Below are 243,793 nucleotides of genomic sequence, written 5' to 3' on the forward strand. Positions count from 1 at the left end.
AGACTAATCTAAGTTGAAGGCTTCCTGGCTGATCAGGAAGGGGAAATCTCAGGTCTGGGATAGGAGCCATTTTTTATCCTTAGGCCCTCCATCTACAATCCTGGAGGACGGACACCTGGAGACAAATAGAGAGTATTGCATAGGAGAGAGAGAGCGAGAGAGAGAGAGAGAGAGAGAGAGAGAGAGAGAGAGAGAGAGAGAGATAGGCCATCAATTCAGCAACTATCTTTAATGAATACCATGAATTTGTTATATTGTACTGAAATATGTAATTTATGTGTTTATACACTAGCCTCCACTTGTGAGTGCCCACGGGACGAGTTATGCATTAATAAATCTGCTTTCAATCATAGTATCATGTTTTATTAGCTATTTATTCTTTTTATTAAATGTTTATATACTGCTTAAATTATAAATATGGGGACGTAAAGTAAAGCTTTGTGGTGTTTTAATATATTCATTTAATTTTGCTGAAGGACGTTCATCTATAACTGATCAATCCCCTTTGCCCTTCTGCTCATCTTTTGCTCCAACCCCATGCACATTACACCTTATCCCATTCATCTCTTTTTTATCCAAGAAGTCCAACTACAGTGAAGTTGATTCATATACTTGATATTATAGATAAGGGCTCCCTGACCCATGAATGCAACTTAGCGAGTATTTATGCTCACAATCATAACCCTGTTTACCTCCATCCTCACCCAATGAGGAGAGAGGGAGAATAAATAGGGATGTTAAATTAAAAAAAGAAAAAGACAGTGCTCTGAAGTGGATGGCAATTTTATTGGGCTATTTAATATGGGTAATTGGGTAATTGGGTACAAATGCCTGTGCTATCTGTGTATATTTTATGCCATTTATGTGAATGTGCTATTAAGATAACAAAAAAGGAAAGAAAAACACTTTTACTCCTCATCAGCCTGCTTTGTATTGATCATATTTTGCAGCAGTGGATTTGTCCTTTTTCCGCTGTTCCATCGTGTCCTCAAAGGCTCCATGTGATTGAATAGTATCTATGACTCCTCGGTCATCTTATGTTTTCCTCCTTTATCCAAAGAAACTTGGCATGGGATTAAGAGTGGAGGAGTCACTCCTCTGCAATCGGTGAGTAATAAACTCAGCTATGACATATCAATACCAACCTACAATTTACTAAGGCATATTTTCACTTGAAATGAATACCTATGACTTACTAACTCCAAACTAAAGTATCTTTCTTCGGCCCTCACGCTGACTGAAGTCAGACTAAGTTCAGCTAAGGGCACATGGTCATCCAGCTGTTTCATCAAACATCCATCCATTTTCCGTAACCTGCTTATCCAGTTAAGGGTCGCAGGGGTGCTGGAGCCGATCTCAGCTGTCAATGGGCGAAGGCAGGGTACACCCTGGACAGGTCGCCAGCCTGTCACAGGGCAGACATATATAGACAGACAACCACTCACACTCACATCCACACCTACGGGCAATTTAGAGTCTTCAATGCACCTAAGCTGCATGTCTTTGGACTGTGGGAGGAAGCCGGAGAACCCGGAGAGAACCCACGCTGACACGGGGAGAACATGCAAACTCCACACAGAAGGTTGTCCAGCCTGGGAATTGAACCCCAGCCCCTCTTGCTGTGAGGCGACAGTGCTAACCACTACACCACCGTGCAGCCCTCATCAAACATCGCTCAGAATTAATTCATTTTGATATAAAATACTCACAAAATGTCTGCCTCCCACTCTTTTTGGGTTGATGTATTGCTCTATAATCCCCCTTAGTGGTTAGACTTTTGGTCACAGTCCATTAGTTTTCACTTGTACGGCCCAACAATATTTCACTATTAAGCCACCTGGTGGCTGTTTTTCAAATCTCTCACTCCTTTTTTTTTTTTTTGTATCCTTCACTTGAAACAGTTGTCATTATTTTGACAGTGTTTGTGCTTGAGCTATGAAGCAAGAAAGGAATTTGACAGTTTTTTTGCAAGAATTTTTTTAGTAAAAGCTTAAAGTTGCAACTGATGTATTGGTATCTGTATAGATAACATCCTTCTACACTGAACTGGATCCCTTGACCTACTGAATAAATTTAACTATGGACAGCTTTCGAAACAATTGGTGTTCAATGCCTCTGAGCAACATATTAAAAGCGAGAGCTACACAAGAAAAGCTTAGTAGCAAACTGTAAAGTACTCTGGTTGGGCTAGGCAGCTAACAGTAATACATGTTTGGAACTATAATTATTATGCAGTATGACAAAGCTTGTTACTTTACAAGAAAAAACTACATTAGCAGAAAATACACTCTATATGCACTGTAAATCCACACTGAGTTCTGTTTTCTTCAATTAACATACATGGATGATGATCCTTCCAGATGGAGTCTCCCAGAATGATGTGTAAATGTATTCATAATCATAAAGCATCAATTGATTTAATGTTTAAACATTGGATTTTTTCAGTTGATTAAAATCGCTGGACTGCTAATAATTAATATCCCCCTTGAGCTGCTTCAGGTGTGTAAACATCCAGGCCTCATCTGACAGTTTCTTTCAGTATTTAAGAAACAAGCAAGCAAATGGAGCGAGGCCTACGAACCAGTTCAGGAATCACGTCAAATGTGTCTACCTACTGTCAAGCTCTGCTCACTCTTTTTCTCTGCTATGCTGCTGCCTGCTACCACAATGCTCACAACAAGCCCTACTGCACCATAACAGCTGCTGCTTGCATATAGTACTTCATTCAATCAACCCAGGCTGCACCCCCAGCATGAAGGCATCACTTGAAAACTTCGTAACTCAATGATTTAATCTTGAATTCTCATATATTCTAAGTTTGAAGGGTGGTGAATGCATTACCGGTCTCTAAGCTCTTTGTCAAGTACAGTATGCCCCAGCTCACTTTTCTTTCTGACCAACACACACACAACACACACACACACACACACACACAGTCAATCAAATTCATTCTACTTTTGCCCTTAGATGTTAACACAGTGCCATGCACACTTTCTGTATTACACACACACACACTGAACATGCCGCCAATTATACTTTGCGATTAGGATTCGGCGACAGGCTCCGCTGCCACTTTCAATTGGCACTAACATGGCAGTGGTGTAATTAGGCAGGTCTGCCAGGTCAGCGGTGGGACATGGGGTCACATCAGCCATCTGATGTGATGTCAGAAATTTGGCCTAAAGGTTCAGCAGGTTTCACCAAAGTAACAGTCAAACTGGGCAGTATTGGAGGGTTTGATGGGGACTAGTATGACAAATGTGGGAAAGCAGTGCATGTGTAAAAGTGAATGGATATCTTTTTACATGATTTGCAGCTGATGGCAAGATACAGTAACGTATTTGAAAACTTAGATATTCCTCTGAGCAATACTCAAAGACCTCCACGGTCAGACCAACCCTCTGATTCTATGCCATATTAGCAATCTGGCTCGTAATTCACACGTGGAGAGAGGTTCCAATTACATTAGGTAGAAGTCCATAGCTGCAAAAAAAATGAGTTTTGTGCTCATTTGGTGTAAACTTTCACAACTTTGCATTATTTGGAAAAATAACTTCGTAAAAACAAATTATAGAGTGTCAAAACAACCAATAAAGAGAATACAAGGACTTCAACAGGTGGAACAATTCTCCAATGGTTGGTGTTTACCCATAACATTTTATCCGTTTTACACTTGCTAGGAGCAACAATTGTTCATACAATATAAAAAAAATAATTTGGAAAACAACAGCTCAGTATGAAACGTACGGTCTATATCACTTATGGATCATGTTTCTTGTAGATTCACGCTCATGAAGATTGCATCAATATTTCACTTTACCAACATTTGCAATAGAGATCAGGTTGTTACGTAAAGTAGCTTTAATGTTAAGAACATGCTTCTTGACAAGCCATGAAGTGCATTACAGGAATAGAAAAATAGAATGAATAAAACATAAGAAAACATTAAAAGATCAACACAACTTTAAGGGTTGCTTTACAGAAGTATGTTATCAAGAGGGATTAAAATGAAAATGCAATATAGGTAAGGTTATCCAAAGGAAAATAATAGAATAAACTGCAAACACCACAAATGAAGAAAAAAACATAAGAAGGTAAACAAGGGAAAGTATATAAAATAAACATGCCATTAAAAAGTGAGGTATCACGAGAGGATTAACAGCCAACGGAGCAAACATAACACAGAAATGGTAAACGAAAACATAGTCGAGAATTTAAAAAAGGCTTTTGTGAATGTATGTCTCAGAAATAAAGAAATACATGAAAAATAATGTGAAAACAGCCTCAGGGAGGGATCACCATTTCAATCCAATTGGGATCTTGGGATATCCACAGGGCACTACACACGGGCTGATAAATTCCCACAGGAACACTTACATGTGGGGCAACAACATGATGTTGAAATGTATGAACAGAATTTAAAATCAAAATGTAGGACAGCATTTTACAAGTGTTGGCCAATATTGAAAAGCCTTCGTGTGCAACAAAATTATCCTGTGATTATGTAAACATTAAATATGTATTTACTCAGAAATGTTTGCTCAACAGGCATCATATTCAGGTGTGAGCCAACTCTAAGTCTGAGCCAACAACTAACAAATAGTTTTTGCCCGAACCTGTTCCAAAACAATATAATATTGTCAAAACACTCTCTCTGCCTTTCTTTTTTTTTGGTGTCTCTCTTAATCAGATACAGCTCCTCACAGACAACGACTCACTGTTCAGAGTCTTGGTCTAATCTGCTGGAGAAAGTTTAGCCAATTTTTCATAAAGAAGTTACTAGTGAACCAACTGTAAAGAATAAAGACATAAACATAAGTTAAATGGTTCTTACCCTAACCCTGGCCAACCATCAAAGGCACACAGCCAAAACACACTCTAAAACAATCATTATAATAAACCACGAGGTCAATGGCCAAACAAATCAAAATCTACCAACCACCTAGCTGTGATTTGAGAGAAATTATCCAAAAGGTGAAGAAGCTGTTGAGACTGTAAACTTGGAAACAGTAATAGATTTACTATTTATTTTGACTCTTTTTATTTTGGATGAGTAGCTTTTGATACAGAGTGAAAACAGTCACACTACACTAACTGGCAAGACTTGTTGGAAGTGGGAGAGTGTACAGAACAAATCTGCTGCAGTGGATTGAAGTGGTTGACGTGTATTGGGGGCGGCTGTGGCATAGTGGAGAGCAAGGTAGTTCTCCAATCAGAGGGTCGGTGGTTCGATACCCGGCTTCGGCAGTCGATGTGTCCTTGGGCAAGACACTTAACCCCAAGTTGCTCCCGAAGGCTTGCCATCGGTGTGGACTGGATGTTGCATGAATGTTAGTTAGAGTCTGATGGTGGCACCTTGCATGGTAGCCTGTCATCAGTGTGTGAATGGGTGAATGATATGTAATATACTACTGATTGTAAGTCGCTTTGGATAAAAGCGTCTGCTAAATGACTGTAATGTAATGTATTGTTAAACGGACACTTCTGATCTTTTGTCGTTATGTTTGTTGTGGTTAATCGGTGGTCTCATTGCCAATTTGCATCCATGCTCCGTGAGTGCTCATCTAAACTTCAGTAAACAAAATGATCCGTAATCAGTTTCTTGCTGTGCTCAGGTGTCCAACTCCTCTATCTCAACTATAGGCCTACAGTGTATGTGGCTCTGCTCCATTGGTTACATTAAAGTTGTTTGTCACAATAAAGCTGTTCTCACACCACAAGTGTGTTTTCATCTTCATGTGTGCAATTGCTAACCAGCCACTGTCGCCTAGCAACAACAACCATTTGCTGTTATGTGACGTCTTGAGGTTTTTGCATTATTTATGTAGCCTCTTGATTTCATTTGCAATGAAAGAGGGATGCCCTAATACTTGTACTTGTATCTGAGGAGACAAAATAAACTGTGTTGATTTTAATTGATTATTTTATGCAACTTGAGATGCTCACACTCTATAGATGTAAACCTATAGAAAAATATGAGAATCATCTTTAGTGGCCAAGTACGTGTACACATCTGAAGATTTTGACTTCTGTTGCTTTCAGGGTACTTACACTGAAATAGAAATACAGCTAAAATCAAGACAAAAAGGCTGGACAATAAAAACATAAACATTTACTACACACATTTTTATGTAAATAAAAAACAACAATGATATGGTTGCGGGAAAGGAATAAAATATATAACTACCAAAATCATGTATATATATATATGTATATATATATATATATATATATATACTGTATATTCTATATATTCTAAGTTCTGCATATGTGTCTTACACCTTTAGTGTGTTAGACATGTCAGTTTTTTGAAGGGAAACATAGAAATTAAAAGACCATACATGTTGCTGAACATCATTGAAATACCTGTGTAGATATCAAACATTTCTTTGCTGATAACACTTTGAGTTGAACTATAGATATTCTCAAGCGCAGTGCGCTAAAGGGAAAACCATGGTTACCTTGCAAATGCAGTGTGTCTTAATCACATGGTCACAAATGTATGTGTGTGTGCCTGTGTCTGTGTGTGTGTTTGGAATTCTCTTTAAAAATGTCAATGTGAACGGTCAGCTAGTGCTCAAACGTTTACATGTTTACATGTGGTGTGCTGTGGTATGTTTTGCAGTAACTAGTGCACACTTATGTGTCTGTTAACACATATGTATGCCATCGTGTGCTTGTCAAAGCTGTACCTAACTGAAAGTGTCCCTGAGCATTTGTGTAGTGGCTACAGATGATTAATGATTGTTGACTCAAACACAAGCAGTGGGAAGCACAGACAGAGTGAGACAGATGAAGACAGATAGAGGCAGCGGGAGAAGCTGAAGTTAAATACCCCTATATCAACATTGCAGACGCTGTGGCTAATAGGCCTCTAAAGGCACTTCTTTTTCACCACAACCACCTCCCTAAAGGGCTGCTGGAGTACAATTTGTATAAAAGAGACAGAAAGGGGGGGACACTGGTGAAGAGATAGAGCAGATGTCAGTACTGCTTTTTACTCCACATTCTAACACCTACAATGCATGTTAACTTAAAAATCCCTTTCATGATATAACTTTTATTGAACCAGGCAAGTCATTAAGAAAAATTCTTATTTGCAATGGCGGCCTGGCAATCACGCAGCTTTCACACTTTCTATTTTATATGTCCATCCATGCAAAATACTGGTAAGGTGTTAGCTATCGCATTGGTTCATGAGGTCTTACTTGTACTTTGTGCTTAAATCTGTGCTTAAATCATGTTTTTGATACCTTGTTAGGTGTGGATCCAGAGAACTGGGTTTCATTTTTTTCCTTTTAATGTTTTTTGACCAGCAAGCAAGCTTCACAATTAGAATAAATAATCCTAATAAGTCCACATCTATATTATTTAGTCATAATTTGTGTTTTCTTGTCAAAAACTGGAATGACCAGTGTGTGTCAGACGTATGAGGGTTGACAGCTGCATGCAGCTTAAGAGAGTTCAGAGCAGTGGCAATAGCAGTGGGGACAGTGGAGGAATCAGGCTGTTTAAGGGGCAGGTGCAAAAAATATAAAAAGGTCATTGCATGACCTTTTTATATTTATATGGGGCACCATAATGCAGAAGGTACACTAGGGCACTTCATCACATTTTCTCCACTGGATGGGCCTTCTAGATGGCACTTTTTCATATTTTCTCCACTGGAGGGCACTTCATCAGATTTTCTCCACTGTAAAGATCTTCTACAGGGCACTTCGTTACATTTTCCCCACTGGATGGGCCTTCCAGAGGGCACTTCATCACATTGTCCCTACTGGATGGGCCTTCCAGAGGGCACTTCATCATATTTTCTCCTCTGGATGGGACACCTAGAGGGCACTTCATCATATTGTCTCCAATGTTAGGATCTCCTAGAGGGAACCTCATCACATTTCCTCATCACAAAGCTATTCTAAATTGACAATTATCACCGCCATTTTTTAAGTGTAATGTGCAAATTATGAATCTATTACATTCCCCTTTACTCCTCATCCTGTTTACACACATTGCTCTGTCTCCTTTATCATAAGTGAAAGCTATTTCTATCCTCAGATGTTATCAGCAGCCTGGCTGCTTTATCTTGTGCTATCACAGTTAAGCATACAGAGGCGTCCATTCCCATTCTTTTAAAAGAACACATATCTCTTCGTCAGTAGCCATCTTAACCTAAATCACAAACTCTAAGAGCAAAGTAAGTGGCCATGGGCGAAATATTGGTAACTGACTTATTTGGAGACACAGATCACAGGTAGCTGCTGAGAAATGTGCACTACAGTCGGTTTATTATTTTCAACCTTGTGTATTTTGTGAGTGAAGTATAAAAAATTGCTATAGTTAAGCATACCTGGCACCTGCACGCTTTTAATGTTGGGTAGAGAGCGATGGTTTATCACTGGGTTATCAAGTGGGTACCTCCCATGTTAGATGTTTCACTGATTCAAACCCCAAACATCTCCAGAAGGCTGTATTGTGACCTCTGGCGTTCCAAAGTGAATTAGTATGTGTTGTAATGTATTCTATCTGGCAATGTTGCTGTATCTGTACTTTCACAATTTTTCCATTAACTTTTAATTACCTTGCATGCTAAAGGGTATCCATTTAATTTTCAATTTCTCAGGGTTTCAGCCATTGTTAAAGCCTTGAATAATAGCCCACTCCCCTTCATCATTCCTTGTCAGAGCCAAGTATGTACTGGGAATTGTTAGTGAGAGTTAAAGAGGTGAGAGTTCTTCCAAAAAAGAATAAGAGTCCACATTTATGACAAATAATGTATAATTATGATGAAACATATATTGAGTAACTTGAAATTTAGTTCACCACTCTGAACTCTACTTATTGATTTACCTTACTAATTTAGCACACAGAAATGTTGCTTTTACGACCCTCAATGTTGAAACTTAGTAAATACTAATATATGTATAAGTGATAGAGTTTTAAACTTGTAAATGATGTAAATACCACAAGATGTAAAATGATACCACAGTAAAAGAGAAGGAGGTTTAGCTGCACGGGAGGCATTCAAGGTCAGTCAATTTTAATTAAAGGTTTAGTCAGCGAAAGGACTTGCATCTACCAGGAGATACATGACAAGTGATTAGATAGTAAAGAAAAAAATCAATTTTTTTGCTTAATTTGTTGGAGTGGTATATTAGCTAATTAGGGTGTTACTGGCAGCTAAGAACACCAAGCAGATGCTTATTAACATGTCTAAGAGTTTACAGTCTTGCTTGTGGCTCTGTAAGACTGGACTTCGAGCTAAATACTAACATCAGCATGCCAACATATTGAAATTACCGATGCATGCTAAAATTTGTTAATCAGCACAAAATACAAAGTACAGCTGAGGCTGATGGGATTGTCATTAGATTTGTAGGTATTTGGATACAAACAAAAAATTGATTAAATTAGAATATAATTAAGGATTTGAATTGAAGATGGCACTATTATTGCAGGGGGTCACTAATTCAAGGGAACCAATCATCAAGTTGTCATTTGACTAAAAAATAAAAATGTCTACCTTGTGATGGTGCTAGAGAAAACCAGAGTCATATGTTTCCATCATCTGTGAACCATGAATGTCTGTGTCACTTATGTTTACCATGTTTACTTAGGTATATAAATCAAGTTGTGGTGTCTTTTTCTCATAGACTTCCTCACAATTAGACTTATTTTTACAACCACAGGAGCCGCTCCCTCCTGGTCAATGGAGAGAATGCAAGTTTAAGACATTTCCAAGTTGGTTTCACTTGTGAGAACCTGAGGTTGCCGCCTTGTCTGGACTAAAGAGGTAATTAGACCAACATTTCAAACCCCAGGGTTTGACTAAAGATGCTAAGGTTATTTGAGTTGTCCAACTGTGAATTTTATCACTTTGTTTATTCTTTTATATGTGTGACTGAATCAATAATCCAAATGATGCTAAAATAAACACTGCATGCAACATGCAAGCCCAAAACTGAAATCTGCCCTTATCTGTTAAGCTTATTTCATCTCGTAATGGTAGCATTTTCACCTGAAGGTGATGTTCTGTGGTAGTGACAAGGTAGTGCAAGGTGTGCACCTCACCAAGGTTAAGTCAGATCGGATCACCGTGCTGGTGCGGGAGGGATGCTGTTTTGCAGGCAGTTGAAGTGGAGCGAGGAGGGTAGGCAAAGGTTGGGTGATAATGCAATGCTGAGTTGCAGCCCAACATCTGACTCACTGCCTGCTTTTTTCTTCATTTGGTGGTCTTGTAAATATATTTACTGTCCATGTATTATGTTGAACTAGCTCAGGGTGTCTCCTGTTTTTTGCGCAATGGAGCATGGAACTTCAACTGTCAGGGTTAAAGGTTTCATTCACTGTGTTTGCGGCCACGGAACTGAGGAAATTAGGATACAATCACCCATTGAATTACATTTTCTAAAATATCTTTTGTACAGTGATATTATCATTAAATGCTGATATTACCACACACCAGAACTTCCCTAAAACAAGCCTTTTTGAAAAGTTCATTGATGAAAACAACACAGTTTAATTGTGTAAGCATCTGAACAACAATACAAAATGTAATTAGTGTTCTTTGTGTATTGTAAATACCCCAAAGGTGTTTCATCCATTTGTTTGTGATCTGTTTTACTCTGATATTGAAAGCCCATCCAGGGGACCGCAATATGACTTCTGTTAAAGAAGTGCTCTATATACAACAGTGTTTAAAGAGATTCATTTTTTTTCCTATTTAACATTTTTCTTCTATGTTGATCCATTAGTAATGTTGTGTGAATTTCAAGGGTTAGTTTTCTGATGCTGAAAACTGTAGCCAACATGTAAGTGCCTAAAACTGCAGATCCTCAAATGGCCAAGGTGAAAGAAGCAAAAGTCAAATATAATGTAATTTTTTATTCACCAAAACTAAGTCGTGAAAAATTACTGCATGTGTGTATGTGGCTGTGTGTGTGAGTGTTTGACTATGAAAGAAAAACTGTTACATGAAGATGAAAATATAACCAGTAGTTCATGACATCAAAATCATGCCTAACTGGTAGACGGGACACGCCACTGTGGGTGCAGATTGCTCATTCACACTATGAGTACATCATGAATCCAAACAAGCCCACCAATAACTATTTTTACCAGGCTATACTGTAAATACACACTACATTTCTATGACAACAAGCCAACCTTGTTAAGATCCTGTATTTTCGCAGATATCATATATCATGTGGTTGTTGGGTTTTTTTCTGAGGGATGTTCACACCTTCGCCCACCTGCATGTCTTGTCAGGCTGTTGCTATAGATATCCACACATAGCACAGCAAAGAGCAGAAGGCAAGACTGACGAAAAAGTGAGAAGAATAAGCAAATGAGGAGAAGACGCAGCAGAAACGAGACAGTCAAGAAATAGAGAGAGCTTAGGGAGAGTGAAACAGTGAAGACAACACCGAATGGGGAACAATAATCCAGCTGGTAGTGAGGTTATCAAGAGAAAAAGAATGTGTGAAAAGAGGGAATGATGACAGGGGAAGCGCAGGAGAATGAGCTCTCTACCTGCCAGCGCATCAAAGCCTTGTCGTGTCATATACTCACCAGCTCATACACCCACTCATCACCTCAATGCCTCAACCTAATGAGCCAAGTGCCTCTATATGGCTCCTCTACCAGCATCCTCACACAGACATTATAAGTCTGTGTTTCAGACAATTTATCACCCCATACAGCGGTATATCTATTTCCATTCACACTTGTCACAACCTGCACCCTTTACACTGTCATGTTACCTATTCACTGACTTTCTCCATAGGCACATCTTCATGCCACGGCATATGCCTTTTAATAGGTTGGCTTCTATCCATTCCACCTTACGATAACATGAATAACTACACTTGTGTTGGTGGGAAGTTTAAATGTGAGCCGATATCTTTGAAGACCATCTCTAGGTCACATGTGTGTGGCAGGCATTGAATTACTGTTGAATCATCTTCTTACGCTCTTGGGGTATTTTTGTTGCCTTGCTGCTCCGATTCCAACCCTGATGCTTTCTGATGCATTTACTCCTGCACGAAAATGCATTTTCCTTATCGAGATGACAGCCCTATACAAATTTAGTTTTATTGCCAGGTGTAATTTGGCTAACGTACTTTTTTTTTATTGCAACAATGTTTTCATCTCTTTTAAATCTTTGTTACTATATAAATACATTTGCCTTGCATAACTGTCTATAAATTGTGAACTTGCCCACATTGTTTGAAGACCAAAGCACAGAACAGATCAATTGTTTTGTTTGTATTTCCACAGAAACATTAGTCAACTTGGTAAAGACTCAACTCAGTTGGTGCTGAAAGGATATTAATGTCAACTGATTAAAACGCTCAAGGAATCTGAGGATTGCAGGAATGCGGTGAATCTTTGTGGTCGGTGTCTGCTAGTCTGTGCAGATAGCTAACCAAGATGTTGAGTTTGCAACTGTAACTGGCCTAAGACAACCTAGTATGATGCCACCACACTGCCTTGATTGTTGGATTAATACAGATTGATTAGGATGGTTTAGTTTTGATTACATTAAAAAAAACAAAAAACGTATTGAAGAAGTTAAAGAAAAAGTTCTCCAGGCCTCCTCATTTTATTACTATGTGTCACAGATGTGGTGTGGACCCAAAAGCAGTACGACCAGGAGACAGATAAAGTTCTGGAGCTTTATTTAAAGCTGAGCACACAGCAGACAGACAGGCAGGGTCAGGCTCACAGTGGGAAACAGGCAGGGGATCAGGCAGACGGAAACCAGAGGAAGCGGAGGCTAAACTCGTGGTCGGGGACAGAAGGCTAAGTCGTTAACCGAGGCAAAGGCAAGGCAGGGGAATCCGGTGGTAGGGGACAGAAGGCTGAGTCGTTAACCGGGGCACAGGCAAGGCAAGGCAGGGAAGGGAAGTCCAGACAGGGTCGGCCACGGGAAATTGCTGGAAGGTCTAGCATGAATACAACGAACGATCTGGCAGTGAGTGTGTGACTGACTGGGGTTTAAATACTGCAGGGTGTAGGTGCAGCAGAGTCAGCAGGTGAGAGGGATTGTGTTAACGAGGTGGGCGTGGCAGACAGGTGCACTGCATGAGGCTGATTAGGTGAGTGAGGGAGAGTGTGGTGAGAGAGAGAGGGGGCTGGGCTGTGAGCTGGAAGTGGAACTGGGAGTGGCCGGAGTGAACTGAGAGAGAGTGACAGGGAGTATGGAAGACGAACTGTGACACTATGAGGTTGATTATTGGAGATGAGAACTTTTCATTTAACTTTGTTTCAAAAAAGGGGTCGCAAATTAATATTTTCATGTAAATAAAAAAAAAAAATGATTACCAGTCAAATTGGCAAGCATTCTTCTACTTTCAGAAACTTTTTATTGGGAAAAATTCATAATTGTTGAAATTCACGTTATCCTTTTCATTATTCCTTTTCATTGCTAAATGATACTGGTAGTTAGTGTGTTGGATAACAAAGCTTGGTATAAATGGATAAGGAGCTACTGATGATGTTAACAAATGTCTTTTTTAATGTTTTAACTAGAACGGGAAGGTTCTCTTTGCTTTGTGTCAGTGAGAATACTCAGCTACAGGAACCCATTGTCTCTTTCTGCTCTAGGTGTCATAATGTCCTTTATGTTTAAATGAAGTGGTAAACACAAATTGTAAAAACAATATGAATGGAAATCCAATATGGCCCAGGGTAATTGAAAGGCTGCAACTCAAATATTGTTTTTAATCCAGTCCAGCCATATTTTCAGCATTCCAGCTAACTCTCATTGCTGCAATCTCATCGCTCTCCAAAACACTCTTGTTTACATCTGATTTAGAATCAAAGTGTCAAAGCATTACGATGCAAAGCAAGACCAAAGCAATGATGGATTTCTTGTGAAAATGGTATGAACAATATGCTCAGTCTCATTATGTGAACTGTCACTCATGTCTATTATGTAATACTCAAGCTTCTCTTAAAAAATTCAACAGTGTTATCTTTGACTAATGGGTGCAAAGTTCTCCAAAGTTCTAATGATCTCACTGGCTGCAAGCCTGTGTGTCATTTAACGTGTTTGATAGAGAAGGTCTTATTTTCTTTTGAATATTAGATGTTAGAAATGAATGCAAACCATGAAACTGTCTTAAAATGTTAAAGCAGAAGAGAAAAGCTGTGGTAAAATATAGATGCTCAAGTTTTATTAACTGTAGAGAGATAAGGAGACGTTGCAAATGCCTGCATAGAATACATTCATTCATTTAAAGTGCTAGTCAATGATGCTTTACATATTATTGAGATGGTTCACCCTTAGTTAATGTAAGGCGCTAATCAAGGGCCATCTAGACAGTTAGAAAAGTGCATGTGCCATTTGGCAGCCACTTAATCCAAAGCACTGCACAGTAAGAGGAATGAATGTGTTGACCTGTGGGGAATTGAGATACTTCATCTTTGTATATAATCACAAAGCTGCACAGAAGACTGGTTGCTTACATAAAAAACCAAGCATATCTGAGCCACAGCTGTAAATACCTGGTCTGCTCACATTTTCATTGAAAACTAATATTTAGAAAGTTGTGAAACTCTTCCAATTTTTTGTATCGTTTATTATAATTAAGGACATGGAAGTTTCAAGATTTGCTTTGCAGTGAATATGTATTGTCAATCTGTGAATGTCATATTCCTTCTGCTGATCTACATATTGATAAGACAGTTCAGATGTTTAATGATGTGTAAGAGGAAACTATGTACTGACAACAAAAAGAGCACAAGAAAGGAAAGAAGAAACTGATCACAGTTGAAACATTCTTCATGTTGTTAGTATTTTTATTTAACAATATACCATTTATGTTTTATTTTTACAACTGCAAATAAAACAGTCTTCATTTCATCAACACTGAAGGCTTTGACGATCAAAAAAGAGAACTGTCTATTCTTTTATTCATATTTTCATTGTAAAGCTAACAACAGAATAATACTATATTAGACAATTACAACAGCCTTCACTGTTAAGCATATTGAGCGCACATGAGCACATACACTAGCAGATACAGTGTATATAAAAGTGGACTGGAAATGCAACTTGGTTCTCTTTTGGTACAATTAATTCCACTGAAGTGCATTATCTTTATTCCTGATCTGAGTCAAAGCTCTTTTAGTGCATCTTGTAGGCTAAGTAAGACCTCTACAATCACCAATCAATGGATGGCCTTGTCCGACTTTTCTCCAAGCCAGTGGCTCTTGATTGCCAATGCTCAGCGCGAGGTGACGACCACTACTCCTCCTCTAATTAAATCACTCATCCAGCCACTCTGAGTGGCATGTATTTGCCCACACACATGTTAAAATGTTACAGTGACGACGATAGAAAGCGTTAGGCAGGTGATAGGTCAGCTGAGCAGGGCAAGGTTGGCAAAGAAGAGAAAAGGTGAAAGATGGAAAGGAAGGAGGTGATAGGAAAAAGAGGGAAAGAAGTAGGAGGAACAGAGAGATGTTGTGAGATAATCAAAGACAAGGTGCAGTCTCTTGTTTTTAGAGGAGATTGGGTGGACCGCTTACCTTATCTTTATTTACACAGAAGGGGCATCTGTGAGGGACCCAGACTCGAGAAAACAACAGAGGAAATGTTCAGGGCGTAAGGTTCAAGGTGTCATTTTATCAGGAAACAGGGAGACACATCAGCCCCAATAATCTCGTACTTTTCAACTGTCCCCCGCATTACACTATATCAAGTGTCCTCAACAATCTCAGCTCTCCTCAAAGGTATGACTAACTCTGAATTCACTCAGCTTTATAGACATCTGACTTGCTTGAGTTGGCTAAACTACACTTACACTTCCCTTCAGTTCAGGTCAGCTGTTAACCATCATGCACTGCAACTTAGGTGGGTAATAGAAACAATAACCTGCTGACATTTAGCCGTACAGCAAATGCCAATAACATGCTGCTAATTTTAATGTATCATAGTTTTACTTTGACTTTTTTTACTTTTTGTTTCCTGCTTTGATAACATTAGATTTATTAAATAAAATGCACAGCAGAATGTGATTGGACAACTGTAGGAACACATGCACTTGGTGTACAGCTGGAGAGTATGTGATAACCCTCTACCAAGCTTTTGAGATTGACAATTTAATTGACTCAAGGCAGGATACAAATTAAATAATTCTGCTCCTCTCACTCTGACATTAACTGAGTAAGATTTGTATTAAAATCCAGTGGATTTCATTGCTATAGCCCTTTTCATTGTTAATGCTAAACCCTGAAAATGGCTCACACACTGGCTTCTATTAATACTTTGTAGTAGCTGGCTTTTTTCATTACTGATGTTCTTTCTGATTTATCCACCTTGAAGGCATGGCAAGGTTGCAACCGACATTTTACCCATAGAATATTACGTTAACTGTTTTATTGATCGGTCTTAATGATGTATATTGAATTTATGGTAATGTAGCCATTCACATTACAGTAATGTCACCTCTTTAAATGCCACCAGTGATGGGAAATTGAAACAAAACCCCCAAAAACCTGCATTTGCAAAATATGCAACTTCATTTCTCATTTTGCGGGACACGTTCCATTAACTGAAAAAAAACATATTTTATATTACATATACTACATGCGACTTAGAAAACAACTTCGATAACCTAGTTTTAGAGGAATAAGGCATAACCACAAATGTACACAAATCATCTAGACATAAATATTAAAATACATACTGCATGTTAGAACCTACACCACTGTGACAACAAGCTCAGCAAATTCTAAATTAAACCCTTTAGACTTTTTGCTCACAATGCCTGATGAGAATACACATTATCAAACGAGTATCCTATTATCTGAAGTAAAGACAAAGACAGGCAAAGGACAATCAAATTATTAGTCCAGGGGACTTGCTTTAGTTGAGCTTAAAGGTCACACATGGGCCTTTCTAGCTCACTGGGTAGGGAATGGCTTCAACACTTCCAATGTTAGAAGTCTGATCCCCTCTTTGGCAACAAATTATGAAATTGATGGGGTGCTTTCCAGTTCTTAATTTATACAGCCTCATCTCTTTGTTGTACAAGCCTGTGACGCGGGAATCGATTGAGGTCTGTCGTCTTAAAATGGCCGTACGCAAAAAAAATTCATATCTTGTTAATCTCTTTGAACATTGTGTTTTGTTCTTCATTCTTTTTAAATGTTTTGAAAAGACAGAAATAATGGAAACAAGTGGCTGCTGATGTACATTGGGATTTGTATTTGAATCTGGCACAACGAGCAATGTGTGTATAATATCATGTTGTGATTAAGGTAAACATAATAACACTATTAAACCAACATTCCTATAAGAGTACATTTGAGCAAGTCAAATATGCCTTTAAATTCAATAATTGTTTGTTTAATCTTAATTAATACTGCTTGTATTATTATAATATTATATTATTACTACACATCAGAATAATCTGAAGGATGACATATACCTCACATCCTATTTACACCTATCAATGAATAGGAATTGGTGTCACAAGACGGCTTGGTCGTCAGCTGCTGCATGGGTATTCCTCCTGGTCCTCTGGGTGCTGCAATCAAAAACATGCTGATCTACTGACTTGAAGACTCACTGGTGTGAATGTGTTTGCCTTATGATGTATTGGCAAGTCAATGACCTGTCCTGTATATCTGTCTTCTGTTTATATCCCCCCATCCCATAACATGAATAGTGAGAATTTGAGGATTATCACATGCAAGTCCATGCAGTAAGGGAAAGCATGAAAGGCCAAGCTCCAGCAATGGCCACATTCTAGCTGAAAGCATCCGTGCACAAATATATGGTGTAGAAGAAAGCAGTCCTGCCACGTTAAAGATTTGATTAAGTAAAACCTGCAGCTGAAGTTGATTGATTAAACATGCTTGCAGTCTTTTTCTTTCAGCAATCAGCCAGCAGTAAAGTCTGGATGCAGAAAATACCTTATAGTTTGTTCATCCAGTGAGAGGAATTTCAATGCATTTGAAGAAACTTTAAATATGCCAGTTTAAAAAACAGTTATATTCTGAACTAGTTCATTCTAATGTTTATAAGTATATAACATAATCTTCAAACAAGAGCAATATTTTAAAGATATTTGGATAATTTGTGGTACTTACGAATGTGTGCTTTAATCTCCACACAAATACCAAGTATTTGAACATAAGAACAGTTTTCCAAATGCATCACAGTCTGAATAAAGGTTAATATTTCACGTACAGATTTTGAACATCATATTCACAGATCTAATCTGTTCCACTTTGAAACGTTTCGCATGTGTCAACTGTCTGAAATATTTCGTGATATGTAAATATATGGCTAAAATAATCAGACTTTTTCTTCTGCTGGGAAAACCCACAGTCCAGGCTGGTTGAACCGGTAAAGACTAGTGCATCAGCCTAGCTATGATGCTAACCGGCAATATTAACTAGACAGGCCCGGGAGGAGAGCTTATGTTCCCATCCATGTTCCAGGCATTGAAGGGATATTTCTTTTTTTTAGACAAAATCTACTTTGCAAATTTCATATATTTGAAGTTTTATCAAAAAAGAATATATCTGGAGTCAGGAGCTAGAAAGGCAGCATACCCCACAGAGCATGTTGGAGGCTCCACATCCAGGGGTGAGTTGACACTGGAGGACAGCAGATGGTGGGAACCCGGCAGCGGGTACGAGACTCGAAGACCTCCCACCCTCCCTCTAGCTCTACAACATGCTCTGCGGGCACTGGCTTGACTCTCCGCTGCCTGGCTTTATTCCACAGCCATTAAACAGCCTCCAGCATCTTCTACTGTGCTCTGCTCCTCCAACAGAGAACCAGAGGGAGGGCCGGAGGTTGGCGGGGTCTGCCATCCTCGGTCTTGTGAGGCTATTGTTAACGTTAGCTTACTCAACTCTAAAAACTGTGGAGCCAATCTTTGAAATCAACACAGTTGATTCCTCACCTTAAAAAAAATATCAGAAGTGAAAATAATGGTGAAATAAAAAGCATACCTTTGTTCAGACGCGGTAACGTTCCCCAGCATGTCTAGTTTGTTGTGCCCGTTTGCATCATAGCTAGGCTAAATCTCTCCTGGTTCAAACAGCCTGGACTGGCTATTTTCCAAGCCGAAGCAAGTCCACCACGTAGCATTAGCTAGGTAGATTTATGTATTTTAATCAAGGGATGACAAGCTATTCTTTCTATATAGAAAAAAACATCTCTCCCAATTTTTGAAATTATACACAATATCATCGAAAGCCCAGATGTCCCAGTTTTCCAACAAGATGCAAACGCAGAGCTGGAGACCATGAAAATAGTTTAAAAACTCCACACACAAAGGTAACCTGTTCATTTTACAATCTGTAAATAAATACAAAATAATGTCACAAATAGTTGATGATGAGATCTGTGAAGTTAAAGTTAAAGGTATGTACTTGATATATCAATATTTATTCAGATTGTGGTGTGTTTATTTGTAAAACTGTTTTACTTATGTTCAAATACTTTTTATTTGGGTGTGGATTGGAAATGGCATTCTTGGGTACCCAAAATGAAGCGCAAATTGTTGTACACATTTGTACATTTTATTTTTCATTTGTAGATCATGTAATACACATTTGTGGCCATTTTGAGACTAATTTCACTCCATAATGACTGCTAATAAGATTTTTTTTCAAAACTTTAAACAATTTGTGCAGTGGAACTAAATATATTCATCCATAGTCTTGAAACAAAACCCAATCAGTTATCAAAGCACTCTGTTATTTGCGGTGTAGTGTGTGATACACACAATGAACCTCACCTATAACTCTGATAAGAAGATATGGTGCTTTATCTTTAAGATGTGCCGGCGGCACCAGGGCGGGGGAGGCTGTCGTGTATCAATGCGCGGCGTGCATTGGTCCGTTTCATGCTGCCTTACCTCCCATCTTATCCCGGGTAAAGCCAGGCTGACGATGCTACTGGACGATACCTTCAGTAAGGCGTGGGGGGAACGGCATGACTTCATCACGTCATGAAGAGCACTGCAAAAACATATCCTCAAAATCAAGTTTTAACAGCTTCAAACCTAATATGAACGCATGGGGGGGGGGGAGTGTTCCCACTGCTCAACAAACAAATTACAGATTTTTCTGATTATTTATCACATGGTAACATTTTTTTTTGATCTGGAAACATCCAATAAGATGTTTGCATCCCAGTGGGATAATGTATAATTTCCCAAATCAAGATTTTAAAATATTCAGAGCTAAATGAATGTTTAGTCTTTGTTCAAGGCAGATGTTGAAACAACGTGCCATAACGAAAGAGGGGGGGCTATGATAAGAGGGGGGGAGATGGAGAGAGCCGTGAGTTGAGGGGAGGCTGGAGAGGGAGGGCCGGACGCATGACATCATTCCTCAGCTTCCCTGCGCGGACAGAGCTCTGGTTTCTCCAAGTGCGCACGGCGGCTGCTGCTGAGGGAGCGACTCCTCCTGCCGGACCCAGACGCGTCCCGAGCAACCTGCGCTCTCTGGGTGGATATTAAAAAAAAAAAAAAAAAAAAAAGACATAATTTAACCCGACAGAGGAACCTGTGAACTGCTCCTCACTGGACCTGCCGCAGGGGACGCACACATTCAACAAAAGGAGGATTATTGCTTGTTTTAATGATGAAGATGTGAGGGTTTATAAGCTGAGAAGAAAGAAAGAAGAACTCAGAGGCTGACAAAAAACGGTAGGTTCACTTCCCTGTTTTTTTGTTTTTTTCCCCCCCGACTCAGTCCAGCTACTTTTGTCTGTTTTGGTTTTTTTTCTATATACAAGAGCTGTGAATTTGAATCTAAACGCTTGAACAATAAAAAAAAAAAAAAAAAAATCTGTGTGCGAGCTGTGCGTTCCCAACACCCGCACACAGACTGAGGCAAGTGCCAAAAAGAGGAGCATCCTTTCAGAATACTGCAAAGAGGCTCGTTCAGTGATGCTCGGTAGTCCCGGACTCAGCGGGAGACCCGGCTCTGCTGCTGGAGGAGAGCAGATCTGCTGCTGGAGTATAATATCCATCATTCTGAACATCGTCCCCTTTCATTCCCCACTGAGAGTTCATTATCATTCCAATCTCCCAAATGAAAGAAAACACGGATGGTTCAGCAGAGAAAGAGAACGAAGATTCTTAAGAATGTATCCTACACTTGTATATGCGCTGTATGGCTCTGGAGCATAACGCATATTTGTGAATCATCTTCTTTTTTTTTTTTTTTTTTTTTTTTTTTCGGGCGGTGTGTGTGTGTGTGTGTGTGTGTGTGTGTGTGTGTGTGTGTGTGTGTGTGTGGGGGGGGGGGCTCCATCTAACAAGTGCATCTCCACGGGGGGGTGCTTCATTAGCCAAGTGGACCGCTAGAAGCTTTGCATTAGAATCCACTGATATGAACATGCCAGTAGATCATGAGACATTCCGGTCTGACAGGCATCAATCGGAAATGCAATTTTCGATATTTCATGTCTCTCCATCTCTCTCCCTCTCACTCCCTCCGTGTGTCCATTTTTATTGATCCGATGTCAAACCCCCCCCAGGTATAGCCTACATGGTGGACTTTTCAGAGTACCGTAGTGTTGGTCTCCACCGCTGGAACGTGTTTTGCGCATCACGTTGTCGATGGCGTGGAAAGGAGTTGCGCTTAATTCGATGTGCGCAACTCGGGCTTTTGCACAGCCGAGGTGGAGTCAGCACGGCTATGACACTGACTTTCTCCAAGTGCTGGTGATGCCCTTGTTGAATGCTGGTCACTCCGACCTGAATGAGGAACATGTTGTATGCGTACATATTTGTAAAATATGTTATTTATGGTAAATAAGGATTTTACAAACTAGTCTTGAATATCTCAGTTTCAAACTTTCAAATTGGTCAGTTCTGCTTTTGTTGTCTTTATTTTTTTCGATCCCCGTTTTATGATGGGTTCCACGAAATTACGCACACGATCTGCTGCCACACAATAAGGCTGCATTAGAATAAAAATGATACAACATCATGAAAAAGATTTAGAAGATGTAGAAGAGATCTATGTATTTCTATTATTTCTGTAAAACCAGTGCACACCTCTCTCTCTTTTTTTTTTTTGCATTTTATATCATTAGCCTACATTAAAAGCATCAGAGAAGATACCGAATATCAGCTCATTTTCATTTGAAAGTAGGTGTTGAAACGTTTGCCAAGAAACAATCTTGTCTATTTTTTCCCCTGAAGTTGTGTATTTTCGATCGCAACGAGCGCATCCTGCGTCTGCAAAGCTCATAAAAGCCAAAGGAGAGAACAATATCTCGCCGGCGCCCGGGTTGTTAAAAAGAAAATGGCTTTATTCATTTTTCTTTGTACCCGTGGTAACTTAGTTATAGCTTTTTTATGGTGCCTGGAAATGGCTTACAGGCTTGCACTGCAATGTAATGTAATCAAATTTATGATGTTGCTGTGTATTACAATTCCCTGTTATTCTCCGTCACATGACAAATTTGGAGTGACTCCCCCACCCACCCACACATATACACAAACACACACACACACACACACACACACACACACACACACACACACACACACACACACACACACACACACACACACAAACAAACACACACACACCAAAATGCCCAGGAGCATCAGAGCAAGGCAGGTAACATCCACCATTGGATTTGTATGAGAGGGAGCACACTCACCGCTCGCTTGCACCCAATCTCTCTGGAAGAAGTCCACAGACCTTTCTAAATCATATTCAGACATATGCCTCCACAGACTTATTCTGCTAGCCAATCATATGCTTCTTGAGTTTTGCCTTTTGCATATTTCATGCACATTTTTTTTTTTAAATATCAGTTAAGTTTCTCCTCATACAAGGAAGACATTAAAATATGTGGAGCTGAACCACAGTGATGAAAGAAATGATGTAATGCATGAGTTGGTGTAACACACAAAGACACACACATTTGCATTCACTTTCTGCTTGTCTTTGGGATGTTGAGTATGTTTAAGCACGACAGCCTCCGACAGTGATATTTCAGGCTACTATTTGTAAAATGTTATTATTTCAGTTTGGATTATAATTATTATTAATTCAGGACAGATGTGTCCGTATGCTACATTCCTCTTCTTGATATCAAGATGTGGAACCACCCAATGATCACTACGACAGGAGGAAGTCACGCAGCTATTATTGGATTCCTTCCCACAGACTTTATGGGCTGGACACATTTTATGAAGCGTCTCCTCACCCAGCGTTTGCTTATGGAGCAATGACAATACACATGTTGGACATGCATAGAGGCCACAAATTTAAAAAAGTAGAGGTTCATTGTATTTTCTTCTAAGATCCTATTTGAGCCAGGGAGGAATTTAAGGTGCTCTACTGGTTAAAAATAAAGTTTTTCCTGAAGAACAACCATGAAATAGAATTGTATGATGTACAGAATGGGTTAAGTTATCGCTTTGATCAAAGGGCTCATCAAAGAAACCCGACTCATACCTTGAAGATACCCTTTAGAGAAGCTTAGTACCAGACAGCTAAAATACAAAGTGAAATCATAGGTAATGGTCCAGCAAAGTATTTTTTCCTCTCTCTCCTTTTTCCCTTCATTGACTTTCATACATATGACACTGTACTAGGTCTCAGAAAAATTACGAAAGATTTAAATTACAAAACTTTCATTATGAAGTCTATTCAATTTTTAGAGTGCAGAGCGTCACCTTTCAGTGAGGTGGCTCTTGACAGAGGCGGCAGGTTAGTTTTTCACTGTGTCCACCTCTTAACTTGACATCAATCAACCAGTCTCTCTGTATGTATGAGATGGGTGATTGGATGGCATGCCCAAGCATCCGTTGTTTTCTCCTGCAGAAATGCAATTCAATCATACTCACCTGTCACCAACCGGGCAGCAAAGATTCAGGCATGTGAGAAAGGGTCGACACACATTGAAAATACACATAGTGACAGACATGAAGCTGCTCACACACTCACGTGCACACACACATGCACATACACTTTTTTTACATTTAAAAGATGAGCTATAAGTCACATTCCGCAGTCTCATTACAGGCCACCAAGCCTAAGTGTGTGGCCGCGTCATTAATGCAGTCGAAGTGGAAGCAGATGAGGATGGCAGTCAGAGCTGTTTAAGGGAACCCAAACATGTAAAGCAAGAGGCAGAAAAGAGAGCGAGAGAGAGAGAGAAGAACATCTTTAATCATAAGCTAACTTTATGGTGAGCTTTGCCCATGTGCACTGCGGCAGTCTAATTACCCGGATGGTGCTTGTTAGTTGTCACCTCCAGACAAACAGCGGGCTATTTTTTTTCTCTCATGTTTTTTCCCCCGCCTTTGGCAAAATCTGAAATTCAAAGTAACAAAATGTTAATTTCAGAGTATGCCATTTCATCCCATCATCACCTCCACTACTTGCACACAAACGCGCCAAAATCATTTGTTATTCAAGCATATCAACGGTCCGGGTAAAATGAAACCAATGTAAGTTATAGATCAATCTAGAACCAGAAATCCAGTGGTTGCCGCTATGGAGGTAATTTAGATTAATTTAATGATTAAAAAGAAAAAGGAAAGTATGGGTTATATAATGTGACAGAGCCTTTTTGTACTCAGCCTTTTGTCCAACAGTGCCATATTGTACAGTCAATCTTGTCAGGAAGCATATGGATCTCAAATCCATATGCAAATGAGTGCTGGAATATTCTAACAGCAGAGAAAGAAACGGCCCTTGCGTCTTTTAAACACTGGTTTGTCATTTCAAATGGCTAAGATATAAGCTCTTTAGGGGAAGTCTTGACTGCCAGAATGAGGGCAAAAATGCACTATTCACAAGTTTTCCATGAACATTCTGACCTGGTTAAAGCCCACCGTAGAACTTGACACTTTAATGGCTTTGATGTGTAAAAATGTTCCTGGTACACGCCCAACATGTCAGAAAGGGAGAAGAGGGGCGTTCTCTGAGTTAAGCAAGATTTCTCCTCCATTCCCTGGAAGGAGAGGGAGACCACTCACTTGTGAGGGATCAGGGTAAAAGCCTCCAGGCCACTCTCTCCCTGTCAAATATGTTAAGCTTCATTTCAAAACAACATTCCATAAAGCAATGTCTATTCATGTCTGCCAGCCACAATTCCAATCAAAACAATTCGAAAGAATTAAAATGGCAGCAGAAAGTACATCGTTATTTCCTGTGTGGAAGGCTTGAGTGTGTTGTTTTCACAGTTATCACAAAAGCGTATGTATTGGATGGAAAATGTAACCTTGTCAGAGTTCAGTTTAACTGGTGCAAGGCTCACATCCTAATCACTGAGAAAGTCTTAGTTCAGGTTAAAGCAGCATGTTAAGCGTTCAAAGGCCCTTTGCTCAAGGAGAATTGCAATTGTAATGTGTGTGTCCAGTTGTAGTCTATAATACATAGTCAAAGGGGACGTATCAGTGAAGGGGGCCAACAATGGGGCAAACTGCCATTTGTGCAATATGCAAGTGGATTTTTGGACGTTTATTCACCCGAGTTGTGACTCAGGAGTATGAATTTTGACGCTAATTGCACAATTTGGGCGTTAAGGGCTACTTTAGCAGCTAAGGTAACGTTACTGCACAAGGTATTGCATGAAGTGAAATGTTAGCTAAGCCTCTGTACCTCATACGACTAATACCCCGAACATGCTACTCACAGTTTGAAAACCTCTGGTCTACAAAATATAATTTACAAATGTTCAGTGACTGAAGATAGTTTTCAGAGTGTAACGTTAACGTCGGACGCCTTGAACTGTTGCTGTGCGTCCAAAAGATTGTGTCTCGGCTACTGCAGCTGTATGCATTGCTGCTGGACAAATAAATATTAAAGAAAATATTCCAATTCACAAATAGTCCCATTCTCAGTAACTACAGTGAATGGCTTGGTAAATAAGTGGTCTTGTGACTCTGTGTGTTACTGCACGCTTTGGAGCCAACATTAATGTATATGTTGTTGCTGTAGCATTGCAAATGATGACATATTATGGGGATACAGGTTATGCATGAGGTAAAATTTGAGTTGAAAGGCCTTAAGTTTGGGAATAGTATCACATTCTTGTCTTTCTTAACCACTTGGACCTTATAGGTCTGAATAACTAACAAGCTGTCGGTGTTTGCCAGCTTGGCAGGATGTTTTCTGGTAAGCAGACAATTAGGAAAACCTCTCACTGGATGAGACAGATGTAAATCTCCACAGGGAGAGAAGCTTACAGAGGGTTATTCACCACTTCAGCCACCACACGCCCCCGAGGGTCGTTACTCTGGAAGGTCACCGTAGCATTTCACCTCCCCCACATCTTTTTTATGCCTATGACAACTCCAGTGGGTATTGCCGGATGCTTCCCGCCATTCCCCATTCTGGTGAGTGGCTGCTGATGGTGGGGGTCCGTGAGGATGATGCCTCTGGACAATGGCAGGAACAACAAAATGCTGTCTGGCCCGTTTACTACTAGACTGCATCATAGTCAAAGGCATCATAAAGAATGAATGATTCATACACTCCCCTGGATAGTCATTTATGTTTAATTCAGACCTGCACTGTAACCGTACAACCAGCCGTGGTCCTCTCGTGGCATGACTGGGTCGTCACCGGGAGTGGGTGGATGGTGCAGGCGGCGAGAAGGAAGAGGTGTGTAGACTGTCACGCTAGAGCAGGACAGAATTAAGACAGAGGGAGAAGAGCATTGACGGTGGCCTTGGAAGTTTCATCTGCAGGCCCTAATAAAACCCTCACAGGCCAGCATTGATCTCTCCCAGAATAATCCATTTAGACTGAGCGCGCCTGGCCATGTGGGGCCTCTTCAATTATTTATGGCAGAATGCTGTGCAAGCTTCCGTTGGGATGCAACAATGTGCCCTGAGAAACCTGTGAACTGCGGATTGCAGGAGAGTAAGGGAGACACAGAGGGTGAGAAAGGAGAAATGGCAGCTGGAAGGAGAGGACTGGTTGGAGAGACGAAAGGAAGGAGAGGTTGGGTAAGGAGGAAGTGGAGGCAGGTAAATTACACTCAGGGATGCAGGGAGAGTAGTTGAGAAGAAAGTGGTAGAGGTGACCGGGAAAAAGGAACCAAAGGGTGAGATGGAGAGAGGAAGTGAGGAGAGGGAGTGATGAGAAACATGGGATGTACTATATGCAGTGCTGTGGAGATGGATGCAAGAATTGGAATAGAGAGTTATGGTAAAACGGTATAACTAACAAGTTTAGGAAGAGAGAGCTGAAACAGACCAGATCAGAGGGAGGAATAAATGAAAGAATGCAAAGACTGAAAAGAAGGTGATGATGCGAGAGGAGGAAAAAGGGCCCAAGGAAACGAGATGTAGGGTCAAGAAGAGTTATCAGAATGGAGAAAAAACAACAGGATAGGGATGAGTGAGAGAAGGAGAGGAATGAGTTAATAAAAATTGAGAAGGAAAGTTGGAGGGAATTAGAAATGAAAGAAAAAAAGAGATACTATAAGAGAGATCTAAGGAAAAGAGGTGTGAACAAGTAGGCGAAGGAGGAAAGGGAGGAAGGGAAGGAGAGATCAGCTAGAAGATGTCAGGAAGCATGACAGGAAATGAGGTGGAATTATAGATGAGACAAAGAGGAAAAGACGGCTTTAAATGAGGCAGGAATAGATGTATAGGAAGAGGGTGGAGAATGGGACCTTTTTAAAAGCAAGTCATGGACAGCTATCGATCACGGCGGAGTTCTGGTTGCTATTGTTCTAAGTCGAGACATAGTCGATCATTATTTCTGCTACACCCACCTTTAATGCTACACTTAAAACACACACACACACACACAAATAAACTTTTTCTTGTGTGCGTTGTTATGTTTTGATGGACAAAATCAAAGAAAAAATCTTCCATTATGGTCAGAGAGTTTTCTTTTCTGGAGAATGAGCAACAGTGCCTATAAAGCATGTCACACCTGTTTCAAGAAGACACAATACACAAGATGATTCATCCCTTTGGAATATTTATTTCATAGTTTGAAGGCCACATTTTTTTTGTTGCAGCATAAACCTCCCTCTGTTTGCCTGGTCTATAATCTGCTATTAGCAGATTCCCCCAGCATTCACCATTAAAGCTCTCTTCCCATTGCTGTATTTCCCAGCACCCTATTAGCTTTCCACCCATCACCTGCTGCTGAAGAGGATTTTGAACAACTGGAATTGAAATGTCCTTTTGTATGGTTAAGTAATTACGTCTGACACATTTTGAGAGGGTACGCCCTTATTCACAAGGGCTCTAACCCTTGTGACCTCTCTAAAGCTTTTGCTGAAACACAACAGGACATTTAAGTCAAATTTCCAGAATTTGGACATGAGCTTTACTTTACCTCATGCAGTAATAGCCATTGTACAAGTACCTCTTTTATTAATTTAGTATAATTTGCAGTACTGTAGTGGTAGTCATTTTTCTACGTTTAGATAAGACTGCAGACTTTTGATCTTAAATATATTTAGATTCATAATTATATGTTTCAATACAAACTCTATGGCGGACCCCCCACATTGATTTCTCACAAATAGCAAAAGGGAAAGCAGCCTCAAAGGAAAGGGGCCAAACCAACAGCACTTCAGCAAGCATGCAGTTAAAAGAAAAGGACTTTGTAAAGGATATAACATTGGCTGAGTCAAACAGCCTAATCAGATGGGCTAAACACTGGAGCGACACAGCTAATAACTTACGATAGCATACCAGCAGGTTTCGGTTTAATTGGTAGGACCCCATTTCACCACCACTTGTCTTTCTCTGGAGCAGCCGCCATGGATTTATTGTTTGTCCACAGCCATTGATTATCGGATTCTAGTAATTGTTTTGCCTTCGCTTGATTAACAAACCTGTGTTTCCTCCAGAGGCTAGCTCAATAGCTGCCTCTAATGGCAGCACCCCGGCCAAACTCCCAACACTTACAGGGTTGATTGCGACGGAGAATGGGAGAGGGGGCTACAAGAGAGGAAGAAAAACCTTCCTCGTTTTCCTCGTTCTCTTATTTTTTGTGGTCGGGGGGGGAGTGTTGTTTCACACCATCAAGACCGTTCATTAAGTAAGACGCCAGTGTTTGGTAAATGGTGCCACACACAAACCAGTGCCTGGGGGGCCCCTGCTGCTGATGCATCCAGGTGCACTGTGTTTTGGGATTCCTGTCCAGCATTGTGTAGGGTGATTGATGACAGACGTGTGGATGTTGCTTTTTCAAACTGTGGCATTAATGGCATGTCAGGAATTTGACTAGCCTGCCTGTTTTCTTTTCTTTCTCCTTTTTATTTTTTGAGGGAAGTTCAAGGGATATGGGGCGAAAAGTGGAGTGTATCACAGCTGTGGAGGAGTAGATACATAATGATGATGGGGAGGAGCAGAAGGGATGATGGAGTTTCTGGATCAACTTGAGGGCATGTTTAGGAGCTCAGGCATTTGGAGAAAGTGAGAGGATAGGGGGTTGGGAGGTAAGCAGCCATATCTCCTTTGGTAAGCCCACCCTGACTCGTGTCAGACCCTTACCTTTCATTAGGAGCCTTTCACAGATGCATTGCTGGGAACGTGGCATTCCTTCCCCTCTCCCACGACACCCGGTCTGAACTCTAATCCCAAGAGAAAGTGTTTGGAAAAATCATCTTGTTCTCTTTAGCTGTCATTACAATGAACTCTCTAGTTCCTGGTAGGGTGAGAACAAATTGTTGCTGATTCCGTTAAGTTGTTGCGTTCAATTCGCAGAAACATCCCTCCCCGACTTTAGTTTTTTAGTTTTAACACAGCACAGGTCCATTATCATTGTTCCGTTGACCTCCCAGTAATTCATGTTGCTTCACTCCAGCTGACTTCTCCTTCCCAGTTTTCCAGATGTTCAAATCTGATTTTGGTTGTAGCTTGACACATTTTTGCCAAGAAGTACAACACATTGCCAAAGTATTCTCTTTATATGCCTTACTCCATGTGTTTTTCCATTGTAGCTCTCTTTTTTGCTCTCAAATGTCTTTTTGTCTTTTTGTCGTTTTTTTGTTACAGCACTGCTTGTTTGTTTTGTTGATGTAGGAAATCAAACTAATCCAACTGCTGTAGTCTTTGAACGTCTCCCAATAAGGGCTGAATGCCTAAATACCTCTATCTAAATAGAGCAATGTTGCACGATAGGCTAGATGTAGGAAGGAGGACTTTTAAGCTTGTGACAGCTGACTTAAGGCTGCAACCTGACTTTTCCCTTTTTTCGCCGTCCATCAATTTGTGCCGTGAGCTACAGGATGCTGAGGTAGAGGAGGAGGAATGAGGTCTACTTAAAGGTAATTTATTTCTGCTGTCGCTTTGTTGGGTGAAGAAGAAGTGACAAACGCGAGCTGGTTGTTTATGAGGCCCGGCTAAGTGCTGGCTGGGCTGCTTTTCCTCCGAGGAAGTTGGCTCACTGTTTAATTCATGTCCTTGGGAGGTGCATTTCTTTGTGGCATAGTGTTTGGCAGGGGAGCTAATGAGAGGTGAACCTATCTGCTTCTTATTCTCCATCTGTTCCCTGCTTTCTCCCACTTTTTGGCCCTGACCCTGTCACTTTTCTTCCCCCCCTCTCTCTTCTGACCTCCCCCCCTGTGCTTTTCTTTCCCCATCCCTTTCTTATTTAACTCTGAGCCCTGGAGTCAGAAAAGCACAAAATGCATACAGAATCTCCTCCCAGTTGCCCCCGTGGCTTGCCCTGCTTCTCTGCAATGGAAACACGGAGAACCCCTCCCTTCCATCACTTTGCGCCAAAATAAATCAGTCAGATCTTTGACAAAGCCCAAATGGGACTGTCGATTTCTCAAAGCTGTCCCGTTCATCAGTTTGATTCATCTTCCAACAGATGCATGTATTCTTCTCGTCATCTTTTTTTTTTTTTTTTTTTTTCTCCTCATACTGTTTACGGTCAGTGAGTTAGTGGGGGAGGCTGGGTCACCGCTCTCAGTCCTCATCCTTTGAAAAGAAAAGCAGTTCAGTGCAGTACCGGTGGGCATGCTTTGAGCTCTAAAACACTCCGAGAGATGGACAGGAGAAGGACAGGGTGAGCTGAAACGCCGACCTCTCCGCCACCTCAGCTCAACTACATCCTCTGCCATTTCCTCCTCCTCCTGTATACCTTTGTAAAAGTGCTGTTTTAATTGACACAGAGAATAAAAGCACTCTGGTTATCTGGCGGTCTGCTCTTGTTTGATGTCAATTGAGTTCATCCCCCCCCCTCCTGTTCCCTGTCCATCATTCCTCTGCTCTGTGTTTTTGCCTCTTGAGCGCTCCGTTATTGTCTCCCTGCTACTGTTTTCTCTCTGCCTCTTTCTTTCTGTTTCCTCCAGCTCTCTCTCTCTCTCTCTCTCTCTCTCTCTCTCTCTCTTTCTCTCTGCTGCTCAAAATCATTCCATTCCCCACTGATTGTCTGTGTTGTTTCTCCCTTCCTCTTTCCTCCATGTCGAGTTATTTACATCTCCCTGTTGTATGGCATGTCTCCCCTGCACTGCTCTCTCCTCGGCTCTGACTTCAAAAGTTTTATACGTTTGCTTCATAAATTATGAAATGAAGATCTCAACTGAACAATATAGATTCGGTTTGGAAAACAAAACAGGGGAAGTTGTTCAAAAGACTGGCACATTTCTCCACTAAAATGAAGTTATTTGCAAACTGATTAATTTACATTTTGTACAATGACTATTATATTTGTAATGAGTGTTTATGAATTGTTAGCTGAACATGATCATAGTGATCAGTTTTTTTGTAAATTTTTATCATGAAGAATACAATCATTGTGAACACGAGGTAAGAATAATGATGATAATGTGTCATAATAGATCATTTCTTAGGGTTTAAATGCAAAATAAGTAGAATTTACTCTTGAAAATGCAGCAATGTGTTGTAAAATGATTCCACTTGAGTGCGTTATATAGCCTATTGAAAGTATCTGTCTATCTGTGTCTGACATCTTTAAATAATTTGCACATTGTATTTTACATAACTGATTATCATACAATTATCCTTTACAAAGATGTGTAATGATATATAATGGTTTAGAAAAGACATAAACTTTAATGAAGGATCAACAAAATATTTTCAATTATGCACAAGTCTATATACAAAGGGTTTAATAATTAAATACGTAATGTTTAATAGATAACTCACAGTTGATTCCCACATCACACTGCCTCAGCAATATCAGTGCTGTCTGGCTTTGTGAATGCCTCCAAACCAGCAAATCAACATGTACCTGTACCTTTCATTACTGAGCTATCCGAACATCCATCTGACATCACAGAGGCAAAGACTGTGGAAAGCTCTCTCCCCTCTTCCTCTGCTCTATTGTGCATGGAGAGCTTTCTTTGACTGACACTTCGGTATGTGCTTCCTATGTTCAGGCCCATCAGCCCCTGAGAATGAAAGTAATCCATTTTCACATAGATCTGTTAAGATACCTCTCCACCTCAATCCTGAGTGTTTTCATGCTTTCCACTGCGATCATGAGCAGGTGAATCTCACACATGACTGTAGGCACACGTCCCCCTGTGATAGGAGGCAGGACTGACAGGAGGCAGATAAATGGAAAATGTACTTTGGTTTTTAATGGATCTGTTAACAACCAGGTCTGTAGATTACTTTGGCCAAGAGTGCCACATACCAAATGTCATACAGTTTAGGCTGTTTTGTGTACAAATGATACCAGACATATGTATGGCAATCAACCCCCAACACAGATTAATTACAACCTAATTTGATGGATAGATACCACTGTGGAAAATAGCAAATCTGGTTTTCTGCATTGAACTGACTTTATGTTAGTACACGATATCTGCTGATGGTGATGTTAATACAAAAATAAGAAAAGTAATGGCTAACAATTGACTTTATATGAGTCCTTGTCTTCCTATTTTGCAAAAAAAAAAAAAAGACATGTCAAAAGATTTTATGAATCACTAACTTTGCCTCATTACACTGCAGTTCAGTCTGTAGGTATGTTTCTTTCTGTATGTCACCTTCCAAAAATAGATCTTAAGTGCACAGCCTGTCATGGGACCCTTCATACAAAGGCAGTCCCACTTAACATTGATAGTCATCAATCGTGTAGGCTATTTTTTGAGTGCTTCTACCTTTTCTCATCCTCCCCTTCCTTCCTCCCCCTCGCCTCCCCTTCCATCCCTCTAACCAGCCTGTTCTGTCACTCTGAGATGTGGCTTTAACCTCTGTGCAGTATTTCACTGGCGCCCTTTGTTTTCATCTATTGTTCTTAAAAGCAATTATGACCATCAGACAGGCCCATTAAATATTTAGCTGCTGCTTTCACCGGCTTCACAGGAGCCCACACCACAGATGTTCAAAGTGTCTTTCTCTGCATCAGGGACGTGCACAGACATTCCAGGGGCCAGTTACTCAATTACATAAAAGCCACTGTTTGACACAGGGCTGAGCATGTATTTTTGAAGGGCAATGCTGGTGCAAGTGTGTTTCTTCGTCCTTTAGATTGTGACATACAGAACAGATTTCTGTGTTTGTGTGCGAGCATGTGCATGTGTTGTATTTATGTTTGTGTATGCAAGGTCTGTGTACCATATTTACTGCTATAATAATTTCCGCTGTGTGTGTGGATTTTTCAGTGGCTGCCCCTTAGATTACCTCACTGGTCAATATTAGAAAATTAATTTGCAAGACAAACAAAGAATAGGAATGGTCAGTTGCTTGAGAAAACAATAAATAAGCTCCACCGCAAAATAAGCTCCACTGCAATGATTTATCTAAAGACACTGTGGGACAATAGCTTCACAAATTATCTTTCTTTTCATTGCAACATTTTACACACTTTGTCCACCACACATGCCACTTCTACGATGGCAGCACAGCAGCACGTCTCGCTACCTGTCAGCGCAAACCATTGATCCCCTCCCTCCAAGTAACCTCCACTTCTCCTTCCAGTCAGTACAGGATATTTAGGTGCTCAGGGAGCTGCTCAAACTGGATCCATATATATCAGCTGGATTGGATACTCTACACCCTTTCCTCTAGAAGTTAGCAGCTCATATTATCGCAGCCCCCATCACTTGTCTGTTCAACCTCTACTTGCAGACCTGTGTATTCCCCACAGGACTGGAAATTGGCTGCTGTCACCCCTCTCTTCAAGACGGGCGATATCTTAGACCTAAACTGTAACAAACCTATTTCCATATTGTCTTGCCTGTCCATAGTCTTTGAGAAACTTGTCAAAAACAGCTGACCCACCACCTGGAGTGCCACCGTATTCTCCCCTCCATGCATTTTGGCTTTAGGACCGGCCATGGGTGTATCTTTGCAATACTTAAAGTGCTTAATTACACCAAATGTTCCATCATTAGGAAGGAATACTGTTTGGCTGTGTTTGTTGACTTGGCAAAGGCCATTGATTCTGTTGACCATAGCATTCTGCTTGACAGGGTCTTGCGTGGTTTAACAATCTGAGAGAGCTGCGGGTTACCTATCTGACCCACTGTCGCTGTCCAAGGGTGTTCCTCAGGGGTCCATTCTAGGTCCAACCCCTAGTCAAAATCTACATACAAACAACGTTGCTCAAGTTGCAGGCGGCTCTCATATCCAATAGTATGCTGACGACACCATCTTGTACACATCTAGCTCCTCCTTCAACACCGTCCTGACTTCCCTGCAGCACAGCTTCATTAATATCCAACATGCCTTTTCCAACCTTCACCTTATCGTAATCACAAACAAAACAAAATGTTTGGGTTTTCAACCAAAAAATCTGGCTAGACAGTGCGCTTACCTTTATTTAACAGTCTCAGAGATTGCACACTTGTGTGATGCTTTTACCGATTCAAAAGAAGACAAATTTGAAGTGTTATTTTATTATTCTTTGAAAATCAGTTCGTGCTGATTTTCACTCCCTTCTGGTCCTGTTTATTTTTTATATTTACTTACAATTAATGTAAACCAAAAAATCATACCCCACAGATGTGATGTATTTCTAATATAATTATTGTATCATTATTTAAACTTAGTGTTCAAGATAATAATCAAATATTACACCTAAAAAGCTACAACATGTCCTTGCAGCATAGCAGAGTTTTGTTGTCTTAGCTGTTAGACGCTTACTTAAAGTTGACTGCCAGAGATGCAAGAAATGTTTAGCCCATAGAAATAGAATGAGAGTAGAATGGTATTTTGTATTATATATGGTAATTTGTATGTTTACCTTTGCCATTGTAAATAACTGTGACCGTTGTAGCTTGCTAATTTCTGTATAACTTTGTAGCAAGTCACAAACTCACTGAAGTGAACTTTTGCAGAAAAAAACAAGTAAAAATACTAATAATGATAATAATAACAGCAATCTAATCAAAATGATGTTGCATGCTAGGTTCCATTTTCACATACTTTAAATAAAAAAACAACATTATAATTATAATAATATATAACAACAAAGGCCTGCACAATGAAATGCAATGTAGCCCATTTGCTTCACAGAAAAACAAAACAAAAACAATTGCATAAACAGTGTATTCCTGTAGTGCATTTTTTGAATTTGTAAATGTAAACAGCAGCAACAAAACAATTTTCTTGCTGTATAATATGGCCAGCATCTTAACAAAAACAAAATCGACATCAGGGAAATATTGTCCATCAACTTTGACCATGTTTGAGCATCAAGCATCATTGAGTCCGCCTCCTCTCGCCCCGTCGGAGTCCTCGAACTCTGTCCTGCGGTCCGCCTGTCAAATGTAGCTTGATCCGGGCTGCCACGATGGAGCCAGGTCTCTTTAAAGATGGGGGCACAACAGTCTCCAACCTCCCGTTGCTGGGTTAGCCTGAAGTCTTATTTCATTCATCTTATTTTCCTGCGACTGGACATCAGACAGCTCGGTGCAGACCGGTCGGTGGAATAGCCTGAGGCCCTAGCTGGGTTAGCTCAGCTTATATCTCAGCTCTCCTCCTGAGGGGCTCGACTCCGTTTTTTAGGTGGTGTTTATTTTGGCTGGCTGGGTGGTCGGAAGATGACGTCATAACCAGTTAAAACATTTCTGTATTACACTGTAGGAATACTTAGGGGTTGGGTTGGGGCTATAACTTCTGATTCCGATTCTACTCATCAGTTCTGGCTCAATGATTCTTCATTCCAATTCAGAGTATCTTGTTAGAAAAAAAAGTCCCATGCTTTTTTAACAGAGATTCATATTTATTTCATATTTATTAATATATTCCCAATTCACTTCATACAGTTTAGGGAACCTTTAAATTAACTAATAAAGAGTAAGAGTTTAAGTTTGTTTGTTGTTATTGAAAAATATGATACAATAATATGTTCATTCATTACATTTTCCAGATTTTGCTTAACCAGGGACGTTACTACGTCTGCTCTACTCTCTTCGTCTTCACTCTTCTCGGCCAAATAGACTGCATAGAATAGGGTCGAGATTCTGTGACTAGCTCTCACGCACAACTCTCTCTCTAAAGCTGTTGTAGCTGACTGGGAACCCAAATTGTTCCCAAACAACAGGGGGGGGGGTCCTTCCAGCTCAGGCATTTAATTTGCTTTTGCCCTTGTGTGATTGGCTGTTACGACAAATAGCTTGTTGCGCTAAATGTTGCTAACAGTGCAGGGCTAAAAGTTTCCAGGCAGAACCCGCGCTTTTGAGGTTCGGTTCCACATAACACGCATCGATCTACAAACCATGCATTTACGGACCATTACTTACCTACCTGGAGCTGGATAATATAGCACAAAACACATCTACTGCAGAGTTAAGGCTCAAGATTACATCACTGGTTAGGGCCGACATTCGTTACAGCTAAGAGACATATTTCACAGACTGTGAAGAATATATTCATACTAATGCGCAAGTGAGGTATGTTAATTGATGAAAGTCCTTGATTTTAATGACTATCTAGTAGTGGGTATAGAGTAAAAAGTGACAAGCTGTGATATGTGCTTGTATGGGCCAGCCAGCTAACCCTCCCTGAGTCTTTGCCTAATGGCTGATAATGAAGAGGGCATCTTTGCAGAGATGACATGTGCATGTCCTTTACTGGGCACACACACATGCACACACACACACACACTCGCACACATACACACAGAGAGGCTGGGCTGACTGCCCTTCAGAATACCAGGCCTGACATTAATCTTTAAATGACTGTTGCCTCTTCCCCAAGACTTTCAATCCATTAGTGGCCACATCTTGAGATGGAGAGAGATTGCCATAAAGAAGGAGGCAGAGAGGATGCAGTGAGCGTCTGTGTGTATGTGTATGTATGTGATGAGGGTGGGGTGGGATGGTGGAGAGAGCGCAACGGAAAGGATGATGTCAATGATAATGGAGGATGAGGACAGAGGAGAGAGAAGAGAGAGATAGAGGACCCAGGTTTCAGACGCTAGGATGAATATAGCCACTTCTACCACTGGTGGTTTGTTGGAAGATAGAATATCTTGTAGGTAAGTAGTCACTCTCTCCAAGTTTGTCTTTTGTGTCCCACCCTCCCGTGGAGACGGTGGACAGTGACAGACAGTTTTTGACACTGAATGTCAGTGAATAAAAAATAAAAAAAGTTCCGGAAAAGTATTACTCCATGGACTTTGAGTTAAGAGTATTCTGTCTAAATTTTGTTATCAAGGTCAAGAGAGACCTTACACTGTAGATGTTCTCCTCTTTTTTCTCCATCTCTGCTAATCCAAATCTGAATCCCCTCCCCACTCCTTCTCACCCATCTTTTCTCACCTCTTTTTCTCACTCTCCTTTTTTCATTCTCTTCCCCACATCCGCCTATCACCTCCTCTCCCTTCCTCTGCTGCTCCAGCGGTGAGCTATAGTGACTCTGACATCATTACCCTTGTTGTGACAGGTTTCATTTGTACCCTGTGGACCTATACATCAGCCTGACTGATAGTCCGGGGCCCGGGGCCAGCGGAGCCCCGCCCAGACCGGGACAGAGTAACAGACAAAACAGTCCTAAAATCCACTCCAGCTTGGGTACCACTGGATATTTTTCCATTACCCTTTCTGATATGTCAAACTCAATGCCCATTCAAAACATGCCCAATCTTTGGCCTGGTTGAAGTAACAATCTGCGACAGTTTCTTATAAATAAATATCCACTGTTACTGACAAAGGGAAGAAGAGAAAAATCAAGAGGAAAATATGTCAAAGAAGCACTCATACTGTTTGATTGACAGGTGATCCCTGGAAAGTGATTTACATAAAAAAGGAGAGCGTAACAAATAGGAAATCATCAAATCTGGCATTTAGTCTTAAACTAGTCTTTTTACTTACGCAAGAAAAAATGTCTGCTGCATAGGTTTTGTAATGTGATAAATATTTTTTTCTTTCTATTGAATCAATCGCAGAAAGAAATCCTGTTTGAACAGGTTTTTTAATCATATGACTCTTGAAATGTCGTTGATTTGTATTGATTCTGATCAAGTTTCAAGGTTGTTTTAACACTATTTCTGAGCCAACCTAGCATATTTCAACCACAGCTCATTTTTACAACTAACACATGCATAGCTCTCCTGTATAAATCTCCTAGATCTACATTTTATGTTCACGGTTTACTTCTTACTTTTATGTATGATTTTAATTGTGAATGTAGTTTTTTATTGTCATGTTATTACAAATAATGTATTCTATTTATTCTCACACCAATATAAGTAATTTAATTATTTAAAACATAGTTCACTTTGTATTTTGTAGGTAATGATTGTTCTTAAATACTTAATGTAGCACTTCTAAAAGGATGTTTTATAGCATGCTAAGTTTCAACAGTACCTTGAGTCTTTTAACCACGCATGTTTTTCATTCAGTTCAGTTTAGATCTCCCAACCTCACAAAGAAAATTGCCTTGAACAGAAACTAAATAATAAATGTAATTTGCTGTACACACTATATTATATATAGTGTGTACAGCACACTATATTATATATAGTGTGTATTATTATATAGTGATGTCTGTAGAGTAGCTTCTTAACATAAGATCTATGAAGAATTGTATAACCCCTGGGTTTCATTTTCATACAAATCTAGATTTAGTTGCGTAGATAATACAATTCATTAAAGCATGAGTCAAAAAAACAATGCTCACGTAATGTATTCAAGTGAATCACTCTCTAAAATTAGAACCTTTAATTTAAAAGATGTCTTTCTATTTTCCATAAATTAAATGTCTTCCAGTCAACCCTAACCCATTTCCATCTCTGCAGCCCTGCAAATCCAGCCAATACATCAACAATACCTTCAGACTGCTCAGAGCCCCATTGATCTGTGGTCATATTAATGTGCGGCTTATAAGCTCGCCGGCATCCTTTGTGGCCAGACAAAAATGAATCCACTTGAGTGTGGAGCTTTTAATGGTCAAACTACGCTGTTATTTCACAATGGAACAGATCCCAATTGTATTAATTCACTTGTACAGACTAGAAAGCTTGGAAAAGGACCATTAGGGAAGAATCAGAGGAGCTTTCATTTTACAGGCGCCTGGACCCCCATCAAATGTAAAATGGAGGTATTTAAGGAGAGGCATTGTGGGAGAGGTTTGAACGTTAAACTAAGTGGTGCACAGTAGCGGAAATCCTGCCTCACAATATTTTTGTCATGATATAACAGGATTGGATTTTTCGGATTTCTTATTTCTTTCTTTTTTTAAATTTCGCTCCCTTATAAATTTCCTTGGGATATTATTTGTTTTTGTCCGTGGAGAACACAATTATCATGGTGCAGCCTCTCAATAGAAAATCCTATTTCCAAAATACTTACTCTTGAATTTCACGTAGTAATTATGTTCCAAATAACCATATTTTTTTCAAATAAGCCCTTCATAATATGTTCCTTTAAGCTCAGTAACTGGGACAATCAAATGAGCTCAACACCTTGTAATGAGTTATGGTTAGCTCTGGTGATGGAAGATGCAGTTTTTTCAGACGTCTGTGTGTGCTTAGCGTGCTGTGAGGCTTTCTGTTGGCTCAGCAGGGCTGTTTATTAATACAAGCTAGCTGTCTCGCTCTTTAGTCAATACCCCTCCATTAGCCACATCTACAATTGTATCTACTATCCACTCTCCCCTTGCGGTGATAATATGTGTGTCTGTGCATATTTTCAATCGTGCAAACATCTGCATGGTTATTTGTAAATGTCTGTATTTGTGTGAGTACATACACATCTGAGCCTCTGCTTGTGTGTATACGTCTGCTGGAGAAGGTGACTGGCCACACGGACGGCACATTAATCACCCTGGATTTTTTTATTCCCTCTGCCTCATGTAGTGTGAGTTGAGGCCTGATGGATGGCTCGTCTCTCAGCCTTTCTGTAGCCTTTCTATTGGACAGGCCAGAGACCCCTTGGGGAATCCCCAGCTTACCTTAAAGCCCATACAATTTTGGACACTGAGTGTGGCTCCTAATGTTTTTATTCCACAGATGGTGGATGCACTGTTGCTTTCTTAAAGCTGCAGTGCACAGTCCAAAAAGGTAGCACTTTAGTCACATGATCTCCAGGTGCCAGGCTGTGAATCCTTTTTTTTTAAGTACACAAAAGCGATTAATTGTAATGAAAGCCCTAATACTGGTGAGACCAGATTTCTCTGGACAGAGATCACTGCTGGGATGAATTGCTCATAATTTATTATCCGTTATGCAATCATTTGCTATGTACCAATGACCATTCTCGACACCAGAAGTTCAAGGGACAAACGATTTAGCAATGTAACTGGAAGATGCATGTAGTGCTTTGAAAGTAATTGGTAGAATCCTAAAGTAATTCTAAAATGTAGTCTCAAAAGGGTTGTCTTGTCTTCTAGTATTTGTTAAAAGCCGAGCAGCTATGTTTTACCAGCTGAAGGCGTGAGATGATATTTAGGCAATCAGTTTGAATTAATGAATACCTTAGTCACATTCTTATGCCAATGATCTATATCTTTGTTTTGCTCTTGATTGCCAGGTATCTTAAATATTGCTGCAGCAATTTTGGAAGATGCCTGTGATTGGCTTTTGATGCTTGATGTCAGCAGTTAACATTTGCACATTCAGTCCACGGCAAAGTAGTGATCAATGTTGGATATGCCAACATTTCTCTAGTTGTACAAAAGTCAGACAACATTTGGCGTGATTGATTTATCGAGTTGTTTACGGTGCACAGTATTTTGCATACACTTTGCATTCTCTTTTCTCTGTGTGTCTCTTTCAAATTCAAGAGGAAAATAGAGTGCAGCTGGGTTGGGTTTCTGGGATGGCCAATACTCCTGTTTGACCTTCATTTGGATTGTTTGCAGCACCAGTTGCTCCTTGTTGTGAAATGATTAATAATGCAGAGACAGCATTAGCTTCCCTTTTTGTTTCTGAGGTGAGAGAAAGAGATGAGGACAAGGAAGTAAGGTAGAGAAAATTGTGAGTTTGGAGAGGAGTATTGTTTTTGTATACTGTTATAATGTTTTGAGAGTTGCAATAAGAAAATATAAACAGACAGAGAAAGGAAAACCCTAAGAGAGAAATTCTGGGGCAGAAAACGTGGCTAGGAATGCCAGAAAAAGATGTAAGTGAAAAGAGTCAGGAAAAAGAAACAGGATTTTCAAATGGACGTGACTGTAGCCTACCTCTCCTGTTTTTATACCCTCTATGGCTTTCTCCTCCTTTTGCTTGTGTCTCAGTAACTCAGCATTGTCATTCACCTAACCTTGGTGGCAGACTAGAAGGTTTCTTTGCGCCTGCCAGTTGTTCTTGGCACAGCAACGCAAGGGGATAAACCTCGACACTTTCATGATGAGGCGCTTAGCAGATGTCTGATGAACAGCTAGACGAAACTTCGATCTCCCAAGGACACTGTACCTTTGGGATCTTTGGGGGGGTGGGTATGTTTATGTGTATGTGAAAAATCATATTTTGAAATATCAAATCAGTTTTCAGGTGTTTACAGATACCTGGCTTGGTGGCCCCAGTGCAGAGTGAGAAAAATAAACAGAACAAAAAAAAAAAGCAATGTTATCTGATACATAGCAGGACATGTGACATGCTAACATTCCAATACAGAAGCCAGGATAAACGCCCCTTAGCCTCATTTTATATTAGTGTTTACAAAGTTATGGCCTTAGTCATATAAACCTTACCACATACAGAAGTCTATTATTTACAGTAGAATTGTTCACTGCCTTTATTGTATAGGTAAATGGTTCGTGACAGACACCAATTGATTGTGACGGTCTGGTTGGACGTGTCCTGAGAGCAAAGGAATCACCGTCTAGATTTCCTGGAGGAGATGAAGAATTTTACCCCCGGGATGTCTGAGCCTTGAGCATAATCGAGCCCATCCACTGCCAAGGTGGATGGACTGCTCCAAAGAGTGCTGAACAAGGTTAGATGGTGGATCGCATACCAAATGCTAAATGTTTAAAAGAGGGACAAAAGTTTGAGCTTTCCTTTTCAGCTAAATATTTCTAAATATAGCATTTTGTTATGTAAGTGCTCTTCTTAATTGCAACTTTAAAACACAAGAATCCATTAAAAAAAAAGAAAAGCCTTACAGTTATACAAGCAAATCATTTCCTAAAAATGTTATTAATCATTTTGAAAAGCTTTGGAACTGATTCAAATGCTAAATAGACTACTTTGAGTTTCTAATCATCACCACATCATTGTGTTCCTTTTAATTACTTGTTAGTTAAAGGCACAACACTATTATTTCATTGTTGTTGAGTTCATTTTGACTTAAATAATGTGCAAAGCAATTTATGAAATGTATTGCTGATGACAGGAGGTATTATGAGTGTAGGCTTTCCAATTCAGATTACAATGTTGTTTGCTGCAGCTTCCATATCACAAAAACGAGGCTTGTTAGGGGAAAAGATTTCCCAGGATTCCAAGATTATCAAGATAAGCGGATACCGTTAGCTTCCTCATATTCACAAAGTAATTCATGCGATCCAAAATGTTGAAATCACATTCTTTTCTAGAGCATTTTAACGTACATGTATCACAATACATACCATAACTGCATGATTAAATGACATTGTGATTCAATAGCCTCCACTCTGGATAATCCCTGAAACAATCATTCAGGCGGAAGTCTTTCAAGTGGCTCTGTGTGAATTTTTGGAGTATTTGGCAAGCCTCTTTCCTGGGTTAAATACCTTGTTCCTCCATTGATCTTTTTGCCTGTTACACTGGCATTGGTGGAGCCGGCGCATTAACTTGATTGAAATGTGGTGGCTGGTACAAGAGGTCAAAAGCAGGGGTTAACAGCTATCGGGATTAAGTCTCATTGTCACCCGGCATGCCACTCCATAAGAACCACACCAGCGTTTCCTACCAGGTATGAGGTGGCAAGCATGCAAAATTCTTAAACAGCCTCTTGTACAGGCATTCCCACTGTGACTCAGAATGCAAATTGGTAAGGCTCTCCAATCCAACTGTATCAGCGGAATGAGAGAGGTAGGGGGGGGCATGCATTGACACATATACAAGTGTACAAAAGCAGACACAAAGAGCGTTTATACACCACACACTCACACAAACACACACCTATCTCGCTCTCAAGGTCAGGCAGTATTGGCAAATGGTAAGATAAAAGAAGCCCTGGCAGCCACGGAGTAGTCTGAGATAACATCACTTTCAGCCCGACATGAAACACGAATGCAGCTATGTATGTAGGCTATGTATTTATTTATATGGGTGCTTTTTTTTTTTTTTTTTTTTTTTTTTTTTTTTTTTTTTTTTTTATGAGAGCCGGTCTCCCTTTCATGATATTGAGACAAATTGCAACGTGGCCATGAAAGCTACTCTGCTGATTAACTCTTCGCGGATGGCTTTTTATCTGTTGGCATTTGATGTACGACATCTTTGTAAAGGCTTCGGTCGAATGCAATCACGGGCCCTTTCATTCCAGGGGCCCCCCTCAGATTGCCTGCTGGTTCTCGAGGGAGGCCATCCTTCAGAAAATATTGACTGTTGGACAGTGAGTGCCTGCGTGTGTATTAGGAGGGCTTCTTTAGAGAGAGATTGCAAATGCCTTTGTGTGTGTGTGTGTGTGTGTGTGTTGTGCCTGTCTGTCTCTGTGTACTAATGGAGAAATAGGAGGAGAGAGCCAGCTAGAGGGCAAAGGTCAGTTGTCTTGTAAAAGGGAGAGAGGAAATTCCATTTTTCCTCGATGCATTGCTCCCAAATGCACCCGCTCTCCTGACTCCGTGTTTTCCCTCTCTATTGATAGTCTACATTTACACATACACGAGAGCTCCACAGCGTTCAAAGAGTTAGCGCTCACCTGCTGCATTCTTATCTGTCAGCAAGGCTCTCTTGTACCAACATGGCAGGCTTTAGCTCTCCTTTTACCGTGCACCAGTCATGAGTAACTAGCCTACATTTCCTTTTTTCATGAGAGGGTTGTAACTTAACCACTTTTGCTAAGTTTGTGAGGAGAAGTGGCAAGGCTGCTTGAGAGAGAAACTTCAACGAAATGTCCCTCTGTTGTTCCACATCTTTATTCTTACACTGAAAAAGCCGATTTACCTGCACTTCTCTTTCATATACTGTATTGACTCACTTCTGAGATGGATAAGCTCCTGTGGGTCTTACCTTTTAATTTTTATCACCTCATTACTTATAGCATCATCAGGGTGCATGTTTATGAATGCCTACTGTTTATGTTTTAAAACAAAAATGTGTTAGAAAAAACGTACTGAGTAGTGTGAGTTATCCTGCTTGTATTCATAGGACTCAGGAGTCAGGACCATCAATGAGGCCCGTTAGTCCATGCTGAAAAGAAAACAAAATATCTCTCTAAAATAAATTTCCAACATGTTGAAAGGTTATGCTCTGTCACCCAAAAAGCCATCCGGCTTCCTGAAGGATGCCTGGTGGGATTTGGAGCTTTGTGGCTACCATTATAGGTCACACTTGTCATGCATAGTCCCACACTGATATAACACTGAATATCAAGTGACAGTAATGTGAGGAGGGTCAAGCGTTAATCTATTGTGTGGCTTAAGGTTAGAAAAGGGTGAGGTTGTGGTTATGCAGAAAAAAATTGGATTCAGCGTTTGGCCAGCGAACGGCTTTCTTGGTTTGCAACAATGCAGCAACATGGTATGATTCACGTTTGTACATTAATATCTTTATCACCCACTCTCTAGAGCCAACATCGGACTTTTAAAATGAATTGCGACTTATTTCTAGCTTAAATTTTAGCTATTGCATTTGGCGATTGTCCTTACAAGGAAAACTGATATATGGGTAAAAAAACCAACTGAATAACTTGGAAACGGAACCCGCTGTTCATCTTGTTATTTTTATTAGGCATTCATCATGGAGTCAAAGGCCCCTTGTGTTGCAAAGAAATCTCATATGTGGGAACAAAGTGTCCTTATCGGTTGAATTTTGTAATTCAAAGCCAATAAAGCCCATGCAGCCGCTAATGTATGAAACACCCGCACAGCAGCTAAATGCTTGTAAATCCATTGGTTGGATGTTAATTAATAGTTCAGTGGTTAGTGAGCCTACACACCTGTTAATGTTCTCCATCCACAATATATCAGTGAGACTCTACCTTCTCTGTCAGTGTAAATTCTTGAAAACATTGTCAAATATTGAAATTCCAAGGAGCTGGAAGGATAAAGACGATGCTCAGGTCTGGGCCGTGAAAGTGGCAAAGGTGCAAATACGGTTGTACTGGAGTATAAACACAGTTGCATTTTCTGAAATGAAGCCTCAGACAGCTGGTGCCAGTTTATCTTACAAAGACAGTCACTAGCTAACACACATTAATCCCCGCCAGTGCTATGAGCTTTCTGCTTGAATGACAGTAATTATCACTTCAGTCTTGACGTGGAGACACCAACACTCTTGATGTCTTTGTTTAAACTAAAGAGAGAGCCCTGCCTCAATTGCCCACACAAACGTTACACTGCCAAACACACTTGTTTGGCCAGATGTGCATTTAGTGTGTGTCTGTGTTTGTGTGTGCGTGTGTCTCTGTGCTCTTAAGATCAATTACAACAGGTAATAGTCACATTTGCATTTGTTCTGGATTTTTGTGAAATACCTTTACCGAGAACAATTAGGAGAAAATGTCAGAGTTATACAGATGTGCATGTGTGTTTGCATGTATTGGTTTAGTCTAAACATTTGACTCAAAATTAGGGCCTTGTCATATTAATATATACAAAATAGCAACCAAAGTCATTCATCCTTATTGGGGAAATAAAAGAAAAACTGAGAATTTCTTTGGCAAAAACATCCTAAATCCATTTTAGTTTATCAAAAAATAAAGCCTTTCCCTCACACAAAATTGAGACTGGCTTTTCCTAATATCTAATATTTCTGTATACTGAGTATACCTCTTTTTCATTGACATCATTCTGTCATACAACAACTTTAAAAAATGTAGCAGATTATTTTTAAAACCTCCCTTTTTTGAACCGCACTCAACCTTAAACTCCAAAACGAGATGCCATGTCCATCCATCTGGTGTCTCTGGAGGAAGGTTAGAGGAAGGCTGGACAGGAGAGGAAGGTCAAACCTCACGATGCTTCTTCTGAGCTCGGGCTAAAAACATGTCTTTGCCCTGTGCAGACTGGGATAGTATGTCATGTAGAGACTCTGCCTTGCTCAGGCGATGTGAGCATGTCGGGGAAAAAATCAAGGTCTTGCCCTTTTTAACCGTGTTCCTCTGCTCTGGGGTAACAGCCCCTGGGGCAGATAATAATGGAGTAATCCTCTTATCTGTTGCTGCTTCCCTCACCCTCACAGATCGTTTTTCTTCTGCTCTAGTGTATCATTCCATACTGAGCTGGCACAGTACTGAATGTTTTCCCATTTGAGTTTTGTGCACAGTTTGGCTCAGTTCAGATTACACTGGTGAAATGCCAAGAAAATGAGAATTTATGCAACCATTTTGAGAGAAAGTCAGTTGATATTAATACTGTAGCAATATGACTGCACCCTCCAAGTAAATCAATTAATAATTTAATTGCTGTGTCAAATTAGTGAGATGAGAAACAGTCTTTTCAATGTGAACACTTAAAAATAATCTTTATAATTTCAAAAAACACGACTGTTTCTCCATGTTTCTCCTTGAAAATATGATCTTTTGGTGAATATGTCAGTGATAACATAATAATAATGCAGCATTCTTTATTAAAAGCATTAAAAAAACAAAGCTCACTGGCACACATGCACTCCGTAGCTTACAATCTGCCCTGCAAAGCTACACACATTGGCACACATATTAGCGCCTCGGTCCAGGCATGTTGGACGTGATGCGTGAAAGGTGCCCTGCTGTGTGGTTGGTGACAAAGACTATTTCTGGACTCGCTTTTAGACAGAGAGACAAGCAGGATGTGAAGGAGATGAACTCTCATCACACTGTGCTAAATAGCACCAAGGGGCACAAACCACACCTAACATTAGCATGCTCCCTTCTGTCATGCCTTTGGGCCACCGGGCTCCAGCTACTGAAAGGTCATATGAGAACCACGAGTACAAGTCCCTAAGAGCTGATGCATAGGATTTTTGTTTCATCGCTGTTTTTCAGGGGAAGGTCAATTTAGCATGAATGTTCTTTTTCAGTAATACTTGTTAAATGAAAGTTGTACCTTTACATTATTGCACTATGCTGAAAAGAGTTCTGTGCAATTACAATGATTCTTTGTATTGTGTCCATAACATAAAGAAATCATGCTCTATATTAAATATACTATAACTGTTAATTTAAGCTGCTACTATTACCACTTATCACTCTCCTGTCCAACCAAAAGGTGTAGAACGGCTCTCATAGTTAGCCAGCTGACTGTGAGATAAATACGGCCTAAGCTTATTCCCTCTCTATGCAAACATGTTTATATTACCCCACTGTGATGATGGGTTGTAAAGAAAAGTACCCCGGTGTGATGATAGCTTTTGACTGAATGGCAACACCAGCTCGGCATTTGTGCGTGAGTGTGTGTGAAAAGTCCCTGAAAAGGCCTCTCTCTTGGGGCTTCATCAGTGGGAATCCAATCCAGCAGCCTCTGGCAGGTGCTGACTAATTCTGTTCAGATGAACACATGTCAATATAGGGAATTGCAGTCCCGCAGTTGTATTATGAACTGGATTGGTACTGGAGCAATATTTCAGAGCCACAGGCAGGACAAAAAATGTAAAAATAGCAGTGGAAAGTAAAATGTATTTTTGCTGTAGAACTTTACCCGTATGGAAGATTCTCTTCCTGTGTACTTAAAGGTTAGACAAGTGGTGTTGTGACAGCAAGGTCCTTTAAGACACGAAGATACTTGAAGGGAAAGTGAGTGAAAAGCAGTCTGTCCTTGCTCAGACACTGACAACCAGGTAGTCGTGTTTTTTTTTCATATATGAACCGCTTACAATAACATTTTAAGAAATTTGCTCAGCACGGCTATGCAATAGAGTCCCCTTTTAGCATTTGTTTAAAAAAAGTTTTAAAATGTAATCTAAACCAACTAACGGCAAATGCAAATAAAGCTTAACATTTGAGATTTGTATGGGAACATCATTTTAAAGGAGACAGGGTCGGTGTGTAGGATGTGTTTTGTCACCATAACAACCAACAACCACTGACATTTCTCTGGACCTAAAATGACCACAGCAAAAAGTTTCAATATCCGTTCTACATCTATTCTATTTCTATGGTCTCAGCAAAATAACTTCATACTAAGTGACAGCGATGACGTCCAAACCCTTTACATTTGCCCTGGAGACTTTTGATCTCCATATGCTCCGTTCCAAAGCACAGGACTTTCACATCGTACCCACAATGCCTTTCTGTACTCAGCACTTCCTGGTCGTACTCAGCCAGGGTGCGATATTGTATCACATAATATAATCTAATAGAGGTGGGCCTACAGGGGACATAGGGAGATGTATTGTTTGTTGGATGAGGAAGAGTGGGGCCCATTTGTCAAGCCCTTATCAGTAGCATCCCAGAATTTGTCAGAGTCAATAACAAGACGGCTGTGCATTGACAGACAAGCCTTTAACGTACAGTGAATCTGTAATTCTTCAGCAGACATCGATGTCTACGCATCAGCTCTATATATTATGGCTTGTTTTGGCAGGGATTGAGGAGACACGGAGGGGACACCAGCAACAGGAGTGGAATATTAAGTGTGGCCTGGATGCGTAAATAGCAGGAGAGTTTAGACACAACAGCCCTTTCTTTTTTTTTTTTTTTTTCAGAGTGTTTGAAGAACCAATATTGAATTTGGAGATAATGTGGCGAAGATGAAACACTGGCTGATCAGACGGCTATTAGCTGCATCCTGCCGCTACTCGTTTCAAGTGCTTTTTTCGCTTTCCTCTCCTCTCACATATGCTCTTTTAAGTGTATTCATATTGGATGTTGGGAGATACAAATCTTTAAATAGAAGAGTGGGTGTAAGAAGGGCACTTGTGGAGGAGGGGTGCAAAGAAAAAACAAGTTGATCTTTGATGTCTATGTTTTCCTTAACCCTGCAAAAGAAGCCTTGATGAGATTCCAGGATCGATAAATCTTCAGGGAGTACAAAAAAATCAAATATGGGCCCTTCGTTCACTTCCACTTTTTTACTTCTTATTCCCGATCCCGTCGATGACTTTCCTATATGTGTGCGCCTGTGCACCCCAAGGAGTGTATGCCTCTGCTCGTTGGCTCCAGTTGCATTTTCAACCCCTGCTTGGCAGCCGCTTCCATAACATAATGATTACACTTTGAAAAAAAGAGGCTCCTGGGGATTGGGGAAGCAACGCTGTGGTTGAAAAATGATGTTCCCACACAATTATGTGAGGATGGTGTAAGATTCCTCCCCTTCTTCTCTGCATCTTTTGGTCAGCTGACAAAAGGAAGGAGAAGCATACTCGCTGTTAGCAGCAGGTTCAAAGCTGTGGTTGGAGTCAGCAAGGTGTGCCAGGTATCACAGCTGTATACTGCAATCGTTGACCTGGCTACCAGAGAGCTGGGATCAATGATGCCCTTCCTGTTCACGCTGCAGGCTTCTCTTGTTTTTTTTCTCACGAGCATGTGCTACAGTCTTGGTTTTTTTCCTCCGCTCAGCCTAGGTGGTGTGATTGGTTGCAGCATATTTCAAGACAGACAGATGGAGACGGATCAGAGCTTAGTTTCATTTATTTAACTGCAAATACCTTTTTTTTTTCAATCATATTCTAAAGAGCTGCTCAAGAGCATGTGGTTACGGTCTTAAAAAATAAATATATGAAGCGTCTGGCCTTCTAACATATTTGATCCTTTATTACAGGGTCGGACAAACATGGCACAGCGAGAGCTAATTTCTGCCAGTTTCGAGGGCAATTGGCTGATCGTGTCTTTAAATCCCTGCAAGGAAGGAGGATTGCACTTAAATAGTGGTTGATACTGTGAGGCCTGTTGTGTTTTGGCAAAAGAGGACTGCCTAGAGTTAGCATGCAAGTTAAGCATTATGGGAAGGTTAATTTGAAGATTCTAAATGGGTGCAAGTTCTTGGTATTTGATTGTGTTTAACATGGAAGCTATGTGAATGTAATGTAGATTGTTATTAGGTTGCCACTAGGGCTATTTGCTTTTAAGTGATTTGCGTGTTTGTTCATAAATTAATTGTAACAAAAAAAAAATTGAATTTGTGCACTGAGGATAAAACTGGCTCAAAATATGTAAAACAAAATTAGGAAACATTTGAAAACATCTCCACAGAATCTTTGGCTGGATAAACTGGGTTATTGCTTGGGTCTTTTATTGATGAACTTGATTATTCCAACCCAACCTACACTTAGTCATAGCCTTGTTTGGCATGATACAACCACCAGTCAAGCTCAAAATTCTAAACTCATAGGCTCTTATCTGAATGAGAATTGAGACGTTTGCAAGAGGGACCCAGTTCCAAAAAAGGGAGCTGGGGTAAGCTTGGGGCTTATAATTCCCCCTCTGCCTCTTGGGTCTTTTGGCGAGCTGAGAACTCTAGAGAGAGAGAGGTTGTGGGAAATCCATCCCCCAGCCCTCTTTCCTTATTCTGTGGTACCCTGGCTCGACTCAGTCAGATAAAGGGGCCACCGGCACAGCCTCCTGTTTCAAGTCTGATTAATCCTCTGATTAGGATAATCCAGCAATGCTTCAATGGAGGGAAGACACTCCTGCTCCAAAAGAGAACTATGTACGTTTCCCTTTTTTTTTCCTCCCTCTTCGTGATTATCTTTATTCTGAGGTTAGGGAGGTTGATCTTTATCACATACCTCGCCTTTCTTGAAAGAGTTTAAAGTAGACTTCCCATCAGGTTTGTGCTTCCTCTATGGATCACCGCCGGGTCGCCTCCTGATTTGATTTCAGTCTAATTTCTGTTAAGTTGACAAATACGTTCTACATCCTGTGTTCGATCGAGGCTCTGCTCATTGTTTAAAGAGACAAAAGCTAATACAAGTTAGGTACAGGTACCTCACACACTGTAAGATACAATAGGAGCCATTTCTTGATTTATCACCAGAGTACGAGCAATGAATAGAAGATGTTAATGAAGGTCAAACGACAAAACGCTTTCTCTGGGTTCAAAGCGAGGTTGGGTCTATTAAGTTCCCCCCTACACCACGTACACACGCCCGTACGTGCACCAACTAATTTATTTAGCCCTCTGCTGCTTAGTGATTGGGGGACATTTACTTCACACAGTGTCTCCTGTTCTACTGTTATTGTAAAGGGTTTCCACCTAATTAGCCTTTTTGGTCCTAAACCATCTTTCAAACACTAGATTAATAGCATATGCTTTGCTGATGTGCAATTCCCCAATTCTCTGGTGTATTTAATAATGAATTTATTTTTAATAATCGCGCTTTAGAGTTTAGCGATAATCCTGTTCCTCTATGCCTGCTGCCTTTTTATTCTCTGGAAGGACAAATACATTTGTTTGGTTTATTAATTTATATGACTGAATTGAATTGCTGACTTGACTTATTTCTACTGATTTCTTTACAGCAATTCACTGACAAACACGAACATTGGAGCTGTGGATTTGAATCTGCCAATGACCTAGTCCAACCTTTAGTACAAAAGTCAGTTCACGTGATGTTAATTGTGTTCATTAAAAAAAAGACCAGCTCCTCCTGGTAGAAGCCAGGTTTAGCAACCGAAGCCTAAATTTCTCCAAGACACTCATTTTCATGTGACTAAGCTGACTGTTTGAACTTCATGAGTGTGTGTGTGTGTGTGTGTGTGTGTGTGTGTGTGTGTGTGTGTGTGTGTGTGTGTGTGTGTGTGTGTGTGTGTGTGTGTGTGTGTGTGTGTGTGTGTGTGTGTGTGTGTGTGTGTGAATTTGACAAGTAGGAGGAAATGGATAAAGAAAAATGAAAAATAAAGCTGGCACATAGCTCAATCATTTTCAAAGTAGAGTCTTTGAAGTTCTGTTTACATTTTGGGCTTTCGGTTCTAGGTGTCACACAGAGTGATTCACACAGAGGGAGGCAAAGCCAGAGTTCGGTGTCTTGGCACACTGACATGACACGTAGCTGCAGGTAGGAGTTTTGCTGTGAGATCAAGCCGCTGACCTTTTTAGTTACACGATATATTCTTTCTAACATCAAGGCCACCCTGCTTCCTCTCCGGATGCAGGGCCCCAGAGCAACAAGCATCACTACGAGCCTAAGTACTGCTGTGACACAACTCCGGTTGGATATCGCCCCTCTGCAACCACACTGCTTCGAGTTACACTGGGCACCAGCCTAAATGGGCTTAAATTTTTAATTTGCGCAGGAGAACAGAGATCACATCTTGGGAGGATAGCATATCTGTAATTTATTTAAGACCCCCACAGAGGGAGAGTTATTTTGGAGGCAGAGAGCTGGAAGGGGAAGTATCCATGTGGCATTTTTTTGTTCAGCCCAAGGGGCTTGTAGGTAGACTCCACTCAGCAGTGACCTTCTCCGTGATGTGGAGGAGCGCTGAGGATGAACATTCTATTTATGTTCCAAAAAAAAACTGTTGAGTGCAGAAAGTATTTCCCCCTCTCGTCCTGTGGAACAATGAAAGCGTTTGAATAATTGATTTGAAGTTTTGCTTAAACTCTGAAACCTTTTAAATTTTACCAGAGAAAAGTGATTCACCAGCTCTGTCACCTTGCAGCCTGCTTCATCTTGTATTCCTCCCCCGTCTGAAGACACACTCCTCTGAAGAGTGTGGCGAAGAGTGCTCATCTTCCCTCGGACAAACACGCCGCCTTCACCGGCGTGAAATAAAAGCTTTGTCGCTATTAATTAAACCGGGCCTGATTAGCGCTGACGGGTGTGGCAGGTGTTCCGTTTACTCAAGCAGCGGCAACAAACCTGCATGCAACGATCTGCGGCAGTTCTGAATCACCGTCAAAGCTGCCACTTATCCACGGTGGGGTGGGGGTGAGCGTGTACACGGGTGAAAGTGGGGTAAAGGGGGGGCCGTGCGTGGAGGCTGCTGGTGGTGGCACGCTATCATGCAGTTCATCCTTAATGAGTGTGGATTAGCGGGGATGATCCGGGCTTTGCAAAACCCCTGGTCCAGGGCTGGTGGAGGTTGTGTGTGTGTTTGTGTGTGTGGGCGTCAAGTGTGTGTTGTGATGGGAGGTGACATCATGACTGAATCCACCACAGTCAGTCTGGAAATCTTTCCCAGAATTATCCACAATGGCAGATAACTGTAATAATACATTGGATGATTTAGTGAGTGTTTGTGTTTGTGTGTGTGTGTGTGTGTGTGTGTGTGTGTGTGTGTGTGTGTGTGTGTGTGTGTGTGTGTGTGTGTGTGTGTGTGTGTGTGTGTGTGTGGGTGTGTGTGCGGCACTCATCTTCTCCTCTCCCCACCAATCACCATGCAGTGCATCAGCCACCTCCTCCCTCACAGATGAGCATAAGAGCTGATTAATATTTCTCCGCAGTGATTTATTCAGATTTAATTTGTTTGCGAGCTGTTGCCTGTGAGCGGATAACAAAACATGTTTGTTACTCTCTTTTTCTTTCTTTTTAATTTCTCCACATTGTATAAAGAAGGAGCATTTAGACATGGGGAAAATGGGAATTAAAATGTTATGATTATTTCATGATTGGACTGCACAGTGTTTTGTGGATGCTTTGTTGATAATGCTAACCCCTCCAGGCATGAATTTGTGAGTGTGCTGCTACTCGGGGCACAAATTATGCCACGACTAAGAGACGTGGTTCGCGGGGAAACTTGTGACCGTAACATCATCAGTTTGAATTTGCATGCTGGAAGTTCAGCCAACGTCTGTGTGGTGAAGCATGAGAATGAGTCAAACTGCTCTCTCTGTTAGCAACTACTGATGAGCTTCTCTCCAACTTTGCAATCGAAACCAGTGAGGCTGCTCAAAGGCCAGCAGGTAGAGGAGTGTGTGTACTGAGAAAGTAGTTGTAAGACATGTGTGTAACTATGTGGGCATGCAGTAGTTCAGGCAAAAGTGTACACTCTTTCATCCCTGCATGAGTGACACATATTGCAAAAGGTGGAGATTGAAGAGACAGGACGTTGCCATTTCACGTTGGTCCTGAAGCTTTGGCCTCTCTAAATTAAATGACTGATGCGCTCCAGTTTTTTTGACCCAATGGTCAAGTTAACAAGCTGACTTTTCACACCAACACCCCATTGTCTCAGTTTGATGACAGCCATCTCTTCCCAGTCGGTTGCTAATCCGGAGATTTGCAGCCGCCGCACAAAGACTTTACAATGATATGGTTGCTGTCAGAATGAAATATGGGGCCATTGTCACAAAACAGCAAAGCCGTTCTTCTACTGGACCCTAGACCTCTACTGTCGCAAACACACGGCCCACACCATGCAGTGTTCGAGATGGAAATCGCAACCGGGCAACAGTTTTGAGTAGCAGCCATGAACATGTGGCCTGGGAGATGATTTATAATAATTAATCTGCTGTGTCGAGTCCCAACAGCCCTCCACTCAAACCGCCCCCACCAATCCGCTACACACACGCACACACAGACTCACAACCTCCCCACCCCCTAGTCGGTCAGGCTTCACAGCTGTGACCAGCTCGGCGCCTTTCCAGACCAATGTCACCAACGTCCCTATCGAAGGGCATCAAAGGGGATTTAGTCTGTCTGTCTCTCTCTCTCTCTCTTTCTCTCTCTCTCTCTCTGCTAAACCCCTGCACCTTCACAATAGAACGCGCAATGTACTTTATCACGGCCATCATATCATGAGCCATTAACATGAGGGCCTACAATAACATTATTTATGGAGGCGTTAATATTAATATCGACCTGTGTGCTGTCAGGCGAGCTGATTTACTGAGCGCTGGAACGCCGGGCCATGTAGGGGTGGCAGGTGGACTAATTGAATATCAGTCAGCGCATACAGCAAGCCGATAGAAGACACTCAGTCACCATTGAACAAGAGCACGCACAAATGTCCGATCCATACCTGCAAAAATAATTTACACGCATGACCTCACTCCAAACCGAGCACTGAAAACTACCTTGTGTGTGCAGGTGTACTTCACGCCGGTCACCTCATAGACTTTTTTTAAACCGATGCCACAAGGCAGTAATTATGACTGGGGCTCTGCCGAGAGCATGTTAGTATAATGGACGCTTTCGCACTTATCTGCACAAAACAGGTCCCGCTAATGAAACTTCAGTCTGAGTGGCTCATTGCTGGAGTGTTTCATCTGAGAACGGTGGTGTTTGAGTGTGCCGAGGTTCTCTGACAGCGCACAGAGGTGCAGGATTAGTTAGCAGCCGGGGAGAGTAATGAGGTTGCAGGACAAAGTCACTCCGAGTGTGGGGGTTTGTTTTGAAGGCAACGCTCGACAATTGAATTGTGAAATATTTTTTTTGTCACTTTGACAAAATAGGATTTTCACAATGTATTTTAGTTGAAACGGGGCTCTCCGCACATCTTCAAGCAGTGCTACAGCTGAATTTGGTGCTTTTCAGTTCAAGGACAGAGCAGACTTCCGATGGGAAAACAAATGGAGAGGAAACAACAATCGACTTGTAATTTAATTTAATTGGGCGAAAGCTTTCCTGTTTGTTCAGATGCTGTATGGAAATACATTTTACTGGATTTTCATGAATTCATCCACACAGCGGAAATGACTGAACAAATAAAAATAGAAGGACAGACTGTCAGGTAAGAGGATTTTTTAATCCTCTTTTGCCCTTGTAATCGTTTTTACTCGTGTGATATGATAATGGTTCTCCTCAAAGCCTTGGAACTGGCTCGTTCACATTGTTTCCTAGTTTATTAAACTAATTTTGTGCAGAAGAGATGATGAATTAGATAATAGATTTATGACAGGGATCTGATATGGTGCATTCAAACTCCCCCGTTCTTTCACTCTGCATATTTAAGCTTGTACTGCTGCAGCCTTTACATTCATTTGACTGCAATCAAAAAAGTTACCAGGGTGCCCATTCTGACATGAATCAAACATGTAAAATCCATCAGATTAACGTTAAGGGGTGCATATCTGACTCATCACTTACACCATTAGATAGTCTAGCCCTTATAAACTATTGTAGAGCTAGCTGGCTGGAGATGTAATGGTACAAAACCAAGGAATGCAAGCAAGACATGTGGACATTTGGTCATTTGCAGTCTTTGTGTTTTGTGGGTCAGAATGTTGCCTGGAGTATATTGGAATGCATTAGAATGACTAAAGGAGGTTATTATCCAATGAATGTCTCATTATGTCTTTGTCAAAGCCCAAAGGGGCCTTGACTGGTGCCTCAGTGCCTTTGCTAAATGGCTTTGATATGAAACAGTAATTTCCATGAAGTCGATTCTCCTTTTTTTATTACATTTGCATTTTTTGGCATTTAGCCAATGCTCTAAACCAGAGCAGCTTACAGAGCACGATCAGGTAGAGACTGGTTCATGGACACTACATAAGAGTGCACACCGCCTTTGACAGCTGCTCATTGTGACCACTGAAAGAATCTCCCTGATGACATTTGTGTTACATTTCTTTTGATTAGGAATCTTACTGAAAAACCAGGCAGCCTATTTTTTTCTCTGTAAAACACAAAAACAGAGTGCTTCGAATAAAAAAGCTATTTAATGAAATACAGCTAAACGTTGTGCGGTGTATAAGTACTGTTCCGAGCAGTTCTCCCTCTGCATTAAGCATAAATTATACCTTGAGCTTTTGTGAGTACTCTCGGGTCAGTGTGAAGTAAATTTCTTTATCAAAGGGTGTATGCGTGGGCTCTGTGCATACGTCAACGTACTGGAAATTTGTTGTGAACGTGCAGACCTGCCCAGACTTGTCCTTTCAGTTGTGCAGTTGAATGTGACTGTGTGACATTGGCATTTCTGCCATGGTGTCAACGAGAATGCAAGGAGAAGAAGTTTGTAATTGTATCACCTCTTCCTCCACCATGTTTTGATGAACCTGTCATTTTTCAGGAAGAAAGAGATTGATTATGTTTCATGTCTATATCAGTTTCACAGAAATTCACTCCAGGATCCAGTATGTTAAAGTCTTATATTGTCTACCAAGGTGTCCATCTTTTTGGGAAATACCATAAAATGCTTCAATTTTGTGTCATATTTTAAAACGCTTTCATCGCATATGAATTCAGTCAGTGTGAACGGTAGACATCTGCCAAGAGCTCAAATTCTCTCTCAGTCACATTTATAGAAGCAGCACCTAAGCTCTATTGTTTCCTCATTTCCCCTTGACTTCCTTCCTCTCTTCCTTTCCTGATCTTATTTCTCGAATTGTCATTTCCTTTACTCTTCTACTTTCTCTTCCTCCTGGCTCGTTCTTTTGTCTCCGCCCCCATTATCTCCTCTCTTGTCATTTACTCTCTGCTCATACTTAATTCAAGTCTCCTCTCTCTTCCTGCCTGCCTCCTCTACTGTCTTTTCCCTCGGCTTGTGTCCACCTGTCGTTTCCACGCTGCTTTCCTCTCGTTCAACTTGTCCCTCCTTGACTCCTCCTCTCTCCTCTTGACTTATCTTCTCCTCCCCTGTCACTGTCTGCTCTCCTCTTTCTGGACTCGCCCTCCTCCCACCTCTTGCTTCTCCTCTCATTTTTTCTACCCCTCGACACATCCCTTCTGATTACCTCAACTTCACATTTCCCGCCCTCCTTTCCGCTCACACCTTCTCTGAGCTTCACATCCGTTTCCTCTTCTTCCCTTTCTTCTCACCTTCCTCTCTGTTCTTCTCTCTTCTCCTTACTCTGGTGAAGATTTAGCTTTTTTAATTGCCTCAGGGTGATATCAGTCCTTTTATACCCGGAGAACAATGGGGTGTAAGGAGGTGAGTGCGTGAGGGTGAGATGAGGACAGGACAGGAAGACCTCAGGTGCTACCATGGCAACGTTTTTTTCATTTAAAGAGAAAAAATAGATTCTCTTGACTTTTTGTCACGTCAAGGCTAAAACTGTGCTGACATTTCTTCATCTGAGGTGGAAATGTGCATTTTTTTATTTTTTTTTACATCTCTGGTAGCAGGCCTGTTGACATTTGCACAGAGTAGGTCAGCCTTGTGTTTTTCTTACTCTGGGCTTTTATTTTTCACAGAAAATGTCCTGTTTCTTCCATTCTGAATGTGCCCTATGTGGTCACGTTGCTGGAGAGAAAGTACATGGACCCATTTCTGAGAATGCATGTTTTCATTTCCCAATTTGCCATGCACCATGATGCTCGGCCATCTGTCTCAGCACAGTGACTGGACTCAATGCCAATATGTTGCAGGGTCATGAGAAAACAAACCGGAGCTGATTTCCACATGAGTGGACAAAGCATAACTTAACCCCTCGATCCGCAGCAAAAAAAAAAAACACTGAGCATCACACTCTCACCTGCATGCTATTGTGAGGAGATTTCCATAATCTTAGATTGAGATTAAGGGTGAGTTTTGCGCTTCCGTGCTGTCCGGCAAACGCTTCATTCTGGCTTATTAATGGCGACTCGCCCAGCCAAGGGAGTGTCTCATGCGACGGAGGAAGCGGTAGTGCAACAGCGTGTGTGCAGTGAATAAATGCTGTACATTAAACAAATTCCCCCGCGCTCGTCTTGGCAGCTGAGCGTGTGGGAGGAGGAAGTATTGCAGAATCTGCCTCACTTTTTTTCCTCGCTCTGACATGAGGATGCATGCTCATGTGTATCCAGTCACATTTGCATTTGTTTCTAAACAATTTTTATTTTTTTTCACAAACTCAGCAAACCAGTGCTGCTGGCGAAATGATTTATACACTCTAGTGTCCTCACATTCATACCCTCACAAACAAACACACTTTCATTGAGCTTCATAAAACTGCATTTGCCCCCATATGCACTCTGTAACATGTTCACAAAGCCATGCTGTAACACACACACACACACACACACACACACACACACACACACACACACACACACACACACACACACACACACACACACACACACACACACACGTACATATCCATCTCTAGTCTCCGCTGCAGTCAGTGTATCAGGGGGATTCTTCTGCAGCCAGCCTGTTAGTTGACACTGATTGGCTGGCTAGGGCTGACCTGGTGGCCTGTCAGAATAAAGGATCATGTTGACCGTCGGCCGTTGAGGTAATAATGCCCAGAGAGGATGTTGGGAGACTGTCTACAAGCAGACATTGGAGTCCTTTCTGCTAACCAAAATTTTCTATTTCATCCTACAACACAGCCTAAAGTTTTTTGAGAAAGTAACCAATTTAATTTCGGTAAATTGTTTATTCAATCTGCAAGTTAAGGTTCAATTTCAGCGTCACACAGTAAACGTCCCGATTTTACTTGCTTAAAGAAGCAGAGCATTCGCCAGCAGCAGCTGTCAGCAGAGTTCAGAAGTTATGCCTTGTGGATAATGATATCATAGCACAGGCACTGCATTTGCGCTTGGTATGAATTATGTGCTCTCATTACTTGCACACTATCTGCATAGTGATCTGATCTCTGCGTATGCAGAACTTGCATGCATATTGTATTTTCAACTCCCTTTTTTTCCCAACACAAACTTGAATTCAAAACTGTTATTTTGAAAACTCTACCTCAACAAGCAATGTAGTCCATTTGGGAAAGCTCTCCGACATGAACCTCAGTGTCCATATTAATTGATCATACCCCTGACGTCCATTCCGGCAATGATATTGATATCGTTATCTAGAAGGACACTCTGGGCGCACGGTAATGATGAGCTCCTCTGACCTTTCACTGGAGATAACCTTCCTCAGCTGCTCAGTAGAAGCTCCTTAGGGTGGACTCATGGCCACCCACAACTGCAGACCTGATCGAGAGTATTGGCTGAATATCGAGTAAGGCTACGGTGCAGTAGACGAGGCCTCCAGATGCATAGAAACTCACACAAGCACGGGTACCATGACATGTACAAACACAAAAAAACTCAAGTCGATATGCAGTAAATAACAGAAAGAACACCTACAAAAATAAATGCACGCTCAAACATGGACACTCTCCTCCACATATTGCTATAGAAACCATAAATGTATGGTTCTGTTCGTGGGTGAATATCCACACACACACATCGAGCATGCTCAGGCACACACCCACACGCATACACTCCCACAGATTTGGACCAGGCTCATTAGAGATGTGAAGGAGAAAATTATGAAAAAAAAAAAGAGTCAGGAGGGATTTCATGCAGATTCACACTCCACCGCTCTCAGGCAATCAGCGGCAAGCCTCCTCTTCGCCCGAGAACTGTCGTCCTACGGTCACAAAGGGCAAAGAGGAGAGAGAGAGAGAGAGAGAGAGGGGAGAGAGAGAGAGACTCTGAATTTGTCGAATTCCCCCAGTTCATTTCGTAGTCCCTTTCATTAATGTTTCTCTTTCATTTTCCCTCTTTCTCTTTTACTCCCTCTCCCCCATTTTCTATCTACTTTAAAGGTGCAAGTGAGCGAGTAACAAGAAGAAGAAGAAGAAGAAGAAGAAGAAGTCGCTGGAGCAGCTGAAGATATGAAGCTAAAGAAGTTTTGAAAACAACCCAGTTGTAAGTGGGCCCCATAATTATTTTTTTTTGCACAGTGCACCGCCATATCAGGAGAGTCATTTTGTTCTCATGGTAACTGATCCTACAATGTGGGGCACACATATAGACCGTTTCAACGATATAGCGTTGCTGGGCGATAAGCTTGGGTCCATGTTTACTTCCTCTCAGTTTATGTCACATAAATTGCAACAGTAAATAAACTAGGACACATTTGGAATGTTTATATTTATAACTGTGAAATAGTCTATAAGCTTTTTTATAATCCTCAGACCTGCCTGATCTGTATTGCTCTCTCCTTCCTTCCGTCCTTCCTCCACCTTCCCCTTTCTTTGCCTCCTTTCCTTCTTTTTATCTTGCCTTTGGTTGCTGATTTTTGATGTGGCATAATCCCATGTGAATAAGATTTCTATCCTTGTCCTTCTCGGATGTCACACCACCGCAGATGGCATTTAATTATTGTCTGAAGCAACGGAAAGCTTCATTATCGTCGAATCTATTTCAGTTTTTTGTTTTTTTATGTTCAAATACCTGTTTGTAATTCAAAGTGGGGCTTTGACAGGGAATCTTTTTCCCCCCTAATTGAGAAATTTCAGACAATTCATTTTCTCACGAGTAATGTTTTGCTGTCACTAATGGACACTAGTGCACGGGAAGCAATTAATCAAAACAATAGAGAAAGCTGGCTATATCAATAGATTCCTCTGCTTAGGCACCAACGTCAGTGTATTGTATTCTTACTGTGCATTTTTGTGCTAACTCATGTAAACAACTCTGGGCAAAGACGACCACAAAACAGTGTAGAATTGTATCGAAGCTTGGTAGAAAAGTGACACAGCAGGACCAGTGTCCTTGTTTTCCCTTCCGGATGATGACCATTACATGACACATCGGAAACTGTCATCTTTCTCCACGTGTTTCTGTTCTCCGTGTGCTAAACCCATCCGCCCGTATTGACAGCTGAGCTGATGCAGAGAGAGAGCTATCATCTACCTGTCACAGCAAGCCGGCACTGAGGAGCTCCTCCTGTACCTCTGCAAGTCTTTTATTCAGCTAACAGCATTGGTGGTTTTCAGCCCTGGAAGCTATCATGCATCGGTTTAGAAGTGCACACCTCTAGGTGCAGAATTAATTTGAAAAGGTTGCCAGACATACTTTTTTAGATTATTTAACTAATCATTTTGCTCGTTATGCAGCGTTTGTCATCCTCTTGAGATCATAAGCCTTGTAAAAAATACTTCCTTGGCCGTCCTTAATTGAAATCAACTCCTGCTTTTATTCTGCTCCTCTCATATCAATTGGATATTTATTTCACTTTTACGTTACCGGAATAGTCTCTTGAGATTAAAATCTCCTATTCAGGGAATTCCTGGACATGACAGCACAGTGAGTTTACACAAGCCAGAAAAGTAAAAAGAAAATGCATTATAGCAAGAATATTTCCAAAGTTGTTTAATAAAATACATTAGTCTATAATATATAATAACCATCTGTTGTTGATTTTTTAATGTAGTTATCAATTGAGGAATAAAACCCCATCATTTAATTTAACATGTGTGCCCTGTATGTAGATTAATCTTCCTCATCCAGATATTACACCATCAGGTCAAAATGTAATCTCTCGTTTGTCTGGCAAAATGTCCTCATCTCCGCAGCTCCAGTCCAGTGGATAGTTTAATTTACATCTGAAATATCTACTGTAGCTGAGTGCACGGCCATTACATACACTGCACACCCCATCCTCATTTCCATATCATAACTTGATTATTAGTGCTGCTGGCAGAGCGGCAGACATGCAGAAACTGCGGATGAGAGTGAACTAATGGGTGTCAGAGCGGATGCAGGCAAAGACACTCCCTCCCCGTGTGGGGGGGGGTTAGGGTTCTTGTAACCTCTCCGCCGGTGGCCACCAGCTTGATAAAATAACAGCTGTATTTGGCATATTGGGCTGCCATGATAGTGAGTCCTCGGTGACCTGCTTCATTTGAATGCAGAAATGGCGGGGAGGCGAGACAGCACATCTGGACCCCCCACCGCGGGCTCAACAAGCTGGAAACTGAAATAGCACAGTGGTGGGTTATCCTGGCTTACTCAAGCTTTTTTTGTGCCATTTATACTCCAGCAAAGGAATTTCAGAGGATTTTTAAGACCGTCATTTTAAAAGCTGCTATTTTTTGAACAAGTTTGATTGACATATTCATAATCATATATATCCCTGTTTCCTAAAACAAAGAAAGCACCACAGATGCTATTCCTGAGAAATTCTAAAAATGTTGATCGACTTGTCATGACTTGCTTTGTGGAGGTCAGGTGACATCTATCCCAGGTCCAATTGCTAAAAATCTTGGTTCAATATTTGGTTTGTTTTGTGACATATGCATTACAAAGTACATAGGTGCGTTCCAATGCAAAAAAATGCTTGTGATCTGGCCTCACTTTTCTGGATACCCATGTACCAAGAATGAGACCTTACCACCACGGCCACAGGTACGAATCCAGCCCATGATCCTTTGCTGCATGTCATTCCTACTCCGTCCTATACATTAAAGGGTAAGCATCAAAATATTATATAAAAAAGGGAAAGCATTTTAAGTATATTCTGCAATAACAGATTGCCTAGAAATAAACATTGTTCATTAAAAAAGAAAAATGAAACATAACCATGAAAGAAAAAGGAAATTGCACATTAAAACATCAGTTATACCAGCAATGACATTACACCCACACTGCACATTAGAATAAGATTGGAGCCTTGCATTGTTACATGCCTTACATATTGATGAGCCTAATGGCCTGCAGATAAAACACGTGTCCACATGTCTCTGAGAAATGTGAGCCTGGCTATATTATTCTAGAAACCAGTAGAACAATGTTGTTATGCTCCTTCTGGTTTTTTACAGACCACCATTAAGCCTCTAGTGAGGATACCTTCGGCGGTGCACTGATAAAAGGTCATCAGTGTTAGATTCCCCAGAAGGTGTAAGTTTTATTTTGCCTAATATTGAGATATCCACCTCCAAAGGGGGACATCTAATTGGACAAATTGTCATTGACTATGGAGGGCTGCCTGAATTACTTTTTTGTAGGATTTAGATTTTTAGATTAATAAAAGTGAGATATTTGCTGACATATTTTATATCACAGAACAAAACTTTAAATCTCCGTATCTTGTCTAAACCACAGACCTTTTTAGATATTATCTTACCAAAAACAAATCCAAAAAACCATTAACTTCAAGATGAGGGCACTGGAAGTACAAAAATCTCACTCATTGCTGGGTTTTAGGACTCATTCCTGCACAACTCTATAGGGTTTGATGTTGTTTATCTCAACTTGTGAGAAAGTCATTGTTTTTTGATCCAAGGATGTCAATATATATTAGTTTGGTCGATTTTTTTCACTGGCTCAGTTCATTCAGTCTGATTGAGTTAATGTGGAAACATGGCCTCTTGAGGGTCTTGTGGTTGCTTTCTTGGTTTAAAATTGCTCAATCAACATCTTTCATTTGGATACACAACATTTAGAAAAGAAACCCTTTATTCCTCAGCCCATCATGATTTGTCGTTGGTCTGTATGTGTTGAAACCTTTTGAGATTTATCTCACTTTGATGCTTACCTTGTGCAGTGCCACGGTTGTTGCTGATTCAGGACAGGGTGGGGTTGGGTTCTCTGAGCGTACCTGACGTGGCAAAAATCTCTTAGGCCTTTGCACCTGAATGCACAGGCAGCAGCAACTGTTGGCTGAGCTTTAAAGACAGTTTTTAAGGAAGAGAGAGCAGCAGCTTTTAAGTGGCTCCTAGGATGTTAGCAGCACAATTAAACAAAGCTCTGCTAATCTTTACAGCTGGCGTCAAGAGGCACTGTGTTCTCACAGAGCAGTGGTATCCATAGCATGGCACTGGGAGTCTGACGGGTTGGATAATGTGCCCTTCGAGCTGCCGCCACTTTCGTCACAGCAGGGCCTTCACTGCACATATACTGTACTAGCAACAACCCCAATATACATCATAAAGAGAGACAAAAAACAGCGGTGAATTAGCATTATTTCATTATATACGCCCCACTTATTTGTAGCGGCATATAAAGAATGTAAATTGTCCTGAAGTCTGGAGGTAATGAATTTGATTATACCAGTGCATGTTACTTTATGGCATTTGGGAATGTAAGATTATGCTTATTACACTTTCCTCAAAGTGATGGTGGAAAGCTACGCAGCGTGACACATTTTTCTCCGTGCCCTTTTCTGATGTATGTCTTGTATCATAATGACAGAATTTTCCACTGTTTCATTGTAGCTCGGAACACATCCAAGCTTAATTTATGTCATTACTTCTTCAGTGCAGCTCAACCATCAATTCTGACAACCTGTTGCTGGTTGGAGTTTGAACTATTTACTTTATACCAGCTGGAGGGTTTTGGCAGACACTCAAAACTTAACACTTAGCCCTCAAGTAGTTTGAAAACTATGCTGCTTAACTCCGGGGATGCTGATGGATGAAAATAAACAACCTGCTGATGTGTCCTAATATGAAAGACTTGGATGGATATTTTTAGGGTGGGGTGGAGAGATGTTATCTTAGGACTATTAATGCAGTCATTGCAGTGTTGCCCCAGGCCGTAGGGCCTAATCCAGAGGAGTGAGAGTGAATGGGACCGTGGCTCGGGCTTGCCAGACCTACTTAGGTTCTGGTTGAGAGCACAGTGCTGTGTGGGCGAATCTATTCTGTCCTGGGCAGGGCACAGCATAAACATTGCCCAGGGAACGCAGGCATGCAAGCAGGCAGGCAGGCATGCAGGCAGTCAAGCGGACAAGAGAAAAACTATAAGGATGGTTGCCTTTAATTTCCTGTCCACTGACTCCCCTCCACTGTCCAGGGCCTGAGAGAAAGAGAGGGTAAAGACACAAGTGAGTGTGTATGTGTGTTGAAATTACCTGTAGAAGCTATCTTTTTTTCACCCAAGATCGTAATGCTATCCACCCTCTCTCTCTCTCTCTCTCTCTCTCAGACACACATAAACACACACACTCTCCATCACACTCTTTCACGGCAAATCTGCCCCGATCCATCCGGCTGACGGCCGCGAAGCAATGACTCGTTCGCTCTCTTACTGTCTTTAAGTGATCTGTGTTTGCTCCATGGCACTCTGGCGCTCCGACCTTCTGACCTCGCGTGTAAACAGAGCACCGCTACTCCCCCACCTTCCACTACTCCGCCGCCACCGTCCCCCACCCTCCACTACCAAATAAGGAAGACGGAGCCACTGAGAGCCAGCAAGTCGGTCAGCCAACCCACTGAGGAGGCCATTAGTGAGCCAGCAAGCCAGCGGAGGGGTTGGTAGAAAACCACCTCTGGCATCACTCATCACTCCTGGCCTCTCTGGCCTCACCCGCCTCTCCGCAGTGTAGAAATGCACAGGCACACGCACACACGCCATGTGCACAAACACTCGCCGCAAGCCACACTTACATCTGCACACAGCACCGAGTGCAAAGTGACCTGAAAGCGTTAAAGGCACTGAAATGTATATACACACACACACACACACACACACACACACACACACACACACACACACACAGTACACACACACACACAGTACTAAGTACGCATGTTGAACATACACGAAGGGCACATTTGCACACACAGCACATTAAATTCACTCAGAAGCACCCGTATTTTACAAAAGGCATATTCATGGGATGCTAAGCGTACACAACGTGTAATGACATGTTACTGCATAAATACACCCCCAAAGAGCATAAATGATATAATGGGTGGTTTCAGCAGAACAATCAAATATGTTGCTGAAAGACAGGTAAAAGTGCTCATAAATAGACAGCACAGAAAACATGAGCATGAAAAGGCAATACGACTTTTATATGTTTATTTGTAGAAATGATTATTTTACGTCAGCAAAGCTTCTTTCTGATCTTAAATTTACATTTGGTCAATTTTATCCCAAACATGATAGGCTTGCCGTTTACACCAATAGTCCTCATACAGCATCTGGACATAAAACACAGACCAATGAAAATATCTTTAATTATGTTTGCAACTTAAAGTGAAACATACCTCTAAATTGTGGGATACATCAATTTTCTCTACAGGAAAATAAAATAATACATTATTTTCTCAAAATCAAATGTGCGTGCAAATCGTACAAACTCTTCTTCTACATATATTAGCTGTAGTCCTGGTGGAACATGACTGTGGAATATACAGTGTGTGATAAAAGGCAAAGACTGGTCTAACTCTACACAACAGTGGAGGACATTTGAAACCTTCACTAGTTTACAACATTCACAGTTCTGCCCACTCAGTCCAGTGATGCCAACTTGGGAATTGAAATGTACTGCAACATTGGGCAGTTTGTCAGTTTAACAGTATTCACAGGACACACAGTTAAACACAGTAAAACAAAACATTCCCTCTCTGTCTGGGTTTTTGCCTCTTTTTCCCTCTGTCCTCGCTCTTTCTTCTGAAATTATTTGGTTTATTTAGCTGCACTCTTTTCACCTGTCTCCAAATGTCAGCTGAGTTCAACAGAGCTGGAGGGAAAACACTCTCCGAAAGAAAGCCATATTGAGAGTGAGCTGGTTAAAAGAAATGCAGGAGAATTGAAGAATAAATAGGGGCAGGAGGAAGTAAGTGACTGGTAATAGAAAGTCCCCAAAGAGGGTTATACAGACTCTAATGCTATAAATTAGCAAATAACACCCTATAATTTAGGTATTTATCTGATGTCTTCACCACAAAGACCATTGTTAGACTTTCTAAGTGGGAGTCTTATTATGTAATCATTCTAGGATGCATTTAATGACCGACTGCATGCACAACAATGAGACTTTGCTCACATTTCTGTGGAGAGTGAACCATTCAAAACACGGATCAGTGAGAAGCAGAACCAAAATGTCACCAAAATAAACAAACCAACATTGGTCACAGATGCTGCACTGTTTATTTTTAATCAGTGGGGGAAAAAAAGATTTGAAAGCCGAATAAAAAGAACTCTAAGCTGCAATGAAAAATGTTCAGTTATTGTTTCAATTGCTGTTAATTCAAAATTAAAGACAGAGTGTGAGAGTGGCCTGTTGTTAGAAGGTATGATTTGAAACTTGAACTGCCCACATGTCCTTTTATATTGAAGTGATGCTCAGTACGACAGTGAAACCCCTGATTCCTGACCTCTAAGGAAACACATCCATTCCAAAATGCACTACAGTGTTATGCCATGTCTGAAGAGCTCAAAATTTCCTGAAGTGCAGAGAGATCTATCAGATTTATTCTTTACCCAGCAGCATGTAATTCACTGCGTCCCCATCCCTGCCCCTCTCAGTTCGCCCACCGAGCTCCCATCTCCATTCTCAAACTCCCGTCTATCGCTGTGCTCACTTGTGTATCAAGGTAATGAATTCATAATCGCTCTCGAGCTCTTTGTAGATCTCTATCACGGTGGGAGATAAGAGGGACCATCATTGCACTCTAATAGCCGTCAGTCTGCCTGTGTTCCTGCTTGCTGTTTGTGTGTGTGTGTGTGTGTGTGTGTGTGTGTGTGTGTGTGTGTGTGTGTGTGTGTGTGTGTGTGTGTGTTTGTATGTACAGTATGTGTGTGTGTTAAGCACATTACCCATCAACACAAACACCAGCATGCTATCCTCCATTTTGGCTTCCAGGGAGAAAAAGGATTCTAGCCAAGAGCACAGTCACTTATCAGTGTACTGTTGAGACTACATGCCCACCAAAGGCGGACGTGCTTACCGTTCTCCTCTCTCTCTCTGAGATGGATAAGCACTCAGCGCTGGTCCACTTTCTCTCTTTCTCCCAGTGTCTTGTTCACACTGAAACACCACATAGTACTTTCTTCAACTTGGCTGACAAACAGTTAACCACAAGAAGAGTAAATATCTGAGCGGGTGAGGCAGGCTCAGAGTAACTAAAGTTGAGACTTGGGGGTGGCTCCCGAGGGCCGTCGCCTGCCGGGTGCGCGTGTTTTTAATTGTGTTTTTTCGGTGGGGTGATGAAATGTCCTCCATTTGAGCGCGAGTTGGCAGTAAGTGGGCTGTCGCCTCCAGGGACAGAGTGAGCGATGGCCCGCTGCTATCGGAGGTGATTGTGCCTCAACCCCTTGGGGTGACAGATGAACGGAGGAGAGCACGGAGACAATAAGGAGAAGAAGCGACAATCCTTCTTTTTTTTTTTTTTTTTTTTTTTTTTTACAGTCTCACATGGAGTTAAAAACAAGACGGGGCAAGAAAGAATGCAGGTTAATTTGGACAAGCTACATTTTGGAGCGTTACGAGTGTTACGAACACTCGTAACGCTCCAAAATGTAGCTCTTTTGTTGGCTTTTGAGTTGAGCACTTCTGTAACTAGAAGCAGTGATATATTGAAGGACACTCCTAACAAAATGCAGTTGCTGACCTTGTTATGGTGGCAGAAATCTTTTTTATTTCCTATATACATTGCATATGAAAAGCAAATGATATTTGTGCTATGCCTGTTTAAAGGGATGAAGCAAAACTAATGCTTTTCTAATCTCAACTCTTAAAAGTGTAGCTAATGTATTTTTTATAGAAATTATGACCACCAATTAGGCAATTCTTTCTTGTTTACTTACTTTTTTATAGGAGGAAGATCCACCCACAATAGTGGATCTACATTCTGAATTATTATTTATTTCCCAAGAACTATAAATGCTTTAACCATAATATATTTTTCTTTTCTGTGTCTATTGACATCCAAATCATGTTTATGTTGAGTTTCATGACCCCAAGTCCTTTAAAATATTGCATCCATAATGAAGAGGTCCTTCTGTATAATTCTAGAAGCATTCTTCTCCCCTGAACTGCTTTTTTTCCCTGGCATGCTCAGTGTTTTCTGTTTGAGAACAGTGATAAGCAGACACAGTGGTGTGGATCACCTTCACTTGTAGACATAACAGCTGACAGAAGGAGGCCAGTAGTTCCAACAAGGTTCACTGGTCGTTTGGAGAATCTTCACATCGTACATGTTGTAACACAATTCGGTAACAAGACGCAAACGATTAAGCGCTTTCCCCTCGAGCACTCGCCACATCTTCCGCTCGCTGAATTTACATGGCATTTATGAACACTCGCAAGGAAAACAAAAAGTGGAGAGGGAGAGCAGGGGAAGAGAGCTCCTAGTGTGGAGGAGTCTCATTATTCCGTTATGGATTGCACATGTCAGGCGGTAAGTGCTCTTTTTATCCTTCCAAAGCACTAGCCTCGGCCACTGAGCGCATTTCCCTACCCGAGTGAAATTTACCATGTTAAGGCTCATGCCACCAGGGGAATGACGGTGAGAGCTCTGGGTTGCCGCTAAGATTTACCGGCCTGATTAAATAAGGGGCCATAGTGTGAATAAGAGACCAAGGGAAAGATCCACGTAACGTAAACGCATGATTTTTATTCACCAGTTAAATTGATTAGACCCCCCTCCCTTCACACCCCTCTACACCTCTTTATGGTGTGTTACATGTCACGCTGGGTTTTAAACAAAGAGCAGAGAGAGGGCAGTGGAGGATTGCTTGTGGCTCAGGATGGCTTTCTGCCAACACACAGCTAAGATGGGTCTTTTTTAAAAGGGCCTGTTCCCATCCATCAATGCCTGCATACCTTGAAAAGTTCACACAAAATGTATTGCTACTCTCCTTCCAATCAGGCAGGAGAGGCCTTTCATTTGATGCACTGTAACTTGTAGCCCCTTCCCTAATTCAATGAAATTTCTTCAATTTCCCATCATGCACCCTGGTCTTTGATGTAGCCAGCAACCGGCATTTTTTAGCTGAGCAGTTGTGGCTGGGCTAGGGGATGACTTTATTATATTTTGTACATCCCAGAATCAAGCAGTCATTTTCTCTACCTTGTGAGCAAGAAGGGATTTGGGCTGTAAAAATAATCATCCAAAAATTGTCAAATTACAAGCAAAAATATGTAAAATATCCTAATTCAAATAAATGTAAAAAAAATAAAATAACATAATTAACCCATTTTCTTATATTATTCAAAGATTTACAGAGAACTTCTATTATTTAACAGGTAAAAAACTGAAATTACAGGCAGCAGGGGCTTCCAAACAAAAACTGAAAAAAATTAAGGATGACATCCTTATTCAAATAAATGTCAAAACTAAATTTAGAGAATTGATAGAGTGGAAGATTGTCTCATAATACTCAGAATATATACGCTTTAAGATTACTGTGAAGTATCCTCAACTGAAAACGTACATATACAACATAAATTGTCTGAGATTTTCAGTCTTTCAATTAAAGTGGGTCTGAAAACCTAATCACACACAAAGTACACACCACTATTGCATCTAAAACCTTTTTATCTAATGTCTTCAGATGTAATTTTACAATATTGACCAATTGTTTGAAAAGCAGTTCTTCAGAGCCCCTATGGGTCAGTGGACGGATGTGTCTCTGGTGCTTTGCCTCCCTACTGGACAGAGGGACACCATCAAATTCAAATTCTACCAGCCAATCAGAGCTGCTGCTTCAGCTCGGAGCCAATGTGATTGTGTGAAATCAGGTCCAAATCCCTCCTCACTTCTAGGAGTAGGATGAAGAGTTGTTGAAAGTCAATGTTATATTTTTTGCTTTAATTTGGCATGTTTGCAGATGATTGTTGTTTTGTAGCACATAACTTAAAAATATAAAAAAAATAAAAAATATAAAAAAGAATAAGAATGTATTATCACTGAAATGAAAAGAAGTGAATGCTAATTTGATTTGCTTTGAAATAACAAGGACAAACGGGACATGTCATGGTAGAGTGGCTACTGAAAGCAATACATACTCATTTAAAAATCATGTCCCAATATAACTTTGTATTTTAGCTGCCGTGTAGCTAATAGGCTGTATATTGTGTGTATGCTACTATGTGACATGTTTATTTATGATGCAGCTGGATGGATAATGGCCACTTGCTCAATATGCACTAAACATCAGTGTGGTTTATCTGGACATGTAAAGAAATGGATTATTACATCCATATTGGTTCAATGAATAACCACATTTTTTGCATTTTTGCACCACTGATTTCTTGCATCTCTCTCAGTGCTCAAGGTCATTCATGCAAGTTCATGGAAATATGCTTTTTAACGTATCCTGTATCATATCGGTGCACATGGCCTACATTTAACTCCGTTGCACTGAATGCATCAGATTATTACCAAAAGTGAACATTTTGCTAGGAAGTGGCTTTTTAAAAGTACTCCGTTTCCTGCAATTTCATTAGCATTTATAGAATATCACAAATGTTAATTTGATCGAATTTAATTTTTTATTGCGAACCAATTTAAATCTTTAGCCTCCAATTTGCAGGCAAATCTTAGACAATTAACATTAAAAAAAAAGAATTGAGAAATGTCTTTCTCTTTTCAGTGCTTTATTCATGACAACATAGCTCTGTATACTTGTCTTCTGTTCAGTCTGCCATCGCAGTCCAGATTTATGAAAATAAAAGATCAGCCGCAGTAACTCGTTCCCACTAGGCCCCGTTGTGTTATGATTTCCGACTAAACGTGCTTGAACGCACCAAGCGGTAGGATTTACGATTCAGGGGGAAGTCAAGAGACGAAGTTTATGAGGCGGCATTGAACGCAGCACAAGGCTTCGTATTTCTTTTTTTTTTTTTTTCTCTCTCTCTCTCTCTCTCTCTCTCCCTGCAATAGAGGGGAGGTAGAAAGGAGGGGGGGTATTTGACTCCTGTCTCCCCACCCCCAGTCCGTGCGAGGTGGATTTGGGAAGAAAGGGACCAAAAACCCTGGGCCGCGGAGATAACGACAGACTCCAATAAAGGGATATATACATTGGGAGATCCTTGCGCGGCGGTGTCGCGCACGGATTATTATAGGCTGTTTAATGTTTCTCTCTCCCTGAGAAGACTCTGGCGCGGAGCTCCTGCGTCTGTTGCGGGGAGAAAAGGAATACAAACGCACGGGGAATAAAAGAAGTGTTTTATACTCCCCCGTTAACAAGTGACTGCTCTGCGGCTCCAGTAACTGGGATATAGCGGTGTTGCTTTTTTTTTTTCTTCTACCCGTCGTGGATGCGAAGTAACTGTTTTTTTTTTTCTCTAAGGGAAATACGACCGATCACCGAAAAAGAACCAGTACGGATTTAAAAAGCTGTCCCCCGTTAACCAAGCAGGGGGTAGTCTCTCAAACACTTCTCTCTCGCCGTGGAAGTAAGTGCTTGAAACTTTTTTTTTTTTTTTACCGACTTCTTAACTCAACTCAACTAAAATGCTTGATATGAGTTTAGAGAGCAGGTTGTATTTATTTCTAAAGGTAAATAAATACACAACGCTTCAACTCTTTTTCTACTCTGCCAGAATGTACCGGGTTTCTTTTATTCTACTCTGCTCTTATGAAAGTACATCCCAGTCTGCGGGGGGAAAGAAAAAAGGTTTTTTACTGCTCTGCTCTTATGCTGGATGTGTTTTAGAGGGAACTTATTTGCCCTTACTATGTGTCAACGTGGTTTCTTTGCGTTTTATATATATATAAGAGTGAAAGTCAGTGATTTAGTCCTGAGTCTGCGCCTTAATGCAAAGGTTCATCCTAACTTTCTCACATCCAACACTGAGCCTCAGTTCCGGGGATATTTTGCATTTTGAAAACAGCTTTCAGCCACTTAATGTGCATATTCTGCTGCTGTGATGCAGGTTACTGTCCATCACTAATTTCAGTGCTAAGCAACAGTCCAGAATGCAGATAATGTTACTTTTTAAAAAACAAAAACGGGTGGAGGAACTCACTGAATCAAGTCACTATAAGATCCCCATTAGTGATGTCTGGGAGAGTTTTATATCCTGTGTTACAACAATGCTGTAGATTTTTTTAATTTATTTTTTTAAATCCTAACAATGTGTCTGAAGTTAGTGTTGTGTGGAGTTAATTCTAATTGATTGGATTTGTTCTGTTATCCCCTTTATACATAAAGCTTATGTCTCTGATGTTTGCACAATAAACATCCTTTCATTTTTTTTTTCACCATTACTTCTTTAGTCTTAAGTGTAATCGTCTGCCATTTGAAGTAACTTTTGTCTGATTGAGTCGGAAAGTTTCGACACAGCTCCAGGCTATGGCTTTTATCTTCCTTTTTTTTGTGTGTAACGGCAGGTTACAGTAATTCAAGTGAGTCCAATTTGAATTGCAATGGATCTTAATTTTATCAGAACATTTAAGGCTAAACCTTCCCTGGGCCCCCCCCCCCCCCTTCACCCAACTGCAAGCCAAAAACAGATTAGTATTTCGTTTACTGCGGCTTGCTGAACAGACGAGCCCAAACAGCATTGGTTTTGTTACCGATGTTACTTGGAAATACCAGAGAAGTATCTTGAAATTCATAGAGTTCAGAGTTCAGAGGTCAGGGTCAGCGGCATCATTTTTTTATTTTTTTATTTTTGAACCTTTTCCACATCTTGGTGACCTTAAGAAGATTCCCCAATGCAGACTACATTGGGAAATCTAAACCATTTGTAATGGAAATTCATGTTTTAGCCTTTGTTGTGACTCCAAATCATCAGTCTTGCACTACAGTATTCAATCAGCCTGCTCGGTTGTATAAATAAACCCATTTGTCTTATGATGAGAGTTTCATGTTGATTGTCAGCAGCAAAAAGGAGTCTTGTCCTTCAGAGTAATTGGACAACACGTATACCAAGAGGCTGCGCGTCAAGTGTGTTCTGGATTCTTAATGTGGCTTTAATTGAACAATTTATCAAGCCTGATCACTGTCAAATAACTGGGCGAGAAAGACAAAAGGCAATGAAAATGCCAAGGATAAGCTGCCAGGCACAGTCGGCTGAGCGTGACCGGCGTGCCTGTCACAGCTGCGCCTGCAAGGTGCTATTTTATTTAATTTTACCCATTCGTTTATTTTTATGTCTGTAGGAAATTGCAGATCGATGCATTTGTGAGTGGCAGGCTTGTAAGCGGTGGTAATGAATAGTGGAGAAGGATGGGGGAGTGAGAACATTACATCCCAAAACTTATTTCAAACTTTTGATTTCTCCCCGGAGCTCCTTTCCCTACACTTGGAAGACGAGCTAATTGAATTGTGCCCCGGATATGATGCCTATTTTTCACCCCTTAAGTACAGAGGTCTTGACGAAGTGTCCTCCTCAGGGTTTCGAAATTCATTTATTTTGCAAGTATTACTTTCTGGGCTGTTTTCTTTTATTTCCCTTAACTCGACAGGGTGTGTTCTTTCTCTCATTTGAAAGGGAATCTAAGGGTAGAAGAGAGGGCGATTCTAGACGGCGGCAGGCCTCACAGGCTGACTTGAAGACATTCAAAGTCATTTATTTTACTTAAGGAGAGTTCAGAAGTTGTATCTTTCTTACTGTTTTATGTTGTTTTTGTTCTTTTGGGGTTCTTAACATCAAGTGCATGTTTTACTAACAACTCAAGCTATTGGATTTTTATAGAGGCAAAGCAAACCGAGTTCCTGATATGTTAAGAGCCTTTTATCATCGGATGTTTTCCAGCTGCTGCACTGAAACAGAAACCTACAGCCAGTAAAACATTTTCAAGTGTCGAAATTAGATTACTGCCATTTGCAAGAGTCAAACATACACAAATACACATACACAAACAATGGATGATGATGTAACAATGAATGATGAATGATAACATATAGCTCTTCAATTCCTGTGTCTGTTTTCCACTTGAATTCACAACCATGGTTTAGTTATAAAATATTACCAGTCACAATGAAAAGCAGAACATTAATCAGCAAACGGTACATTTCCGCCTTGTTCTTTATTTGTTTTTTAGGATTACAATTGCACAGTCACCTCATTTTTTTTTTGTTTTACCACCTAGTGCCCCGTTCATTTTATTCAAATTCAAATTAGGAGCATTTTTTTGTAGCATCAAGTGCTTTGCAATTAGTCACATCGCACTCGACGCAAAAACACAGTTAATAACAGCTGCTCTGAAGTGACTGTCGTAGCAGAGAGAAATGTGCGCTGTGCAGAGGCGCTGTCGCACTCACAGCTAATTGTGTTTATTCATTTTAATATGCTCTGAGTGCTAAATCAGTGCTCTTCCCGCGACACAAGGTGCAATTAGTCTGGCTGTGAAAACAGGAGGCAGTGTGTCTTGTAAAGTGTCCCCTCCTCTCCCCTTTTGATTTGTGGATTAGCCATCCCTGGTCATGCACATTTCCTTTATTGCAACAAAGCCAGGATGGGTAAGACTCAATGAAAGAAATAACGTAGCAGCTTTATAGCATAATAGCCAATGAGCACAAAGGTTCAATGTACAACATTGTTGCACATTGATAAAAACGTAGAGTAGGAAGTTAACTCTGTGTCTCCCGGTACAGCAGGTATGTATTCAATATGAGGCTAAGCTAACTATTGTTAGCAACATCAAAACTGCCAATGCTTTATGATGATATTATGCAATAGTCTTATGAACTCATAGACTTTTAAGCCACATGAGAACTCTGCCTGGTGTCAGCTAGAATACTGCAACTCACTGGTTTTAACAAAACAATGGGACCAATTTATGGCTTCATTTATTCGTAATCTTTGATGACTTTCTTTGCATTTACTTTAAACATTAGGCAGCTGCTGATGTGTACTACTCTTACATCGGTGACCATTTATAATATTCTTTGCGTTAAAGTAGTGAACTGAGGTGGAATCTTGTTGGGTTTCTAAATTCATCATGAACAACTTTTGACAACAATAAGAACAAGAGTGACCTTTTGGGAATTGAACTGTCGCTGATATGAGCAGTGGAGTTTCTTCTATCATGAAATGTAATAATTGCAGCCCTCAAGCCTGAAACATTTTGTGTCTAGAGGTCTGTAAACACATACTGTGTTGCTTTAACCAAACCAGAATGTGGGGCAACAAAATAAGAAACTTAAATATGTAAACCAAATTTAATGAGCGTTACGACAAACCATCGGCTCGGTTTGCCCGTTTTGTTCCATGTACTAAAATACTTGTAAAATAAGAAAAAAAACTCAGCTATGCCTTTGCAAGCTAGAGTTACAAGAAAAAGCCTCTCTTTCTACTTCAAAGCACAACATGTCTTGTGCTGCGCCTGATTACTCTAAATTGTACAAAGCAAGTAAATAATAGCTGACGGGAAAAGTATGCTATTAACCATGCCAAGCATTAGATGATCCCTGAAAGATACTGGAGCCTCCCATTTTGAATATGCGCTCTCAGCACTGTAAGGCTCTTTGGATGAAAATGTCAGAACATTTACACCTGGGGTATTATTTTTTGTCAAGACAGAAATAGCCAAGCAGTGAAGGAGGGAAATCAGAAGATTGGAGCCATGACAGTTTAACACAGCATCACTGTTAAGCTTCTGGAGGCTGGTGTGTCATTTTTGCTCCATAGACCTACATTTTCACCCTTGCTGTAGGGGTTGAAACATGAGCCGGATGGCTGGCAGAGGAATTATTGACCAATTGTTCAGACGCCCCAGTTGGTGGCCGTGGGTCTGAAACTGGTAGCTTTGTCCTTGACAGACCTTGTTGGAGGTGAGAAATGGCCATGACCCTCCCGGCAGCACCCAAAAGTCAGAGTAACACACAAACTCAGTCAGACTCCACCAGTGTTGGTTCACTCTTGGATTTTCTTCTTCCATATATCTCCCTCACTCAGTTTTTCTTTACCTTTTTCCCTTATGTCCTCTGTGTACTTAACTTTAAACCCCTTTACATGTAAAATGCTCCCATCCCCCATTTCTAACTATCACTCTTGCATATGAATCCAGTCTTCAATCCATATGCAAATATTTTTTACATCTTAGTTGCTTATTCTTTACTGGAATGGACTGTGTATATCGCATATCTGCTGTTGTGAGTGTTTGTTCCAATCTTAAATGTGTCCGAAGTGCATTTTTACACATGGGTTTTATACGTTTCATGCTTCTTTAGTGCTACAATTAACTCCAAGCAAAGCTCACTACAAACACATGACAAGGAAATATAAAACTTTTACAGCATTGTGGTAACGGAGGATGGAAAAAAACCCTTAAACATTATTAATGGGAATCTTATAGTGATTTGATTCAGACTGGAAAAGGAGTCTGAAGAAGTTAAGGTAGCCCCTCATACACAAAGACTCTACTAATCCCTCCCAGACTATCTGGAAAAGTCCAGGGGAATACATCGACACGCTGTCAACTCCCCAGCTTCCTGCCCGTTCTCTTGGTACCTTCATGTTTTACAGAAATGATTCGCTCCAGCTCCCTCTGATGAAGTGACAGTAATCTGCTTTTGACAACGAGCAGTAAGCAGACCTTCTGTTGATGCCTGCTACTCCCTCATTCACTCTAGTCTGCCTCCTTCTTCAACAAACATATAGTGCGTAGTTTGTTAAAGCCTGAGGGGAAACTATACCAAACACTGCTCTATTACAAACAGCCATTCACGCTCCGTTCCCTCTGGCCCTGATCCCATCGTCTTTATGGTTATGGAGTTAATGTGAACTGGTGTTTCATGGTGAGAAGTAATTAACACCCGGTCTGGGACAGGCATCAGATGGACGTGTCTGATCCCCGTCTCTCTGTCTGCATCTCCTCTGGTCGTCTCCTGGTGCTTAGTGTTGGGCTGTTCCTATGTTAAGTGGGATTACCAGCTGGCCTCCCCCAGATTGATGCACAGAGGTTCCCCTTGGGGTGTCTGTCTCCTCCTCCTCTTCGCAAACTAGGTCTGGCAGGAAGGGCAGGCCTGCGCCCTGGTAGTTTGACCCCTCTGAGGTTTTAGACACGCGGTTAAGGGGAGGGGTCAGGGCCCTGAAGGGTTAAAACAGGTGGAATTTTGCTCATTTAAATTCTGCTCATACGGGCCGGTAGATGGTTCACGCCCGCCTGTTGAGCCGTCTGTAGGCAGCGTGTATTTGTGAAGCAGCATGCATTAGAGTGAAATATTTTTCCTAAAACTTTACTGTTTGTGCAATACACTATAATGTGAGCATGTTCCAGTCTTATGAGGGTGATACACTTTTGAACACTTTGCCAAAATTTGGTGAACGACAGCTGACTGGTAAGGAAGGCCACACACCTCATCATTCTCAACCACTGTACTACATGTCAAAATTCATAAAAGCACACATAATCAACAATGGGATTGGCTACTAGGTAATTGGACAGGTTGATTTTAAAATGGTGGCGAAAGAAAATTGACCCTTTTAGACCATTTACTGTGATTGGTCTGCTATGTCAATTATGAAATGTATTTTTGCTTCTGCTGCTTTCTTCCTCCATCGTTCTTTGCACCATGACTGCAAAAGACCCTCCGACTGCAAAAGCCATCGAACAGCAAACAAGTGGTGCTTAGGATCCTGTTTGCTTGGATTGTTGTCTTTAAGAGCAGCTGGGCAGCTTTTCTCAATGTGCCGAATACCACTTTATTTACAGTTACCATATGACAATTTGCAGTGCAGCCATCTATCGTAAGTAGAAGCACATGCTAATATTTTCATGAATTAGCAGAGCAGTGTGTGACCTTCATAACACCCTGGGTATGATAAGACTCACAGACACCGGTCCAATAGCCAGCTTTGGGTAATTCATGGCCATCATGAGCTTTTCCCAAGTTGCTGTTTCAGTGTGAAATGTTTCCAAGAGACGTGCGTGTGTGTGTGTGTGTGTGTGTGTGTGTGTGTGTGTGTGCGTGTGTGTGTGTGTGTGTGTGTTCTAAAAGCGTTTAATCTGATGGTGCACACAAAGAAAGCCAAGGGCAAGATGGCTCGGCCCATTCAGAGGATCCCCCACACCCACCCATCCGTTTGCCCCCCAGTCCACCACCCTGTCCTTTTGTTACTGCCTTCTCCACACATGCACAACCTCACCCAAACTTTAGGGACATCTGGTATGAGGAGGGGCTTACAGGAGGGGTGAGCTTTTGGGGGAAGAGAAAGGAGTAGAAGGGGGTAGGAGGACAAGCGTGTGGGGAGGTACACTCAGCTGCCCAGAGGGGTAGGAGGTGAGAGATGGGGGTCGCAAAGAAACATGTGCGTGCAGTATAGTGGGGGTTGTTGTCACGGAGCAGAGAAGGGAAGTGGGCTAACTAAAGAGGAGTAGGCAGATAATTGATGGATGGAAGTAATTGTGTGTAATGCAAGCAAGGAAACATGGGCCTCTGGGAGGGAGAGAGATAGAGAGGGAGAAAGAGAGGGAGCCGCTGAATAGAGTAGAGGAAGGAGGGGGGATAAAGAGAGGAAAGAGAATAATGAACAGAGGGAGTGTGCAAGAAATAGGAGGCTAGGGAGAAAGAGAGACATGAGAGAGCAAGGAAGGGTATGGAGAGGAGACTGGGAGGGAGAGAGGGAGGAGGGAGGAGGAGGAGGAAAGGGAGGGGGCCTGCTGTTCTGTTGCATCAGTCGGCACTAGCCAGGGTTAAAAAGGAGTAACTACCTGCCTGTCAGGCTGATTGTTCATCCCAATGCATCAGGGGATACACGTCCTGGTTTATGAGAGATGGCGCCGAATCACTATGTGGGCCACTTAACCACAGAAAATGGCTCCCTGTGCATCTCTGGGAACATAAGCAGCGCTGGCTTTCTGAGCCGAAGGTGATTGCTTTGTATGCAGATGACGGCATCGTCTCCCTTACTACAAGATCCTCATTGTCGCATCGCTTTTAAGGAGTCGTTCCTATTTTGCGCTCTCCGTTTGCAGTCTGACTCAATGCAATCATTCATTTTGTATTAATAATTCCCCCAACACGACAAAACCCCACCATCGAAAAATCCCAATCATAAGGCCTCCTCAGTAATTACAACTCCAGCATCTGGGGCGCCTTTTCAAACAGCATGGTGCCTCATCTTTCAGTGAAATGGAAACAAAGCCCATGTACTCCAGTCTGGATACACAAATTACAGAGTACCAGTGGCGCGTAAAAGAGAAGGAAGACAGAGAGAAAGGCACCAGAGGCAAAACGCATTGAGCTTCTTCTCACTTTCTGACTGTGCATCACAAGCTTGTCTCCCGGACGGGGAAGAAAGGTTTGTCAAGCGCATCACGGTGGAGAGAGTAAAACCTTCCCCAGCCCCTGGGAAGATAGAAGGTGACATTTGTATGTAAATTGAGACAGGCCCTCTCCACTGTATTCCAGCTGACAGTACACACAGTGGGCAACCTGGTGTTTTATTTGCCGTTTTGAAAAGTTGAAGATTTAGTTGTTTCCCTGACAATTGTTTTTGGGGTGGAAGTTAAATTCAAAAATGTCGCTTTCCACTATTTGGTTATGAGGAAAAATTCCACACACATACTCATGACATTGACTCCAAAGTACCTTGACAGTGCAGCATTTAACAAAGACCCCAATCAACACACACTAGTAGTTTTTTTTTATTTAGAGTGTGTTGTTCTAATGGATTGCTGGCATAAGGTTAGTAGATATGGTTTTTGTTTACAGTCTGTCCTGCCGTAAGCTTTGCGGACTCTGAGATCAAAATAATTTAGAGAAGAGTCAAAATAATCCGAGCAATTCCAATAGGGCTCCAGCACCTGCAGTGTCTGGACCCCTAAGTAACTCTTGAGTCTCAGTGTCAGAGAAAATAATCCTGATTAAAAAGTGAGGGGGGCTGGGGGAAGAATGACAACATAGCAATCAGAGATACCAGCCACGGTTTGGAAGATTAGCACCACCAGGGGGGGGGGGGCTCTCTCCCTTACTGCTGTCACCCTTTTGTTTAGGGATCAAATCCATGCGAGAACAATGGGTTTTGGAGATTTGATTTTTGATCCGTATGGTTTTTGTACTAAGGGACAGATTGCACCAAACTGTTTCATATTTTTGATGTTTTTGTTAGATGTTTGTAACAGAAGAGAGCATAGAAGCTGATTACGAACTGTAAGAGCTCTCATTTTTAGTGTTTACATCAAGAAATTGGTTTCTGCCAAGTCTTGTAATTTAAAAGATACCATACTCATTGCAGTACTGTTATTTGATTTGGCTGTAGAGATGTTTGGCCAGGTGGTCACTAGACAATGGGACAGCTACATTTGGCGTCACAGACAAGTTGACAGGTCATTATGGACACTCATCAACCCCCTGCTGTGAGAGGGTCACTGTTACCCAGTTCAATCAGCATTACATGTTCCCAATCTCGCCTTGAATGTCCCAGTTGGTATAACGCATGTTTGATAGCAGTGTAACAATACACAGAACTCACAGTTTGTTTCATATCCCAGATTAGTACTCATGATTAGTAGTGCAGAAAAAAACAAAAAACCAATGCGTAAGGCTAGTTTATTTCCATTTATTTTGAACAGGCAGAAGTGAAAGTATGAATGAGAGACAAAATCCTTTTGTTAACATTTGGCCCACAGGCACTTTGGTAAACTATTTCCAGAATAAAAGTCAATTACAATTCAAACACGACTGTATTCGACCATACAAAGATTTGCCAAACACTTTCCAAAAAGCCAACAAATCACAATGGGCTATAAATGTTTAAAGCATCCCGTATGCAATGAAATTGCCAAAACCAAATACATAGAATAATATTTAGCCATATATAAACATTTATAGCACCCAAACATGTATTATCTCGATGATGACGATGCTGAATCACTACCTGCACATTCCAAGAGGGTTGTTTAAATCCCTCTATTATAAAGTGTAAGATGTTAGCAGTCACCTGTGAGCAGGTTATCCAGTTAAAGAGGGAATTGGGCTCGCAGAGCAGGAGTAGCTGTAGCTGGATTTTTTATTCAAAGGGAAATAAATAAGGCTGATATCAGAGTCTGTCTATTTGCCTCTGATACAGGAAGATAGTGTTGACAAAAAGGGAAGCGGGAGCCAACGCTGCTCTGAGTAAGCCGGCAGCCTGATGCCACCAAGTAGCAACTAGAAGTGCACTTGAAATGCACTTCAGAGATAGGAAGACATCATATATACCTAGATGCAGACGGTGTCAGGAACCCGAGAGAGAATCTTAGTTGACAAAACCAAACACAGCTGCAAAACGCACTACATAATTGAATTAGAACTCATGATCCTAATCCTAAAACACTTTCTCAGAAACACGAGGTATCTGGTAGTTAGAGCTAAAAAAAAACCCATTTTAATGTTTGATCCCCGCGTTGCCCACTGACTGTCCTTGAGCAAAAAGCACCATCTCCGGTATTTGCGTGCCCATTATAAGTTATTTTAAGTAAAAATGTCAGCTACGAAGCTAAACTGTGAGCCCAAAAGCCTTGAAGCCAGGCAAGGATGCTCCCTGTCTACAGCTGTGACTCTTCTTGCCAAAGGGATGGGTAGGGGGGATCTGGAGATAAATCCATCCCCTGCCCCCCCCCCCCAAGGCAGCCCCTTCTACATTTGTCCTCTTACGGCCCCCAATCTGTAGTCACAACAGGGTGGAGGTAGGGCTAAAAACACGGGGACAGAAGGGACGACAATAGCAGGTCTGGCATGGAAATGGGGGTTGCTTTTCACAGCTCCACCACACTTGCCCTTGGGTAAGTGTAGTGGAAAACGAGGGAGAGGCAGACACAATGAAAGCAGTAAGAAGAGAGAGAGAGAGGGAGAGAATGGGGCAGGGGTCGGGGGGGGGGGGGAAATAGAGACTGCAGCTTAGAAACAGGAGGTAGATGGAAAGCAGAGGGTCTCCCATTTTCATGGAGATAAAGGAGCACTAATGAATTTGAACCAGTGCCCTCCAGGGATATACCATAAGGGCAAAAATAGGAAAGGAGCAGATTGGGGTTTAGTGGCTTTTTAAACTGCAGCCAAACTGTCTTTCAGACACACAGGGGTGCTCCCGATTCTGCAATCACTAAGATGGCCGTGGCCCCGCTTGCCAACTGCTGCGGGGGAGGCCTTTGCCAGGGCTCGGAGAGGATGTGATGCCAGAGGAGATACAACTGGCCAGGCTAGTAGCACGGCTCCAGCCAGCGAGGTCATTTATCTTCCCATCTAACTCAGATCTAGTTACCTCGTTTGCACATCACTGGGTGTGCTGACGTGCTGATTACAATTAAGCGGCATGAGGTACATTGCACTAAAGTGGAGTCTGGACCTGTGTGACTCAATGTTTCAACACAGCACCAACATCGTGGGTTAAGGGATTGTTTTTCTTTTTTCTATGGCATACTGAGTAGACTGTGGCACATAGACTCCCGAGGGTCTGATTCTAAAAAGAATTGATGCATTCACGGTAGAATGCTTTGAATGAAAGCTGAATGAAATGATCAGTTTTGCTTTATGCAAAGATTGAGGCGTTGGTCACCCTCAGTGCTTAGCATTTACGTTTAGCATTGCTTTTGGAACACCAAGGACTTTGAGTTAGCCCAAAGCCTGCACTTACAGACCTTATCTATCATTTTTACAACGTGTTGTTTTACAACACAGAGAGACCAACCGCTGCCTGTGCCATCTACCCCCATGTGGAGGTAATGGTCTGGCCCCTAGGCTATGAGCCTGTGAGTTAATAATGAAGTGGGCCCCTCCATTGTAAATCACAGAGGGGTCTTGTTTGGCTGACGCCTTCGGGAGCATTGCATGGGAATGGCATGTTTCACGAAGGACAGCCTGGCTTCAGTGCGAGAAAGAAAGAAGGCAGCTTTGTACATGATGGATGGTGGCCTTTGCCTCTGTTTGTATCATATGGGATCTGAATATTAAAAAGGAACTGGGGAGATGAGGCATGAGCTGGGGTGTCATATTTATGGTCAGTCAAAGGCAGTTAGTCATTTTTTATTCTTCTTGGGTATTGACATTTTCATCCAAAGTGGGGCTTGGGTGGAAAACTTTGTGACATCTTGCAGCTTTTGCTCCCAAGGCTTTACAACTTATGTACAAGTCTAATAAGTAGCCGAGATATTGGATGTAGCTACGTTTTAAATTAAAAAATGTAGGTATAAAGCTGAAACAGTTATGTGTGTGACTCCCATTGAAGTTCTTCAGAAAAAAATACTAGTTTTAGGTTCCCACTAGAGAGTTTAGCAAGGTTTAATCAACTAGTCGACTAATTGCACACATAACTAGTTGTTATGTATAATAGTGCTGTGGGAGAGAAGGACAGAAGTGCTGTGGAGAGAGGTAGGAAGGTTTTTTTTTTTTTACTTTACCATATTCGGAGGAAATTTCAAGTGTAACAATTTTTTCAAAAAATGCTTCTCGCACACTGATAGCCGGCATTAAGCCTCTCAGGCAGAGTGGAGTTGAACATAGTATGTTTAAAAAAAAAAAAAAAAAAAAAAGCCAGGAGGAACCTGGGCTGTTCTTTGAAGTCAGCTATTTTCTTTCTCTTCAAGTGCGTCACTCACTTCAAAGCGGGAATTTCACACAAAATGTACAGATTTTTTATTTTTTCCCCCTCCTATCCTTTGTGTAGAATTTACAGCATAAAACGGGTCTGGGAATACTTTGTCAGAAGGTATCTGTAACCTAAGATGACTCCGTCTATGTGTGCGAGTCTGTTTTTGTGCCTCTGACAGCTTGCATAGCTGTGTGTGTGTGTGTGTGTGTGTGTGTGTGTGTGTGTGTGTGTGTGTGTGTGTGTGTGTGTGTGTGTGTGTGTGTGTGTGTGTGTGTGATCGTGTGCATATCCACATAAAGAGGCCTGCAGATGATGCTCGATGGTGGTCCGAGGCTTTGCTTTTGTTAACGAGATGGAATCCAGAGAGCGTCAGCTGCGTGTGGAGTCCTGGTTAGATAGGTTTGACCCCTGTGGTTTATGGGTAAAGAGGGGGATTTGAATGTGGTTGATGAGTAAGATTCGTCACTATTTGAAGTCGGCAGCCTTGATTTAAATCTGCTTCAAATTCACATTCCAAGTCTGTGGAAACCAATATGCACCAATAACAACTTCCTGTGTTCTAATGACTTTGATGTCAATGAGTTTAAAGGCATGCATAGCGAAAAAATGGCTGGCATACCATAACATTTTTTATTTTTCTTCTGTGCTCGGAGTTCAGTTGTGTTTGTACTGAGGGGTTTTAGTGGCTATTAGCCTGTTCAAGCACCTTTTTAAATTTTTCTGCCATGATTGTAATTGGAACATCTACCAGCAATGGCACAGCAACTTGTAAATAGATGAGAGGGTCGGCTCTGTTAACCGCAGCAGAGTTGAGTGTGTGTGTGTGTGTGTGTGTGTGTGTGTGTGTGTGTGTGTGTGTGTGTGTGTGTGTGTGTGTGTGTGTGTGTGTGTGTGTGTGTGTGTGTGTGTGTGTGTGTGTGCCAGCTCACACATATTATGCATACTTGACTGTCTGCTTGTGTCTGTATGAGTTTGTGATCGTCACATAGTTTGTAACAGAAACTGTCTGTGCATCTGAAATTGTGTGTACAATTTACAGCCCCAACCGTGTGTGTTTGAGTGTTTGGCCGGGTATTGAGGTGCTTTCCCTTTCCAAACATGAGTGGTGAACAATGGCGGTTTGTGTTCCATTCATCTGCAGAGTTCAGATGGTGGAGGACCAGTTTGGGGCAAGCTATCTAACAGCTTCCCTTCCACACAGCCCTTCACGTTCTCCCATATTCTCCTACACCCACCAAACACACCCGGCCTCACTCCCCCACACAAGCCTTGTTCCGAAGGTGACTTTGGCCCCCTAGTTCTCTTGGCTTCAATTTATCTGCCGGGCGAACGGCACTGTAATTGACTCTCGAATAACAAACAGGAGGACACTTTGCCCTTCGACAACCACGCAAGATACAACACAATTTAAAAATCTTCTGTTGTTCATTTTTGACAATGCAGATTGGATGTGATGCGCTTAAGATGTTTTCAAGAGTTCAAATCCTTGCCCACCGGCATCCAATGTGCTCCCCCCCTACACACACACACACACACACACACACACACACACACACACACACACACACACACACACACACACACACAGACAAAGCCAATTTGCACTTTGGCTTTGAATAGCAGCCAAATGCGTAAGATATTTTTACCCAGAGCCCATGATCTCACTTGATCTGAGTCAGCACAGGTTGTTAGCTGAGGCGATTGCATGCACTTGACCTGTTGGTGCGGGCGGCGTGGGCATACAACACTGGTTGCTGAGACAGGAGGGAGGGAGGAAGAGGAATGTGCAGATATGTGTGTGTTTGTGTGTGTGCGTGCAAGCTTTACGAGCAAGCTCTTTTTCTACAAGAAACGAGAGAGAGAGAGAGAGAGAGAGAGAGAGAGCAAGCGATGGAGGCAGGGAGTAGGAGGAAGAGGCGGAGACGGAGGAGGGGTAGATGCAAGGATTCCTCTGAGACCAAGGCTGGCAGCTCTGTCAAGAGAAGACTGGAGAGGGAGGACCAGAGTGCATGAAAACAAGAGGGGAGGAAGCATGCGAGTGAGCAGAGAGAGAAAGCAAATTAGAGCGTATGAAAGACAAAAGAAGGAACTGACAAGGAAACTGCATTACAGTGATAGTGAGCAGTTGGCTAAAAAGAAAAAGAAAAACAAAGGTTTGACTGACCGAATATTTTTGCCTCATCGTTTCATGTGGGCCTCATCAGGTTTTAAGGATGTTCCACTTTGCCAGCGGGCAATTGTGTACCCCTCTCAGATTAGCATGTCGGCAAATTGCAGGGCAGGAGAGAGGAGGCATTGGAAGGACATGGACCGATACCCCACCAGAGAAGGCGGTCCCGCTCTCAAAACTCCCTTTTCCTTCTCACCATTGAGGGATGGCCACAGTGTGAGCGAAAAGCTCTACAGCTGTAATCTTCCCTTAAAGCCTATTCAATGACAAAGTCCTTCCCCCCCCTCATTTCAGAACCTAATGTATAACATCATCCACCCGTCTTTACCTTAGCGTCCCCCTTACCGCTGACGGTGTCTACATTATAGTTGCTGCCTTTAGATGAGCTCTGTGATCGGTGAAAATGGGCAAAAGGGCCACAGATGGAAACAGGATCAGCTGATAAAGGCGAGCGGTGATCTGCAGGGCTGGATGCAGTTGAGGCAAGATTCAATTTCTCCCTGCCTTCAGCCGATCTGGAGGTAGTCTTTGGACTATTACGGGCCTGTTTTATTCAGTTTGATATCCTCTATCAAGTAAACATGGCAACATGGTGCTGTATCATTCGCCTTGTCAAGACCTGTTTTTATCATTTGCCCGGGTGTTGTCATGTCAGGATGTAGTGTTGTTGACACCAGGTGAGTTATCAACCCCTAAGCTCTCATCTTTAAGCAGCACTCGACTCATCACCTGACACTCCACAGAAAACAAATCAGATGAAGCCGCTTCATGTTTCGTTTGGTTTCTTCATTCCTGGCAGCAAATGTCAGCCCAGGTTTCATTCCAATTGATGCGATGCCTACGAGCTCCTTCACCCTCTTCTTTCGTTCTTTCTTTCTTTCTTTCTCTCTCTCAAAGTGGCCTGTGCTGGTTACCGGCGAGTTAAACACGATGGGTATTGTAGTTTTCAGATCGTCACTGGGCATATCACTCCCAGCACTGACGATCCATAACCGCACACTGGCAGTGACTGTCACCTGACGCTGTCATCTTGTCCTTCACACATCGGCTCAGATTTCACGGCAGACCGCAGTTTTGACAAACAGGGACTTTACACTGTGGAACAAGTCGGTCCCTCAGAGAAGGCCGTTGATTGGTTTAGGAACGTGACATTGCTGTTTCTGTCTTTTGGAAAAGAGGATGGAACCCCTTTTGAAGGCGCCCTGTGCAAAACAGCTGTTGACAATTTTAGGGTTGCTTGTGAAAGGAATGTTGTTGTACTATGGTGTGGCAGCATTTTCTCAAGCTAACCTTGCTATATTCACACCCGCGCCCCTTTGAACGTACCACATCTCAAAAGCCTTGTGGCGCTCCGCAGCGTTGTAGCATAGCATCCGAGACGAATCGTCCACTTTGCCACTAAAACCCTTCATGTGGCCATGTTGTTATTTGGTTTTTTCTTTGGTACCCCAGCTGTCATGTTGAGGCTCCAACCACCCTCACATGGTCTTCAGATATAGATCTTGAGGCTCACAGACTTTTTTGGGGCTGTAAACCAGTGTTAGTCGAGACTGGATAATGGTAGTGGCAAGACTGAAGAAAGTTTTATGAAGGTTTTTCCATTCAGAGCTGTGGGTGTTTAAACTTGGGCACATTGAAATCCAACAGAATACAAAGCATTCTGCAGTTGCTTCACAGTTTAATATATTCTGACAGATAATGCTGTACCCAGTCCTACGCTTGCCATGGCAGTTGGTGATACAGTGTTACACCCTGTTTTGGCATACGGCGATTTCATTTCCATCGGAATTTTTTTCTTTTCATCAAATAATGATAATTAAAAAAGGGAAAAAACACAGCCATCCAATGTTAAAGATCAAAGTAATAGCTCTCCAGATACGGACGTCATCAATTAATATCCTTTTTCTGTGAAATGTCCGCTATAATCAGTAACAAAAAGGGTGTTGTTACGAGTGTATTAACCGCTGGTAAATGTCCCTCATAGTAGCATCCCTACTCAGTCCCCATGGGGTGTGGTGTTTTTCCATCGTCAAAGCCTTCTGTCTCCATTTCTTTTATTGAGCTAGAAAGATTTGCAGAGGATACACAGTCTTTTTAAGCACTGTGACTTCACATTTATCTAGCTCCACACATTGCCTCCAGGGAGCTGCCTGATAGATAAACAGACTTCTTTCCCAAAAAAGAAAATGTATTTTCATAGCCTTCACATGGAGGAACCAAAGAACAGTCACATCATAACATGGCCAACCAAAAAGAAGGGTAACTCTGGACATTAACAGTTCACAGCAGGCCGACATGGATGGAGCACCTAGCTCTCTGCTGGAGCAGTTTGGGGATGATTCTCTTGCTCAAAAGCATGCGAGCTGTAGCGTTGGTAGGGTCACATTTACGGGCTGATTGCAGGTAAACAAACAAGAAAGTGCTTACTTCACCTTTCTATATATTCATTTGCATCCAAACTTGCACATGAAGATATGAAATATAGCGTATATGTCCACATTGTTTGAGACATCAAGGCAGGCCAATTACAGTTTTTAAGGGTCAGAGAGAGGGACGGACAAAGAGAGAGAGAATAACAAGCTTTAATGTTGAGGCCTTTTTCTGGCCATTTTATGTCATCTTGCGTTCCTATAAAAAATGCCAAAAAATGTGCGGCGGGATGGTGAATTCTGGATAAATTTGTTTTGAGTTTTTATACCCTGGAGTCATAATGTTTTAATTTGGCGCCGGCCCCCCCGGTTGTGAAATGTCCGTGGCCTGCTGCCGCGTAAACAAAACACATTTAGCATAATTGCACCTTTGGTGTAGGCCTCTCCTCAAGGCAAGGTATTGATTTTCTCTCTCCCTCTGTCTCTCCCGCTCTGCTCTTTGTTTTTCTTCTCCTCAGCTTTATTTTCCCTTTTTTGCATTCCTCGACCGGAGTTTTCTCTCTATCTCTCCCTCTCTCCCTCTCTCTCTCTCTCCGTGCCCCTGCCCTCCCCCATCACTTGCTCTGTCTCTCACGGTCGGTGCTCGAGAGGAAAAATAGCAACAAGAATGCAGTTCGATTACAGTAGCCAGAATAATGTTCACCTTAATGACACCGAGAGCCCGACCGACAAAACCAGTCGATCTCTCAGTTTCATGTTGAAGTAGCAGCTGCCTGATCCAGTGCCGTTTCAGGAAGCCAAGTGAAGATCATTCTAAATACAACAACAACAAAAAAACACTTGTAGCTGTGATTTATCGTGTTGATTGTTAAAGCGCACAATAGCAGCTCTGCAGCATGTGGGAGGAATCCTGCTTCCTCTCTGAAATTGGAGACGAGTGCAGTTGAGCTGTTTGGAGTCCTACTGTGCATGACACACACACACACACACACACACACACACACACACACACACACACACACACACACACACACACACACACACAGTTCATAGACGTTCTTGAAAATGTATGGAAGGAATTTTGCATCGGGGCCACAGATGGTGTTGCAATAACTTTTGGCCATAGAAATTTCATCATATTTTTACATGCAGCTTTAACTATAATCGGGAACCGGTATTGCAGACAGTCTTGTATGAGGACCACAGGGTAGCTTTAGCTCTTCCCTTCTGATGATCAGGTTTTGAAGGAGACTTATTCCAATACATATTTCTGGGCTGGAGGCAAAAGGTTACCTGTAGTGCACCTATCATTCACTCACTCTTGGATGTAAAGTGGTCGTTGAGTGGTGCCAGTGGAGGTCAAATGTCGGTTGTAGTCTTTCTTTGTGTAAATCGTCGGCTTCTCATACATTTTTTATTCACAGAGTGTGGTAGATTGAGGGCAAACAGAGAGGGTGTTGGTGGATATGAAATGACTGTGTGCATGGCCTGTGCTCGTGTTGATCTTCCATGGTGCCTCTGTGTCAATTTTCATCTTACTCTCTCTGTTCCACTGTGAGTTTGGTGTTGGAATTCAATCTGCGTTATTGAGCAAACATGCCAATAAAGATTTCCAAATATGCCATAAGATCTGTAACAGTAGCCTCCTTTTTCCTCTTTCAGTCTTGTACCAACTCAGCTGCTTTATTAACATCAGTATAAAATGTATCGACCGATTGTCAAAAGATTTTTCAACTATTTTAATTGAATAAGAATTTAGCGTTTGTAAAACACAGTAAGCCTTTTTCAGACAAAATAACCCCACCAGAAACACATTAATCTCTTTTGTCTTCTCTTATCATCCTGCATGTGTGTTCTGTGCTGCCCTCTTGGCTTCTAGTCTGGCTTCTATTATTCTCCTGCCTGGATTAACCTCCAAACAATGTAACCCCACACCCCACACACACACACACACACACACACACACACACACACACACACACACACATTCATATGGCCAATTATCCCCCAGTCTGTTACAACAAATCATATCCCTCCTGTCTGTGTCTAATACCCCCTTTTTATACGTGCTGCAGCTCTGCTCAATGTGTGTCAAACCCATATTTGACCTATTCTCATTAGACCTCTCTCACAGGTTACATTCTGGCCACACTGCTAACAAACATTTTGTTTGAAAATGTACTCTATAATCATAGAAATACACAACATCGCTTTGAAAATGAACCGCATAGCGTTCAAACGGTAGACCTGCGATGAACCGTTCCTAATTGCCGTCAACATTTTGACAGATTGATTCAAACACACTTTGTGACAGGCATACACAAACACACGTCTCATGTGATGACTTGAGTGATATTAACCCAGGTTTTTGTGTAGATGCTCCCACTCGGGTTAGCCCAACGCTTCAAAAACATGAGTAGAACACCGTTTCTCCATGTTGACCCAAAACTGTTGTACACGTTTTCGTGTAAACCGCCTCTCTAGATGGTTGACCTAAAAGTCAGCGGAGAACACGTGTACAAGTATGTACATGCCCTGTGCTATCTCTTCTTCGTTCGACTGGACACACTCTCGCACCTCTGAATGTCAGCGCCCATGTAATGTGATGTCGCCAAGTGGATTAACATACATAAGGCATGCTCACAAGAACACGCATGGATACACACTACGCACACACGGCCTAATGAGCCAATGGGCGTAGACAAACTCCACTGTCGGCGTTCGACCTTTTTATGAATACACTTTTCAATTTCCACACATCAGCTTGACGTGTGTGTATATAATATCTTTGTGTGTGTGTGTAAGTGAGAGAGAGAGAGATCGGGTGAGCGAGAGGCAGTCAGGAAGTCATCGAGGGCCCCTCAAGTCTGGTGGAATGCAGAATGAGGGGGATGGGTGAGCGAGGTTTGGTTTGACAGAGAGGGAGAGAGACTTGGAGAGTGGGGTGCGGTTCTCTGGATTTGAGGATACACACACACACACACACACACACACACACACACACACACACACACACACACACATAGACACACACACTGCCTCTCTCGCTCTACGGCAGCCTACTATATTTTTACAGTATCAATTGGTGCTCACAGATGTTCACTGTTTATACGGCCTTCATCAGCTCCGATTCAACCTTCCTTCTGAGCAGCTGCAACCAAGCACACACACACACTTTGCACACACACACACAAGCACACATATACCAACAGGCTGGAACTTGCTATTTTTAGTCACTGCCTCTGGTGATGAGGAAGCTGAGAGTGCAGCAACAGGCAGAATGAAGTCTTCTCTTGAGAAAGACAAACTCATTTGCGGTTTTCTCTGTTCATCAAACACCTTTCCTCTTCGTCCTTCATCACGCCTGACTGGATACAACATCCATCCCGTAAGCTGATCGGGGTAGGGGTTACAAAATAAGACCCAAGCCCTTTTTCTCACCTGGTTTGGATAAAACAAGCGACAGAAAAAACAACACATAAATATTTAAATCTGCATTTTTTACATCACATGCTTCTGGAAAATGTCTGACACCCACTTTTTAAGGCCAACTGTCTAATTCATTGGTCATCCTTTGTGTTTTTTTTCTTCACTTGAAAGCAGTTGGTGCAGGATCCAATCTGTATATATTGCCGAAGGCTGATACAAATCACTGCCTTTGATGGAGGATTTAGCCGATGTGTTGTTGCCCCTATAGAACAGCTTCATGGTTTTTAATGCCAAACAGACATTGTGTAACGCTAAAACTCTGTGGGGCTACTCAGAATTATCAATAATTTTGTCAGAGGACTGAAATGTTGATATTCAAACAAACTGCAGCTTTATAGTGGGCTTCCAAAATGCTGAGTGCCGTAACCAGTTGACGGTCATACTGTAATATCAGCTGTAGTGTAGCATCATCTTCAGCTCCATGAGCTAGATAGAGTGATAGATGTGCTACTTGTCATCAGACATTAAATTCAACAGCATCCAAAATCATTAAATCTAGTCACAAATTCAAGGTCTTGGAAAAGTCCAGAATACCAACTTTGATGAAGGAGGAAAAAGGAAACTCCTCTAGGAGAATTATGCTGCACAGAGTGATCAAGGCTTGAAACGTATCTAAAGATATAAAGGACACGATGCGACATATTAGATGTTTCTGAATGGACATTAGTAGTTTCGTCCACCTGTGTCCAGTTATTCTGGATGTTAACTGAAAGTCCAGAGCTGGGAAGCACTAAACTAATAAAGAAATGTGTTTTCAGCGTTTTGAATTTCAATGAGGCTCAGATGGGTACCGATCGGAGGGGCTGGGAGGAGAGGGGGCTAGGTAAAATTGATTTTCGGCTGAGTAAAAGCAGATGCTTGAGAAGGAATGAGCGGGTACAGGCACACACTCACACACACACGCACACACACACACACACACAGACGTCAGCAAGAATATGCCAGCATGTATGCACAATCACACACACACACTCAGACCACTCACACACTACTATATTCAGGAGGAAGGTTAATTGAAGGTTATAACTAGGGAGCTGAAGAAGAGAGGCTTTCAGCGGTGACGTATGTGTGTGTGTGTGTCTGTCTGTGTGTGTGTTTCAACCCCTTTGCTTGCCCTGAACTCCCCATCTCTCTCTCTCTCTCTCTCTCTCTCTCTCTCTCTCTCCTCACCCAAAGCCCAGTTAAAATGTGCAGCCATGCAGATACCTACAATCTCATTAATTCAACCCATTGGCTATACTGCAGTGCTAGCTCTCCCAAACACCCCCCCCCATTTCCTTCTACCATATGCAAATGCTTTCTCTAAAAGGTTAATATAATCTGCAGCTGCTGAGGTTAACTATCTGCGGATACACTGTAAGAAAAGATGTGTTGACACATCTCCCCGCTTCGTATCTGTCCATGAATCTATTAACTATATATGCATTTTGTTAAAATGGTATAAAGTATGCTACATAGTGTTCTTGCTTGATATTGGAACATTAATGTCATTATTATTGGCATTATTTCACTAACAAAAGGTTCCAATTAATAAATAGAAAAATTGTGTGAATTGCTTTGAAAAAGGTAAATAGGAAACAGAATAAATTAAATATCAATTTTATCAGTTATATTATGCCATTTAAAGCAACTAATTAATAGCCTTAATGTGTGATATATCTTTTTATAAAATGGACAAAAATGGAAATATTTCCGCATAAACTTGTAAATGATCAGAACCGGAATGGCTGTGGACTAATTTAGTCTCAAAAACTTGGAAAAGAAGGTTAAACGAACCAAATGCCAATAATGAATCTGTAGAAAATTCCATTCTGTCAAAAGATGTCTTGTATTTCCACATTCTTGGAACCTCATATTTCGCTATTTCAGTGAAACAGTTGTCCAACTTCCTCTCTGCCAAAGTGATTTTTAGCAATATGAATACAATCCCAATAAACCCCTGTGGGGCTGCTCTGTGGCTGACCTAGACCTTTGAGCTCCCTGTAGAGGGGAGAAAGAATACGTTCCTGTAAGCATATATACAAGGTCACCATCCCATTAGTTAATCTTCTGTATATACACGTTGACACATGGCAGGAGTGGAAATCTTTCCGGGGAGACGGCAACTTCCTTAGCTGTCAAAACATGGCAGTCATTCTTTCCAGCTCTGGCCTAGAGTAGAGTTAGCTGATGTTGGCGGCTGAGTGTAGACATTCTGGATTCAGCCTGTACGAGTTGTTTGCAGTCATTATTAAATGATCGGTATGTGGTGGAGAGAATAAAACCCTTTCGTCAGTGTTGAGGATTGGCTTTATACGTGATGGGAGGCTTTGATGACCGTGTCTGTGTTTGCTAATGTGCATGTGTGCATAATAGCACTTTGTATTCATGTGTGTGTACATCCATATATATATGTGTGTGTTTGTGCATGTGAGTGACACTTGTGCACACTAGCCCTTTGTATCAGTGTGTATTAGTCTTTGTGTGCATCTATGTGCCTTTGCGAGTGTGTGCGCCCCTCTATCGTCGCCCTCTCGGAGCCTCTCTCCCACACACACTCATTAAAATGTCATCCTAAGCAGGGCCATCTATTCTATCTGTGGAATGCAGTAGGCTACGAGGGAGTGAGGCAGCAGCCATATTGAATTTCTGGAAAAATGGAGATGCTGTGAGGGGACAAGGCATAATGTATCTTTTTGTCAATGTGTGTGCATGTGTGTGTGATCCCATTAATCAAGTATCCTTAGGGGTATAACGGTACATATATTATTTTCGAACCATTAGGTATGCATCCTCTGTGTGCCCTCTGACCCCAAATGTTGAAAAACAGTCTGCTACTCACAGAAAAAGACATTTGGGAGGGCTTGTTTCACTCGTGACGTTTTGGGGGTTATGCAAACACACTTGACTGTAGACAATACCAAAGCATATAAGTACTACAGTGTGCCTTCACATGTGCGAAACTGTGGCTGATTGGCCATCATGAAAAAAAAACGGAACCAACGCTAGGTATTTTCTAAAACGTCTGTGGTATGTTTCAATATACGTGCATTCCAACAAAGTCCTAAAGCGACTCTATAGGAATATATAATTCAAGTCATAAAACGTTTAAAAAAGTTTTGATAATTGATATATATTTTAAGTCTAAATAAAAAGCCTTAAGTTATACCAACTTTTCCTGTGGGAAACTTTGCATACAAAATAAAAGCATTTGAAGATGCTATCTAAATTTCCCCCGCTGTGGGACTAATAAAGGATTATCTTAAATTGTGTACACTAAAGAAATAATTGAATTTGGATTGGATAATTTGTTGTGGCATTAATGTTCCCATAACAACAACATGTGATAAGCCTGGTCCGTCCGTGACACATGATTATCTAAAAGGGTTTTTTATGAACACTGGATGAAGACACATTTTATATCCGTATAGGGGAATTGTAAAGATATCCTAGGATATACCCTTGGAGATACAATCTGCAAACTAGAAGAAGACTGTTACAAATTAAATATTGAATACCAATGAAACAAACTTGTAGGATTATTAAAGGAATGCTATTGAGAAACCTGAGCAAATAAGACAAACCTAAAGGTAGAGACAGCTGCTGCAAACTCTACTCAATACAGCAGATCGTTATTGTACGTTAACATGGTGCTTCACATCAGAGCTGTTTTCAAACTCCCACGTTCTCCATCTTTTCTCCCTCTCTCACACATTTCCCCCCAAACCCCTCCATTTTCATGGTAAACAGAAAGATGAATGATTGAATCATGATCGATTCGTTTGTTTCAGGCTCAAATGTCAGGGTGTCATTTGATACCTCCCCACCCCACCACCCACCACTCTAGCTGCCCGCCCGCCTCCTCATTACTGCGTGGGGCCAAACAACAGGCTTTTCCACCTTTTAATGATGATGAGGAGGAGGATGCCTCCCTGCCACCGAAACATGTTTAATTAAAGGATTGCTGTTTGGTTTTAGCACTGATCTGTGGCTTTCACGATTGCTTGCTATCTCTCTCTCTCTCTCTGTGTGTGTGTGTGTGTGTGTGTGTGTGTGTGTGTGTGTGTGTGTGTGTGTGTGTGTGTGTGTGTGTGTGTGTGTGTGTGTGTGTGTGTGTGTGTGTGTTTTCCTGCAGTGTGTGCTTTGCTCAAACAAAAATTTGAAGTGTGTGTTTTTACAGAGCCTAAAAGATATGACTGTGTGTGTGTGTGTCTATTCTGACCCTAACGCTGTTGGCATAACTGTGTGAAGACCAGTCACTATGTTGTTATTTTTTTCTCTTCCTCTGCTCACAGAGAGCAAAGGAAGCCCTGCAGACAGGGGGTGGATGGGGGGAAGAAGTAGAACAAACAAGAAAAAAGAGCAGGCGGATGAGTGATATTTAGATGAGAAAGAGGGGAGAGAAGGATGGGGATGGAAAGCAGCAAGGGAAGTTTGGGAAAACTAAGGAAAAACAAGTGATTGTCAGAGGAATTAACGAAGGGCATGCAGAGCAGTAGGGGACGTTGAATTGAAACATTTATAGAAAAATAAGGAAAACAACAGAGGAGTGTAAAACATGAAACAGAAAAGCCTGAGGTGTGCTTGCTGTTTTACTGCATCAAACATGTTTGTGTAGAAAAATCAAGCACATTACCGCCAGAGCTTGATTAAACTATGAATAAAATATTATTCATTTTAATATATCACATGATTGCTTGCTTTCTCGGTTGCTTCGTGGGAACAGGTCTCTGCTGTTTGAATCCAAAGCTGCAGCTAGTATTGATGAAGTTTCAGGTTTGATTTTGAGGTAAATAATATTGTTTTTGAAGGCGACGTTAGGGTTCAAGATTAGAACAACAATGAACAGAAGTACAGAAAGCTGACGACTCCTCAGCCTACATTAATAGGGTGGAGTATATTTCGCTTTATTTGGGGCGAATAGTTGTAAATCATTAAATTGCCTGCTAGTTTCTTCCTGTTATTGCTACCAATGCTGCAGCAATTATTCACATAGTTACATGCAGTAATTAGTTTGCTTTGACTTTTTGTTTGTCATTTTGTAGGTGTAAGTTACTTATCTGGTTAGCCAAGATGAGAAGTTATCAGTTTGACCACTGCTAAAACAAACCAAAGACATGCCATGTATCATTTCCTTTTCATTGGAAGATTTTTCGACAGATAATATATATATATATATATATATATATATATATAGGTAAATCTGTGTCAGTTTGTGAATGTAGCTAACCAGATTAATTCCCAGATGTGGCTAAATGCTATAAAATGCCACATTTGTCAGCCATGCAGACGTCTCAGAAAGAGAAAGTCTAAGTGGAGCCAAAGAGATGGTGCTGACAACAAATGACAGTGAGTGATGGAAATAAGATAATAAGGTAATGAAAAACAGGAGCGAGAGAAAGTTGTGATTTGTGTGTGAGTGTGTGTGTGTGTGTGTGTGTGTGTGTGTGTGTGTGTTGGGGGGCACAATAGCCCCAGTGTTATCTGCTGAGGATGATGAGGGAAGAGGGGGCAGCTGGTTCACATTTCCTTGGTGCAGGGGGATGGCAGCCAGCTGCACTACAGCTCTGAAGTAGCCTTCCCTCACGCACACACATGCACACACACACACACACACACACACACACACACACACACACACACACACACACACACACACACACACACACACACACACACACACACACACACACTGTCACTCTGGGGGAAAATGCTGGGTATTGCTGTTGTTGCTCTGGGTTCATTCATGAGCCGACCTGGCTATGAGCTCTGCTGCAATGCCCAGGTGACTGAGGCGGCCTCATGGGACCTTGTTAGTGACAAACACACTCACTAGACATACACTCAATTCAGCCCATATCCGATATTTGGGGCACGAAGCATTTAACAAAGGAGACATTTTGCTGCAAAACTTTAACAATCTTTCATTTGTGTGAAATAACTTTGTGAACTTTCTTGTTCAGTATTTTTAAATCGCCAGGGATTCTGTCTGATGCATCAATGACGTTATGTAAGGTGCTTTAAAAAGTCTTAATTGGCTTTAGGTGCATGAAACCAAGACAATCATTTTGATATATTGTGTCATTTTGGCACCCTCTAGAGAGTGAGATAATAATGTAATAACAGCGACAAATGCCATCATCATAGTCTTGGAAGAAGGCATGATGTTTTTTTGTTTTTTTTGGTTCCCCTTGCTTTTCTTCCTCCTTAGCTTTTTTTCCTTTCTCTTCTCTCATTTCCTTTTCCTTGAGCCTTCATCATACCTTTAGGGTGGATTGTCTGAGCAGTCACGAATATATATATATATATATATATATATATATATATATATATATATAAATATCGCTACATCTCAATTCTTCTGCACACAAACTCAGCTTTATTTAGCTGGGACTGAGCCACAATGTTAAACATAGTGTGCCGGGATCTGGCCGGGTTTTGGGTTTTGTATTTTGTCTTGTGTACTCTTTAGTCGCTCATTTTGTGTCATTGTCTCTAATTTACTTCGGAGGCTTCCCCGCTATCATGCCAGCAAACACAGGGCTGAAATGAGAGAACGGGTAATGGAATACTGATTAATTTTATAGTACCTGTTAAGCTGGTGTGTGTTTGTGCGTGTGTTTGTGCGTGTGTTTATGTGTACAAGGGATAAGTGGATAGGTAGAAAGTACCCAGGCCCATTACATAACCCAGGGAACGAACACACATTTGTGCCGGTGTGGGTATTCACATTAGTGCACGTGATAGTAAAGGCCGTGCTCATGCACACTTACACGCACTCACATACACACAGAGTCTCTAGAGAAGACAGACAAGGGGTGGGTTGACCAGATGGAGCAGCCTGCTTCTCGCTGAGCGAGCTTGACGACAGCTGAACAGCTTGAGGTGTGCTGGAGTGGCAGGCCACAAACACACACAGACACACACACTCACACATCGTGCACACATATACTGTACGGACATGTACAATGACACACTGCCTCATACACTCATGTAGAACACACATGGATGATCATGCTCACACACACACACTTGCATTTATTTAGAGATGCTCAGAGAGAACAAGCAATAAAACTCGTAAAGGACGCACAATAAACGCTCCATATTGCATTCCATCATACAAGGCCTTCAGATTGGTGGTAAAGGCTTTTTGGCTCACTCTGTCTAGCCTAGTGCCTAAAAATGTGTTGTTTCTCAGGATAGCCTCGCCCAATCTCTTCATGTTCACCTCCTCGCTCCCTCTTTCCCCCCCCTCCTTCTCCGTTCCTCCCTCCCTACGAATCGTGACTCTCCAGTCAGCCTATTCCCTTAGCTGTGATTATGGGGCTTTGGATTCCAGCCTGCATGCATTTCAAGGCCTGGAGGCTTTGGAAATACCAGCCGTCTTTTTCAGTCCAATAAAGAACGGCGAGTGAGGGTGATCCAAAAATGCGAGGCGAGCGAGCGAACAAGTTGTACACAACTCTTGCGGTGAATAAGCAAAACAAAAAAAGAAACATAAAAAGCGTGGAGAAAAAAGAAAAAACGGGCCCTTTGGTTGATAAAAAGCCAGCACTCTGCCCGCGCCAAGAAGATGAGCAGCTTGGTGGTACGGCAGCCTGGCATGGATGTCATCCTTTTATGATCCTTTTCAATTTTGTTCACTCATTTCCCACGATTCATTGCGCTGATGTTCGTGTGGATGGAAATCCTAAATAATTAACCGCTGTTGTCTTTACATTTGCCTCCCTGATGTTTTGATTTTGTGCTGTTGACAAGCCTTTAGAGGCAAGTTGGCACATTTCGCTGCGAAGCGTCCATGATGTATATCAGAAGATTTTTTTCCTTCCACCTCTTGCACAACAATGCATTAACTCACTCCACCGTGTTCCTGACTTTGACTGGAAGGAGTGCAAAACAAGTTCAAGCTCATTTATCTATGTAGCAAATCATCACAAGCATGTTGTGAAAGATTGAACAGATGCAGGGGGGAAAAAAACCTGTCTTGGTCTAACTCATCAGGAGCCAGGAGGAGTAATGTTATTTATGATAAAAGTCAAACCTTTCCCCACTTTCTGCATAAAATATCCTTAAAGGAGAACACATGGTTTGTGATGATGATTCCTTGGCAAAGACACACCATGGTATATGGCCACTTGGTGTTCTCATACATGAGGACACAATGGAAGAAAATCATTTTTAGTCTACACTTGGGAACCCACAGGCTGTGTCTTGGCGCCTGCCACAGTTTTGTGTTTACCTCCTGATATCTCCTCAAGGGAGAATCACAAGATGACAATGCAGGCCGTGGAGATCTAGCCCCCAAAAAATCAGCTAAGAACATAATGAGTGACCCCAGTGAGAAGAAGTCCAAGTCATAACCCTATCACACAAGAGCAAAGCAAGAGGAAATCTGTCTCGAGACTTGACATTAAACTGAGACCAAGCTTGAGCCTGGTTATGGATTACATAGTAAAACAACATGGTAATCCATAACTGGATTACAATGGTAAAACATCAATGATGTAGCTCAGGGGCTTCTTCCATGAAGAGTTTTGAGCCAAAACTCTCTGTCGTCTCTGGCCGGCGTGGTGTAAATCACTGAAACTGAAAGGTTTTTCGGTTTTAATCCTGAGAGAGGGAAGGTCTGTGCCGCGAGCTTGCTGATTCAAGGACGGAAGGAATCCGGTACCCACCATCACTGCCAAAGTGCTCTTGAGCTAAGTGCTCAATAAACTGTTACATGACTCTCTCACAGCCTGTCTGATTATACATTGTTCTTCAGATCACTGTCGCTGGCAGTGGCTCCACTGCCTTGTCTGGGGCCAATATGATACATTCATCCGTCTCCATTAAGTCTGTAACCCCCCCACCCCCACCCCCACCCCCACACACCTCAGACTTGATCATCAGGACGTCAGACTCATCCGTCGTTCAGACTCATCTGCCCTGGATGTGGTTTTGCCTGTGTGTGTGTGTGTGTGTGTGTGTGTGTGTGTGTGTGTGTGTGTGTGTGTGTGTGTGTGTGTTTCCTCTCTTACATTCTGAGCATGCATGTAACTGACCTATCTTTCTTTTTGTCTGCCTTCCTCTCTTTTTCCTTCCTCTTCACCCACTGCCACTCTCCATATGTACGGTTGCATGTGCACATATGTGAGTGTGTGTGTGTGTGTGGCTGGCTGGCTTGGTAAGAGAGGCAACATTTTTTTTCTTAGTAGTTATATCAGGAGAGAAGAGCCCCCCCCCCACCCCACTCTCTCTCTCTCTCTTTCTGTCTCTCCCCACTCTACCCTTCACTCCGTGCACACTGGCACACAGCACAATAATACACAGCATGGATGTGGAAAGTGGTGAAATGACAAACACACAGAGGACATAAAAGACAGTGAGTCTGAGAGAAAGGGGTCTTGTTTATGCATTAGTTGCAGGACTTAAAAGCCCCCCCCCCATCTACTCTAACACCGCTTAAAATCTGCATGGGAGCTGCAGGCAGAAAAATCAACAAACCCGGTACCCCCCCATCCACCCATTCTCAACTGGGGTGTTGCTGTTTTGAATACCACAGAATAAATTTGCTTTTTGCATTTTGCAGTCTCCTAAAAATATGACATTTTATATAGTGTGAGTGAGACTCACATAGGAAAAGTAAAGAATCTCCTCTTACACATGTTCAGAGCTGAATCAGGTGGAGATCGATGGCTGTCGGGAGTGGTACCCTGCTGTGAAGGAATCTGTGATGTAAAAAAGAAAAGAGGATTTAAAGAGGTTTACCAGCTGTGTGACCTCTCACCTTTAACCTCGACAACCCCCTCAACTCCCATCCCTCCCTTGGCCCTCTGAAATTCATTCTCAAGTCAACGACACACAAAGTGAACGGGTGTAGTGGGGGTCTAAGAGGGCGGCGGTGGCGGAGGGTCTTTGTTCGGAGTGAAAAGGTCAGAGGAAGGGGTACTCAGATGAGTGATTGCTGACTTTGTAGACACACTGAAGTGAATGTGAGAGAGTGAAGCATTGGACACACATCGGAGAGGCCATACATGTGTGGTCACTTAAAGTGCCTTTTCCTTATGTGTGTGAGCAGGTTTGGTGGAAGCTCCATCATGTTCATCATCCCCGCCATTCTTCTCCTGGCTCTTGCCCATGCGCCTGACCGTCAGCCCCAATAACCTTCTGTCTGCCACACAAACCAACTCTTTATTCCAGTGGGGTGGGAGGAAAATAAGGCCAGTTCACAACACTGGCTCTGTGTTTCGACCGTTTACTGTGGAGGAATACATTAATATGGATCATGCCACACATGATTACCTCCCACTGAATCCCCCCCACCCGTACAGCATCTGCCAACCACTAGCTAAATGCTCAACAGGTCACATGAGGCGGCTTGAGCCTCCATGGGCGTCCAACAGACACAGGACTTCTCAGACTTTGCCGTCTGATGGTTATCTAGAAACAAGGGCTTGTGGGAAATTCTACAGTCCTGAGCCTTCCCCAAATACATTTAGGCATTGTAGTTTGAGTTCCCCTTATGAGGAGTTACTCATATCCTTTTGCTTGTAAGGATGTATTTTAGTGATCTCTAATTTATTTGTCTTTGGAATTTTGTCTAAAGTAAGTGTTTGTTTGTTCAGTCGGTCTTTTTTTGGCATTCATTGTCTGGTTCGCTGTACCACACCATTGGGACACTGGGTTTTGTTTTTAAGTAGAAAGTCATGAGTCACATTTGCCGCTGTCTGTTCTGTGGTTCTTTCGTAAAGTGGTTGTAAAAAACAGTTGTCCTTCCCAAGGCTTTCAGTGGTAGTGCTGGTGGTGGGACCATGATGGGTGAACTGACAGGCAGAAAGACAGAGTGTGGGTCAACCTTGCCATCTGTCTCTGCTCTTCACAATGCTGTGTGATTGACAAGGGTGCAGACACACCCCTAACCTCCAGCCCAAACAGGTTCCAACCACAGCCTGCTGCACTCAAGAGTTGTGCAACGTTAATTGCTATGGTAGCATGTTTATCTTCGTTCTTGTACGCTCAACTATATAATTTAATATCATTTGGAAAATTAGTGTAGAGACATACGGATTTAAATGTGTACGCAACAATCCCAAGTGGTGTCTCTCATGTCTATTGCAGCACCTGCTGGCTCGATGCCGTTGGGAGTGTTCATTTGTAAATCAATAATTTTTCGTGTTCCCTGCTTCGTATAGTCAATAGTCAGATTATAGCACAAAGTAGTGCAAATTAAAATGCATCTTTCCCAATCACACATAGAAAAGGCTTAATCTTAGACACTCTGGCCGCCACAGCGAGGTTACTATTTAGCTAGCTGATGGGCTTTGGCCCAGTTTCAGAGGCAAATTACCCAGATTAACTCCATTTTCAATTAATTCCCTGTAAAAAAGGAGCCTGAATAAGACGACCACCCTTGATGAAGGGAGGGGTTGTTATCAACAGAGCCAATATAGTTCCCCCTGTGTATTCAAGTGTGTGTGTGTGTGTGTGTGTGTGTGTGTGTGTGTGTGTGTGTGTGTGTGTGTGTGTGTGTGTGTTTGTGTGTGTGTGTTGCTATCTTTTGTTTGTGAATGTGCAAGTTCGTGTGTGTCTTTCTCTTTCCCAGTCTTATGACATACAGGATTAATCAAAAAGCTGCCAGGACAAAAGGAGCCTTAGATATGAGCCGTGAAAAAGCAGCCCTGCTTCAGCCGAGGGTTGGAGGCTCATATTATATGTAACTGAATGATCCGTGCCAAAGCAGAGGCAGATATCCAGTATAAAATATATCTCAAGAGCAAAGGTCTATCAGGCCCACAGATACTGCATGACCAAACAGCTGCACAGGTGAGTCAGCGGATGAATTTTCAAAACATCCATATATGGCATTTGCAACAGTGTTTTTTCAAGAAAAATAAAGACTTGTTCGCTGCCACATGTCCTTGATGGCTCTGTGGTAGAATATCCTTATCTTATCATCTGCAATGTTGAATTTGTAACACATATGCTAGAATTTTTGAACATGACAAGCACCTAGTTATTACACTGAGCTCCCTTGTTACCCGTCACATTTGTTTCTTAAAAAGATCCCAATCCAGTTTTAATTAAGTTAATTTAGATTTTTAAAACTTTTTAAAGTAAAGGGGCCAAAGATAGGTCCAGTTTCAGTCGGTTGTGATTTCTCTCAAAATGCCAGCAGTCATTTTGTTGTGTAGGTGTCACCGTTTTTCAAATTGGTATATATCTCTTCTTGGAAATGAAACTTCTCAAACCACACAGCAAATGTTTCACGGTGAGCCCTGCCAATTACACAGAGGAGTTTTTGGAGACATTTTCCAAACACCCTGGACTGCCAGCCTTTACCTCCTCCGCCTCCTCCTCAATCACTTAGAATAATCTCATTCCCCCACCATCCGCATCCCAATTTCAGAATGAAAATGAAGCGTTCTTCCCCGAGTGTCCCAGCCGCCCTTAAAAAATGTCTTTCCCCACTTCTATGGCAATTTTATTTTTTAAAGGGACCTTCAAGCCCCGGGCCAGTCGATGCTTGTCAGACTCTATTGGCGGAGGGCCAGAACTTGATGTCACCCCTCCTTTACCCAGTTCTTCTTACCGCCACAATCTCTCTTGTACACAGACACAACACATCCCCAGCCAACTGCCCCTTTATTGTCAAGGACTGTCTCACTCACCCTGTCTCACCTCCCTTCCAAGTGTGACCTATACTCTGTCCTATAATTTAATGCCTCACCCTATATGTGATATGTAGCAGCCCTTCCCAGACTCTTCTAAACCAAAGTGAAGGCCATTTCAGACAGCGCCACCTATAACCTGTTACGAAGCCTGGCAGCCAGTGCGACAGACCAGGAGAGACAGAAGGAAAAAAAAAAGTGTGTGTGTGTGGACTACGTCTGCCAACTTGTGGCGTCACAGTATGGCAAGGTTACACAGGAGACAGATACTGTGTCACCGCTCTGTGGTAAACAAAATGGCTATGCAATAAAGTCCGCATTTAGGAGGTCAGTTTGCCGCCCAAGCCTCCCAGCTGCCAATCCTTTCGCTCCCGCTGCACGACCCTGGTGCTTGCTGCTGTGCACTCAACCTCGACCGAGGTGGATTTCAGCTAAAAGCCTCACAGCCCCAGGTGTTTATTGGAAGGACAGTGCAGCCTCATAATGCTCAGAGTAAACCCATTTCCCCGCCGATCGAACTCCGGCCAACACCTGGAGAAAAACAAAAGGTTGGTGATTCCGTGGGCTTCTGGTAATTTGATCTCAAATCTTTTTGTAAACCTCCAGTTCCTTTAGAAGGTGGGCTGACACAACACTCATTTTTCCCAAAAGCTACGACGGCTGCCTGAACATTGAACAGACAACATCACATAACACCAATTGTACTTTAAGAAACTTTAAGAATGACCCTTAGAATGCTATGTTTTCGTTTCAACAATCATTGAACAAGAAAAGTTGACAAATAAGTAAAAAAATCAGCAGTTCTTTGCAGCAAAATCTCCCTAAAGAAGGCAAACTGGAGCTAAAAAAGTGCTCATAAATTCCCTGAGATCCCAGGGGGACAACAGATGGCCAACACAAGGTGTCTCTGAGGTGTCAAGCACCATTTCTGGGTGTGAGAGGTTGGGAACAGTTGAGGGCAAAGGCTCATGGGAAAGCTACTCCAAGGAGAGGTTGCTAGGGCAGGGCGTTCTGCAATCTCTTAATGAGGTCACAGCAGCGCAGCTCTCTCTACCTATGCAAACAACCTTCACTTAAGGCCAAAGGAATATGCTCAAGCGTTGCCATACCGCACAAATATACATAATATATATATATATATATAATATGCTCTGGAGTTTATTCTGTTGGGAACAGAGTTACATGTACTTCAGACTCTGAATTGCATATCATTGGGAATATTAGTGTCTCTGCAAAAGTGTGCTTCATAATGTTACAGAACATTCTGTATTTGAATTAATATAATAATGGCATAATCCCACCCTTTCCCCTGGCTTTGATTTCTCCACTTATATATCAGACATGCTTTGTCATAGAAATAGTCGTCACTTTGGCTCTAGTCTCTGCAAACCTTGCTGTTGCATGAGTGCAGTGTTTTCTACTGGTATATTTCATGTAAAACAAAGTAGGATGTTTAAAAATGAATGTTGCAGCTGATATCTTGCAACACGTATGGGTGTGTTTTTCTCCCGTAAGCTCTTTCCAATGGGGCTTCCCTATACGCGGTGGCAAAGGACAGGTGGGCCTTATTTGGAATTCTTATGACACAGAACTCTCAGGAAGGAGACACTGGCAACAAAAGAGTGAAGCTGGGAGGTAGTTACACACTGGGGCATTTACATAATAGTCCTGCAGTTCCATGCAAATTCATGTGATTCCCCACCAAACATCTGCAATGCAAGCATAGTTTAGTATGCATGAGTTCGAGAGGGAAAGGGAAGGAGAGAGAGGAAATGAGGGAGATTAGGGGAGGGGGGTTGGATGGAGAATAATGAAACCAGAGATGGTGGATTTGAAGGATGACTAGTTTGATCAGGGGGATACATTTAGAAACTAAACACACCTTCCTTAACACACACATACACCTCACACCCTCTCTGGTTATGTCTCGCACCATATACATAGCTTTAAGGTTTTAAAGGATAGTGTGCACCAGGTATGTTTTTTTTCTCCTAATGGTTGATTTTGCCTTAAGCTGAAGCCAATATTCTGATGTTTTAAGCTCAAATGGTAGAGAGAGATAGAGAGAGACCGTACCTATGACACTTGGAATCAATACTGTTAGGATTTCAGCATGGGGGAAAACAGATGGTTGCTATAGACTTAATTTATAGCTGAGATAGGGGCGTGTGTATGTGTGTGTCTGGGTATATATATCTGCTTCTTCCAGAGACACACGTAAATAAATGTACAGGCACATAAATAAGTTCCCTCTAAATCATTACATACTTATATGCCAAATGCACTCATACAAATGCAAAAAAACAAATATGAAATAAACTGTTCCCATATGCAAATGTAAAGAACTAGTCTATATGTACATATTTAAGCACTGTGCAAGTTCCATACATGTATAAATACATACTAATACATGTACCCACAATGACAAAATAGTTGTCAGAGGCACAAATGCACAAGCACAAACACTGACCTATACAACACATAGAATGAGCCACATCATAACACACTGACACACTAAATGGACCTGCATCTTACATGGGTGTGTTGAAGTCCTTCTGTAGGGTATGAATCAATGAAAGGCAATAAACTGGTTGATGTAAAAGCCTGTAACTCTGAGTTGATGCGTAAAAACTTATGCCAAGGTAAAAGCCTGCAGAGGGAGAAGGCTGAACATAAACAGCAGAAAGCAGAGTTTAGAGAGGGCAATGAAAAAGGCAGTATTTGCTTGAAAATGAGTCTTTTTCCATCTTCCTACGGCAGAAAACAGCACAATTGACTGGCTTATTTTTTATGTCAATGGTCTACTGCATCAGCCTCGTTCTCTTTTAAATCAAAAATCAATGATGAAGAGAGTTTATATGGCATGCCTGTGATATATGTTACCAAAACATTTTCAAATCCACACATTATTATTATTTTATTTGTATTATTATCTTGTTGGTGCTAACTGTTTCAAGTCCCCCATGTAAAGTTTCAGGTTCTCCCTCTTCACGCAACTAACCTAGTTGATCAAAGTGGCATAATGTAGCATTAGCTGCTTAAATGTAACATTATAGCCACTTACTGTAGATGGATGTGCATTTTTCTGTTTGTCTGGACCTTAGTGCTGTGGAATCAGCCCATTCATATGAGATATGTGAGCTATGTGACTAGACAGTCAGTACATTCGTATTCTGGTTCTGGAGACATCTTTGCCCTTCTATTTGACACAAACACTCACATACTTAAAAATAATTACTACCTTATTTGATTTAAAATGGGTAAAGAACTGTGGCCCTCAAAAAACTGGCATTAGTGGTATTTTAGAGTGACTTAGAGACCTTGACCGGTCCTTTGATGAAGGTGGGTGGTATTGAAGAAGAACACTGATGCCATGTTATTACTGGCCTTTGTTGTAAATAGTGTTCCCATTGAAGAAATTGACCTATGTCATTCTCAGCTCATTTTACATGACCTGTGTGCCCTTTATAGAAATAATAGTTATTAATACTTCTCCTTGGCTGGATACTTTGCTCACATTGGCTTCTTGGAATAGAAGGTTTAAGACTTACTGTAAGCAGGGCCTCTCAGAGTCCTGGAGCCAAAAACTTTTTGTTGACTCACACACACTCTAGAAACCAAACAATGCATGAAAAACATACTCCAGCAGAAAGACCAACACAGAAATATTATTCTTTTTGAAGTTCTAGACATCAAACACGCTGTTTTGATGATCAAGCCCAACCGAACTGAGGGCTTTTTAACTGTGTGTGTGAAGTGAGCTTACTGTTCACCTCATAAAAGGGATTATTAATGTGGTCCCTCAGGTCATAGTTGTTTTTCTACTTGTAAATACAACTTCACATCTTTGCAGTGTGTGTGTGGGTAGATCCATTTTAACAGTACAGTGTATATGATGGTAATGGCTCAGTGTCCTAAAACAACAACTGTCATGGTCACTTCTCGACAAATGTACGTATTACGTGTACCTTCTTTCACTCTGTAGAGTTGTGGGTAGGTAAGAAGGGGCATGTGTGTGTGTGTGGTCGTTCTTGGTGTTCCCATCTCCCCTTTCCCTTCGCTGCCATTCTCAATCTCAGTAATCAAGTGCATTAGTATCAATATTTCATGGGGAAAGGAGCTGAATTTAAAGCTTGAGCATGTCAAAGTGAGAGTCCCTGACAGCCAGTGACTGCCACTACTCAGTGGAAATTGTGCTGCCATATTGGCTGTAATTACTGAAGCCTGCCGATTGGTTAATATCTTGAGTCATGACCAGATGAAATCTGAAAAAGAAATTCACGCTTCGAAAATGTATTCATTGCCCATCAGTGGGAATAACCTAGATTCTAATGGATAGCCGTTCACAGTAAGGCTGTCAGAAACAAACTTATTGCATTGCAATTGTTCACATGAATATGCTCAAAGCTGTTTTGAGTGTTAAATGCTGAATATTTGAATTCCACCTGACAGTCAAAAGCCTCGTGGTAATTTTGTCTTATAAATGCTTATGATTTACATATTAACAAATACTAAAAAAATGGCTTCCTATTGGAGTTGCTCTTGATGAACATAATTCCATTATCCACTCACCTTTTAAATATGGTTTTGTGGACCAACTTCTGGGACAAATATGGTCATCTTGCTGTGAAACAACTGGTCTTATATGGTGGCGTTAACCTCTGTACAGTGGCAGTCGAAACTTTGTAGTTGTAGGTTAGTTACTTCACTATATGGCAACTCGATAATACACTTGTGATGTTAATTTTGCCAGTGAGAATTTGATAATACAGCTCTGTAGTTACAACATTGCTGCTAATAATTGCCATTACAAAGGCCAACAGATCACCAAAAGTTTTCTTGTCAGGTTAGCATACAGTATTAACTGTCTGTTGCCAGCGGTGGCAAATTAGTTTGTATTGCTTTTACTTTTCCAATGCTCATCTTGTGCAAGCAAAAACTATGACTAACTATTCCTAATTGATTTCTTGATTTCCCCAAGAAATTAATAAATTGTTGCGGTCGTCCTCCTTACGTTGAAATCCGCAAAAACATGACCATTAGCAGTTTCCTCTTGATCACAGCCCATAATGTGGTAGCAGTTGAGGTAATGGTTTATCAATTGATGGGCCTCTCTGCTCGCATTACCAGAATGCTCAATACTGCTAATTTCAGAAGGCAAAGTGATAAATGCTTTAAGTAAGAGTTGACAGGTTTTCCCCATGGAGGTGCTAATAGCAAGGTTTGATGCTTTGATGATATCTTACCTTCCCCAATCCCTCAGCGATTTATAAAGAATACATGTCGGCATGTATGTATCTTTCAGTCCAAACAGCTTCATCTAGTCCGATTTATTTTTATTTACAGCTCAGAAAAGGCGGCGTTGAGCTGTGTAGACAGAGTCTGTGGTTGAACTGGAGACCTCACTTGTCCTTGGGTCATGTTGGGCAAGGCCGCTCAACAACAATAGCGGTTGTAATTGTGTTGTGAAGTTTGTATAGCAACCAGAGGAGGAGATAGAAAACCGTGCCCTAAAGGGAAGGCCATAAATCATAACCTAGGCACTCTGTCAGCATAGATAGAGTTATTCCCTACAGGCATGGTGAGATTCTACCTCCACCAATGTTTACAGTCAGAACAATAGGGGCATCATTCAGAGGTCTAAAGATAATTTGATACACCAGCACTCTCTGTATTCATGTTTCTGTATTCCTCTTCTACCCCCTAGGCTAAGAAAATGGGTAAAAAAAAACCCAGCAAGGACACATATGTTGGTCGTGTGCGTATAGTATTGTGCTGAAAGATGAGCTTCTGAGAGACACCCACTTTTTTTCCGGCATGGCGCCGCCACAAAAGCCCTTTTGTTGATCTATCCCTTTGTGTTTTTGTATGTGTGCGTGTGTCATGCGTTCTTACATTTCTGTGTGAATTTCGTACGTCAAAACAATGAGTGTTTTTAGTGGCCAGGGGCTTTTCCACTCTGTGTATACTATTACTGTACGTGTGCGTTTGTGTCATAGATGTTTTCTTGCCGCACGCGCTTGTGGTTTTATTTTAAGCTTGCCTGCTGCTGCCTGTGTCTGTCTGTTTCATCTCGTCGGTTGAGGAGCCTGGTCCAGTAGCTGTGAAGGGTGGGGCTTGGATATATGCCTGCTGTCTGAGGTGCTCGGTTACGCTGCAATTAGCTGTGGTTGTCTGTCTCTCTCACAAGGCACGGTCACAAATGGAGCCCTTTAGAGCGGCATGACCTTTCAACTCCTCTGACAATGTGGCAATGTGGCACCTTGAAATGGCTGACATAATCCTTCATTTTTTGAGTAATGTGATTTTTTTGACTAACACAGTATCATGGTCGACAACAGTGATAGCAGGCAAATCTACAAAAAAATAATAATAATGTTGCCTTCCCTTCCACTCAAAATAACATGATACTATTTTAATTAGAATGTTTTTGTTATACGAAGATAATTGGGTTGTTTAGGTAGTTTATGTAATTACTATTTATTTCTCCATTCCATTGGAATCATTTGCCTGTAAAGTTGTCTGTCTTAGCCTATGTACTTCTGATCCTGGTTGCATCTGAATGGTGATGTAATTGTAACTGTCCGTCAGGTATGCTATTTTTAAAGTAATCAGTTCACATTTAAACCATTGTCTCTCTTGTCAAAAACAACTTGCTGGTAAGCAGGTAAGGATATTATGAAGTATTTAGGTATAGTTTTCTTGGATAAAAAACATAAACCAGTGTTGACAGAATATTACCCTAACTTTTAGGTTACCCTGCTTTATGGCATCAACAATGAACTGCACACTGTCTGCACAGTTTGTACTAAATAGTACCCTGTTAACCACCCAGTGTGCAGGTAATTAATCTCACTTCCAGAGAGTCGCCCTCACCCTTCCTATGGGCTCAGCTGAGCAGTAGCATCCCTGTGGCTGAGGAGAGTTTAGTGTCTTGCACAAGGACACTAAAACAGATCAGATGCTGATACGGGGGCTTGAACCTGGCTCCTGACATCTGGGTCCCCTGAGAAAAGGAACGGTTATGTGTTTACAGCTTGAATGCTGACATCCACATTGCTTTTGTCAAGAAATTGACAAACTCATTACATTTTTGTCATGGATCGCTCACTTCTTTCTTTCTTTGTCTCTTTATTCACGTCTTTTTAATTAAAGAGTATGTATAACCGCTTGGTGGTGGCTCTATGCTGCGCCAGACATATCAATGAGAGAAAAAAAATTGTGTAGGTGTATGTGTGTGTGGGGGTGGGAGGCGTCCCCATTTCTTCTGTGCAGCTTGAAGGATTAATGGCAATTTGACTAAAACAAAGAGACGGCTCCTGGAATATCATCGGGTGTCTGTGTAATTACAAGGCAATGAGATAAGCAAATAACTTCAAGATCCTGCGATTAGGGAAACGAAAAAAAAGATAGAAAACAGTGACTCCCCTGCTAATTAAGGGATGCTGGTTGAGAGATGGGGAGGTCACATGGTTACTTCTATTTATGTGTCACAGGCATTGATGTTGGGAAAAGTTCATTGCCCTAGACTGTGTTTTTTTATTTTTATTGAAAGTCACATGCTCTGACGATGTTGGCTGAACTTTCAACTTTTTTTCTCTGCAAGTGGCTCGGGCTAAGAGCATCCTGTCACAGCTCGAACGTAATGCATATGTTTTGGCTCAGTTTAATTTAGGCTTTTTTCTCCCATCTAGAAGCAGTGTTTAAAAACAGCTTGAATGTCAACAAACCCCTCCTTTAAATAGAGCTAGAAAAAAATGTCTAATTTTCTTCCTGTCTGTTTTTTTGCAGAGTGCCAAGCCGTCCTGCGTGAAGACCCCCCCGACCTTCCCTGCGCAGTAGGGGCCTCGGCTCTCCGGCCGGGTCAAAGATCAGTCCCGCCCCGCCCCTCCCTGCCCCCCGCCCCCCTCCCTCCTGGAGCCAAGATGGCCAACAGCGGTGCTCCTCGCCTCTCCTTGCCATTCCTGCTGCCCGTCACCGCTCTGCTGCTATCACTGCTGCTCACCAGCTCCTACGCCTTATGTAAGTACCAAGGCTCTGACTAGCCACAACACTGCTGATAACTTCTCAGCCTTTCCCATGTAGTGCCCTTTAGAGGCGCATCGTTCATATCTGATACACGGGTTAGAAACAGGGGAATATTATTATATATATAGAGAGGTGGAAGATGGCACGTAAACAAATCGTCGGCATACATTCGAACCTTTCCCAGAGATTCTTCAGCTGCTTTTTGATACTGTCCTTTTGAGTTTGCCTTTGTTGGGCATGTAAAGACATGTAATGCATGTATCTGAAATTGTTGATGTCTCATCTTGGGAAGGCTGTGTTCATCCGCAAAAGGTATGTTGTTAATAGGATGTCTCTGGCTCAGCTAAATTAAAATAATAATTTCACTACAATATCATGAGGTTTGACTTCTAGGAGTAAGTGCCATTCTTATGTGTGCATTAGTGTTTGTATGGTTACTGTAGCCGTTGATAGACATTCCGCTGTTGAAAACCCTGAACGTTAGATTTCTCAGATATCAGATTTTTGGGTGATACAGATCAGAACCACCCGGGCATCTTAAAATCATGGATGTCTCAAAATGTGAACACTTTAAGACATGACGCGTGTCCGTATAAATTGTCCTACATAACTTCCCATGTGAGCAGCAGAGGAACGTAGTAGTCTCTTATCCCACCCTGTCAACTCCTGCTTAGGATTTGTTCTGCACCATTTCCCCGTTAAGATGGGCTTAGAGCAGCATTAAGGAAACAAAACAAGAGGGGGCTCTGCAGAGAAATAGAAGAAGAGTGATGGCGAGGTGGGGAGGCTCCCCCTTGGGTTTCATTGTTTGTAAATCCTCTGCGTGTGTGAGTGTGAGCGAGTGTGTAGGTGTGTTAATGAGAAGTATGCATGTGTGACGTGGTGAAAGTGTGTATCTCTGAAGATCATTGAGAGCACGTGTGTTGACAAGTTTATGCAAGGTGTGTATATAATGTGTGTGCAGTTTACCTCAGTGTTTGTGTTTGTGTCTAAGGAAAGACTGAGCTGTGACCTTGTCTCATTTTGATTGGATCTAATCTCCCCCCCCTCTCTGTCTTTGCATTTCTCAAAAAGTCATGGGTGGAGGGGCGGCTGGATTAAAGAGTTCTAGTTCAAGTTTCTATCATATAGCACTTAAATAACAAAACAAAATGTGCTTTTCACAAGTGGACCACTTCATATGCGCGCAATTTAGCAAAACGCAAGAAGCTTTAATCAGGTATAAACAAACAAGCAAAACTAGATTGAGTCTGCAAAGTCATAATGAAATGAGGACATTCTAAGCAATGAGACAGAATCCATAAAAAAAATGTGAGCAGGAGAATATAAATCTGTCTTAAAATGGCACTTAAAAAATGTCATCACACTCAGCAGACGTGACAGTTTGGGGCATAATGCTCCACAGCCTATGAGCTGCAACTAACATTTAGAAGAAGTTGAGTCATGCTTGCTTTTTCTGTCTTTGGTCATTGGCAAGGTAAATTCATTTTTCTTCTTCTTTTCGTCTGTCTGTCTTTTCTTTTTGTCTGAGTTCCTGACATTCGGTGAGTGTGTTCTTGGTAGTTCAAGATATCACGAGGAGGACTTGATTTTTTTTCTCATGTTGCAACCGAGTCGTCTGCTCTTGATTGCTTGGCGGTTTGAGTGTCTGGTAGCATAATTTATGTATCTTTCAACTCAACCGGCTGAAAACATCTGAAATTGCACTCAGACAGATGTCAAACAGATGTCTTTTGTTCCCTTCCTTTTAGCCTTTTCTGTCTCACCGACTACAAGGCCACACACTCATTTTCAGAGTAAATAGGAAAGCAAAAGGTGCAAAAGCTCCCTCTCTTAACATGTTGCATATGAAGGCAGTTTGTTGCATGTTCTCGTCTTTCTTTCTTTTTCTTTTTCCTTTTTTTCCTCCACTTGAACAGATTCAAAGACTCTGTTTGCTCACTCTGGTTTAAATGGCATTCAGTGCAGTCTGCTTCATCTTTGATGGAGATTAGCTCCCACCCCCCTCTCTCTCTTGCGTACACACACACACACACACAAACATCAACACACACACACACACACTTACAAATACACTAACAGCAGGGCACTCTCCCCATCTGTCAGTATCTGCCAGTCTTTGTCTGCTCTGCCTGTGAATATGATCGCTGTTTTTGTCGAGCTCTCTCACTCTCTCTCTTTCTCTCTCTCTCTCTCTCTCTCTCTCCCCTACTGTCTCATTGTCTCTTGCTCATGTTCACACTTTTGTTTTCATTTTTTTTCTTGTCCTCCCCCCTCCTGGCCACACACACACACACACACACACACACACACTCTCGCTCTCTCTCTCTCTCGCTCTTCTTTCTCTTTCTCTTTTTTGGGGCCCCACAGCGTTGCCCCACAATTATGCCTGGAAATGTATGCAAACACTCACAGACTTCCTTCTTTCGCCCTCTCTGTCTTTCACACCCACATGCACGACCACACACACACACACACACACGCACAGCCCAGTAGTGCAGTTGTCCAATTATATTCATTCCCACCAGGTGGACTGAGAGGATTGGGGGAGGAGGGGACAGAGACACTGACCCCCACTTCGTATCAACACTTTCTTCTTCTCACACACATGCACACACCCACACACAGTGGATGCCAACCGTTTGCAGAGAACGCCAGCTGAAAGCATGATGTCATCCCTTCCTCTCTCTCTCTCTCTCTCTGCCCTCCATCCCTCCTTCCATTTAAACTCATAAATCACAGTGAGAAGGAGACATTTTTAATCAATAGAGAAAGAACGATGCCACAATAAATCCTGCCACCCCAAACCTTGATAATTCTTGGCTCCCTGTTTTTGCGTGTATGTCTACATTCGTCTGCATGTTTGCTTGAAATATGTGTGTGTGTGTGTGAAGGTAGAAGATCTATATTTCTACATGTGGTACTATATGGCAGTGTTGTGTATTCATTTAATTAGAAAACCCCCAAATATTTGTGTTAACATGTAATATTCATATCTTTTTTTATTGACAGAGTTGCCAGAGGCATGCACAGTTTCCTGCTTTTTTTTCAAATTACTTTGGACATTGGACAAAACCAGAAAGAGAACACTAGGTTTCTTTTTCATCCCTTCATGCCTTCCTCCAAAGCCAGTCCCCAAAAATTATTATACTTAACGTAAACAACAAACATGACTGTTGTTAGTTCTAACAGCTGTCAAGCAAGCCGTTTGTGGAAGAGTCTGAAGAGGCACAATGGGTGAACACGCAGAGTGCGCACAGGCAGGTAGACAGGCAGGTAGACAGGCAGGTAGACAGGCAGGTAGACAGGCAGGTAGCCGTCCAATCATTACATTTGGGTCACATTAAATGATTGGACGGGCTTATAACAGTCCTGCGACAGCCAAAGAAACAATTTTTGTTTCCTTTTTTGTCAGAGCATTTGATTGATGGATTGATATCGGGATGAATTATGACAACAACAAATCAAAAATACATTGCCCACCCTAGCTTTAAATGTCTATCTTATAATATTTGTTTGTATATGGATTTTGGTTATTTGAAAATAAGACGACGTTAGTTGTCAGCATTTTTTTCTGCCTTTTCACCCCAGTGTCACTTCTTTCTTCTTTCCTTTGGCGTAAAAGAAGAAGGCCAAGGCCTCAACAGTAGCATTCTTGCCAAAGTACTCCTAATAGTAATTGGCCAGAACCCACATTGATGGGGTGAGGGTGTTCAATTATTTATATTCCTTTGAAGCTGCCAATTGAAAAAAAAATGAAGCCCGTTAGTGGAGCCGTTATTTTCTTGTTCTTGTTCCCTGCGTCTCTCTGTTTCTCTCTCCTTGTTACTCTCCATTCCTCTCTGTCTTTCCCTCTCCCTTCCTTACTCCCCATACTTCCCAGTCATATACAGTTTGAGCCAATACTGTCAAGTTAATTCCGTCAAATTCAATGTTGTGTGCCCCCTGCTGTTGCATGCTTGGCCCAAAGACTGTACTCTATACACTGTTCTTCTCACAAATGAGAAGAAAACAAGTTCATTTTTAATTGAGTTACAGGCATGAATCCCTGCCTCATATAGCCTGTTGGCACAGACTACACACTAAGAGTTTTGGTTGGTTGAATTCTCAGAGCTGTACACTTACAAATGCTAGAACAAAACAATTTGATTCACTGGTGCAAGAAACAATCTTTCGTTCTTGGTGACTGTCCTTTGGAAAGATCTTAAACTCGGATTTTACATTTACCTTTAGGTGCAAGTGAGGTCAAATTGCTTGCTTGCTGTACATGCGAAAATGTTTACTGTACAATACAACAGAACGTCGTTGACAAGAAACGTAATGTAATTTACATTTTTGAAATATACCTCCAAAAGCACAGTTTTTGTCAGCACAATGGATCAAAAAGCTGTCCTCCAAATTTGAAGCCACATCATGGGTGATACTTATATCTCTTCTTTTTTGCCATCATCTCTCTTCCTCAGTCTCTTTTCAGTAACATGCCCCAGTAGTTTGAGCAATGTTATATGAACTCAGTTTGACAGAACAATACGAGTGATTGACATGTGTGAAAGGCGCTAGTGCTCGTTTTTTTTCCCTCCAGCAGCGAGGAATTCAAAACACCACCAAGGTGTCTTTTAAATTGTAATGCCTTCAATGCTTTGATGAACAAGTTTAGATCTTCAAAGGTTTTTGAAACCCCTCTCAAAGAAAGATATTCCTCGATGCCTGACTGTTTGGCCAGTGATTTTTTTATTCCTTCTTTCTCAGACTGCACAGGTGGAGACTTTTCCTTGTATATAGCTTTACTTGGATTTTAATATGAATATAGTGTGCTTTTTTATTTGTGCTATATTTTCATCGGAGAAATAGATGATGTTGTTGATGTAGTTGATGTTTGGTTTCTCTATTTTCTTTATTCCTGTCCTTTGTTTCGATCTGACCTACAACACAATTGGCAATTGGAGGTTTCCTCTTCATTTAATGTGCCAACAAGTGTCAATTGTCTCAAGTGAGTCTCTAAATGACACAAAAGTGTTCCCATTCCACCTCCTCTGTGTGTGCTCTGTAGCCCTTTTGAAATCAGACACACACTTAAGCTTAATTTCCCTTCCCTCTCCCAGAGGAATTGAGCCTATTTATTTCCAATGGGTGGAAGGATACTTTTTTCTTAAGCTTTCAACAATGGTTTCAATGGGACCAATTTGTGCATATTACGAGTTTGCCACTCTTTTTAGAAATGCTGCTTCGCTGTGAGAGCAGTGTGGTCGGGCAAAGTTTTTCACCTCTGGGTACTAATACTCCAGAACTTATTTTATACTGGGTTCCCAAACCTGCCACAAGTCCCTCATGGGTTGCAAAGCCTGAGCCCTGCGAATTTGCTCTGAGTGCAGTCAACATAGATGGCACACTGTATGACGCAATGGGGGAGGGGTTGCACAAAAACATCACGACTTTACCCACTGCATGTACCACTTAGCACTGGAATCTCTGTTTTCTCAAGTGAATACATTTACTAATGAAGTCAGAATCATTTAATTTCTTGGCGGTGGAAATCAATTGCTTTGAGAGTTTTCTTGAAAGATGTGATAATGCTTTCAAGTTAGGCGTTTCCACTCGTAGCAAGACGATATTTGTTAGATGAATTTGTTCAAAAAAAATGTATTCTATTCAATCAGGCAAAAATACACCTTCCTCTTTATTCAATTAAAAATATATTTTTTAGACACTATTTGACGCAAGATGGAGAATTTTCCTGTACAGTCAAGGCGGCACAAACTCGCTTTGTGAATCATTCTATCCACAACTGCTTGGCACCCCAGCTGCCCCAACAGCGGATCCCAATTAGCCTTTCTTCCTTATATTTTAATTGGAAAAGCAACTGTTTTATTAACCAAGCCTACACAGCAAAAGTAAGGGTTACACAGGAATGTAACCTGACCCAAACATGCCCTGTGGAATATGGCTACAGCTAAGATTAGTTTAAACAGTCATGTTTTTGCTTCCGCAACAGTCGAGGCAGGAGGCATTATGTTTTTGGATTGTCCGGTTCGGAGAATGAATCGGATGGATGGTCCACTTGACTCAAGGATGAGCTGATTATATTTTGGTGGTCAAATGTCAAGGTCATTGTGACCTCCTGTCTGACCCACTCTTGTGAAAGCGATAACTCTTTGTGCCAAGTTTGGTACTCAAATTTGGCACAAACGTCCACTTGGACTCAATGTTGAACTGATTTGGTGGTCAAAGGTCATTTTGGACAGACGTGGATTTAAAATGCAACATGACTGATGAGGTGGGAATTCTAGTTTTATCTGGCAGAGCGTGCATGCTTATCAAGCAAACATTCAAACAGTTTCAGAAATTCACACCTCACCATCAGAAATCTTCCCATCAGAAAACTGGCGACAGACTGACCAACTTCTTTTCTTGCCTGGTTCAAGTTTTTGCAGGAGTCTGCTGGTCTATGTTGGCAGTGATTGCGCGTGAAAAGCTCCAGACAAGACAAAGCACGACGGCTTTAGAGTAAAGGCTTGGTTTCCATGGCGATGGCGCTTGCTAAGGCAGCCTGCGAGAATTGGTCCTGATTTATGGGGCTTGTAGGGTGTGTGTGATCCAAAGAGGGAAGGGGCGCAAATCTGTTTGTATGTATGTTTGTGTGTGTGCTGTTTAACGCATCGACGTGTAGGCACATTGGGTTGAATCAATCTTTCTCCCTCTCTATCTGTCTGTCATCCCTCTGTCCCTGTATCCCTCCGTCCCTGTATCCCTCCATGTGTGTGTGTGTGTGTGTGTGTGTGTGTGTGTGTGTGTGTGTGTGTGTGTGTGTGTGTGTGTGTGTGTGTGTGTGTGTGTGTGTGTGTGTGTGTGTGTGTGTGGATAAAGGCTGCTAGGGTTTTAAGCCAGGTCCAGGACTGACGGACAGGCAGCTCTAGCAGCTTGGCGGCCTGCTGAGTCTTTTGGATAGCTCTTAGGCGAATCCTGCAAGGTGGTTAAATCTCTACACCTCAGAGGTCCACATTGCTGTAGTTCAATGTCAGCAACATCTCTCTGCACTGCTAGGCCATTTGACTTGGTATTTTACTGCTGAACAATGACCTTAGAATGTTTTTGAAATTACTCAAAGTAAATCATATTAAATCAGTAGAGAATGTCAAAAATTCCAATTAGACTTAACGGATAATGAAAAAGAAAGTTTTAACCATGTTGGGATGCCATTGCTCCCCTCTCCAGTCATTGGTTGTTGTTATTTTCCCCCAAACAGGCAGTCTTGACAGTGCCTTTGTGTGTGTGTGTGTGTGTGTGTGTGTGTGTGTGTGTGTGTGTGTGTGTGTGTGTGTGTGTGTGTGTGTGTGTGTGTGTGTGTGTGTGTGTGGGGGGGGTGTCATGTGTCTGCTGTTTGGCTAATATGAAAATTAAATTTAATCTCAGCCAGGATTAATGAGTAAATCAACTTTAAATCAGTAACACACGGTAATTAATGTTGCTCTTATCCACTTTGTAAACATTCTAAGAAAGACAGAAGATTGTATCTGTGAGTACATATAGGCAGGAGATTGCCTGTTGATATAAAGTGGCAAACTGTGGGATGGAAATATGTGGAATAGGTTATATGCTTTTAAGTTGTTGCTTGTGTTCAGGGAAACTACTATTACAACAGTAAAAAAAAAAAAGATATAATTTTCATCTGCATCATCAATCTTACGACACCCTCTTCCCAGACTGCCACATGAGTGGCAGGAGAAGGTGTACAGTTTGCCTGTAGTGACGCCACTAATAGTACCGAATGTTCTTTTACAGACATTGCTGGAGAAAAAGGTGTCTATGTGCTGTGAAAGATACCCATTTGTAGCAAGATGGATAGTGCCTTTTTCACCAATTCTCTGCCTTTCCCTGCAAATCACTAAATGGCTGTACATCATTTTGTCTCCCACTTTGCTAATTCAGCGGATAATGGCTCCTATTTATGACCCAAGAAGCTTTTCTCCGTCAATTACTGTATTAGTCATAAAACCAGTTCCATCCCTCCTCTTACACCCCCTCTACCAAACGACAACAAAAAGGAAGTGTAAATGGAGCCGTCTCGTATTCACATACCCACCTCCCACTCTCCGCCACTCTATAATCACAGTGCTGGTGTATTCTGTGTTATCAGGTCCAACAGAGGTAGCGGCCAGTAGCAGGTGGTAGCTGTATTAGCTAAACAAGCGCCTGTGTGCACAGTGTGAGTTTTTATTTTTTCCCCCTCCCGCTCGCCGGCTGTGTTTGCCTGGATCTCTTCTATTCTCGGGGCCTTGTGAAGATAGCCGGGCCCCCATTGCTGGTTATTTTAGCTCGGGCCATGTTCTCCTGCCAAGCAGATAAAGATGGGTCTCGTGTGCTTATCTGGGCATTGCCGGCACAATGTCATCAATGGTAACATAACGCACACTGTGAGATGGAGACTTTCATACAAGGTACCTTACAGCAAAAGAATCGTGTACATTTTAAAAATAGGCGGCACATGTGGGAATCAAACCTCTGTGCCCTGGGTGTATGCGCATAATAAAGCAGTAGGGATTCTAAAGTATGTTATATAGTCATGGAAAATGGAAATATATTTAATGGTTTTACACATTAAATTGTATAAATTTGACTTATTGTCTACTTATACCCAGTAGACTTAAATATGCCTGATGATTAAAGCGGCTAAATGTAGCATTGTTACAACAAAGATTCAGGTAATGATATCACTGTAAATAAAGAAGGCTGCCAATTTTTGCCAGCTTCAAAATTTGATTTTATATAATACTAATACTGTACTTATTTCACATGAAGTCAACTAGATATTCCATCAAAAAAATTGCTTTTTCACATCACATGTGTATAGAGGAGAGCAGTTCTTCGATAAATGTCTCAAAAAGAAAGCAGGTTTTATGGAAAACATTTTTTTGGCACACTAGCACTATAGACCACTGGCCTGAAATAAAGGGATTAACATCATAGTTGGTCAAGTTAGTTTTAGGTGATTGTTGCAGTGATTGACATATAATATGAATATGTTATATTGATGCTGCACATAGCACCATTACAGAGACAGTCCTTAAACAGGAAAGCCAAATGTTTGATTCCTCACGACAGCCAGTGTGTGTCATCTTCTTTTGTCCACGGTGTAGAGATTGAATCTACACAATGCATGAAACATTGGGAATATGCCTGTTAATAATATGGCCATCACCCATTATTTTGCCTTTTTTAAGCAGTTCAACCCCGACGCTACTCAACCTTTTCTACCCTGCAAATTAATAACTACATACCAAGGTTCAAATTCCCCAAAATAGAAAGTCAATGGTAACTGGCAGCAGAAGCCCAGCGGCACATAGTCGAGGAAAGTTGAAAAAAAAAGAGGTTAATTACGCTCATCAGAGTTCACACAATCACACTCTGCATGCCTGTAGTAATTGCGCTATAGTAGATATTCACGGGCCGTTTACCCAAGATTGGAAGTGAAATAATGTTGATGACATTGAAAAAAATATCAAACAGACTACCTGACTAGGGTAAAAAAAAAGAATAAAAGGAACAAATTAGAAAGTGCACATAAGTGGGCAAGTGTGAGAGAGAGAGAGATACAGCAGACCTGGAACTGTACTTATGTTATCTAATTATGTGTAATTTTATGGTTTCCAGGAGAGTCTACGCCACTTTTTACAGTCTGTGTGAAAAGTGAATAAAGACTATTTCTCTCATGGTTATTAGATGTTGCTTCAGACAAGATTTCCAGTATATATTTGGTTCTTATGAATCAGACACTGAACATATTTGACAGGGATAACAGGACGTAAAGGGACAGTAAAGGTAAACAGTTTACAGCCATCATTTTCAAAATGCATTCAGGAAAAAAGAAGAAAAGTTTTTCAAAGTTTCTGATATATGATATATTCTACACTTTCTGTCCTGCCCTCCCTCTTCACATCATCTATTCTGGTCCCTGGACCTCCTGTCATCTCCTCTCCTCTTCCAGCTTTCTCTTTCCAACTGACCTCCCACCTCCTCCTGCACTCCTCCTCTTCGTCATCAACTATATTTCAGACACATTTTTTTTCTGGTAGCTCCCTAGCTTTCTTTAAACTTTCCTGAGTTAATGTTGAAAACTATATTCAGTACATTATGAGAAAATCCTGAATCAGAAAATTCAGACTGACATGCGGGCGGGTGCATTCATTGTTCTGTACATCTTTCTCATCCTGTGAAGCAAGAGGAAGAGGAGAGAGAGAAGGCGACTGGGTGGAAATGTCGAACGGTCCAAGGGAAAACTAATCAAAGAGCGCTGGCCTTCAGCACAACCACTGCCACAGGCCTGCTCTGTGTAAATCCGTTTTCTGTCTTGACAGAGGGCACATTGTAAGAGGAGGTCAACTGCAGAGGAGCTGTGTTGTGTAAAGCTGCGTTGTGCAGTTTCAGAATGGAAATTGAGATTGTAAAATGCCAAAAGGGATCATTGTATGCACCAGGCAAATAAAGGAGGCCTACTCCTTTATATGAGCAGTTCTCATATTATCCCCGTACACACAGTCACAATATAAACCCCTGTAAAATATAGAGTAGATGATTTATTTAAGACTTTAATTTGGTGGTTAATCTTTGACATGTATAATCTTATCAGAACGTCGGTTTTGTAAATGATTCACGCCCTGATGATGCATTCAAACAATATGAACGCTCATATGTTGGACATTCTTATATTCAATTTTTACAACTGTATTATGACTGGCATTACATATCATTATCTAAACTAGGCTCTTTTAGATATTTGCTTATATTGTTGTTACACAGTAATTAAAAGGACGCGGCCATCTAAACAGATCATAATGAGGAAATCGTCCTCAAACTTCATACATTCTGTTATGAGACCTCTCCAGTGAGTCAGGTTTATTTTCTTATTTTTTACAGATGAAGAGTAAGATTTGACAGGGCTAAGACATTTACACTTCTATTTGAACATCAGAAGGCCAGGAATCAATATTTTCAACATCAAAATGATTGCCAGCATTTCTTTTTTTTTAAGTTGAAGAGTTTCATCCTTGCCCTTTGGCTAATTTATCTAGCTCAGCATGCTGTCTGTCAATGTCCAACACACACAGCCTACCAAAATGATGTTTTATCATATGTCAATTTATTTCACATATGCAATGAATTTAGCACTTTAATTAAAATGCTGTGTGCACAGTGGGAGTAATACCTTTAATCCTGGCAGTGTAGTTAGTGTCACGCTCTACCCCTAGAGCTGCATATGCCCCAAATTACCAAAGAGAAAGGTAATAAATATAAGGTAGGTAGATAGGTAAAAAGGTAACACAAATCTAAGCGAGACAAGAGTAGCTCTGCTCATCTGCAGGTGAGTAACTCTGGCTGCTGACAATAGTCTGAGAAAAGGAATACAAAAAAATTGTTTTACTTAATTTGACCATGGACAGCACAAATTCTTGTTTTCAGTGATAATCATGCATCATCACAGTCATCTAAGCTTGTAAAATCAAGGTTAAGTGTGTCTCACACGGGCGCACACTTGTAAGCAGGGCATACACACATTTTGCTGTTTGTTATGCCATGCTTAGCCACTCATCCTTTAAAAAAATCATCTTCTACTTGAAGTAATCCAGCTGGTAGAGGAAATTGTAAAAAACTGCATTCGTGATTAACTAGCCACCAACCTTTAGTTAAAGCAGTTTGTGTATTCTGGTATTTGCGTCAGGGATATTTGGCTTGTTAGTTGGGGGCGGTGAGATGAACTTTGCATGCGGTGCCTCCGCTTTCCTGAAGCAGTACACTCACCCATCTTCTTTTCATTTCCCGTGTCCTACACTATTTCTCTTTGCCTCGTTCTCTTTAAATATCCACTCTCTATCTCTCCTTGCTCCATAATAAATGCAGGAACTCTCCTTCATGTGTGTTTAGCAATGCCTGGAGACTGGTGTCGGCCTATGGTCCCTTAATTATTAATTTGACGATATGCGCTAGCCGTTTGATCATCCTCACATATCTGTATGATTCCGATTTAACGAGTTCCCCAGGAGAATCCGTCTCTTTTTTTTTTCTCTTTTTCTCTCTCTTTTTCTATTTCTATCAGGCTTGTTGTTTTGAATCCTCTGCAACCAAAACATGAGCATACAAATCTTCACCAAAGGCACCAAAATGACCCTTTTTTCGATGGACAGTTTAATCAAAGTGTCTCAGTTCTATGACTGCAAACATTTGTTCGTGGTCCAAAGTGAGAATTGAACCAATGATTGATTGTCAGTGAAAACTAGTCTCAAACTGTTTAAATAATGTCAAATAAAAAACAAAACCCCACATTTATTCCATCATCTTCCTAAAGCCATTTTCTTAGGTTTTGCTTCTGTGCTAATAATATTCAGACTCCATTTTCCCTGTGGAGAGATCCTTGAGCTAATAATCATCAGTACCTTGGCACAGTAGCAACATATAAATTCAAAGCATCACGATTTACGCACAGAATTTCACAGCACTGAAATTGGGATACTAGATGAGGAAAGGCACTCTTCTTTAATTCAAACCAAGTGTGTGCTGATGGGGGTGATGCAGGATGACGTGGTGGTCCAGTGGTTTAAGAAGCTGCCCTGTCTCAAAAAAAAAGCAACAGGCGGGACACTTAGCTTGATGTCGCTAGATCTCTATGGATAGATGGTTAGCTATCCGTCTGTTCGCTTGTCTGTTCTGAATGTCTGTCTATCTATTTATTTTGTATCTCTTCAAAGCTGAAACTGGCCGTCTCCCAATACTTATCCAAGACTTCGCTCTTCTTAAGAAACGTGTGTGTGTGGGTGCGTGGTGCAGAGTGAGAATAAGATGCAGAGGGAGTTGGAGAGAGGAAAGTGTGGGATTGTGTGACATTACGAAGCCGTGCACGTGTATCTGTGTGTGGAAACAGGCATTCCGGAAGTGGAATCGCACTAATCTAGCGCTGCCTTGAAAGGAACTGAGGTAGCGGCCAGCGGCGTAACATTGGTCTCATGGCTTGTGCTAACGTCTTTTTCTCTCTGTCTGTCCTCCCATGTCTTCCCTAGCATCACCGCGGTTCACTAAAGTTCCCGTTGACCAGATTGGCGTCTCAGGGGGCGTGGTCTCCTTCGTGTGCCAGGCGACAGGCGACCCCAAGCCGAGGGTCAGCTGGAACAAGAAAGGCAAGAAGGTCAACTCCCAGCGTATAGAGGTGAGTCAATGCTGCTCACTGCTGTACACCAGGGGTGAGGAGGGCAACTTCATTGTTGCTGTCCTGTACCGAGTCACTGACATGTCATGCAACACTACACTAAGATGAAAAACTAATACGTCACTCTTATTAATCTTTATTTGCCTACACATTATTCAATGCTGCCCTGCACTACTTTCACATTACAAGCACAGCCTCTTTTTTGCGTTATAAAACACAAAAAAATGTTTTGTTCGCTTTCTTCACCCACAGTTTTCACAAATAGTTCTGGACAGCAGTCCGGTCTTTTTATGGACTGGCTTCTCTAATCTCTGAGCAATGTGCAGGTCCACTAGTCCCTTACAGTTGCCCAGTAACGCAATGCAGAGCCCTCCCGTTTCTCCCTCTCCGTCCTCTTTGCACTTGACTGACTTTGCCTTCCGTTATCCCTTTCTTGTTTCCAGCGCTGGTTCCTTTTTCTGCATACGGCCCTGTCTGTGTGAATGCGTGTGTGTTTGCGTTATTCATGATGTTTGTTGTTCAGTTCTCGGCAGGCGTCCCAGATGGCATCTCTAAAAGTCTTGATTGATGCTCAGTGTCTCTTAATTAAAAAGTTGCTTTCGTTAATGTCGGCGGCGCACAGAGATAGACATGCACACACTGCAGCATGAAGACAACCACAGGGGAGGGGGCTAAAAAAGCAAAAAAAAAATGACAACATCAACAGGGGGAGAGGCAGCATCTCAACAGAGGACAAAATAAAAAGACATGTCGTGTTTGTACGTTCCCTTCTTCTGCATGCTAAGTGGGAAACAAAGCCAAGGGCGTGAAGGAGCCCACCAGATCGGACGCTTCTCTTCCCCCGTTTAGCAGAAAAAAATAATTTGCAAAGGGGTTTTGAAGTAGTTATGATTTTTTTCCCTTCTCTTCCCTCTCGACAGCTGCTTTGATATCGATCACGATGCCATGCTCTGCAGTGTTTTTAGCCTAATTAGTAGCTCAGCCCTGAGATGTGCAGCAGTGGAGCAGCAGGGCGGCTCGAGACTCGTACTTGTATCTCAAAGTCATGCTTTGCTCAGAGATCTCAGCACTGAACCCTTTGTTGAGATGGTGTAAGCTCCTCTCAGGAATGGTAGATGTTAAAAGAGTATGTTTGCCTTGAGATTGGCAGGAAGGCTGACCATCTTCTCTAACATTTCATCCAACGAAATTCGAAAAAAGATAAATCTTACTGGTTATATTAAAAGGAAGGGGTAATTGGTTCACAAAATTTCAGGATTAACCCTATGACTCCTCAGATGTTGGCCGGTATCCACTTTATAGACCTTTTATGTCAAACTGCCATTCTCTCAGCCACTGCCATCAACTTTTGAAATATAGACACATTTAAAAGGTCCCTATTAAAGTCTGTTACTGTTTGTAATGAGGACATTGTTAAATTTGTCAAAAGTGAAAAACTTTAATGGCAGCTTCAGACTATTTCAGATGTACTTTAATGATCTTGACTTTTAATACGTCACGATGCCATTGTCCAGTTAGTTACAAAAAAAAAAAACTATGTCGATTTATATTTTCTTAGTCATGCTATACTTGAATATTTAGTGATTTTTTTATATATATTTTTTTTTGAAGAAGCACTTTCAACGATGGGACTTCACAGAGAACAAAGGGCATAATTACAGATAAAAGGAGATGAAAACACGAAAAGAAAGCACATCACTCACAAAACTATGGGGCTGGGTTGGATTGTCAAATCAAATCAAGTTTTTATTGTCACTCTTTGTACAAAGCACAGCCCACAGTGAAATGGAGCCTCTATATTTTACCCGTCCTAATATTAGGAGCAGTGGGCAGCCATTTAACCCGTGCTATTTTGCTCTTTAGCATGCCAGGGAGCAGTCAGGGGGTTCAGTGCCTTGCTCAAAGGCACCTCGTCAGTGAATGCCCTACCAAGGATATCTGTTTGTAACTCACTTCCACATGTCTTTGGTTTTAGGTTGAGTTTCTGATCAATTTAGAGAAGCTGACTTCTTAGTTAACATAGTTACATTTGGAGAATAATAAAACTCTCATCCTCCAAGATAATTGTTTGCTCTAGCCCTCTATGCTAATACCCAGTTAAGTTCAAAACTGTCTAACCTATCCTTGTTATTGACTCTGCCCAACAGACCATTGAGTTTGACGAGGGTGCCGGTGCCGTACTGAGAATCCAGCCTCTCCGAGCACCTCGTGACGAGAACATCTACGAATGCGTTGCTGAGAACAGCGAGGCCGAGATCACTGTCAATGCCAAGCTGTCCATCATCCGAGGTGAGTCCTGCATTATGAAACAGAGTGCAGAAGGGGTAACTACAAAATAAATCATTAAAGTGGATGTCCGTGAGCTCCTCAAGTTTTTTTATGATGACATCTTGCCTTGGAGTTTTTGTACACCACTTGCCAGTGAGTGTGGGCTGTACTCTGAGTTTCTGTACTCGTCTGTTAAGCCATTTTGGCTTCAGCTGTAAAAGCTGTTCAGCTGGGTCATAAGATGCAGATAAGACTTTACTACTTATGTGATTTATTTCGATTTTGGCATATTAAACATACCACGATTATCTTCTTGTGTGCTGTGACATCCATACAAGCTTTAATTTACTCATACTACTATATAAGCTAAATCATTTGCATGAATCACCACTAGAGAAGCCAAATGAATACAGGTGGAAAAGTGGAGAATTATCTCTTAAAGCTCTTGTGCAGACGCGTGTCACAGCTGCAAATAGACTCATATTCACTTACAGCACATGGTCAGTATGAAGGCTATTCATCAAGGATCCATCAATTTGATGAAACTAATCAACTGGCCATTCATGAAAAAGCTGAACCTCTATTTGCCAATGATGAAAACCCATAAGATCCCTGAATGGAAAAATAGATTGATTGGTCACCCGCACACAGTCGGGGCACAGTGGTGAACAGATATGTTTCGAGGCGCACACAGACACACTTACCCAGATAAACAGGTGTAAAAAAACAAACAGCTTAACTTCACCGACCTATTATTGATCTGCTCCTAAAGGTGCTATTTTAGATTCAGCAAAGATATTATACCACGTGTGTAGCTCTAGCTTAGAGGACATAGAGGACGGTATCATAGGCAAGCAAGCATGTGGTCGCACACTCCCGCTTTCTTCTCCATCGTTCTACCTGTCCCTGTCTGTCTCACATAGATGCACACACACACACACACACACACACACACACACACACACACACACACACACACACACACACACACACACACACACACACACACAGCCAATGTCTTCTCTTCTGTTCTCTCCTGCCGCCATCTGCCATGTTTCCAGGGCTGGATGAAGCTGAGCTATTGCTGGCTGGCTGGCAGCGCACGAGCAAGGCCTTCTTGGCTGTCAAATCCACAGGCAGGGTGGTGGGGTGGGGTGTTGGACCAGGGATTGGAAGCCTGGCCCAGCATCCTGGGTTAGTTATTGTTAGCAACAAACCCCCCTATCCTGGAAGCATGCTGTTGGGCGCTAGGGGGTATGAGGGCCTCAGGTGCCCTTCAAAACTTGTTTTACAATTTGGAATGTGGTAGTTAGACTTTAAAATTACATGTGCGTTCCCATTTGTCACAATTCTATTCGTGCAACTATGAACATCGATCTACATTGAGTGAGCAGGTAGCATTTTGGTGCTGTACTTAAGGACTTCTGATGCTGATGAGCACACACACTATCTGCCATTTCTTGTATCCTTGAATCTAAAATTTATATTTTATATCTGTCTGTAGCTTTGATATGGCAGTACAGGACCTAATAGGAATCACGCTTTCAGCCTGCTCAAAATCGATGACATTAAATCATATTAATTAAACATATGCTATTCGACAGTCAAAACCCAATTTATATTCCGTTAGACTGAGAAAGAAAGAAGAAAGAGCGAACACATACAGACTGGGAACAAGAAATTGAAAACAAGGAACAAGCAGACGAAACTTTAAACTACAAGCCCAGGTATGTGCACATCAGTGTGTGTAGTTGTGTGAAAGAGCACAGGGCAAACCCAGGGCGGTCCACGGGAGCAGAGGGAAAATGAAAAGTTATTGGAATCAGCTCGACAAGGTTTTTCTCTAGAGCCCAGAGGAAGACAGCATCTCTCAAGCCCAGACACTGAAGGAGGGATGAGAGAGTGATGACGGGGGGTTGAAGGTGGGAGACGAGCAGCAGAGGTGGAGACCAGCAGGTTCTCTCTGTTTTCCATTTTTAATGAGGTCGGGTCCCCCTGCATTAACCCATTAGGAACGAGATAGGAAAAGATATATAGAGAAAAATTAAAAATAGAAAATGTGGGAGAAGAGAGATAGAGTTTAATTCATAGAAAACAAATAAATGTGTGGATGGAGAAAGTTGTTTCGGGTGAGGTGAAAATGGAAAGAAAGTGAGTAAATGATCGAGGATGAATGAAGGGAGAGAATGCAAATAGAGATGAAAGTGGAACAAACCAGAGGGAAAAATAGGGGGGAGAAAATGAGAAATGTTGGCCAAAGATGAAGGGAGACAACAGGGGGTGTTGTGGATGATTGGCAATGTAGAACAGGTGAGGAGGACAATAGCTGAACCTGGGTTCTTGGAACGGGGGCAAAGGATTATGGGATATGGAACATGCCACAAGGGACACATCCACAGTAAACAGAGGAGTTGTGGTGTGGGATCTGGAGAGGCAGAAAATGGGTCGCCGCGATGGCTGACTTGGCCAGAAAGCCGTGGCACGCAGTTGTGAGAAAATAGAGCCGCATGCACACACGCTCCCAGTAACAAATAGAATTACATAGATTTACCCCAACAAGCATGTCGTATACGTCCATGATTGTGTTTACATGGACATGAAAAATCTGTTTGAGGCTTATCCCAGGTATGATCATATTCTGGATTAAATGTTTACATGAGCACAGAGTCATTTGGTGGTTCATAACCCCGTATAGATGATACATATTAGTAACCTGGTTCCTAATTATTGCCTTTTATTTGCACAGGCGCTGTGATATTTACAAAAACAGGGTTTCTTAGAGCTGGATATGGTTTTGAGATGTGCATAAACACATAAACAGGATTATTAAAAAAGAAAAATCATAAATGGGTTAATGTAGAGACATTCATTGTAATGCTTTCACACATTTACCATCAAACGGTCATGAAACTCCTTGAACCCATAAATGATCATTAATATTTCCAATTTAAATAAGAACAAGAATCACTCTTCACTCAAAACGATGTAGTCCATATGTATATATGTACAGTCACTGTTCAGTAGCACACATATACAAACACAGAAGCATCCAGTCCACCAAATTTTTTTTTTTGTCCTAGCGCAAAATAATAAAAAATAAATGTAAAAGGAAAATGGAAACACTTGCATACTTCAATGTCTGGCAGCACTGATAGAGATATACGCACATAGAGCAAAGATACACACACATACTGCCAATGTGCATGCACATCACCACCTTCAGCCCTTAATGTGCTCACGCTAACTTACATCTACAGAAACATGTACACAAAGCAGGATACAGACATTCTGAAATATGCAACTACTTGGAAAATCCACAGACATTTATTCATACAAAAGACATTACAGACAGGCTAAACGTCAACCCCATCTCGACGTGACACAACCCAACACTGTCTTCTGCTGTCTGTGTTTGTGTGTCCCCCCGCATGGATGCTTTTGTTGGTGGCAATGGCAGGGTGTATTTAGGATCGACTGTGACACCTCCTTACTCCACCGCCTCAGCTGAATACCTAAGATGGGGGCCATCTGGCTCCACTAAGACTTGCACACAGTCCTCTGGGAGTCCTTGGAGAGGGACTGACAAGTGTATGAAGCACATGGGTTCTCCCTGCGGCATCCCAACAAGCAAAAACTGATTGATTAGATTTAGCTGATATTCTTTTTTTTTTTGTTTGGTTTTTTTGATCACATTAAAACATTAATAATCATTTGTTGAAGCCAGCCTCTGTGGGGCTGGAAGAGCTCTTGAGATCTGACTCAACTTGCAGCTTGCTCTGTGTTTTTTATTTTTGTCACAGGAACATTGTTTCTGTTTTTTGGATTTTCTAAAAGAAAGGGAAAGTTGCCACTGGGATACTGTCAGCTCATGCTGTTGTGGGGAGATCACGGGGAGTTATCTAGCTTTGTGTGCCTGTCTTTTAGACTGCTGCAGTCTTTAGCCCTGTGATTACTGTTGCAAATGGGTTTTCCCCTGCGGCATCCCAACAAGCAAAAACTGATTGATTAGATTTAGTCTGATATTCTTTATTATTATTATTATTATTTTTTTTTTTTGTTTGTTGAAGAAGTCGGAAAACCCATCGTTCAGATCACATTAAAACATTAATAATCATGTTAGATCCGTGATGAAGCCGTGGATCTGCAGTTTTTCAAGTGAAGTGACCAGCAGGCACCAGAGACTCACCTCTGACACACACACACACACACACACACACACACACACACACACACACACACACACACACACACACACACACACACACACACACACACACACACTGATCAGTTATTTGGCCTGTCTTTAAATGAGTGCTAGATACCAAACCTAGCCATGACCTTACATTTTAGTCATGCACACACCCACACAGTCTCACATCTTGCTTATTTTCGTTTGCCACTCTCAACCAGGTGGAACCAATCAAACGTAGCGTTCTGTGTTTCTCATTCCTCATTAGCTCTCTCCCAAAACTTTCCATTCGTATTGCTTTCTCTCTGTGTATGCCAAGTTGCAGGTCTGGTTGTCATCCACAGTTCTGATTTAGTAAATATATATATTTTGAGGGTTCTTCAGTTTCGCCTCCAACCCTTCCTCCTCTTCTTTCTCAGGTGAAAGCTTCTTCTTGAGGTTATTTGTTTTAAGGTAGAGTAGACACGGGTAAATGTCAGATGGGCAACATATACATATAAAACTAACACCTGCCAGGTTTACAACTTTTAGCAAAGAGATTACGGTAGTGTTTCAAATTGGATTCAGCCATGTCGAGCCATGTTCACAGGAAATGTATTATTATGTTGTTTGTACAAGTGGAGTTTCATTTTCTAGCTACACGTGGATTCAGGTCAACACAAGCTGCGTGTGCCGTTTCATTTGCTGCTTTTAAATTGACTGATAGCTCCGCCCATGCCACTCTGTGCCGGTCATGTTCGGGTATTAAAGAGGGAGTTTGGGGCGTAGAGTGTCTACTGTTTGATCAGGCTGCCTGCTAATTGGCTGCTCTCTTGTGAAGGAGCAGGTAATGATGAATTTTAATGGGCTTCTGGATCCTGATACTTCCAATAGTCTGCCGCACAGATCAAGCCCAGTGAATTCTAGACACCCTTTATTTATGGGAGAAGGGGTTGGAAAGAGAGGGGGGATGGGGGATGGGTGGCAGAAAGAGGTGCAACGATGAGATGGGACAAAAGTGTGTGGCAGCAAGAGGGAAGAGGAACTAGAGTGAAAGTTAAAAGGACGGAGACCAATCAACCTTTCAACCAGTAGTGGCTCCGGGCCAAGCCTTAAGACATTCTATTTCCTGTCTTCACCTTGGCTTTCTGTTCTCCATCTACCTTTTTTCTCTGTCTGTCCCACAGTATCTGTTCCATTATGTCCTCGGCTCTCCCCTTTATCTCTCTTTGGCGCAGTTGTTCACTCTTTTCTGTCTCGACCAATCTTCTTTCTTTGTATTTCACAGGGTGTGTGTGTGTGTGTGTGTGTGTGAGAGAGAGAACGTACAGCCTGTTGGAGTGGACAGCAGGCTGGAGGGTGATGTATGTAATCACCAGTGTGCATGTGTGTGATACAGCCATTCCTCAAGTGGATTTAAAAAAAAAAAAAAGAAACTGCAGGAAAGAAAAATTCAGATGTATTTCTTCAGGTTGGGCTGAAACACATAAAGTAAATGTTCTTAATACATCCACACTATGTCATAAAACTGCAGAACATCCTACATACTGGCAGAGGGGTTTAAGTCCCTCTGGTCCTTTTGTAGACAAAAAAACATATTTTACCTGAAATGCTTTTGCCGTACTGACAAAAATGAATCAGACTTTGCTTTGAAATGGATGCTACCTCAGCAAAATTAGCAATACTATGTAGAAGATGGAGAGGAGGAGGAAAATAAAGGGAGAGACGAAGGTTGGAAAGGGCAAGCCTCTCATAACATTTGGTTATGTTAAGAACTGTTCTGATCTTTACAGCTTTTAGTGTGCTGTGTTTGCAACCAGAGTGAAGACAGAGTGTGATTTCTCCTTGTTTGTGTGTGTGATGCAATCCCGTTTCAGAATTGTTTCAGATTTTAAAAGTCTGAGCCAAGGCTAAGACAGATAGGAAGAGACGATTTGAGAAAAGAGATGACAAGAAGAGAGAAAAATAGAGAAAACTTCTTGCTATTTATTTCATCAGTATCCCCTTCGTGTTTCTAACAAGTACCAGCCTAGACACACATTTAGGTTTGTGAAATATTCCCCTTGAGTCCATTCATGACCCCTTGGGTTTCTTGTAACCTCTTTTTACATTTTCTCACAAATATATGGGTTGTTAAAGAGAAAACTCCTCCCTCCTAAAACTTACTTTTTGCAGATGCATGGTTTTTTTCCCTGTTTTTTACATTTGCATTTTTCTTTTGCATTGATTTGTTTGTGGTCAGTTTTTCTTCTGGCTTTTCTCTTTGTAGTGCTAATGCTGTGCTGATTTGGTGTTGAGGGGTTGAATGCTTGTTCTTTTTTGTGTTCAACTCAGAGGAGGAGGTGAAGGCAGGGCATCAGACAGGCTGGATGAAAAATTAATAAGACACATAGTGAAACATGAGCAGGAGTGTGCATGTGTATAAGAGACAGAGTTAGTTGTGTGTAAGAGTGTTTGTGGTGTGTTTAAGTCTATTTTTCTGTGTGTGTGTGTGTGTGTGTGTGTGTGTGTGTGTGTTGTGTGTGTGTGTGTGTGTGTGTGTGTGTGTGTGTGTGTGTGTGCGTGGGGGAAAAGGGAGACAAGGTAAGAGAGAGAGATAAGGCAGGCAATGGCTACCCTGTAATGAGACAGTGAAGAATAAGCTTGGCAGTATCAGCAACAGATCTGGCTGTTCTTCCTCTTCCTTACCGCCTGCCTCTGAGGTGACCTTTGCCCCCCTTCCACTGGTCTCACACACCTATAGCAAGAGCAAGACAGATAGGGGAGGAAAATGCAGAAAAGAGCGGCAGGGAGTAAAGTAGAAATGCAAAGAGGTAGAAAAACACTAGCAATGCTTGAATAAAGATAGATGGAGAAATGAGTAGCATTCCTATTATCTTATTCCACTTTGGTTGTACTAATTGAGTTCAAGACAATGAGTCCGGAGTCACTAGACACGTAAGCAAAATTTAAAAAAGAGTAAAAAGGAATATGGCATGTGTGACTGTCTTAAAGCGGTCTGAGAGCCAAACCAACCTCACCTGACTGAGTCCACGCTGACCAAATCAATGTTCTCAGTTGTTTTTGCCAACTGCTTATCTCTAGCTTGTCCCTGACAAACAAGTAAATTCTCATTCCCAGGCAGCACTCACCGCCTCCACCAGTAAATAATACATCTGAGTAGTACCCATGAGTGCAGGTTACCTGCTCACAGTAAACCCATTCTTGCATGAGGCAGCTTTTTTCACATGTTAACCGTCTGCTCTCCCTTTGCATAAATCACAAGAACATCACAACTGTTTTTGTTCTTGTTTTTTTGTGGTTCTTGTTCTCTTACATTTGACTAGGAACATGTCTGCAGCAAATGTCTTGACATGATCGTGATGTAATGGTGCTTATGTGGTTCTGCTACGTGCTTTGTTGGGATTATCTAGCTGTTATTGGTGCTATTATGTATTTTATATATATCTATAGTAGAGGGAAGGATTGAAACAAACATAAAAAAAATTGGTGGATGTTGACCACATAAGAGATCATGCCCCTGATCTCTCATTGGAGGCTTACAGAGTTTTTTGTTTCTTCCTCAGAAGTATTTCACTGCTGTCCTTCAACAACTCTGGCACTTCCTTTCTACTCTTGGAAGATCTCCCTTCACATGTTTCCTCCCCCTGTCGCCCGTCATACCTCCGTATAGGCATCTGTATGCCTTCCAGACTGCTGCCAGCCTTCTATCTTTCTCATTCTGTCTTTCTCTCTTGTAGAAAAAAAGTTTGCTCCAGAGGAAATTCACTCAGATGCGAGTTTATGGCCTCCGAATCCTTTGATCCTCCAAACCTGTAATGCAGTAATCATGTGTGATTGGGGGATGGAGAAGGGGGGACACAAGCTGAGTGGTAGCAAGAAAGATAAAGGTGAAAGAGGGAGAGAGAAAGAGGTGGTGCTGATAGAGCGAGATAAGTGGATAGAGCTTGCCTCCAGCCAGGGTTTGCTGGCTCCTGAACCTTCGCCATCAATTTCATATAATTCCTGCTCAAGTAGAGTGACCTTGGCCACCCTAGGCATCTGGCCACAGCCAATATAAGACACTAGGGTAGAGTAAAAAGGCAGACAAAAAGGAAGAGATGAATTGGCAAGGTGATGGAGAGCAAGGGGCAAGAAGAAGAGGAGTAACAGTCTGGCTGATTTGTTTACTTCTGGCAAAAAAGTTTAGATAAATAGATCCTTTGTCGCTGCAACGAGTTGGCCGGGAGACTAAATTGAAAAATCAGTGTCTCCCAGACACTTTTACAACGATAAGCACTCACAGGGCGGATTGTCCTGCTGCCTCGACCTGCGGCAGTAGTTACCCTTATGTTTCCTCCTATATCAAGTCATTTTCTTTAATGAGAAACAGATAGTGGCAAAGCAGAGTTGTTTCATCTTCTTTGTTTGTTTTATAAAACAGCCATAGCCACCTTCCATGTGTGCAGTCCCAAATACGACGAATGCCACTTCATCTGATGGCTGTAAATTCAAATTCAAAAGACTTAGTTTACATGACGTTACACTATAATAGTGCCAAAGCATATTTTAATGTTTAAAGTATTAAAAACAATTAAATAAACTAAAATACATAAAGTCCTATGAATCAAAAGTTGGTTGGTACCAACAGAAACAAAACTGAACTAATAAACAGCAGTAACAATGTTAGGGCGACGTTCATTGTCAAACATCATCTGAGAGCTTTAGAATGTTTGGGTTCTTCATTAAAGTTTTTATAAATATAATTCACTTATGTATGTATACATAACATAATAATTGAAATCCATTTTAATGTAATCACTGTGTTTAATTGCTTTCCATTGCCTCCACTCAGTTACAATAAAACAATATTAATTGTTACATTTCCAAAAGGATCAAAAAGCTATAGGTCAGTTAACTTTGATTACAATTAGTATTACAATTTCTTGCATCATGTTTTTCATTATATTTCATTACATTTGTGGCAGTATTTTGGTCTTGGTGATTTTGTTGGATAGCTGAGAAATTTTAAATCAGTCCTCTGCAATTCTACGATTACAGCACTTCTGAATATGTGTACATTTCCATATCAATGTGCAATTGGACATGGGATTTACCAATATTAATAATAATCACATTTCGGAACAGAACATATTTTAAAATATATAATGAGCATGTGGAATTTAATAAAAAACTTCAATATCAATGCATTAATAATAAAGCAAATGAACTATCCAACTACTAGAACAGTGGAGGTGCTCCACACTTAAGCATGAAATGAGAGTTGGGTGAAATAGGTGGTTCCTGTGGAAACGATTATACTGACGACCCTTGGAGTAGCCCAACTCATGCATAAAGAGGAGCAAAGGGATGTGGCCTGGACCACCAGCTTCATGCATATACATGAGCCACCGGCCCAGGTGACTGAAGTCGTACAACGCAGAGGTCATGCTGTGGGCCCTGCAGGGTTGGCGGAGTGGAAAGACTTATAGTCCTGCATGCTTCACAAGGGCCGTGCCTACGCTTCCTGCAGTAAAAGTTGGATGGCAAGCTTAACAGCATGATAACTAGTATTTCCTCTACCACGAAAAGAGTTGAATGTGTCTCAAATAAGTCTCAAACTACTAATATACAACACAATGCATCATCAAGAAAAATATTGAAACATTTTAAAACCCAAGGCTTAATTATATAATTGTAAGAGCATTTTAGTTCTAAGTGAGGCGTAAAAGTGTTCTTATCAGACGGATAAATAGAAAACAAGAGTGTGAAGGGAATAGCTTTCAGAACGTTGGAAGATGCTATCCAGGACTTTTACAAAGCTTGTGTGTGGGACTGCAGCCCAGATCCTACTGGATTTAGCCACAGCTGTTGATATTTAAAGAACATTGTGCTCCTTGGCCCTTAAAGGGCAACACCACATCCGACATATGTTGCTCTAGCCTCTCTTTCCCTTCTGCCCATAAAACCCATACACCCAGAGTTTTCTGTCACATCCATCTTTTGATATATTTGTTTAAGGATCACATTTCTGTGGGAATGGGGGCGCCATTGTGTTGGTACAGCAGAAGGGGAACTTGTTTTTGTTTTGTTATGGTACACTCCGAAATGTATCTGTTTTTTTTCCTTCGTTTTTTTTCCAGAACATTGACCATTTGCCAATTCTTTTTATATTGACCTATTCATCCAACATTTCAACTTGTCTCTCCCCGGTGAAGGCCCACATGCTTTGTGACCCTCGTTGCCATGTTTACGGGGCATCTCTGTATCTTGAAGTTGCCCTTCCAGCCACCATATGTTGAGAGTTAACTGTCTCTGGCTTAGTGCACTGAGCTAACAGCCCACCCAGACAATGACATCACACCCCAGCTCCAAACCTTTTGCATTTACTGTCAGTCTTGTTTTCAATTTTTGGTATTTGTTTGGTTTAGACCAGTTGCTTTGGCAGAAATGCCACAGTACAGCAGCTCAGCCCTCTAAATCCATTATTGTTTTGGCCCAATGCTGTTTGGGAAGCTTAGAGAAGCCTTTACTCCACATGTCGGGAGCACCAAGTCTTGATTTGTACACACATATAAGCTCTGTTCACCCCCTGTTAAAGCAGTGGTTTTGCTATTTAGAAAAAACATGACAAGACCATCCTTAACAGATCAGTTTGTTTTCCACAGAGGAGGCCCTGCTAAAAAAAATGGTGATGAGTTGGAAAATAGATGTTGTCAGTTAGCATTCAGGGTGTTTAAATAATGAATTCTAAAACTTACTTTGCAGTTGAAAAAATGCATATGACTCCAACCTCATTGCGGGACATATAACTGTGCCAAAGTTCAGCATAGCACAAGGCATATATATATATATATATATATATATATATATATATATATATATATATATATATATATTTCAGGAGAATAAAGCTGAGCTATTTTTGTGATTAAATTAGATGATATGCATTACATTCTCTACAACTCTTAACTCTCTAACAATTAAACAACAGAAGCCCATTCTGAGAGGCTTGTACAGCAGCATTGCCACCCACACTGTGTGGTAAGCTGACGTCAGGTTTCAAGGTGCCCACTGCTGCACACACATACTTGAATAAACACACACTCACACACTCAAAGCCACCCACCCCTAAACCAGACCTGACTGGTTGACGTTTCTCCACGATGAGGCATTTCCTTTAATGGCCCCAGCCTCATCCCCTGTCTCCCCTGGAGTTCGCCTGTCTTACCCCAGACGCCTCAGCAGCCTGACAAGACAAGGAAGGGAGAGAGAGACAGAGAGAGAGGGGGAGGGAACTCAATAAACTTCCAACGGTTGAGACGGATAAACAGAACTTTGTTTTTTCACCTTTTATGTTTTTTTTTTTTTGTTCCAGCTTTTCTTCTTGCAGGCAGGAGATCTTAGGAGCTGTCCTAGACGATTACTTGTCTCTCTTATCATCGCTGTGTCTATCACGGTGGCTCAACACATCAGGGAAATGGCCTGTATTATATGTTTCCCTATTGAAGACTAGACGTGGTTTCCAGCATTTATAATCATAGGGCAAAGCAGGCATGTCATTCATGAAGAAATCGTCAGAAATCCTCTTCATCAGTGGAAACGCATGAAAAAAAAAAAAAATGTGTCTCGCACATTCCCTCATTAAACAGTGTGAGAATGTGTGGAACAATTTTCAGTGCAGCTTCTTTCGGTTCATGAGTTTCAATGAAAGTAATAAAGTGATATTATGCAAACCTAAATCTTGATTCAGGGTTCCATATTTTCGCTTCCAATTTTATACTGTGAGTTTTAAACTGATCACCAATGAGAGTCTATGCAGACAATGGTGCAGCAACTGAGGCCAGTATCATTATCTTGATTGGTACGTGCAATGCGTGAGTAAAATTGGGCAATGGTGGTCTAAATGATTGTCATATCAATCCCCCAGACCTTTTCATAAATCTGGTTGGGAAAAGTGAAAAAGTAGTGCTTGCCTCATTACCACCACTGGGGTGCCCTTGAGCAAGGCCCTTAACCCCAACTGCTGTAGTGGAGCTGCTCATTGGCCAGCAGTCAAGCAGATCAGACTGTTGTTGTACTGAACAGCTTCCAGGTGTGAATGTGTAACCGTGTGAATGTGATCAGGACGTTCCTGGAAAAGAGAGCATTGCTCTCAGTGAAATAAAAAATAATAATAAATGATTCACTCTCAGAAAAACTTACTGCAGCAGCCGTGTGTTTATTTGAAATTATATCAGCCAAGTGGTGTGTTGGTTTATAGGAACTGGGTCTTCAAATCTGAAATGATATATGTATCCAGAATAAAAGATTAAACATGGTATAAATGTTAGTGTTGAAACGCAGGATGTTCTATAGACAAAACCTGAGTTCCCTTCTTCTGCCTATCATGGACATTACATTTTTTCCCTTCTACTATCACAGTCAACCTGAGGGTAATATATTGTTTCCTGCCTGTTGTTGTCTATAAATAAGCTTTTCTTTTCTTAGTTTGGTTCCCGGATTTTACCATTAATTCCTCTCTTCTTCAATTCTTTTGACTTTCACATTTGACAAAACTTTGGTCATCACTGCTACTTGTGCTGGTTGCCACCATTTGTTCTCTAGAATATCTCACTCCTGGCTGCTATCACTGTCTTTCTTTCTTTGGCAAACAAGCTGTCTGCTTGTTAGCTCAGTGGTGCTTTATGAATGTGGCCTAATATGGGCTGTAGTCAGAATTGGAGGTGGTGTGGAAAGTACTTGCAAATCACCAACAGTTAGAACAGTCAGTCAGTGTGGTCAGTTTGAGTGCCAAACTAAAGTTCTTGTCACTCACATATTTACAATTTCCCATTGTAGAGAAGGGTCACTTAATGGAACACCCAGCTGCTGTGAATATCAGGCCTGTGACCTTTTTCCTACAGTACACGTGTGTCATCTGCATATACAGTACCCCCACAGTATAAATAGGTGTAATAGCACACATATAAAACTGAAACAGCCCCAGAGACCTACAGGGTACATACTCGTCCCACAGTTACCTTAAAGACACCGTCACAAGGTCGGAACGATGACCCACAAACTCATGTTGCGGTTCGATAAGCAATGCTGCAAAACTTCTGCCTTACTTTCAATGTACCTCCAACCTTTTTCAATGTTGCTGTCTCACTCTATTCGTTTGTCAATCTTTTCTTCTTTCTCTTTTCCTTTCTCTCATCTGGTCTTTCAGGCTTTTTTTCTCCGGGGTTGTATTTCAGAGATTTGGATGTAAATGTTGCCCTTGGTGGCTAGATGTGCTAGGTGTGGAGAATACCAATGGGACATCAGACATTTTTCTGGGAACAGAGCAGGGGGGTGGAGGTTGAGTGCTTGCTGTATAATAACCGTTATTCAGCTGAGATGGCTATCGAGAGAGGGCTATCGGTGCTGGGGCCGGAGACACTGTGATTAGATTTCCCCCTGTGTTGCTATTCTTCTCTGTCCCCGGATCTTTCTGTGTCACTGTTCCCCTGTCTATCTTTGTATATACCTCAAACAATACAACAGGAATCCAATTGGCTATAGAATTCAGAGGAATGTGACAGAAAGATGCATTGAAGATTTTACGTTTTTTCTTTGCTTTAAAGATACACATTTGGCTGTATACCATCATCACAAATTACCATCTGTCAACCACAGAAAAGAAAGCTTCTAAGTGAAACAGACCCGTGTCCGTATGGGATAAAGATCAGAAGCTTACACACCTGGTTTCACACGTTCTTTTTAATAGCTGGATTCTTTTAGCTTTTTCTTCACAGCAAGACCAAGTGCAGACAAAAACAGCTTGATCTCTTTCACAACATAAAGGATACAATGATATGGTCTTGAACATGCATTGTGTTGCACATAGTTTGGAAACATTTACTTGGTGAGTTAGTAGTCAAGCATAGAACCATCTAGACTCACATATATGGTCCACACTGGTGTAGGAACTTTGTTGACCATGAATTGTGGCCATAAACAACTTTTACATAAGGATTTTCACACGTACGTGTTTGTAAATGTATTTACGTCCATTCCAGTAAATATATCAAACGTAGCATTTGCCAATATATACATGCATAGACCGTTCACAGAAACCTGCATTATAGGAAATAGACTGACAAAAATGCAGTTGTTTTACAGCTTTACTACAGATATTCATCCTTAACACACTTACTCATCTCTTTTACATCATAAGTGTGATGTGAACAGTTTTGGCTTTCGCTGTAGGTGCAACGCAAATGAAATGGTAATGTCCATACAGCCAGCAGCTGGGACTGCCCATTAGTTAAACATCTATGTATGTGTGTGAAAGAGACTATGCCATCCGTAGTCCTCATCCTCTTCCACTATATTTATCATCTCTCTCTCTCTCTCTCTGTAGTTTCAGATCTTAACCTCTGTTTCCTTTGCTCGCTCGCCCTGTCTCTCCCCCAGCAGTCCCTCTGTGGTATCAATGCACAGACCTGCTTAAAGCCTGTGTCTCTATGCTGTGCCATTGGGTAATCAGTTAACCTGATTAAGCTGCTGATGAAATTAAATCATTTCAGTAAGTGAAAATAATAATATGAGTAATGGGTGCGGGGGATGGTGGAGCACCCCACGGCATTTGCTGCAGTGCCAACCAGTCGGGTTTTACCTCTCTCTCCCTCTCTCTCTTACTGTATCTCTCTCCTCTCAGTAAGATAATTGATGGCTTAGAACAAGTACATTTGAAGCCACTGTATCAGACATTTTACACCGTAAAAATTAATAACGTGCAGTATAATAAGATTAACATCTGTATACAGTATAATATCTTGACCAACGCTCAGACTCCCGGGTTAGTGAGTCAGTTGCTGTTTAGCTTACATTGTAGAGCCGAGCACCATCACACAGGCATGTGTAATACTATATAGAAAATTGGGTAAAGCATATTGACAGCATTTCAAAAATCGGATGTCTTGTTCTTTGTGTTGGTCAGTAGGTAGAGAAAGGTCCTACGGTTAAGTGCTCATTGAGTGGAGCTTAGGTTGGGCGTGCCATTCATGGCACTGTTTTCAGTACATTTTTTGACACAGTATTGCATTGTATTTGCAACAGATGGTGAATGGTTAATTATGCTGCTGGGTATAGCACATCAAAATGAGTTCCAAGGTCATACTTTACATTTTCACTATTCATCAGTATACTATACTAAATGTGGTATTTATTCACAAAGCCCTTCTGTACAGTGCTGTCTGACTCTCTTCATACAGTTATAACTATAACAGGCAGATATTTTTGGTAGCAGTAATTCACTGGGAATAGGATTAGTCAAAAGAGTTAAATGAGTCTAAAGGACAGACCTTTTAAGAGGGCCACACTTAGCATGATAGAAAACGGAATGCAACAGCAGGCATGAGTCTGCAGATTAACAGCCGGGCAGTGGCTATGCTAACCAGAGGCTGATTAAAATGCTTTGCACCTGTCACAGTTAATGCTATTAAATGGTGAAGCGCAGTTAAAGACAATTATGGATAATGATGGCACTCAAGCCAACCCAAAAAGAGAATGACACAAATCAAAATCGAGGAAAGGTCAACTGGAGCCTTTAGGTTTAGATTTGGAGTCATGCTGAGCAGGCCAGCTGTTGCATGGAGTGGACATCTAGTGCTTGCCATCACAGTAACCCTGGGCTACTTTTATCCCCTTGCAAAATTTGAAAGCCTTCTCTAAATGACATATGCATTGAGCAAGATGCGATTTTTGAAAACATCCAAATCTGTTGAATAGTTTTTGAATGTTGTAAACATGTTTTCAACTACAAAATGGCCATTGCTGCCGCAGTGCTATACATCACAGCAGTGTAGAGGACCAAGCTGAGCAGCCCAAAAGCCAATCATCTGCATATGCTTACAAGTATACGAGCACTGACCAATTTCCAACTCAATGGGTGCTTCAAAAAGGCTTCTGTGCCGCTTTAATAAACATGGTGGACCAACAAAGAAGACCGGTTGCATGCTGGGAGGATTAAGATTCCTTTTACGCACCCCCAACTTGCAGGTTGAAACAAATACACCAGTGGGGTTCTTTTTTCTTTTGAAACCCAAAGGGTGAGGCTTGTTTTGATATCTTTAAAATCAAGAAGATGATCATCAGATAAGACTCAATTAGAAGTTTTTTCTTTGTTCATATTTTAGCTTTAGCTTTAGCATTTACACTGTAATAAAGACAATTTAATGTGACTGAATGTGTGTGTGTGTGTGTGTGTGGAAGGGAGAAAACTAAAACTAAACAAAAGGATCAAAAGTGATATTGTGCTTTGAGAATTATTGGCACACTGCAAGGTATAACTGCAGCATGTGTCTCATGGCTCTGTTGTAGGATGATTGTCAGCATAAGTGACAAAGCCTGCTTCCGGCAAAATAAACAGCAACGTTGCCATTTACCAATAGTGCACATTGTCAATTCTATTTGTCCTGGGAAGATTTGTCATCACAGAGAACCCCCAGTACACATCATAAAAATGCAATTGCAAATCCATTATAGGTGACTGGCCCTTTGGATATTTTAGGATACTATCAGTGCATGTCATTGGTCGCCTTCTCCCATCCACAGTCAGGCAGGCTATCCCTGAAGTAACACTCCCTCGATGAGTGATCTATTTATTTTTGCATGGCCGCTTTTATCGACAGAGCCTGTAAGCTTCGGGGGGAAAGATAGTATCAGATTCTATTCCTGGGCATGTAAGTAACCAGCACACATGCCATTTATTCAGGAATGGCTGCCTGTGCTGTATCAGGTCAGAACAGCTGTATTGATAGTATCATAGCTCCATGAATCCTTCATCCCTGCTTCTTCTTCACTGCCGTTTTTGTTGGTTTGCGTGTTCGCCTACCCTTTTCTGCCCTCCCTTGTTACTTCTGGCAGATTCCCTTTGTCAGTTGCCTAATTTCATTTTGTCTCAAATTCACTTACTCTGTGTACGTTTCCAGCTTCATTACTGTAGTCTGTGCAGGTCTCTGTCTACCGTCTACCTTGGCAACATCAGATACATCAGATGTAACACCCATAGGGCAGGCCGTTCGCATACAGATCTAGCTAGAGGATTACGAGAGTGCAGCACCTTTTATGGTAACTTATACATGGATCATTAATGGCACACAGAAGAGGGGTTTTGTGATGACATATTGCTCTGTATTGTTCTGAGGTTTGTAAACTGTAGTGTAGGCTTGTCATTGATTTTTCTAAGCTTCAGGGGAACTTGGTATAAAGAGATTATGCAGGGGTGATCATAAATAATCAATGGAGAGCACACAGCATGGAGCCTAAAACAGTGTAAATGCATGAACCTCTTTGAAGCTAGCATTGGAATATCCATCGTGCTCTAGCTGATGGTAACCAAAGTAGTAACCTATCTGAACTTATTTATGACCACCTCTGGTTTTTCCTCCTATTTCCCTATATATCCTTTATTTTCCAAGATTCAATATTTCAAAAATCACATATGAGACCACCACTCTCCATACATACACTCCAGTGCATATTGGAAGTGCATAAAACAACACAAATGCTTTTTATCCTGTTGACTAAAGAATAAAATATTTAAGAACGAATAAATTATGCAGGATGCGTCAATCAAAAATATTAAACATATTTCAGATTTAGCCATCCTTTTGATATGAAATACTCAAATGACATGGTCAAAATAGAAGATTTTGAAATAACTATCACTTTAATCCATCATAATTGCATTGTGCACAGGCTTTTTTAGACAGACAGACCATCCCTGCTTTTAGATTATTCGTCTGACTACCCTTACTGTCCCAATTTCCCTTAATTTAATACTCCCCAGGTGTCGACGACACCACGATGCTTTCTGTAGACTAAATATGAGGTCATTGGCTCTCCAGATTAACAGTGACCTCTGCTGTGCCACTGGCTACCATCTTACTCAGTCAATCTTCTTAGAGTGATGTGGCCTTGGGCTTCTGATGCATATTACAGCTCAGAGTGCTTACCCCAATGGCTCTCGTCATCCAAGAATGAGTCACTGCTCTGGCTCCAGCCGGGGTAGATGTCAAGCGATCTGACCCAAGGGACTAATTGGCCCAAGAGAGCTTGGAGCATTCATAAGGAGAACAATGACCACAGAGCACACTACACTGTTGTCTCTTTACAGTGAAATGATTACTCAATCATGCATGGTTATTAGCTGGCAAAGACACCTCAGTCTTTGCTTGCTAGTGTGATGGTTCTTGAGTAAGTGTAGCAATAACAACAGTCAAAGAGGCTTAAATATTACCCCTCTACACAACCCTAGCACCTTTTAATGCCAGAGTGAAATCTGACTGATTACATCTCTCCTCTGGTATTCAGCCCTCAGCTATTGGTGGTTATAGTGTGTCTCAATTTAAGTGGTGGTTGTGCAGAGCTCTTTGTAACATTAGATTGACTTGAGGGTCATTTGTTTGGCTGAACATGGGGAATCTAGATTGGGAAATCGCTGTGGTTACCAGGGTTTCCTTCTGGTTATACTTTTCACTTCATTGTCTCCTCCTCTGATCTTCTGTTTGCATTTAAAGACATTTATTTACTACTTGTTATACTGAGAACATGTGCACGGAGTCAGTCTCCTTCTAAAAGGCATTTGAATATGACAAATGGTTGTTAATGGACAAGCTAGTTGATAGCGGTCATCAAGTATCATCAAGTATCTGCTTACGAGATGATTTCTCTAACCGTTAGAATCCATCAGTTGTTTTCTGAGAAAGAGAGAGTCGAGGAAAGCACACTGCTTGCTTTTCCTGGTGTTTGTTCTTAAGCCTGTCCATTACCTCAATGCAGACCTCTTGGAGAGCCAGATTACTAACGAAATGCAGTTTACATTTTTATTCAAGACTTATCTCATCGATTTGTTTTGTCATGTGCCTGGCTACCTTACATGGCTAACTATAATCTGGCATTCCTAAGGTGCATATGTCTCATTGGTCAGGGTAAATTGTCTCCTGAGATAAAGGAAAATGTTGCATACAAAAGCAAGATGGGGCTCAATAATCAGCCTGTTTATTTTAACACATTTGAGGGGATTTGGGTTTATGGTAACACGGGCACTATCCCATTGTAATAGCCCATGTATTCATTCATGGAAAATGATTGTAAGTACACTGAAGTACACGCAATACTATTTTTGTGCAACCACTTACCTTTCAAAATGAATCACACCCCCTCCTGTTCCTGTTCTTTTCACAGAGGACCTGCTCCCACCAGGCTTTCCTAACATTGACATGGGCCCTCAACTCAAAGTGGTGGAGCGCACTCGAACAGCCACCATGCTCTGTGCTGCCAGTGGCAACCCTGACCCAGAAATCACCTGGTACAAAGACTTCCTGCCCATTGATCCCAGTGCAAGTAATGGGCGAATCAAACAGCTACGCTCAGGTAAGGAAAGCCCAAGCATAATGTTGTTTCTTTTTTCCCCTTATTCACTTGAAGATTCCACTGGACATGTTTTGCAAAAGTTAATTTGTTTGATTTTGTGCTTTGCAGCTAATGTGGCTTCAAAGCCTAATATTTGTTCCCCCAAATTGTTTGACAATATGAGAAGTGTATCTAAGAACACTTTGTTTGCATTTCAACAGATTTGTATCTTCAGTTCAGAACAAATTATTGTTGAGTAAGGGAGTTAATGCAACACTTACTAAAACAACATCAATTTTAGCTAACTTCGTGTTAATGTAAACGTTTTAGGAACTAAAAACTTTGCTTTGTTTTGGTTAATTTATCCAACTGATCTGACTGACATGGCAATACACCAAGTGATATGAGAATTCATTCAACCCATAAGTTATCCTTATATTTAAGACATTAAAATCACCCAAACTGCAGATACAACTCAATATATTGCTTTGAAAATTAAACATGTGTGTTTACCCAACTAAACTTGGGCATTCACTATGTTTAAAACATACAAACGTGAAATTATGAGGGCAAGCTCAATTTCCTAGATTTCAGTACAAAGATCAAGCGTTATAGCCATAGTAATGTGACCATGTTGTTATTACCATTTATCATTAAGATAACAAACTATATTCTAAGAGCCTAACATTACTGAATGAGGTCAAATGATTCACAACAACCCAGAAGTGTGTCATTGTAAACAATGAGAGCAAGGTCCACGTTCCACTGACACAATGATATGTTGTCTCGTTCCCATTGATGAAACCCCACTGAGAGGCCCAGTTTAGCTAAGTCTAATTATATTGCTAATTAAGTGCAGGGCCTGGAGTGGCCCCAGGCAATAAGGGGTGGATATTTTAGGTCGATGATTTTGTCACCGATCGAAAAAATCAAACAACTCCTATTTGATTTGTTGCAGCCAATGCAAATGTGTAGATACCACTAAATAAAGAGTCTGTTGCCATCGAGTCCCTGCACAAGTTGTGGCCCTCATGAGCTGTGCACTCAAAATAATCAATTTGTCATTATTTGTCTCATTATTTATGACTTGCTAAGTCCACAGGCACTAAGGTACCATTAATTTGAGATATTTTTCATATTTAACTTACGGGTGCACAGTTTTGAGATAAATGTTTGACTGTTAAGATTTCAAAGCAAAACCTACTATCCAAGTATATGTGATTATTTACCCTCTCTAGAATGATGTACATCTTTCTGAAAACTCTGGTTTATAGTAGCCCTATGACCTCCTGGGTTGACACATTGATAGGTTGATGTTTTTCAAGGTTGTGTATAATTATATTGAAGGCCAGCTTTGCTCTGGCTTCCCTATTAACTTTGTCCCAGGGCTTTGTGAGTTTTGAGCCTCTTTGGATATTTTTTTTTTATATACATTTTATTTATATAGCACTTTTTTTATTTTCTTCTTAACATTGGTTCAAAGTGTTTTACAAAAGAAATTAAAACCAAACAAGGTGATGATGGACAACTAAATCCAGCTTTCTGTCTGTTATCTAACCTCTATATCATCTGTCTTTATCTGTTTCATGACTTTGTCAATTGTCTCTGTGTGTCCTGTCTAACTGAATTTGACTGCTGTTTGGTTGTCTCTCTCTTTGAGTGTTTTGTCTGTATTTGTGTCTGAAACTCAGATGTGACTCACATCGCAGAGTCTTCAACACGTTTCATTTGGCCGTGACCCATAACACAAGTTAAAACTGAAAAATAATAACGATAATAAAAATAAACCAACCAATAAACACAAACTAAAAGCAAGATAAAACATTTGATATTTTACAATTGACAACAAAATTGGGTTTATTAGATTTTTCACAAAAATGCCTCTTATAAGAACTATAAAATGTAAATTCACTGCTCCTTCCATGCTATGTCATGGTAGAACTGCAAAGATACTGCAGTAGGACACAAGACCCAACTATACTCTAGTCCCTTTTAATTCTTGCGTAGCAGTGACTTTAACCTCAACCTAAAATGAACTATGTTGTTCTTCCCCTTTTTTTATTTACTTTCCTCTTGCACTGTCATTTTCAGAAACCTTTGGTAAGTGTCTTGCAAAGCCCAGAAAGCCCACCCACTCTCCTTGAAGCAGATGGCATATTTAAACTACTTTCCAAAATGCATGCGTCCCTTGCTCTCCCCTCACCCTTGTCCTCGTTTGCCACTTGTTCCCTATGTTCTGTTTCTATTGCTAAACTTTTTATTTTCTTTCGCCCACTCTCCTTACTTTATCCTCTTTAACCCCCCCACCACACACACACACACACACACACACACACACACACACACACACAAAGGAACTTGGAAAGGCAATTCAAGGCCAAGCAGCAGAATGAGTTGGGGATGTGGTTAAGAAATCATAGTGCACTTTTGAGCAGCACAGTTTTCATTTATATTGGGAAGTCTTTTGAGGCGACATCCTGCTTCACGCTAATGCTAATATCCATACTTAGACTTGCAGTGCCCGGTTCAATCACCTTGTCTACAATATTTTAGAAACTTTACCTATTTGAGGTCATAAGTACCTTGTGCAAGGTAACCTTGGAAGCTGGGGCTTTAACTACTTTTCCCCTGACCATATTATCTAGATATTACGCTGCTGATGCCTCCTGTCACGTCCATTCTTTCCCTCTGCTGTGTTGCGAGACAGCAGGCTTTAAGGAAATAATTGGACTCTGCTTGAATCCAAGAAAATTATTGCTGTGCAGTCATAGCCCACAGTATTTTTTGTCTTCTTGGTGAGACATATAGCAAACACTTTCCTCCAAAAAAAACACAGTTGTTTTATACTCAGGTGGAAATGATCAAACTTTGTTTCTCACAATAACAGCTTCGTTGTCCTCAAATACACTTGGAAAGCACAGCAAGTACTGAGACTGGCTAAACAAAATCTTGAGTTCTTTCCAGGTGAAGGTCTCTGCAGGACCCCCGTATTGCTGAACCCTTCAATACCACACTTGGGCTAGGTCGACCCTCTGGTTTTGGCCAAATGCTTTCTCAGGAGAGCATTTTTATTCTCTTGCCAATTTGGCCCACATCCCCACTGGCTTTCAGATCTCTAGCTAAGGCTCTATTGCCTATGCTAGAGGGCGAGGGCTCAATAGATAGTTGTATTTGGCCACATTTTGTTCTCCTCCTGACTTTTTGAACTACTTGCAAAAATATACCCAGCCACTTTAAGCTGGGTATGTTTTACTTACAGGTCATGTGTGTATGTAGGAGGGGTGAAAAGGAAATTACTTTCCCTTGTTTCAATACCTAGGCTTCCGTAAGGTAATGTTAGCTGGGGGCTTGCCTTTTTTTCAGCAGCCCTTTCACTGGAAAGCTCATTCGGCACCGGGCGGGATTTATGCTGATGAGAAAAAGGCCTGCGTGCTCGAGCCCCCTAGGCTGCCATCTTCTCATGGCCTCGGCAAGTAGCCATCTTGGGTCGTCAGGTTTTAGTATTTGCTTTCAATTATAAAGGTATTTTCAAAAAGACCAAAACAGAACAAATGAAAACATTCTTTTGGCATCCTTTGAATGTGTATTTTCAGATTATCCTGTTGATCAGATTGCTGTTGACAATCTTTGGAGGCTACCTGTTTACTTTTTTTGCTTCAGGCACACTCTCAAGCCTCAGGGGGTGCCTCTGATGGCTGCTTTCCCACGGAGGGAGGTAAAATTGAGACTTCTGGGAAGAGATTGGGGTGCAACAAGGGGAAATTGGGAAGTGGGGAGGAAAACATGAGTTTGAAAGCATACTCAGCCTCCAGCTCCTGCAAAAGAATCCCCCACCTTTCTCATGTGACCTTCACTCTGTCTGATGTTGAAGCGTGCATAACAATCTGACTTATTCCCACCTAAAAGAAAAGAAAACATTGTAATAATAATGTTGATTATATATTTACAGGACAATAGGGCATCCAGCACTTGTTTGTTGAATAGCTGCCTAGCTGGCTGACCCGTTATTTATGGGCCAGACCATGCTGTGCTGGCGGGGCAATGATATTTGCATCAGGGTCCCCCGAGGAGCTCCTCTAGAGGTGTGGAGGGAGCTTGACATTTCTGCCCAAGTCCCTGTGGCTACAGACCCCAGGCCCTCGCTGGCCTTGTCAGCCAGAACAGATTAACCAGAGGCCAGAGAGACAGTGAGAGGATTGGGAGGAGTGCATATTCATAAAGATTAAGGTCCCTTTTTAATTTAAAGGTTTAAAATCATGACCTGACATTGGATGGCTCTTTTACACACACACACACACACACAGATGTATGTACATCCCAATGTGAATCATGCCGAGTTCAATTCCACTTGGTCTGAAATGAGCAAGAAAACGGTCACATTTGTTGACATCAAAGCTGCTCTGCAGGGAGTGGCTAGGAAGCTCTGCAGATGTGGCAACAACAGCCATGTTTTCCCTGAGACCTGCTGCGACACCACCAAGATCCCAGGCAGGTGTCTATGTTTATGAGAAGGTCAGCCAGACGCCCTCTGGAGGGTAGTCTGACTTTGACACTCGACCAATCACGCAACCCCACCCACCTCGCACGCAGATGGGCAACATCTCTGTCCAGATTGCCTCTGGCCTGACTACATTTTCAATAATCATTTTAATATATTCAGAGGTTGGTTTGACAAAACAGCTGGGGTGTTCTGTGGAGCAAATAATGCTGTATTTGATAATGTGAGGAGGTCAGTGGCCTGTTGAGGTATATTTAGGTCATCGTCACCCTAAGCTGATCAACCCCTGGATGCCCAAAGCTGAGAAAGGAAGCTTATGTCCATATGGTTGCGTGCCCGTAGTACAGGTGGATTTGCCATTGTAATTGAATACAGACTGGCCGCCCCAGACCCAGCTTGGTCAGATCCTTGGCTATGTTTCTTTTTTTTTTATTATTCTGCTGTATTATTCAAATATTCCAAGTTCCAATGACCTCCACTCTGTAAGTTCTCGATTTTTTATAAATACATATTTTTTTGTTGAACCAATCCCTTTGAACTGAACTCCCTCTATCTATTATCCTCAATCCTCCTTATTACTTTCCTCTTTTTTCTGTTATTCTTTTGTCGCTCAGTCCTTTATAAGACATTTGATGGCCTTCTCTTTACAAACCTGCTTTATTAACCTTATCCTAACCTCAACCTAACTTTGACCTTAACCTCAACTAACCTAGTAACCCTCTTAACCACCAACAAAAATTTCATCACAGCTAAAGCAAAATAAATCAACAGCTTCTGCAGCCTCTAATCTAACTCTAACTCTACAAGAATGTAACCTTCCCAGAGCCCTATTGTCCTTTTGTCTTGTGATTATCTATGATTATGTGGTCTCTAAAAACATTGCAGAAATAACTAAAATGTCACTGTTGTTTTGCCTGGGTTTCCAATGACTCTAAACTATCAGTGTGGCAAATTAGTGTCTTAAGGGTGATTTACATAAAGGAAGTTGAGAGATAGTCAAGAATAAATGATGATCTCTATTTTTTCCACTGTCATTATGACAATGTGGAAATTTGTAACCATTAATTACATTTTAAAATGAGATACATTTAAATTACTTTATGTTTAACGGCAGCAAATGCACACTACAGTATGAACATACATCTTGTCCATCATTGGTATATCATTTTCTACATATTTTAAGATTTATACATAAGCACAGTGCAACATGGTGTACAGAAGCTCTAAATAAGGGAAATAAACATCTAGGTACATTGCAAACCAGGCAGAACTTCAAACTCAGTGATTGCCTCCTACCCGCTGGTATCACAAAGGATGCCTCTGTATGCAGAGCAACAACAACAATCCCATCAGAAGGTATCGTCAATTTCATCCCACTGCCCAGCCATCCACACACCTTAATGTGCTGCATAGGATATGGAAATTACTGGCACCACTTTACATCTTAAACTCCAGGTTCTCTTGATTTCATATCATTTTTTAACCGTGACAGGTATTGTTGAGGAGATCAACCATTGTGTTGGTACAGCATCAGCTGAGATGCAGACACAATTTATTGCTCAATAATGATTATGGCTTTTGGATAGTGACGGAAAGAGTGAGATCGCGGAGACAAGCGCCTCTAGTGAGTGTCCTCTGTAGGGTTGCTTGGCTCACCCTTAGAGATAGGGAAAAACATGCAAAGGGTGCTCAAGAAAGCAGCTGCTCCTTCAGATTGAAAGGCAGCCGGTTGAGGTGGTTTGCGCATCTGATCAGGATGCTTCCTGGGCGTCTTCCTTGATTGACTTGGAGGAGACCCCGGGGTTAACCCAGAGCACGCTAGATTATATAATTTATCTGGCTTTGGAACGCCTCAGGTTCCCCTCAGGAGAAGCTAGAAAATGCTGCTGGGGAGAGGGACGTCTAGACTACCTTATTTAGCCTGCTGCAAACTCGACGTGGCTTCAGAAAAGCAGCAGGAAACTGACAGATTGATGGAAGGTTTTGTTGTTTTGTTGGTTCATCTAGTTAGTAGGATGGTGGCATATTCTGTATGCAAATAGCAGAAATCCATGCGCTCACACACAAGGGTGTAGTAGAACATGTAGTGTTAGGGTCAATGGAGATTGTGCGTACCCTTGACCCTCAGCTCTATGCCTGCAGGCCGTCTATGCTAAGTAGGGCACCTCCCCTGGCTTGGCATTGCCCTGCTGGCACTCTCAAGGGATGACCAAGGGCACGATGTAGCCATGAGTCATCCTGAGATTTAGAGAGGGAGACTAAGAGAAAGGCAAGACAGCGGGAAACTGAGACAAAGAGAGAGGAATGGAAGAACAGATAAAGAAAAGGGAATTATAAAAAAAACATTATGAAAACAATGAATGGTAGTTTAATGCTTGGCAGAGATGGGGGTTGAAGTTAAGCTGCTTCCCACACCCAGAGCTCTAACTGTAAGGGATGCATTTTACATCCCAGCAATGACTCGGGCTACATTTACAAGCCCCCCAGCCACTGAATGGACAAGCTCAATATTGTATTGTCCCTAATGGGACATTGGCTTGCAGTCAGGCATGTAACACAATACACACTCACAATAAACACAGAATAGGGGAACATGCTACTCTCAGTAAAATGAAACAACGGAAAGAGCCAGGGGATTGAATGACCGGGGAGGAGTGGTGAAGCTTGAGGTGAAGAGTCTATCTGTCACAGTTAAGCAGGTTTACGACCTGTAGGATAAATAAGAACTTCCATTCTTAACTCAGCAAGTTTGTTTCATAGTAATGTAGATACCCAGTATATAATAGTGGCGCCCTTGACTTGTTTCACTGTGTTTATTCAAGGTCAGTTGACTGGGTTAAGGCTTTTGCCACTGGTCAAACTGAGTTTCAGCCATGATAAAACACATATCAAAACCTTGAGCTTATTCAGCACTGCCGATGAATAATTGTGTTTCCTGTCTTAATATGGCTAAGGCAAGGAAGGGGAAAAACCAATAAGGCAATGGAATGTGCCAGTCATATACAGCTCCCGATTCCTTTGTGATACCAGCAGTGAGAGGTATAATTTTGTCCTTTTTCTATTTAAAAAAAAAAATCACCCATATCTGAAAGCCCTGTAAGAGATTACCTAATGGTTTGATAATCTAGTTCCAGTGATCCACCTTCCAGCCCAAATAACTCCTTTAACCATTACTAACATTAACGTTGAACTAAACTGATGTTGTGTCTTCGTTTTTGTCTCTCCTCCAGAGGGTACCCCGATTCGAGGTAAGATGTTTAACACAATGAAAAAAGGGAGAGAAAAAAAACACTAATTTATATTAAACCAGACATAACCGCTCCTAACTCCACCCAACTGGCATAATAGTGGGATTTTCATGGGGGGCTTTTCCGCTTTAAAAACTGACACACTCTTCTATGTCCACTAACATTAATATGTCATCTGTGTTTGGGTTCTGTGTTCTCTGTACACACTGTTTTGTTAGCGTGATCATACGTGTTTCACACCTTCATGCCCCGTGTCTCCTTTGATGTGCAGTTCCTCCACCTCTGTCGGCGTTCTGTGTTTTTGTCCCTTCCTACTATAACCTCCACATCATCAGTGTCAGAAAACTACCGAGCAATTCAAATTGTGTTGCAGTCTGGTTAAAATGCAGGATTGAGAAGGTTAAAAGCAGATCGGGGGGGGATGGTGAGGGTTATTACTTGGCGGTTTGTTTGCTTTTTGCCTCTGACATTTAAATGGTGTGGACATTGAGATGGAGCTGAAGGGTGGGGGATAGGTGTGAGGATGTTGCCAGGTAGGCAATGGCCTTATTTGTTGAAAAGGCCATCTTAGCAACCGCCTTTCTTCCTTATTCTTCTCTGCTGTGATATCCTCCTTATCCTTCTGTTCACCAACACAGCAATAGCCACATTCTGTTTCTTAATGCGCCCCTATCATTTGCATGAGCCATAGCTGGAGATACTCGTGGTATGTCAGGCAAAAGGCCAGTATAAATTACCTTTGATTCAATTTTGACCCTCCATGTAGCTGTGCGGCAAAACTGGGGAAGCCACTGTGTGTTATGACCACCTTATTAAAAAAAGGCAACATTTACAACCTTTTACAATACCATAACCGGCTCTTATAGTGTCAGAGGACAAACAGGAGGATATCAAGGTGGGAAGGTAACGACAGAGGTAAAGCAGTGTGACTCCGATGAAATCATTTTATATTTCTTCCTCTCCTCTCATTTTTGTTTTCATTTCCCCGGACAATTTAACTTTCACTTGTGATTATCCAGCAGGCTTTGTTGTTGAAACATTATCTCCCAGTTGATTCAGACTGATTTTTGAGTCGTCTGTTTGTTGTAAAATGCTTTTGTTCCACAGGCTGAGCAGGTAAGTGAATATATCAGTTTGCCATGTGTGTTCGTGTATTCATGGGGACAAGATAAATGTATTGGGTTTCACAATAACAGTTTCCACAGGAAAGGGTGTTGTTCATGATTGTTGATTAAGGTTCGCCATCTTCAACCATTCCATACAAGCCATACGTGACATGACAGTCTAAACAGAAGTCTGTTTTCAAACACATGAACACCTGAGCTTTTAGACTAAATTCAGACCCTTCAATTAAAAGCCCTCAGCCAAGAGCTCCCTGCTAGGCTTTGCTTAAAAAAAGAAGGTCTCATAAATCACATTGTGGCGAACTAAAGCAAGCATGACTTATGAACTCTGCATTTGCATAATAAGATAAGCTGCCTGAAAAGGGTCATTTCTCCCCATCCCGTTACCGAATGCCCACACTGACTCGCAGTCAGGAGTGTATGGTGCTTTTGTAGGGGGAAAAAAGGAGTGGCATAGGATCTGTAGAGAGCTGCAAATGCAATCCGGCTGTCTGATAAAGACATAAATGGTTTGTTTGGATAAGTGCACGTCCACACTAATGCTGACTTCCATCTACTTTAAGTCGCTCTTGCACTCTACTGAAAATGTACCCATTTGAAAACATTTCTTTAGGTTAGATATCATTTGTCTTAATGATGAGTCATTTTACATCACTCTATGTCAATTGTATTTATGTAGCCTAATATGACAACTCACAAATTTGCCTCACGGGGCTTTGCAATCTGCACAGTTTACAACACCCTCTGTCCTCAATACGATCCTCAATGCGTACATATAAGGACAATCGCCCCAAAAAACAAACTGAAGGCAAAGCACACCATTCACAGAGATAAGGGAAAGGAAACACAAATACAAAGGGAAAGAGAGACAAGACAACATGCAGAGAGAGAGTGAGAAGCAAGCGGAGTGACTGAATCTCTGGGAATGAGGCACCGTCAGTCAGCTGAAAGAGAGAGAGAGGTCCCAGGACGGCTGATGGTCCAGCACAGAGAAGCCTTACTAAAAAAAGGCGACAAATACGAGAAAATAGGGAGGAAGAGAGAGAGAGAGAGAGATAGGAACACAGCTAGGACACTGGTTTGCGTGTGTGACAAAAAAAACAAACGAAGTGAGAGAAATGCAGTGAAGTTTTCTCTTCAGCAGTACATGGACTATAAGTACAAGGCTTAACAGATTCATTTGAGATTGAGCTGCCGGATGGATAATCGTAAAAGACCCGAAGTAATCAAAACACAAGCCACTCACTGAAAGTTAAGGCACAAACAGAGTTGGACTGTCTGATTTAAGCAGGGGGCTTATTCCAGAAGAAGGTGGCACATAGTAAGATAGAAAGCACTGAGGTGAAAACTGAATCCATAGTAAGCAGATTATTTACCACTTTGGTAAATACAGTTTCACCGGAGTGACAGGCCCTGAAAGCAGGCTGAAAAGTTTCAAAAGGATTACTGTTAAATACGCAGGCCCAAAGTTGATCAGTCACAACTCTTTAGTCGGTTGTGTTGATGTTAGCAGAGATGAAGACACCCTTACTGCAACGGTAGTTAACATCGCTTTACCGAGGTTGCGTCAGCTGTAGGTCACTAAATGCTACTGTAGAGGGCTAGGCTCGGCTCAAAGCTAAAGTAACAAGTCTAATATGATATGGACTCAGCACAGAAAAGGGAAGTGGATGGATAAAAGAAGAAAGATTAATGGAATGAAAACTAAAAATTGAGGAGGAAGAAAGAGGAGTCCACGGTTGTTGGTCTCACGGAAATCCCAATGTGCGTCACGAGAGGCAAGCTCTGATAACCCCAGAAATTCTGTAATCATTTTGCCTCCATACAAAGCCACCCAGGTGCTGGCCTAGAGGCAAGCAGCAGCTAGAAAGGTAGCTCGACTCCCTACCTGCCTCATTACTGATTTCATGGAAGCTTTACAAGCCACCAGATGGGCACTGACAACAATGGCGTCACACGTGGGACCCCATGCTGGTGCGATCACAGTGTAATGACCTTGGCTTGGTGGCAGACCACGCCCGAGTGACAGAATATAGACAGAAGGAAAGGGAGATGGAGAGATAAGCTGCTGGTTCTGCTTTCTGCACGTCGTTGTCCTCTTTAGTCACCTTCTGCAGACACAAGAGGTATTTCAACTGATGTTCAACGCTACAATGACAACTGCAAAGTTGTTATATGGAACAATGCTGCACCAGCTGTCAAAAAACTTAGAAATATACCAGCCAGTGAATTGGGATACTACTGGGTTGTGTTATGTTTATGATTCGATAATGATGATGTGAAAATACAAACATAGTGTGAAACTTGTTAAAATCAGTTTCTTTGCATCCTCAGCTGCATTGTCAAACATGACAGGTCTGATGACAAAAGTTTTCATTTGCAAATTGCATCTCTAAACATCTAATTGTAGTTGTTTTATGATAGTGAGTCTAAGAATTTGTTGTAATGTACAGTAGAAATATATTAATGACAGTTCCTCCTGAATCATTAAGTTCATTAAGCCCTTTCTTTGTGCACTTCAGTGAGTTTAATTTGTCTACTGGAAAGGTTGTTATTTTATTATTGTGTGTTGGGTTTTAATTCCTCCGTAGCAGAGCTTTAGTGAGCAGTGACGAGAGGCTGGAGATGAGAAATGAAAGACGATGAGAAACATGAACTGAAAATCAGAGATAAAACGATGAAAAGAAACCGTGTGCCACCGGCAGGCCTTAGTGGGCTGTGGAAGGAGCAAGAGGGAGGGGAAGAAAGAGTGAGACTTGGCCAGCCATTTTGTTGATCGCCTAAACAAATCAATCAAGGCCCGCTGGAGCACAGTAATTGAATTACACAAATGGGACTGGGGGGGGGCACACATGGCAAAGCTGCTACAAAGCAGCGACGGGGGTGGGCAGACCACGGCTCCAGGCACTTTCTGAAATTAATCATCCATGCGTGCCCCTCCTTGCTCTTCTTTTATCCCCTCATCCGTCCCTCTGTTTTTCTGTGCTTGTCTGTCTCTTTCACTCTTCCTCCCAACCTTCTCTGATTGTTTTGTTCTTGTCTCTCTCTGTCTCTCTATTGCACACAGTACCTCTCATAAATGAGGCACTTTGCCAGCCCTTGCTGTCTGTCTTTTTTCCCATTTCACAAACACTTTTTTCTCTCTCCTCTTAGCATTCCCCTGCCAAATCTAGACCTAAAACCAAAACTACATTTATATATGGGGTGGTAAATATTGATATTTTGTTCAAATTTGTCGATATTTCCTGCCAGTCCACAGCTACAAAAAGGGCATTGAAAACCTGCAAATTGGCTTTCAAAGACATGTATCTGATGAACTCTGTCCAGGTGTCTAACTGTTATCACACCTTGGCACCTCAACACTCCTCTTCAGGTCGGCCTGCAGCATGCAGCGCTGTTAACCAGGGCAGCTGTCACAGCTGGGACAAATGTCCCAGACCCACTGCCCATTACAGCCTTCTTTATTGAATGGATGAAGGCAGTGAACATGCTGCAGGACAGCCAGGAATGGATAGCAGTGGAGATTGGAGGTTGTGCGTGTTGGTGAGCAGGGAGGGTCACTTTGACTGAGATGGAGACTAATTGGTCCACATGGAAGTGAAGTCGTTATTATCTGGGACTTTATTTGCCTCAACTGTAGCCACTGTTTGGCCCGTAATGGTGCAGCATACATCATGGAATAAGACAGAAAGGGAAAAGAATGGCACCAATCTCAATCGACCCAGAAAAACATGAATTATGACCCAGAAGGGTGGCACTAACTGTTTTTTTTTTTTTTTTTTTAGATGGTCCGTGTGGCCTTTAAGTGGAGATCTTAGGTTCAATACCCACAACAGCGCACATAATGTCCTTCAACAAGTTTCCTTTTTAAGTGTCCTTGAGCAAGATTAAGTAGCAAGTAAAGTAGTGCCCACTCAGTAATTGCAGCCTAGTTGCTGGCACTTTAGTGCTGCTGTTATATTTGTACCCAGAATAATGCATTTCTTTAGTTATTTGTGTCAAACTATTTAAACTTTGGTGATATTGTACCAAGTAAATTGAGCCATAGTTTTATTGAACATTGGCAAGCAGAATAGTCAACAGTCCTGAGCAGTTTTTTATGTTTCCTAATGAAATCAGGCAAAACTAATGTCTTTGGTATATGTTTGTGATAAGACTAAATAGCTCTAGACAGGTAGGCCATGCCATTAAGCCCCAAATAGGACTCAGTAAGGCAATTTTGTGACACTTTAAATTGGTGTTTGTCATTATCAGTATCCCCCCATTGTGTGAACAGACTTGGCGCATGGTTTTTATTGTGCTTATGAAAGATCATTCTCATCATGTGTTTCATTCCTTGTGTTTCCTCTTTTCCTGATAAAAGAAAAAAATGGCCACTTTCACTCTGGTGAGCCACAGGCCAGCAGGGTAGACGGAGCTCAATCATGCAAAACACAGAGAGTGCAGTCATATTAAAAATGAAAATAAAACTGGTAGGAAAGGGACACATGCTGGTGACAAAGGGGGGGCATTTGTTTTGTGCGCACACATGCATGTACATGCTGCTGCTTCAGATAGGACAACAAAGAGGGTTTGTTTGGATTTTTTTATTCAAAAGCCCTTTGAGGTCTGTTTGTCTTTAAATGTTTCTTTTATCAGACTTTAAACTGACTGCCTGGTCATTCTATTATATGGGCACGGAAATCATGAATGGCGAAATTTAGATTCATCTAAAAAAAAAGTTTTGGGGGTTGTTAAAAGACGAAACTTGGACTAGAGGAAAACATATGAGAGTGGAAATGATAAGTGGACTGAGGAGATATGAAACTCACACAGTGTAGCACAACACATGTAACACCAGCGGGATGTTGCATCTCCACTATGTGTGAATCTGACGGAGAGAGGAGCATAAAGCACCTCAGAAATAGAATGAAGTCGTGATTTCTCTTTTACTCCCCCTCTTCTGTCCCTCTCTCCTTCTGGGCTTCCTTCATCAAACATTTGTTCACACAAATCTAATTTTGTTCAGGGTGTGCAATTAAATTCATCAGTATTGTGTTGTTGTTGTTGTTGTTGTTATTCATTGTTCAGTGTTAAGTCAAACTTTCAATTTTGAGACATAATAATAGACGAAAACTTGAAAATAATTATGATATATGAATTAGAAGAAATATCCATTCGACTTTCTCTTTCAGTGTTCCTTTGCATCTCTTGCTTCCTTTGTCTCTCCTTTCTATCTCTGCTTCTACCTCACTAGCTTTCTCTCTCTCTCTCTCTCTCTCTCTCTCTCTCTGTGTTCTGCCAGCAGAAGGAGCCGTTATGTGTTCTTCACAGCTCCACTAAATAATAGCTAGAATATGTAATGAAGCCAGTAGGGGCTTGGAAACAATAGATAATGCCACCTAGCGAGACGTCTCCACCAAAGATGGAGAGGAACAGATGAAACTCCCACCATTCCCCTCAAACACTCCTCTATTTTCCTCTCCTTCTCGCTCCCTTTCTTTTGCCAGGAGGTACAATTCACAGCAGCCAGTGTTGGTTTTAATTGGCTCTCAATTCATTTTGTTTGGCTCATTATCTGTCACCCTCTGCGTGTTGCTGGTTGTGTTTTGCTGACCTTCAGATGACATTCGTAAAATATTATTTTCAGATAAAGACATTTGTATTTATTGGAAGCATTTGCAGACCTTCACCAGTTGGCACATATAGAAGGAAAACATATGAAATTTAGAACATTTCTGATTTAACACAACACAAAAAAGGGGCTGTGGCCCACCACTAGCCTTTTCAGCATTATTATTTATGATGGATTGAAACAATTGCACCAACGTCAACATCAGCCTTCGAGAGATTTAGTAATTCAGTGCAGGGACCTATGGCTGACGAGCCGCTGGCAGAGCTTCCTGAAAAAGGTCCACCTGGAGTTGAACTTCACACAGTCCCTACTTTGTGGTCTCTCCTGTGTTGAGGCGGTAGGCTTCTGAAAACATTCCAAGCCACCTGCCACCAGGCTGGCATTTGCTGTTGCAAGCACACATCAAACACATCCAAATCAGATCCCTGCATAAACGCAGAGCGGAGACTCCACCACCTGCACTCTGCAGGTAGACATTTTCATTTGGTTCATGAGCTATGTGCCAGGAACAGCTCCCTCTGGGGGATGATGATGATCCGAGCTGTTGAGGGAAACCAAGACATTGTTGTGGCTTGGGTTCTGTTTTCTTTTTCTAAGAGTAGATATCTCTGTACTGGCTCCAAGGTGTAAAAATACTCTTAGAGTTTAAGGCCTTGGCCAAGGTGGAAGAGTGACTAATCTTTATAATTAAGCAGTATCGATGGTCTCATTTGTGGTACAGCTGAAAAGTGTTATTGGACCAATGTTCCAGAATAGAGGCTTTGTACAACATTGTGTTCTCTCTGCTTGCTGATGTGATGGAGTAGGTTATGGTATATTACAAAGCATCCTGGTCCGCGGCTGGCGTATTGATGCTGCCTGGCTAAACGCTAACGAGCGATGGTGCTGTGTTTGTCAGGGAGGCCTGGGCTGCAATCTGTCTGCTGAGCCAGCCAGAAGCCGTAATGATATCATCAGGAAGTGCCGTCAACAGCGCTCTAACGAGGAGTGATCTGACGCCCGCTGTTTCACCTCCCTCCTCCGTCCCCCACGCCCCTTTCTCAGTGTTGTTGTCGAGCATTTAGCTTGAGTATATTTTGCAAGAGAAATAATCTGAAAAAGTTTTAATATGAAGAGTCAGTTTGAAACACGTAAGCCAGAGTGGTTCGTTTCAAACCGAATACCATAATTTATTCATTTTTTGTCCTGATGAGTTGTTATCACACAATTGTTTTGAGCTGTATAACTTCAGAGGGGCGGGGTAAAGTGTTTATCTGGACATGAACTATATGTATGGATATTTTCCCAACCCACACAGACTCTCCGTTGTTGAGTGCTATGCAAAGACAAATTTGTTAGTCTCACTCACTTTACAAGACCATCTCAGCACCCTTCTCCATTATCTTTCATCACACAACTATCATTACTTTGTCCTTATGGTATTTTTTTTTTTAAGAGACAATGTTTTACATGAGTTGCATACACTAGCATAGCCACAAAATGTGTGTGACTGATTCAGTATATATTATTATTTATTGAATCCCACCTCTTTTTACCTGCTAATGGCTGAGGCTGGAGAGGAATCCAGTTTGCCATGGTAATCTGCATTAGCATTGCAGAGAGAAAAACAATGGTTGACAAAATGGTCCTGTGAAATTCAAGATACCTTGCATTAAGTGTATTCACTGACAAATGTAATAATCACATTTCCCCTGCTTTCTTTCTTTCTCTCTTGTTCTCTCTCTTCCCCCTCCCCTCTTGTCTTTTTTTTTTCTTTCAATGTTGTAATTCACCAGGTGCCTTGCAGATCGAGAACAGCGAGGAGACAGACCAGGGGAAGTACGAGTGCGTGGCGTCTAATGTGGAAGGCGTGCGCTACTCGTCCCCTGCTAACCTTTATGTGCGAGGTAGGGAGCAACCCGGTCCCAGAGTCAGGCCAAAATCTAAAAACACCCACCCATTTTAACTAAAATGTCTGAACAGTTCAGCTCAGCCTTAAGTAGCATTACTGTTGAGCTGAACAAATGATGAATGCTTCCATTCTAGCCCAAGTATATTTGCACAAAATGTATTTTGCAAAATAATATTACCCAAGTTCTATAAATCTTTTAGCATTGATAGTTATGCCTGCCCACAAATGTAATTTCATATGCACTGAAACTTCCAAATGTTAACTATAATTGACCAACTAATGTTCTTCTCTGTTATGATGTTATGCTCCATTTTGTCTTTGAATGCCCTCCCCTACTCGCTCGGAAGGAAATGTGTAGCACAACAAGCCGTATGTCTTTACTTTATCAGTTGTGTGCCCGATACAATGTTTCCCACTCCGTCAAAGTTATGGAACCCAAAAAGAGTCGAAAAAGACCCTTTTTTTTTTTTTTTTAGTAGCTTTTTTCAGGTACAGGAGCACAACGGTAAGTCTTGATTTTGATTGAGTGGCGAGGTATTTATGCCCATCAATCAAAATCTCAACCCCTTCTCCTTCTCCAGATTTGGGGGTAAAAGGATTCCCTTGTGGTGAATTAATAGAAAAGGATGCAGTCAGCTGCTCTGTATTACATAAAAAAAACTGTTCTTTTGCATAGATTTTAAATAGTGTACTTCCTCTACTTTCTCTTCATGGTGTTCTGGAGCATTAATCCATAGTATTCCCCTGTTTCTTCTTTGGGGTATTATCTTTAAATCTTTTCGCAGTCAGCAGTAATTTTGGCTGGCATGATCCAGCAAAGTGAAGATATGAAAAACAATCAGTCACAGAGAACGTTGAGTTTCATGCAATGAAGACAAAAAGCCTACCCTCTACTACTAATGCTAAATGACAATGAATCCCTGTTGAGGGAGCTCTGATAAATTGAAGCAGATGCATTTTCGACATGTATTATTTATATTGTGCATATTAAATAAAGATGCCTTGGTATCTACTCAGTTTGTTCCCTCTGCTGTGTACCAAATAACTTTGTTCCCAATAAATAATTCACATCCCTGACATTATAAAATGGGTCAGGGAGCTGCTTTTTCATTATTACTGCTATTATCATACCCTGTGAAGTAGCAGCATAGGGAAGAAAAAATGCAACTGCGAGCAGTCGAAGGTGAATAATGGTTCATCAAGATTAGTGTCTCTTCTTGCCAGCATTCATCCTGGAGGCTCATGCTGTCTCCACTGTGATGCAGTGACACTTAATGTCAAGTAGCTATCCACTTTTTTTCGCATACAGCATGGTAGATGTTAAAAGGTTCGTGGCAAATTGCAGTCAAGAGCTCTACAGGAATCGTTAAATAACAATAATGGGAACACTTTGTTGACACAGCATTGGGATATTTAGTAGTTCGTTCGGTCGAAAAAAACGCACCGCTATACCCTGATATCATTTCCAACTATTCATGCAATCTCCATGAACACTGGCTCCATCAGCATGCTTCTAAAAGCCTACACAAGGGCCATAATTAGTCAGGTACTTTCACACTATGTAAAACACTTGTTATGCCTTGATGGTGTCAACCTTTGTCTGTTTTCAGTTAACTTTTGTCAATCAATTCTGATACTTGATGTTGACTGTTTTGTTCACAAAGCGAAATGCACTCGAGATTAGCAGCTGTGGTAGGGATCAATTTCCAGGAACAAAACAAAATAACAATCCTAAATTTTATCCGGCGCACACTGTACCAGGGAAAATTGAGCATACTTCCCAAACAGAAACCATAATGACAGTGTTACTGATTGGCTTCCAACAACATCTACTGTTACTGTCTTGAACTGCAGCTGCTAATTTCAGCCCAAAACTGTGTCTTTTTTTCTTTTCTATCTCTCATTAGTTTTTCTTTGTTTTCTCTTTATTTGGTTTCCTTCTCTAACAAAAGCAAATACAGCCACCACAGGAGCCTCTCCTTGTGGCTATTAGGAGCTTGTGAAATTTTGAATTATGAGTATGGTACGCTTGATTTGACCCCAGTGGCGCCTCACTATTTTTTATTTCTTACCAGGCGACAGTGCGGCCACTGGGGTGTATCTAATTGTTTTGGTTCAAAGTTTATTTAAGGGAGGGGGTGGGGGGTTGGGGGGCAGGCAAGTGTTCTTTCAAGACGGGGTGTCACTGATAGCAGGGACAAGGGAAAAGGAGGAAAAAAAGGATTAAAGAAAGGGAAATGTAGCTGCAGCTAAACACCTTGAGGTGGCTTTTTTTACTCTCTCTGTGTTTCCCCTATTTTTCTCTTCTCCTCATGTCATTGTGTTCTGCATCAACCCCTTTACATCCCTCAGAGCTTCGAGAAGGTTGGTGTGTTTTTTCTTTTTTACTTTTTTTAACCCACATTTGAAAAAACCAATTCAACATGTTGAAAAATTGTAGCTGTATTTGCCTATTACAGAGCTCGATACATTACTAATTTGAAGAAAAATACTAATCAGTTTATCCAAACTGCTAAATGATTATGAAAGAAATGTTTCTTTATAACCAAGGAAGAAATGATGAAAGCAAACCTGATTAGCTCGGGTCTTGTTAATTTACTTTTATGTTTGCATTGTGGGGCCTTTTCTCGTTTTGCATCCTTTGGTATTGCTTCTGCACCCTAAAGGCTTTCTTGCACGTGTTGTCATGGAAACCCAGCACGTGGAAATAACAGAACTTGTTGCATGATGGGAGAATGTAACTGCGCTTGCATGCCTCTACAGAATCCCTTTGGCCGTGTTGGTCTTTTTCTTTCTGCATTCCCTGTGTTTTGTTTCCTTCACTTTCTTTGGTATCTCAACAAATGTTTTTTCCCTGATACAACCTGATTTTTTTGGCTTTCCTTTATCACGTTTAATTTTTGTGTTGTGATTATGGTGTGGTGTTTGTGTGTGTTCTTTTTGTTTGAGTTCTGTTCCTTACCTTACTTTCCGTTAACGTTTGTCTTTTTGTGGTTAATTTGTTTGTGAGATTTGTGTTCCTTTTTTACAATGACGCTGCTCTGCTTCTTGAGTCTTGGAGTGCTAAATGCAAATGCCGAATGAAATAATAAGTGTGTATACAGCCAGTGTTCCTGTCATCTTGTTTTTAGCGATCCATTTCTGAAAAAAATTTACACCTGATTGGGCCTGATTGGGTTCCATGGTGATTTCAGGCAGCCATTAAGGGATGCCATTTACAGTGCTGTGAGGATCAATAACAATATAATGACTTTGACATCACATTTGCTGTTGCTTAGTGGGTGCTCAAAGATACTTTTATTTTCAAATGGTGGCAGCTAGATGTGATTGGTTTTGTTGAGTGACTGCTGTTTGTGTTCCCTTTGCAGTCATGATACTCAATCAAATTATAATTTAAATTTCAAAATCCCTCCTCCACTAGTACCCACACACACACACTCATATAATAGAATCGATTTCCAGGTTGATGTGACTAAAGTAATGATTCTCTAACTGGACTACGACAAGATACACAGTAATTTACAATATTTTTAAGCATTCATACTGTGCTTCAACAATATTAGGAGAATGTGCTAAATTAATCAGAAATCAATACAGTGTTTCACTGATATATATTGCTATTGCTATTTGTACCAACACCTCTTAAAATGTTCCACCTAAATGTTAGCATCAGCATGAACACCAGGTTTTCCAAGACATACCCAACTGAATCAGATTTATACTGAATCCTATGTCACCTGCTGCTGTGCTTGCCTGTAGATTTGTATGTCCCCAGTAGTGTTATGAATACACAAGATATATATTTTTGAAAAGGAACCACGTTTTTGGGCTAGTACTCCACGGGGTTCAACAAGTCTGGAAAGATCAGGCATGTCATTCATTCAGGTAGAAGAGATAACATGCTTCCTCCCTTATCAGTCTCCTCTGAGAGCGGGAGAATTTGTATGTGTGGCTGTCAAAGTGTGCTGATCTCCAGGAGATTACACTGATCTCTGCAAAGTATCTGCAATATTGAACATGACTACTGCTCTAAGAACGAACAAATAAATGTCCATGATTTTGCAGACTTTATTCATCCATAGGCATACATGTGTTTTTTCCCAGCAAGCTGCACCAAATTTACCTCTTAGCTTGGGTATTTTGACAGTTGCAATTTACATACAAAGTAAGCCAGCAAGATCATTTGAATTCTGCTTGGCATGAGACCCAAAATATTAGTAAAAGAAACTCCCTCAAAAATATTCAATGTTAGCAAGTGTTTTCCCTCCTGAAGATGCTGAGTATAGCTTTATATAGATATATTTCTTCCCATTGCACCAGCCACATCCTTTGCCCTTAAGGCAAGTCATTAAACAAATATATATAATCATGCCTTCTGATCTAACCGTTATCTCAGGCACAAATCAGGGTTTAAATTCCAACATCCCTATGCACCAATTGGAAAAGACTCTATATTTGTAATTGTACCTGTTGAGTCTTTGAAGCTGCCATTTAATAATCAGTCATAAAATAGAGTCCACAAAGCATAACACACAGAGTAAAGATGCCTGACAATGTATCCAATCCTGATTTATAAGTATAAATTCTAAGAATAACACTGATGCAGAAAGACTGTGCTGTGATGTACGCATGTGCATGTTTGCCCTCCTACGATGGTATCTGAATGTGCTTGCATGTCCTGCTATGCATTTGTGTAACGTTGGGAAAGAAAGCTAGATTACACCTTATGTTCTCACCGGCCAAAGCAAAATCCTGCCATCTCTATTAGATGTTTGTCTCAAGGAGTCCTGAAGTTAATAGCCACCCCTCCAAAAAAATCATGTTGCCATCAGAAGTTGTATTATCTCTTATTCTAAAGCAAATATATGAACACACTCCCTTTCTCAATCTGACTGATTATATTCACTGGAAGGATCATCACAGTTAGGGTACATTCTGGCGGTATCATTTGGCTGCTTGTCATTAAAGACAACATAAAAAAGTCTTACACTCTGAAATCCCCTAAAGCCGTTGCTTGCTATTATTAGAAACCCCTGCTAGGATTCCTGTCAGTTCCTTTAGGTAATCATTTCCATTTTGATGAGCCACCGATATTGACTGTTTAGCATTGGGGCAGCCAAGGTATGTTAATACGGGCCGACCCCTGCGGTTTATGAATGCCGCAGGCCTCACCCAGTGAGTGTGACTAAAGGATCTCCATACTGCGCCTGTGTCCTCAGGCAGCAAGAGGGTGTAATCTCAGCTTCAAGGTGACACTAAAGGCTGCACATTATTTTGGCTTCCCCCTTCATTTTGGGGCAGCAAAATCTGCCTCACCAAAATGGCCGATAATGTCCACCTTCTGACCTCTGTTTTTTGGCACAAATCCCTCCACGACACCGCCCACTATTAGAGTTAGTGCAGTACTCTGGCGTTCTCTCTCGACTGCTTTTCACCTCGTCCACTGTAAGGCTTCTTATCTATCTCTCCACATTGGGGCTTGAAACAAGATTATATGTTGTTAGGTGTCCAAATGAAAGGTATATGTTTGTTTTATTAATCTCTCAATTCCAAAGGGGCCGGCTGGGCTCCTGGTCTCTGGGAATGAGGACCCTGTCCATGCAATTGGGATTCCTTATTTGCTTTGTTTTAGTTGCATTACATGTTAAGGGTAGGACAGCATAGGTGCCCTCTTGAACATTTAGTCATTTCATTCAGGCCGTTGTCTAGCTAATGATACAGCAGTGAGCCATCTGCATGTGATAGTGACATTTAGACACACAGTTAATGTTGTCCCTGACATGTCTACTGGTTGTAAAATTCTTCGCTGACTTTACCCAAGATATAGTGTAATATGCTGTAGCATCAACTGACCTTGAGCTCTTCATCTTCTGCTGTAACCAAAGAACAAATGTATTTTTGTGTCAGACACACAGTGCATGCTGTTGACAGATAAACTCTGCTCAGACTTTCCATTTTTGTGTTCCCAAGTGCCATGAAAACCTCAACAAAGGAAGTTTTTTTTTAATTTATTGGCTCAGTGATTTGTTAATTTCAAATTTCACTGGCAGGCCACAGCCAAAGGTGACCAGTATTTGGCAGGTGGCGGATGTTAGTTCCCTCATTGCCCCGGAATTATAGATCCTCAAAAGTGAACAGAGACATCTTCCTGTGGGGAAACCTCATTCACTCAGCCATTTCAGCTCACGGTCCATTGGCTGACCTGAGTCCCAGGGAGAGAAGAGCATCGCCGTCAGGCACACTTTGATTGGACATATCCCCTAAAAGAACAGATAATGTTCACCCTTTTTAGTTTTCAACAGTCTTTTGGATTGGAGACAAAATTAAAACGGAGACAAATCAAAGCTGAAAAACATCTAATAGTATTGATGCATACCTCTTTGTACACAGCTGCACTCTGGTACTGTCTATGCTGTTTGGACTTAGTTCTTTTTGTGGATTTGTTCAGTTGAATTTGTTACCTTTCATTTTAATTTGTGTGTGTGTGTGTCTGGAACAATGCTATATTTGGAAATGAATGGCATGCTTGGATGGGCTTGGGTGACATTTTTGGATTGTATTGGTTCCATGGTGTCTGCCCAAGTGGATGGGGGCGCACCTGTATTTGTCACTCATGCCATAGCCACACCCATGCATGTCTATGTGAGGAATGGGCTGCCCTTCCACCTTTGTTGTTGAGTTAGGCCTTTTTTTTTTTGACAAATTAGAATGCAGATATATGTGGGCTTTTTGCCTTTTTCCAGTTCGACATGTTTTTTTAGAATACCTCCCAGTTGGATTCCCTAATTATCCAATTATACCTGTCACAATCAGAAACTGCATGATATCTCAACCAAGATGTCATGCTTCCCATTGTTTAATTTGCCTTTTGTAAAGTAAGATCAGGGCAGGCCAGGTTATGATTCTTTGATATATTTTTCAAAAGATTTTATTTGATCCATGAATGCTTCTAATGGAGGCATTTTACTTCTAATATATGGAAAATTGACATTTTGTTAAGGACAGACTCTTTGAATCTACCATGACCATTTTTTCTTGGTACATGTTAATGCCCAATCAGTGTGTGAGTTTCTGTACCACAAAAGACAATTTCCTCAAAGGTCAGCAATGAAGTTTTTGCCCTCAAGGTCAGGTTGTGTCTTGCCCGAGGAAGTAACATAATTGACATTAACAGTGCATTACAGGACTTGCATGTAGAGTAGTACAGAGGAGGATAAATTAAAAGCTTTAGCTGCAGAAGGTCTCAATCCATCTTTGATTAACTCTATAACTGGACATGTCATACATTATTTTACATGTAAAGCAGAATGCTGGGTTTTATATGACTTAATACAACATGGCTGTTAAAAGCCAGCAACAGTAGATGCGTTTTCACCCTGTAGATGTTGCACATACTGCTAGATGGCTTTTTTTTTTACTAACATGTATGGTCCATGCAGACTACATGTGAATATGCTGTATGTACATTTTAGTGATTATTTCAGTGCATAGGTCAGTAAATGTCCGGTCTCTGGTAAAAGTCCTCTCAGTGTGTGTAGGTGATATTTGTGCCCTTAGTTTGTCGTTAAAAGTCAAAGTGTCCCATGCAACGATCATATGAATCCCATTTGGATCGACACGGTGTATTTTGGAATGCTACCTATCCTTGATGCCCACTCTCAGTCCAACCCCCTCCCACCCAACCCCGCCCATACCCCCGATCTCCCCCTCAGTTCCCACACACACACCTCACAACCACCCACCTTACGACTGTTTTACATTTGCATTGCGGTGCAATGTTTAAAGCAGGGAGGAAGGGAGGTGTAGTTGATTCTTGTTTTTAAGCCCCAGTGTGTGAGACCTCCAAACCCACTTTGAGCCATGGTCTTTTTGGTTTTGTTTTGATTTAGAATCACAGTCTCCTTATTCTATCCCCCACTTATGCCCTCTTCCTCCTCCTCCTCCTCCTCCTCCTCCTCCTCCTCCTCCTCCTCCTCCTTCCCTTTCTCCGACCACCCAAACCCCTTCCCCTTTGCGTACTGTACAGTATGTCTGCGTGCCCATCCGTCACTGTCTGTCTGCCCGTCTCCCTCTGTCTGTCTTCTTGTCCGCTGTCTTGCTGCTTGAGTCTGTTTTGTTCTGCCTTGTGTCTCGTCCCGTCTTGTCTTTTCTGTCTTGTCTATCTGTCTGTCTCTAAGTCAGCTCTTCCATTTAGTTCATCATTTTTTTAACTCTTACATCTGCACTACTTTGCTTCTCTCTCTTTGACCTTCTTTGCATCCCAACAAACACTTTGATATTGTCCAGATGTAGATACTTTAGTTTGCCACAATTGTTGAAAAGGAGTTTAAAATATATACACATGGAAGTTATAAACCTATGTAGTAGTCCATAGTTGTATCTTTTTAGTGAATTCATAAACCTAAATGTTAACTTATTGTATACCTAAATATTGTGGGGGTTCTTTTGTTCAAAATAAGTTCAAAGAATTGTTTTTTAATACAACAAGAGGGTTTTCCCTCAGCACAAGGTGGTACCTCTAAACATCAGGCATGTAAAATGTCTGTTTTTTTGAAGAAGTGACGAAGGTTTGGCATTTGACCAAACAGCAACATGGGCAATCCCCAACACATCTTGGCCTAAACAGAACAAAGACTTATGTGGCTCACCTATATAAGAAAGGAAACCCTGCATTAAATAGCACTTTAAAACGTCCCTGCTCATGTAGTGTTGAACCTGGCCACTTCTTGCATGAAACTATTTGTCAAGTGTTTGCTAGGATGTGTTTAATGAACACACAGTGTTTTGGCTAACTCATACTCTTTCACTTTCTAACTCTTGCATACTGTACACACGCACACTCATGCCTCTACCATGCAGAAAATATATACATCTATGTATATACACATACACACACATGCAATTACATAGTACCTTTCAAGCCCTCCCTCTGCGTCTCAGACTCATTATCAACCTCCTTCCACTCAACTCCTATTCATGAGTTTTGAGGTCCTCCCTTTCTCCCTCGTCATTCTGCCCTTATTCATCTACCTTTCTCTTCCCCTTTCCCTCCATCTCTCTTTCGTGTTCTCTGGATTTCTACTCCCTGTTGATCCAGTTCTGTTTCTTGACTCCAACACTCTGTGATAGTAGACTCTTTAGCTACAACTAGTTCTTTTTCTATGTATTTCTAGGCACACACCTTGTTCCTCAATACTTATTTTGTGTTAACTGGGACTGCGATGTGACAATGTGCCACCATCACATTTCGTCACATTTGCTGGAGAAAAACAAAGTTTACACAGCATTGAAGTGGGTTACCCCCCTTCACCCTCCTCCAAACCTTCCCCTCTATTTTTCTTCCTCTGTCACTCTTTGCTCCTCTGTTCCCTTTCTTCCTCTCCTCAGATGCTTTATCCTCTATCTTGTATTTCTTCTTTCCTCTCCAATCGTCTTTTGTCTGGGCATGCTAGCGACCCTTCAGTTATATTCCTCTATGCATTTTATCTAAATTTTTATATCTGATTTTGTTATCATTTACTCCTTAATTTACCTCGGTCTATTTATGCATGCTGTCTGTGAAACTGATAGCTGCATCTATCAATGGAACCGTGTCAGATCTTAATAAGGCTTTGTCCAGTGGATCTACCCTAAACCACAAAAATCTGATTAAAGTTTCTCATCTTTAAGATATCTAGGTAGAACAGACAGGCTTTCAAGTGCAAACCTCTGCTAGAATGTGTTTAGAGATCTTGTAGAGATGGTCAATAGCCCAGTAACCCTACACTTCCTGTGCTGTGGGAGAAGCCTGTAATGGCCTACTTCCTGTTTGGCATGTGTGCCTGAGAGGACAGGAAGTTCCAGGTTGCCATGGTTTATGTGATAGCATTATCACATGGCCTTTACTACACACCTTCATACTTTGGGATCAGGTTATACTGTAGGTGTACATATGTCAGCAGTTCAGTTCCAAAGATGAGAAACTCGTAATAGATTTTTGTGTCTTTAATTGTGCTGTGATGGGTCAAATATTGGTCAATGGAACCTTGTTGCTATGAATCGTTGCTTTATTGTTAATCTACTTTGATGTTGAAGCAGTTCTGTTAGTTTAGTTTCTTCTCATTATTTGTATATTTTTTATGTTTGAAAAGTATTTTTTTATTTTGTGTTTCAGTTCACATGTACCATGTTGAACTTTTTGTGTTAAGTATTTCCTTGAGAAGGGTCCATTTTCATCGGCCTCTCTTGTTACCTCTCTCTTTCTCTTTTTTTTGACTCCCTTGCCCTCTTTTGTCATCCTCTCCCCTTCCTCATGCATTCTCCCAGTCCGGCGGGTACCTCCACGCTTCTCCATTCCACCAACGAGTCAGGAAATCATGCCCGGTGGCAGTGTGAACATAACGTGTGTGGCGGTGGGGTCGCCCATGCCTTACGTCAAGTGGATGCTGAACTCAGAGGATTTGACACCGGAGGATGAGATGCCAGTGGGCAGGAATGTTCTCGAGCTGAGCAGCGTCCGTGAGTCAGCCAACTACACTTGCGTGGCCATGAGCAGCCTTGGCATCATTGAAGCTGTGGCGCAGATCACTGTCAAATGTAAGAGATAACTGTGCTTGTGAAGAGGTGTGCTTAAGAAGCAGATTAACTATTCTTTAAGTCTGAAATGATGTACAGAAAACTGCAGTTACAATGTGTCTAATCTTTGGGGCATTGTGAATGAATTCATGAGTTTGCTTTTTGATAGAAAGTTATTTGAATAGGCACTGGTCATGATAATTTACTCTCTCCTCTTTCCGTCATGTTTTGTCACCATAACAGCTCTCCCCAAGCCTCCAGGTACCCCTGTGGTTACTGAAACCACTGCCACCAGTGTGACCATCACCTGGGATTCGGGCAACCCAGACCCAGTGACTTACTATATCATCCAGTATAGGGCGAAGTCCCCAGACAGCAAGTATGAGACAGTGGACGACATCACCACTACACGTTACAGCATTGGTGGCCTCTACCCAAACACAGAGTATGAAATCCGTGTCTCGGCCATCAACACAATTGGACAGGGTCCTCCCAGTGAGCCAGTAGAAACCCGGACTGGTGAACAGGCCCCTGCCAGTCCACCACGAAACATCCAGGCCCAGATCATATCCCAAAACACCATGATGGTACGCTGGGAAGAGCCTGAGGAGCCCAATGGGCAGATCAAGGGCTACCGTGTTTATTACACCATGGACGATTCCCAACCCATGAGCCTCTGGCAGATCCATAATGTCCAGGACAGCATCATCACCACTATCCAGAGCCTGGTCCCTCAAGAGACGTACACAATCAAAGTCCTAGCATTTACCTCTGTAGGAGATGGACCATTCTCAGAGCCCATCCATGTCAAAGTACTGCAAGGAGGTAAAGATAATGAATCTGATTTTGCATTAAAACTTTGAAATATTATTTTCTTCCATTGCTATTGTTGAATTTTCTGGCAATTTTACGTTAAGTTCAAACCAAGTTGTCAAGTTTAAGCTAAATTATATAAAAAATGGTGAATGCTACACCTGTTCTCTAGCGTTCTACTTAAGGAGAAGAACATCTTCAGCTGTTTTTGTGCGTCAGCAGCACATTTTCTGAAACTTTAGACAGACTGTGCCTGCTGCCAAGGAGACAAGTTTTCTCCCCTGCTGTGCAAAGTTCACCCACACATCTGCGGCCTCTGCAAATGATGACAAAAGTCTGTTTGAGCATGGCAGTCAGAAAAAAACATTTGAGAAAAAAACTAAATCTGAGAACTCTCTATAAGCTTCAGGGAGCTGAGCAAAATTACCCCACCACACAAGGAGACACATACAACTGCAGGAACCCCACAATAAGTAGAGCACTTGTACCATGCTTGCCATTGGGGCACACACTTTTGTGCTTCACTATAATCTACTCCTCTAAATTTATCTCCATCTAATCCTCTGCCATTTAATGCCATTTTCTCATCATTTTAATGTGTAGATAGGAAATATGCTATTTTTTTAAGAAATCACTGAACAGGAAAAAATACTTCATTAACACAGTCTTAAGTCTTTTTCATGGTACCCCTTTTGTGTTGATCATTTTTATTTCTTAACCAATTTCTAGTAGCATTTTCTGCAACAATGTGCTCTGCTATGTTCTTCAGTTCCAGGTCAACCATCCAAATTTCAGGTTGGTGCTGTGTCTGATACCAGCATTGAACTGACCTGGGAAGCTGCCTATGAGAAAGAAGGAATTGTAAATTATGAACTTCGCTACATGGAAGGAAGTTTTGGCACCCAGGTAAGTCTTTTGGTGTTTCATTTCAATTTTCAGTGCCTAACTTTTGCCCTAAGAGGTGTACATCCTCCCTTTCAACTTAAAATTTCCCTGGAACCACTTTAAATCAAACTTGTAAATAACATCACTCTCCCTCAATAGATCAAGAAATCATTTGGACCCGCATCTTCATATGTTGTGGAAAATCTCCGCCCAAACACAGAGTACCACTTCTCTCTGGCAGCCATCTCTAACAAAGGCATTGGAGCCTTCACCAATGACATATCACAGAAGACCTTGCAAGCCAGTATGTAGCCCTTTATTCAGTCTTCTCTCATGTTCTCTTTGTGGGTTGGCTAACAACAGGATTTTCCCAGGACAGCACTTAATAGATTTTATGCCTTTACAAAATTGAATTCTGATGAGGTTATGTGCTTCTTCCTTTTACTGGAGCTTTATTTTCTCTAATGTTAAATGCATCATCACCTTTGAACTATGACTGTGTTTTTCGCTGACATAATCAGGGTTCAAAGCTGATTCAGAAATGATGATCTACATAACAAACTGACTCTTAACTAATGTTTTGTTTATTTCTTGTTAAAACATTTGACCTTGATTTCGTTAACCTCAATGCAACAAAAGACTATGGTATTTATCACTATATGTTCAGCGACATTTACACAACAAACGGTTCATTTTGTGGCGAGTTAAAGGTTGAAATTAAGCTACAAATGGCTAGAGTCACCTTTTTAGTGTTTTACAACTCTTTCATTTTAGAACTACCTTATTTCATAAATTGGCTCTGGTGCCAAATATGCACGAATGCTCGCAACACTTTTAAACAAATCAAGCCTGCTTCGACTGACAATTGTTGCAAATACTTATTTCCCTTTCACTTTTGTTTATATTTGCTTTTCCTTTGTCAACAGCAAGTTCACCTTCTACCATGTGACAGAGACACAAAAAATGTCAGCTCTCCTCTAAGACCGCCAAGGCTCTCATATGAACTGTGTTCAGATTGGGGATGGGGAATTTGGGGTTGAGTTTAGTCATCCAAACATCCAAACCATCAGTACACATATACCCACTACCTGAATTTATTCCAGTATATCAGTACTGCACTGATTATTTTACTTTACAGATGGCTGGAACACAACTGAATTATTTAAACCAGCCAGCTAACAGGAGTGATATGATAACTCAGTTGTGCAAGCTGTAGAGAAAGAAAATACACACAGCTTATCCAATCAAATATCCAATAGTATCTTAAGGACTGTTGTGATGACATTGTGGGTATGAAATTCATTTTTTTTGTGTTTACACAGCACACAAAGATTAACAGTGATTTTGTTCATTTACATTTAATACATTAATGGTAAAGAACCTTGAGATGTAGCTAGATTTAGGGGATTAGGGACTGGTTTGAGCTACTCATTGTGGATCCGGCTGACAGACAAAGATGCATGTATACTTCCATTCACAGATTGGCTACCTTTATTGTCAATAACCTGGCAGAGGACCTTTACTGGGACATATGAAAGCCATGGCGGTGGGAGTAGACCTCTTTTAACACATTTTCTGTTTCTACCAGTGCAACTTGTTGGATGTGCCCCCACATCTGGGCTGTGGGGGCTTTGGAACAACCACTTCACAGTTCTTTTTGGTACTGCTGGGCAGCAGAGCTACACAGACAGTGCATAGTCACTGAGAAGAGCGGCAGTTGCATGCAACATTCACTCCTAACCACTGGGGGTGCTGTTGAGAACCTATCACTGCACCGTTGGTCTTTGACCATTCCCGGCATGAAAAGGCTTTATGTACATTCGGCCCCATTTCTGTCTTGGCGTCTCTTGGGTGTCTGTGCACATCTTCACCTGTCGATGTGTGTTTGTGTTTTCCTTACCTCTGTTTCTGCATTTGTTCTTGAACGGTAACCTGCAAGCTGATTGGATTGGATACACTTCACTCTTTCTCTTACATCACCCTATTTCAGCTGTGTTTCTCTCTTTGCCACTTGTTCCCCTGTGCAAAAGGAACAAAAACTCTCCTTGGAATGGCTTGACGTCTCCTTGCTTACTTTGTGTCCTCTTCCTTTTACGTTGAGTCTTTTGAAACAAAGTTTTTGGTTAGAGTTTTTATTTATTTATTATTTCTATTTCTCTCCGGGTTAGCCCAATAATATTGGTTTGACATCACTCCAAACTGTAGCTTGCTGCTATATTCATCTTTCCGTTGGGTTCTTGCATGAACCCAAGGCCACTACAGCCACAAGCAACAACAGTGCAGCAGGCAGAGCAGACAGCACTGACATACCATTGCCCATTGAGCAAATATGGGCGTGAATAAGTCTAACTGGTGGCTTGTCTCTAGTCTCTGCTTGAGACAAGGGTCTCCTCCTTTCAACTGCCTCATCCATACAATTACAGTGGATAGAAAGGTAAACGGTTCGAAATTTTTTATACAACCATCCTGGAAATGAGTTTCCATGACATGATTATCAAATACTCTTTGGTAAAGGTTAAACAGACATCTTTACTTTTTCTATCCATTCTACTTCTATGGTTTCACCTTAGGCCTCATTGTTCCTGGTATTTCTTAGCCAATGTTTTTTGTAGGCTGTTATCAAGAGTCCCTGCTCAAGCAAGCGTGAGATACATCCAGTGGTTTCTCACTGCTGAGGTCAGAAGAGTCACAGACTAAGTCAGACAAAGCAAAAGGTTTCCAACATCACAATAAATAACTCTATCTTTTGGATCATTTGAGGTAAGTGATTTAGTGGTCAAGGGATTCAGTCTGCCGTTCTCGAAAAGTCCTTCACATATTAATTCAATTAACAGTTGTTGTTTTCTGCAGTGCTTTTCTGAAACACCAGTATAGAATTGGAAGCATAGAGTAAGCATTCTTTATACATGATACGGTTACATATTAAACTGACATGTCTGATGTTTGGATCCTCATACGGGTCAGGAATAGCAGCATATCTATATCTTTATGCAGCCAAGTCAGTGAAGAGCCCTGTGACATATATAGCTGAAATAAAGTGCCTTCACAGCGTAGTGTAACATAAACAGCCTTTTGGTAAAACACCAGAAAAAATGTATAAACAGGGCGCACATAGGCCATACATGAACACACAAGGTGCAAAGAAACACAATGGTCTCAAGTTTAAGGGCAATAAACTGACGTAAGCCACACTCCCGAGTTCTCTTCAATTACTATGGGTGTTGCACACACACACACACACACACACACACACACACACACACGAGCATTAAGACATCCCCCTCGCATATACAGTATAGTAGAATAATCTACCACCCTACACTACACTGTAATGAGGAAGCCCTATCTACTAGTTTCGTGACTGAACTGGCTGCACAAAGCTATATTTGAAGATTATTGATATGTTGAGGAAGGATCACAACATACTCAAATGAAAATGAAATACACAGCAGTAAAATATTATTATTTCCAAAATATATTACAGAGGAATGACTGCAAACAATTTTAATATTGTTAATGTTACTTTTGGCATTGTAAGTGCCATGTTCTCCTCACAGCCCTACAGAACCATTTCAACCTGGATCTGATCCAATTACAGTGTCAGGCAGACTGAAACCCTTTTCCACTGAGTAAAAAGAAAGACAGACAAAATGATTCCCCTATTTATTGTCCATTTTCTGTGGTACAAAATGTTTACAGATTGTTGAAGTTTGGTCTCAGTCCTAGCAGCATTACCAGGGGCTATTGTCATGGGGACTACTCTGTCAAGAACTTGTGAAAATGCACTGCAAAACTAAATAATACTGATGGATCTCAGTACTTATTTGCTTCATGGTGAGTGAGGCCAAATTAGTCCTCAAATCAAACAGCACCACAATCATTTAATTGGCTTTTCTTGTTGAATATTACAGCAGGCTGAAATAAATTCACAAGATCCAACTGGCAGCAGTAGTTCTCATTCAGAAGCAAGGCCTCTAGGGGGTATGCTGCCATAGCAGACTGGGTTCAGAGAACATTTTTGTGAGACCGTCCAGACGTGGCCGGAGTTGGTCCACAACCCGAGAGCTGGGAGGGCTCCCAGTATTCTTTCAGCTGTTACCCAGTTGCAATGCAGGACCTAAGATAGACCCTGTGAGTGGGTGTTAGGGGACTGCAAGGCCCCGGAGTGGCAGATAAGAATCCCATTTCATAGCGTCAGAATTAATTTCATGCTTTGCAATGAGCTATGAGCCAGGCCCCTGGATTGTCAGGCTTTGTTACACATTTAGATTATACCTAGAACCTGCCAGTAGCTAGTCAAGTGCTATCTCTCAAATTAAAGTGACAGATTCTAAATCCTTTGTATTTAGCCAAACAAGCAGTTTAGCCCCACCACTTACTGTAATTGCAGGAGGTATTTAGATATATTGGAATATCTGTGTGAGCCACAGTGCGGCCATTTGGCACCGTGGGGATTAATTCCGTAATGATCTACAAATATGAACATCCTGTCATTCGAGGCTTCTAATGAAAATATAATTCAAATGCAGACATGTGCTTATCGTCTGATAGCAAAAGCATTGTCAATCTGTGTCATTTTAAGAATCGACAACAGACACTGAGTAATGGCCTGTATAGCCAAACTGTTAGCAATGTGTCATTTATATCCACTGAGGATGTTGCTCTAAAAGCACATTTAATCTGAAGGTAGTCATGATGATTAGGTATGCCACCAGTACTTGACATTACAGACTTTATACCCAGAGCTCTTCATATCACAACAGACTAAAAAAGTCAAAGAGGTGGATATGAATGCAGACATGACTAATTATTTGTCAAATAGAATTTAGGAAATTCTTTCAGAGAAGCTTCAAAAGAACCTCAAGTAAGGCATTAGCTGAGTTTCTTCTTTTGTGGTTGTAGTTCTTCTATCCATAATCCTACCATTGGCCTTCATGGGATATGTACTTTATTAAAGCTGGGCCTCTGCCAGTCTTTAACTGTTATCAGGCGTGAGGATGCCTGTGCACTGTGATAGCCTGGCCCCTGTCAGATTCACAGCCTTTTTGCGCACCACAAAGATTGAGAACTGAGCAATCATTCTTGACGTGGAGACTTTGCAAATACAATGTGAGAGGAGGAAAGAAGCTGAAAGCTCAAAATCCAGTAAGACCATAAGTAAATAAGCCCATTGGACACAGAGAAGGGTTTGGGAACTGTGGCTGAGGTCCTGCCCTATTTGTTGTGTGCTGGAACATTTACTCTTCACTGGGAGGAGGCCTTTCTGATAGTCAGAACCCCTGTTTTTTATTTTCTTTTTTTAAAGCTGGTCTACCCAAAGTGACACTGCAGTCAGAACTCTATCGTTAAACTTTAATGAATTCAGTAATAGAAGCTTTCCGTCTTGCTTGCTCTATTCTTGTATCTTAGCATTCCAAAAACTTGCAGGAAGGTTTACAGGAAACATAGGCACAAGGCTATGAAATGGGATTTATTTGAAGAAAAAAAAAATGATGCCGATGGTTGTCATTGTACATGGCCAAGTGCAGAAGAACAGAATATCTTGGGAGTGAGTTTTCCCCCTTTGGCTTCCCCTCTCACAGTCTTGTGGACCCTCCGGCCCAAAGATACAAGAGTATTAAACAGCCCTGGCGACAGCACGGAGCCAACTCTCTCCCTCTCAATAGCCCCAAAATGGGTCCAAAATTAACTCTCAATGAGTCAAAATGAAAGCTATTATTTACAAATTTGAAAACGGGGAGGGCTGTCACCACTTCTGGCATGCTTTCTGAGAGGGAAAGTGTTGCAGTTCACTGACTACAGAGTAAGCACGCTCTGGTAGTCAGGTGCTGGTGGTAAGAAAGTCTTAAAAAGTTAGTATTTGTGGGAGTCAGGTACGTATGATGCAAACAATGCTTGTGATTTCTTTTTGTTTGTTTGTTGTTTTTTTGGAAGTTAAATGTTCTATTTTCAGTTTATGCTGAGTATCTTGTTTTTTCCATGTTTTTTCATGAGTTGTCATTTTGAACCTTAACTGTTGTTGTGGTTCTTTCTTTCAAGTCACCTGGGTTACAGAGAAATTTATTTCCCAGTGCCCTCCTTCAGTTCATAATTTGTTTCTTCAGCCTTTGTTTTTGGAATGAGAACATGCTCCTTGTTTCCATTGGTTTCATTTGAGTTGATTTCCTAAGTTGCTGGGTGTGGAATGCCTTTTTTGTGATGGTATTTCATTTTTTCATTTGGATTATTGTGCTATTTTTACCTTACATAACAGACAAAAATGTAATAATGAATTGGGTTTGTCCACACCAAGATGGAGGAAAATATTCTCACAAAAAACCAGGGGGGATAGAGGAAACCCGACTTGGATAGAAATATTTTCATACATGTCCTTTTATCCGTATAATACCAAACTCTGGATGAGAAGTGAAACGTTTTATCGCTCCCTGCACAGCACACTCTCTGGACGAGCACAAGCTGTGTAAGAGCTTGGCACAGATTAGAAGCGAGAGGCATTGAATTTGATTTAGAAAGTTCACAGATGTGTAGGTTTTAATATGTTTTGGAAGAACACTTCAGACACAAATAACAGCCACTGTGTTGGAAAGCTTTTATACTGTTACAAATTAAAAAGGACAGACTACACTACCTCCTTGCTATCTTATACGTAGGAATTAGAAAAATCTATGGATTGTTTAATCATGTTCGTTCAAGGTAAGATGGCCATGACAATGTCTCTAAGAAATCTTTAGCAACTGAACTAACAATGCATATTAACACTAAATATATTTTTAATATATTCTTTTTTTTAATCTGGTTTAATGGACATGGCAGTATGTTATTAATCCTCATGTGGATAGCCAAGTGGCTTAGTGGTTGCAATAATTGCAGAGACGCTGAGGGAGAAAATTAGTTATTTTAGTGTTCAGGACCATGTTGCTAGTTTTTTTTGTTTCTAAGGACTAAAGCCTGAGCTCAGTCCCCAAAAATGAAATGCACATTGGAAATGTTCAACCCTGCACCATGAAACGTTTCAGAATATTGAGTACAGGCTTAAACAAGAATGACATGAGCAAGACAGTGTCTCACCTCCTGTAGTTTCATACATTGCAGTACAAACAAATGGGTCCTGTTGTATGTAGGGCTGGAGATCATGATGTTGTTGCAAAAGGAAACATTTTGTTTGTGTTACTCCCAACATTTTTTTCTTGAAAAAGTCCGACTGCACTTTCGTCAGTAGCAGTAATACGTCAGTGCTCAAGCAGAAATTCAACACCATGATACTTTCGATACCTTAATGCCAAAAATCTTTTACCAGAACCAAATATGTTTGCTTGTCCAGCAAAGGGTAGCCATCTTGATTCATTATTACACAGGTTGTGCCATTGTCCATTTATACCTCTTATGTTGCCATTTGCTTGATGATTTTTTTTATTTTAAACATATTTTGCCTTGTCTTTGTTTTGCAAAATTTTTCATTTGAATTACTCTTATTGTTTTTTTTTTTATCCTTTTATCATTTTCTTTATCTCTCCCATCTTTTTATTTTTTTGTTTTTCACCCCTACCTTTCCCCGTCCTCTTCGTTCTCGACCCCCTTCCTTCCTGTCCTTTCCACCTCACCAGAGCCCTCAGCCCCCCCTCAAGACATTAAGTGCAGCAGCACCAGATCCACCACCCTGCTGGTAAGTTGGCGCCCCCCACCTTTGATGAGTCAGAACGGTGTCCTGGCGGGGTATAGGGTGCGCTACCTGGTGGTGGGCCCGTCAGAAGGCGTCAGTGACGACGGGGAGCCCCTGGAGGAGCCCACAGTCCCTGCCAATGAAGAGCAGGTGCTGCTGCAGCGATTGGAGAAGTGGACCCAGTACCGCATCACTGTGTCCGCTTTCACTGTGATTGGGCCAGGCCCTGAGAGTGAGCCCCTGATCTGCCGCACAGACGAAGACGGTACATGAATCTCTAATGTGTGGGGGCTAAACTTAATGTAGAACTAAAGGTATTGTTGTTAGTTAGATAGGAAGTGTGTCCTTGGTTTTGAATGTTTGTTTGCGTATGTATGTGTGTGAAGAAACAGTTGCGTACATGTGTGTGCAGTTTGTTTCCATCTCACAAGTGTCATTGGAAAGTTTTATAAATTTTAGGTGTCAGAATACATTTTCAAATACTCAAAAGTTTGACCGACAACAACTGTGTAAACCATATGAAAGGAAAACACTTAAGAGAGAGATAACACACTTGGGAAATCAAGTGTGTTGCTATTAAAGCATAACTAACCAAATGTAATTCATAATGACTGCCACATCCCATATCCTGCCTCTATGTGTAGGCTTTAACAGTATCCCATTGCTCAGCTGAGAGTCATAAGCATTTATGAGTGCTGTACACTGCAAGGCATTATCGGTCTGTGCATTTATGGTGGCAACAGTAGGTTGGAGGTTAAACCAGCAGGTATCTGTCCATTTGGTTGCAATTCTAAAACCCCTACTTTAAAACATGGTTGAGGATTTAACAAACAAAATTAAATAAAAAGACAAATAAATACAAGTTTGCAGTGCCTGTCATCTAATACATTTTCCTCTACGTGTGCAACCACTGTGTACCACTTAGGGTAAGAGTGGAAAAGAGTGAAAGACGAAGATACTTGTAAATACATTTTAACCTCAAAAGAACAAAAAAGTATAACTTGACAGAGCTAAGTTGGATAGCAACAAATAAATGACAGAGGAGAAAAGCAGTTGAACAATAAAATACATAAACTGACAAGTAAAGATGTTGGCATGTCACAGCACAGCTGAATCATTGACGGATGGATGCCATTGGTTTCTATTCTCCACGATCCATTTCACATCCATTACCACAGCATTTTAAGCATTTTTCTGACGTTAATGTGCGACGAGAGCAACAGTAGAGACAAGCTTAAATTGACACTACCTGTTTTAAAAGACAGCTGTATCAGGAATTGCAGAGTTAAAAAAGCTACAGCGTGCTGACAACAGCTATAACACATTTTCTGCTGTCATTACAATAATAACGTGTGACAGAGAAGTGCCAGGTAAAGAAATAGGAGTCAGGGCTAAAAGGTAGAGAGGATTTTGGTAATAAACAAGATTGGTGCATGATCCTGGGGAAGGTGGGGGAAATGGGCTTGTGATTTAGGGGAGAAGAAGAGGACTTGAAGTGTTTGTGGACGAGTAAATGGAAGCAGTTTGAGTGGAAGAGTTCTATTAATGGCACATCCATCTCAGAAAGGGCCAATACGTGGCACACCGAAAGGCCTAGAAGCAAGGCCTTCCATAAAGGCCTGTCATTATGACTGAGAGCTTCCCACTGATGGCAGACAGACACAGCAGACACAATTTGAAAAGGTGGAGGAGACAGGGGAAAGTGGAGCAATTTAACTCAGACACAGTACTGTATGTTTGTTGCACTTGTTAAATAAGGAAAATCTACTTTTCTATATCCCTACAAATTTCTCAAAATACATCCAACCAAATTATTCTTATGAGTTTTTATTTTGTCACCCACAGTTCCTGGGGCTCCTCCAAGGCGAGTGGAGGTGGAGGTCCTCAACTCCACAGCACTAAAGGTGATGTGGCGCTCCCTGACCCCCGGCAAGCAGCACGGTCAGATCCGCGGCTACCAGGTACACTATGTACGCGTGGAAAATGGCGAGTCACGGGGCCTGCCCCTCATCAAGGACGTCATGCTGGCCGATGCCCAGGTATGACCATCTCTCAGTCTCTGTAGAACAAGTCAGTTACCTAAAAAGTTTTTAAATACCACCTAAAAGCATGCTTGACCATGCATCTATGCCCTTCTTTCTCACAATAAATTGCAGGTCTGCCTTTCTCATTTTTAATCGTGATACAAATCGACATTAAAGCGGATTAAACCAACACAGTTACACTGATGCGTGTTTAAAACTTCAGTGGACATTTCAAAGAAACTTTACCGAACTTTTTTTTTTCATGCAGACTGCAAATTGTGTACTTCATCCACCCTGTTGTTGCTTTGCAAATATTGCTATTGAGTACTGGAAGCGATATGGGTGTTCTTCCCCCTTGGATTTCATTTCATATTGCTGTAATATTCCTTTCCCCTCAGCCCACAACAAGAACTGTAATCAAAGCTTCACTCATCTTGTCCTCCCTCTGCTGCCTCTATGGCTTTTATTAGGAATGTCTAGACCCCTCTTTTATGGCAACATCTGCCATGAAATGTCTGATTGTGTGCTTGTATGAAACGTGTAGACTCTGAGAAAATGCTGATTATAGTATTCTGTGCCATGGGGGGGAGGGGGGGCAAGGTAAAATTGGCATGAAAACATTTCACAAAAAAGCTGCCTCAACTGACAGCTAGAATTGTAATGGAACCCTGTTTGATGGCTTTTCTTTTTTTGCTTTTTACAAAACTTGGAATTGGAGGAATCCTGTCAAACTGATCATTTTGTGCACAGTAGCAATCATCCAAATGGAAATTATAGCTTTGAAGCAATAAAGTAAACAACACAGAAAAGAATAGTTGCATGCAATTCTACATAGTTTGGGAATGATGATTCAAAATCTATTTTTCTTCCAAATGAATGAAGGGTCTATTCAGGCGAAACGCCAACAGCATCACATTGACATTTTGGTATTTAGCTGACCACTAATTGAAGAGTAGAATGAGTTTAAATAACTTAATTAAAAGATCCAAGCAGTGCATGCAACCAGCAGTCAAAGATATCTTCTTTATTACATATTTTTGTTAGTATATTTAACAATGACCTCATCATTAAACCCTTAAAAGCTGCAGTGCATTTTCAAATCAATACTGGTAGTAGCTTTCAATGATTTGAAGTTATACTTAGGTAACTTATTGTTAGCTGCACAGTAGCACAGTTAAATATCTCCAGGCCCCACAGGCAGACCTTTACAACTCTCAGCTGCTCAGTGGCTCCTCATAACATAACCTTCAAACAGCTTCCCTCTTTCCTGACCTTACAAAACCAGTGACCTATTTCTGATACCAACCCTCTGCTCTCAAACCTCTAATGCCCCAATCTCTCACAATCCTATTTCTTCCCTTTCTTTTCTCTCTCTTTCTTTAAAAACAAAAAATTTTTATTACTCTCTCTCCTGCACTCTCCTCTTTGGCGGGGGGGTTAGTGGGAAACGGACGATACAGCTGAATATGTAAGTACGAAGTTTCGCCTGAGTGCTTTTTGTAGCTGAAAGGGTATAAAGAGTGGGTATTGCATCAACCTGGTTGGCTTCACTGTCCACATAACCCCTCCAATCTTTATTTAATAAGTTTGGATTACAAAGTGGCTCAGAAGTTTCACCTCAGCTGTCTGGCCAGCCACACTATCTCTGTACATGGCTAAGGAAAAAATGACAAACTTCTATTGCCAGCTAGCTTCTACAAAACGACGGCTGATGCAATATCCACTGCCCACTGTGCCTGGAATGCTAATGGTACTTGTGTCATGCTGTGTGTCGAAACAGTGTGTGTTGTCTTGTGCTGTTATGGTGTGTATGTGTTTTTCTTTTCCTGTATTGTGTGCCTGTTAATACATTTTTTATTTATTTTTGATTTGGTGCTGTAGAATATCTGTGTTTTCCTGAATTCAAACTTTTTCTGTATCTTCTTTTATTAAAAATATTAAGACAGTTGTACACATAACGACCATGAACGACCCTTGAAACGACTTATTTCAACATTGTACCCTTATTTTGAACCCAGATTTGAAACCCATATCATCTGCATTACGTGGATAGCATCTTAAGTACTAGACAGTACTTATAGCTCATTTACCTTTATTGACCTCCCCCATCGCTCTGCCAACCAGCCTGTTAAAAACCTCATTCTGCATTCGTTCAAACCTGCTCCCCTGAAAGATTCATTAGAATTGATCTGAAGCCTCTCTTTGAAGAGGACTCAAGGAAACTTAATGGCTGAGGTGAAAACTGCCAGTGGATGGGCAGGATGTATTCAGCATGCATTTATCACAAAGTTAAGTTGTCGATTGGAATATTGCTAAAGGAATGAGGCAGCTCCTTCCCATTTACATACCTAATGTCCCTCCTCTAAGTATCAACTTAATGGAACGGTCTCCCATTACACAGGGGAAAACATTACATTTAACGCATGCCTTGTGAAAATTGAGGACCATGAGACACATATATTACCCTCCTGTATAGTGCAGTTTGAGCTGCTTGAAGGGGGGTCAAATCATCAACAATTCAAGACACATTTTGATTTTCCTGTCCATCTCTTCCCTGTCTCCCCATAGGAAATGGTCATTGGAGGACTCAAGCCAGACACCACTTACTCTATCACGGTGGCAGCTTACACCACCAAGGGCGATGGAGCCCGGAGCAAACCCAAACTGGTGGTGACCAAAGGGGCAGGTCAGTCCAAGGATCAATTATTTATTGGTTGCTTTGTTTACAGAACATATGTTCATGCAGCACTAAATGTAGCTTATTATTTTTCAGCTTGTGGCTGAAGGCTACCTTACGCAGGGGTTTCCTCATCATTCCCATCCAGCTGTTACTGCTAGGCGTCCATCTCTGACTTTGATTAAAATTGAAGGGATGCTCATTTACAGCCATATCGTGGTGCTTATAATGAGCCAAACCTATTCGGAAGATTTGGAAAAGCAGACAATAACGATGCCAAATTTTGACATTTAATTAAGTGCATTCGGCATCCTTAACAAATGTCTTGTGTTAAGACTTTTGTTTCAGAAATACATGTTTTGAGTAATTTTCATCTTTGGAATTATATCTCAGACTTTTTTTTATCAAATATCTGGATTCAAGAACAGTACAGTCAGTTGACTTGATGTTTGCTTTTACCAGGGCACTATTTATCATTTCAATCATGTTCAGAGGACTATCCGCAGATTTTTAGAGATCAAGGAGGTGATCTGAGGTACGTGGTAGATTTTTCAGACAGATTATGACAGCTTGAAAACCCCTGTTTGGTCATTGGTTTGAGCTTTAAGGATAAAATACTGGAGGCTAATGCCTGCACACTACAAAGCCTTGTCGGCTTCAGTTTGTTTCCTTGTTACCACGGGCAAGCACACCAGTTTAACCGGGCTACTTGAGCCTGTTTGGAATAGAAACTACCAGTTACCATGAACATGATCTGAACCCGTGAAGCTGGCTGCCTGTGAATGTGATCGCCTTCCTTGAGAGAACTTAAGGCATCAGGCCTAGATTGGAGCATCCTTTTTCGTGAGCATTTGTGTCAGTCCACTTTGTGAGGCCTCAGAAAGCCAGTATGTACACACGCCTACATATTTACCTAGTCACTCACATACTCATGAGCACATGCAGTCTTCACTACCAATCTCTCAAATATATTATATGCAAACTCATACTGTGGCACAATCATGAAACAAAACACACCAATGGATACAAACACATGGTGCGTTCTTGCGACCCAGCACACACACAAACATAGGCAAATTTCCCAGATCCTGACAGGTGTGTGTGTTGCTGGTGTCAGGGAGTGTGACGCTGCCAAAGGGGCTTGAGTGAGTGCTGACACTCTCCATCCTCCTGTCAGGGTCGGCTGACTGATATGCCAGTCTAGCTCACTCTGTCTGTCCCTCAGGGGGAAAGCCTCTCCTTTGTATTATGGAAGTGTAAAGAAATGGTTTATGCCAGGGGGCCGAGATAAATGGAAAAAAGGAAGTGGTGAGAGGTGGAGAAGCCGTTTTCGGAGATGAAGTGGTTGTCCCTCTTGTTCTGATCGATGCTAGGATGACCCAGTGCAGCTATTCTCAACCAGTGGCCCACAGGTGGGCCTCAGAGCCCCATCTAGTGGGATGCATAGGCACTGCCAAAGGGTTGGAATAAAAATGTATATTTTTAGTAATTAACAAATTTTACAGTTACCATGTCCTTGTTCACACTGGACATAGAAGGGATTTTTTAGGGAGAAGCGCTGCCGCTTCCTTTTGGTGCCCATGAAAACCAATTTGGTTGATCACACAAGATGTGCCGGGCCTTGTGGGTCTGTGGCCAGCTCGCGATCTTCAGCAATAGTTTTGGTGTCAGGTTTATTTTTTCTGCACTAAAACTATTGCTTGAGAGAGAGAGAGAGAGAGAGAGAGAGAGAGAGAGAGAGACTAGTTCTATAGAAAACAGCAGAGAATTGCTTGAAGAAATTTGTATTTGGTGTGAGCAGCCAGGCTACTGCTCTTGTCTCAATTCACTTAGCGTAGCACTTCCATGTTGTAAACCTAACGCTAGCTAAATTCCCCCGAATGCAGTGAAACAAAATGGATCTGTATTTGAAAAGAAAAAGAGTGATGTGGGAGACAACCCTATGCCAGCAAAAGCTCTAAAGCTTGAGGTAGGGCATCAGTGATGCTGAGGTGAAAGCACAGTGTGATGATGGTGGTGAAATCCTGTCAACTGAGGTGCTAAAACCATGAAAGCTCCAGAGACATTTAAACACAAAGCACCAGGGATGTGTTAGGAAGCCAAATGAATATTTCCTAAGAAACAGAAAGTCATCACAACATTAACAACTCAGTCAAAAGCCACTTGGAAAGCGAGCTATATAGTTGGCGCTTATCTCTTTTTTTCATGTCATGTTTTTTTCTGCATTTAGTTGCAAAAAATATATACTGTACATCCTAGTTTTGACAATCTACTTTATGGAGTACATTCTAAAAACGGTTCTCAACATATATGGGATTAGGCTATTATCCCAGATATAGTATATGATGCTTTAACATGTGTGATGTTCACCATGTTTAAATGCCCTCTGCAAAACCGTTCTTTCAAGTGGTTTACCCTTGTGTAAATTCACAAATGGAAACACTTAAAAGTGTGATGCAAATAAATAAAAACCATTTCATGACATGATTCCTTTGCATGTATGCACTTTTAAAATACACACAAACACACATAACTTATGCAACAGCTTTTACAGACAGTGCACCTAAAGTGAACAATTGCCCCAAGAAACTATGACGTTGGAGTCTTGTTATTTTTAGGAAACATAAAGGCCTAAAAAGCAACATCAATATAAAACATCATGACAAACAGAGCATGTTTTAGTGCCACTTTAAAGTCGATTCACATCAATGGTCAATTTTTTCCTCTTCCAGACATTCTAACGTACCTCTCTAGTAGTTTCTTTTATCACAAAGCATCCAAAAGAATCTATCTCTTGGATTTTGTAGGAAATAAAAACAAGTAGAACTGTGCAGCTATTTGTGAGTCACAGACAAACAACATTCATTCTGTGGCTGTAACTGTCTTTGTTGAATGAAAGCCAGGTTTGAAAAGGGCCTTTTCATGATTCATACTGTCCATACTCTTGCTTTGAGAAACAAACTTCACCATGGCCAATGTCAGACAATATTTTAGAAGGGACCAAAATAGTTTTTATTGACAAAAGATTAAAATGTTTGTGTCTTAAAAAGTTATTCCACCATCCCATCTGCACTTTGTGGAGTTTTTCACTGGGCTGAAAGGAGCAGCAATCAATAATTTATAATTTTATCTTCTTTTCTTGTTCAAGTGGAAAATCTACATTGTCCTCTATAATAACAAAGTTTTCAAAATACTAAGTAGAACTTAGCAATCAACAAACTCGAAACAAGTACATACAATTCTATAGATAGCCTACAGAATAAAGTGGGTTGCCCAGCAACCCTAACTTGAGATCCCCTGAGCCTACTGTACAGTGCAAGATTAAATATCCTCAGGACGATGGCTGATATGTTTAGATCCTCATATAAAGGAGAAAGGACTGGTCATGTCATAGGAAAGCACTTTAATCATAAAATAAAGCCTCCTGAGTGAAAACAAAATATCAATGAAGTGCCAACGGTCTTTTAAACATATAATTCATGGCTGCTTTTGGCAACTTCACACTAACTATGCCTTCAAAAGGTAGCTGAATGTTGAAAATTTAGAAGTCAAGTCAGGAAAAGTGATGTTGTCCAACCATTTCTGTTTTAGACTTTTTTTATAATTTTAAATAAACTTTAGAGCACTGTAGTAATGTTGATAGTGCGCTATTTCTGGCAGCCAGCATTTAAGTTTTACTTTGTATCATTTTGGAAGTTTTGTTTGTGCTCTTTGTAATTATGTGAAGTGGTTTGCATTATTCATTAATCATATTGCGAGTCAGAGTGGGTATATTCTCAAATGAACTCAGTCACATGGTTGTTAGAGAGGAACTGAAGATATTATTAGCGTATCCTGTCCTTTCAGTATCTTGACAGTTTACAAACAGCCGTCCCTGAACCTCACAGGACTTCATTTAGATTCTTGCATCCTGCGAAAGGATGCTTAGGGTTGCATTTATGTGCACATTTATGAGGGTGTGGATACTTATTCCAATACTGACTGCAGACATCTGACTCGAAACATCAGCCCCGACCCTCTCATTGCATGTTTAGTAACATCCTGATTGTTAACTTTGTCCGGTCAGAAATCATCAATGTAATAGCCTTGTCTCTTCCTCCTCTCTCTCTCTTTCTCACTTGCTTCCTTAATAGCACTTCCAATGGGCCATGTGAAATGTGTTGCAAATTTGACTTAATGGCATTTCCTAACCTACCAATTACTCCTCTCCATGAACCTTTGACACATACACACACATACACTCCTTCAATAAGCAGACTAAATTAACAGCAGAGGGAAATGACGAGGGAAGAGTGATGGATTTGTCATGACCTTTAAGGTTAAAAAAGTCCTCTTACACCCACATGTCCTTCAATATGTTAATTCTCCTTAGGCAGACTTAAGCCACTCAAAGCACAGAACCTTTCATTTTTGAGGTGACTGATATTAAAAAAAATATGCATATACAGGATGTGCACCATGAGATTTGCACACAGGTAATATGAATATAAGTCAAATATATTTAGTTGTGAGTGTGCAAAAGAGAAGCAGGAAATGACAAGGAAACCTGATTACCACTTTCTCAATCAGGCTGAGTAAGTGTCAACAGCTGGCTGTTAATACTGTGGCCTGATGGGAAACGTGCCAGCAGGCCGACAAGGAGGGATTGAACCAGGGTCGACCCTGAAATGGACGTAGAGAGAGGGGGATGGAGAGGGTGGGGGAGGAGGTTAGGAAATGAAAATGGGGGATTGGGCAGTGTGCAAGGGGGAGAGAGATGAACTCTGAGGAGAAGGACAATCAAAGTGTCCAAGAACCCCAGAATCACTCATGTCCACGCACGCACACACACACACACACACACACACACACACACACACACACACACACACACACACACACACACACACACACACACACACACACACACACACACATTTCTGCCCCTTCATATCCCTATTGGGCCCTCTTTTCAGCAGATTGCTCCTTGTCCCCAGTCACCTTCATCATTCCACATGCACTCATTCCCCCCCCCTCTCATGCCCTCGTTCTCTCTCTCTCATCACCTGTAGCAGCACACTTACACACAAACTTAAACAAATACACTGTGCACACTACGAAAACACCCCACCTCCTCCCAACACCAATCTGCTGGCTCGGTACTTGTGATCCTCCTCTCCAGCGTGCATTGCTAAATGTAGAAATAATGAAATAGATTCAGGGCCACAAAGGTTGTAATGTATGCATTTGAGAGCCTGTTGAGGTTAGAGGCAAAGCACAGAAATTTAGGAAAAGACACACACACACACACACACACACACAGGATCATTATCTCTGATTCTCTTTCCTTGATTAGCGGTGAACATGAAGGCAGAGTGGGCTTTTAAATGACACCAAGCTGAGCTATAGTATGTAGCCGGAGAGTATTAGGAGCATTCGTCTCACCCAACACTCGGCACCCCCACCTTTCCATTACCGGCAAAGACTAGCCACCATCCACCCACCAACCCCCGTCTTCCTCTAGCAACAGCTCTCAGATAGAAGACCATTAGCAAACGGAAATGAATAATACGAGCATTGGGAGTGGACTGTGTAGAATAGATTGCTTTGTGTGTGTGTTTTACTACGCGCACATTATGACTTGCATCTTGCCGCAGGAACATATACTATATACTGTAGGTACATGTACACAGACACACACAAGGGCACTGATACTACTCCACTGAGAAGGCATACGTTTGCCTCAGACTAATGTTGGCTCCTCACAAATTGCTTTAAGTCCATACTGGGCAAAAAGCCAGAAAGCTCTGTATGCAGGTGGAATGGTGATGCTGGAGCTGGCTGCAAACCAGAGCCTACTGTATAGCATCACACACATCGACACATACATGTGCATACACACTGTCCATTATGCATTAAGATAAACAAAAGCAGATGTATATAAGCCAACAACTGTAAGAAAAAAGGTTCAAATAAATGATGGAAAGTGAATGCATGTACAGTAACGGTTAACAAACAGTGGATGTATAGTGATTTAGAAGGAAAATGAAATGTATCAAATTTGTGCCTACTTAAGATGATGATGAAATTTGTTACACATTAAAATGGAGTTTATCATTTGTATTCAGCTTATTCAGCAATTTTGATTTATGCTGAGAAAGCTCTCACTGCCAGGACCAACCAATTTGCTGCCGACCCAGTTGGCAGGCTATTTGAATCTGAAATATACAGAGATTGCCAATTTTCTGACGAATGGTCTCACAATATCATACATAGGCATGAAACTAAAATGATAATGGTAAATTAACTAACAGTGTTGTTTATATCATTCATCCTGGTTTAAAGTGTAACCTTTCAGCTATAATGGTGGTCCTGTTTTTATTTATAAATGTATCATAATGTGTTGTGAAAAATGTTTTTCAATCCAAGATTTTACCATTAATTTTGGTTACAGATTTACTTTATTTTCAAATTCACTAAATCCACTAGCCTCAATATATAGATTGGTGGTAGCACACGATAAAAAACACACACACTGGCTAAGAAAAATCAATAGAATATATTTATTAAGATTTTCTGTTCAGCATAATTTCTAAAATACATTTCCTTTTTTCTTAAACTCAAAGTTTCCTGTTTCTTCGAAAATAATATTACTTGACTCAAATGTACCAACTCAAATATACAATGGGAATTAAAATAAAAAGTTTTATTTTTTCCTTGAAGATTCTAAGGCAACCTTTAAATGCCATTTTTTTCTCAGTTTTGGACCCAACAGATAAAGAATCTGAGATCCCAGAAAAAGTTAGAATAAAATTGAATCCTGTTTGGTCAAGTTTCCTTTGACCTTGGCAACCTGTCAATCACAAGTTAGCTTGCCAGGTGTTTAGGGAACATCTGTTAATTGAGGCTACAGAAAATAGCCCCGGTTGCAAGAACATTACTAACAGTGTGTTTGTCTGCAATTGTATCCTCACTTATATTTGACAGTTGTCTGTCCTCCCACAGTCTTGTATTTCTGAAAAAAGAGGGACGTAGATAAGATGGAATCTATTTTACAGAGAGATGGGGCTCAAGTGTGAATCAGCAATACTCATCTCTCACAAAGCTTTGACGGCAACTTGAGAACTGAAGGCTTCCCATAACGGCTGCAGCCTCTCACACGGATGGGGCCTTAAAAGGAGAGCTAAGATGAGACGTTTGTCATCCATAAGAGCAGCAAAACTGGGCCACTCTGAAGAATGGTGTCTAGACCCCAAGTGTAGATCATCCATTTTACAACAAGAGATGACTCTTACAGCTGAAAGAGGCACTGTTCTCTGCTTAAAGTTTCAGTGATGCTTTGCAGTACCAATTTTGGCTGGAGCTTACATGTATCATGAAATGGTAATGGGTACAGAGATCACTCAAGAATTCAGAGGCTCTGAGGATCTTCGACGTCTCCATCCAACTCAACCTGACTCAGTTTGTTAGGGTATTATCTGATGGATGGCTGAAATCTATTACTGAAGTGTAGATTATGTAATCTGTTTACATTTGCTATAGTAAACAAAATCTTTTATTATTCTTGATCCCATTTGTTGGCAGTCCATGTCCATTCTTACAGTATAATTACACAGGTCTATTTCAGGAATTTGTGTGTTAAATGCTAAATTAACACGTCAGCAGAACAGATGGATTAAGTAATAGTCCCACCTCGCTTTTTGCCGCCACAGGGGATCTTTTTTTCCCGCTGTGGCATCAAGCCAATTGAATGGAGTGACATCTGTGTGCTGCAGGTATCAATAGCAACATTGCTGGAGCTACAGTGCCTCATTATTTAGCTGAAGAGTATTGAAATGGTGTGCTTAAAGTCAACGCACTTTAGCTACTTCTGCTATCAAACTGTATTTCTTTATTTTTATTATAGTAATTCAATAATTTCTGAAAAAATTATCTTCAAAAAAAATGGATGACTTATTCATAATTTGATGACATTGCTGTTGGTTTCCAAGTAACCATAAAGGAAAAGGATAACAAAAATGGTGTTTGCCTTGTGAAAAGCACTAGTAGTTGCTCAATACAGCTACAGCTGTAGTATTCCTGGTGTCAGTTCAGTTTGTGATAAACATCTACATGTATTGTATTAAAGCCTGTCACTTTAACCATATTCATCTTTCTATAACCAGAAAATACAGAAACTAAGATTTGTTTTATTTCTTTGTCTGTACAGTGCCTGGTCTGCCCTATATGTCAGTGGCACAGGACTCAGAAACATCAGCTGTTGTTCGCTGGGACCCTCCAGATCTCACCAATGGCATGGACCTGCAGGGTTACCGGCTCCAGTTTGGCCGGAAAGATGTCTCTCCTTTGGCCACACTGGAATTTGCTCCCCAAGAACGACAGTACTCTGTGGGCAACATTCACCGGGGGGCCATTTATCTCTTTAAAGTCTCAGCCAAGAGCAGGGGGGGCTTTGGGGAAGAGGCTGTGGTAGAACTCAGTGTGCCCGAGAAGACGCCAGGGGGATACCCTCAAATTGAAGAGGGTTCCAACGTGACATGCTGCTCAGTGCAGCTGTCCTGGTCTCCTCCCGTGCTGGCGGAGAGAAACGGGTTAATCACAGAGTACACTTTGGCCTATAAGGAAACCGGTACCGGAGGAGCCCCGCTGGAGCTACGCTTGCCCCCAAGCCAGTCCAGCTATGTTCTCAACAGCCTCAAACCCAACTCGGCGTACGATGTGAAAATACGTGCACACACCATTGTAGGTCCAGGGCCCTACAGCCCACCTATCCAGTATCGGACGGTGGCCTTTGATCCAACAGGTAGGGCTTGCCTGTTTCTTCTCCGACCCGGTTGGCAGGGGGTTGGAAATTGGCAAAAAAAAATCTGCAACAACACAAAAATGAAAACTGACCCACCCCCTCCTTCAACCACCTCCACTTCTCCTCAAGAAAGAGAAAAGATTGATATTAAAATTGTTTGCCATTGGATACTCACTTCACTAACCCAAACAAGGTAAACCCAAGTCAGTAAGTTATAGTCAGTCACTTTGAGACAGAGGAGAGCAGCCTAGAATTTCAAGGTAAGTGCTGTTTGGTCAGACACTCCCGTCAGTCTTCCTTGCAGCCCTTTGCCAAGCACACTCACGCAGCTAATGGCATCTCACATCCCCAGTTTTCAATCAAGGTAGGAGCTCAGTCAAACCCAGTCACTCCAAGAGTATGTATGGACTATTCTATGAGGATGACAGAAAGCAGATTTTGTTTTTTTATTTAATTTTTGGTTTCGGGTTTGTTTTGAGATATTTCCCCCCTTCCTCACCCCTTCCCTTTCCTAATTCCTCCTTTCCCCTTCCCCTGTCCCTTAGTGGGACAGTTTGTGGCATGGCATCCCCCAGATGCACTGCTAAGGACTGTTGGCATGCTGTGTTTTGAGTCTGTCTCTATGCCTGCCTGGCAGCACATTGGCAGTGCCAACCCAGACTCAGTGGAGGCGTAGGAGCAGTTGGCACTGGGACCACATGGGTCAGTAGTTAATCCTCAAGTGGTCATTAGTTCAAAGACAGTGTTGAGATGGGTTGGCACTACCCATGGTGGCTAGCCAGTGGGCACACCCTTGTGCTCCATGGGTTTGTCATCCATGAGTCTTACGTGCTGTTTGTCTTAACCAATGGCGTTGCCCTTCTCACAGCCACAGTTACACTCACTCTTTAACCCCAAAGGAACGTTGCAGGGGAACAACAGCTTTTATTATTTTTTAAACAAAAGGTTCTTCTTTTGTTTCTCTTTCCTTGGTCTCTCTACATGTTCGATTTACTAAAGATGTCTTTGTATTTTTTTCTTTTTTTTCTTGCATTTGTCAATTCAACAGATGTTCCAAAGAATTTCACTGTGAAGTGGGCCACCAAAACCACAGTGGTCATTGCATGGAAGTTTTCTGAAAGCAGGTCTCCATACAAATGCACGGTAAGTTTAATGTAGGTTAAAAAAAAGGAAAAAAAAAAAAAGAATTTCAACTGTCAGCTCAGTTGCGTATTAATATAAAAAACATTCCTTTAAGATTTTACACTAGTGCAATGTTTTAGTGCGTTTGTTTCTATCAGTGCATTAATTCAACTCCTAATCATTCCTACTTCCAACATACCAATTCCCTTGCTCATGTTATCATCACAATGCACATGCATTCTTACTTACTGCATTCTTACCTCCTTACCTGCCTGTCTATTAAACATCCAATCTATTGACCTACCGCCATGGTCATGCATCCAACTATCCGTCTTACCAATTATCGTTTATATTTCTGGACAATCTCTTATGGCCAGATTGAGTACAACCGTCAAAAGATGGATGTGGATGCCAGGCAGATGAGGGTTCTAGTCACTGGGCTAAAGCACAACACCACCTACGAGTTCAGGGTGACCTGCCAGGAAAGCATGGACGGTGGACCAAGACACCGTGTGGTTGCCAAGACCGCACCTCTCATCCTGGTGAAGAAACCCAAGCTGGACATCTATGCTGAGCCTGACAACATGCTCACCATGTCCTTCCCACCGGTCGATACCAAGGATGTCAAGTGAGTAAAGCTTGCTGAAAGATGGGCTCTGCAGGCTCTGTCTGAATTATCTTTGAGGGTTGGGGTGTTTCGGATTAAGTCTTGAGATGTTTGAGATCTAATGTTATATGGATTGAGATCTCAAGATGTCTGAGATGTTGGAATTAGAGATTAAGTTTTGGATTCCTGAGACACTTTGCTCAACCCCTTGCAAGCATTGAATTATCACTTCATTTTCCTATCAACAATGTGACAAATGTTTTCATCTAAACAGCATACAATATCAATTGAGTGTTTGGTAATTTTTGTAATGTACTTTGGTGCTGTGTTACCAGGACCTTCTATGTGGTTGTGGTGCCACTTAAGAGGACCTCAGGATCTGTCAAAAACCTGAAGAACCCAGATGAGATGGACATGGAAGAGGTAGGATATACAAAAAAAAAGATGTGAGCCTATTTGGGCACAAAAGAAAAGATTAGGTGAATTGGGTAGCCTGGGTCAAACAGAGCATATGTTAGCATATCTAATAGGAAGAGGCAACTTCAAAACTTCCGTAATACGTTATTTCTTGAAGAAAATATATTCCTTTCTCTCTACTGGCAAAACTGTGTGTTTCTAGGGAGGGATTCAAGAGACACTTGTTTGTGTAATAACAGTTGCATATGCTGGGCAAATTGTATTGTGCACACCGTGTACCAGACACGGGCACACACAACACAAACATAAGTACATCTCAGCTATGCTAATTCATTCCCCCAAGCATGCAGAAGAGAGAGAATTACACAGTCTTCTCCCACTCTTACCATCTTACCATAGCTCGAGGTCACCTTGTGCGCCAGATCAACAGCAACCATCCCTATTGGATTTGGGATTACACACATTTCCTCTGCCTACTGCCTGCCTCTGTCTGCAGTTTGAAATGAATGAGAGGGGTTTGATGTTGGGGAGGGAGGTTGTTGGAGCCTGGTTAGATGGCACATTGCCTGAGTCTTAGCAGCTGTTTGAATCTAAGGATGCACTTACTTCTACTTTGTTTCCCTTGGTCTATGGAATCTCAGTTAGATATAGTACAGAAAAATTCAATCCACAAGCACTTTTATTATTGAAATGTGATAACCTTTAATCCTGCCACATTGCACATATTTATTAGTGGGGGTAGGGTGGTTCCATCATTTATTGGCGATACCACATACATATTCTCTCTTGGCTCTCAGAGTATAAGGGTTGAACTACTGATGCGATGTTATTGTGTGTGTTTCTCTTTTTTCAACATTGAAAGCATCTACCTCTTTTGGTCTTTTTAATCTGTTCTTTACAAACACTGCAGATTTTAAACAAACATTTGACAGCATCAGAAAACATTATCAGCCCAGACTTATTTGTTCTCTAGTTTAAGAAATCGCAATAAGAGGATACCTAGAGGAAACTAATGCCCGTTTACATCACTCAGCTGTTGCGGGAGGTGATCCCAAAGCGACGTTCACGCCGTCAGCTGGCTCAGCTGGACCAGAGGAAGCCCTACATCACAGCCTGTTTCAGGCAGCTGCCCTCCAGCTTCACGGTGGGATCTGACTACCGCCACAGTAGCTGTGAGAACAAGCCTCTTGAACCTAGCCAGGAGTATGTCTTCTTCCTGTTGGCTGAACTCAATACAACTGGGGTGAGTTACTAGTTTAGCTCTGTTAAATACACTTCAGTTGACTTACTTTTAGTCAATTGCTTTTTGTCGGAGTGGATTTAATAATTCACTTCTGCCCATTTAATTGTAGTTCACTCCAGGTTTGTTCATATGAAACTAACATATTTCCTTTTTGTGCAGTTTGCTGCTACTCTTAGTTCACTGAAATTCATTCATCTCATGATTATACCACACTCTAACCTGGACTGTGTTTAATTTGCTATGTAAACTTCTACCGGATCTTTCTGTTCAGAAAATGTTTGCTACCAGCCCTTATACCGACACAGTGATGACTCCCGATCTGGTGGTGGACCCCCTGCCAGTTGAGACTGGTGACGGACTCATATGGGTGGTGGGCCCAGTCCTCGCCGTGGTCTTCATCATCTGCATCGTCATTGCCATTCTCCTATATAAAAAGTGAGTTGGTTTGGAAATTCTATTTTTTTGTGGAGAATGCAGTTTGACCTCACATCGTTCAACCTCAAATGATAGACAATACCATTTAGGGTTTGTATACAAGGCACTGCTATTTTCTAGTGTATGGTCAGTGTAAAATGCTTTATTCTGGAAACCTTAACAACCATTCCCTTATCAAGATAACAGGGAATTGAACCCTTTAGCTTTGCATTGTTAGTGCCTTGCTCCAACCACTGCTTTACAGAAGCAATATAACTGTGATTCATGCTTTAACTGATTTAGGGTAAATGTGCTGGAAGTCTCAGTGTTTTCTCTAATCCAGCAACACACAATGAACATTTTCCTGTCATTTGATGTTGAACATGTTATTTGCAGCGCTACAAGGGAATTGGGCTATTGGGAAATAATTGCATGTTAGGGAGCATGTTGAAAGGGGGGGCTGTGTTGTATTCTGTTTTCAGCACGATATTCAAAAACCCCACAACATTGTTGCATGTAAATATGAAAGAGCTTTTCTTGTCAAAAAGATGGTTGGGAGAATTGAGGGGGCTGGAGAAAGGAGAGAGGAGGAGATTCTTTGAGATGATGCTCAATAACTAGACAAAGAATGCTACAATCTAGCAATCAAGGGATGTCACAGATGTGTATTTAAGTAGGTATGCATTTCAGATATAAATACCTATAAATACCTTCAGGAAATAATGCTCCGTAAAGGTGTCATTCTAATTTTGTCCAAGTTACTTTATAGTCATTTTTATAGGTTATTGCTTTAAGATTAATGCTATTAATATATTTTTTCCAGGAGTGAGTTACCCTATTTTCTTGTAGTGGAAATCAAGCTCTGCATTTATGCTTAATGAACAAGGCAGCTCTCCTCCTGTTACAAGTCTAAATACATTAACTATTCCTCATTGTGTGCTGGGGCTTCCAAACATCCGTCTACAGTTAAAAATGTCCCAATTTTTTTACAGTTAGTTGTAGCCTAAACAAGTCAAACTTGCTACTGTCAGATGATCCTTGCCTTGTCTGACCTTGCCTCAGTCTTTGTGGTTAGGGAGAGTAACATCTCTCCTTGGATCTCTCTCTCTCTCTCTCTCTCTTCTCTTTCTGTCCCCCCTCACTCTCCCATCTCCCTCTCCATCTCTCCCTGGTGAATAGTGTTTCCCGGGTCTGCCCTTGGCCCTGACATTCCCCTTACCCATCTATATCTGCACCCTCGCACACACACAGATACGCACACACACACCTACATAGACACACACAGACACAGGCTCACGAATGTATGCACTTACTTGCACATTTTATTGAATACTCACTTGTTCTCACACACACACACACACACACACACACACACACACACACACACACACACATGCATGCACTCTCCTCCTCCAAATGCTGATGAGCTTTATCTAGCGTTTTGCGAGCCCAGCAGCGACCCCTGTGAATTTTAAACTGCTCTCTATTGATTTATCTCTCTTCTTGCCTCCCCCCTCTCCCTTTCTCCTTGTGTGTTGTGTTTTCACCATCTTTATATATTTATTTGACTCCTATTGCTTTCTCTGGAAACAGCAAACCTGACAGGTAAGGTTCAGCCCTACTTTATTGCTTTATACAGGGGAAGACAAAATAGCCTGCCTCGGCAAAAAAGATGCCTTTAATTATTGTGGGTGAAGGAGAGCTTTGCGCACCTGATAGAGAGATTCTCAGCTGCCCTGTTTTTGATTGGGTTTCACTCAAGTGTTCTTGACCCGCTGAATTATCCGTCAGCTGGAGTTGCTGAGTTGCTTAGGTCCCATCATTAGTAAAAGCAGAGAGTGTTTTGCTTGATAAACCGCACACTTAAAGTTGTTGTTTTTGTTGTACATCTTCCCCTCTTTCTACTGTTCGTTTGTCTCGCTTTCCAGCCGCAAGAGAAAAGAGTCAGAGCCGCGCACAAAATGTCTGCTGAACAATGCAGACATTACACCCCACCACCCTACAGACCCTGTGGAGATGAGACGCATCAACTTCCAAACGCCAGGTACAGGAAGGACACAAAACACCAACATTAAGGCACATAAACAGTCTGAGTTTAGTTTAACAGACAACTTTATTTTCTTGGCCTAATTGGATTTGCATTCTAAGACCGTTTTCAATGGACTTTTCTGCAATGTCAGTAGTGAGTACAACATTAGGCCAGTCAAAAGGTTTTATTTGTAGAGAGTTGTAGAAAAGGAACAGAATTTTAAGAAGCTTCTTACCTACATACAAAATCATGGAGGCCGCTGTTTCAGTGACTTTAACAGACTAAAGGCAAGTTCTGCATGAACTTCACAATCCTCATTTTTGCAACCTACTGAAATAGAAAGCAATTTTTTAAATTTGGCAAATAATGTTCATTAGTAGCAGCTCTAATCCCACAAAACCGTTATTGGCTGTCAAAAGCTCATATTGGCCAACTGCTATTTCATTAAGCAAATAAAGACGTATACCCGCAGAAGACCTTCCTTCTTAACTTAATTTTTTTCAGTAAAAAATATACATGTAAGACAAGACATGTGTGCTGTTATCTGTTTTGATATACACATATCTTACATAGTGAAAGCCGATTATAAGACTGTCACACACATGCATACAGCCTACACAGAGATTAACTATTTGCACATGATGAAACTTAAAGTTTGAATTTATGCTGCAGCATATATGATGTCCGTGAAGTACTCCCACATCATTCTGTCTGACATTATGTACCTTCCATAACTACCTGCAAGCCATTTATGTGTGTGGGCCATGTCCTCATGTACCAATTAGCACTTATGAATAATGAATAATTAGAAAAATGATGTCTGATTTTGGACTTATTGTTTTTATGTTGAAAACAAATCCTGTTTTTACATTGTCCGGGGTTTTGACCTGCTTTCTCTTCTGTCTCACTCTCCGTCTGGTTTTCATCCGAGATAAAGCCTGGTGTTAACAACAGAGCACATTCGATCCCAAACTCATTCTCTAAGGCTTCTCCATCTTCCTCCTGCCTCCTTTTTCAAACCCATTATCTATCAGTCTGTCTTTCTGTTATTTAGCCTTCTGTTATCTAGGCCACAACGCAATCTACAGTTTGTTGTAATTGGTCTGAAATATATAGTGAGCCTTTTTGTGTGTGGTTCAAATAAGTTCCCAATGCCTAATACCAAGCCATGAATTAAAAAAAAAATGCATGTTTTCACTTTTGAAAACATCACATTCTGACAGATTAGAGGTTAGTTACCTCTAGCTAAGCATCATTGATTATTGTTAGTTTTCCACAAGATGGTTAAGATTGTATTCTCTCTTCAAGGAGTTAATTTGACCGAGGAATGACAGCTGCCTTTTGGGGAACTTGTATTGTATTTCAAATGTTCTCAGCTGCCCAAGCCAATGGGTTAAAAGGATCAATCAATTCCATCCTGGTTTCTTTTCCCTTTTCCCCACATCCTGTCTTTCTGTCTCCTAGTTGTCTCTCAATCATCCATCTGTCATCCACGGCCAATCTCTGCTCCATCAAAGGGCTCGGATTTCAAAATGGAGCATTTCTCTTTACCTTCTTCGGGATCCCAGTCATGCTGCCTGAGTTTGAATCTTGGAAAAAAAATGTATTTACATGAGAGAAGAGAGACACGAGGATGAAAGGAAATGCAAAAACCTGCTTATGCATAATGTGGATGTCCAATTTACTTCTCCTCATCTTTATCTTGCCCCGTATTCAGAGCCCCATCCGTGGTTCTGTAATGACGAGGTTATATTGGACATTCCTGGCATTTGTCTCTCTGACTTCCAGCACTTGCCACTGTACCCTCAACTGTCCTCCACCATTCCTTAGATTATAGAAACCCCTTGTTACAATCAGACTTTTACATAATGTTCACCAATACATGCTGAGACTCCTCTTTATACTGCATATGACTAGCCTTCTAATTCGACAGCCCTGTCGTTGTTCCGCTGAATTGGGCGATGTCGTTATCTCTGCACCCGAGGAACTTAATTTGAATGGACATTTTAGCCCAATTAAGTGGGCCGGTGAGCATTTGTGAACATCCCCATCAGCTATTAGCGACCATTGTTCAAATGAGCATACTCCCAGTTCACTTATCCACGGACTCTGCTATCCAGCGGAGCATATGCCGCATGGGCAATGTGTGCTCAGTGACCCCTAGTGCTGGGGAACAAAAATATGCTTTTGATTAGGCTTCCTATAAGCTAAGCTTGGCCAATGCGTTTCAGAGACAGTGTGTACATTGCGTGTATGTGCTTGTGCGTTTCTGCTTAAAAGCCTGTAGGTCATGTGACAGCCTCACAGTGACATCCCATAAATCCTTTCGGCGCAGAGTGGCTCGTTTTGTCATTATCTCCATTGGTGCCTGGGGTTTAATCGTCAAATGGGGCCAAAGTAATGAAGCAGCACGACTCAGTGGATATCTACTGTCTATCCCCAACCAAGCCCCCATTTTGCCTGAAGTACGCAATCTTTTCTCTCACTCATATTTTTTGCGTCAGCCTTTTTTTCCCCTCTTCACTCTGTTTCTCTTTTTACGACTTTACTCTTTCCGGGTTTCAGGTGAAAGGATGGTGAAGTGTAACAGTGACAATTATATATAAAAACACAGGGGAACACTTTGGGTTTACTCTTCAACATATCTCTTAATATATTTTCTATTTATACCCTCTCGATGTGTTTCTCTTTATCCCCCTCGCCCTCCCGCAATACAGCATCACATATGGCACTTCATGCCCCCATAATTCTGTCAGAAGAAGTGACTCCCACATTTAAGCATGAAAAAAAAATCAAACATTTTCTTGCAGACGGTATCGCACACTTGCGAAACCCACAGACACCAGCCAATCGCTTTTATGCACGGGCAACCTACTCGTTTCTCCAGATTACAGCAGCGTCTGCAACAAGCGTGCCCTCCTCCTCACCAACAGTTCTGTTGAAACACACACACACACACACACACACACACACACACACACACACAGCACATAACACTCACACATAAACATAATCAGACACGCCTGTGCCTCCCTCCTGCTGTGATGAATGACGTTTGGAGACAGTGGATCAGAGCACCCCCTGCTAGGTTTAATTAGTCATTGTCACAAATCAATTAGGGAGAGGGGGATGTTCGATGTCTTCATCTCTCTGCGCTCATTTGGCACCACTGGCCTGACGTCCTCTCGCTAAGACATCAGTGCAAGGTAAACATGGCAAAACTCAGTTTAGCAACTTTTATTTAGCAGAATTGAGCTTTGCAGTGTTTTAGGGCTGACATACATCCCAATCATGTTAGTATTTTTCATTATTCCTTGCACCAATTAGGGCTCCAAGCTGGGATATTTTTTTTCTTATCTAACCTTTCACTATGTCAATGTTTTACAATATGTGTTTTGTTTTTGGGATCAGATTCTTTTTGGTTGGAAAAAAACTAACTATTTTATTTTAACGGCGGATCAGATTTCTTGCCTTAAATTTCTCACTTCTTATACATGCTCTGGAACGAATTATCTGTATTCTTTGGATCAAAGTGGCCATCTTTGGATGATGTGATCACTGAGCTGTTAGTCTGATTTCAGCTTTCAGCACTGGCAGAATTTGTTTCCATCCACTTGATGGGCAGCTTGGCAGCATCCCATCAAACTGCATGTCTTAGCCACATGTCCAGTTAACGTTGTCACAGATGGCTCCTTTGTGCTTGAAGTCTATTCGGACATTGCATCGCTGGCTGCGGCCTCAGAGGACTTCTCCTCTGGAGCAAATAAGACTTTGAACCATCACAGCATTCCTCAGAGCTCTGTCTCCAATCGGCTGTGGCTCCACAGCTGTCAGCCAAGAATGTGGAAACTTTTCCACACCTTTCATTCCCAATGCCATTGCTTCAGCACCAAGCCCCTGACAGAGGAACCTTTCAGAGTCAGTTTACTAGGAAACATAAGCTGGTTTTCGCTTGTCTGTGTCTTTCTCATTGCTGTCAATGGGACGTTCCAGCTGGTGTTTATGAAAGCTTAAAGATAGAAAATCAATTTTCTTATCCATGATATCTATGACCGTTGATATGGGGCTTTGCAGAAGGGTTTTCTCAGCAGGCTGATGCCCATGGCTAACCAGTCTGGAGGACTGTAGCTGATCTGATCTGATCTCAAAATGTTTGCCCTATTTTTTCATGTCTAAGTGGCGGTATGGACTCAAGTCTGTCAATCAGGCCTCCATGGGAAGGGCCTTAGTTTACTGATGGTAAACTGTTGGTACAAAAAAAATCCTTTGTTTCTTATATCCTTTAACATTTTGCACACTTTTACATTTTCTTTTGCATAGCATTTTCTGTTGCATTACAACCTTTTGAAACCATTTTCTCTTATGTTTGCTGTTCTTTACAGATTCTGGTCTAAGCAGTCCTCAGAGTGAAGCAGATTTTGACTATGAAAGTTAGTCTCTATGCTTTTAGCATTTGCGTACAAGTAATTTGCAAATACAGTAATTTGCATTTGTTTGTTTTTTTCACATTATGCAGCAAAATTTCCACACTAATTAATTTGATGTTGGTTACTATGGTATACTGGGCTGTTTTTCCTTTCCTTTAATTGAATGTCAGTCACGATATTCACATGGGCTGTTGGCTGTGCATTAATCCACCATGCATAAATAACCCGTGCGATCACTTCTGCTGATGTAGAGATGGTTGAGAGGTGTTTTGTTTTAAAGGAGTACGATCTCTGTTATCCCTCTTTCTCTGCCTCCTCTTCCTCACCTCCTTGTTGTTGTTCTCCCTTCTTCCTCCTCCTCCTTCACCACCACTGCTCCATTTCCATTCTGAAGTAACAGGGTCTTTTCTGTGCTCAGAGATAACGAATAGAATTAATTAAAGCGGTGGCAAACAATAGCTCGACATTTGATCACCCCCTCTCGCTGCTCACTGCAAAAGGATCATCCGGGAGAAAAAGCAGAGTTTCTGATTTTCCTCTTCCCCCTTTTTCCCCATTTATTTTCTTTGCTTACCGTCACAGTCAGACTGCTTTCCTTTTATATGGAAATATGCAACATCATAAATAGGCTTTTTTGAGAGAGACTGTTTTGGCTTATCAAAAATAATCATTATATTTCTCAGGCGCATCGACTGCAAATCGGGAGATTGGAAATGTGTAATTAGATACTAGTTTGTTATTCTGTGTTCATTGATCACGCTGTTGATTGCAGTGAAAAAAAAAGGAAGAGTCTGTACATGGATAGCAAAAAGCCATGGGTGAGGGGGGGTTGTGTTAAAGAGAAGGATGAGCTTTGAAAAAAGGGGGTAGGGAATAAAACCAATTTGTCCTTGAGTGACTTTGCTTGACTACGAGTCACGCCAAAGCCTAGTTTTGAAAGAGATAAACAACTGCAATGTGAATTAGAGAACAAAACAGGCGCGATCGACTCATTTTTCTTGAGAACACAACACATGGTTGAGGCTGGAAAAGAACACTGAGAGAGAGAGAAATGGTTGTACAAACAGATTGGTTTACCTTCGAGGTTCATCTGTGAAAACATGACAACTTATAGGAATATATAGCGTTATGTTGGCAAAGGGCAATGTGGAATAAAGGTACAATATTGGATTTGGTTTAGTACCAAAGTTTTAGGGAATAAACAGCCTCAGCTTTTCCCACTGGCAGTGCATCATGCTTTATTTGGATGTATATGTAAACACCTTGGCCATGTATATCTCTCCAGCCTTACTAGGCACTTATACATGCAGACAGTAATGTGGGCAGTAAACACAAACTGAGAGGAAATGATGGAGGTTGAGTATATCAGTAACTCACGCACACTCACAAATACACATAGAGACACACACAGAGTAAACTACAAAACCACACACACACAGAAACATTCTTTGATCTCCCCTCAAACAACCCACTCTTGTTCTCTGAAGGAATGGTGAGGGCCCCTCATTTGCATACACATTTACTTATTCCGCTCATATTGTCTGATACCTTTTCCCTTTGAATTTGAGGCAAGTAAACTGACAACTAAATTGAATTTGCAATAATTCCTCTTTTTCTTGATACTCATTTCAATGAGTTCCTGCACCAGAAATGATTAATAATGCTGTCTCATTCTTAAGTGATGCCATCGCAATCTGCTTGCTTCGTCAGCTCATTGAGAAACTCAAGTATGAATAAATAAACACACAGTGCTGTCCAAATACATATAATTTGTGTTCTCATATTACCCTACAAAGGTTTTGTTTCAGTTTATATGAAGATATTGAAAATAAAAACAAATTTAACACAGGCTTTTTAAAAAATAGAAGAAAACTATTAATTCAGTAAACATCATTAAATGATGATGATCATTAAGATGCGCATGGGTGTTTGTCAAGTAGGCTGTTAATGCAGTGTGTCCATTCATTTTTGGAAGGATGTCACGGCATCCGGTGTCATCTCCATTTGTGTCATATATGCATTGTTATCGGTGTTAATCTTCATGTAATTGATGCTGCTGCATTGTTCTGTCAGTGCAAAATAAATTACCATTACTAATGAAGACTGTCAGCGCAGAGAGTTGGACTCCCTCTCTTAAGCGTAACAAAAGCAGCCAAAACACCAGTGACCCCCTTGACATTGGGGGGATAGTTAGCATTGTGAGAAAAGGGAAATTAAGGATGGTTAATGTGATTATGCCGATTTGCACGCCCAATTAAGCCTCTGTTACTTCTTTGTGTGAAGAGATTTCAACATGTTGTCGACTTTTGACCTCGTCACTCGGCAGGAAGAAAGACCTCTTACAAAAAATATGGAAGCATTAAGTACAGCCAGGCTGCATGCAGGGACAGAGCCACAATCTATGGCTGCTCCATATTCCATTACATGGCCTCAGCATTATGCTCCTAAATGGATTAGTGACTGGAGTGCACAGCAGTGCTGATAATATTGTAGCATCAGCGACACAATATTTAATGGATATTGGAGCGAGCCAAAAAAAAAAGAACTCACAAATTTCCCCCCCAATTGAAAAGCTAGGTCTTTCTGGGAATTCCTAGGGATGAATGTCAAAAGCGTTTGGAAGGACACATATGTGGGCATGCGACTGTGAGTGCTTTTTTGTGATTTTGGAAAGTAAGGGGTGTTTATCTTAGAGCCAATCTTCATTTTCTTTGGGGGGCGGGGGGAGACCGGCAAATGTAGGAAATAATAGAAACAGCAGCTTGCTTGCTTTGCACTGGCTGGCTGGAATGGAGCAGCTCACTGTGTCACTCAACATCACTCACACTCACTAAACCTCCTTATCCCCCTCCCACCTCCCTCACCATGAGCCCCCAGGTCAGGGCTCTGTTCTTGAACAAGCGCCTTTTGATGGAGGCAACAGTCAAAATTGTCACCATGCGAACAACACGGCACGATAGCAGCATTACAGGTTAAAGATACAGTAGTACAGTATCCCTGTGGGATATGTTAGGTCTGATGCAGATTGAAATAATGTTTCTTTTTAATTGAGGATGGTGCTAAAAGTAATAAAGCTTAAATGTTGAAAATAATATATATTATTCAGGTATCAGTAATGAAAAAATAACTTGAATTTGTTGGATCTGCTTCAAGTAAAACCCTTTTTTCATAACAAAGTGATCTCATCTTCAATGAGGAGTTTAAGGGAATTTGTCAACATAAGCATCCCATTGATTCAAAGACGGGGCTGCTGTATTTCTTTTCTGTGATTTCACCATCAAAAACTTACTTTTTTCATCTTGTGTCATTTTTAACTAATTTCCAAAGCTATTAGAAAGGATTGATGCATCCGGATATTTTTCTCTGGCTACACTCAGCAGCATTGGTCGTATTTGTCCGCCTATCTATCAGCATCAGGTCCATCGTGGGAATTGATACACTTTGGTTTGTGGGTGTATACTTACCGCTTCTTTAGAAAATAATTAGCCCTGCTCGACAAACCTAGCTGTTTCTGAGCTCTGGCCTGGTCCGATCAAGTGCTTATAACATCACCACTCTATACGTGTTTGCTGTGTGTGACATTCACCATGTTCTGCATAAGCTTCCCCACCACTAAAACCCAACTTCCATTGTTATGTAAGCAACACACTCTCACCAAATAATCAGGAGTTCTGTGATTTTTGAGTTTTTGAACTTGTGTGTCTTGTCTGCTGTACTAAAAAAAACTTTCTATCCTCTCTTCCCCCTGTGTGGAAATTCTCTCTCAATTTTCTGACAATCAGGTATGATGAATCATCCTCCCATCCCTATCTCAGAGCTGGCTGAACACACAGAGCTTCTCAAGGCCAACGACAACCTCAAGCTCTCCCAGGAATATGAGGTGAGTGGGCCAAAGCGTTGAAATGTCAAAGTTTCTTCAGAGTATTGAATCCTGTCTGATTGTGTTTTCATTGGAAGGGAATACAAGAGTCCCTTCTTTCCTCCAGGGAAATGGTTGTTTCTCCTCCAGCTTATGGAGCTTGAGCGATTATGAAACATCAGTTTTCTTAGCCACATATTTCCTCAGATATATTTGCGGCCTCAACATGACAAAACGAAACAATTGTCGTTTTTGTATAAAATATCCCTTGGCAGGTTGTTGCAACTCGTAGCTCCCAAATGCAACTCCTAAAATTCCTTTCTAAATAAGAGAATCATTCGACTGTAATGCACCCAGTCAGACATCAGGAAACAGGAGGGGAAAAAATAGTAAAAAAGTAAAATATTGAATATTTCTGCTGCAAAATGTCCTTTTGTGACATCCAAGAAGTGCGTTCTTTATTAAAAAAATCGAGTAGCTGCATTCGATTGAAAAATATATATAACACTGAGAAATTCAGGACTTGACAAAATCCAATCTATTTGAAAAATTTTGAAGACCGGAAATTACAGATGCAAAGCTGCAGCTGTCGTAAACATTTACTTAAGAAAATGTAATCAACGTAATGGCTCTATAAGGGGATAAATCTGTGATTTGAAATTCCTCACACACTCCAGTGAACTAAGCAAACATGAGCTTTCTTCTAAAATAGAGATATAGACTGGTGTACGCACAACTCAACTAATGTGTTTTTGGGGAGAGGCACAGATGCAGTCAGGCTTTAACATAGTACTTTTATATATGTGTGTGTAGAGGGGGTAGCGGAGCTGTCTGAGCTCTGAGACCGCTGAGGTTATAAATGACACTAGAGTTGATTAGAAATCAGGAGTGCTGAATCAGCTCTCGTTTGCATACAAGCAATATCCCCTCCTCGCCATTCCTAAATCACCGTGCCTGTCGCCTTGCTGCATGCCAGGCCTAGGTAGGAAGCAGGTACACCAGCATAGATTGCTGTCGTCATGCCTGCCGGGGGATGTGGGTGGATAATGACTTCTCATAGCCATCCAGTATTTCTTGTGTATCTATTATTCATAAATCCACAACCAGGCTATGTACCAAGTGGACAAGCTTGTTCCATTCGGAGGGGAAGAGAGATGAGAGACGCGATGCCAAAGTTAACGCGTTGCTGCAACTACAACTTCTAATTACTTGGCTTTGAGAGAACATTAAACCCCTCCATTCGTCTCTTCTCCCACTCCGTCTTTTTCACTCTCTCCGTCCCCTTGCCCCTTCACAAAACCACCCCCCAGGAAAAATAAATGACCAAATTAAATAGAGAAGTGTAATTTTAATTTTGTTATTTTCTTGATGAATGGCTGCTCGTCCGGGCGCCCTGGCTCGCCAAGCACAGCTCTACGGGGCTTTGACTGATTGGTTTTTAGCCAGGCGGGATGTGAGGGAGGAGGAAAAATGGAGCGGAGAGGGGAGAGAGATGAGTTGGGGAGGCTTTGTTAATGATGAGGATTCAGTGAGGGGAGAGAGAGAGAGAGAGAGAGAGAGAGCAGGGGCATCTCAGCTGGAGAGCGGAGATGAAGAGGAGATCATCTGACTCACAAACGGCAATTTGAAAGGCAGCCACAGTTTTACCTGAAGATACTGAAGCCACCAAGTTTGTTATCCATCTTCTCTCTCAGGCAGTTAGCAGCCATGTCCTGCAAAGGCTCCCCACTTAACAGGAGCTGTCATTAATCTTCAAACGTGTCATGATGGATCAAAAGGAGGAGGAAGAGAGGAATTCTAGTTGTTGCAGAATTTGAGTTTGGAGTTTTGCCATACATGCATCTTAAATGTAATTTATGAAAAAATGATTCAAGTTTCGACTGCACAGATGTGGTTTTCAATTTTTGAGTTGAGCGATGTTTCAGGGAAGTGACCCCAATCTTTATATGCACGAATACACATGCATTCACACACACACACACACACACACACACACACACACACACACACACATAGTCAGCCCTAAGGTAATCTGAAGAGAAAGGGGAAAATAGCTGGAGGGTGGCTGCTAGAGAGGGAGTGTAAACATCAGAGAGGAGACAGGAGATGGAGAAAGAGATAAAGAGAGAAAGAAATACGGACAAAAAGTGGAAGACTTTGAAGATGGAGAGATGCAGATAAGGGAAACAGGGACAAAGAAAGAGGGATAGAGACGAGAGCGCAGAAAGAAAGAAGTAAACAGATGGAACGAGGCTCAAACAGAGTAAAGCTCTGATTGATGTAATGATTGCATGGAAATTGTTAGATCAGGTTTCCAATTGGACTTCATTCAGCTTCAGCCTCTCTCTCTGCAGCCCCCTAAACCCTACATGCTGAAGCCCTAACTACAAATAACCTTCACGCCTCCGTCCCGACACCAACAGAGCGCCAGGCGCCTATAAGCAAACAACCAATCGTAATGGAATACTTAATTATCCTGACAAGGGAACAGAATATTCATCTGGAATTCTTGTATTGTAAAGAGGCGGCTCTTTTCCCCGAGTGTCGGGCCTCGCTTCAAGCCGTCTCCTCGAGGGGGAGAGAAGCCACCTCCATCAATATTGTTATTTGTCATTATACACCCGCTACTTTAATGATCTTGATAACGTACTGTGTGCAGCTGCTTTGAGTATTTAAACCAGGCAGTGAGCAGATTTTCATGATACCATGTTCTTTTTTTTCCTTTGGGGAAATCACCCTCTCAATCTCTCTCTCTCGCTCCCTCCCCCTCCCCCTTCCTTTGATACCATTCAGGCCGTATTGTTATTGCTCAGCTCCTCTCAAGGCTCTTCTGATTTTTTTCTTTGTGTGTGCATGTTTTGCCTCTCTTTGCCCCCTGTCAGTCTATCGATCCAGGCCAGCAGTTCACCTGGGAACATTCCAACCTGGAGGTGAACAAGCCCAAAAATCGTTACGCCAACGTCATCGCTTACGACCACTCCCGCGTCATTCTGGCTCCCATCGAGGGTAAGGCACACTCATCCTCACACTCTGCACCTACACCGCCTCGGAGATGAGCTCAGCTCGTTGCAGATCATTTGGGAAATCCTCATAATTACAGAGTCAGTTTGAGTAATTAAGAATTTATACTGGATCGACCAGATGGGACTAGACAGTGAAGACTAAACTAGAACAGTAAATAGCAGTGCAGAATAGAACACACTCAACACAATTAAACCTTAAAAAGAAGAATAAATACACTCGACTGGGCTGAATTATATAAGAACTGTCTTGAGTCAATGCAGTAACAATGAAGCAAAATAGAATAAAACATGCATACAATAGAATTAAATAATGTATAGCATGTGAAGTTCAGATTCAGTTCAGCAGCAACCAGTGAGTGTAAAGAAAAATAATTTTGTTGGAGGCCTAAAGGGAGGCTAGTTTCAGTTCAGCTTGGTTCTGGGCAGCTAAGCAGTCCATGGAATCATATTATTTTTGTGGGGTTAGCCAAGGACTTGTATCAGCTCATCTCTGGACCCCAACACTGGACACCCAGCACCAGGAATTTAACCAGTGTTTCCACCGTCCCATTTGTCTCATCAGATCTGCCCCACTCTCATGACTTCCCTCTAACTGCCCACAGACACAGTACCGAGAGTCCTGCAGCCAGAAAAACTCTTCCCCTGACTCCTAAATCTCAAGGGACATTGTCAGAGGTAGTCACCCTTCACCGCTGACATTGTTCTGGCGTTGCATCACCAGAAGAGCTCCAGACTCCTCGGAGTAGTGCCAAACTCCCTACTCCACAGTACTCCATCTTTGTGAGAGATAACTGCTGCGTATAGATTTCAACATCTCGCAATAGTCAGGCCAATTTGAGGGTGCGACAACATGCATCACAAAATTATCCCATGGAAAGAAAAAAAATGCCTCGTCCATAAATACATAAATTAATCAAGTCTGAAATTTCTATTTTACACTGCAGTGATTTTGCCATTAGTCGCAGCAGAAGAACAATTCATGCACGCCGCTATTCTCTGTTCACTTAGCTATGACTAAAGCCAGGGCACCACAGTCGGATTGTGGGACGTGGTATCCGTTTTAATGACATTTGCCTTTCTTTCTTTCTTTTTTTACCCTTTTTTCCATTCTTTATTCTCTTTTCTTCTTTGCCCTCCCTTCATCTCTCTCTCTCTCTCTCTCTCTCTCGCTCCCCGCTCTTTCTCTATCTTATTCTTCCTCTCCACCCTGGCTGTTGTCCACACTGCGTTTCCCCTCTTAAATGAGCCCAGTCAAGTGTTTCATTGTTTGTCGCTTGAGTGAGGAGACGTCAGTCAAAGAGACGTGACTCTCAAACACAGATGCCGCCACACTGGAGTCTCTTTTCCACTGACAGGATTTTGTAGAAGTTGGTGAAATGAAGATGGGTTGATGTTCCGTCTTATCGCCGTCAGATGCTCAGTGTTAAACATACTCTGATCGCAGATTATCCTGTTTACATTTACGACATGTTGGCAAACAACTTAAGATAATGGGACACCTTGCCTTTCCGGATTCAGGACAGCCCACACCCTCACAATCCTTGATTCCCTTGATGACAGTTTTTTTCCTGAACGTGCTACTAGCTTGCATCAAAGTTACACAACTTTGACACTTGCTATCATTCGCAATCCCTAATGAAGCCTTGCAGTGAAGTTGATATTCTAGCTTTGAAGTATCCCGTTACTCCTTGGAGACACATTAAAGGATGCCACAGAATACTTGGAAACATGCAGTCAGTGGAAGCAGGGTTCAGCAATAGAGCTTACTAGTGCTATACACACCATCCTTGTTCATCATGTTTCCAATACACATTTGTCTACCCCACAATGTGGAGGCGTTCCTTACGGCTAGATTAAGTGGACCTGTGTGCAACAAAGCATGTTGGTGGGCTGAGAGGGATGGTAGCTGGATTTACCTCCTGGCTGTTTTTTCGCCTCGCTATCTTCCATCTAGAGGCACACTCCATTTGTGGTGGTGGTAAATCAGATGCAGACTGTTACGACATATCTACATAAACCGAGACAGAACAACAGAGGTTTAAAAAGAAAATGAGAAAAGGGCAGTACAGGAAGTTGTGACTGAGGCAGTTGCTGCATTTGAATCCATTCAAATGGAACGACTAAGGTTTCATTCTGCTCTGCTGTAGTAGAGGGGGAGAAGGGTTGTGAGAATGTTTTAACATCTCATTTAATCTTGTATTATGTCTTGAAATTGTGTTTTCATGAAAAGATATATTGGGCAAGAATAATACCTTGAATATTTTGTGTCCCAAAAGCTGACATGATCAGCCATAACTTAAGACACTGCCTGCTCTCTGGACAATTCCAATATTTTCACTGATCTCAGCCAATTTTCACTTGTTTCAACAATATGAGGTGTGAGAACTCATTACATAAGCAATTTACTTTTCTTTTTTTTCCTAGCCTAGAGTCTTTACACCATCATTGATTGGGAAACAGAGATAGCGTGTGTGAAAACTGGGAATTATAGAGGCAGATGGCACAAAAAGTGTGATTATTGAGTAAAGTTAAATTATGAAAAAGTCAAAAGAGATTTAGGAAGAATATGGAAAAAAGAAGAAAAGCATTTTTTAAATATTTTTTTTGTTTTGGTCTAAATCTAGGTATAACAGGTAGCGACTATATCAACGCCAACTACATTGATGGCTACAGGAAGCAGAATGCCTACATCGCTACCCAGGGTCCATTACCAGAGACGTTTGGGGACTTCTGGAGGATGGTGTGGGAACAGAGAGCAGCCACTGTGGTCATGATGACCAGGCTGGAGGAGAAGTCACGGGTAAGTCCGCTCAACACATTTTGGGGGGGATGCTGGGAACTGTTTTGGGCAGGTTTCTTTTTAACGATCACCTGCAGTGATCCCATGAACCACTTTAGATTTTTTTTCTTTTAAATAAACCTCAAAATGAAATCACTGTTTCACAAGACTAAGTACAAGAACCAGCGGCTTAAAATGGCAAAGCTTTACAGTGATTTCACAGTTTCACCATCTGAACATCATTGTTAAGTATTCAGACTTGATTTTCTTGAGATTGGTTTCAGAGAAGGGTAGACATTTAAAAAAAGGGTGGTGAAAGCAGTAAGGGAGGGTGATGAAATGAAGTTAACTCAAAAGATGGTCTACCTGTTCACATCTGATGCGGTCCACTGGGAGCATCTTGGCTCTCGTTTCTCTCCTTATTTGCATTGAAAACGACAAGCTGTTGCTTGTTCCCTACAGTACTGAAAGCTTAGCAAGTTTTAGTGCTCAGAGCGCACAGTGCAGGAAGCTGAAATAAAATGTTCTGCAGCCGAGTACCACATAGTTTTTACAGTACTTGTTACCAGTACCACCCACTACCATCTGTTGATAGTGGAAGTTAGAGGAAAAACTGTATTCTTTAGAACAGCGGTCCCCAACCGGTTTAATGTTTTTTGATAAATACACAAAATAAAATAAAAACTGGTATTTTCTAAATATAATAATAAACGTGAATCACGGCAACTTTATTAATAGAGAGCACAGTGACTTAGTCCCAGAAGGTAGGAATAAGATGTCAAGGTGTGATCACACTAGTCCACTTTATTTAGCATGTTGGTTCCCTTTCATACATTTATGTCCATGGGAAGTGGCCACAAGGTGTGCAGGAAGTGTACAGTATTCTTTAGAAGGCTCAGTATGGCATCCTTGAGATGAAAAAGAACATTTTTACACTTCAACTTTTTATATGTTTGCTATAAACACTTTTTGTTAGCCAACTAGCCCCAGCAAAGAAGAGGGACTGATTCATAGTAAGAAGGCCACAGCAGCACTTTTCAACCAAACTATCAAATTAAAACGGAAAAACTATTAGAAAAATTGTCAGTTGACATAAGGATTCTGTAGAAAGCTCAGTGGCACTGTTAAGGTAGTCTCTTAAGAGTTTGACAGCTGGTTATCAATTCTGTCTGTTTGCCCCTAGTGACAGCTAGTCATTATGTAAACAAAGTGCCTATTTTATGAGCATTTTTCTAAATTATGAGCTGATAATTTAGCTGAGTACTACAAAAAAAGCAATAAAATAAAACCAAATGGTCTGAGTGTACCCTTACATAGGATGGATCGACAAAGATTGTACTCTTTGCTATCAAGAAATGGACTTTTCTTAATGTCAAAAAGCCAACTGTGATGTTCCATCCTGTCAACTTAAACCTGTGTCAACATCAGGCTAACTCACCCCAGGTGTCTCCACTCATTTTCCCTCCCTCTATCCCTTTGCAATTGTTTACCTATCCTCCATTCTGGCATGTGCGCTCCGTTCCTGTCAAACGTGATCAGGATTAGCGGGCGGTAGAACTTGAGTGTCAGCTTGAGCAAGAAACAAGAGAGAAAGCTGGAGAGCAGCGCATCTCCCTCACTAGCTGTCACATCTCATCTGAGGTCCACCAGTGCGTCACACCCCATATTGAATGAATTTTTATTAAGTGAGCTGACAGAGGATGGATGGGGGAAGCAGTTGTTGTGTTTCGTAGATATACAGTAGAACCACTGAATGGAAAAGTCAAAATGAAACATCCATCCAGGATTTGGTTAAAAGTGTTACTCCTACTAAATCATTTAGAAGAATACGAGTTATTTTACATAAGGACCTGAAATGATTACACTTTATCAGGCTTTTATTTTGATAAAAAAAATGTAATGCACACCCTGATGTTTACATTACTGGTTTAAACTTTTGCTTTAACATGTAGAGAATGACGCACGCAGGATTGATGGTGAACTTATGCCATAAGTGTGGCAGTCTTCTCAGATTTGAAATAGGACTAAACTACCCCGGTGTTTCTGTCAACTGCGCCTGGAGTTTAATCCACATGAGGGCTTGCTTTATGCCCGCGGGTGCATGTCACATGTTAATATGTCAGAGCGATCAAGGTTTTCATTTTTCTGTACTCCTCCTTTTATGTGCATGATCTTTTATTGAGGCTGTGCAAAAAAATCTTACTATCATTATCACTAACATTGTGGAGTTTCTGAACCTTGAGGAATGAGAGAAATGGGAAGGACCCAGCCATTTTGACGGACAGATTTACTTAATGAACTTAATTTCATATGATGTTTATTGCATCTACATGTAAGTTAAGGGTGGTCAGTGACACAATAAGAAAATAATTCAGTATGTATTTTATTTTCCCCAAAAAATTGGGGCAGGTGCGTTTTAGTAAAAAAGTGTTCAGTAATGGACAATGAGAGGACAATATGCACTTTATTTTTATTTATTTTTATGGCAAGTGTATTTCAGTTCAGTGTGTTCTCTGCTGAGTGACTATGTGCAATGTAAATACCTTTTTGAAGTAGTTTTTATGCAATTTCTCTGCTGAGTTATCAATATGTGATGTACGTATTAGACTATCCAGGTGGTATACAGCAAGTTGTATAGCAATATGTATTGTAACGTATCGCAATATAATCATATTGTGACATGTATATTGCGATACGTATCGTATCATGAGGTCCTTGCCAATACACAGCCCTACTATTTATTAAGTGGAAACCCCATTTAATAGAATGTGACAATGATATGTCTTTCTCTCTTACTTTCAGATTAAGTGTGACCAGTACTGGCCCAGTCGTGGCACAGAAACCTATGGTATGACCCAAGTGACCCTGTTGGACACCATAGAATTGGCCACTTTCTGTGTCCGCACTTTCTCCTTGCACAAGGTAGGATGATTTATTGCTCTTTCTCCTACACACATATGGTATGCACACCACCACTGTCACCAAATGACATGAGGAGAATACTCAAGTGGACAGTGCTTAAGCAAGTCTAAGCAAATACAATACAGACATTATATTTACTATCAAGTTGGATAACCATGAATAAAAATATCCTTATATAATGTCTTTCCAGTTAAAAGAGGGCTGATTAATTGGACACAGCTTGTAAAAATGAGACAAAGATTGCATAGGCAACAAAAATGATTGCATGAACCGTGTGCTGTGTATCCAGTGGATGTAAAGGGATACACATGTATAGCCCTCTGTCCGCATTGTCCTTCCAGTCCACCTCTTTTTCCTTGTTCAATGCTCTCGCTCCTCAATAGATCCTCTGTTTATGTGCGTCTGCCAAATTTGAGCACTTAGGTAAAGTGAGCAGAAGAGAAACTCAATATACATAATTGGCAAACTGCTCATATGCTCCTATGCCCACAAATACATAGACACACACACACACACACACACACACACACACACACACACACACACACACACACACACACACACACACACACTCACACACACACACATTTAAACCCTGCAACACACTGGCAGATAGAGAGTCTGCGCACAGACGAGAACATTCTTAGAATGAAGCATTTGCAGATGCAATCTCACATGCACACTCATACACAAACATAGAGCAAAGGACTAACACAAAGCCAAAATATGTGTATTTACATACCTTTGAACGACATGCATAAATGTGATGCCCAACACAGATAGACACCTGCAGACATGAACACCACACATTAAAGTGTATGTAAATGCAGACCTTCATGCACAGACACAGCACAAAAAGAGGAAAGAAAGAAACACCGACCCATTTACATGCAAAAGGATTCTCACTCACAGTCCCATACATGTCATGGTCAAGCAAAGTGTTGTAAAATGACCTTTGTTGAGAAATATAGTGGAGAATCTACCTTTAGAAGTATTAGACATTTCAAAAACATTCCCCTTAACCAGATAGCACCACATAGATGTCAAAGCTGACTTTATAGCTTTGTAGGTGTCGGTGGAGCAATGATCACCAGGGCAAACCAGTGATGGTAAAGATAGCAACATGTCAGCAGCCGCGCTGCTTTAAAGCTTGCTGACATTCAGGGCCATTTACATTCTGCTGCTCTAAGCCTCCATCAAACCTACTGATGGGATTCTTTTTCTATCTATCGTCTCCCTCCTCCTTATAACTGCAGCAATTGCAGTGATTTCTCACTGAGCTGTTTTCACTTTATATTTCTGAGAAAAAAAATGCTGCGTTGAATTTGTGTGAAGTATAAGGTAGCAGTAACCACAAACACATACACACACACACACATTGCATCTATAAATAAGCCACTGAGGTGCCTATCCATATGTATGCATGTCCTGCAGTGGTTCTAAATTCTGTTTACTGATAAGTCCTTAATAAAACAATATACTTTTAAGTAAAATAAGTACCAACCACATCCATGCACCCTGTCTTTTGGACATCCCTTGTTTCTGCCTACAGAAACAGGGAATGTCCAAAAGAAAATAAAGGAAAATAAGATTTAGGTCAGTTTGCTGTTAATTACCATACTCATTTATTCATTTATTCAGCAAGGGAAAAAAATCCCTCTGTCAGGGAAGCAGAAACATTGCATTGAAATGCAAACAGTTCCTCCATTAGAGGATCTTCTGAGAGGAAAGAGAGGAGAGGAGGAGGGAAACATGCACGGGAGAATTTTTTTCTCTCTTCTTATGTTTCTCAAAAAAACCTTCTTCTGGATCGCAGCTTGTATCTTTGATGCGTTGAGTTTGAGGAGGGAGCTGACAGGCGGCTGTGTAATGTGGGTGCTTGCTGCATGTATCTGTAGATGTTATGAGCAGCAGCAACGTGAGAGCAAGAAGATATATAGCAATACTTGTACTGTTCATTATAGAAATGATCGTACTTGTTGTATTATGATGACTCCATCTGATCAGCTCTATATGTGTGAAAGTGTTTCCCAAAAGGTAAAATATGCCCTCTTACTGCACCAAAAAATGTATATTAAGGTTGAAAACACTGGTCCCCTTTGGAGGTCGCTGTACAAAAGTGGTAGTTTTCAGGCTTCAGAGAGCACAGCAGCAGTTAATCTTTTATATAGATAACAAAAAAATGGCAGTTTCAAACATGATATATAATCTTAAAATTGAATCACGTTGTTATTCAACCCTGATGCACAGCCGTGTGGAGCTTGATTGGAATGTGCATCACAGGCACAAACCAATACAAGGGACGCAATTTGTGCAAATCAAGAGAGAATCTTTTTTTTTATGTGACGATATTAAGGCTTAAAGAGATCTTCACTTTGAGGCATAGTGTTTGTACTGCACAGGACTGACTCAAACTACCCGAGTCACTGGTTCTGTGGAGGAAAACTAAAGGCATCCAGTAGATTAGGTGGACTGAAAACAAGTGGTTTTACCTATGAAGTAAATTACTACACTCATCATACAATAACCCTTAAAATTGCTTGAACACTGCACCATGTCTATAGTTGCCATCTAGCAAAAGCAGCACAGACACATAAAACGAGTTGGTCAGTCATTCCAAACAAAACTCCAACACTGTATCCAACTCCACCTTTCTGTTCCTTCCAGAATGGCTCTAGTGAGAAGCGGGAGGTTCGTCAGTTCCAGTTCACGGCGTGGCCTGACCATGGAGTACCAGAGTATCCCACCCCCTTCCTGGCCTTCCTCCGTAGGGTGAAGACCTGCAACCCACCTGACGCCGGACCTATCATCGCCCACTGCAGGTCAGTAGCAACTTTCTTTTGCTGTCAGGGTTGGTTGAAATACTCTTTTTTTTTTTTTTTTTTTTTTTTTTTGCTCTGACATCAAAAGTGTTTTGAAACTTTTATGTAACTGGGATTTATGTGCCCAAGTGGGACAGTTTTATGTGCCCCTGTGGTTAGTTTGATGCCACTAGAGTCCTATACGCACAAGGGGGATTTTTCATTTTTGCCACTGCCCTTAGTTTGTGTGTGTGTGTGTGTGTCCATGAGCGAACGAAATGGCAGAGCTCCTGAGTTACTGCTATTATACATTACATAACACACATTATACAAACCCATGCTCTCTTTCTTACCAGATCCTCCATCTTTTCTTCTCCATTGGTCACATCATCTTTCTCTTTTAAGGCGTCCCTATTTTTTCTGTGCTTTTATTCACTCCACCTCTGTCTCCTCTTCCCCCCTCTCTGAAAAGCCTCCCAGTAATCCCTTCCCATCTTTCTTGCTTCTCCCTTTTTGCTCCTTAGCCCTTCCTCCTTTTACAAGCGATAATTCTCACATGGCTTATTCAAACTGAAACCTTCCTTTTTTGTCAAGATAAGAAGAAAAGTCCAAAGCACTATACAATAGAACTGAAATTTGACAGCTTGCTTCGCTCAGTCTTCATCACTGTCCTCTTGTTGTTTTGTCTGTCATGTTTGGTTTCTTCTGTATTCCCCCTGCTGCTTTCACTATATCCTCTCCCACACAATTATTTAAAATGTAACACCACAACAAATCAACAAGCATTACTGGACATGCATAATCTTTTAATTCGTTTAACCATTTTTATATTTCAGGAGTGAGAATAACCTTAAACAGGCCTTATTGTGCTATTTTCTGGGTGCATATTTTTATCTCAAGGTACAGTTACAACATGTTTACATGTGTTAATGCTCATAATCCGCCTTGTATTTTTCATCCTGGCTGTCCTGCAGCACCTCTTCTCACCCTCTCTGAAATGCTCCGTTGTAGAGCTTGCTCCTCCCTCCAGAAAGCAAAGTCTGTTGTGATTGGTCAACGTTTCGCATTTCAAAAAACTCTTCCTCCGGAGCTTCAGCTATGTCTGTCTTTTGTTGTTTGAGGGCCAAACTAGCCTGAAGGATTTTTACTCAGATTTTTACTCAGGTCACAATGTCACTTCCGTGACATTGTGACCTCATAAAGTTACGGAAGTGAAGGAGATGATTCAATGGAGCCGTTTTAGGCCGCTCAGGATCAGTGATTCTGAGGGGGAGGGTAACTCATTTTAGGCGTGGACTTCAGGTTTTACACTCTACGGACCTTTTATTGTAAAAAAAAAAAATATATATATAACACACTAAAGAAGAAGGGTAAATGGGTAAAGCATAATGGGGCCACTTTAAATGACATGCCCAGCACCCTAAAAGGATAAGACCTTAGAAATAAGATAAAAGGATAAATAAATTTCGATCAAACAAATGTGTTAATACCTTGGACTATTTTTTCTCCTTCCTCTCCCTCCACCTGAAGTGCGGGCGTCGGCCGGACGGGTTGCTTCATTGTCATCGATGCCATGCTTGAGCGTATCAAGCACGAGAAGACGGTCGACATTTACGGCCATGTGACGCTGATGCGCTCGCAGCGAAACTACATGGTGCAGACGGAAGACCAGTACAGCTTCATTCACGATGCACTGCTGGAGGCGGTGGCCTGCGGCAACACTGAAGTGGCCGCCCGGAGCCTCTATTCCTACATCCAGAAGCTGGCCCAGGTGGAGAGCGGCGAGCACGTCACTGGCATGGAGCTAGAGTTCAAGGTACTGGAAATGGAGCAATTTCATTATTAACATGATGGTTATTTTAGGTACTTTGATAAAACCGAGAGTTTAAGCTCCATCTCTTTCTTCTTTTCAGTTATAAACCATGTATGTGTATGACGAAGTGTTTCAGATTAACTTAACTATTACCAGGGTCTGACATCTGAATAACGAGATAGACTTGGTTTTACAGGTGACTCTATTTTGAGTTTTGACAAAAAGAGGTAACAGTTAAAATTGCAAATGTCAGTGGAAAAACTCACCTGACAGATTCAGCTGACCTGAAGCCAAGAGAGTTACAAACAACCTGCAAATCAGATCAGAATTGGCAAACATTTTATATAATGAAAGTCATAAACCCTTAGTTTAGTGAGTTCTGTCACCTTGTCTTAAGCAACTTTAAATCTTTTAAATAAGGCTGCCAGCTTTATCTTCCCAGGAGTTATTTTGGATGCAAATCCAATTTCTTTGCCTTTCATATTTTTTGCTCTTCATCATTACTTTCAGGTTCCTAATTATTGGCTGCAATGATGGCTCTTTTGATTTATGTTCATAATCTACTATACACTCATACATATTATACATTTATTTGCATTTTGATACTTGAACAAAACATATAGTGGTTCTTGAATAGCAACTGGGTTTCTGGCAAAAAAACAATGAAACTAAATGGGGGAGACTGGAGAAGACATTAAATGGGTGATGACAGTAGCTGATTGGGTGAACTGGGAGAAGATCATTTCAGTGGTGTGAAGATGCAGTTTCTAGCAAATCCTTATATAAGTCAGACAAATTGAGTTAGGAATTCAGAGGCAGGTTGGGTGTTTCTTTCACCTTGTTGATCATACAGACATAATGAAAACAGACTGAACTAAGTGGAGAACACAGTGAGCTTAAAGAGTAAAGAATATGAGAAAAATTCAAGGCAGCCAGCTATTTGTCCGTTTATACTGCACATGCTGGCCATAGTATCTCAGAAGAGCTAGAAAGCAAATCTATTTTTCGAGCCTCGCTTCAATGACTTCATCGCTTAGATACACAATATTTGAATTATTATATTTTCAAAGCTAGTAAATGGAAATATTGAAGCCTTTCACTGTCTGGCCCAAGGTTCATTTGGAATAAGCAAAGAAATTGGGTTTAATCTAGACAGCACAAAACAAAGGGTTTTGGCTGGAAGCAGAATGAGTTTGAGTTTAGGTTTCTGAACAAAAGAGTGTGTCATTCTTTAGAGAAATTCATGACAAAGCAGAAGGTGAGGATAAACAGCCAGGCACAGTAATAACATAGATCTCCATTAAAGATCTTAACAATTGACAACTTATAAACCTCAGCTCCAGTCACTATCTGCTGACCTTGAATTGCACACACGCTCACTCTCAAATCATCCATCATCTTCCCATCGCCGTTCACCATCAGGGCCCCCCTGCCATGAAACAATAATAGTGCTGGTGCGTTTCGACCTTTTTTTTTTTTAACTCACTGGCGCACAACGGTGATGAAATCTCCATCGCCATCTGTAACAAGGATAATGCTGAGCTGGCGTCAGGAGTCAACCGGGGATTAATAACGTCTACACTATAGTCAGGATAGAGAAGAGAGGTGTGCGTGAAGACGGTGGGGGAGCTGAGTAATTAATACTTGATGATGACAAATGGGGTGGATGGCAGGGCAAGCGGAGGGAGGAACGTTTGGCTAATGAACAAAGGGACGACTGTATGCTAACTTGGCACTAAGGAAATGATTCGACAGAATGCTGCACCACAGGGACGGATGGGAGAGCCTTGTCATTCTCAGGTGGGAAACTCTGTCGTACAGCTGAGACTGTTGGGATTCGCAGGAGTTCAGCAGGGAGAATGAACCGAGAAGAAGGACTTGTCATGGAGTTGTCAGACTAGTGCTTTCTGGCACATGTGGATGAATAATAAGCATGTTCTGGGAAAGATTTATGCACAGAAGATGCTGGAGCACACAACCCACATGCAGGAGAAGTATCCAGCAACATGCAGTACACAAATCTCAACACAAACACGAAAAAAGGAAGTACTGGCAATAATTTGAAATTAAGTAGCGAAGGAAGGATTTTGTATTCAGCAGCACAGTTTTAATGAGGATCCAAATGCAAACCAGGCAAAGATTCTCTTCGGTGTAAAATTGAAATGATGGCGAAAGCTTACAAGAACTTCCAAATGTGTTGTGTTGCATTGTAGCTGCATCATAAGCATAATTAAACATCTGTTGTTTAGTTTGTTAGGGTTGTGGCAAGGGCAGGTTAGGATTAGGATAATCACACTTTTGTAAGCCCTACTTTGTGACATATAACACCAGATGTCCTTATCCCTGTTGTGGTGGGACGTGCTTAATGTACATCCACTCTTAACTTCCAAGTGAAAATATACACTGTGCTTTAAATGTGAAAGAAGCTAGCATCTGTGACCAGAGGTACCCGACAGTAGGTGCTTCTCTGCCCTGTTGGATGACAGGTTGCCAGGTTTGGCTCCGTTCCCTGCACTTCTGCGATGTTTGCCGGTGTTGCCGAGGGCCTCTTTAGTGCTGCCAGGCCACCTCAAGCCTTTCCAGGTGCTTTTGTGAAACACAGATCAAAGGGGGGGGGCAGTAGCGAGGGATGAAGGGAAGAGGAGACGGGCTGGACGGCCTCCAAGTTGCCACTAACACAGAGGTACTGCTGCTATAGGGGAGTTAGAGGGAAAGAGAAAACAACACTCGTATGGGAAAAAGTGAGAAATAGTAAGTTAGGCTTTGTTCACATTGAAACTTAAGGGAAAACACTTTGACAACCACTGAGAGACAGGAAGTCCAAGTAATAAATCTGCATTCCCGCTTACTTTTTAGTTGGCTCAGTGGAAACTCACATCTCTCGCTCCTCCCTCTTGCGATGCTGAAAGGGGCCCTAGACAATCTGATTAGGGTGTCCTCCATTTGCAGGCAAACAGTAACAAGCAAGCACACACTCACATAAATGCCTAGTTGAGACATTGAAGCCTGGAGGAGGCGATCATAAGACTTGCTGACCCACAAACTCCCACTGAGGTCCCTATGACGATGATGATGTAGCAGTCAGGCTTTGCCTTTTTATCATCACGCAGTCAGTGTTTGTGTTTGTTTGTTTGTGTGTGTGTGTGTGTGTGTGTGTGTATGTCTGTTTTTTTCTCTGTGAACAACCATTTGTGAGGCTACGTTTTATGCACACATGCCACGCTGCCGTTATCAAAGGCACTGGTGACCCACTTTAAGACGAGTTTTTCGTTCCGTACCGACTTGATCCAGAGGCTTGTTAGTCTGGGAGTGTGGCATATTATCCGTCGTTGCATCTGACCCTTGAGGAACCCACAAGTTGCAAAAGGGGATAAAGTTTTTGAATTGCTTTCCGATAAACATATTCTTGATAAACAATGTCCCTTTGAAGCTGTATCATCATCGGCAAAGCAGATTAGGAGGGGTGTGCTTTAATACTTTCTCTCATTGATATACTCCTCTTTTACTGTCTCCTCATCTCCCCATCTCTCCTCCTTTTATCATCCTCTCCTGCTATTCCTTCCTCTCTCTCTTCTTTTTCCATGTCTCTTCTTTCCTCTCTGTAACTACCGTGGCTTTTGCCAATTCGTTCCCTCTTTCCCTCACCACTGTACTTTCTTTTCATCGTCTTTTCATCTTCCTACCTCCTCCATACCTTTCATTCCACATTTTCTGTGGAACATTTATTTTCCCTTCTGCATTTTTTACCTCACTCTATCTCTGTTAATTCCTTCCTCCATCTTTCCCCTCCAGCGTTTGGCCAATTCCAAAGCCCACACGTCACGCTTTATCAGTGCCAACCTCCCGTGCAACAAGTTCAAGAATCGGCTGGTCAACATCATGCCCTACGAGACCACGCGCGTCTGCCTGCAGCCAATCAGAGGCCTGGAAGGATCTGACTATATCAATTCCAGCTTCATTGATGGATACAGGTAGGAAGTGGGGTGGGATGGCAGGAAGCTGTGTGAGATGATTGCCAGGAAACATCTTTAATATTTCCAGACATAAATTTAACATCTTCCTCTCTAAGAAGTTAAACTTAACGATACATTTGGGATTAGAATGTGCAGTGTATAAGGGAAATGGGTATATGACTAAGATGTGAAAGGAAGATTTATATGCATTGCTTTTGTTGTCTTCACGATCCCAAAGGTAACACATTACTCGTTATAAGAATGTATCAAGTATCAGTGTTGTTCCCTGAAATTGCATCAGTGTTGCTAAAAAGGGTACTGATTAATTATACAAGCTAAACATAAATGTTTTTACTGTATACAGGCAACAGAAGGCTTACATCGCCACGCAGGGCCCTCTGGCAGAGACTACAGAAGACTTCTGGAGAATGCTCTGGGAGAACAACTCTACCATTGTAGTCATGTTGACCAAACTGAGAGAGATGGGACGGGTAGGACATACACACACATGGACACAAACATTTGATCATGTTATTTCTTAATTTTTTTATTTATGGAATGTTTAAGGGAGTCGAAAGAAAATTAAAAAAATTAAATCACGAGTAAATCATCGTGGCATTAATATAGAATGTTTTACCCATTTGCTCAAACAGGAAAAGTGTCACCAGTACTGGCCGGCTGAGCGCTCTGCCAGGTACCAGTACTTTGTGGTTGATCCCATGGCGGAGTACAACATGCCCCAGTACATCCTCCGCGAGTTCAAGGTCACAGACGCAAGGGTAAGACATACCTGGGGTGTTGGATGGGGATTAAGTCGGTTGCGAGGCGGGAAAAAGCAACACATTTAGACAACGAAGCCATAGACAGGTTTTAACAAACATAGTTATTACAGCATTTTGGTTCAGTAAGTTGGGAAGTTACACATGTGTTGTTGGGTAGATTGGTTTGGTTGTGTAGAAATAACAAGTCAAACACACTGACACTGTGATTTGAAGTTTTTCTTAATATTTTTGTATTTAATTGTTGTCAGCAAACTTAAACATGAGTCATAAATATTAATCTCTCTATAGATTCACAAGTTAATTCTGAGATTCAATTGCAACACAGGATACGGTGTGATTTTCATGAATAATCATATATAATACGTAGACACCACTTTCTCAGTAGGCTGACAAGACCAGAATGCAATTCAGTACCAAATTATGCTTTAATTTCCACAATTGCACTGGGTGACCCGCCCTTCACTGGAGTGTGAGAAATGAAGGAGACTAAGCAGGTTAAGGAAATGTAGGTCACATAAACACAGAAACATCACAGGTATTTTTATCATCAAAGGTCCCTAAAATGGCTCTGATATTGTAATTTTCCTCTGTAGTTAGATGGGTTTCCACACAAAACATGATATCACAAGATATCATATTGTTGAAAGAAAAACTAAAACTTCATTCACATATTAATGAGAATTCACAACCAAAGTGACTTTTCTTGCCCTGAACTGTTTATTTCCTACACCGCTGCAGTTATCTTTTTACCTCAGGATTTATTTTTTGGATCCAATTAGGTCGGACAGGTTTGAAGCAGCAGCAGCAGCAGAACTGTAGCGCAGAAATAAAACTGCTTCCTCTCTTTGTCAAGCAGGCTGACATATCCAATGATTTCCCAGGCGGCGTGGCAGCTAGTTAGCAGTCATCCTGTTGGTATTAAAAAAATGAATACATTATACCTCCACACACACACATATACTTATACACAAACAGGCACTATCCTCAGTGTGGAAAATTAGACATAAATGCTGTTTAAGCTGGTATGCCATCACCCCCCCCCCCCCCACACACACACACACACACACACACACACTTTTTTCTATATGCATAACCCTATTCAGTATGGAAAATGCCTCTCTTAATGGGCTGAAACACACACACACAAATGTGTACAAAGGCTTACTTTCTGCCACAAACCTATCTCCAAGCTGATTTGCTATTCTCAGCACTAATAAACACACACACACCCCTTTGTATTTTTTTATATTTTTTTATTTAACCACACAAGGACAAATACATTCAACACACACATTTTTACAGCGTGTACGTTTTAATTGAACACCAAACGCATGCAACGATTTTGTGTAATGCACTGTCCTGTGTTCTTTAAGAGGACTCTTAGTGGGTGCTAAATCATCAAAGCAGCCAACAGACAGTCGAAGCTTATCATCAGAGTTAAGGATCAAAACAGGGAAGATGATATTAGAGATATGGATTATGGAGGTGTTAAAGAAGAAAGCGGTGTGTTGTCGGTTTTTTAAACTTCATATTACTGACGCATTTGTGTGTGTGTGTGTGTGTTCACATGTACATTGCACGCCTCTGCGCAGTAATAGCATAGACTCTACACCTCGACACTCGCATCTAGCGAGCCAGTCACGTATTTAATCAGACAATTTGACACGCCGCGTGGGCCCTCAGGTTGTGTGTTAAATTTTCCTCTCTTTTTTCTCTCCTCTTTCTTTCAGCGTGCTTGGTTTATTGTGTTGTTGTCTTTGCCCCTCTTTCACTTTTAATCCAACTGCTGAGGCAAAATGTTTCTGAGATGAACAACAAAGGCAAGGCAAGAAAGACAACATGCAATGCGTCATAGAACAGGGAAGACACGAGATGCACAAAGAGAGTCGGCATATGGAGATTAGCTTACTAAAATCCAAATCCATGAATTTGTCAAGTACAATAAATGTACAAGAATACATCTTGGCTGCATCAGTGCAGAAACATATCAACAGCTAAGATAGCAACACAGTGCATTCTGGCACACGGGTCATCAGGACTTTGCATTCAGAGCACAAAGATTCAATAGACAGATTATGTAGAACCTTTGAAATGTAGTAGTTGCAGATGTAGTACATTTAGCATTCAGGCGCCATCTGCATTTAGCATGCTAGGGAGATGGTTAGCTAATGGCAAAAAAACATCCATGATGAATATAAAGCCTAAGGTCCTTATTATTAATCAATTTGATGTATGTCATTGTTGACACGCTTGAAAAGAGAAGCCAACTCGCATTGTTTGTATCAGCCATCAGGCAGAGACTTCTGTGGTTGCAAAAAGAAGGCCAATTGTACAGAAGTCTATGAGAAAAATTCCCTTACTTCTCGTTTGTTCATTTAGTAACTTATGGTCTAATTAAGAGTAAGTAAAGGTATACTTAAGGGCGTGGCTACCTTGTGACTGAAAGGTGTTTGTGTGGCCGGTTCAGTATTAGATGCAGTGTGGACAGAAGCCTGCAGTTAGCTCCTCACACACTGCTGTTCTTCCAGCTATTCTAAGGTTGTAGCGAATTAGATACACATTGATTGTTACCTTTCTGTCCAATTCACTGACTCTGTGCATTAATGTAATTTGTGTATCATTATCAAACTACTCAAACAAGTGCAGGAAATGTGCCGCAGGGGCAACATAATTCTGTTTTCACATCAAAGGTTTACCTGTTTCACGCTGTTCACATTCTTGCATGTTGCATTGATTCTTTAACACAATTTAGACAAAATTACGCTCAACCTATTTGTCGAGGCTTTTATTCTACACCATCTAATAGCAGCATAATAAATGGAATAATAGATTGCAGTTTACTCGCCAAATGAGTATTAATCAAATTGTGCCTTTGTAGTGTGAACAAATGGGAAGGAAATGTGTGAGAATGACACTTTGTTGTCTGTTGCACAGAGAAGTGAGAAACATCTGGAGACATAAACAACTCTTGGATGCCTTAATTGCTCACTCTAGTGAGAAATATATTCTCTCCAAGACAACTTTAAAATAACTTTATTTACAAGGACACACATATTGACTGTGCATTCTCTGACTCGATGATCGGCTCTCTCAAAATTAAACAGATCAATTCACCTCTCTAGTGTGATGCCGCCTGATTGTAGAAATGTATTTAAATGTTATGTTTGAACTGAAAGCAAATGCGAGTGCACCAGTAACACAAGATTATAAGAATCAATATTACATTAAATTGTTAAGATTGACATTTTTGTCTAGCGGGCTTGTCAGCATGTCAAGGTTTTTGTTTTCAATTTTCATTGTCCAATCCCACCTCCTGCTCCTTCAGTCCTCCGTTCTTGCTTCTTACCTCCATCCGTCAGGTCGCTCTATCGATCGCATCGCAGGATTATCCTATTCAACATGGTGTCTGGGAGAAGACACTTGTCATGGCAGATACACTATTGATTAGCTTTAACTAAGACCTACTCACGCCACACACACACACTCACACAAAAACACAACGGGGGAAAATAGAGATTGGGTCCGAGGTAGAGGAGGAGCGAGGTGGGAGGGGAGAGGACACACTGTCCCTCTGTGGTGAGATCTGTGTACCACAGTACTTTCATTTTTCTGCGCTGTGTATACTTCTACGGAGATAAAATCATCAACAAATACTACACTTAGTAAGATGTTACCGAATAGAAGATCTTTTATTGATGTTATATCACCTGCATTATGTTTTAAATCCCAAAAACAAAAAAAAGAGAAAAAAACACGAACATAGATCCTCTCTGAGCCTTTTTTCAAGCAGCCATTGCCTTAGTCTCTTGCTACTTTCACTAAAATCTCTGTCATCTATCCTTACTTTCTTTTATTCTGTAATTGCAGGACGGCCAGTCAAGGACAGTAAGGCAGTTCCAGTTTACTGATTGGCCAGAGCAAGGTGTGCCCAAATCCGGGGAGGGATTCATTGATTTCATCGGCCAGGTGCATAAAACCAAGGAGCAGTTCGGGCAGGATGGACCAATCTCTGTTCACTGCAGGTAAGAGGTCTTACTGTCATGTTGCATCGTATTTTCGCAAATGTACTCTTTTTTTACATCATATATTACGTTTTCTTTAAAAGAGGGGCGTGATATGCCATATTTCTAGGCACTGCAAATGTTTCGGCTCAAATTGCACATCCGAAGGCAGACAAGATTAAATACATTCTTAAGGTAGTTATTGTTTTTGTAGCGCAGCAACTCCTGCGGTGCAGCTCTAACAGCATCACCAGATACAATCTCCCCTCACCTCTTTGCCACCGCAGTACACTACCTCTGCACCTCCACAGGCCCATGTCCTCCATAATTGATAAAGCCGAGATGTGGCTTGGCATTTGCAAAGAGGAAGCACATGAAATGATACAGCCATTCTGTTTGGTTTTTATGATAGCTCCGTGATGCATTTTTATCACCATGGCTGTAGCTTCCAAGGTAACCTTCATCATTAACTTGAATCAGGAAGAAACTGATATTTTGAAAGTGGTCAACACCAAGGCCTTGGGTTTTTCTTATTCATCAATAGACCTTGAGCGAGATTCATCTGAATGCGTTGTTGCTTTTTGTTGCCAGACAATGAACATCTTTAAAAGGGTAGTTTTTGTATGCTTTGCAAGACTAGAAAAAAATGAATGTCTATAAATTCCTCTAATAAAGGCACGTATCTGTATGCGATCCGTTATACATGGGTTTTCATGGTTTGGCCTTCAATAAAAGCTTTAAGACAGCATTTGTTTTTATGAATGTGGTAGTGTTAACCGAGGTGTTAACACATTGAATAATTTCCTTGCTGTCTCATCAACATGGATTACTTTTTTGACGGATTAGGTGTCTCTTTTTCTCCACATTTCTATTGCAAAGGCGCCATGATATCATGAAACATGACATCACCTCCCCCGTATTAAAAAGCAATGATGTCACCGGCAGTGAAATGGCCCCTTCGGGAATTGTAGGATGTGTCAGGGAAGCTCCAATAAGACTGAGTTATTCCTCCCTTCCATGAGTCCTAAGAGTTATTGTAGGGGGAGAGAGCGAAGGGATCGGTTATTGCAGGAGGAATTGTAGGACTCGAATATTAAACTGGTCTGCCAGAGTCCCATGAATGTGTTGTATTCAGCTGCCGAATGCACAGTTAAGGCATCCTTGACACATCTCAGTGAACCCTGTTGAAGCACCATAAGAGGATTAATACAAAATGCCTTTAGCCTAGAGTGTCGTAAATCATTGGAATTGTGTGCTGTTAATCCAGTTCTTAAGTCACCTGCGGTCTTTTTAAAAAACTTTGCAGTAATTTTGTACTTTTTTTTCAAGAGTAGTGTCACTGTCTAAAGGCAGATATCTCATTCTGGGAGGAAGTTTCTCTTGAGAAGTGATGTGAAAAAAAATGAATTAAGCTTTAGGTTTCTTTGTCTTGTCATCACCATAGCTACCTTCTGCTCCTTCCTATCATCATCTTCCTCCCTCCTTCCTCCTTCCTCCTTCAGGCTTTTCATCTCCGAGTGGAGAGCTTATGCCTTCCTCTTCTCTTACGCTTTCGTCGTCTGTCACCGGTCGTGCCCGTCTGTCATCTATTTCTTAATCTTCTCTCTTTCTCTCTCTATCTCTCTCTTTTCCTGTCCACCCATCCATCCATTTCCCTCAGGCCCTCCTTTCTCCCAGTCCCACCCTCTTTTCTTCTTCCTCCTCCTCTCCCCTCCTCAGCCACTATCTAATAGACCCACATTCTTTTTGTCATTAATTGCCTGATTACTTCCTGTGAATGGGGACACCAAATCCTCTCAGTCTGCAGCGGCTCGGCGCGCCTTCAGATTTGGAGAGTTGATCTTTTGAGAGAGAGAGAGAGGAGCTGTGAGTGCGTTTAAGAGTCCGTGTGACAAGCTGTGACCGACTCTCAGGAAGAGACTTTGGGTGGGCTGAGAGATTCTGCGGCGTGGGGGTTGGTTGTATGAATTGCATGATATAGCTCAATACCTGCTGTTTTCAATATTCATTTATAGTTAAATAATACAAGTCATCTCTTTTCCAACATCTAGCTTTGTCCCCCGACAGACACATACTTGTAGGCAAACATACACACACACATGCATACAAGCCAAAAGCTTGCAGCTATAGCTTTCATTCTTCACTCAACAAAATTGCTTTGGAGGTTGGAAGAAGCCCAAATAAATCTGTTGTCATATCAATTATTGTTCCATTGGTGAAGTGGAAGTCATTTCACAGCAAAGCAGCTTAGAGAGGCAGCTCTCAAGTATTTCAGGATCTGAGTTAAGACGTGGTATTTCTGGAGAGCAGCAGCAGGCTGGGTTTCTCGACACATGGGAGGGGTTTAATGAGACAAAATGTTTGCCTGGTTGTTTGCGTGCCTGATTTGAAGTGCGTCTGTGTGTCCTTGAGGGCTCTTTTCGTGTTCGCCAAGAAGTCAAAGGGGATTCAGACATTCAGATTGCGTCCTTGCCATCACCACTGTTGTGTTACCCTGCTGCAGGATTTATGGCAATCAAAGTTTTAGAACGATTAACTCTTTAAGGCAGTGAGAGCTGCAACGTGCAAAGCTTTACAACAGAATCCTGTTGTTATTTCAGAGGTCTTGGTTAGACTAAGAGTCACAAAGATCTAACAAAACATACATAATAGTGGACTAGAGAAGAACTGAAAGCACAAATAAAGACGAATCAATTGGTCCAGACATATCTATTACATCCTTATTCATTTACAATGTTGTAATGTGTTTCCAGTGCTGGTGTGGGCAGGACCGGAGTCTTCATCACCCTCAGTATTGTCCTGGAGCGAATGCGCTATGAGGGCGTGGTCGATATCTTCCAGACAGTGAAGATGCTCCGAACACAGAGGCCAGCCATGGTCCAGACTGAGGTCAGTGGTCATACAGACACTCACAACACACTGCTTCTGATTTTGGGGATAATGTAATTGTACTATAGTTTAATGTTGTTTGGAGACTAAGTGCCATAGATATGTTTAAAGACCTGCAGCAAGTAAGTTAAACTTGACTCAATTCTGTAATTCATTTCACTAAATAACCTTTATGTACTTGTCTGTAATCTATGTGTGATGACATAGTCTGCCTCAAAAAGTACTGACATTTATTTAAAATTAAAGTTGTCTAGATAGTTAGACAGATAGATGGATGGATTGATAGAACAACTGGTAAAAGGAAATCTCTGAAAAGTAATATTTAATTCATCCTGTCATAACTGTATTTTGGCTGGAAACTCTTTAAACTACAGGTGTGATTTTTATGCCTCTGCGACAGCCGTGCCCAGAGGTATAATGTTTTCGGGTTGTCCATCTGTCTGTGCGCACTTCTGTCCCGTCTATTCCAGTAAACGTGATATCTCAGAAGTGGAAACTTTTTTAAATTTGGCACAGGCAACCACTTGTACTTGAGAATGAACTAAATAGAATTTGGTGGTCAAAGGTCACTGTGACCTCACTAAACAGGATTTTGGCCATAACTCAAGAATCCATATGCTTGTTATGACAATTTCACACAAATGTCTTACAGAATAGAAGTGATGACATGTTGTACAGACATGGATGTAAACTGCAACATGAATGGTGGAGGCATACAACCAAGAGTGGGGAATTCTAATTTTCTGATGCATTTTTCTTCCATGTGTGTGTTTTTTCCTTACAGGATGAGTACCAATTCTGCTACCACGCAGCTCTGGAGTACTTAGGAAGCTTTGATCACTATGCAACGTAAAAAGCCATCTCTTCCCCCCAGAATCCTGTCGCCCCCCTCAACAGTCTCCTGAGCCATAGAAACTTTGAAATTTTAAACGACGACAGCAGACAACGCTAACACCATCACTTATTCAGACATACCAAACAGGATCCTATTGTAGATTTTTAGAAGACGATGCCCAAACAACCAGTTGAGAATAATTCCAATTCGACAAAGAGACCCTACGTGAGGAAGCGAGGAAAATTACCCATCATCAAGAAAAGAAAACCCTCATGAAGAGTGGAACCAGATGCTTTGGCTCAAGCTGTGGGGCGGGCATCGATCAAAGTGTCAGACTGCTTACCTTACCTCAAGTGTTTCGATGTGGAGGACATTGTAAACATTCGTGGACATTTCTCTTCTCAAAAATATCTTTGCGGTACAACGGTAACGAGCAACAGTGAATGAAAAAGAAGGCAACAGCAAAAATCAACGAGAGGCAGATGGATGTAGCCAAGACGGGGTGACTTTATTGTGTTTTGATATGCCTGGGTGTTAAATGGGGTTCAAGTATTTCTATCAACACATTTTGTGAGTGATATCCAGAGAAATGACCAAATTGTGGTTGCCTGTCTGAACCCAAATGGTTTTCCCCAAACTCTGGTAAGACAAAAAAAATCAAAACAGTGGAAACATAACTAGCACCAGAACACTACCATCTAGCATCAAATACACCTTGAGTTTTTTACACACTGTCCCACTAATGATATGCATAATTGTGTGGAAAAAAAACACCCAACTATTAAAGAATACACATGACTGCCTGTTCTCAAGCGCTAAGAGCTTAGAGAAGGAACTGTCAGTTGTTGTGGGGAAGCAAGCAGCAAACATATCTTAAATCAGTTAGTTTCAGGACTTGTGAACTTCAATCAGTATCCAAAGCCAGGTAAACATGGTAATGGTGAGATACCACAGTGTATTGGAAGTGCCCCAAGGAGGCTCCTGGCTCAGTCGCCAGAGAAATCGGGGAAAACCTCAACTGTTGCAAGAAGCTGCGGCCGGGTCGTCTTGTGGATGGTCAAGGTGGGAGAAATGGCAACCGCATCTCATGATTTTTTACAATCACTCCTCTCTTTGGAACCATTGCATCATGGGGCTTCGGTGTTAACATCCACCATTTTGAACAAGAGATAAATCTGGTGGGCGAGAAGCTTTGGAACAAACAGAACAACCAAACAAGGATTGTCACAGAATCTGGGCTTTCTTTGTGTACAGTGACCAACACTCATCATCATTGTTTCAAACTTTTTTGTCTTATGAGGAATTATCTTTTTTTCTTTTAATTTTCTGTCAAAACCAAACATGCTGCTTATCTTGTGTGTGCTGTAAGTGAGACTCTTGAGGGAGAGGAAACTGACGAACTAAAGATGCCAGCTCTGCTAACCGCTCGCGGCGTGGCGGTTAGGACTGAAAGCGCATCCACATGACAACATGATCCACCGGTGTTTTCCACCTCTCCTTTTTTTCCCCAGCCTCCTCTATTATCATCTATTTCATTGTGTGAGACACTCAAGAGTGGCAGAGGCCTGTTGCAATTACAAAGCTGTACGTTAATGTGGGTAACAAATTGGCCTTTAGTTCCACTGTATGTGTGTTTGGTGACAGGTGGATGAACAAAGTAGTTGCTTTGGTTTTGTCCTCCGTTTTATAGGTGATGTCTATGTGGGTGACAGGCCATATTGAATATCCATGCCATGATGTGATAATGAAATTATTCGGTACAACTTACTTGCACATCCCTAAGGAAAAAATTAAAAAACTTGAAACAAACCCCCCCAAAACAACTGCAAGATGGATTTGACGCACTATTGTATATGTGTCTGATATTTTAAAAAAATCTTTTTTTTTTTCAAAATCACCAAGTTTTCTTTTGAGATCAGTGCTTTGGAACAGATGAGTGTACGGATTCTGTGGAGGTTTCTGATGGGTGTGCACAAAAACCAGAGCGATGGACAGAACTGTGTGTAATCTTTTCTTATTTCCAAAAAAGCCTTATTGTTATTGTAACATTATGAAAACATTACTGTTGTATTATGACGACTTATTTTACATTACATAGTTGACTTTTTGTTTTATTTTCGGTTTAGTTTTTTAACAGAGATGTTGTATCACATTTTTTTAAAGATTAGCAGGAAAAGAGAAACGCTTATTTGTTCATATTACGTTGAAAGACATTCTATTTTTTCACTGTAGAAAAGTTAAGTATAACATGTCTGTGTGTACGTGTATGTATACATGTATACTGCACACACACACATACATATATATTTAAATGCAGAATATAAAGATATATCCAAACAGTTAGTATTAATGACATTTTTCTCCTCATCGTCTTTTTTTTTATACCACCCACTGCTCATGTTTGAAAATATGACTTTTTATTGATTTATTTTTGTTTGTGTGTTTGTTTTTTGTAATCTAAGAAACCTTGTGCGTTTCTTAAAAAAAGTGGAGGTGATGTCAGTGCTTTGCCTGAATCCTCTGCCTCCACTCACCAATGTTTAACTTCTACCCCTGGGTAGATGCTGTGCCGATGGGGAGATGCCATTTTTAAACCTTGTTGAGATTATCATTAACTTGTAGGCATTAGTATTCTTTTGATTCTTTGAGCAACTGTGGAATGATGAGCTGGTCTACAAAATATCTAATCAATCAAAAATGTCATAATTGAACTTTTTTGTTTGCTAAATCAGCCCAGCTTGACATACTGTACCTATATGACCATGTACAGACTATGGCCCTCACAGTTTTTAAGAAAAACATCTTGATTTTCTTTCTCTTTTTTTTACTTTTATTATTATTTTCTGACATAATGTGGTCTTTCATTTTGTTAGCTATCCACTATGATCTAGAATATACCTGTAAATAAACAAATATATAGATTATATGTATTTGTATCATTTGACCCTCAAAATCTCATACTTTGAGTGGGATCAGAATCACAAAGATCGAGGTTCTGCTCATACGCGACTTCCTGGTGTTTGTAAAGCCTGTTTTTGCTCCTTCTGAAATGTTCTTTCTCCAGCCCTGCTCCCTGGTCTTTAATTACCACTTGCTTTTTTTCTGCCTTTAATTTCCCCTGCTAGCAGTTAAACTGGGAAACAAGCCAGCTCCTGTTCTCACACCTATAGCCTCAATGAGGGCATGCAATCAGCATCAGGGATCCGCTGGTATAATTTAGCTGAAGATGGGAAGTTAGTCCACTCACTAACCATTTGAATTGCTAATCAACCATCAATTCAAAGTCCTGTTACACTCTTGTGCTCAATGTGGACATGAACTTTTCCCTGCCCTGGCATTAGCAAGGGTCTACTAGAGATAAGATGGACTTTTCTCTTTCACACCATGGAACTACAGCAACTTGAGGGGTTTAAAAATGGATTATTTTTGAATTGTTAGACCTCCAAATCTCAAATTCTAACAAAAAAGCGATTTAAAGGTGGAGATTCTTGAATCCATCCACTTCTGTGAAAAACAATAGCGCCCAAAGGTGATTTTCATTCCTTTAAAGTTTCCCACAAAGCCCCAGTAAGTCCGAAGCTGTCCAACTGCCTATATGCCAAGGTGTAATCCATAAATATATGATTTTCTTATGGACAAATGCAGCTATGCTAAAGACCATACCTAGTTCAGTTGCAACATGCCATGTTGTTTTATTTTCTCCCTAGAGCATTTTTAAGCGTTGTATAGAACCATGCCATGTGTTTTTGTTCAGCCATGTTTAGTTGTGGGATGCAGAAAGAAATCAGGACTCAATGAAATAGAGCAGTGCGATGCAACCACAGGAAGAACAAGACAACCAAAAACTTGCTGCAAATTCACATTTCCAGCACGTCATTTCTGAACAGTGGAAACCCTTGAGATGTTTCATAATGAACTAAAATCCTGAACTGAAGTCTTTTGGAACTCAAAAAGACTGGTAAAAATGGCCCCAATGCCAAAACTGAAACCATGGAAGTCTTTGGAAGCTTGTGCACCGTATTACTCTTTTGACTTCATGTAAAGATGCTAGACTTTTGAAAACAGACACCAAATTTACTGGAATATGTCGCAGAATATTTGCGGGAGGAGTTGGGGGGGGGGGGGGGGGGGGGGGACTAACAAAAAAACAACACTAACAAAAAATGACATCGAAAAGAATAGAGCATATACAGTACATACCGGCAAAATGAAAAAGAACCCAATCTCAGCAAAATAGTTTTTCCTTTGTATAAGGGCCAAGTGCTATCACTTTCAAACTGTTACTTCTAACTGAAACAATAATTGGTTTAAAGCCACTGTGTATGTAGATATGTTGACTTTGTATTAAAGAAATGTTGTCTGAAAAATGTGCTTGTGATTATTGGCTGATAAGGTATATTAGGAGTTGGTGCGTATCTTCAAAACATCTTTCCTCAAGTCTGATCATCTGCCTACTGTGTCTCTACATATCCTGATCTGTGTATACTATGCCAAACAGCTGGTAAGAGTTATTTAACTAAAATACTTGAATTGCAACAGCACTTACTTTGTACATCATTCATTACACTGGAACCAGCATTGAAAATCTGTGCTATAAGAGCTTGCAGGAAGAGTGCTGAAGCACACAGATGGTGCATTTATTTTGTTGATAGATGGCTTGATTAGCTTCATCCTATATTTGTCCATCAGCCTCTTCGCAAACATATCCCAATGGGTCCCTAAGCCCCTGTTCAAGCTTGATAAATGTCACACAGACAGGCTGATATCGATGCAGGGGTAAACCTTCACCTGGTTGTACTTGCTGTCTCATCAATCTTCAGATATTTCATAACATTTAAATAAAATAACTACAAATGAAAGGAAAATAATGGAACCAAACCTTACTGTATTTGCCTAACACTAGTTTGGATTACAGCCCAGAAATGAAAGTGTGTTTATTTAGTAAACTGCTGATATCCATAAAATACTTGGGGTGTACCAGTACAAAAACCCTACAGGGGGGAAAGAAAGTGGTTAGGAAATAATTTAATATCTTCTCAGTTATGATATGTTATGTTACGTTGTTTTGAAAAGCATCCATGATGTACTTAAGTCAACACACACAAAATGTTAGACAAAGCATTGAAAATGTGTGAGAAAATATAATTATTACAGTGTAAGTCAAGGGTACGCAGGATGTAATATGAAGTGTTTCCTTGATCATCCCTTTAACACTGAAATCATAGGGTATAATACAGGCTGTAAAAAAAAAAGGTATTTTGTTTAACACTTTTTGAAGGTA

At 41.3% G+C, this 243,793-nt stretch overlaps 1 protein-coding gene across 1 annotated transcript; it reads left to right on the top strand.

Annotated features, from left to right (window-relative positions):
* The first annotated feature begins 113,732 nt into the window (after nt 1-113,732).
* Nucleotides 113,733-241,436, top strand: ptprsa (protein tyrosine phosphatase receptor type Sa). The gene is made up of 33 exons (XM_054602976.1): nt 113,733-113,829; nt 126,882-127,027; nt 129,175-129,316; nt 148,659-148,847; nt 156,555-156,572; nt 165,086-165,196; nt 175,507-175,776; nt 175,999-176,580; nt 177,338-177,474; nt 177,613-177,757; nt 185,058-185,378; nt 186,959-187,152; nt 189,706-189,823; nt 198,003-198,596; nt 199,645-199,739; nt 200,096-200,346; nt 200,661-200,748; nt 201,776-201,985; nt 202,257-202,420; nt 204,328-204,443; nt 208,811-208,858; nt 212,638-212,735; nt 215,597-215,720; nt 218,362-218,537; nt 221,319-221,438; nt 224,106-224,260; nt 225,770-226,055; nt 229,845-230,023; nt 230,370-230,496; nt 230,659-230,784; nt 234,655-234,809; nt 237,542-237,677; nt 238,462-241,436. The coding sequence occupies exons 1-33, from the start codon at nt 113,733-113,735 to the stop codon at nt 238,528-238,530; spliced, it is 5,787 nt and encodes a 1,928-aa protein (XP_054458951.1). The 3' UTR covers nt 238,531-241,436.
* Nucleotides 241,437-243,793: the final 2,357 nt, after the last annotated feature.

This window comes from Anoplopoma fimbria, chromosome 8 (assembly GCF_027596085.1).
Source record: "Anoplopoma fimbria isolate UVic2021 breed Golden Eagle Sablefish chromosome 8, Afim_UVic_2022, whole genome shotgun sequence".
Taxonomy (NCBI): Eukaryota; Metazoa; Chordata; class Actinopteri; order Perciformes; family Anoplopomatidae; genus Anoplopoma; species Anoplopoma fimbria.

Excerpts from the sequence above, each read along its gene's own strand:
- ptprsa (XM_054602976.1), top strand. The coding sequence starts at position 113,733 with ATGGCCAACAGCGGTGCTCCTCGCCTCTCCTTGCCATTCCTGCTGCCC. Across the intron at positions 200,749-201,775 it reads ATGAGATGGACATGGAAGAG|CTGTTGCGGGAGGTGATCCC; the intron begins GTAGGATATACA and ends TACATCACTCAG. Across the intron at positions 234,810-237,541 it reads CCAATCTCTGTTCACTGCAG|TGCTGGTGTGGGCAGGACCG; the intron begins GTAAGAGGTCTT and ends ATGTGTTTCCAG.